The following is a 288,358-nucleotide window of genomic DNA, read 5'->3' on the forward strand; positions in this document are numbered from 1 at the left end:
AGCTTAAGTTTTGTCCCAAACAGACAAAAAGCTCTGTACAGGTAGTTTATTTAAGAGGTGATCCCAGAGAGCAGGAATGAAGTATAAGAGGAGTGTTAATGAAGGAAGAGAAGGCCAATACAGGAAGGTATAAGTAAGTTGGACGTTGCTAAGGTAAGAGGTATGTGATCTTGGTAAACTTCTTAGTTGCCTCTTGAAATACATCTTTATAATTGTCTGCTTAAGAGACATATCAGGAAAAGAGTTACCCAATAACTCCCATGTCTCATTAGTCAAGATAATCCCTTATGCTTTAATTGTCCCACACTTGCAGTTTGTACTTGCTTGAGTGTCTGTTGGTATATGAGTTGTCCCAAGATTTAGAATCAGAGAAGCTTCTGGCAGGAAATGAGATATGCACGGCCAAGGGCCAAGGCAAGTGCCTGTCAGATAATAAGAGCATATATATGCAATGGCTAAAATAAGAAAAGGAGCCTCCTTGAAGTATACAAACAACGTGCCCAAAACATCTTATACATACTTGTTTTATAGTTTGTTAATATGTCTCTTAAGTCTCTTTTAATCTCTAGGTTCCTGCTCCCTCTCTGATCTTTTTCTTTGTAAATTATTTGTTAAAGGAACGTGTTCAGTTGTCCTATAGATTTTTCAGAGTCAAGGGTTTGTTAGTTGGATTCCTATGATGTCGTTTAATATGCTGCCCTGCCCTATGTTTCATATAAATCAATAATTTTAAAGGCTTTGGCTAACCTGAGATTTAAATTTGTATAGGAAGTCAGGATAAATGCTTCTATTTTTCACTATTTATTATTTATTTATTTATTTATTTATTTTCACTAAGTTCCTATTTTCCTATTTGATTCTCTATCATCTTCCAAAGATTTTTTTCAAATATCAATGTGAAATCTTGGATTTAGACCTATTTGGTATTGGCATTTATAGTTCATTGCAATATGATCCTGGAATCCTCTTCAAATTGGCTTCCAAGTTTCTTTGATATGACCCAGTTGTCAATGATACTTTTTTGCATTCTGTATGACAAAAAATTCTAACCCCAAATCTGAAATCAGCCATTTCTCCAAGGAGCCCTAGTTCCTTCTGGGGGGAAATGGTATTTAGAGACCCCAGTTGAGGTCCTATGGGTGTTCATTCCTACTGCATTGTGATTATTCCAAGGAATTTTCAGGGGATATATCTATATGTAATGATAACATACCTAATGAAATCATGCTGATTCTTCAATTAAAGTCTTTAATTCAGAACTATATGACTTTTTCTTAATTTCATTGATCTGTATCTCCTTTCTCCCAAGTTGAAAATCCAAGTTTCTACTGAATCAATAAAATCACTCACAATACACACATGCAACAGTCTTAGAATGAAACAGTTTAATGTTTTAAAATTTATTTGATTTTTTGTAGCTCTTTTTGACTTAAGATTTATCTTTTTTTAAAACATTGCAATTTTATTTTATTTTAATTTTTTTAAAGGTTTTATTTATTTATTTGACAGAGAGAGACAACAAGAGAGGGAGCACAAGCAGGGGGAGTGGGAGAGGGAGAAGCAGGCTTCCTGCTGAGCAGGGACCCCCCCAGGCAGGGCTTGATCCCAGGATGACCAGATCATAACCCTCGCTGAAGGCAGATACTTAATGACTGAGCCACCCAGGCACCTCTTAAGATATATCTTTAAAAGGTTATAGTCAATTTTTGTGTTTTAAAGACATTCAAAAAATTTCCTTCTGTGTCATTAAGCCACCAGCTGTCACACAGTTAGATTTATTTATTTAATTTTGGTTTTGTTTTTAAAGATTGCTCTTATAAAAAATGAGTTTTGTTTTAAAATTATATAAAATATTCTGTATTCCCAGGTCAAATCCATAAAAAAAGGCATTTTTAGACAGAAAAATCAAGATATAACCCACCATATCTGCTTCCCTCACAGTTTGCTCCCTTTCCTTAGGTAAACTGTGGTTGCGAATGGCAAGATTTTATTCTTTTCTACAACTGAGTAATATTCCATAATATATATATTTTTTCTTTATCCATTCACCTATCAATGGACACTTGGGCTGTTTCCATGTCTTGGCTGTTGTAATAATGTTGCAATAAATACAGGGGTGCAGATATCTTTTATAATTTGTGTTTTCATTTTCTTTGAGTAAATACCCAATAGTGGAACTGTTGGATCATATGGTATTTCCATTTTTAGTTTTTTGAGGGGCCTCCATACTGTTTTCCACAGTGGCCATACCAATTTATATTCCCACCAATAGTGCATGATTGTTCCCTTTTCTCCACATCCTTGTCTTTTTCATTCTGGTGGGTGTAAGGTGGTATCTCATTGTGGTTTTGACTTGCATTTCCTTGATGATTAGAGATGTTGAGCATCTTTTTATATGACTGTTGGCCATCTGTATGTCCTCTTTGGGAAAATGTCCATTGAGGCCCTCTACCCACTTTTTAATTGGATTACTTATTTTTTTGATGTTCAGTTGTATAAGTTCTTTATATATTTGGGGCATTAACCCCTTATTGTGTATACTATTTGCAAATACCTTCTCCCATTAAATAAGTTGCCTTTTTGTTTCGTTGATGATTTCCTTCATTGTGCCAAAGCTTTTTATTTTGGTGTGGTTCCAATACCTTGATTTTGCTTTTGTTTCCTTTGCCAGAGGAGACATATGTAGAAAAATGTTTCTATGGCTGATACCAAAGAAATTACTGCTTATGTTTTCTTCTAGGCATTTTATGGTAAGTTTATATACTTCTGATTCTTACTGTATATGCTAGGGAGGATATATCTTTGTGTATTTCAGTAAACGTTTGTTTCTGCTGCATTGAGAAATTGGATAAGGGACATATGCCAATATAGAAACCTTGGTTGTTCATATTCTGAACTGTGCTAGTACACTGGAATTACAGATAGTATAAATTACCCAACCCTTATTTTTCTGCGAAATAGACTTGACTATGCCTAAATATGATAATTATATGTAAATGAGACTCTATTTGCAGTCTGAAGATAATGAGACATGTTTGTTTGTTTTTTATTAGGACTTTATTTTTAGAGCAGTTTTAGGTACACAGCAAAACTGAGGGGGAAGGTACAGAGAATTTCCACATGCCCCCTGCTGAGCTGGCTGTTATCACTAAGCTGGCACAATATTGGTATAGACCAGAGAATGACAGGAGTTTAACTAATAGCCCAGACACTCAGCCATTTATGAAACAGCCTACTTTATTTCTCACTATGTGAAAACCAACAAATTTTACAGAAACAGAGGGAGAAAATTCTCCCTTAAGCACAGTAAGAACAATGCTATGACCTCACACATAGACAGCTCTTGACATTTTACAAATTACTTTCATACACACCATCTCATTAGATCCTTTTAAAGCCCTGGAGAATAGCAGGAAAAATGGTATTATTCCCTTTTCACGTTTGGGGAATTAGAGATTCAGATATGGATCTTTCCCAAAGACCCATGGCAAGTTTATTATAGAAGGGGATAAGAATTCAGGTCACCTGACTCCTAGTTCAGGGTTTCCCCCCCAGCATACCTCCCTCATTGGATTCCAGGGCAGGATTGGGAGAGGGGTCTCTGGGGAGATGGAGATGGAGGCAGCAGGATATGATGCACTCAGAACAGGATCAGAGGAACTGGGTTAGCCCTCCCAGTTCAACACATATGGCCGTGTGATCTTTGACATACATTGGCTCCCTCTGAGCAGCACTGTCCTCATGTGTGAAATGGGGACACTAAGAGTTCCTCCATCTTTGGATTTTCGCAAAGATTAAGTTAATGTGTGCCTGGAAGCTGTGGCAGAGTGCAGTGCCCGGCACCGAGTGTGTCCTTAATGAGTAGCTGCCTGTCTCTCCCTCCCTGTAGAGCAGAGGCTTAGGGGTGTTTCCCAAGCGCCCCTGGGCCTGGCTCTCCCAAGATGGCGGGGTGCCTGGGCCTCTGGCTGTGGAAGCACAGCCTGCTGCAGCCTGTAGAGAGACAGGCGAGTGCCACGGAGAGGAAGCAGCCAGAGGCACACACCCGGGAACCCGTTGTGGTCCTGTTTCCTCTCTGTTCCTCACTGCCTGGACCTTCATATGAAACAACTGTCTTATTTTTTCCTTCCTGAGGCAGTGAATACAGTGAGAGTTCAACCACAAACCGTTTCTTCCATTCCAAGAGGAGTTAAAATTCTCCATTAAAAAAAAATCTGATGAAAATACAAAAATAAAATAGAAACAGTCATGAAATTTATGAAGAGCTATAACTAGATTTAGTGTGCACCTGGCACAACAAAGACATTGCGGTCTTCCTCCATAGATCACCTTCTCTCTAGAGCAGCATTTATACAGGTGCTTCAAAATTCCTTCTGAAGATACAAGACAAGATAAATTGAAAATCAGTATGATTTTTAAAGAAATGAAGAATATCTTATAAACAAATGTCTGACTTCAATTAGCATAATGAGCAAAACCCAAAACCAGATTTGTTGTTTCAAACACCTTGCCACCTATAATTTCCATGACAAGAAATTACACATAAATCTTGGTACCCATTCTGGGTCTTTCCTAATAGAGTCACTCAGAACCCATGAATCTTTTTCAAGATTTGGAGCTATTTACATTTCCAGCTGTGACATTTTATGGGGGGAAAGAAATGAAGGTTTTCTTTTCTCCTTATAACGATAAAAATTCTTTAATAAAGAATTTTACTATTTAAGTATTATTTTAGGGATGCCTAGGTGGCTCAGTCTGTTAAGCTTCTGCCTTCAGCTCAGGTCATGATCTCAGGGTCCTGGGACTGAGCCCCAAATTGGGCTCCCTGCTCAGCAGAGAGCCTGCTTTTCCCTTTTCTTCATGTGCTTTCTCTCTCCCAATCTCTCTCTCTAAAAGAAATAAGTAAAATCTTCTAAAAAATAATCTTATCTAGGCACCTGGGTGGCTCAGTGGGTTAAAGCCTCTGCTTTCAGCTCAGGTCATGATCCCATGATCAGCAGGGAGCCTGCTTCCTCCTCTCTCTCTCTGCCTGCCTCTCTGCCTACTTGTGATCTCTGTCTGTCAAATAAATAAATGAAAAATCTTTAAAAAATTATCTTATATGTCTAACTATGAAGTTTCTTATCCCTAATCTCCATCATCATTAATGGTATATGCTATTTTAGGCTGTTGTAGGCTTTCAGTAGACAAACATTTTAAAGATGAATGCTTTAAAAAAGAAGATTTACTTATTTTAGAGAGAGTGCATGAGTAGAGTGAGGGGCAAAGAGGGAAGGAGAGAATCCTTAACCAGACTTCCTACTGAGTGTGGTACCCAGTGCAGGGCTGGATTCCAGAACCCTGGGATCACGGCCTGAGCTGAAATCAAGAGTTGGATGCTTTAACTGAATGAGCCACTCAGATACCCTGAATGCTTTGTTTTCTAATGGTTCTGTTTGAGATTCCCTTCCACCAGACCCTATTCCTCAACTCCCTCTCCACCCCCAAAGTTTAGCACATAGATGTTCACTGAATGTCATAATTACACATTGCCCCTAGTAGAAAGCTCAGACTAGTGAGGAAACTGTGTTAGGTTATTTCTAAACATAGACTGTAATCCTAATAGTCATGAGACCTAGTAGTTCAAATCTTTAATATTTGTATGGAGGAAAAAAACTGAAAACATAAAAAGGTCACCTGATGCAATTACTAGCTATGAGACCTGAACAAGTTACTCCTTTGAGTCTTGGTTTCCTCACTTGTAAAACTGGATAATAATAGGGGTACCTGAGTGGCTTAATCAGTTAAGCATCCAACTTTTGGTTTCAGCTCAGGTCATGGTCTTGCGATTGTGAGATCGAGCTCCTCATTGGGCTCTGTGCTCAGTGCAGAGTCTGCTTCATATTCTCTCTCGCTCTCCCTCTCTCTCTCTCAAATAAATAAAATCTAAAAAGAGAAAAAACTGGATAATATCATCCTATCTTATGGACTGTCTGGACATCATAGGAGATAACATATATAACACATCTAACGAAATCCCTGGCATGTAGTCAGTAGGTAGTAGTGATTATCACTAGTTTTTGCATATAACAACTAAGTCTCTCCCTCGTATTGGCTGATGAATCTATCCCATACCATGGTGCAAAGATCACCCCCAACCCCAATGCTACTGTCTTTATTTTCAGTTTTTGAATTTAGCCAATCAGTGCTTTTCACAAATTAAATTTATTTGCAGACACTACAGGTAGTGATGTTATTTAAATATCTAGCATCAAGGGAGGAAGCTCTTGGAATCCAAACTGGAAAAAGTAGAGTTTGGATAAGGGAGTTAGGTCATCCAAATAGGCATATAGAGGGAGTTGACTGGATCTGGGTTTGCAATCTCTGATGTCCCACAGGGCACGAGATTGACATAAATCTATGAATCTGGTTAAACTAATGCCTTGGGGGAGTTAAGATGGTAGAGGACTGGGGGACCCTGATCTTGTCTTGTCCCTCCAACACAGCTAAATAGTTACCAAATCATTCTGAACACCCAAGAAATCAACCAGAGGTCTGAGAGAACAAAAACTGCAAGTCTACAAGTAGAAAAAACCCACCTTTTGGAAGAGTTGATGTGGGGGGAGATACAGTTGTGGATACAGTGGCAAGGAGGGAGACTGCTTATGGCGGTTACTGCAATTATTAGAAATAGCAGAGCACAAAATCTGAACTTTTAGAAATCTGTTTACCATGGGGATGTGCCTGGCTTAAAGGTGCTCTGGTGGCAAACTGGGAAAGAATCCCAAGTGGTCTGTGGATCCCCTGGGTCACAAGAAGAATGGGTGGCACCTAAGTGCTGCCCTGTTCCCAGGCATGGGGGCATGGAAGCCAGCTGTGAGCAGCAGATCCTGGTGCCGGCTTTCTGCTCTATTTTGCCATAAACTGTGAACCGCTGCATGGTCATGCCTCTGCTTTCCTGGGATGCACCTGGCAGCAAAAGTGAAGTGAGACCTTCCCTCAGAAAAACAGTGAGATCTACACTTCAGGAGTCCCTAAAATTTGGAGTTTTTTTTTTTTAAAGATTTTATTTATTTATTTGACAGAGAGAAATTACAAGTAGATGGAGAGGCAGGCAGAGAGAGAGAGAGAGAGGGAAGCAGACTCCCTGCTGAGCAGAGAGCCCGATGCGGGACTCGATCCCAGTACCCTGAGATCATGACCTGAGCCGAAGGCAGTGGCTTAACCCACTGAGCCACCCAGGCGCCCCTAAAATTTGGAGTTTTGAAACTCAGTTGTGCACCTGAGATAAAGAACCTGGACACAGGCAAAGCAAATGCAAGGTACTGATGGAAACCAAGGATACAAGAGTGATTGCTCTTCTGTGAGGGCTCACTGAAGAGTGGGGGATGCAAACTTTCAGCTGTGGGGCTAAAGGGGGTGGGGCACCATATTCATCCTGCGCATCAGCACTGAAAGCCTTTGGGGAACAAAAGCCTAGTGGAGGCCTAAGCCATTCACAGCAAGGCCCACCCTCCTGAGCCTGGGAGGCACATTTCCATTGAAACAAGTCAGCCTGAGAACCAGTGTAGCAGGCTTCTCTCCCAGAAGCCCAGTACCAACAACTCCTTTGCCCCAAGTTTACTGATCATAGAGTGCTACAAAGCTTCAGCCCTAGGGGAAAAATAAGATCTATCTTCCTGCTTACTTTTACTTTTTTTTTTTCATTAACTTTCTTTTTTTGCCAATTCCTTTAAAAATTTTTGCTATCGGGCGCCTGGGTGGCTCAGTGGATTAAGCCGCTGCCTTCGGCTCAGGTCATGATCTCAGGGTCCTGGGATCGAGTCCCACATCGGGCTCTCTGCTCAGCAGGGAGCCTGCTTCCTCCTCTCTCTCTCTCTGCCTGCCTCTCTGCCTACTTGTGATCTCTCTCTGTCAAATAAATAAATAAAATCTTTAAAAAAAATTTTTTTGCTATCAATTTTTAAAATATATATAAATATATATATTTATTTTTGTTTACTTTTATTTTGGGATCTAGATTCTTTTATTTTTTTAAAGATTTTATTTATTTATTTGATAGAGAGATCACAAGTAGGCAGAGAGGCAGGCAGAGAGAGAGGGGAGGGGAAACAGGCTCCCTGCTGAGCAGAGTCTGGTGCAGGGCTCGATACCAGGACCCTGGGATCATGACCTGAGCTGAAGGCTTTAACCCACTGAGCCACCCAGGTGCCCCTAGATTCTTTTAACAAGCGGAACAAAATATACCCAGAGTCTAGTGTTTTTGTTTTGGATTTTTGGGTTTTCTTGTTTTGTTTTCTTTTTCTTTTTCTTTCTGGATAAAATGAAGAGATGAAAAAATTCACCCCAAAAGATAGAATAAGAAGTAGTACTCATGGCCAGGGATTGAATCAACAGAGATATAAATAAGATGTCCGAACTAGAATTTAAAACACCAATTTTAAAGAGACTAGCTGGACTTGAAAAAAGCACAGAAGACACTAGAGAATCCCTTACTGCAGAATCCCTTACTGCAAGACCTAAAATCTAGTTAGATCAAAATTAAAAATCCTATAACTGAGATGCAATCCCAAAGGGATTCCCTGAAAATGAGAATCGACAAAGTAGAGGCATCAGATATAGAAGCTAAAATTATGGAAAATAATGAAGCTGAAAAGAAGAGGGAAAGAAAGGTAATGCAACTTGAAGGTAGACTTTGGGAACTCAGTGACTTATTAAAATATAATAACATTTGTATCATAGGAGTCCCAGAAGACAGAAAAGGGGGCACAAGGTTTATTTGAACAAATAATAAATGAAAACTTCCCTAATCTGGGAAAGGACACAGTCATCAAAATCTAAGAAGCACAAAGAACTCCCAGTAAAGTCAACACAAGCTGAACATCACCTAAGCACATCATAGTCAAATATATAAAATACACAGATAAGGGAAGAATCCTGAAAGTGGCAAGGGGAAAAAAAGTCCTTTACCTACAAGGGAAGACAGATCAGGTTTGCAGCAGATTTGTCCACCAAAACTTGGCTGTCCAGAAAGGAAAGACAGGAAATATTCAATGTGCTAAATGGGAAAAATATGTAGCCAAGACTATTCTATCCAACAAGCCTGTCATTCAGAATAGAAGGAGAGATAAAGAGTTTCCCAGACAAACAAAAACTAAAGGAGTTTGTGACCACGAAATCAGCCCTACAAGAAATGTTAAAAGGGGATTCTTTGAGGGGAGGGGAAAAAAGTCCAAAAGCAAGAAAGACTAGAAAGGACCAGAGAACATCAACAGAAACACCAACTCTACAGGTAACACAATGGCACTAAATTCATTTCTTTCAATAATTGTTCTGAATATAAATGGACCAAATGCTTCAATCAAAAGACATAAGATATCAGAATGGATTTAAAAAAAAAAAAAAAAAAACAAACAAGATCCGGGGCACCTGGGTGGCTTAGATGGTTGGGCATCTTCCTTTGGCTTGGGTCGTAATCCCAGGTTCCTGGGATCGAGCCCCACATCGGGCTCCCTGCTCAGTGGAGAGTCTACTTCCTCCTCTGCCTCTCTCCCCTTCTCATGCTCTCTCTCTCAAATGAATAAATAAAAAATCTTAAAAAAAAAACAACAAGATCCATCTATATGTGGCCTACAAGAGACTCATTTTTTTTAAAGATTTTATTTATTTATTTGACAGACAGAGATCACAAGTAGGCAGAGAGGCAGGCAGAGAGAGAGAGGAGGCAGCAGGCTCCCTGCTGAGCAGAGAGCCCAATGTGGGGCTCGATCCCAGGACCCTGGGATCATGACCTGAGCTGAAGGCAGAGGCTTTAACCCACTGAGCCACCCAGGTGCCCCAAGAGGCCCATTTTAGACCTAATGACATCCGACATCCGCAGACTGAAAGAGAGAGGTTGGCCAACCGTTTATCATGCTAATGGATGTCAAAAGAAAGCCAGAGAAACCATGCATATTCAGACAAACTAGATTTTAAAACAAAGACTGCAACAAGACAGGAAGAAGCACACTATATCATACTTAAGGGGTCTACCCATCAAGAAGATTTAACAATTGTGAATATTTATGCCCCCAACTTGTAAGCACACAAATATTAATAATAAATAAATTAATAATAAACATAATAAAGAAACTCATTGGTAATAACATAATAATAGTAGGGGACTTTAACCCCACACTTAGAGCAATGGACAGATCATCTAAGCAGAAAATCAACAAAGGAGCAATAGCTTTGAATGACATACTGACTGGATGGACTTAACAAATATATTCAGAGCATTTCATCCTAAAGCAGCAGAATTTACATTTTATTTTTGAGTGTACATGGAATATTCTCCACAATAGAACACATACTGGGTCATAAATCATCCCTGAGTACAAAAAGATTGAGATCATACCATGCATATTTCAGACCACACACTATGAAACTTGAAGTCGACCACAAGAAAATATTTGGAAAGACCACAAATACATGGAAGTTAAAGAAAATTCTACTAAAGAATAAATGGGTTGGGGCGCCTGGGTGGCTCAGTGGGTTAAGCCGCTGCCTTCGGCTCAGGTCATGATCTCAGGGTCCTGGGATCGAGTGCCTCATCAGGCTCTCTGCTCAGCAGGGAGCCTGCTTCCCTCTCTCTCTCTCGCTCTGCCTGCCTCTCTGTCTACTTGTGATCTCTGTCTGTCAAATAAGCAAATAAAATCTTTTAAAAAAAAAGAATAAATGGGTTAACTGGAAAATGAAAGAATAAATTTTTAAAAATACATGGAATGAAATGAAAATGAAAACACAACAGTATAAAACCTTTGGATACAGCAAAGGCAGTCCTAAGAGGGAAGTATGTTGCAATACAGACCTACCTCAAGAAGCAAGAAACATCTCAAATACACAACCTAACCTTACATCTAAATGGAGAATGAACAGCAGATAAAGCCTAAAACTAGCAAGAGAAGTGAAATAATAAAGATTAGAGCAGAAATCAATGATTAGAAATAAAAAAAAAGTAGAACAGATCAGTGAAAGTAGGAGTTGGTTCTTTGAATTAACAAGGTTGATAAACCCCTAACCAGACTTATCAAAAAGAAAGAGAAAGGACCCAAATTAATAAAATCAAGAATGAAAGAGGAGAGACCACAACCAACACTGAAGATATGCAATTATAAGAAATTATTATGAACTATTATATGCCAACAAATTGAGAAATCTGGAAGAAATAGATGCATTCCTAGAAATATATAAACTACAAAAACTGAAACACGAAGAAATAAAAAATTTGAACAGACCCATAACCATCAAAGGATTAGAATCAGTAATAAAAAATCTCCCAACAAACAAGAGTTCAGGACCAGATGGCTTCCAAGAGGAATTCTACCAAACATTTAAAGAAGAATTAATACATATTCTTCTGAAACTGTTCAAAAAAGTTGAAATGGAAGGAAAACTTCCAAAGTCATTCTATGAGGCCAGCATTACCTTGATCCCAAAACCAGACAAATACCCTACTAAAAAGGGGAATTGCAGACTGGCATCCCTGATGAATGTGGATGTAAAAATTCTCACTAAGATACTGGCTAATATGATCCAACAGAACATTCAAAGGATTATTCACCACAACCAAGTGAGATTTATTCCTGGGATGCAAGGGTGATTCAACATCCGCAAATCGATCAACATGATACACCACATCAATAAAAGAAAGAATAAGAACCATATGATCCTCTCAATAAATGTAGAAAAAGCATTTGATAAACTATGGCATCCCTTCTTGATAAAAACCCTTGAGCAAGTAGGGGTAGAAGGAATATGCCATGCCCCAGATCATGATCCCAAGGTCCTGAGATCAAGCCCCACATTAGGTTCACACTCAACATGGTGTCTGCTTAAGATTCTCTTCTCCCTCTGCCCCTCCTGCCCTGCTTGCTCTTTCTCTGTCAAACAAACAAACAAATAAATAACAAAAGCATTTACAATTGCGCAAAAAACAATAAAATACCTATGAATAAACTTAACCAAGGAGTGAAAGACCTGTAGTCTGAAAATTAAAACACTGATGTAAAAAACTGAAGATGATACAAATGACAGGATATTCCATGCTTATGGGTTGGAAGAACAAATATTATTAAAGTGTCTGTACTACCCAAAGCGATCTATAGATTTGATGCAATCCCTATCAAAATATCTATAGCTTTTTTTCCCAGAACTGGAACAAATAATCCTAAAATTTGTGTGAAACCATGAAAGACCCTGAAGGGCCAAACCAATCTTGAAAAAGAAGAACAAAACTGGAGTCATCACAATCCCAGATTTCAAGATATCCCACAAAACTGTAGTAATTAAAACAGTATGGTACTGGCACAAAAATAGACACATAGATCAATAGAATAGAATAGGGATCCCAGAAAGAAACCCATGATTATGTGGCTAATAGTCTATGACAAAGGAGGCAAGACTATGCAATGGGAAAAATACAGTTTCTCCAACAAATGGTGTGGGGAAAACTGGACAGCTACAGGCAAAAGAATGAAATGGGGCCACTTTCTTACACCATACACAAAAATCAACTCAAAATAAATTAGAGCCTTGAACATAAGACCTGAAGCCCTAAACCTCCTAGAAAACATAGGGAGTAAGCTCCTCCTTGACTTTAGACTTGGTGATGAATTTTTGGATTTGATACCAAAAGCAAAGGCAGCAAAAGAAAAAATAGGCAAGTAGGACTATATCAAGCTACAAAGCTTCTGTACAGCAAAGGAGACCATCAACAAAATGAAAAGACAACCTACTAAATGGAAGAAAATATTTACAAATCATATTTCACAAGGGACTAATATCCAAGATATATAAAGAATTCATATAACTGAAAACCAAAAATACAGTCCTGTTTAAAAATGGACAGAGGATCTGGGGTGCCTGGCTGGCTCAGTCAGTGGAGAATGTGACTCTTGATCTTGGGGCTTTGAGTTCAAGCCCCATGTTGGGTGTGGAGGCTACTTAAAATTTTAGAAATGAAATAAAATGTTAAATAAATAAAAATAAAATCAGCTGCTTTAAAAAAAATAGCCAGAGGATCTGAACAGACATTTTTCCAAAGAAGAAATCCAGATGGCCAACAGACATGTGAGAAGACGGTTGGCATCACCCATCATCAGGGAAGTGCAAATCAAAACCACAGTGAGATGTCACCTCACACCTGTCAGAATGACTGTGATAAAAACAAACAGACAAACAAAAAAGAAAAGAAAACAAAACAAAACAAAAACAAGTGTTGGAGACGATGTGGAGAAAGGGGAACCTTTGTGCACTTTTGGTGAGAATATAAACTAATGCAAATTTCTTTAAAAAAAAAAGAAAAAGACTTATCCATGTTGTCGCAAACGGCAAAATTTCATTTCTTTTGATGGCTGCATAGTATTCCATTGTGTATATATACCACATCTTCTTTATCCATTCATCTGTTGATGGACATCTAGGTTCTTTCCATAGTTTGGCTATTGTGGACATTGCTGCTATAAACATTCGGGTGCACGTGCCCCTTTGGATCACTACGTTTATGATCTCCCTGATATGAGGAAGTGGTGATGCAACATGGGGGCTTAAGTGGGTAGGAGAAGAATCCATGAAACAAGATGGGATAGGGAGGGAGAAAAACCATAAGTGTCTCTTAATCTCATGAAACAAACTGTGGGTTGCTGGGGGGAGGGGGTTTGGGAGAAGGGGGGTAGGGTTATGGACATTGGGGAGGGTATGTGCTTTTGGGTAAATTGGAAGGGGAGGTGAACCATGAGAGACTATGGACTCTGAAAAACAATCTGAGGGGTACCAGGTGGTGGGTATTAGAGAGGGCACGGCTTGCATGGAGCACTGGGTGTGGTGAAAAAAATAATGAATACCATTTTTCTGAAAATAAATAAATTGGAGAAAAAAAAAAGAGAGAACTACCATATGATCCTGCAATACCACTTCTGGGTATTTTTCCAAAGAAAGGGAAGACAATAAGTGGTAAAGATATTTACATTCAGGGGCACCTAGGGATATGGAAGAAACCTAAGTGTCCATTGATGGATGAATAGATAAAGAAAATGTGATTTTACATACACACACAAGAGAATATTAGTCATAGAAAGAAGGAAACTTTGCCATTTGTGACAATATGAATGGACCTTGAGGGCATTAGGTTAGTGAAATAAGTCAGAAAAAGACAAATACCGTATGGTGTCACTTACACGTGGAATCTAAAAACAAGCAAAAAATACTTCAAGCTCATAGATACAAAGAACAGAGTGGTGATTGCCAGATCAGAGGTCGGGATCAGGGGATGGGCAAAATGGGTGAAAGGGTTCAAAATATGCAAACTTTCAGTTATGAAAGACATCAGTCGTGGATATAATGAACAGCATGGTGAATGTAGTTAATAAGACGGTATTGTAAGGTGTTTATGTTTCAAGGAGAATAGATCAACAGAACAACAGCAGTGTTGACACCATATGTGTTAATGATCCTGATGACGAAGAGATAGAAAGTCTATTCTAAGGAGTGCTCTAAGTAGAGTTTTAAAAGGGCAAGTACACAAAAATATCTCTAACTGTAGCCACAAGAAATGTAATGGCAGCAAGGTAGGGAGGAGGCTTGATGTGTTCCCACATAGTCATTAAACACATACCAATATTTTTGCCACATTATGTATATAATAATTGTCTAAGACATTTAAAACAAGTTCTTAAAAATAGCATATTTATGTATTTTTATATTATGAACATATAATGTGTTATTTGCTTCAGAGGTACAGGTCTGTGAACCATCAGGCTTACACAGGTCACAGCACTCACCATAGCACGCACCCTCCCCATGTCCATTACCCAGCCACCCCATCCCTCCCACCCCAAAATCTCCTGACTGGCCTCCCAGCTTCAATTCTCCCCCACCCCTACACTCCTCAAAGGAGCCAGACTCACTGGCTTAACATTTAGGGGGATTTATTCTACTTCATATTCAGTATCACTAATTTGAACTTCACCCATGATTTCATATTTTTCAGCCCTTCGATTGAGGTAAACGTTTTTAGAGTACCATGGTAGTTGCTTTAATGCCAGACGATACAGTTGAAATAAAACTGTAATGTGGATGTTTTGCAGGTCCAGTCTGGTGACCACAGGAAGTCACCCCTCACCCCTGTCTATGGGAAAGCCAGTCGTCTGCTGATTACATCACTGTTGCCTATGGTGAGCTTGTCCAACTCATACTTTTCCTTTCTGGCTTCCAAGTCTTCCATCTTACTACCAGAATTAAACGTTAATATTTCAAATAAAGCAAAGAGACACTTTCTTTCAATCTTGCCCAATCTCATCCCCTTCACTTCTGATCTGCCTCAATCATGATAGTCAAGCTGTGTTTTTCTACTTTTACCATGCACCGGCTGATACACTCACTAGAGCCCCACCACATCCCCATCTACCCACATTGTTTGTAAGGGGAAGATTACTTTTCTGTTTTCCAGGGTCCGGTGGAATACCTTCTCCCTCCATCCGTGGAGATCCTGAGCTACGTGTGGCCTAGATACCTGCTTTAAAACTCAAAAGGTGAGACTTGCACACACGAATCAGAGACCATTATTTCTTTAAGAACCAAATAACTTTATTTAAACCAAATTAACTTTATTCGTGGAAAAACTGGAAGAACTGGAACTTTTTGTAAAGGCAATACTGCAATACGCATGCTCGGCATGGTGATCAGGCAAAGGCACCATGCGCCCTGGGGCTACGGGGAAACAGTCCCAACTCAGTTCTTTTTGTCGCTGTCGCCCAAGGTGAGCTTGTCAAACAGGTACTCTGCCAGGCCGTCTTCCGGAGCCCACATCTTGCGCAGGCTGGTGACATAGCCCCCCAGCTCTTTGATGGCCTCGACTTGCTCGTGCAGGTAGTGGCTCTCCAGGAAGTCGCACAGCTGGGCGTCGTTCTTGTCGGCGGCCAGCTGGTGCAGGTCGAGCAGGCTCTGGTTCACGCTCTTCTCCAGGTGCAGGGCGCACTCCATGGCCTTCAGGCCGCCCTCCCAGTCGTCGCGGTCCGGCCTCTTGATGTCGCGGAGGCGGAGGCGGCCCCCGCGCTGGTTCTGCAGCTCCATCAGCTTCTCGGCGTGCTGGGTCTCCTTGCGGGACTGGCGCAGGAAGAAGCGGGCGAAGTGCTTCAAGGCCACGTCGTCGCGGTCGAAGTAGAAGGCCATGGACAGGTACACGTAGGAGGCGTAGAGCTCCAGGTTGATCTGGCTGTTGATGGCGGCCTCGCAGTCGGGGTGGTAGTTCTGGCGCACTTGGGAGAGCTGCGGGGTGGCCATGGCTGGCGGCCCGGGCACCAGGGCGAAGGCGAAGGCGAAGGCGGAGGCGGCGCGGAAGCGAGAGCTGCAGGGCCAAAGGCGGTGGAGGCAGCAGGTCCTCAACGCCTTTTCAGGGAGGGCGACGAGGGAGGCCGGTGATGATAGCGGGAACCTCCGGGAACTGTCGGAGTGGAAGAGGAGGGCACCCTCAGATGACGGTAGGGTCCGGCTGCCGCTGTGCATTGAGATAGGGAATGGGGTCCGTTAAGGGGGGGTAGAGGAGGGAGGATCACTTACCTTCCTCGGGGGAGGAAGTACAGGGTTGGGGGGAAGGGGAGAAGATGGAAAGGGGGCCCGGCATGAACACTGCGTTCAGATTCCGTCGTCAGAGCCTTGGTGAGGCAGGGTGACTCTGTTATGAGCATATGACATCTATTAAATTTTTAATTTTGCCACAATATTTCTAATTTTCAAGGATTTGCTCCTGCTTTCAAATTACTCCCTTTTATAGCACCCTGTTCTCATTTTAAACCTCCTTGTCTTCCTTAAAAATTCTGAAAACATTTGGACTTTTTGATAAATTTTTGTTTCTCCTCTAATGTATATACAAATTAACACATATATAATTGTATGGTTTATCATGATTTTCACTTTCCTGGAGTACTTAAAACTTTGCATATTCATATTTAGTAATAAAAGGCTTGCTTGATTAGCTTAGGTAATTAACATAGTTCTAAGGTACAGGTGTGATGTCTGTTTGACTAACAGGCTTCTCATCTGAATGGGGGGCAGAGTGTGTCAATAAAGGTGCATTTTATCTTTGGGATACATGGTTTGGGGCTTGCAAGTAGGATAGGGACCATTGCAAATACCAAAAGCTTGCCATTTTTCTTTTTTTTTAAGTTCTTTTTAAAAAAATTTTTTTAAAAAGATTTTATTCATTCATTTGGCAGAGCGAGACACAGTGAGAGAGAGAACACAAGCAGGGGTAGTGGGAAAGGAGAAGCAGGCTTCCCACTGAGCAGGGAGCCCAATGTGGAGCTCCATCCCAGGACCCCGGGGGTCATGACCTGAGCCAAAGGCAGATGCCTAATGATTGAGCCACCCAGGTGCCCCTCAAGTTCTTATTGAAATTCCAGTTAGTTAACAGGTGGTTTAATATTAGTTTCAGGTGTAGAATTAGCGATTCATTACTTACATATAACATCAGGTGCTCATCACAAGTGCTGTCCTTAATGCCCATCACCCATTTAATCCATACACCTGCCCATCTCACCTCCAGTAACCCTCAGTTTGTTCTCTATATTTAAGAGTCTGTTTTATGGTTTTCCCTGTTATGTTTTTCCGCCTATGTTCATCTGTTTTGTTTCTTAAACTCCACATATGAATGAAATCGTACAGTGTTTGCCTTTCTCTGGCTTCATTTAGCATTATACTCTCTAGCTCCATCCATGTTGTTGCAAATGGCAAGATCTCGTTCTTTTTATGGTAAAGTAATATTCCATTGTACATATATACCACATATTTATCCATTTACTAGTCGATGGACTTTTAGACTCTTTCCATAATTTGGCTGTTGTTGATAATGCTGCTGTAACATTGCGGTGCATGTATCCCTTCAAATCAGTATTTTTGTATCCTTTGGGTAAATACCCAGTTGTATAATTGCTGGACTGTAGGGTAGTTCTATTTCTAACTTTTTGCAGAAATTCCATACTCTTTTCCACAGTGGCTGCACCAGTTTGCATTTCCAGCAACAGCTGAAAAGGGTTCCTTTATCTCCGCATCCTCACAATACTTGTTTCTTGTGTTGTTGATTTTAGCCGGTCTGACACGTGAAATGATATCACATTGTTGTTTTCATTTGCATTTTGCTGATAATAAGTGATATTGAGCCTCTTTCCATGTGTCTCTTGGCCATCTGATGTCTTCTTGGGAGAAATGGCTATTCTTCTGCCCATTTTTAAATTGGCTTCTTTTTTGGGTGCTGAGTTATATCAGTTCTTTATAGATTTTGGATACTCACCATTCATTGGATATGTCATTTGCAAATACCTTCTCCCTCTGAGCAGTGTTGCCTTTCAGTTTTGTTGTTTGTTCCTTTCACTGTGCAGGAGCTTTTTATTTTGGTCAAGTTGAATAGTTTATTTTTCCTTTGTTTCCCTTGTCTCAAGGAGACTATCTAGAAAAATGTTGCTACAGCTTATGTCCTAGAGATTACTGCCTGTCTTGTCTTCAAGGATTTTTAAGGTTTCAGATTTCACATTCTTGTCTTTCACCCATTTTGAATTTATTTTCGTGTATAATGTGAGAAAGCCGTCCAGTTTCATTCTTTTGCATGTTGCTATCCAGTTTTCTCAACACCATCTGTTGAAGAGATAGTATTTTCCCCATTACATACTCTTGTGCCTTTTGTTGAAGATTAATTGATTATATAATTGTGGGTTTATCTCTGGGTTTTCTATCCTGTTTCATTTTGTGTCTGTTTTTGTGTCAGTACCATTCTGTTTTGATACTACAGCTTTGAAATATAACTTTCAGTCTGGAATTGTGATACCTCCAGTTTCATTGTTCATTTTCAAGATTGTTTTGGCTCTTCAGGGTCTTTTGTGGTCCATACAAATTGTAGAATTTTTTTGTTCTAGCTCTGTGAAAAATGTTTAGTATTTTGATAGGGATGGCATTAAATCCGTTGAAAGACATTTTAACAATATTTGTTCTTCCAGACCATGAGTATGGAATGTCTTTCCATTTCTTTGTGTCTTCTTCAGTTTCTTTTATCAATGTTTTATAGTTTTCAGAGTACAGATCTTTGACCTCCTTGGTTAAGTTTATTTCTAGGTATTTTATTTTTGGTGCATTGCAAATGGGATTGTTTTCTTAATTTCTCTTTCTGCTGCTTCATTATTAGTATGCAACAGATTTCTGTATGTTGATTTTGTATCCTGTGACTTTACAGAATTCGTGTATCAGTTCTAATAGTTTTTTGGTGGAGTTTTTAGTTATCTGGAAATAGTGATAGTTTTGCTTCTTCCTTACTAGTTTGGATGCCTCTTAAGTCTTTTTGTTGTCTGATTGTCGTGGCTATGTGGCTGTGACTTCTAGTACTACGTTGAATAAAAGTGGTGAGAGTGGACATCCTTGTCTTGTGCCTGAACTTGGAGGAGGTGCTCAGTTTTCCCCCATTGAGTATGATGTTTGCTGTGGGTTTCTCACTACAAGAATTTTATTATGTTGGGATATGTTCCCTCTAAATCAACTTTGTTGAAGGTTTTTATCATGAATGGATGTTGTTCTTTGTCAAATGCTTTTTCTGCATCTATTGAAATGATCTTTTTTTCCTTTTATTGATGTAATGTATCACGTTGATTGATTTGTGATTATTGAACCATGCTTGTATCCCAAGAATGAATCCCACTTGATTGTGGTGAATGATTTTTTTTCATATATTGCTGGATTCAGTTTGCTAATATTTTGTTGAGGATTTTTGCATCTATGTTCATCAGTGATCTTGGCCTGTTTTTACCCTTTTTTGTGTGTGGTATCTTTATCTGGTTTTGATATCAGGGTAATGCTAACCTCACAGAATGAATTGGGAAATTTGCCTTTCTCTTTTATTTTTAGAGATAGTTTGAGAAGACTACATATTAATTCTTCTTTAAATGTTTAGTAGAATTAACCCGAGAAGCTATCTGGTCCTGGACTTTTGTTTTTTGAGTTTTTTGATTACTTATTCAATTTCCTTGCTAGGTTATGTGTTTCTGGGGGTTTACAGATTTCTTCTAGGTTGTCCAATTTGTTGGCATACCATTTTTTATAATGTTCTCTTGATTGTATATTGGGGATGTTTGTTTTTATTTCTCATTTGTGATTTTGTTTAAGTCCTCTCTCTCTCTCTCTCTCTTTCTCAGGAGTCTAGCTAGAACTTTGTCAGTGAATGAGCTCCTGATTTAAGCAATCTGGTTTATTATTTTTTTTTAGTTTCTATATAATTTTTTTTCTGTTGTAACCTTTATTATTTCTTTCCTTCTACTGGTTTGGGGTTTTGTTTGGTTTTCTTTTTCTAGCTCCTTAGGTGTAAGTTTAAGTTCATTTGAGATTTTTTTTTATTTCTTGAGTAGGCCTGTCTTGCTATAAACTTCCTTCTTAGAGCCACTGTTGCTGTGTCCCAAAGATTTTGGATCATTGTATTTTTATTTTCATTTGTTTCCGTGTACATTTTGATTTTTTTTGATTTCTTGCTTGACCCCTTCATCATCTAGCAGCATATTATTTAATTTCCATGTATCTGTACTCTTTCCAGAGTTTTTCTTGTGGTTTATTTCTAGTTTTACAGCATCATGGTCAGAAAGAATGCATGGTACAACTTCGTTCTCTTTGAATTTGTTGAGACTTATTTTGTGGCCTCCTGTGTGCTCTGTTCTAGAGAATGTTCCATCTGCACTTGAAAGAATGTGTATTCTGCTGTTTTAGGATGTAATGTTCTAAATATATCTGTTAACTCTATCTGGTCCAGGGTATTATTCCAAGCCACTCTTTTCTTGTTGATTTTCTGTTTGGGTGATTTGTCCATTGATATAAGTGGGGTGTTAAAATCCCCTACTATTATTATATCATTATTGGTTAATTCTTTTATGTTTGTTACTAAGTGTTTTGTGTATTTGGGTGCTCCCATGTTGGGTGTATAAGTATTTACAATTATGTTATATCTTATTGTTGGATTGTCCCCTTTATTATTTATATAGTGTTCTTTATCCCTTGTTATGGTTTTTGTTTTAAAGTCTATTTTGTGTGATATAAGTATTGCTACCCCAGCTTTCTTTTCTTTTTTTTTTTAAAGATTTTATTTATTTATTTGACAGAGAGAGATCACAAGTAGACAGAGAGGCAGGCAGAGAGAGAGAGGAGGAAGCAGGCTCCCTGCTGAGCAGAGAGCCCGATGTGGGACTCGATCCCAGGACCCTGAGATCATGACCTGAGCCGAAGGCAGCAGCTTAACCCACTGAGCCACCCAGGCGCTCCCCAGCTTTCTTTTGGCTTCCATTTGCATGATAAATGTTTTGCCATCCCCTCACTTTTCATCTGCAAGTGTGTTTGTCTGAAATGAGTCTCTTGTAGGCAGCATTGAGATGGGTCTTGTTTTTTTATCCATTCTATCATACTATGTCTTTTGATTGAGTGTTTAGCCCATTTACATTCAAAGTAATTATTGATATGTATTTATTGCCCTTTTGTTACTTGTTTTGTCATCGTTTCTGTAGATTTTCTCTGATCTTTCTCTTGCTCTCTTTCATGGTTTGCAGGTTATCTTTAGTGATATACTTGAATTCCATTCTCTTTATTCTTATCTATTACCGGTTTTGGATTTGTGGTTACCATTAGAGTTGTATATAACATCTTCTGCCTATAGTAGTCTACAGTAAGTTGATGGTCATTTAAATTTGAACCCATTCTTTAGTTTTATTCCTCCCATGTTTTAGGTATATAGTGCCATACTTTACATCCTTTTATTTTGGGCATCCCTTGCCTGATTCTTACAGAGACACGTAATTTTCCTACTCTCATTAATGGGGTTTCCTTTCCTCTCAAAAAATTACCGTTAATATTTCTTGTAGGGGTGGTTTAGTGGTCATGAATTCCTTTAGTTTTTGTTCGTCTAGGAAATTCTTTATCTCTTCTTCTATTCTGAATGATACCCTTGATGGATAGCGTATTCTTGGCTGCGGATTTTTCCCTTTCAGCATTTTGAAGGTATCATGCCATTCCTTTCTTGCCTATAAAGTTTTTGATGAAAAATCCACTGAACCATATGGGGTTTCCCTTGTACATAACTGTCTTCTTTTTTCTTGCTACTTTAAAATATATTTCCATATTACTACTTTTTGCCATTTTAATCACTACAGGTTGTGCCATGGACCTCCTTTGGTTGATTTTGTTGGGGGAAATCTCTGTGCTGCCTGGATCTGGATTTCTTTTTTTTTTTTTTCCAATTTATTTATTTTCAGAAAAACAGTATTCATTATTTTTTCACCACACCCAGTGCTCCATGCAAGCCGTGCCCTCTATAATACCCACCACCTGGTACCCCAACCTCCCACCCCCCCCCCCCGCCACTTCAAACCCCTCAGATTGTTTTTCAGAGTCCATAGTCTCTCATGGTTCACCTCCCCTTCCAATTTACCCAAAAGCACATACCCTCCCCAATGTCCATAACCCTACCCCCCTTCTCCCAACCCCCCTCCCCCCAGCAACCCACAGTTTGTTTTGTGAGATTAAGAGTCACTTATGGTTTGTCTCCCTCCCTATCCCATCTTGTTTCATGGATTCTTCTCCTACCCACTTAAGCCCCCATGTTGCATCACCACTTCCTCATATCAGGGAGATCATATGATATTTGTCTTTCTCCGCTTGACTTATTTTGCTAAGCATGATACTCTCTAGTTCCATCCATGTTGTCGCAAATGGCAAGATTTCATTTCTTTTGATGGCTGCATAGTATTCCATTGTGTATATATACCACATCTTCTTGATCCATTCATCTGTTGATGGACATCTAGGTTCCTTCCATACTTTGGCTATTGTGGACATTGCTGCTATAAACATTCAGGTGCACGTGCCCCTTTGGATCACTACGTTTGTATCTTTAGGGTAAATACCCAGTAGTGCAATTGCTGGGTCATAGGGCAGTTGTATTTTCAACATTTTGAGGAACCTCCATGCTGTTTTCCAGAGTGGTTGCACCAGCTTGCATTCCCACCAACAGTGTAGAAGGGTTCCCCTTTCTCCGCATCCTCGCCAACATCTGTCATTTCCTGACTTGTTGATTTTAGCCATTCTGACTGGTGTGAGGTGATATCTCACTGTGGTTTTGATTTGTATTTCCCTGATGCCGAGTGATATGGAGCACTTTTTCATGTGTCTGTTGGCCATCTGGATGTCTTCTTTGCAGAAACGTCTGTTCATGTCCTCTGCCCATTTCTTGATTGGATTATTTGTTCTTTGGGTGTTGAGTTTGTTAAGTTCTTTATAGATTTTGGACACTAGTCCTTTATCTGATATGTCGTTTGCAAATATCTTCTCCCATTCTGTCAGTTGTCTTTTGATTTTGTTAACTGTTTCCTTTGCTGTGCAAAAGCTTTTGATCTTGATGAAATCCCAATAGTTCATTTTTGCCTTTGCTTCCCTTGCCTTTGGCGATGTTCCTAGGAAGATGTTGCTGCAGCTGAGGTCGAAGAGGTTGCTGCCTGTGTTCTCCTCAAGGATTTTGATGGATTCCTTTCTCACATTGAGGTCCTTCATCCATTTTGAGTCTATTTTTGTGTGTGGTGTAAGGAAATGGTCCAATTTCATTTTTCTGCATGTGGCTGTCCAATTTTCCCAACACCATTTATTAAAGAGGCTGTCTTTTTTCCATTGGACATTCTTTCCTGCTTTGTCAAAGATTAGTTGACCATAGAGTTGAGGGTCTATTTCTGGGCTCTCTATTCTGTTCCGTTGATCTATGTGTCTGTTTTTGTGCCAGTACCATGCTGTCTTGATGATGACAGCTTTGTAATAGAGCTTAAAGTCCGGAATTGTGATGCCACCAACTTTGGCTTTCTTTTTCAATATCCCTTTGGCTATTCGAGGCCTTTTCTGGTTCCATATAAATTTTAGAATTATTTGTTCCATTTCTTTGAAAAAGATGGATGGTACTTTGATAGGAATTGCATTAAATGTGTAGATTGCTTTAGGTAGCATAGACATTTTCTCAATATTTATTCTTCCAATCCAGGAGCATGGAACATTTTTCCATTTCTTTGTGTCTTCCTCAATTTCTTTCATGAGTACTTTATAGTTTTCTGAGTATAGATTCTTAGCCTCTTTGGTTAGGTTTATTCCTAGGTATCTTATGTTTTGGGGTGCAATTGTAAATGGGATGGACTTCTTAATTTCTCTTTCTTCTGTCTTGTTGTTGGTGTAGAGAAATGCAACTGATTTCTGTGCATTGAAGTTTGAGCTATTTTTCCTTCAGGTAAATTTTCTGCCCTCTTTTCTCTCTTCTTTTTCTTCCTGTAATGCTAATGTTATTATGCTCAATGGTGTCACTGGGTTCCCTAAGACTATTAACAATCTGCGTAAGTTTTTCCTTTAATTTTTTCTGCTTGAGTACTTTCCATTACTCTCTCTTTCGGGTCACTAATTCATTCCTCTTCTTCCTCTGACCTACTATTCTATTAGGTTTATTTTTAATTTCATTTATTGTGTTCTTAATCTCTGATTGGTTCTTTTTTTAATCTCTTTGTTAAGGGTCTCACTGATGTCCTCCACTCTTATCTCAAGTCCAGTGTACATCCGTATGATCATTATGTTCTCTATCAGGCATATTTCTTATATCCATCTCATTTAAGTCTCTGCTGCTCTCGCTGGCTCTTGGTCTTTTTCTTTCATTTTGGACATACACTTCTCTTTCTCCTCGCTTTGTCTAATTCTTTGTGCCTGTTTCTGTGTGTTAGGCAAGTTGACTACTTCTCCTGCTCTTGTCGTAATGGCTTTATGAAGTAGAGGTCATGTAGTGCCCTGCAGTGCAGTGCCACCTGTTTCCCAGGACCCGGCACTTCAGGAAGTGTCTCCAGATGTGTGCTGCGTCGGCTCTGTTGTTGTGCCCTTTCAGGCCAGTTGTCTGCCAAGGCTCTCTTTGCCTGTTGTAGGCAGTGTTTGTTCCCTGACTGGGTGGGGAATGTCTGAATAAGGTGCGCGTTGATCTCCTTGTGAAATGAGACCTGCCACTGCCACCACCACCACTGGAACTGAGGTCAAGCAAGATGTGTGGTTGGAAGATGAGGTGTTGATGGGGGTTACATCCATCTCCCGGGGAAGGAGACCAGATGTGCTGTGACTGAGGCAAATGTGACTGGGAAAGGTGGATGCACTGAAGTGTTGGGGGCAGGGCTTGGTGTAAGTTGGTACAGCTCTGGTTCTGTTCGCACAGGTGGCCATGTGTTTATTCTAAGGAGGGGACAGGGGAGGGAAATGACACTTGCCATCTCTCCTGTGTTCCTGGCAAGGTCTTCTCATGATCCCTGCCTTTCTCGGGCATGTTCCAAGATAAGTAAATCACTCTCCCTCCCATCTGCCCCTGACGTTTTTCAAACTGCTGGTTCTAAATTATATTTCCGTGGGCTGTTTTGCCTGCTGTCTCTTTAAGGGTGGTAACTTCACTTCCTAAGGCCCTCCCAGCTGTACCAGAGCTGAGACCACACATTTTTTAAATTCCAGACTTGATGTCCTGCTGATTGCAGGAACTCACAGAATTCAGCGCCTATTGCTTTCAAAAAGCCAAACATTATGGGGATTTGTCTTCCCTGTGAGGGCTTCCTGGTATGGTAGTCTGCTTGTTTGTTTGTTTCCTCATCTCAGTGCCACCAGCTCCTTCCCCACCATGGATGCCCATGGTCCGTATTTCACCCCCAAGTATATCCTAGCCCTTCCTTCCTTCTTTGATGAGGCTTCTCTACCTTTAATTATGGACTTTGTTCTGCCAGTCTTTAGGTCATTTTCTGGGTTATTTATGCTGATGGGAGTGTTATTTTATCTGTGAGATGAGGTAAGCTTAGGATTCTCTTACTCTGTCATCTTCCCAGCCTTCTGTCTGGATTGTTCTTGATTTACATTCCACTGGTCTGATTTGTAGGTGACATTTCCTTATAAGGTTGTGATCTCTCATCCTTTTTCATTGAGTATAATGAATATTTCATCCTAGGAGTAGAAAAGATACTCAGATTGCTTTTCCTCATGGGATTAAAATGTTTTCTAGGGGGTTATTTAGTATCTGTCTCCCAAGCTATTGTCCTCGGTCAGTACTCCAGACAACCATGATATTTGTGTATGCTTATTTTGAACTAAACTGTGTTTATTTTTTTTAAGATTTTATTTGTTCATTTATTTGACAGAGAGATCACAAGTAGGCAGAGAGGCAGGCAGAGAGAGAGAGGGGGAAGCAGGCTCCCCCACTGAGCAAAGAGCCTGATGCCGGGCTCGATCCCAGGACCCTGGGATCATGACCTGAGCTTAAGCCACTGAGTCACCCAGGTGCTCCTAGACTGTGTTTTATGAGGTCTTAGGAACATCTGCCCATTCCTCCTCTCAATGGTTCTGTGCACACAAGTCCCAAATAATTCTTTACTGGTTATGTGTACCTATTTGGCTTAAGTAAGCCAACACTCCTCAAATGAGCCTTAATTCTTCACACCTAGTTTTTGAATCTGGAGGTGAGGGGTGAAGTCGTATGTCAGATAATTTTTAGGGTCTGCGTTCTGCATTTAGTGGCTAGCAACAGACTCATACCCATTTTGTTTAGAAACTAGCACAGAGCAATAGGGATGATCATTGGTCTTCAATACTCTCCTGACAGTTATTTTCTGGTTGAGCACTTGCGGTTCAAGTTTCCAGTACCCCAGTTGTACTTTTTTTTTTTTTTAAGTTGTTTTTCTCTGTTTTATTTTATTTTATTTTAAATTTTTTATTTTTTATACACATATATTTTTATCCCCAGGGGTACAGGTCTATGAATTGCCAGGTTTACACACTTCACAGCACTCACCAAAGCACATTCAGTTGTATTTTTTATTCTGGAAGGACCTCAGATGATTCCTCTGTCACATATGGCCAGAGACTGTGACTTTCTTGGGGAAGGTTCTAGGCTGACAGTGGCCTCAGTGACCACTTACTGCTTATCAAATGACCAGTTTCACCCAAGGAGCGGTGTGGAAGAACCACTACCTGAGGAAAGTGAACAGCAGAAGTCTTGGGGATGGGGGCTGCCCTCCTGTTTTGGGTCTGTCTCAGCCAATCTGTAGTGATGCTATTGGCTAGAAATGCCTGGGGCACTCACCTGCACCCATATATTTGTGATGAGCCCTCACAGATACTTCCCCATTCAAAGCCAATATTGTGGCTGGACTGGCCCCTTGTGATTCTTATGATTGAGAATACGCGTCAGCAACAACCATCAGGGAAATTTGGAGAAAACATGTTTCTTATTCACAAGTCCTAGGGCCACACAGTGAGGTTGTAGAAAGAAAGCATGCAGGCCTGGAGCTCTATTCTCTTGTGGTCTAGGCTGAGTGCCTAGGGTTTCATAAATGCACTCTTTATTGGTGAATTTAAAACATAAGAGTGGGAATTAAAATGGGGGAAGAGAAAAACAAGTAGTCAAGTGGTGAGTTATCTAAACCAACCAGAGCTCTCCAAAACAAAGGAAACTTTAGGGGTGGGGCAGCCTGGTTTTCTATCCAGTCATGTAGCTGGCCATGTGTTGATTTAGGATGTGTTTGTGGCTACTTAAGCAATCAAAAGCTCAATGTCAGGCACTTGGGTTACAATTAAAACAAACCCTGCCAGGTGCTTACACTGTGATCTACCATGTGATGCTGAGGCATCAGAATTAAGGGTGAGGATATTAACAACTTGCAGTATTTGTAGGCAGGAGAGCTGTCTGATTCTGAGGGCACACTTTGGCTTGCTATAATGGGAAAATATGATACAGCGCTGCCCTGCGGTCAGCAAGGAAAATCCTAATGGTCTGAGAGGCGTCTTGGTATAGGGTAGGGTCAGTCAGCAATCACATGGCAAATTCTGCAAAATACTGTTCCAGTGGGTCATCCTCCTCTTCCGTCGGGGCGGTACGGTTAGCCTGTTGTTCCCAGAAAACATTGCATGCTCTGCTACGTTCACTCTACACTGGAAGCCCACTTTTCTTGTGGTTCAGTTGTGGGCTGGACCGGTACTATCCCAGCATTGTATCTGTCTGTGGTGGTTAGGCCTGAGGGATCTACCAAGCAACCCTATCACCCCGCCATATGAAGCAGTGAGAACAGCCATAGCCATATAGAGCATGAGGTTGGGTTGGGTTCCTTCTGCATGAGCTATTTGCGTATTGGTTAATGGGTGAGCATGGTGGTTCTTGGTGAGAAAGTACTGGATTACCTGGTTGTCGGGGACTGCCTCTGGCCGGGAAAGTCCCCACCATTACAAGATGGTGCTTGGCTCACTGCCAGCAAAATACGCTGCAAGTAAACAATGAATGTTCTGGTGAAGCTTGCCTAAAGGAGGACATAGTCATTGGCTGTTTCAAATTTAATCAGCATAGTAACAGGACTCTCATTGGCTCTCCCCATTGCTTGGCCCCTTATTGGTCACCCTGCTCGCTGATTGGTCATGTAAACGTATATAAGTGTGTAGACTTGCGGAAATAAAGAGAGAGAAGATACATGATACATCTGAACCGGGGCTTCTTGTCGTCCTTGCGGGTCGAGGGCGACAAATGGTGCCGAGACCCGGGAATCGTTAACGAGTAAGTAAACCTTGCAAGGAGAAAAACCGCAGGTAAGCAGGGAAGGGATTTTCTTATCGAAACCACAGGTAAGCGGGGAAGGGACCACGATCAAAGTGGTGGGAATCTTGTACAACTATACCCACTGCGGAATCTGTGAACACCCTTGCAGAAGGAACGGCGGCTGTCCTTCAAACACAGACTCAGATCAATGCGCATCTGCCAGCAGAAATCCTGATAGTCAACCAGAGAGTGGATTTGGTTCAAGAACAAGTGGACATATTGGGGGCCCTATTGGGACTGGGATGTATAGCACCCTTCCCGGCAATTTGTGTAACTCCCATAGCCTATGCTAATATGAGTGACTTACAGAATGTCTCCTGACAACTCTCCCAGTATTTGCAGGGTGCTTGGTCTGACGATTTTCAAAATTTCACACGAATCCTTCTGGCTGAGATAACTCAAGTAAATAGTACGTGTGTGCAACCAGCTTCCCTCCCAGAGCTATTTCAAACATTCAGCAATATGTTCCAGTTTACCAAACAATGGGCTGGCACAATTGGTGGTCTTGTCCTCCTCATTGGCATTCTGCTTCTATTCAGAAAAGTTCGCCAATGGAGAACACAGCAGCGAGAGCAGAGCTGAGCTGTAGTACAAGCCCTTATGTCAATAGAGGCTGGGACATCTCCCCAGATATGGCTAAGCATGCTAGATCGGTAGTCAAAGACGGGTAAGATCAGTAGAGAAACATACCAACCTAAGACAGGACAGAGATCATCGATATCTTGTGTCTGATGACGGGTAAGGATGTTTTCTGCTACTGACAACCTAAGACAGGCACGATCTCTGCCATAAACAAAAAAGGGGGAGATGTCGGGGACCGCCTCTGGCCGGGAAAGTCCCCGCCATTACAAGATGGTGCTTGGCTCACTGCCAGCAAAATACGCTGCAAGTAAACAACGAACGTTCTGGTGAAGCTTGCCTAAAGGAGGACATAGTCATTGGCTGTTTCAAATTTAATCAGCATAGTAACAGGATTCTCATTGGCTCTCCCCATTGCTTGGCCCCTTATTGGTCACCCTGCTCTCTGATTGGTCATGTAAACGTATATAAGTGTGTAGACTTGCGGAAATAGAGAGAAGATACATCTGAACCAGGGCTTCTTGTCGTCCTTGTGGGTCGAGGGCGATACCTGGTCTAGTGTGGGATAAGGCCATGACCTGCAGCTTTCCCGCCATACTCCTCTAGATATGGCTCATGTCTACCAACTGGAGAGTGTCTTTCCCTCTTTCAGACACCTAAACTCTGTCTCTGGTTACTTGCAGGGTGTTTATACTACCTATAGATTAGTAAGGGGATTAAGTTTTATTAGCCAGCCCTGATAACCACTGCATTCAGTGAAGGTGGCCAGCATGGAGGCGGCTCCTCCAGGAAAGTCCTCACTCTTATCAGGGTTTCCAAACAAATGAACTTGCACTCACCTGGTGGGCTTTCGTCCTGGGGGACACTCAGTGATGAGGGAATCTTATTGGACTATACGCCCTCAGACAGGTTGCCAGCACGAAGCAGATGGTGAGATGAGTGGAAGGGGCGGCGGAGTCAGAGGGTGAAATAAAGCACACGTTGTCTTGGAGTGCAAAAGCTTGAGGGTTGCCAGAGATGACCAGATGTGGGATTTTTCGAGGTGTATAATAATTGGTATGTGAGAAATGGAGGCCCCAGGGGTCAGAATTAAGCAAGATGAGGGGCTGGGGCAAGAGTTCGATCCATTTAGGGAACTACTTGTTTGAAAGTATTTCAAGTAGTGTCTCTTTAAGAAGGCTGTTAGGATGCTCTCTGAGCCTAGCCACCTGACGGTGGTAACCTAGATGGAAGTTGAGAAGAATCTTATTTGGAGAGCCCGTCGCTGAGCCTCCTAGGAGGCAAAGTGGGTACCTGGTCAGAGTCAGTGTGTCTGGCAGTTAGAGGGAACAAGAATACATTTTAGCAAGAAGGAAGGAATTCCAGGTGTAAGTACTGATGATTGCGATGACATATCTGGAAGACTCAGCGGAAGGGGGCAGAAGGTAGATGAAATCAGCAGAGAACGCACGTGTCTATCATAGCCTCGGCTGCTGCTGAGGAGAGGACAAGTCTCCTCACTTGTGAGCTGTTGGCAAGGGTCAGTACCCTGAGCTATCTGTACTGGGCAAACTGTGGAGGATTTAATGAGGAAGTCTCATATTGGGGTGTGTGTGTGTTTAATTTTTTTAGAAGATCATTTTAGGGACACCTGGGTGGCTCAGTCAGTTAAGTGTCTGCCTTTGGCTCAGGTCATGATCCCAGGGTCTTAGAATTGAGTCTTGCATCAGGCTCCTTGCTCAGCAGAGAAACTGCTTCTCCTGCCTGCTGTTCCCCTTGCTTGTGTCCATGCTGTTCCGCTTGCTTGTGTCCATTCTCTCTCTCTCTCTCTCTCTGACAAATAAATAAAATCTAAAATAAATGAAAGATTATTTTAGAGCGAGCACAAGCAAGCTGGGGGAGGGGCAGAGTGAGAGAATCCTGAAGCATACTTTGCACTGAGCATGGTGCCTGACATAGGGCTCGATCCCAGGACCCTGAGGTCATGACGTGAGCCAAAACCAAGAGCTGGCCACTTAACTGACTGAAAGGAGTCTGTGATATTGTTGAAAATGACTTTTGGGGTAGAGTGGTAGAGTGGTTAGTTGTGCAGAAGTGTGAATAACAATGATAGGAATTGGAGACGCTGCTAATTCCTGTTACATCTGGGCACCCCCAGTTGGGCTTGTGTGAGAAAATGGTCTCTTAGCCGTTGGCCAGACCAAACCATAAGACCATTAGGAACAGCCCACAGAATGTGGCTCTGCAAAAGGCCCCATTTTCTGGTGTCCCCAGGGACTACGTGTACAGTTACAAGTTCTGCCAGTTGGCCTGAGCTGGGAGTGCCCTCCTTGACTGGAGAGGTACCTGAGGCCTGGTGGGATGCTGTGGCTCTCTGGTGAGCTGCGTTGTGTAGGTGATGCTGCCATCCACAAAGAATACCGAGTCCTTGTCCATCTCAGACATTGAGTCCCAAGGAGCTTCCCAGATAGAGGAGGAGGAAGCAGGGGTGCCACTGTTCCTTCCTCAAGGATCTCAAGTAAGTGGTTCGGCTTGGGGGAAGCCACATCATCCTATAATTTGGAAAGGCCTTTGATGTTTGGTTTAGCCCTTTCCTGAAGCTACCATTTACCAAGGAGGCATCAGTGGCTGTGCTGACCTTCTGCTGGGATACATCTCTAACTCAGGGCATCATAGGAACTTGTGTGCAGAGTAGTACTGGGTGGGAGCTAGTTAGGGCCTCAGCTTCTAAAAGAGACCAGTAGGATGCCCAAAGCTGGTACTCAATGGGAGTATATTGTGCTGTCACTAAGGGTAAGCACTTAGTCCAAAACCCCATAGGAAGCCAGGCAGACCCATGTTTGATTCAGAGACCCCAGGAGACCAAGGTCTTGACCTCATATTTGGAAGCAGAGGGGACTAAGGTAAGTCTTGTTGGGATGCCTGCTGGGCAACTTCCAAAGCATAGTGTCGGGTCCTACCCCAGTGGTAGGTGCCGGGTGTGACTGCATATATAGAGTGAAGAGTTAGTGAGGGGTGAGGGATGTGTTGCATCCACAGCACAAGAAGACCTATTATGTGTTGTGGCTGAGTGTAGTAGGTGGCTTAATGGTGACTAATTGACGTTTAGGAATTTCTTGGGCTTTAGAGGGCTACGTGATGCCCAGAAACTTGACAGATGAGGCTGGGCATTAGACCTTGGTGGGGTGGGGGGCAATTGCCCAGTTGCATTTTTTTAAGTAGTGTGTGAGGGTGTGCTAAACTGCCCACACTTCTTCCTCGGAGGGATCCCTCATAATCATATCAACAATATAATGCCCAAATTGGCACCTTTCCAATCATAAGGTATTTAAATCCTAGTGGCAGAGATTATGTGCAGTTGCAGGACTGTTTAAATATGCCATTAGGAATCTCAAAAATGTATACTGAGTCCCTTCCAAAGTGAAAGTAAATCGAGTTTGGGATTCCTCCATGGTAAGAACAGAATAGAGCATATTAGCTAGGTCAGTGACCGTGAAGGATGCTCCTTGGGCCCCTTGTATGTCCTCAATCAGTTCTATAGTATTGGGAATTAGAGCCTTAGTTAGAGCTGAGCAGTGAAGGTCTTCTAGCCAGTGGTGAGGTGCCGTTCATTAGTACTGTCCAGATGGGGTTATTGAAAGGCGGGGATAGTGGGTTTAATGACTCTTGCCTCAAGAATATCTTTAATGACCAAGCACAGGCTTTCAGTGCCTCATTTAAGTTGCTATTCAAGAGTGTTTACCATCTTGACTGGGAGGGAAAGTCACTAGTGTCCATTTGGCAAGTCCTACCAGGAAGGCCAAAAACCTGGCCTTGTTCCTTGTGGCATGACATTGTATCAGTACATCCACACCTATAATAGGGAAAAAAAGAGCCAGGGGGCCACAACCAGAGGAAGGTTTTTGAGGTGAATGGGGTCCCAATAGTTACATCTGAATGGATTTGTGAGCCTTTGATTATTTTACTGGTGATGACCTGTAGGTAGAAGGGCTCCCCTTTTGGAAATTTAAAGAAATTGACTGGCAGCGACTTGGGTCATGTGTAATGACAGTGACTTGGGCCCTGGTGTCTAATAGGGCCACAAAGAACTGTGTGTTTTTATTGTCCCAATGGCACCTTGGAGTGGTGTGGGGCACTTGACCTCAGGAGATAGGACAAGCCCTGGGGAGTCACCAATTTTCAAGGGTAGGGCTTAAATGGCTGCCAGTCCTTGAGATTAGGGAAGGGGAAACGTGGAAACTGGGTTGGGGCCAGAGGGGTTAAAGGGAAGTTACGTGTCAAGAAGATGGATGACTGAAGAGGGTTGTGGTTGGGAAAATGCTAGTTTTGGGTCCTGCCGTTTAGAAACCTGCTGTCTGGAGATTAGGTGTCAGGATGCAGGAGATTTTATAACTCCCAGTGGGAATACACCTATGTATTCCCGTAAAGGACAAAATTAGATCAGAGTTCATTAAGGAAGGAGTAGGGAACCCTTTCTATTGAAAGAAATTTGTTAGAGTGAGACCTTTCTGGAGCAGTGGCAACAGAGGGAAGGAGTCTGAATATCTGGGTGAGAATCCCCTTTAGGTCTATCAACCATGGCAGTGCCCTCGGGGCCGTTGGGATGGTTTCAGCAGTTGTAATAAATAGAGTAGTGCCATCCTGTAATCAGGAGGAGTACCCTTTAAAAAGAATTCTCTGGACTCCCGGTCAAAATGGGGCCTCTTCACGGTGGGAAATGAAGGAAGGGGTCATGATGATCATGGAAATGATCAACCCATTGGACTGTGCCCGTTTCGTACAATAGGAGATGAGCCTCGTCTAATGGTTTCCATTCACTGCGAGCCTTCGCAGCGCTTGCTGTGATAGAAGGATGGCCGTGGCACCAGGCAGTAAATAGTCCAAATGAGGAAAGGGAGGGTCCTGTACAAATACTGGTGGCCCTAGAGGCTTTTGCCTTCCCTTTCCCTCTTTCTCCTCACAAGAGACCTCCATAACCCTGTCAGCTCTTCCCTTGGTGGCCAGGACGCATTGTGAAGCATGGTTCTGCCCCGTCAGGGGAAAGCTGAGGGGGCTCAGGATCTCTGTCATCTCAGAGGACATGTGCATAGAACCCAGAGGACCTCTTATAAGATTATGGATTTTTAGATCTTTAGGGATCCTGGCCAGGTTAATGCATGTTGGCAGCCTTGGGTAACAATTCAGGGCCTGTTCTGAAAACACAAAATGGCCTGTTAAGTTCCCTTTTCTCCTTCCGGCTGCACAAAACATTTAAGAAAGGTTTGAATTTTTCAGACACACTTTTTAAAAAGATTTTATTTATTTATTTGACAGAGAGAGATCACAAGTAGGCAGAGAGAATGGGGAAGCAGGCTCCCCTCTGAGCAGAGAGCCTGATGCAGGGCTTGATCCCAGGACCCTGGGATCATGACCTGAGCCAAAGGCAGAGGCTCAACCACTGAGCCACCCAGGCGCCCCTCAGCCACACTTTTTTTTTTCAATTTATTTATTTTCAGAAAAACAGTATTCATTATTTTTTCACCACACCCAGTGCTCCATGCAATCCGTGCCCTCTATAATACCCACCACCTGGTACCCCAACCTCCCGCCCCCCGCCACTTCAAACCCCTTAGATTGTTTTTCAGAGTCCATAGTCTCTCGTGGTTCACCTCCCCTTCCAATTTACCCCAACTCCCTTCTCCTCTCTAACACCCCTTATCCTCCATGCTATTTGTTATGCTCCACAAATAAGTGAAACCATATGATAATTGACTCTCTCTGCTTGACTTATTTCACTCAGCATAATCTCTTCCAGTCCTGTCCATGTTGCTACAAAAGTTGGGTATTCATCCTTTCTGATGGAGGCATAATACTCCATAGTGTTTATGGACCACATCTTCCTTATCCATTCATCCGTTGAAGGGCATCTTGGTTCTTTCCACAGTTTGGCGACCGTGGCTATTGCTGCTATAAACATTGGGGTACAGATGGCCCTTCTTTTCACGACATCTGTATCCTTGGGGTAAATACCCAGGAGTGCAATTGCAGGGTCATAGGGAAGTTCTATTTTTAATTTCTTGAGGAATCCCCACACTGTTCTCCAAAGAGGCTGCACCAACTTGCATTCCCACCAACAGTGTAAGAGGGTTCCCCTTTCTCCACATCCTCTCCGACACATGTTGTTTCCTGTTTTGTTAATTTTGGTTTCTACTTTACAGTTTCTCCTGCTACCTTAATCTTACATGTTGTTACCAGAAAACAATTGTGGATGATATCCTGTGAGCCCTCCTCGTAGGTGACCCCATTCTTTTCCCAGATTATCCTAATGGACATCTGCAGGACTGGAGTCTGCCTACACTAGAGCAGTATTTACAGGGTCTGAGAGAAAAGCCCCCCAGGGCCTCTGGAGTGTAGTCGGCTCTCAGCAACACCTAGGAGTTTTCCAGGGGGTCTTAACATTGATCAAGGACCTAGGCCACCTCCTCGAGGTCCTTTGCAGGCACTGCCACCGGCAGTTCAGGACACTTCTATTCGCCCACTGATTTGTTTTGTTAGTAACATTCCACCAGGAATTGGACCCATGATATCCTATCAGATCAGGGGATCGGAAGTGAGAGCAAGAGCTCTCTTGTGTTTGCATTCCGCCTTTCACCGTGCCTCTGGTTTCCTGTCACGCAAGTTTGTAACTTCTGGGTTGAGTCGTACAGTCCAGGCACAACCCACTGACACAGTGGTCTCTGGTGGGGGTCTCCCACCCTCCTTGCCTATGGGAACATCCTTACATTGTGCCTTTAGCTAAGGGCCTTTCCTGGGACAGTGACAATAGCCTTGAGATTCAGTTCAACCTCCTTAGCTCCGCTTGGCCTCGTGGCGTGAAGGACCGTCAGGCACATGAATAATGCATTAAGGCCTTCATAATTCGTGGTCTGACTGTCTCATAAGACCACGTGGCCTTGACCATGCTGCTCTGGGGAGATTGTTGACCTATTCCAGCAGCAGCGACATTTTAGGATGAATGCACAGGCAACACATGGCGCGGGCAATATGCAAAAGCACACGGCGGCGGGGCAGACCTCCACCCGGCGATGCTACCTTCGCAGAGGGCGCTAACCACCGCCCCCCCGGCCCCGGGTCAGTCAGTCAGCCAGTTGTAAATAACGTGCATTCCCTTCAGTTAACTGCAACAACAATCATGCAGTCCTACCAACTAGCCAACTGTTTGGGGCCAGCCTGGGCCCAGTATTGCTGTTCTGAAATGCCTAGGGGCACCCCACTGGGCCCGAGGTGAACCCTCACAGGCGTTTCCCCTTTCAGAGCCAATGTCGTAAGCCAGACCAGCCCTTGTGGTTCTTCTTAGGATTATAAGGCCTACCTAGGCAACAAGCATCAGGGAACTTCAAAAAAACAATACAACTTATTACTCTCAAATCCTGGAGAACACATTATATGCGTGGGCCCATACAGTGGGGTTGTGGTAGACAGCATGAGAGAGTAAGAGCACACACATACAAAGATCTGGGGTTCTGCTTTTACTAGAGCTTAGGGTGGGGTGCCTACCTAGAGTTATGCAGTTTACTAGTGGTGAATTTATTTATTTATTTAAACTTCAGTTAGCCAACATAGAGTATATCATTAGTTTCAGATGCAGTGCTCAATAATTCACCAGTTGTGGTTAACACCCAGTGCTCATCCCATCACGTGCCCTCCTTAATGCCCATCAGCCAGTTACCCCATTCCCCAACCCACCTCCCCTCCACCAGCCCTCAGTTTTTTTTTCTCCCAGGGTTAAGAGACTCTCATGGTTTGTCTCCCTCTCTGATTTCTTCCCATTCAGTGCTCCCTCCCTTCCCCTGTGGTCCTCTGCACTATTCCTTATATTCTACATATGAGTAAAACCATATAATAATTGTCTTTCTCTGATTCACTTACTTCACTTAACGTATTTTACTTAGTACCTCCAGTTCCATCCACATTGAGTAAACGGTACGTATGGATTCTTTCTGATGGCTGAGTAATATGCCATTGTAGGTATAAACCACATCTTCATCCATTCAGCTGTCAAAGGGCATCTCACCTCCTTCCACAGTGTGGCTGTTGTGGCCATTGCTGCTATGAACACTGGGGTGCAGGTGCCCCTTCTTTTCACTACATCTGTATCTTTAGGGTAAATACCCAGTAGTGCAATTGCTGAGTCATAGGGTAGCTCTATTTTTAACTCCTTGAGGAACCTCCACACTGTTTTCCAGAGTGGCTGCACCAGCTTGCATTCCCACCAACAGTGTAAGAGGGTTCCCCTTTCTCCTCAAGCTTTGCCAACATTTGTTGTTCCCTGTGTTGTTAATTTTAGCCATTCTAACTGGTGTGAGGTGGTATCTCATTGTGGCTTTGATTTGTATTTCCCTGATGCCAAGTGATGTGGAGCACTTTTTGGTGTGTCTGTTGACCATTTGGGATGTCTTTGGAGAAGTGTCTGTTCGTGTTGTCTGCCCATTTTTTGACTGGAGTTTTTGTTCTTTGGGTGTTGAGTTTGATAAGTTCTTTATAGATCGTGGCTACTAGTCCTTTATCTGATATGTCATTTGCAAATATCTTCTCCCATTCTGCATGTTGCCTTTTATTTCGTTCACCGCAGAGCTTTTTATCTTGATGAAGTTCTGATACTTCATTTTTGCTTTTGTCCCTTGGCGTTGGAGAGGTGTCTAACAAGTTGCTGTGGCCTAGGTCAAAGAGGTTGCTGCCTGTGTTCTCCTCTAGGATACTGATGAATTTTTGTCTCACATTTGGTCTTTCATCCATTTTGGTTTTATCTTTGTGTATGGTGTAAGAGAAAGGCCCAGTTTCATTCTTCTGCATGCAGCTATCCAATATTCCCAGCACCATTTATTGAAGAGACTAGCCTTTATCCATTGGACATTCTTTCCTGCTTTGTCGAAGATGAGTTGAGCATAGAATTGAGGGTCCATTTCTGGGCTCTCTCTTCTGTTTTGTTGATCTATGTGTCTGTTTTTGTGCCAGTACCATACTGTCTTGATGATGACAGCTTTGTAATAGAGCTTGAAGTTTGGAATTGTGATGCTGCCAACTTTGGTTTTCTTTTTCAACAATCTCTTGGTGATTCAGGTTTTTTTCTGGTTCCATACAAATTTTAGGATTGTTTGTTCCAGTTCTGGGAAAGATGTTGATGGTATTTTGATAGGGATTGCCCTGAATGTGTAGGGTGCTCTGGGTAGCACAGACATTTTAATGAATTTATTCTTCCATTCCAGGAGCATGGAATGTTTTTCCATCTCTTAAGAGTCTTCTCAATTTCTTTCTATGAGTATTCTATAGTTTTCTGAATATAGATTCTTTGCCATTTGGTTAGGTTTATTCCTAAGTATCTTACGGTTTTTGGTGTAATTCCTTAATTTCCCTTTCTTCAGTCACATATTTAGTGTATAGAAATGCCACTGATTTCTGTGCATTGATTTTTTGTATCCTACTGTGTTGCTGAATTCCTGTATGAGTTCTAGCAATTTTGGAGTGGAGTCTTTTGGGTTTTCCACTTAAAGTGTCATGTCACCTGTGAAGAGTTTTACTTCTTCTTTGCCAATTTGAATGCCTTTTATATCTTTTTGGTGATTGCTGAGGCTAGGACTCCCAGCATTATGTTGAACAGTAGTGGTAGAGTGGGCGTCCCTGTCCCTGTCAGGTGTTCCTGACCTTAAGGGAAAAGCTCTCATTTTTTCCCCATTGAGAATGATATTCAATGTGGGCTTTACATGGATGACTTTTACAATATTGAGCTATGTGCCCTCTATCCCTACATGATGAAGAATTTTAATCAAGAAAGAATGCTGTCGGGGCACCTGGGTGGCTCAGTGGGTTAAAGTCTCTGCCTTTGGCTCAGGTCATGATCCCGGAGTCCTGGGATTGAGCCCCGCGTCGGGCTCTCTGCTCAGCGGGGAGCCTGCTTCCCCCCCACCCGCCTGCCTGTCTGCCTACTTGTGATCTCTGTCTGTCAAATAAATAAATAAAATCTTTTAAAAAAAGAATGCTGTATTTTGTCAAATGTTTTTTTCTGCATCAATTGAGAGGAGCATATGGTTCTTTTCTTTTATTGATGTGATGTATGACACTGATTGATTTGTGAATGTTGAACCACCCTTGCATCCTTGATTTCTTTTGAGGTCCATTACTGTGGTAAATGGTCCTTCACCCCCCTTATTTTCAGTCTGGATGTGTTTTGGGGTCTAAAATGAGTCTCTTGGGGTGCTTGCTTGGCTCAGTCATTAAGTGTCTGCCTTCGGCTCAGGTCATGATCCCAGAGTCCTGGGAGCGAGCCCTGCATTGGGCTCCCTTCTCAGTGGGAAACCTGCTTCTATCTCTCCCACTTCCCCTGCTTGAGTTCCCTCTCTTGCTGTTTCTCTCTCTCTGTCAAAACTTAAAAAATATATAATAATAGTCTCTTGTAGACATCATATGGATTTGTCTTGCTTTTTTATCCAATCTGATACCCTGTGTCTTTTGATGGGAGCATTCAGCCCATTTACATTCAGAGTAACCATCGTAAAATATAAATTTAGTGCCATTGTATTGTTTGTAAAGTTCTTGTTTCTGTAGAGTGTCGCTTGTCGCTCTCGCCATCAAGAACGACCTGGGGGCACACAGGGTGGCAAGCTTCTTTATTGCGCTCTCTTCATAGCCTCTCCTCCTGTGCCGTGATCTGGGGGCAGCTCTGTCCCTGGGATGCCCTGCTCGAAGCAGCCCCGTCCGGGGGCCCCAGGGGTCTCCGCCGCGCGCACCGCGCCGCAGCGCTGGGAACCCGTGCTGGTCCACCGCTCCCGCAGCCCCGCGCTCCTCCCCTACACGGAAGTTCACACATATATATACAGTTTGCAACAGCCAATGAGCAGCCCTTACATGCAGCGCGCGCATGATCATTCCCTTCCACCACCTAAGGGTCACGCAGTGTTCATGCACCTCTTACATAAGCTGTCAGCCAATCACATCTAGTTCCTCAAAAGCACATGCGCCATCTTGTTCTTGTTCTGCCAGTGTGGCTCCCGACAGCTCCCCCTTTTTTATTTTATTTATATGTGATGACTGAGACCGTGCCTGTCTTAGGTTGCCGATCCTCACTACCCATGCTTACCCATCATTGGGTACTCCTCCTGGTCGAGGGGCCCCTGTCTTAGGTTGCTATGGTGTGGGATCAGTCTTATCCATCTTTGACTACCGGTCTAGCATGCCTAGCCATACTTGGGGGGAGGTACCAGCCTCGAGAGCCATCATGGCCTGGGCCATGAGTTGTTGCTGTCGACGCTGTCGACAACCGAGGCTACAAAACCAGCGTATCATAAATACATTGGCTATCACTAGCAGGATGGCCAAGGCTCCCAGGCCGGCCCATTGTTTGAGGAATGAGACTGATTGCTGCAGCATGTTAAGCCAATCTTGGACTGAGGCAATGGGCACCTTAGTGGCATTTAGGGTGACGATTTGGGCTCTTAACTGTCAGGTTAAATTCTGGAACTTGAGATTCCAGGTACCATTGAGCATACGTCCCAGCTGTTTGGAGAGATTTGCCGCAATAGTTAAATTACTATAAGTTACTGGGGTAACACAGAGTCCTGGCATGTTGCTTATGCATCCAATAGCCAATAATGACCCCAGGATATCAACCTGTTCTTGTACTAGATCTACTCTCTGATTTACAATGAGAATCCCTGCATGTAAATGTCCATTGATTTGGTCTTGTGTTGCGAGAGCCTCGGCCACCAGTCCTGTGACGTTGTTGAGAGTTGCAGCAGTTTGTACTGATGTTGTTAGCGCTATTGCTGCGGCGGCCGTAGATGCTGCAATGGCTGCAATTACGGCTGCGGTGATCCCAAAGTCTCGTTTGTGGCGAAGCAACACCGGCAAATTGTTCGAGTCCACTTGTACTGGTATTGGGATATACGTAGGGATTCTGGTGAGTATTGCAGAGTCGCCCCTCGAGGTGTTCCAGCATTCAGACAGGAGGCAAGTCTGCGATGTACAGAGGACTGGCTCCGCTGTTGTCTTGGTGTTGGGATGTAGATTTATCATCATCATCATCCACAGGGTCCACAGGCTCCATGACCACCATCCTCGTGAGCCTCTCCGGCACCCAGATTGGAGTTGGCGCATCCTGAGGAAAAACACAGAGAGATCCTCGGTGCCATCGGAGCACTGGGTCTGGGCCTCTCCAGAGGCCTGTAAGTATATCTTTCCATTTGACCATCATTTGCATCTTTTTTTGCTGGCCCCAATGTCGCTCTGCAGCGGAAAGGCCATCTTTGTCCAGGGTTAGAAAATTTACAATGACGGTTACTAAGTTAGTGAGATCATTAGGTGTGTTGTAGTCCTCCCCTATTCCCCCTTTTTTAATTTTTTGTAGGGTTGTTTTAAATGTCAGGTGGGCTCTCTCCACCACTCCTTGACCTTGTGGATTATATGGTATTCCAGTGCTATGTTGAATATTGTAGCATGCTAAAAAACTCTTAAGAGTTTTGGAGGTGTAAGCAGGTGCATTATCTGTTTTTAGGTTTTTAGGTACTCCCCAGCATGCAAAGCTGCGCAAGCTATGGGTCATCACATTCTTTGCATTTTCACCCCTTAGGGGGGTTGCACTGATTATTCCAGAGCGGGTGTCAACATTTAAGTGTAAATATTGTTGCTGACCAAAGGATGGTATGTGAGTTACATCCATCTGCCAAAGGTGATTAGGCAACAAGCCTTTTGGGTTTACTCCTAAGGAGGGTGTAGGAAGGTGCACAGTGCAATTACCGCATCCTTTCACTATATCACGTGCGTCTGCTCTTGAAATATTAAATCGCGTTTTTAGGGTTAGGGAGTTCACATGCCATTTTTTATGATATTCTCTAGCCTCTTCTATTGTCCCACAGAAATCAAATTTTGCATTAGCATCAGCTATTTTATTTCCTTCTGCCATAGACCCTGGCATTTCTGAATGAGCTCTAATATGTCCAATGTAGAAGGGTGCGTGCCTAGCCAACACTGCCTCCTGTAAACTTGTCAGCAAAGAAGAGATAGGTGATTGATTGGTGGAGATAATGGCTGTTTCTATCAGCCGAGTGGCGGCAACTGCATATTTACTGTCTGAGATTATATTGATGGGTTGGTCACCAAATCTTTGTAAGACTATGATGACCATTAGCAATTCAGTTCGTTGGGCTGAGTTTGCAGGCACCACCACAGGTGTAACTTGTCCATTAATGATGTAAGCACCCGTTCCTTGCTTACTGCCGTCAGCGAATATTGTGGTGGCACCAGACAGGATAGGAGGTTGTTACAATGGTCCAATCATCGACAGTGTTTGTAAGGATGTCTAGCTGGTTCTTGTCATAAGGGACTACACATATGTCAGGCAGCCTTCCGAGAATTCGTATGCTTGCCTTAAGGACTTTGTTAGCTACAGTAGCCACCACAGTGGTGTAAGGGGTAATGACCCGGGTAAGGTTATGTGGTAAATAAATCCACTGTAGGGGTCCTCCTTGCCATAACACTCCCGTAGGTGATCCCGGGGATGGGATGACTATGGCATATACAGGTTTTTCTAGATCACATCTGTCTGCTGTCGTTAGGGCTAACCTATTTTCAACTAACTGTAAAGCTTTGATGGCATTCGGGGTGAGTGCTCTTGGAGAATCCAATTTAGGGTCCCCAGGCAGGATTTCAAATAATGGCTTCAACTCTGATGTAGTTATTTTTAAGTATGGTCGTATCCAGTTAATATCTCCTAGAAGTTTTTGAAAATCATTTAATGTTTTGAGCTGGTCTTTACGGATATGCATTCTCTGTGGTGTTACTATAGAATTGGAGACTTGTAAGCCTAGGTATTCCTTTAAATTTCCCATTTGAATTTTTTCTGGGGAGATTGTTAACCCCCATATAGCCAATTGTTGCTGTAAATAGGTCAGCGCAGCTGGGAGAGTCTGCGCATCATTACCACAAATTAGAATATCATCCATATAGTGATAACAGTAAACATTTGGGAATGCATTTCGGAATGGCTTTAGAGCCCTGCTGACCTATATCTGACACATGGTCGGACTATTGGCCATACCTTGAGGGAGCACTGTCCACTCATATCTGTGATCAGGCTCAGTATGATTGATGGCCGGCAAGGTAAAAGCAAATCTTTTTGTGTCATCTTGATGTAGGGGTATGGAAAAGAAACAATCCTTGATATCAATTACTATAGAAGGCCAATCTTTAGGCAAGGCAGTGACAACTGGGAGACCCAGTTGGATGGGTCCCATTATTGGCATCTGGCTATTTATTCGTCTTAAATCATGTAATAATCTCCATTTTCCTGATTTTTTCTTTATAACAAATATGGGGGTATTCCAGGGAGATACTGATTCACGTAAGTGCCCAGCTTTAAGCTGTTCCTCAACCAAATGTTTTGCAGCTGTTAATTTTTCTTTTGTCAATGGCCACTGAGGCACCCATCGTGGTGTGTCATCCTTCCATTCAATCTTTATTGCCTCAGTGGCCACTGGGAAAAACCCTGGCCTCCCATGGGTGTTGGTTCAGGAGTCCCCTGCCCTTTTGGGCCCAGGCCGTGACCAGATTTATAGCCCATGGCTTTCATCATATTTCTAGCGTTGTCACTATAAATTCTTTCTGTGGTTAATACAACATCCATTTGTTCAAGTACATCTCGTCCCCAGAGGGTTATTGGGAGAGAACATACATAGGGCTGAAAAACTCCCTTATGGCCTTCCTCATCCTCCCAATCTAGTGAGGAGGCACTGATATCTGGGCTGGTAGCTACTCCTAACCCTCTCAGAGTTTGGTTGGCCTTAACGAGTGCCCATTGTTTTGGCCAATCTGCTAGATTTATTATACTCTTATCTGCTCCTGTATGCGATAGTCCCCAGAATTGTTTTCCTCTTATTTTTAGAAATGTCATAGGCCTATCTTTCATGTCCATTGTTAAACAGGCTAGAGAAGTCCCTGTTGATCCAAACCCTCCACTCCTTTGCCTGCCTGTAGATTCATAATTGTCATGTTTACTAGGCAGTATCAAAAGTTGGGCAATTCTATCCCCTGGATTGATAACTGAGATGCCCTTTGGGGATGACACTAGGATTTTTACCTCCCCTGTAAAATCTGGATCGATCACCCCAGGGTGGACAATAAGGCCTCTCAGGGTGGAAGAGCTTCTGCCTAGAAGTAGTCCTACTGTGCCCTCCGGTGGGCCCCCATGAAAGTCGGAGGGCAGTGTCTGCACTCCCATTTCTGGGGTTAAGACCAATCTGGTGGCAGCACAGATGTCAAGTCCTGCTGAGCCTGAGGTGGCTCTTCTGGGCCTGTAGGTGGGTACAATTGTCTCGGCACTTGTGGCAGCGTCATAACCGCCCCGTACATTTGATTCGGGCCCCGGGGGGACGGGCCCTGCTTCCCGTTTTTTGAATTTCCCCAATTATTTGTGGGAAGGATGTTTCCTTCAATATCAGCCACAGAGCGACATTTGCTAGCCCAGTGATTTCCTTTTCTGCACCTCGGGCAAAGTTGCGGTTTAGGGCCTCCCTGCAGTTTAGCCAAGGGTGCTCCTTCTGGCCTTACAAACTTAACTGGCTGCGGCTGTTTCTGTCCCCCCGCTTGGGTCCCTCGTTTTGGGCAATCCCTTTTCAGATGGCCTTCCTGGCCACACAGGAAGCACCCTTTGGGACGAGTCCCCCCCAGCGCCTTGTAAGGCCTGTGCGAAGGCGGCGGCCATAACTTGACCTTGGACCATTGGTCCCGAGATGTCTCTGCAGACTTTAATATATGCTGACAAATTCTTCGCCCTCCAAGGCCTAATGGCTTCTCTGCACCATTTATTAGCATTCTCAAAGGCTAGCTGCTTGACCAATGGCATAGCTGCATCCGCGTCCCCAAACATTCTGCCTGCTGTTTGCATTAATCTGTCCACAAAGTCTGCATAAGGTTCATTTGGTCCTTGTATCACCTTGGACAGTTGCCCCTGTAAGTCTCCTGCCCCCCTGCAGAGTCTTCCAAGCCCTTAAGGCTGCAGTTGCTACCTGCTGATACACTCCAGGTGGATAATTGCTCTGTGCATGGGATCCGAGGTATTGTCCTGTGCCTGTTAACATGTCTATGTTCCATTGAGGATTACCTGCGGCTGTATTTCTCCGCGCTGTGTCCTGACAGTTATCCTGATTTTGGATCTTCCACTCCAAATATTGACCTCCGGTCAAAACCGCTTTAGCTAGGTTGCCCCAGTCCTCAGGAGTGAGGAAAAGGCTCCCTATAGTTTCTACCAGGGACACAGTAAAGGCAGCCTGGGGCCCATAAGACATGACTGCCTCCTTTAATTGCTTTACTAGTTTAAAGTCCAGAGGTTGGTGATATCTCTGTTGATTCTGATCCTCCATAATGGGGAAAAAACCCCCTTTCCGGACCAATAAGGTGGAGGCCACTCATAAGGTGGAGCGGTTGGGCCGGGATGTGGAAGAGTAGGGTCCACCATCGCTGTAGCTTCCACTTTTAATTTTAACTGCGCCACAGCGTCTTCTTCCGCTTTTAATTTTGACTGCGCCACAGCTTCCTCTTGCAATTTTAACTCCGCCATGGCCTTTCTTAGTGCTTCCTCTTTTTTCTCAAGCTGTTTTTTAAGCTCCTCTAAGGCCTGTAGACCTTGTGATTCCTCCCTTCTATTTTTCTCCTTTTCTTCTATGTCATTTAGCTCACTGTCCGAGAGCCCTTCTGAGCTTTCACTTTCAGAATCGGAGTCTCGTGAGGACCCTTTACGGGACTCCTCCTTCACTTGCTCAAAAACTTCCTCTCCATGTTGCACTGCTTGCTTTAAGGGCTCTCGTGTAGATTGTAAGCAGACCCTCACCAAAGACCACACGGCAAGAGTTCCAGGTGCGATATTTGGACTGCGCCTGAGATCTTCCCCTAAAAGCTCCCATTGCGGAATATTCAGCAGCCCCTCCTCTAGGAACCATGGAGCGACCTCCCCCACCTCTCTTAAAAATGAGCGGGCCGTTTTCGCTTTCAAGGGTGTGCCATTTGCCTTAAGAAGGTCCCTTGACGGCCCCTCCATTCTATACCTAGCCATCTCGTTTCCCATTCTGGAAACCTTTACTTTTCTCGTCCCTAAGGAACTTCCCTGTCACAAGACAGAAATGGGTGCACTCTTACCTTATCGTTGCCTAGCTCCCGTGTGTCCTCCCACCACGTAAGCGTTCCCGGGTTTCGGCACCACTTGTCGCTCTCGCCATCAAGAACGACCCGGGGGCACACAGGGTGGCAAGCTTCTTTATTGCGCTCTCTTCATAGCCTCTCCTCCTGCGCCGCGATCTGGGGGCAGCTCTGTCCCTGGGACGCCCTGCTCGAAGCAGCCCCGTCCGGGGGCCCCAGGGGTCTCCGCCGCGCGCACCGCGCCGCAGCGCTGGGAACCCGTGCTGGTCCACCGCTCCCGCGGCCCCGCGCTCCTCCCCTACATGGAAGTTCACACATATATATACAGTTTGCAACAGCCAATGAGCAGCCCTTACATGCAGCGCGCGCATGATCATTCCCTTCCACCACCTAAGGGTCACGCAGTGTTCATGCACCTCTTACATAAGCTGTCAGCCAATCACATCTAGTTCCTCAAAAGCACATGCGCCATCTTGTTCTTGTTCTGCCAGCGTGGCTCCCGACAGTCGCTGTTTCTTTTTGGTCTATGTTACTCTTGGGCTCTTTCTGCTTACAGGATCCCTCTTAATATTTCCTGCAGGGCTGGCTTGGTGGTCACATATTCTTTCAGTTTCTGTCTGTCCTGGAAGCTCTTTATCTCTCCTTCCATTCAAAATGACAGCCTTGCTGGATAAATTACCCTAGGCTTCATGTTCTTTTCATTTAATACCCTGAATATATCATGCCAACCCATTCTGGCCTGCCGGGTCCCTGTGGATAGGTCTAATGTTAGTCTGATGTTCCTGTGTTTGTAGGTTAAAAACTCTTGTCTTGAGCTGCTTTCAGAATTTTCTCTTTGTCTCTGAAATCTGCGAGCTTCACTATTATATGTCGGGTGTTGATCTATTTTTATTGATTTGGGGAGGGGTCCTCTCTACTTCTTGAATTTGAATGCCCGTTTCCTTTGCCAGATTAGGGAAGCGCTCAGCTATGATTTGCTCAAATATACTTTCTGGCCCTCTCTTCACCCTCAGGCATCCCAGTAATTCTGATGTTGGATCATTTTATGGCACCACTGATTTCTCGAAGCCTCTTCATTGGTTGTTAGTAGTTTTTCTCTCTTTTCCTCAGCTTCTTTCCTTTCCATCAACCTGTCTTCTAGAGAACTTATTCTCTCTCCTGCCTAACTTGCCCTAGCTGTTAGAGCATCCAATTTAGATCGCATCTCTGAGCATTTTTAATTTTGGCCTGATTAGATCTCATTTCTGCACTAAGAGATTCTCTAGGGTCTTTTGTGCCTTTTTCAAGCCAAGCTATGAACTTTGTTATCCTGAATTCCATCTCTGACATCTTACTTCTATTCATATCAATTAGATCTGTGGCAGAGAGCATTACCGCTGGTTCTTTCTTTTGTTATGACTTCCTCCTTCTAGTAATTTTGCTCAGGGAAGAATGGGTGATTGGGTGAGCAGAATCAAAAATATCAACATGACCCAAGCAAAATCCACACTAGAGAAATCTGAAGAGGTCAGAAACCAAAACAGAAAGGCAAACAAGAACAAAAGACAAAATAAAGAGTGGGGAGGGGAGGATAGAATCTCACAGGGGAGACAAAACAGGGTGATCCAGTTGCTCCTTAGTGTATTTTGGTCTCTGTGTTAGAAGACACTAAATCTCCAAATTGCAAAGAAAGCAAAATTTATATATACAAAAATAAAATTGAATAGAGTGAAAGGAGGCCAAAAATAAAGAATATACCTACCAAATGTAGATGTAAGAAATCAAAGTTAAAAAGTGACTTAAAAACAAAGAGGTGATAAAATAAGAAACTTGTAGAAATGGGAAAAAAAGAAAAAAGAGAAATGGAAAATTTTAGATTGAAAGATAAATCATGAGGGGAAAAAACCTCCAAGTTCTATGTACTGTTTTTCTCTAGCACCAGAGTTTTAGTCTTGGAAACTAGTTGAGTACCTGTTCTTCTAGTTGGTCTTGGTGGGGAGGGGCCTGCTGTGCTGCTTCTTAGGTGTCTTTGCCTGCGTGGAGTTGCATCTTCCCTTTGCAAGGGGGCTGGGCTCAGTGTAAGCTGATCCTCTCTGTAGTTTTTGTTACCTGAAGGCTTTCTGCATCTCTTTAGAGGATCAAAAGAAAAATGGCCATGCCCAATCTCAAGCTCCAGAGCCAAAGGTTCATGGTCCCCTCTTTTAGTAAACCCTCTGGGAAAAACTGTCTTCACTTTTATGTGTGCCAAACTGCAGTCTCTCGTGGTGTGTGGCCATAGCGAACCTCCCAGTGGAAGGCAGAGGGTCACCCTATCCAGTCCTTTACTTGGCCACTGCCCTGAGAGCTGTTACCCAGTCATGGGCAAACCCCTCCCACCCCTCCTAGGGGATGGCAGAGGGCCCCCACATTCCAGTCCGCTGCAGGGTGCCCAGGGAGAAAGCGGTCACCTGATCAGGCCTGGCTCTTGGTTATGGCTAACTGAGCCGAGAGCCCCTTTCTGGGCTTACTGACTGTAACCAGTTTCCCTGCTCCATTGCTTGGGAACTCTACTAGCTCAGGCCCTCCTGTTAGTTCTGTGACTCCTGGGATCCTGAGCCCACATTGACCCACCTAGAACTCTGCCCATTTTAGCTCCTGAACCCCTTTCAGGCAGGGATGTCTCTCACTGGAACAGATTACTAAGGATTCGGATTTTGCCCTCTGGTGCTCTGTCACTTTCCGGTAGCTGGCTTACAGAGTCTTCCTCCCCTCTCCATTTATCTTCTGATATCTCCCCTCGGATTCACTTCTCTGCACATCCTACTTTGCAAAAAGTGGTTGCTTTTCTACTTAGAGAGTTCCAGATTTTTTTTTCTTACATCTCAGGCTGAAATCATGGGTGTTTGGAATGGTTTGACAGTTATCTAGCTAAATTCAAGGGACCAGATGAAATGGGGTCCCTTACTCCTCTGCCATCTTGCCTCCTCCCTAATTGTGAACTTAAAACATAAGAGCGGCAATTAAAATGTGGGAAGGAACAAACAAGTGTCAAATAGACAGTTTTCTAAGTCAACCAGAGATCTCTAAAACAAAGGAAACTTCAGCGGTAGGTGGCATGGCTCTCTATCCGAGTGGCTGGTCCTGTGTTTCTTCAAGATAGGTGTCTTTGAAGTGAATGCCTCAGCAATCAAAAGCTTGCTGTGAGGCACATGCATTACAGTATACAAGACTGGCCTTTATGTTATCTATAGAAAAGTGCCACCTCTTATTTTACATCCTCTAAGGCAAGGATTGGTCGCAAAAATGGTTGAGGGAACAAGGGTGTGCTTGAAATGTGTAAATGCTGTATGATTTTTTCCCCCCAGTTTTACTTAGATATGATTCACATATGGCATTATATAAGTTTAAGTTACACAGCTTGATTTTATATATATATAACATTTTATATATAGTATCTTATATATTATATATTTTTATATATAATATCTTACATAGCATATCTTATATATTTAAGTAGAATATCTTATATAAAAATATATTATATATCTTATATTAAATGATACCACTACAAGTTTAGTTAATATCCATCATCGCATGTAAGTACAAAAAAAAGGAAAAACATTTTTTCCTTGCAATGAGAGCACTTAGGATTTACTCTTCTTAACAGCTTTCTTATAAATCCTACAGCAGCATTAGCTATAATCATCACGTTGTAAATTACATCCCTGGTAATTCTTTATCTTACAACTGGAAGTTTATACTTTTTGACCTCCTTTATACAGTTCCCACTTCCCTGGCCCCCCCACCCCTGGCAACCATAAATCTAATGTCTTTTTTTTAGGAGTTTGTTTTTGGATTCCTCATATACATGAGATCATACAGTATTTGTTTTTCTCTGTCTGACTTAGGTCATTTGGCATAATGCTATCAAAGTTCATCCCCATTGTCTCAAATGGTAAGATTTCCCTTTTTTATGGTTAATATTTCATTGTGTATATATATCAAGTCTTCTTTATTCATTCAACCATCAATGGCCATTTGGGATTTTTTTCCATACCTTGGTTATAAATAATGATGCCATGAACATGGGGGGCAGATAACTCTTCAACATAGTGTTCATTTCCCTCAGATATATTCTCAGAAGTAGAAATGCTAATCATACTGTAGGGTATTTTTTAAATTTTTAAGGAACTTCCATATATATCTATACATAGATATATATAATATCTATATAGATATCTATATATTGCACAATGGTACCAATTTACATCCCACCAATAGTGAACAAGGATTCCCTTCTGCAAACATTATGGCCAGCATTTGTTATCTTTGTTAACTTTTCTTTTTGATGCTAACCATTCTAACAGGCATGAGGTGATATTTTGCTGTGGATTTGATTTGCATTTTCCTGATGATTAGTGTTCATGTACCTCCTGGTCATTCATATATCTTCTTTGGAGAAGTGTCAAAAATGCCTATGTAGGTCCTTTCCTAATTTGAAACTAGATTGTATTGTTTTGTTTGCTGTTAGCCTATATGAGTTATTTATATATTTTGGATATTAACCCCTTATCATATATATGGTTTGCAAGTAATTTTTCCCATTCTACACATTTTCTGCTCATTTTGTTGATTTTTTAATATTGCTGTGCAGAAGCTTTTTAGTTTGACGTAGTCTCAGTTTATTTTTTGCTTTGATTATGTTCTAGGTATTTTATACAAAAATTTTTATACAAAAAATTATTACTGAGACCCATGTTAACAAAGTTTTTCCTATGTTTCCTTCTAGTAGTCTTACGGCTTGGGGGCTTATTTTTAAGCATTTAATCCATTTCTAGTTCATTTTTGTGAGTGGTATAAAATAGGAGTCTAATTTCATCCTTTTTTTTTTTTTTTAGTATAGTTGCCCAAAAACGTTACACTAGTTTCGGGGTAAAACCCAGTGATGCAAGTCTATACATTATGCAATGCCCACCACAGGTGTAGCTACCATCTGTCACCATACAACACTATTACAATATCATTTACTATATTCCCTATGCTGTACCTTTTATTCTGTGACTTATTCATTTCATAATTGGAAGCCTGTATTGCCTTCTCCCCTTTATCCATGTTGCCTGTCTCCCAACCCTCCTCCCTTCTGGCAACCATCACTTTGCTCTCAGTGTTTATAGGTCTAATTCTGCTTTCTATTTATCTATTGACTTGTTTTTTAGATTTCACCTATAAATGAAATCATACTGTTATTTGTCTTTCTCAGTCTGATTTATTTCACTTAGCATATTACCTTCTAGGTCCATCTGTGTTGTTACAAATGGCAATATCACATCCCTTTTCATGGCTGAGTAATATTCCATTGTGTATATACTCCACTTCTTTTTTTAATCCATTCATCTATCAGTGAACACTTGCTCTTGTATCTTGGCTACTGTAAATAATGCAGCAGTAATCATAGGGACACAGATATCTTTTCAAATTAGTGCTTTCATTTCCTTTGGGCAAATACCCAATAGTGGAATGATTGGATCCTATGATATTTCTATTTTTAATTGTTTGAGGAATCTCCATAGAGTTTTCCACAGTGGCTGTAGCAGTATACATTACTACCAACAGTGCATGAGGGTTCCCCTTTCTCTTCATCCTTATCTTTTTGATTCTAGCCAATCTGACAGGTGTGAAGTGATATCACATTTTGGTTTTGATTTACATTTCCCTGATCATTAGTAATGTTGAGTATTTTTTTTCATTTGTTTGTTGGCCATCCAGATGTCTTCTCTGATATAATGTCTCTTCAGGTCCTCTGCTCATTTTTTAATTGTTTAATTTGGTGTTGAATTGTATAAATTATTTATATGTTTTGGGTAATAACTCCTTATTGGATACATCGTTTGAGAATATCTTCTCCCATTCAGTAGGTTGCTTTTTGTTTTGTTGATGGGTTCCTTTGCTGTGCAGAAGGAAATGCTTTGCTTTTCTTGCCTTAAGAAACATATCTAGAAAAATGTTTCTATGGCTGATTTCAAAGAAATTACTGTCTGTGGTCTTTTCTATGAGTTTTATGGCTTCAAGTCTCACATTTTGGTCGCTAATCCGTTTTGAATTCATTTTTGTGCATGGTATTAGGAGGTGGTCCAGTTTCATTATTTCGCATGTAGCTGTCCAGTTTTCCCAGCACCGTTTATTTAAGAGACTGTCTGTTTCCCACTGTATGTTCTTGCCTCCTTTGTCATGATTAATTGGCCATATATGTGTGTGATACCTCTAGATTTATTCTTGCTCAAGATTGCTTTGGTTATTTGGGGTCTTTAGTGGTTTCATACAAATTCTAGTATTTGTTCTAGTTTTTTGAAAAATGCTGTTGGTATTTTGATAGGGATTGTATTGGATCTATAGATTGCTTTTAGGTAGTATGAACATTTTAACAATGTTAATTCCAGTGCACCAGCATGGCATATCTTTCTGTTTATTTGTGTCATTTTCAATTTCTTTCATCAGTGTTTTATAGTCATTAGAGTATAGGTTCTTGCACCTCTTTGGTTAAGTATATTCCTAGGACTTTTATTCTTTTCGGTACAATTATAAATGGAAGAATTTTCTCAATTTCTCTTTCTACAACTCTGTCATTAGTATATAGAAAGGCAATTGATTTCTCAGTTTTAGTTTTGTGTTCTGTACTTTACTGACCTAATTTATTCTTAGTTTTTGGGTGGAGTCTGTAGGGTTTTCTGTGGTGACAGTTTAACTTATTCCTTTCCAATATAGATGGCTTTTATTTCATTTACTTCTTTGATTGCTGTGGCTAGGATTTCCAGGACTATGTGGAATAAAAGTGGCAAGAGTGGATATCCTTGTCTTGTTCCTGATCTTACAGGAAAAATCTCAGTTTTTCACCATTATGTATGCTGTTTGCTGTGGGTTTTTCATATATGGCTTTTACTATGTTGAGATATGGTCCCTCTAAACTCAGTTTGTTGAGAGTTTTTATCATGAACAGATGTTGAATTCTATTAAGTGTTTTCTCTGCATCTTTTGAGATGATTATATGATTGTTATTCTTTGTTTTGTTAATGAGTATAGTGTTAATTGATTTGTGAATATTAAACAATCCCTACATCCCTGGAAAAAATCCCACTTGACTGTGGTGAATGATCCTTATAATGTATTGTTGAATGCAATTTATTAATACCTTGCTGAGAATTTTTGCATCTATGTTCATCATGAATAATTGACCTATAGTTTCCTTTTTTGTGGTGTCTTTGTCTTTTGTTTTCAGGGTAATGATGCCCCTATAGAATTTGGTTGCATGCTTTCCTTCCTCTTATATTTTTGGAATATTTTGAGGAGTATAGATAATGACTATTCTTTAGATGTCTGGTGGAATTCACCTGTGAAGTCATCTGATTCTGGATTTTTCTTTTTGGTAGATTTTTGACTACCAATTCAGTTTCATTACTAGAAATTTGTCTCTTCAGATTTTTTATGTCATCCTGATTCAGTTTTTTTAAGGTTGTATGATCCTAAAATTTTATCTGTTTCTTCTAGGTTGTCCACTTTGTTGGCATATAATTTTTCATTGCATTCTCTTGTTTGTATTATTGTGGTATCGGTTGTTATATCTTGTTTTTTATTTCTGATGTTTTTGTTGAGGATTTTTTGCATCTGTGTGCATCAGAGGTATTGGCCTGTGGTTCTCTCTCTCTCTCTTTTTTTTTTTTGCATGTTATTTTATCTGCCTTTGGTATCAGGGTAATACTAGCCTCATGGAATGAATTTGGAAGTTTTCTTTCCCCTTCTATTTTTTGAATATTTTGAGAGGAATACACATTAATTCTTCTTTAAATGTTTGGTAGAATTCATCTGTGAAGCCATCTGGCCCTGGACTTTTGTTCGTTGGGATTTTTGATTACTGACTGAATTTTATTGCTGGTAATTGGTTTAAAAATTTTTTTTAAATTATAAATTTATTTATTTATTTATTTGACACAGAGAGATCACAAGGAGGCAGAGAGAGTGGGAAAGCAGGCTCCCTTTTTAGTAGAGGGCCTGTCGTGGGGCTTGATCCCAGAACCCCGAGATCATGACCTGAGCCAAAGGTAGAGGCTTAACCCACTGAGCCACCTAGGCACCCGGTTTGTTTAAAATTTCTATTTCTTGATTCAGTTCTGGGAAGTTATATTTTTCTAGGAATTTATCCATTTCTTCTAGGTTGTTCAATTTGTTGGCATAAAATTTTTCATGATATTCTCTTGCAATCTTTTCTAGTTCTTTGGTTTTGGTTAATTTTCCTCTTTCATTTCTGATTTTGTATATTTGAATCTTCTTTCTCTGTCTCTCCCCCTGCCTGTCTCTCGATGAGTCTGGGTAGAGGTCTATCAGTTTCGTTTATCTTTTCAAAGAACCAGCTCCTGGTTTTGTTGATCTGTTCTATTGTTTTTTAGCTTCTGTATCATTTATCTTTGCTCTAATACTTACTATTGCCTTCCTTCTGATGGTTTGGGTCTTTGTTCTTTTTCTAGCTCCTTTATGTGTAAGTTTAGGTCATTTATTAGAGATTTTTCTTATTCCTTGAGGTAGGTCTATATTGCTATACATATGTCTTAGAACCACTTTTGGTGTACCCCACAGATTTTGGACCATTATATTTTCATTTGTTTCCATGTACTTTTTGATTGTTTTTCTTTTCTTGGTTGACCCATTGTGTAGTAGCATATTATTTAATTTCCATGTAATTTTGCTCTTTCCAGACTTTTTCTTGTGGTTGATTTCTAGTTTCATAGCATTGTGGTCAGAAAAGATGCATGGTATGACTTTCATCTTTTTGAATTTGTAGAAACTTGTTGTGGGTTTCTGGACATGTCTGCTGGTAACATCCTTGGGTAGGTGAGGCTTGCTGTCAGCGTCTATTTTTGGGTAAGGCCACTGCCAAGCTCTGGGGTTAGCATGGGGGCAGGGGATGCCACTAACTGAGAACATGTGGACTGCTGGATAAGCAAGGCTATGGGCTTGGCTTTGTGGTTTCCTAGGTTCTCTGGTCAGGCTTATAGATGTTCAGGGCTGGGTACTATTCTCAGTAGTGCATAGGGCTATGAATTAATATTACAGAATGGCAACTCTGGAAATGCAATTTTCCTTTTTCTTCAGGGTTTGTTTTGCTACCTGTTTGAGGTGTTAGTTGGATTAATGACATTTTGTAAAGTCTGTGTTCTTTGTCACATGTGACCCCTGTAGTCTTGTTACTATAGTGGTCAGCTAGTGAGTTGACAGAGCTCATTAGATGCCTTGTGCCCCTCTCCTTGAAAGTATCCTATTTTTAGCAGATGGGCTCTCTGTGTGTTTTGGAGAAAACTTTCAATTTTCAGCCAGGCAACATACAACTCTACCAGAACCTTCACTTTCTGCTTATAGAGAATCTGAAGGTCAAAGTTGAGAGTTTAGAGTCCATCAGATTTTTTTTAGAGCATTCACTGAGCTCTTTATGTGTGTTTAGCCATCTAGATTCCTATGTGCAAGTTTTCCAAAGTCCTTATTCTTTTTATTCCCAAGCTTTTCAGTTTGTCCGTTTACTTCAGATTTCCTCCCTTATCCAGGTGGTAGCAGCTAATGCATTTAAGTGTTTTTGAAAAACATCCCCAGCTAGTTGCCTCCAATTTGAGAGAGTACCCAGTAAGAAAAAATAAAGGCAAGCCTTAGAGCTCAGGAAGCCAAAACATAGGACTAAACAGTCAACCTCAGTTCTTTGATAATAAAGTCCATCTTTCTCCCTCTCCTATGAGGAACCTATACCTAGAATGTGGGCTGTTGTCTTCCAAGATGTCGCTGAGAAGGGAAGCCAGGAATAAGGCCAGGCTTTTAAAGGCTCTTTTCCTTTCCTGGTGGCTGTACATTGTAATTAGTTTCTAGTGTTCTGATGAAGTTGCTTCTGGAAGTTTTTGCCAGTTTATTTGCTGCTTTTGTGGAAAAACATGCTTTTGGAATTCCCTACTCCATACTGTTTCCATTGACATCACTGTGTACTTATTTTTAAATATGATTTATAAATTTATTAAAACCATCATTAACCACAAATGCAAAGGGACTGAGTATTGAAAGTAGCAAGAAGTATGGTGATGTTGAAGTGATATATACAAAGAATCAGAACTATTAATATTCCATGGCTCTCTTCAAATATCATTTTTACAGATAGTGTAGATTAGTGGCTTTAAGTGCAGTATACTTATGAATTAGGAACAACTGGACTAAAAAGAGCACTTTGAACCCTAAATAGTCTCTTAGTGGAGGAGATTCTAAGTTTGAGTGTGTGTGTGTGTGTGTGTGTGTGTGTGTGTTTGTGTGTAAAGATGAGGAGCTATGAAACTGTGTTATCAATAGATGTTATATTCTAGTGGTTGTCTAATTATGTTCATAAAGTTCTAGTGTTTTCTGCAACTTGGACTGACTTGAAGGGGGATTGACAAGGAGGGTCACAGATGGTGAGGTTCCAAGCTTTCCACTTCTTAGTCAACCACCACTAGAATTCTGTAGATTATATTAGGGTTCTATGAATTTTTCTGGAAGTTAGCTTTCATTGCTAAAAACTTGTAAAAATAACAAATAGACTGATATACAGGACTGCCTGATAAATATGCCTGGCTGTAAATACCAGAGGACTTTGGGCAAAAAGAATCTCTGAGCTGGAATGGAAATAGGGTTACACTGAATTAAAATTTTTTCCCAGTCTTTTTTTATTTTTTTAAAAAGATTTTATTTATTTATTTGACAGAGAAAGATCACAAGTAGATGGAGAGGCAGGCAGAGAGAGAGGGAAGCAGGCTCCCTGCTGAGCAGAGAGCCCGATGCTGGACTCGATCCCACGACCCTGAGATCATGACCCGAGCCAAAGGCAGCGGCTTAACCCACTGAACCACCCAGGTGCCCCAGTTTTTCCCAGTCTTAACCTGATTGCAAAATCCCTAGAGATGATGTCTATAGGCACCGTTATTTTCTTACTACCTTAGCTTCACACAAAGTAGGCACTTTGTAAATATCTATTATCTTAGCTGTGTAAGGAAATAAGGTTAGATAAGCCTGTGGGACCAGATAATAGTGGATTTTGAAGTCTGAAAAAAATACAAATAAATAAAATTACTGAGAACAAAATGTCCTCATACAAAGTTTAAGGAAAGGTAGGTGCTAAGAATTACAGCAGAAATAAGCATTAAGACAGAAAACTACTTATATTTTGGCCAATACATAGGCTTAAAAAAGCCCTCACTTTTAGGTATTTCATGTATTGGGGGGAAAGGGAGTTAAAAGGAGTAAACATAATTTTTCAAAGAGCTTCAGGTATGTAGAAAAGGCTTCGAGAGAAGGGGTAGATTCAAGGAGAGCCAAGAGATGGATGAGCAGCTTTCAAACTTCTACTTTGAAGTTTTCTGAAATAAGAACTTTAAAAAGGACAAGTCAAGTCTTTTGGCTTATGGCTACAGCCAAGTATGAAATTTAAAATCTTGATCTCTTATGATAAATGTGAGAACAGTGTTATCTTTAGGGAGAGGTATATGAAGGAGCCTTTTGGGGTACTAGAAATATTTTGATCTAGGTGTTGGGTTTCATGGATGTATTAATCTATAAGTCACATAATTTTTAGAAATTGTATATTTTTAAAATTATCTTTTTATGATGTTTGGGACTACTCTCTGGGATTTATGCTTACAAAATGAATACTCACAGTTATAGTCAAGGAGAAATGTTAAGACAGATTATAAGTAAATCATTTTAATATTTATACCATAAAGATCAAATCATATTTACATTTGCTTAATCAATGACTCATCACATCACCTTTTAGTCTTTTTGGTGACTACACTTAGGAAGGTGTCCTGTGGTCATAAATGATTCCATCTTACGCTTTCCTTTCTTATCTTCTCAAATGTCAAATGCAAGCTGCTACAGAGGGAAAAAAGCAGTTCCTTGGTATCTGCAGACAACACTATGCCCAAGACTTAACAAACTATACTACAGCAGAGAGGTCTCCCTGGAGTGAGTGGCCCTATTTTGTATCATGCCCACATCATTCAAAAGTTAGTACAAAAAACTCTTTCTTATGCTGAGAACACCCTGAAGTTTTCACCAGATAATTTCTGATTTCTTTGCTGAGCAATATTTTTTAACTTCATAAGAAAGAAAAGAAACCGTTTTCTCTTGTTAAAAAGACCATAATTGATAAAAGCTTATGAAGCATGATTCTTACCTAACCATAATTAATACATGGCAGAAAAAAATCTCTTGGGTTTAAAAATAGCTTTATTTAGCATACCAAAAACACAGAAACATAAGAAAAAACTTACCTAGTATAAACATAAAAATAGTTAAATACCATAATTTAATGTAAACCAAGTGTTTAAAAATGTGAATTATAATAAAATACATGCTATTTACACAGAACCAAGTTATTGTATCAGATCATCAATCTTGAAGTCATCATTAACAATGAATCAGACACAGCATTTGTATTTGTACTGGTCAATAAAAAAAAGAACTCCTTTAATTCACTTTAAACAGATATAATTCCAAGCAGAAAGCTAGAAAGTGCCAGTTCTAGGATTCCAGACACAGCCATGCATGTGGAGGCCTGGAAATCATTCCACTGGAAGACCATTAAGCCTATTCTCTCATTTACATGCAAACTGGTTGATTTAATTTAGTTACTGCTTAATAAAGGTACTAAATATATCTGCAAAAATAAACCTTTGTTAAAAATGACCAAAGGTGAATGTAATATCAATCATGTAAGAAAGGCAAAAGCATAAAAAATATATATTATTCCAGACAAGCCTCTTTAATTATAACAAATGTTAAGAAACTCAGTTTATAAAACCAGATGGGATAGCAAAAGGGTTTTGAAAAGTGTAAAACCTAGGTCAAAATCAAACAAAATGAATCTAAGAGAATATTTCTGGAAGAAAGTGGTATTTTTGTTTATCCTGTCATTATCCCATGAATGCTGCCATGAGATCTGTGGCTGGTGTCAGTCACCACTACAGAGCGGTGTGTTTTCTTTGACCAACAGGTGCAACAACTGTAGCTGTTGATTAGATTAAGCATTTGGCTTTTGCTTCAAGAACCAACATCCATTCTTCTATTGCAATGCAGGTATTTCTAAGAGGCAGCATTACATCCAATATCAGGACTTTAAAATGTAAAATAAAGTTGCAAGAATATATACATAGTAATAGAATAGCCTGCTCCTTTTTCTAATCCTGTAATTCTAACTTTTGATCTCCAGACCTCTTTATACTCTTTAAAATTTATTAGATACCTGGATGTCAAAGAGCGTTTGTTTATATAGTTTATATCCATCAATATTTGCCATATTAGAAAATAAAACTGAAAAATTTTAAGTATTCAAAAATTAAAGTTTATTACATGCTAACATAAATAACATTTTTAAGAAAATAGCTGTATTTCCTAAAACAGAAAAAAAATGTGTTGGAAATGGCACTGTTTTACATTTTCAACTGCTTTTTGAGACATGGAGTGAAAAGACAACTAATGCCTTTGTATTATGAAAATAGTTGTGATCTCACAGATGCCCTGAAAGGCTCTCAAGGATTCCCAGGGGTTCAAGGGTCAGCCACACTTTAAAACTGCTGGTTTCAATCTAAGGTCTAATGTTAATGACCCCCCCCCAAAAAAAAGCCCACACAAAAGGAAATTTAATTTTCCTTTAAAAATAAACCAAAATAGCCATACATGCACACAGAAGTCACTGGATCAAACACTTCCACTTTTAGCTGTAACTAGAAGCCCAAAGTCACCATGTGCTCACAGTAAAATTCAAAATAATATGGCCATTTCTACTGAGACTAGGGTCAAGATTTATTAATTTTTAGTTCATGAAAGCTACAAACCCCATTAACTAAACACCCATGTCTTAGTTCCCTTTCCAGCATCTGCTTAATCTTGTTTGCGCTAAGCTGGCTCTCGTCTCTTGAACTGGCACAGCATTGGTATAGACCAGAGAGTGACAGACGTTTAATAGCCCAGATACTCAGTTCAGAAGCATGTTAGCCATTAACGGAGCAGCCGCCTCTATGTCACACTATGTGAAAGCTCTGATAAATTTTAGGGAAGTGGAGAAAAGTCTCCTTTAAGCACAGTAAGAACAATGCTATGCCCTCACACATAGCTCTTCGCATCTTACAAATTACTTTCATACACACCATCTCATTAGATCCTCTTAAAGCCCCTGGAGATGGGCAGGACAAATGGCATCATCTGGTTCAGAGTTAAGGAATCAGGTGCAGATAGGAGTCTTTCCCAGGGTACCGTGGCCAGTACCTTTTTTACAGAACAGGATGAGAAGTCAGGGCATCTGACTCCTAGTTCAGGGTTTTCCCCCAGCATTCCTCCTTTTTGGGTTCCAGGGCAGGATTCGAGGGAGGGGCCTGTGGGGATGGAGATGGAGGCAACAGGATATGGCTGATGCTTCCAGACCTGCATTCCTTCTGCCTCAATTAACCGTGTTCTCCAACACTAAGGAGGCTTGGGAGTGGCACACACATTCCCCTGACCAATATAATGAATTTTCCATCAGTGCATACATAATGGCACTCTGTATGAAACAGCCCTTCTTTCTGAGCCAGTTTATGTTGGCAGTTCATTCACAGCCTGTTCCCTCTACTCCAAGGGAAAAGAAAAATCCTGCACTTAAAAAAAATGATGAAAATACAAAATGAAATAGCAACAGTAATGAGATCTGTGTGAAACTATAACAGATTTATTGTGCACCTGGCACAACAGAGACTTTGCAGTTTTCCTCCACCAACTGGAGAGATATATAAAATCACAGTTCTTAATTTAATGGAAAAATACCTCCTAATCATCTCATGGCAAAGACTTCAGTCTATAAAAAAACTAAGAAAATAATTTCAAGAATTTTAACTAAATTCTTAGGTTCTTACAGATTCTGTGGTGGTAGGAGAGAGAGTAGACAGAGTAAAAAGCAATAAAACAGCAAAAAGAAAATAATTATTGTCACAAATGAGCTAAGGAGAAATCTGTGTCTATTCTCTGTCAGTAATACATGTAACTGCTTCAGACACTATTCTGTTACCAGGAAATCCTCTCTACCAAGATGTTAATACAAATAGCACGAGACATTCAAAGACAGTAAGCAAAGACTGTTTAATTTGGGGGTGGAGGGTGGAGAGAGGCAGTCCACAACAAAATCCTTCCTCTAAAACTAGCCAAATGTCACTAATGGCCAATGATATTCTTGCTGTCCACTGTAAGTAAATTATTGTTTATTTTGCCTTCCTTCTCTCTCTCTGAGATGTTCCTAGAATCAAGATGGAATACATGCATTTTTTAAGGTATTTGAAGAAAAGGGGATGTTAACAAAAGCCAGTAAGAACTAAAGAACATGCCAAGTTCATCTTATTTTCAAAATTCAACAGCATGTGGCTGGCTATACACAAATTGTTGGTGTCTCCCCACCACCCCCAATTTGGGAGGAATATTCTCTTTATAGGTGATTTAGACAGAAGGTAATGACTTTTTAAGACACTTGTACATGTACTGGGCTGATGTGCCCACACACACATGTGTATAGACACGCATGTATGTCTCATCACATCACGTGAAGACCTCCACTAAGGTTTTTCCCTCTTCACACATTTCCATGAGAGAAAATGGACATGGATAATGATTTTATAGGAGGAAACACAACTAATGAAAATCAAATTAGAAAATGAGAAGTGGTATGCTGTCAGAGTCTGATAAAATAAGTCAATGCACATTTATGTAGTGGTAAAGTGCTAGAAAGTTCTTTCATTAGTATTTTAAAAATGATTATAGTAAAAAGAAGGTTGCAGTTTCATTTGATGGTGGTGACCACAGGCACCATAGCAATGGCACTGGCTGAGTTGGAATTAATGATGTCCTCATACTCTGGGGGTGGGTCTAAGTGAGGTTCTGTTTCACTCCTCCGGAGGTTCGCCTGGCCAGTGGCTTCCTCGTAGGTGGGTGGGGGATCACAGTTGGATAGACGAGTGGAGACGGAATCTGAGCGCCCAACTACATATTCCAGAAAGCCTGGTGACAATCCACTGCTATCAAACACTTCGTCTGGTGGGGGAGGCGGAGTGATGATATTAAGGTGCTGTGGGAAAGGAATGTGGCCTTCAGTTACTGTCTGTCTGCGAGTTTTGTTTCTGAGGAAGCATCTCCAAATTAGAAAAATGACCAGAAGGATAATAAAGAGGCCAAAGATTAATGGAAAGGTAAGGTAAAACTGAAACCAGTCACTTCCTCTGTTACTCTCTCCTTGTTGTGCTTTTGTGTAGGTGTTCCAGAATTCCTTCTGAAAATAAAAGACAAAATAAAAATCAGTATGATCAAAAGCTGGGAAATACCAAATGAACAGATGTCTGGGTTCTGTTAACATAACGAACCAAAACCCAAAACCAGATTTGTTGGTTTAAATGACTTACTGCTTATATTTTCCATGACAAGAAATTACAAATAAAGCATAATGTTCTCTCGGTATCCTTCCTAAAATGGTCAGTGAGAACCCAGAGTCTTTTTCAAGACTTGGAAGTTATTTATATTTTCAGCTATGACATTTTAGAAGGAAAAACAAAGCGTAAGAGATTTCCTGTTTCCCAATTAAACCAAATAGTATTCCCTTAAAATGTCAAATATCATTTTCCATGTCCAACTATGAAGTTTCTGATCCCTAATCCCCATCATCATTAATGGTATGTGCTATTTTAGGCTGTTGTAGGCTTTCAGTGGTCAAAAATTTACAGATGAATGCTTTGTTTTCTAATGGTTCTGTTTGAGGTCCCCTTCCCCCAGCCCTTACTCCTCAACTCCCTCTCCAGCCCTCAAAGTTTAGTACACAGATGTCCACTGACTGTTGTAATTACACATTGCCCCTAGTAGAAAGCTCAGGCAAGTGAAGAAATTGTTAGGTTATTTCCAAACACAGACTGTAATCCCCAAAGACATGTGACCTAATAGTTCAAATCTTTCATATCTGTATAGGGGGAAGTACTGAAAACATCAAAAGGTCACGTGATGCAGTTACTAGCTATGAGACCTGGACAAGTTACGCTTTTGAGTCTTAAGTTTCCTCACCTGAAAAATAGGATAATACTAATCTGTCCTTATATATGTTATTTCATATGATGCTTAGACAGCCTATAACACATCTAATTAAGTCCTTTCCATAGAAACACTCAAAGAGTAGTTATTATAATTTTTGTATATCGTAATCAAATTGCTGCCTCAAATTCACCAATTAACCTAGCCCATACCTTGGTGTAGAGACCACCCCCAATCCCAATGCTACTGACTCCTTTCAATGCTTAAACCTAATGAGTAAGTGCTTTTCTCACAATCCTATTTATGTGCAGGCACTACACATCACTGATAGTATATATCTGGCATCAAGGAGGGAACCAGGTCATTATCCAAATGGGCAAATAGAGGGAGTCGGACTAGACTGGGGATTGTCATGCCAGATGTCCCATGATAGCATGGAGTTAACATAAATCTGTGAATCTTGGTTATTAAAAGTGAGACTCTGAGCACTAAAGCTGGTTGTTTTATAGTCATATATTTTATTAGTCACACAGGTTTTTTTTTTTTCAAAGAAAGAATATTTAGCATTTACAACATACCAATTCCTAGTCACTATACTATTATCTATTCAGACTTAATTATTCATACATTGCATGAGTCATTGCTTATTACTTTTTGTTCTCTTCATCTTCCCTGATTTTGAAGTTGCTCTTCAGGCTTATTTTGCAGTTGAATAGTCCTTTTAGAAGAATTTTCTATAGATGAGGCACATGGGAAATAGTCCATAAAATTTTGCAGCTCTATGAATACCATTCCTTCACCCTGATTAGTAAATGTTATCATAATGATATTTCAGACTCTCAGGTCATAGCTATCTTTTTTTTCCCTAAGAAGTCTAGGTAATGTTCCATGGTACTACAGTTTCCAGTGTGCAGCTGAGAAATCCTATACTTGTTCATTGGACTTTATTATTTCTTATTTGAAAGATTTTATTTTTATCCTTGACTTCTTTTCACCAGGCTGAAGATTTTGGTTTTTGTTTTCTATCACTTTTATTTTTTATTCGATTATAATTGATAAGCAATATTATTATTAGGTGTGCAATAATTTGATATTTGTATACATTACAAAATGATCAGGTAGGTCTAGTTACCATCTTTTACCATACAAAGTTATTATAGTATTATTGACTATATTCCCTCTGCTGTACGCTACATCCCCATGACTTATTTTGTAATTTGAAGTTGTATGTTTTAATCCCCTTCACCTATTATATCCGCTCTCCCTCCCCTCTGGCAACCACCGGTTTGTTCTGTTTCCATGAGTCTGTTTCTGTTTAGTTTTTTCTTTCTTTGATTCCATATATAAGTGAAATTTTATGGTATTTGTCATTCTCTAACTTAGCATAATATCAAGGTCCACCCATGTTGTCACAAATGGCAAGATTTCATTCTTTTCTATGGTTAATAGTCCATTGTGTGTATGTGTGTGTGTTTGTGTATGTGTGTGTATCTTTATCCATTCATCTGTGGATGGACACTTAGGTTGCTTCCATATCTGGGCTATTACAAATAATGCTGTAATGAACACAGAGGTCCAAATATGTTTTTGAATTAGTATTCTCGTTTGCTTCAGATAAATCCCCAGAATTGGAACTATTGGATCATATGGTAGTTCTATTTGTAATTTTTTGAGAAAACTCTATATTGTTTTCCATAGTAGCTGCATCAATTTACATTCCCAACGACAGTGCACATGCTCACCAATACTTACCTTTTTGATACTAGCCATTCTGGCAGGTGTGAAGTGGTAAATCATTTGTAATGATTTGCATTTCCCTGATGCAGAATGTTGTTGAACATCTTTTCGTGTGTTTGTTGGCCATATATCTTCTTTAGAAAAACGTCTATCCCAGTGATTTGCCCATTTTTAAATTGGGTTGGTTTTTCTTTGCCATTACTTAGTTGTATGAGTTCTTCATATATGTTAGATATCAACCCCATATCAGATATATCATTTCCAAGTATCTTCTCCTATTTAGTAGGTTGCCTTTTTCTTTTGTTGGTGGTTTTCTTTGCTGTGGGAAAGCTTTCTAGCTTGATGTAATCCCCTTTGTTTATTTTGCTTTTGTTGCCCTTGCCAGAAGAGACAGATTCCTCCCCAACCAGGAAAAATTGCTTAGACTGACATAGAGCTTACTATCTATGTTTTCTTGTAGTTTTATAGTTTCAGGTCTTCCATTCCATTCTTTCTCTTTTTTTTTTCCTTTTCTCTTCCTTCCTTCCCTCCCATTCCTTCCTTCCTTCCTTTCCTTCCATGGTCTCCCATCCCACCCTTTACATCCCTTACTTCCTTTACTTCTTCATTAAGTAGGCTCCACACTTAGTGTGGATTCCAATACAGGGTCCAATCCCGTGACCCCGAGATCACGATCTGAGCCACCCAGGTGCCCCACACTGCATTCTTTAATCCATTTTGAGTTGATTTTTGCCTGTGATGTAAGAATGTGGTCCAGTTTCTTTCTTTTGCCTGTAGCTTGTCCAGTATTTATGACACTATTTATTGAAGAGACTTTTTGCCATTGTATGATCTTGCCTTCTTTGTCATAGTTTAGTTGACCATGTAAGCGTGGGTTTAATTTCTAGGCTGTTCTGTTCTATTGATCTCTGTGCCTGTCTTCATGCAAATACCATACTGTTCTGAGTACTATAGCTTTATAGTACAGTTATAAGAGATCGTGACTCGGGGCACCTGGGTGGCTCAGTTGGTTAAGCAACTGCCTTCGGCTCAGGTCATGGTCCCAGTGTCCTGGGATCAAGTCCCACATTGGGCTTCCAACTCCATGGGGAGTCTGCTTCACCCTCTGACCTCCCCTCTCATGCTCTCTCTCACTTTGTCTCTCTCTCTCTCTCTCTCTCTCAAAATAAATATTAAAAAAAAAAAGAGATCGTGACTCTCCAGCTTTGTTCTTCTTTCTTTTTTTTTTTTTTTGTTTTTTGTTTTGTTTTGTTTTGTTTTTTTTTGTTTTGTTTTGTTCTTCTTTCTTAAGATTAGCTTTGACTACTTGGGATATTTTGTGGTTCCATACAAATTTTGGGATTGGGGCGCCTGGGTGGCTCAATGGGTTAAGCCTCTGCCTTCGGCTCAGATCATGTCATGATCCTGGGGTCCTGGGATCGAGCCCCACATGGTGATCTCTGCTCCACAGGGAGCCTGCTTCCCCCTCTCTCTCTGCCTGCCTCTCTCCATACTTGTGATCTCTGTCGAGTGAACAGATAAAATCTTTTTAAAAAATTTGGGGGATTATTTGTCCTAGTTTTTTGAAAAATGCCACTGGCATTCTGCTGTGGGTAGTATGGACATTTTAACAGTATTCTTTCACTCCATGAGGATAGTATATCTTTTTATTTATTTGTGTTGTCTTCAATTTCTCCAGTGTTCTTAAGTTTTCAGAGTATATGTCTTTTATTTCCTTTTTAAATTTATTCTTAGGTATTTTTTTGATGCAATTGTAAATGGGATTGTTTTCTTTTTTTTTTTTAAGATTTTATTTATTTGACAGAGAGATGACAAGTAGGGAGAGAGGAGGAAACAGGCTCTCTTTCTGCTACTTTGTTAGAAGTATAGTGTGTAGAAATCCAACAGAGTTCTGTATATTAATTTTGTATCCTGCAACTTTACTGAATTCATTAATTCTAATAGTTTTTTGGTGGAGTCTTCAGGATTTTCTATATATTGTATCATGTCCACTGCAAATAGTGAAAGCTTTACTTCCTCCATCCTAATTTAGATACCTTTTATGTCTTGTCTAATTGGCATGGCTAGGAATTCCAATACCATATTGAATAAAAGTGTTGACAGTGGGCATCCTTGTCTTGTTCCTGATCAAGAGGAAAAGGTATCAGCTTTTCACCATTCAGTATAATGTTTCCTGTGGATTTGTCATATATGGCCTTTATTATGTTGAGGTATATTTCCTCTATACAAACTTTGTTGAGAGTTTTTAATCCTAAATGGATGTTGAATTTTCTCAAGTGTTTTTTTGTCTATTTTAATAATCATATTAACTTTTATCCTTCATTTTGCTAATATAATGCATCACACTGATTTGTGAATGATAAAGCATCCTTGAATGGAATGAATCCCACTTCTTGGGATTCATTCCATCCGTGCCTGGAATGAAACCCACTTGGTCACACTGTGTGATTTTAAGTGTATTGTTGAACTTAGTTTGCTCATTTTATTGAGGATTCTTGCATCTATGTTCATCAGAGATATTGGTGTGTAATTTTGTGGTTTTTTTTGTAGCGTCATTGTCTGATTTCGGTATTAGAGTATTGCTGGCCTTGTAAAATTAGTTTGGAAGTGTTCCTTCAAATTTTGGGGGAATACGTAAGAAGGGAAGGTATTAACTTTTTTTTTTTTTTAAATGTTTGCCGGAGTGGTACCTGGGTGGCTAAGTTGTTAAGTAGCTGCCTTCAGCTCAGGTCATGATCCCAGGCTCCTGCCCTGCATTGGGTTCCCTACTCAGCAGGAAGCCTGGTTCTCCCTCTCCCACTGCTTGTGTTCCCCCCCTCAAATAAATAAATAAAAATCTTTTTAAAAAAAGTTCGCTGGAATTCAGCTATGAAACCATCTGGATATGGAGTTTATTGGGAGTTTTTTCATTATTAATTCAATTTTGTTACTAAAGTCTCTTCAGATTTTATATTGTTTCTTGATTCAGTCTAGGAATATTATATGTTTCTAGGAATATATCCATTTCTTCTAGTTGTCTAATTTGTTGGCATATAATTGTTCATAGTATTCTCTTATCCCTTTTATATCTGAAGTATGGTTTATGGCTTCTCCTTTTTTTTTTTTTTAAATAAGTCTGGCTAAAGTTTATCAATTTTGTCTATCTTTTCAAAGAACCAGCTTTTAGTTTCATGGATCTAAGTCTTTTATTTCTGCTATGATCTTCATTATTTCCTTCTACAAACTTTGGGCTTAGATTAAGATTTTTCTTTGTTTTGGGGTTAGCCTGTATTGCTCTGAACTTCCCTCTTAGATCTGCTTTTGCTTTATCCCAAAGATTTTGAAACATTTTATATCCATTTATCTCATGGTATTATTTTTTCCTCTTTTATTTCTTCACTGATGCATTAGTTGTTCAATAGCATGTTAAGTCTCCATGTGTTGTTTGCGTGTTTTCCACTTTTCTTCTCATAACTGATTTCTGATGTATTGAGAAATGTTTTATGGCCCAACAGGTGACTAATCCTAAAGAATGTTCCATGTTTACTTGAATTATATATAGAACATTCCATCCCTAAACAGCATAATACATATCTATTAAGTCCATCTTGTCTAATATCTTATTTAAGGCCAGTGATTCCTTATTACTATCCATTGATGAAAGTGGTCTATTTATGTCCTTTATTATCATACTGCTATTTGCCCTTTTATTCCTGTTAAAATTTATGCACCCAACATTGAGGCACCTAAATGTATAAAGCAAATAATAATATGTTCTATCCTGTTGGATTGACCCTTAATAATTCTGTTATGCCCATGATCAGCAAGTTAGGATGCGATTGCAGAAATAGTGTCTGCCGGCACTTCCAGCCTCACATGAAACCCCTGCCGGTTCCTGCTGCTTCTGCAGTCACTTTACACTTAGTAAGCGGGGCTCCCTCACTATAGTCTGGATACTTTTCAATCTGTTACTTTGATGCTGATTATCAGGGTAAGTGGATTTAAGAGCAGAATCTCCATTTCCCATCGTTCTATGATTCTTCCGGTCTTAATCTCAATTGATTTTTAAAACCAGAGGTTTTGGAGGTTCGTCTCTCCAATGCCGGCCCTCAGGGTGGCACAACAGCTTCACTTCTCAAGGGAGTTCTGGCTGTGGGAGTCCTGCATCTGGGGTGGGTTCCCAGGCGAGGCCATGTCTCTGCCTCAGCTACCCTTCTTGATCCATCTCTTTTATTGTGACGGTGAAGTTCATCTAGTTCTCAGGTACTTTACAGCTCCATAGGGAATAATTTTCTTATAAACTTGTGGTATCTGTGTGAGGAAATAAGTTCTAGGTCTTTCTATGCTACCATCATGAATCCCCTCCCACACAGGCTTTGAGGCATAAAAAAGACCCAAAGTTAGTTATGTTCTACCATTGATCTAGATTTTCTAAAAGGTGCATTATTACTTTAATATTCTGTGACTCTAGATTTGCACATGTTATAATATTGCATGATCTCTTAATGGCTATATACAGATGAAAATATACAAGGTTCAATATCAAAATAAGCCAAATGTAGAAATAGCACACTCCTAAGAACTCAGCATTTATTTTAGGACAATACAAAAACCTTAAACTATCAAGTGATTCCTTTTTTCACAAATAAAAATTTAATCACAGGTCAAAACTAATCATATTTAGAAGAAAGTAGATGTGCTTCTAAAGGTGTACACTATTAAATTTTTGTGTAAAATTGTCACTTTAAGATAGCCAACTTTAAACTTCTAAAAAAATACAAATCTGCAAAAACATAAAGATATCGTCACTATGAACAAATGTTTAAATATGCTTTTCTCAACTCACATTGAATCCCTACACAAACTAGATTCTATTCTAATTTAATTATCATGTATTTATGGATATCTATCAAATATCTTTTCTTTAACTGCAAATGACAATTTCCCATTTCCTCCTAATCTCTCAAATCACATGTACTTGCTTTTTGTGGGTAATATTAAATGGGGCAGATGGTGATTTCAAATAATTATGTAATGCTAGCCTTAGACAAATACTATAAAAAGTGCCTTTTTAATACTGTCCTATCACTTTGCGATAAACAATAATGCACATAAAAATGACCCTTTTTTCATGGTTGGTTTGTATAATTAAATTTTTCTGGCTTAGTTGGCATCCTAGCAAATAATCTACAGACTAAAACAATCAGCTTTTATTTTGAAGTGTTGACAAAGCTTAGACAAAAATGAAAGTAAATCAGATTTTTGTTTTTGAGAGAAATTGAGCAAGCAGGGGGTGGGGCAGAGGGAGAGAGAGACTGTTAAGTAGGCTTCACATCCCACACAGAGCCTGACACAGGGCTCGATCTCACGACCCCGAGATGATGATCTGATCTGAAATAAAGAGTTGACACTTGGGTGCCTGGGTGGCTCAGTTGGTTGGGCAACTGCCTTCGGCTCATGTCATGATCCTGGAGTCCTGGGATCGAGTCCCACTTCGGGCTCCCAGCTCCATAGGGAGTCTGCTTCTCCCTCTGACCTTCTCCCCTCTCATGTTTGCTCTCTCTCTCTCTCTCTCTCTCAAATAAAGAGTTGACACTTAACCCACTGAACAGCCCAGATGCCCCTATAAAATCAGATTTCTACTTTATCTATAGTGACTCAATCCACACCCAATAGCAAAGGCAATTGTTATCCATACTTGAAGATGCGAAAATGAAGGCACAGAGAGGTTACCTAATAACAAACCAAAGGTGGGGTGCCTAGGTGGCTCAGTTAACTGCCCAACTCTTCATGAGATTCTCTCTCCCCCTGCTCATGTGTTCAAGCAATCAAATCTTTTAAAAAAATAATAAACTTTGGACTAGAACTTGAACAGGCCAGGCATTAGAACAAGCCAAAAAGCAGTTTGCCTTGATCTATAAGATATTTTGAACCTGTCTGGCCCTTTTCCTAGAAAATTTTAATTTTTTCATCATGTTAAATGTGTAGTCAAAAGCAAGTGGGCTCATTTTACGGATTAAAGTAACATCTGAATAAAAGGTAATTATTCCATTTATTTCTTTGGGAACTAGAGAATCACATGAAAATCTACATGAAATAAAGATGAATATTATAGGGACGCCTGGGTGGCGCAGTTGGTTAAACGACTGCCTCTGGCTCAGGGCGTGATCCTGGAGTCCCGGGATCGAGTCCCACATCAGGCTCCCAGCTCCATGGGGAGTCTGCTTCTCCCTCTGACCTTCTCCTCGCTCATGCTCTCTCTCACTGTCTCTCTCTCTCAAATAAATAAAATAAAATCTTAAAAAAAAAAATTAAAAAAAAAACAAAAAGATGAATATTATAAATGTTATTCAAATCAAAAAATCCAAGTTTGTATATCTCTAAGCTATTTAAATACTCCTTTATCTAACGGAAGGCAGCCAAAAGATACTCAGAAAGAGCTTATGATTTCAATACTTGGTAAAGTAGTGCTTTTAGAGGAAATGGAAATTTGTTTAATGAATAAAATATTCTTAAAGGGTCTCAGTAGTTTTAGATAAGGTTAAAATTATATAAATAATGAATGTAATCTGAAGCTGCCAGAGAGATCTGAACCATTTCAGAGGGAGGAGCCCCAAAGTAAATGTTTCACCACAGGTGGGTTTCAGAATAAAATTCAGTATGTACAAGATTCTATCAGGCCATGTGTGCTTTTCGGTTGAGAATTTTCTCACTTCCGTTTTTCAACAAACTGTATTCCAGTCACTCAGACTGTGACTCAAGACCTGAAGGACTCTATTCATAATTGGAAGGAACAGAGATAAACATGTCTTAATAATCTGATTAATCATCTGAAAGTGGGTGATGTTTTCAGTGGGTGTGTATTGCTGAAAAGGGCTGAGCAGTCGTTATACACAGCACTCATGTGGCTTCTTCCTTTTCTGAATAAGTCTAGGCAATACTTCGTTGTAATGCACATCGCTTTATTAAGTACTTCATAGATACTGTGTTTTTTTAAATTGATGGTTTGTGGCAACCATGCATGGAGCAAGTTTTCCAACATGATTGTGTCTCTTTTGCATTTCGGTAATTCTAGGAATATTTCAAACTTATATTTATTATGGTAATCACTGATCTTTGATATCACTATTGTAATTGTTTTGGGGTGCTACAGAATGTGTACAAAGAGACTGATTATACCATGGATATTTTCGGAACGCAATCTTTTAAGAGTTGAACTCAATCACAAGAGAAAATTTGGAAGGAACACAAGTACATGGAAGTTAAAGAACATCCTACTAAAGAATGAATGGGTTGACCAAGAAATTAAAGAACAACTAAAACAATACATGGAAGCAAATGAAAATGAAAACATGACAGTTCAGAACCTCTGGGAGGCATCAAAGGTGGCCCCAAGAGGGAAGTATATAGCAATACTGGCCTTTCTCAAGAAGTAAGAAAAGTCTCAAATATACAACTTAACCTTACACCTAAAGGGAGCTAGAAAAGGAACAACAAATAAAACCTAAATCCAGCAGGAGAAGAGAAATAATAAAAATTAGAGCCAAAATCAGTGATACAGAAATTAAAAAACAAACAAACAGCAGAACAGATTAATGAAACTAGAAGCTGATTCTCTGAAACAATTAACAAGATTGCTACACCTCTAGCCAGACTTACCAAAAAGAAAAGAGAAAGGACCCAAATAAACAAAATGATGAATGAAACAGAAGAGATCGCAACTGACACCAAAGAAGTACAATCATGGGAGAATATTATGAGCAATTATGTACCACTAAATTAGGCAATCTGGAAGAAATAGGTAAAATCCTAGAAACATATAAACTGCCAAAACTGAAACAGGCCGAAATTGAAAATCTGAACAGACCAATAACCAGCAAGGAAAACTGAAAATTTCCCAACAAACAAGAGTCCAGGGCCAGATGGCCTCTCAGCAGAGAAGACTTAATACCTATTCTTCTGAAGTTGTTTCAAAAAATAGAAATGGCAGGAAAACTTCCATACTCATTCTATAAGGCCAACATTACCTTGATCCTAAAACCAGACAAAGACCCCACCAAAAAGAATTATATACCAATATCCCTGATGAACATGGATGCAAAAATTCTCACCAAACTATTGGCTAAAAGGATCCAACAATACATTAAAAGCATTATTCACCATGACCAAGTGGGATTTAGTCCTGGGCTGCAAGGGCGGCTCAACATCTGCCAAACAATCAATGTAATACACCACATTAATGAAAGAAAGGAAAGAACCATGTGATCCTCTCAACAGATGCAGAAGAAGCAGTTGACAAAATACAGCATCCTTTCCTGATAAAAACCCTCAACAAAGTCGGGATAGAAGGAACATATCTCAATTTCATAACTCACCACTGTTGTTCAACATAGTACTAGAAGTCCTAGTCTCAGCATTCAGAAAACAAAAAGAAATAAAAGGCATCCAAATCAGCAAGAAAAAAGTCAAACTTTCACTCTTCACAAATGACATGATACTTCAGGAAGAAAACCCAAAAGACTCCACCCTAAAATTGCTAGAACTCATACAAGAATTTAGCAAAGTGGCAGGATATATAATCAATGCAAAGAATTCTCTTGCGTTTCTATAGACTAACAATGATGCAGAAGAAAGAGACATCAAGGAATTGATCCCACTTAAAATTGTACCCAAAACCTTAGGATGCCTAGGAATAAGCCTAACCAAAGAGGTAAAGGATCTGTGCTGTGAAAACTATAGAACACGTATGAAAGAAATTGACAAAGACATAAAGAGATGGAAAAACATCCCATGCTCCTGGATTGAAAGAAAAAAGTTTTGTTAAAATGTCTGTGCTACCCAAAGCCATCTATTCATTCAAAGCAATTCCTAGCAAAATACTATCAGTATTTTTCACAGAGCTGGAACAAACAATCCTAAAATTTGTATGGAACCAGAAAAGACCCCCAATAGCCAAAATAATGTTGAAAAAGAAAACCAAAACTGGAGGCATCACAATTCTGGACTTCAAGCTCTGTTACAAAGCTGTAATCATCAAAACAGTATGGTACTGGAAAAAAAGCAGATACCTAGATCAATGGAACAGACTAGAGAACCCAGGGGTGCCTGGGTGGCTCAGTGGGTTAAAGCCTCTGCCTTCGGCTCAGGTCATGATCCCAGGGTCCTGGGATCGAGCCCCACATCGGGTTCTATTTGAATCTTAAAAAAAAAAAAAAAAGGAATAGAGAACCTAGAAATGGACCCTGAACTCCATGGTCCACTAATCTTTGACAAAGCAGGAAAATATCCAAGGGGGAAAAAAAAGACAGTCTCTTCAATAAATGGTGCTGGGGGGACACCTGGGTGGCTCAGTTGGTTGAGCCCCTGCATTCGGCTCAGGTCATGATCCTGGGGTCCTGGGATCGAGTTCCCCATCGGGCTCCTTGCTCGGCGGGGAGCCTGCTTCTCTCGCTGCCTCTGCCTGCCTCTTTGCCTGCTTGTGTGTACACTCTCTCTCTGGCAAATAAATAAAATCTTTAAAAAAAAATAAGAAAAATAAATGGTGCTGGGAATATTGGACAGCCACATGCAAAAGAATGAATCTGGGGGCACCTGGGTGGCTCAGTGGGTTAAAGTCCCTGCATTCGGCTCAGGTCATGATCCCAGATCCTGGGATCGAGCCCCACATCGGGCTCTCTGCTCACCCGGGAGCCTGCTTCCTCCTCTTTCTCTGCCTGCCTATCTGCTTACTTGTGTTCTGTGTCTGTCAAATAAATAATCTTAAAAAAGAAAAAAGAATGAATCTGGACCACTTTCTTAAATCATACACAAAAATAAGCTCAAAAATTGATGAAAGACCTACGTGTGAGGCAGAAATCCATCAAAATCCTAGAGGAGAGCATGGAGGACATGGGGAGTTAGAGAGGAGAAGGGAGTTGGGGGAAATTGGAAGGGGAGGTGAACCATGAGAGACTATGGACTCTGAAAAACAATCTGAGGGTTTTGAAGGGGTGGGTGTGGGAGGTTGGGGTACCAGGTGATAGGTATTAGAGAGGGCACGGATTGCATGGAGCACTGGGTGTGGTGAAAAAAATAATGAATACTGTTATGCTGAAAATAAATAAAATTAAATTTAAAAAAATCCTAGAGGAGAACACAGGCAGCAACCTCTTTGACCTTGGCTGCAGCAACTTCTTGTTAGACAGGTCTCCAAAGGCAAGGGAAAGAAAAGCAAAAATTGGGACATCATCAAGAGAAAAAGCTTTTGCACAGCAAAGGAAACAGTGAACAAACTAAAAGGCAACCTACAGAATGGGAGAAGATATTTGCAAACATCTTATCAGATACAGGACTAGTATCCAAAATCTATAAAGAACTTATCAAATTCAGCACCCAGAAAACAAAACAAAAAAGTCCAGTCAAGAAATGGGCAGAAGACTCTGAAGACATACAAATGGTCCACAGTCACATGAAAAAAATTGCTCAAAATCATCCAGCATCAGGGAAATACAAGCGAAAACCACAATGAGCTACCACCTCACATCAGTTCAGAATGGCTAAAATTAACAACTCAGGAAATGACAGATGTTGGAGGGGAACCTTCTTACACTGTTAGTGGGAATGCAAACAGGTACAACTACTTTGGAAAGCAGTATGGACGTTCCTCAAAAAATTAGAGTTACCTATGACTCAGCAACTGCACTACTAGGTATTTATCCAGAGAATATAAACTTAATGAGTCAAAGGGGCACAGGCATCCCAATGTTTATAGCAGCAATGTTCACAGTAGCCAAACTACAGGAAAAGCCCAGAGGCCCATCAACAGATGAATGGATAAAAAGAGGTGATAAATGGATAAAATGGATAAAAAGAGGTGACACACACACACATACATGCAGTGGAGTATTAGCCATCAAAAAGAATGAAATCTTGCCATTTGCAATGACATGGATGAACTAGAGGGTATTACGCTAAGTGAAATAAGTCAGAGAAAGAAAAGAGTATTATGCCTCCATCAGAAAGGACGAATACCCAACTTTTGTAGCAACATGGACGGGACTGGAAGAGATTATGCTGAGTGAAATCAGTCAAGCAGAGAGAGTCAATTATCATATGGTTTCACTCATTTGTGGAGCATAACCAATAGCATGGAGGACAAGGGGCGTTAGAGAGGAGAAGGGAATTTGGGTAAATTGGAAGGGGAGATGAACCATGAGAGACTATGGACTCTGAAAAACAGTCTGAGGGGTTTGAAGTGGCGGGGGGGAAGGGAGGTTGGGGTACCAGGTGGTGGGTATTATGGAGGGCACGGCTTGCATGGAGCACTGGGTGTGGTGAAAAAATAATGAATACTGTTATGCTGAAAATAAATTAATTGGGAAAAAAAAAGTATCATATGATTCCTCCGTATGTGGAATTCAAGAAACGAAACAAATGAACATAAGGGAAAGGCTGGAAAAATAAAATGAGACAAAGTCAGACAAGCCAGAGAGACAAACCAGAAGAGACTCTTAACTATAGGAAACAAACTGAGGGCTGCTGGAGGGGAGGTGGGTTGGAGCATGGAGTAACTGGGTGCTGGGCATGAAGGTGGGCATGTGCTATAATAAGCACTGGGTGTTATATGCAACTGATGAATCACTAAACTCTACCACCGAAACTTCAAAAAGAAAAAGAAAACATTCTGGAAGGAATCCCCATTCTAGATGCCAGTAATAACGTCGGTGATTAATGGGAAGAGGTCAGAATATCCACATTGTTGGGAGTTTGGAAAAAGTCCAGCCTCGTGAATAACTCTGAGGAGTTCAAGACTTCAGTGGACGAAGTAACTGCAAATACGGTGGAAACAGCCAGAGAACCGAAATTAGGACTGGAACTTGAAGATGGGACTGGACTGCTGCAATCTCATGATGATGCTATGGATGAGCCAAAAAGTGGTTGCTCGAGATAGAATTACTGCTCAAGGGGCTAGGAAGATTGTTGAAATGACAAGGGATTTAGAATAGGACATAAACTTAGTTGCTAGAGCAGCACTAGGGTTTGAGAGGACGGACTCCAATTTTGAAAGTGGTTCTGTGGCTCACACACTATGAAACAGCACTACATACCACGGAGAGACTGTTTGTGAAAGGAAGAGTCCGTCGGTGGGCCACAACCACCCTCCTGATCAGTGACAGGCAATAACATCAGAACAAGACCCGCCACTAGCAAAAAGATTATGATTCATTAAAAGCTCAGATGATGGTTAGCATTTTTTAGCAATAATATATTTTTAAGTTAAGGTGCGTACATGATCTCTTTATACATAATGCTGTTTCACACTTAATAAGCTACAGTGTACTGTAAACATGGCTTTTATATGCACTGGGAAACTAAAAACTTCCTCTGACTAGCTCTACTGAAGTATTCAGTTTATTATGGTGGTCTGGAATTGAACCCACAATGTCTCTGCGGTATGAAAGGGAAAGACTATCAGAGAGGTGGGACAAAAATCACAATCCTGGGGTGCCTGGGTGGCTCAGAGGTTTAAAGCCTCTGCCTTCAGCTCAGGTCATGATCTCAGGGTCCTGGGATCAAGCCCCACATCGGGCTCTCTGCTCGGCGGCGAGCCTGCTTCCTCCTCTCTCCCTCTCTGCCTGCTTGTGATCTCTGTCTGTCAAATAAATAAATAAAATCTTTAAAAAAAACCCACAATCCTAACTCCAAAAGCTGCCTCAAGTGAGAACAAGTTGGGGCACTCCAGCAAGAGATGCTGTACCAAGGATGATTGATGTTCTACAGAAAACAGCTGGCATTACACAAATGTCACTTAACATCTTTCTGTTAATTCCTTCATCAATAGCATAGGAATATATGGATATAACTTCTCAGAAAAGATAGAACATTTATAAACTGTAAATTACATTAGGAAAAGTAAGGCATTATCTTGAAACGGCTACTAGTGTGCAAATTGTTGAGAAACAGTATTTCTGCTGAGTATGGTGTCAACTCAGTCTTTAAAGTAAATTTATTGGGGCCCCTGGGTGGCTCAGTGGGTTAAGCCTCTGCCTTCGGCTCAGGTCATAATCTCAGGGTCTTGGGATCGAGCCCTGCATCAGGATCCCTGCTCAGCAGGGAGTCTGCCTCCCCCATCTCCCTCTGCCTGCCTCTCTGCCTACTTGTAATCTCTGTCTGCCAAATAAATAAATAAAACCTTTAAAAAATAAATTTATTTGGGGCACCTGGGTGGCTCAGTGGGTTAAAGCCTCTGCTTTCGGCTCAGGGCATGGTCCCAGGGTCCTGGGATCGAGCCCCGCATCAGGCTCTCTGCTCAGCAGGGAGCCTGCTTCCCTAACTCTCTCTCTGCCTGCCTCTCTGCCTACTTGTGATCTATCTGTCAAATAAATAAATAAAATCTTAAAAAATTATTTATTTGAGAGACAGAGAGATTGAGAGAGAAAGCAGGAGCAGGGAGAGGGAGAAGCACACTCCTTTCACAGTAGGGACCCTCTGAAGGCAGAGACTTTAACCAACTGAGACACCCAGGTGCCCCAATTCAGTTTATTTTACTATGAGTTGAAAATGGTAGAGCTGAGGGAGAAAGAAGATGGTATAGTTTTGTTGTCTTTTTAAAATTAATTATGGGGACTATTATTTTGCAAGGTGGCAAACATAAAATAGACCCTCTTCAGTTTACTTGTAATTTTTTGTAAACTGTTATAACCACGAGACAGGATACTTGAGGAGTAAATGGATAGTCATCCTGGCATATGAGGCAACAGGAGCAATCTCAAGATCCAAAATACCCCTAATGCCCAGTATTAAAATTTGTTAAAAATTTATTCTTTCAGGGTTCTGGTTCAAGAGAGCAACTTAGCAAGATTTAGAACTCACCTCCTTCCACAGACACACTAAATCTATAGCTACATATGAAAAAAATTCCTATGAAAAACACCCAAAAACTAACAGCAACTTGTACGCATTGAGCAAATGAGGGAAAAAACCCACATGAAAGCACCATAAAACCCGACCTGTGGTGCTGTGATCCGTAACCAAGAGAAAGGGAACTCAAAACCATGAGCTGCTTTTCCCTGAGGAGTGAAAAGTTGGAACCCTATATCAGATACCCAATTTTTAACACATGCAACCTGAGATCTTCGAAAGCTAAAGGGACTTACATCCACAAGACCTATAAGGCTATGGAAAATTGAGAAAAGCTTCTGAAAGGGCTCATATGAATGGACTCCCCATTGAGTATAGATGCAGCCAACCGAAAAGCACTCAGACTTTCTTTGAAAATGACCTACTGAGGCACCTGGGTGGCTCAGTGGGTTAAAGTCTCTGCCTTTAGCTCGGGTCGTGATCTCAGGGTCCTGGGATCCAACCCTGTGTCGGGCGCTCTGCTCAGTGGGGAGCCTGCTCCTCCCCGACCCTGCGCCCCACCTGCCTCTCTGCCTACTTGCGATCTCTGTCAAATAAATAAATAAAATCTTTAAAAAAAATTTTAAAAAAATGAAATTGCCCTACTTGCTTAATCTTAATGCACTGGCAAGAAGGGCAGGAGATAGGCATCTAATTTAAGATGCATCTAGGGGCTTACTGAAATAACTCTCAGGATGGAGGATAGGAGACACCATCTTTGCATGCTCTCTCTGCCTTATTTCAACTCATCAGTATTACCTGGAAAGGACACTGTTTCTTTTTTAGGTGCTCTGACTTTGGTAGCTTCTGCCCAGGAGACACTTCTATATTGCCTGGCACTGGTGGCCAGCAGAACTTATACCTGTGGTCCCAAAGAGCTATGCCTGCATACTTTAAAAGCTGCTGTCTGTGGTTCTGCTTCCAGTGAGCTTTGGTCTTGATGCTGGCTGACATCCTGCCCTTAGGGATACTGGCATGTCTTGGCATATCCTCAACTACTAGGAGGCACTAAAAATAGGCTGCTTGGACAGTCACAAAGGTCTGAGAGGCATCAAAAGCTGGTGCAGGGGCCACTTCTTTAAGATCGGAAGAGGTGGCTGTTTCATCTCATGCATAGAAATCAGCATAGAGAGTGAAGCAAAAGAGAGAAACAGGAGTATGCTCCAAATGAAGTAACAAGGATAAAACCTCAGAACAAGACCTTCATAAAGCAGAGTTGAGTGCTGTACCTGATAAAGAAGAGCTCAAAGTAACAGTCATAGATGCTCACAGAGCTCAGGAGAGGACTGGATGAACAGTGAGGACTTTGACAAGAGGCAGAACATAGAAGACAGTGCCAAATAGAAGTCACAGAGTTAAAGAATGCAATAATTGAACTGAAAAATACATGAGAGAGGTTCAAGAGCAGACTAGAAAAAGCAGAAGAAGGGATCAGTGAGCTGAAATATAATGGAATTCACTCCATCAGAAAAACACAAATACAAAAATACGGTCTACTATCTACAGAGAATGTGATATATGAACATCATGGTTACCACAAATGAAAAAACCTGTAACAGATTTGCTTGGATTCCTTTTATATTTTTTTCTGTAACAGTAAAGAAAGCCATCAAAGCACAAGGGAAGAGAGGAAGAGAAAAAGAAAGAAGCAAAGAAGAACTCCAAAAATGACCAGAAAACAATTAGTAAGAATGCATTAAGTGTATATGTATCAGTAATTACTTTAAATATATTAAATGCTCCAATCAAAAGACATGAGATAGCTCAATGGATTAAGGAAAAAAAAAGACCTATCTATATGTTGCCTTTCAGAGACTCACTCCAGATATAAGCACACACACACAGTAGAAAGTATAGGAATGGGGAAAGGTATTCTATGACACATTAGACAAGATGGACTTAACAGGTATATACAGAACATTCCACTCAAAAGCAATAAAATACACATTCTTCTCAAGCACACGTGGAACATTCTCCAGGATCACATATTATGGCACAAAGCAAGTTTTTTTTTTTTTTTAAAGATTTTATTTATTTAGTTGAGAGAGAGAGAGACAGTGAGAGAGAGCACTAGCGAGGAGAAGGTCAGAGAGCGAAGCAGACTCCCCATGGAGCTGGGAGCCCGATGCGGGACTCGATCCCGGGACTCCAGGATCACGCCCTGAGCCGAAGGCAGTCGTCCAACCAACTGAGCCACCCAGGCGTCCCACAAAGCAAGTTTTTAATAAACTTAAGAAGACAAATCATATCACCCATCTTTTCCAACCACAATGGTAAGAAACTAGAAATCAATTAAAACTGACTAATTCACAAGCAGGTAGAGATTAAACATGTTCCTGAAAAACCAATGGGTCAAAGAAGAAAAGAAATTTTAAAATATCTCTAGACAGGGGCACCTGGATGGCTCAGTGGGTTAAGCCGCTGCCTTCGGCTCAGGTCATGATCTCAGGGTCCTGGGATCGAGCCCCACATCAGGCTCTCTGCTCAGCCGAGAACCTGCCTCTCTCTCTCTCTCTCTGCCTGCCTCTCTGCCTGCCAAATAAATAAATAAAATCTTAAAAAAAAATCTCTAGACAAATGAAAATGGAAACACAACATACCAAAAGTTATGGAATGCAGCAAAAGCAGTTCTAAGAGGAAAGTTCATAGTGATAAATGTGTACATTAAGAAGAAACAAGAAAAAAACCCTAAACAACCTAACCTTATACCTCAAAGAACTGGGAAAGGAAAACAAAGCCCAAAGTTAGTAGAAGGAAGGAAGTCTCAAAGACAAGACTGGAAATAAAAAAGACACTAAAGACAACAGAAAAGATAAATGAAACTTAGAGGTGGTTTTCTGAAAGGATTAAAAGAGAAGTTAAAATCAAATAAAACATAAATACAAAAGATCATAAAAGAGTACTATGAACAATTAAACATCAACAGATTGGACAGCCTAGAAGAAATGGATTATTTCCTAGAAATATACAAACTACCAAGACTGAATCATAAAGAAACAGAAAGTCTGAACAGACAAGTTATTAGGTAGGAGACCACATCAGTAACCAAAACCTCCCAACCAACAAAAATCCAGAACCAGATGGTTTCACTGGTGAACTGTACCAAACATTTAAAGAATGAATACAGATCCTTCTCAAACCACTCCAAGAAACAGAAGAGAACACTTCCAAACTCATTTTACAAGACTAGCATTATCCTCATACTAAAACCAAACAAGGACATCACATGAAAAGAAAATTCCAGGCCAATATCCCTGATAAGCATAGATGTAGCACATTGGGGAGGGTATGTGCTTTTGGGTAAATTGGAAGGGGAGGTGAACCATGAGAGACTATGGACTCTGAAAAACAATCTGAGGGGTTTGAAGTGGCGGGGGGGGTGGGAGGTTGGGGTACCAGGTGGTGGGTATTATAGAGGGCACCGCTTGCATGGAGCACTGGGTGTGGTGAAAAAATAATGAATACTGTTTTTCTGAAAATAAATTGGAAAAAAAAAAAGCATAGATGTAGCTCCCAAACACAGAAACAGCAAACAAGATTAAACTGTACATTAAATGGACCATATACCATAGATAAGTAGGTATTATTCCAGGGATGCAAGGATGGTTCAGCATCTGTAAATTAATCAGTATGATATACCACTTTAACAAACTGAAGCATAAAAATCTTATATCCCTGCATCTGCATCGCAAGAGATGCAGAGAGCATGGGGAAAAATTCAATGGCCATTTGTGATTAAAAACTCTCAACAAAGTAGGTTTAGAGGGAACTTACCTCAACTTAAATAAAGACCACATATAAAAAGCTCACAGCTAGCATCATACTCAATGTCAAAAAGCTGAGAGCTTTTCCTTTAAGATCAGGACAAAGATGACCATTCTCACCATTTTTACTCAAGGTAATTCTGGAAGTCCTAGGCAGAGCAATTAGGCAAGAAAAAGAAACGAAAAGCACCCAAAATGGAAAGGAAAAAGCAAAACTGTATTTGTAGATGACATATTATATATAGAAAATGCTAAAGACTGCCCAAAACCATTAGAACTAATGAACAAATTCAGTGTAGTTGCAGGATGCAAAATCAATGTACAAAAGTCTGTTGCATTTCTATACACTAATAACTATCAGAAAATAAGGAAACAATCCCATATTCAATTTCATCGAACCAAATACCTAGGAACAAATTTAACCAAGGAGATAACCTGTACTCTGAAACCTCTAAGATATTATAGTGTAAGCCCTGATAGTTTTTCCTTTCTATGATGCAAGCATCTGATTTAAGGTTTGATTGCAGGGGCATCCAATTTAAAAGATGGCTATCTTGAATAAATATATTGCCTGCTATACATTTAGATAAAGAGCTACCCCCACAACTCCTTTCCTCCTCCTTTGTTTTAGAGAACTTCGCTGATTTAGGTAACTGACCATTTGGATGGCTTGTTTTTCTCTACCTGTGTTTTAAATTCACAAATAAAGAGGGAACACACAAAATCCTAGCCCTGTATTCTCTCTCCTTCCACGACCTTGCTGTGTGCTTTCCGGAACCTGTAAGCAATAAATCTTGTTTGTTTCCAACTTTCTTGATGGTCTTGCTGAGGGCATCTTGGAATTGTAATAAAAACCACAAGGGCTGGTCCGGCCTCAATACCGGTTACTCATAGCCTGAGACCCGCACACAATTGAGGTAGTCAGCAGGACTGCGTGTTTGCCCTTGCAGTTAACTGAATGTCATTTAGCTGCAACTTGCTTAAAAAGCACCTAACTCAAGTGGGGAACCTCATCTGAGAAAAGAACACCGCTTCCTGGAGGTCTGCTGCTCCGCTCTGTGCTTTCACATGGTGTCTCTGTCATGTGCTGCCTGTGGTGTGGAACCCAAAATATCCCAGCTGCTCTGAGAATTCAATATTCTTCCCAGAACAGCCTGATGAAGATCAAATGGTCTAACCAGATGATCAGACCATTGATTATAAGGGCCTTAACTGACTACTGATATGCACAAGGGTCCTCTATGCCTCAAGTCCGAGAAGAACTAAGTCGGGTGGAGTGGTCTGCAAAGCCATTGCCACTGCCCAAGGAGAGGCTGTGGAATAAAGCAGGAAGAAAGGATTCCTGTAGTTGAAGAGGATAGGCAGCCTCTGTCTGTAACAGCTGAGTCAGTGGGTTGTGCCTAGATGGTACGTCCTAACCCAGAGAGGAAAGAGCCTTCCAACAGCAAACCAGTGGCCCAATGAAAAGGCAAATGTAATAGAGGCCTATGGTCTCTATGTTGCCATTTAACACAGTGTGTTGTTGCTCTTTGTCCTCTGACCTGATGAACTATCATGGGTCAATCCCTGGTTCAAAGTTGCTAAAAAAAAATAAATAAATAAATTTCCTGAACATCTATTGCCAGCACCCCCTAAGAACCTTGAGGAGGTGCACTAACTCCTTGGTAAGTGTAGAACCCCATGGAAGATTCCTGGAAATTGCTCAGTGCTGCAGCATACCAACATGCCCAAGGCTCTGGCACTACATTCCAGACGCCTATGGGCTTTTCCCAAAGACCTTGCATATATCAGGCTAGTAGAAGTGGACCCAATTCCTGGACAGGTTGATTGGGACACCCTGGAAAGCAATTGCCTATGAAGGGGGTGCACAGTAGCATCATCCAAAACTTACTGATTAACAACACATAAGATTGAGGTAATGGGAGAAAATGAAGTGGAAACAGATCAGAAGCTAACTGGAAGTCAAAACCTTTAAAAGATTTTATGCAGCAGGACTGCTAAGATAGAGGGAAGCTAACTGGCTCTCGCAGGTTGTTTTGTGTTTTGGAAGGGGCTATGGACTGTTATTCATGGTGGCCAAAATGGTCCAAATGGTCAGCATCTCTAAAGGGTTTAAAATCCACAATGTTCTTAAAGATCCATATGAGCTATATGCTTGTTTCCTCGGAGATATACCACAGATCGTAAGCCCTCTCAGCTTTCTCATGAACTGGGCAGAAGCAAGAAAAGTGATTCATAAGGGGTCCATGAAACCAAGGAAAAAGTAGACAGGGTTACCAAAGCCTCCAGTGAAGAGGAAAAGAGAAAAGAGAAGGCAAAGAAAGGCCCCAGAAGCCAGTTATTTGCATAAGGGGACTTCCTCTCCTCACATAGATAGTTTACTGCCTGGTGCTGTGCCCATCCTTCCCACAGTGATCACTGGGAAGGATCACAGTGAAGGCAAAATTAAGACAAAGTGTGTCTCCGGCTGTGCAAAATGGGCAAGATCCAATGGGCTTACCATTTCCCTGTGTTTAGTGACCCAAATGACTTCCTTCAATTGCAACCCTAAAGGTGACCTATTTGACCCCCAGTCCAGAGAATTTCTTTGACCAGACACTCCCCCTAATTATGGGTCTTCACTGCAACATTTTATTACAACTGCTAGAAGTTATCCAAATGGCACCAAAACTAATAGGAGGAAACTTACATTCTTTCTCTGTCCCTTGAAGATGTAAATTTTACATCTTTGAAATGTAAATACCCAAGAAGGTAAATAAGACACTGCCCTCAATCACCCAAGAATGGAGAAACAGTGGAGGAAAGAGGCCTTTTAAAATACAACCTGCTGGGGCGCCTGGGTGGCAAAGTGGGTTAAAGCCTCTGCCTTCGGCTCAGGTCATGATCCCAGGGTCCTGGGATGGAGCCCCACATTGGGCTCTCTGCTTGGCCGGAGGCCTGCTTCCTCCTCTCTCGCTGCCTGCCTCTCTGCCTACCTGTGATCTCTGTCTGTCAAATAAATAAATAAAATCTTAAAAAAAATAAATAATACAACCTGCTAGAGACACCTGGGTGGCTCAGTTGGTTAAGCGGCTGCCTTCGGCTCAGGTCATGATCCCAGGGTCCTGGGATCGAGTCCCACATCGGGCTCCTTGCTCAGCAGGGAGCCTGCTTCTCCCTCTGCCTCTGCTGCCACTCTGCCTGCCTGTGCTCACACACACACACACACACTCTCTCTCTCTGGCAAATAAATAAAATCTTTAAAAAAAAATACGACCTGCTATAAACACTCCTTTGCCCAAATCTAGTCCATACCTTCCAAAAGATTGCTTGTGAAGGAAAAATAAACATCTTCATAATTTTTTCCACAAATATGAGTAAAAAGCCTTAGCCACGGAAGCAGGTAGCTTTAACTTGGTCTGCCTGGAACATAATTTGAATTCAAATGTTATTATCAACTAGTGGAGTTTGCATTGTACCTGACTCATAGCTAACATTTTGAATGGAAGCTACAGGGTGGTCTGTGTTTCTGCCTATGTCTGTGGGTGAATGACACATATGTGACCTATTTTTCTTCTCTTGGATGGTACTGCCAAAATTACTTGGTAAAAAAGTTTGATTTAATCGACTCAGAAGAATAAGCACTTATCAAATTTAGTATTTATAAACTCTCCAGAATGTATAAACAAACCAAAATGCTTTATAAATTTATGTAATCTGGGATAATATTTGGTAAATTAAAGCTAGTTTATTTTGGCTTAACTAAAATAGAGATATTGTCAGAGTTGTCAGCATTGAATGTATCTTGTATTCTACCTGAGCTGGTAAGTCAAATAAGCTCACTCCATAGGTTTTGCAAACTTTGTCACGATGGCTGTTTTACTCTCTCATGAAATTTGCATAAGTAATCTGAATATGACTGTTAAAAATATGTTAAACATATAATTAGGATAAAAGCTTACAACAGTACTTTCCAATAACAATGTTTTATGGTATGCCTACTGAAAAATAATTACCCAATTATTTTTGGTAACCTGGAACTTTAGAGCTTTTCTCGGTTGTGATGGAAATTCATTGAATATATAGATCATTTCCAAATAAGATAAAATACTGAAACGTTAATTGCTAAACATAGATGTATCTGCTTTTGGCTCTCATTACCTAAAGATATTTGGACGTGCCCGCAGACATTTCTTGTGCCACATTTTGTACTGTTAGAAAGCACATGCTACCAAAAATAATGAAATCTACTCATAAATTTGCCAATCTACTCTAAATGTGGTATAGCAATTCACAATTTCTTACTTCTTAGTTTTTATTAGAAGTAAAGGGTTCTAAGAGTTAAGAATTATGGTACCTGTAATTAGATCTACTAAAAATAATATGAGAACATCTCAATGCAAGAAAAGTGTGATGTGTATTGGTTAAGAAAAGGTATAAAGTATGGGATTATGGGGGAAGTTGGTAGAATAGGAAGACCCTAGTAAGCTCACCTTGTCCCATAGATACAACTAGATAATACACATACCAGTGTAAATAACCCAGAAAATGACCCAAAGACTGGCAGAACAAACTCCACAAGTAAACGTAAAGAAAGGGCCACATCAAAGAGGGCAGGAAGGGTGGAGGTGTGGTAAGGAGCTAAGCAGCCAGCAAGTGGACCATAGGAGGGAGGGACCCCTAGGCACAGGGAAGGGTGAGGAACAAGGCTACTACACCAGGGAGGCCGTGCAGCAAAAATGAGTCTCTATTACATCTGACTCTAAAAACCAGAGGGACCAAATTTTGTAAGTTCATAACAATCAATGGGACCTAAAACCTAGAATTTTAAAAATCAATAATAGGCTTGGCTCTGAGAGAGCCTGGAAAGTGAGAGGAAGCTGAGTCCCCACATTTATGGAGACAGAACAAACAGCCCCTGAATTATAGCACAGAAGCACTAGTTTGAAAAACCCCTGAGTCATACCGGAGGGAGAGCTGTTTACTCATCTCAGAGCCTGTCTTGGAGGGGCAGGGATCCCTGAGGGACGTCTCCAAGAACAAAGCAGCTTGGCAGGCACCATTTCCCTCCCCTGCCCCCTGCAGGAAATAGCAAGGAGCTGACATCCACTACCTAACTTATACCAGCCCCCAACCCACAAATCCTCCCCTTTCAGATAGGTCCACTTCAGTCTAGAGTCTGCAAGGCCTTTCTCACAGAATACCTGGGGAATGTGAAGCTTGCTAAAATGACTGCCCAACTAACCCCTACCTCCCCACACATTGCAGATCTGCCTCTTCCAGAATGCTCCTGGCCAGAGACCATTTAAACCAGGGCTAGAAGCCTGGCAGCATGCAGGAAGCCCTGACAGGAGCCAATACCATGCCAAAGTTAACTCCTGCCCTAGGGAGAGGGAAAGATAACTACACAAACCAGTCAGACTGTGGACCCAGCAGTGGGCTAGGAGCAGACAGCTGGTCTGATTAAAGCTTACAATGAAAGCTTCTCAAGAGGACAATGCAGGGTAAGCACCCTGCAGTTTCGTGCTACTGCATCTCTGACAAATGCTTGGTCTGGCTCAACTCGAGCTCCAGGTGGCCCCGGACTGTTCCACTAAACCACAGGGACGGAACGCTGTCCACAACAGGCAAAGAAGGCCACTGCAGACAACCGGACTGAAGGAAAATGTGTCTTACAACAGCGGGGCACATGCTACACACACAGGGGGCACCCCTGAAGTGCCAGGTTCCAGTAAACAGGGGACAGGACACTGCAGGGCACTACAAGAGCTCTTCTTCATAAGGCCACTACTTTCAAGAGCAGGAGACATAGCTGACTTTCCTAACAAAAAGAGACCCAGAGTTAGACAAAATGAGGAAACATAGGTATATATCCCAAATAAAAGAACCAGACAAAGCCATAGAGATAAGTAACATGTCTGATCATTTAAAGTAATGATCATAAAGATACTACTTGATTCGAGAAAATAGTGGAGAAAACCAGTGAGATCCTTAACAAAGAGATACAAAAGAATCAGAAATGAAGAACATAATAAATAAAATTTAAAACACACTAGATGGAATAAACAGATTAGAAGAAGTGAAAGAACAAATCAGGAACCTGGAGGACAGAGTAATGGAAAGCAATCAAGCTCAGAAGTTCAGAAAAAAAACAAAAAAACTAGGCAAAACAAGAACAGACTTAGGGAACTCAGTGATTCCATCAAGGGTAATAACATTCACATTACAGAGATCCCAGAAAGAAAAGAGCGAAAAGGAGGCAGAAAATTTATTTGAAGAAAGAATAGCTGAAAACTTCAAAAATCAGAAAGGAAGCAGAAATTCAGAGGCAGGAAAAAACAGAGAGCCCCCAACAAAATCAACCCAAGGAGTCCACACCAAGACAAAGGAATCCAAGTATATCACTAAAGAAAGCCTACTAGTCATGAGAGAAGTGAGCACGGCAAGAATCGGACAGAGAAGAACTACAAAAACAACCATAAAACATGTAACAAAATGGCAATAAATACATACCTATCAGTAATTACTTTGAAGGTATATGAGCTAAATGCTCAAAGTAAAAGATGGGGTGATGAAATGGATAAAAAAAACCCCAAGATCCATCTATATACTGCCTATGGGACACTCATTTCAGATCTAGACACATGCAAACTGAAAGTGAAACGAAGAAGAAATATTTATCATGCAAATGGCTGTGAAGAGAAAGCTGGGTAGCAATTCTTATATTGGACAAAACAGACTTTAAAAAAGACCCTAACAAGAGACAAAGAAGAACACTATACACTCATTAAGGGAACAATCCAATAAGAAGATATAACAGTTTTAAATATTTATGCACCCAACATGGAAGCACCCAAATACATAAAACAGTTAAATATAAAGGAATAAACTGATAGTAATACAATAATAGTAGGGGACTATAACACCACTTATACCAATGGACAGATCATCCAAACAGAAAATCAACAAGGAAAAGAGTACCTCTGAATGACCCAGTGGACCAGATGTTTTTAACAGATATATTGAGAACATTTCATTCTAGAACAGCAGAATACATATTCTTTGCAAGTGCACATGGAACATTCTGCAGAATAGATCACATAATAGACCACAAAACAAGCCTCAACAAATCAGAAGGATCGGAGTCATACCACGCATCTCTTATGACCACAATGTTATGAGACTAGAAATCAACAAGAAAAAAATCTGGAAAGAGCACAAATACATAGAGGGTAAGTAACATGCTACTAAACAATGAAGGGCCAACTGTAAAGTCAAAGAGAAAATTAAAAAATACATGGAAACAAATGAAAATGAAAACCTAACAGTCCGAAATCTTTCAGATGCAGCAAAATCAGTTGTAAGAGGGAAGTTTATAGCAAGGGAGGCAAGAAGCATGAAAAATTTCAAAAATCCTAAGTTTACACCTAAAGGGGCAGGAAAAAAAAACAAGAAAAAGTAAAACCCAAAACCAGTATAAGGAAGGAAATGATAATGATTAGTACAGAAATGAATTATATAACTAAAACAAACAAATCAAAAACCCCCAACAGAACAGATCACTGAAACCAGGAGCTGGTTCTTAAAAAAAAATAAATAAAAATAAACAAAACTGACAAACCCTTAGTCAGACTCAACAAGAAAAAAGAGAAAGGACTCAAACAAAATCAGAAATGAAAGAGGTGAAATAACAGACACCACAGAAATACAAAGGGCTGTAACGAGAATGTTATGAAAAATAATATCCCATCAAATCAGACAAACTATAAGAAATAGATAAATTCCTACAAACATATAACCTACCAAGAATGAAGTAGGAAGAAATAGAAAATTTGAACAGACCAATTACCAGCAAGGACATTGGATCAGTAATCAAAAAACTCTCAACAAACAAAAGTCAAAATAGATGGCTTCATAAGCGAATTCTTAAAAAAAAAAAAAAAGATTTACTTATTTACTGGAGAGAGAAAAAGAAAGAGATTGTGGGTAGGAGGAAGAGCAGAGGGAGAGGGAGAGACTCTCCAGCAGACTCAGCAATGAGCACAGAGCCCCATGTGGGATCCCACAACCCTGAGATCATGACCTGAGCCAAAACCAAGAGTTGGATACTTAACAGACTGAGCCACCAAGGTGCCCTGCTTCACAAGTGAATTCTACCAAACATTTAAGGAAGAGTTAATACCTATTCTTCTTAAACCATTCCAAAAATTCAAAGAGGAAGGAAACTTACAAATTCTATGAGTCCAGTATTACTTTGATACCAAAACCAGATGAAGAGACCACAAAAAAGAACTATAGGCTAGTACCTCTGATGAACATAGATGCAAAAATCCTCAACAAAGTATTGGCAAACCGAAAACAACAATTGTATTTAAAAGATCATTCACCATGATCAAGTGGGATTTATTCCTGGGTTGCAAGGATGGTTCAGTATTTGCAAATCAATCAAAGTGATATATTACATCAATAAGAGAAAAGGATAAAAACTATATGATCATTTCAATAACTGAAGAAAAAGCTTTTGCCCAGGTACATTCATTCATGATAGAGACCTTCAACAAGGTAGGTTTAGAGGAAACATACCTCAACATAATAAAAGCCATTTTTGAAAAACCCACAACTAACATCACACTCAATGGTGAAAAACTGAGAGCTTTCCCCCTAAGATCAAGAACAAGACAGGGATGTCCTCTCTCACCACTTCTATTCTACAGTGTACTGGAAGTCCAAGCCACAGAAAGGAGACCAGAAAAATGGAATAAGACGCATCTAAATTGGTAAGGAAGAAGCAAAGTTTTCACCATCTGCAGATGACAAGATATGATATACAGAAAACACTGAAAACTCCACCAAAATACTACTGGACAGACAAATGAATTCAGTAAGATTGTAGGATACAAAATCAATGTACAGAAATCCACTGCATTTCTATACATTAATAATGAAACATCAGAAAGAAAAATTAAGAAAACAATCCCATTTATAATTGCACCAAAAATAATAAACAAGAGATAAACAAGGAAGTGAAAGACTTGTATTCTGAAAAATATAAAATATTTATGAAAGAAATTGAAGACCCAAATGGAAGAACATTCTGTGCTTATGGGTTAGAAGAAAAAAATATTGTTTAAATTTCCATTCTACCCAAAGCAATGTACAGATTTAATGTAATCCCTATCAAATTACCAACAGTATTTTTCATAAAACTAAAACAATCCTAAAATTTGTATGGAACTACAAAAGACCCCAAATAACCAAAACAATCTTGAAAAGGAAGAACAAAGTTGGAGGTATCGCAATTACAGAGTTGAAGTTATATTACTCAGCTGTAGTAATCTTAACTGGATGGTACCAGCATGACAACATACATATATCAGTGAATAGAGAGCCCAGTAATAAACCCATGATATTATGGTCAACTAATCTTTGACAAAGGACGCAAGAATATGCAATGGGAAGAAGTTCAACAAATGGTGCTGGGAAAACTGACCAATTTCTTTCACAATACACAAAAATGAACTCAAAATGGGTTAAGGACCTAAATGTGAGACCTGAAATCATAAAAATCCTATAAGAGGGCATAGGCTGTTATTTCCCTGACATGGGCCATAACATCTTTCTAGATATGTCTCCTGAGGCAAAAGCAATAAAAGCAAAAATAAACTATTGGGACTACGTCAAAATAAAAAGCTTTTGCACAGCAATGGAAGCAACCCGCAAAACTAAAAGACAACCCAGTGAATGGGAGAAGATACTCACAAATGACTTACTTGATAAAGGGGGAGTATCCAAAATGTAAAAAGAACTTACACAACATAACACCAAGAAACCAAATAATCCAGTTAAGACATGAACAGACATTTCTCCAAAGAAGACATCCTGATGGCCAGCAGACACATGAAAAGATGTACACCATCACTAGTTACCATGGAAATGCAAATCAAAACTACAACGAGATATTACCTCACACCTGTCAAAATGACTAAAATTACAAATACAAGAAACAAGTGCTGGAGAGGATGTACAGAAACAGGAATGCTTCTGCACTACTGGAAATGCAAACTATTGGAGCCACTGTAGAAAACAGTATGAAGGGTCTTCAAAAATTAAAAACAGAATTACATATGATCCAATAATTCCACTATTGGGTATTTAACCAAAGAAAACAAAAACACTAATTCAAAGAGACATGCATCCCTGTGTATTGGAGCATTATTTACAAGAGCCAGTATATGGAAAAAACCCAAGTGTTCACTGACAGATGAATGGATAAAGATGTAGCACATAAATAATAAGGTATTACTCAGGCATAAAAGAGAATGAAATTTTTGGGGCAGTGGCTTAGTCAGCTGAGCATCTGACTCATGATTTAGGCTCAGGTCCTGTTCTCAGGGTCCTGAAAGAAAGCCCCATGTCACGCTCCATACTCAGCAGGGAGTCTGCTTCTCTCCTTCTCCCTTTCCTTCTGCCCCTCCCCCCAGCTCATGTGTATGAGCACTTTCTCTTTCTCTCTCAAAAATAAATAAATAAACAAATCTTAAAATTAAAAAAACGAATGAAATCTTGCGATTTGCAACATGGATGGATCTAGAAGGTATAATGCTAAGTGAAATAAGTTAGGCAGAGAAAGACAAATACCATATGACTTCACTCATATTTGGAATTTAAGAAACAAAACAAATGAACAAAGGAAAAAAGAGACAAAAAACCAGACTCTCAGCTATAAAGAATAGATGGTTACCAGTGGAGAGGGGAAGGGGAGGATCGGCGGAATAAGTAAAGGGGGATTAAGAATATACTTATCAGGATGAACAGTGAGTAATGTATGGAATTGTTGAATCACTATATTGTATACCTAAAAATAACACTGTATGTTAAGTATACTGGAATTTAAAAAAAATTAAAAAGTGAGGGTGTGTGCACATATCCAACATCAATGGAAATTAGATAAGGTTTTCAAGTCTTTTTAAATATGTGCTCATTCAATGATAGCTGCTGAAGTTATAGTAAGTTTTTAGTGTGTTTCTTCCAGTATATTCGAAGGCTATAACTGGGTAAGTTGCTTAAGTCTGAGCACGGGTACTATTTTCCAGCCTCCCAGGTTATCCCAATGTGTTGCCACAGCTGAAAACCAGGGAGATAAAGCAGTGCTTCAAAACCATCAAGGTGCATATTCATCAGCTGGGGCCTTATGAAAATGGAGATTCTGATACTGTAGGTCTGGGGTGGGGCCTGGGATTTTGCATTTGTAACAGGCTCTCAGGTGACTGCTTGCCATAAAGCACACTTTGAGGAGCAAGGTGCTTACACTGGTTTGAAAGCCTGGAATACCTAAGTCCTACCCTAGAGAATGATGTAATTGGTCTGGGATGTAGCCTGATGGTAATTCTAATTTGTAACGAAGAGACTCTCCATGGCAACACGCATTATGATTTATCAGTTTTTATTATAATCTTATCAGTAGCTTTAATGTGATCCCCTTTGCCCACTGCCCAACCTTCCTCTTATGTCAAAGTCTTTAATCCATTTGGGTTGATTTTTGTCTCTGGTGTAATACAGAGTTTCTTTTTCATTCTAACACATATGGGTATCTAATTTTCCCAACACTATTTTTTGAGCAGACTATACATTCCCCATTGTGTATTTTGGCACCCTTGTTGAACATCATTTGAGCGTGTATCTGTGGGTTATATTTCTGGGCTCTTCATTTAGTTCTATTTGTCTGTCTTTATGCTGTACTAGCATAAATTGTTTTTGTTATACTGTTTTTGTTACTGTAAGTTTGTAGTATATTTTTAATTCAGAAAGTATGAGGCCTCCAGCTTTGTTCCTCTTTCTCAAGATTGTTTGGCTATTGTGGCCTTTCTTGGTTCTAAATGAATTTAAGAGGAATTACTACCATCCTTCTCACAGTCTTCCAAGAAACTGAAAAAGAGGGGACCCTTTCACACTCTTTTTATGAGGCCAGTATTATTCTGTTTGCAAAGCCAGAAAAAGACACTACAACAAAAGAAATCTACATGCCAATATTTGTGATGAATACAGATGCAACAAACCTCAACAAGTGGGATTTATCTTTAGGGCATGAGGAGAGTTGAGCACATGATAATCAATGTGACACAAAACATTGATGAAAATTAAAGAAACAAATACATATAAAGACAGATCATGTTCATGGAATTAGAAGACTTAATACTGTTAAAATACCTGTGTTACCCACAACAACCTACAGATTCAATGTTATCCCTATCAAAATCCCAAAGCCATTTTTTTATAGAAATAAAAGCATCTATCTTTGAGAGGAGTCTCAGATAATTTTAATGTGAATTCTACTAAATCTTCTTAGAACAAGACAACCTGTAATATGAAAACTATTCCAGAGCACATAAAAATGAAAAAAAAAAAATCTCAGTTTTACAGTGCCAGAATAAGCCTAAAACCAAAATAGGACAAAGATGGTACTCACACACCTGAAAAGAAAACTACATCTTTTTTTTTTTTTAAGATTTTATTTATTTATTTGACAGAGATCACAAGCAGGCAGAGAAGCAGGCAGAGAGAGAGGAGGAAGCAGGCTCCCTGCTGAGCAGAGAGCCCGATGCGGGCCTCGATCCCAGGACCCTGAGATCATGACCTGAGCCGAAGGCAGCGGCTTAACCCACTGAGCCACCCAGGCGCCCAGAAAACTACATCTTGAGGTAGGGAGATACAAAGTCCTGAATAGAAATATTGGCAAGAGTGATGTCAGCATCATGGTGTACTAAGACAGCTCTTTGTTTTTGCACTGCCCCACCCCAAACACCATTTGGCATCCATCCACAGACAGAAGTGTCTTTGTGAGAGCTATAGAATGATCCAGCTCCATATACCAGATGACTCAGAAGGAATCTCAACCACTTACGCATTGGGTAAAGGCATATAGACTTTGTTCCCAGCTATGGACCGTGCAGTGGCCTGTGAACTCATTCTAGTCCATCCTGGCTACAGTTCAGGAGCCCCTGGAAAACAATGATTTACTTACACAAGCATCCACAGATTGGAGAACCTTTATAGAAGGTTGGTCTGGGTAAGTTTCCAGAGAACTTCTGTACACCAATGGTACAAAATACAAATGTGGGACACACTGGAGGGAAGTACCCAATCTTCAGGTACATGACTGGGAATCGGGAAGAAGCTAGGAGAGCCAGCACATTAAGACTCTCAGAGGGTATTAAGAGGACACAGATTGACCAACTGTGTCTTACATTTCATCAAGAAGCCTGCCCATGAGTCGCTGGTAAAACCCACAGATGACCTCAACTGGCCCATGCGTCCGCCTAGCACTCAGAATGAATGCCTCCACCACACACTTCTGCCACACTGTGGTCAGCTCCCTGTGTGCGTGCTTCCCCCTTTGGTCTTCCAAAAGGTGGCACTATAGCTCAAATTTGTGGTCTCTGACTTGCAGATTCTGGTGGTTTTCTGTGCCTCCTCATTAGCACATCCATGTCAGCAGTGGCAAAAGTGAGCTTGGGCAAAGGGCTAGTTACCACAAACTTAAGCTGTAGTACCACTCTTCGGAAAACAAAAGTGAGAATGTCAACACCTGGCCTGGTGCATTGCAGGATGGAGAGAAGGCCTAAGAGAGAGCTCAAGAATTCTGCCACAAGAGGGAGTAAGAAGTGCAGAGCAGCTGTATGCATAGAAAGTCTGAGAAAGTCGGAGAACCACTATCAGGGCTAATAGCAAGTATTTCTCTCCTGAAGGCAGTTAGTAAAGATTGTAAAAGCTGCTACTTCAAAGGAGAACAGTGCAATGCAAAACTTCAAGGAACATGAAAAAAATCGAGGAAACATGACACAACCAAAGGATACAATAATCTTCTAGTAACCAATCCCAAAGACAAAGGAAAAAACTGTTTTAGATAAAAAAAAAAAAAGATTATGATAAAAGAGTCAAAAAATACCACTACAAATAGTCATCAAATCACAAAGGTACCCAGCAAGAGAGAAAACAAGGAACAAAGGATCTGCAAAACAAAATGGCAATAGTAACCTCTTACCTGTCAATAATTATTTTAAATTTGAAAGGATTAAAATCTCTAATCGAAAGACACAGAATGGCTGAAGAGACAAAACAAAACAATCAGAAAACAAAAACAAAACAACAAGGTCCAAAGATACGCTGCCCATAAGAGACTTATTTTAGGGGCTTCTAGCTGGCATAGTCAGAGGAATGTGCAAATTTTGACCTGAGGGTCATAAGTTCAAGCCCCACAATGGGTGTACAGATTACTTAAAAATAAAATTTTTTATTCTTTCATTTTTATTAATTTTTTAGAGTAGAGAGAGCATTTGCACAAGAGTGGGGAGGAAGAGGAGCAGAAAGAAAGGGAGAGAGAATCTTAAGAAGGCTCCATGCACAGAGCGGAGCTTGATGTGGGCTCAAGACTATGACCTGAGCCAAAATCAAGAGTTGGAAGCTTAACTGAATGAGCCACCCAGATGCCCCCAAAATAAAATCTTTTTTTTAAAGGTTTATTTTAGCTTTAAGGACACATGTAGAGAGTGAGTAAGTGGGGAAAAGACATTTCAAACAAAAGGTACCCAAAGGAAAGCAGAAGCAGCTATACTTCTATCACACGGAACAGACTTGAAGCTAAAAATGACCAACACACACACAAGGTCTTTATAAAAAGAGAAAGGGATCATAAATCCATAAAGAAGGTATATGTAAATATTTAGGCACCCAACAACAGAACACCTAAAGATATAAACCAAATACTACTAAAAGGAGAAATAAACAGTAATACAATAAGCTGGGAATTTTAAGTTTCCACTATCAAAAATGCATATAATATCCAGAAAAAAAAAAGGAATGTTGGACTTGAACTATACTTTAGACCACAGGGACCTAACAGAAACCTACAGAACATTCCATCCAACAACAAGAAAATACACATTCTTCTCAAGTGCACACAAAACACATCTCATGGGGACAGACCACGTGATAGGTCATATAACAATTTTTAGCAAATTTAAGACCCAAATCACACCAAGTTATCTTTTCCTTTCTCTCTCTCTTTTTTAAAATATTTATTTATTTCAGAGAAAGCGAGAGAGAGCATGAGCAGGAGGGGGAGAGGAAGAGAGAATCTCAAGCAGACTCTCTGTTGAGCAGAGAGCCCAACGTGGGGCTTGATCCCAGTGCTCTGAGATCATGGCCTGAGCAGAGACCAAGAGTCAGATGCTTAACCGACTGTGCCATCTAGGCACCTCATCAATGATCTTTTTTGAACACAACTGTATGAAGCTAGAAGTCAATAACAAAAGGGAAGCTGGGAAATTCACAAATATGTAGACATTAAAAAACAAACACACACATGCTCCTTGGTGTGCCTGGCTAACTCAGTATGTGGAGTGTGCAACACTTGATCTCAGGGTTTTAAGTTCGATTCCGATGTTGGGTGTAGAGATTAGTTAAAAATAAAAACTTAGGGGCACCTGGGTGGCTGAGTGGATTAAGCCTCTGCCTTCAGCTCAGGTCAGGATCTCAGGGTCCTGGGATCGAGTCCCACATCAGGATCTCTGCTCAGCAGGGAGCCTGCTTCCTCCTCTCTCTCTCTCTCTGCCTGCCTCTCTGCCTACTTGTTATCTCTGTCAAATAAATAAATAAAATCTTAAAAAAAAATAAAAACTTAAAAATAACAACAACAAAAGAACACATTCCTGAGCAACCAGTGGGTCAAAGGAGAATCAAAAGGGAATCAGAGTAATATCTAAAGGAAACACAACCTACCAAAAAGATGGGATGCAGGAAAAGCAGTTTTTAAAATTAAAAAAAAAATTTTTAATTAACATATAATGTATTATTTGCTTCAGGGGTAGGTCTGTGAATCATCAGTCTTACACAGTTCACAGCACTGACCACACCACATATCCTCCCCATTACCCATAGACCAGTCACCCTACCCCCCACCCCCCAGCAACCCTCATTTTGTTTCCTGAGATTAAGAGTCTCTTATGCTTTGTCTCCCTCCTGATCCCATCTTGTTCCATTTTTTCCCTCCCTACCCCTCATGATCATGCACCCTGCCTCTCAAATTCCTCATATCGGGGAGGTCATATGATAATTGTCTTTCTCTGACTGACTTATTTCACTTAGCAAAATACCCTCTAACTCCACCCACATTGTTGCAAGTGGCAAGATTTTGGTTGTTTTGTTTTTGTTTTTGTTTTTTTGATGGCTGCATAGTAAGGAAAAGCAGTTCTAAGAGACAAGTATATACTGATAAATGTCTACGTCTAAGAAAAAAAGATCAAAATAAAAAGCTCTTAAATAAACAACCTAACTTTACGTATCAAAGAACTAGAGAAAAGAACAAACTAAGCCCAGAGTTAGTACAAAGAAGTAAATAAAAAAAATTATAGGAGAAAAATGTGAAATAGAGATCAGAAAAAATTTTAAAAAGATCAAGAAAATTAACAGCTTGTTTTTGAAAGGATAAATAAAATCAAATGGTCAGAAGACCCCCTCTGGCATTCTTCAACCACCCCTATTTCTTAAAATTCCCCTGCCCATTCATTCATTCATTCATTCATCTATACTTTCAGTTCTCAAACCTCTGGGGAAAAATGCTCATCCCTTCTGTTAGGAGATCTTCGAGCAAGAACAACTCTGCCCACTGCATGGAGTCAGCGGCAACAGCTGCTATCCATGATGATGCTTACTCTGAGTCCCTGCTAATACTCCTAAGGTTGGCTTCAGTTGGGCACCTTCTGACAGAAGCACTTCCTATGGATTTAGGAAAGACTGGTCTCAAGTGTAGGAAATAGGTTTTGTTGCTGGAACATTACAGATGGATCTGAGATCACAAGACATTTTCCCACACTCAAATCAGTGCTTATAGATCACTATGAACTTTGCCCTCCGATAGTTACTTGGCAGGACACGTCCAAGATACTGCTATTATTCTGAAAGTTTAAAAAAAAATGGCAGGGGGCACCTGGGTGGCTCAGTGGGTTAAGCCTCTGCCTTTGGCTCAGGTCATGATCTCAGGGTTCTGGGATCGAGCTCTACATTGGGCTCTCTGCTCAGCAGGGAGCCTGCTCCCTCCTTTCTCTCTGCCTGCTTGTCTGCCTACTTGTGATCTCTGTTAAATAAAAAAAAATGGCAGAATATATGGAATGTTATTTATTTTGGAATGTTTTTAGAAGATTTTTTTTAAATTTATAAATGTGGATATTACATTACAGAATGTTCAGAAAATGAAATGAAAATTTAAAAAAAAATCAATAAACTTTGGCTAGGCTAAGGAAAAAAAGATTCAAACAAAATCAGAAACAGGAGACAATTACAACAGAAATACAAATGAACTTAAGAGACCGCTACAATTGCAGTTGACACTTAAACATGAATTTGAACTGCAAAAGCCCACTTATATGAGGACTTTCTACAGTACTTTAAGTGTATTTCCTCTTCCTTTTGATTTTCTTAGTAACATTTTATATTCTCTACTTTATTGTAAGAATATAGTATTATATGCATTTAACATAAAAAATATGTGTTAATTGGCTATTTATGTTATTGGTAAAGCTTCTGGTTAATAGTAGGCTATAGCAGTAAGGTTTCTGGGGAGTCAAAAGTTATACTCATGGGGGTGGTGGTGGGATTGGCGCACTTAACTCCCATTCAACTATATGCACCAACAAATTGGACAAACTAGGAAAAAAATGGATAATTTCGGAGAGACCTACAACCTACTGAAACAGAATCATGAAGAACTAGAAAATCTGAATAGACCAATTACTAGTAATGAGATTGAATCAGTAATCAGAAACCAAAAGTCCAGTACCAGTTTTACTGGTGGATTCTGCCAAACATTTAAAAAAGAATACTAATTCTTTTCAAATAATTCCAAAAGAATACGACAGAACACTTCAAATTCATTTTACAAGGCCAACAGTTTGATACTAAAGCCAGACAAGGACACCACAAGAAAATTACAAGCCAATCTCTCTGAAAAACAGAGATGCAAAACTCAACAAAATATTAGCAAACCAAATTAAACAAAACTTTAATAGGATTATATACCATTATCAAGGGGCATTTATTCCAGGGATGAAAAGATGGTTCAACACCCATAAATCAATCAACGTTATACACCATTTTAAGAAACTGAAGGAAAAAAATCATACAATCATTTCAATAGATGCAGAAAAAAGGATATGGCAAAATTCAACATCTATTTATGATTAAAAACTCTCAACAAATTTAGTATAAAAAGATACCTCAACAGGGATGCCTGGGTGGTTCAGTGGGTTAAGCTTCTGCCTTGGGCTCAGGTCATGATCTCAGGGTCCTGGGATGGAGCCCAGCATCCAACTCTCTACTCAGTGGGGAACCTGCTTCCCGCCCCCCCACCCCACCTCTCTGCCTGTCTCTATGCCTACTTGTGATCTCTGTCAAACGAATGGATAAAATCTTAAAAAAAAAAAAAAAGATTCCTCAACATAATAAAGGTCACAAAGGACAAGATGTAACATCCACAATGGTGAAAGTTTTTCCTCTAAGTGCAGGAATGGGACAAAGGTGCCCACTCTCACCGCTTACATTCATCATAGTACTGGAAGTCCTAGTCAGAGCATTCAGGCAAGAAAAAAATAAAAGGCATCCATATTAGAAAGGAAGAAGTTAAATTGTCTTTTCAGATTATATGCTTTTCTATCTATAAAGTCTTAAAGACTCTACTAAAAACCTGTCAGAAATAATGAATTCAGAAAAGTTATAGGTTACAAAATCAACACAGTTGCATTTCTACACACTAACAACAAGAAAAATAAAACAATCGCCTGGGTGGCTCAGTGGGTTGAGCCGCTGCCTTCGGCTCAGGTCATGATCTCGGGGTCCTGGGATCGAGTCCCGCGTCGGGCTCTCCGCTCAGCGGGAAGCCTGCTTCTTCCTCTCTCTGTCTGCCTCTCTGCCTACTTGTGATCTCTCTTTGTCAAATAAATAAATAAATAAATAAATAAAACCAATCCCATTTACATTAACATCAAAAACAATAAAATATTAGGGATAAATTTAACCAAGGAAGTGAAATATCTGTACACTGAAAACTTGAAGAATTTCATGAAAGAAATTAAAGATGACACAGATAAATAGAAAGATGTCCTGTGTTCATTGATCAGAACTGATGTGGTTAAATTGTCCATACTCCCCAAAGTCATCTATAGATTTACTGTAAACCCTATCAAAATTCCAATGGCATTTTTTACAGAAATAGAAAAACAATCCTAAAATTCCTATGGAGCAACAAAAGACCCTGAATATCCAAAGCAATCTTAAGAAAGAACATAGCTGGAGGGATTGTACTTCCTGAATTTGAACAATACTACTAATCCTTATAAATCAAAACAGTATGGTACTGGCATGAAAAAACACACATAGTCCAACAGAACATAATAAAAAGTCAGAAATAAACTTACACATAAATGATCAACTAATATTTGATAAGGAAGCAAGGAATGGGGAAAGGACAATGTCTTTGATAAACTGTGGTGGGAAAACTGAATAACCACATGCAGAAGAATGAAACTGGGCCCCTATCTTATACCAAAAACAAAAATTGACGCGAAAAGGATTAAAGACTTAAACCTAAGATCTGAAGCCGTAAAACCCCCAGAAGATAATACAGTAAAAAGGTTCTTTGATATTGGTCCTAGAAATGATTTTCTGGATATGACACCAAAGGCACAAGCAACAAAAGCAAAAAATAAATCAGTGGGACTATATTAATCTATAAAACTTCTGCACAGCAAAAGAAACGATCCGTAAAGCAAAAAGGCAAACTATGGAATAGAAGACAGTATCCAGGTGCCTAGGTGGTTCAGTGGGTTATGCCTCTGCCTTTGGCTCAGGTCATGATCCCAGGGTCATGGGATCGAGCCCCGAATCGGGCTCTCTGCTCAGCAGGGAGCCTGCTTACCCCTCTCTCTCTGCCTGCCTCTCTGCCTGCCTCTCTGCCTACTTGTGACCTCTCTCAAATAAATATGAACTTTGGGGGGGAGAAAGTATCTAGAAAGCATATATCTGATAAGGGATCAATATCCAAAATACAGAAAGAATTTATACAATGCAATTAAAAAATGGGCCGAGACCCTGAACAGACATTTTCCCAAAGAAGACATACAGATGGCTAACACGTATATGAAAAGGTACTCAATAGCACTAGTCATCAGGGAAATGCAAATCAAAGTCACAATGAGATATCACCTCATATGTGTTAGAATGGTCATCATTAAAAAGAAATACCAATTGTGGGCAAGGATGTGGAGAAAAGGACACCCCTGTGCACTGTTGGTGGGAGTATAAACTGATACTTGAAAAATTAAAAACAGAACTGCTACATGATCTAGCGATTTATTTTCTGGGTATTTATCCCAAAGAAGTGAAAACAGGATCTCAAAGAGATAACTATTTCCTAATGTTCACTGCAACATTATTCACAATAGGCCATGTACGGAAACAATGGAAGTGTTGGTCAGTGGATAGACAGATAAAGAAGATGTGATATATAAAACGGAATATTACTCTGCTATAAGAAAGAAAGAAATGCTGCCATTTGCAACAACTTAGATGAAACTTTAGGACGTTATGTGAAATAAGTCAGGAAAAGACAAATACTGTAATCTATCAATTATATAAGGAACTTTAAAAAGCCGAACTCTGAAACAGAGTAGAATGGTGGTTACCACAACCTGGAGGTTAAAGGAAATGGGGAAATATTGATCAAATGGTACAAACTCTGGAGAGCTAATGTATAGTATGGCCATTATAGTTAACAATATTATATCACTGAATATTGCTAAGAGAATAAACCTTAAATAATCTCACCACCAAAAAGAAATGGTAATATTATATGAAGTGATGGAGATTTTTGCTAAGGTTTTGATGGCATTCATTTCCCAACATATAAGTGTATCAAATCAACACAGTGTATACCTTCAAATTACACAATGTTACATCTCTAAATTATATCTCAAAGAACTACAGTAAAACAGCTCAACAGTAACCAAATAAGTTTCACTCTATGAATTAAAAAAATAATTCCACACAGGAAAATCTATTTTTTAAAAAGATTTTATTTAATTATTTGACAGAGATCACAAGTAGGCAGAGAGACAGGCAGAGAGGGAGGAGGAACAAGGTTCCCTGCTGAGCACAGAGCCCGATGTGAGGCTTGATCCCAGGACCCTGAGATCATATCCTGAGCCAAAGGCAGAGGCTTTAACCCACTGAACCACCCAGGCGCTCCAGACAGGAAAATCTATTAATGTAATTCAGAACATTAGTGGATTAAACAAGAAAGCATATAAGATAGTAGCATTTGGATTATACTTAAAAAAAATATTTCTTGATTATTGTCTACTCCCTCTGAACCACCCTTGTTTTCTCCTTCTGGAATTTCTACTGACTGGTTGCTATTGTATAGGGTCCTTTTATGACTATGAATTACTATTGTTATGAATTATTTCTTTCTTGGAGATTTGATCTACTTCATAGTATCAAGTATTTTGATGTTCAGCATCTTTATTAAATTTTTAACTCTTATACTGGTAGGGTCTTCTTTTTTTTACCAAACTTTTAGAAAGTGTACATAAAAACCGATAACTGGAGGTTTTGCATTGGCAGCATGCATGCCCGGCAGTGATGGCCACTTGAAATCACACCTGTTATCTCTACAGAGAGTCTGAAACACAGTTCCGGTAGTCACTGACTGACAAAGGTGAACCTGCCAAGCCCGTAATCCACTATGCCAGTTTCCAGGGCCCCCAAACTATTACTGAGAAACAACAAACATTAACATCTGTCTGACTTAATGAGCTAAAAAAGATTCAGATAAAGTTGACTCCTATTTATTTTAATCCCTACCCAACCCCATTTTTCACTTCTTTCCCAGAAGCAACTATTATAAACTCTAGACCATGTTTTTTCTATACTTTTGTCAAACACCCCCATCTACAGCGACTAGGGCTCCAAACCACCCATCTGACCCCATCCCACATACCTACACTGTTTATAAGGGGAAACAGAAGTTTCCTAATGACAATATGCATGTTCTGCACAGGGGTCCAAAGGTAATCACTCTCATATCATGGGGGAAGCCAGCCTAATATTCAGTTTCTCTTATCACTGTTGTCCATGGTGAGCTTGTCAAAGAGGTATCCTACCATGGCTTCTGGAATCCCTTTTTTGCTATCTAGAATCAACAAACATTAGTATTTACCTATTTTAACAAACTAAAAGTTTTCAGGTAAAGCTAAAGACCTCCTTAACTTTAATCCCTGCCCAACCCCATTTCCGTCACTCTTTCCCCAGATCAACCCCAATTATAATTTAAGCCATATTTTTATACTTTTACTATGCACAGGATCCCACATTCATCAGGGCCTTAGATCACCTATCCACCACAACACTGTTTATAAGGGTAAGATTAATTCTGTGTTTTCCGTGGGCCCATGAAATATCTTCTCCCTCTTATTTTCAGAGATCCTGAGCTGCATGTGGATGGGGTTGGGTGGGTGGAGAGATTCCTAAATACGTTTTAAAACTTAAAAGGTGAGAGTTATGCATACAATTCAACCAGAGACCTTTATTTAAGAACCAAATAACTTTATTTAAACCAGATTAACTTTATTCGTGGAAAAACTGGAAGAAAAGAACTGGAACCTTTTCCAGAAGCAATACTGCTGGGCATGGTGATCAGGGAAAGTCACCATGCGCCCTGGGGCTACGGGGAAACAGTCCCAACTCAGTTCTTTTTGTCGCTGTGGCCCAGGGTGAGCTTGTCAAACAGGTACTCTGCCAGGCCGTCTTCCGGAGCCCACATCTTGCGCAGGCTGGTGACATAGCCCCCCAGCTCTTTGATGGCCTCGACTTGCTCGTGCAGGTAGTGGCTCTCCAGGAAGTCGCACAGCTGGGCGTCGTTCTTGTCGGCGGCCAGCTGGTGCAGGTCGAGCAGGCTCTGGTTCACGCTCTTCTCCAGGTGCAGGGCGCACTCCATGGCCTTCAGGCCGCCCTCCCAGTCGTCGCGGTCCGGCCTCTTGATGTCGCGGAGGCGGAGGCGGCCCCCGCGCTGGTTCTGCAGCTCCATCAGCTTCTCGGCGTGCTGGGTCTCCTTGCGGGACTGGCGCAGGAAGAAGCGGGCGAAGTGCTTCAAGGCCACGTCGTCGCGGTCGAAGTAGAAGGCCATGGACAGGTACACGTAGGAGGCGTAGAGCTCCAGGCTGATCTGGCTGTTGATGGCGGCCTCGCAGTCGGGGTGGTAGTTCTGGCGCACTTGGGAGAGCTGCGGGGTGGCCATGGCTGGCGGCCCGGGCACCAGGGCGAAGGCGAAGGCGGCGCGGAAGCGAGGGCTGCGCGGCGGGCAGCGGCGGGGCCGAAGGCGGTGGTGGCCTCGGAGATTTCCCAGCTTGAGCGGCAAGGGAGGCCAGAGGCAGAAGCAGTGGCGGTTTGAGACTTCAGGGAAGTGTCCGTTGGGATGTTGGGCGAGCCCTGGGATCGGACCGGAAATGCGGTCCAGCGAAGGCACGGAGGTGGGGGGCGCGAGAGCTTCCAGTTTGGGTGGGGTTGTGTGTGGGTGGGGCCTAAGTGATGTGTTCCAGGTTCTGCTGGAGCTTAAGAGATGCAGGGCAACCCTGCACTGGGCACTTAGCATTTATTAAGTTTTTAATTATGCGATAATGTGCCTCTTTTCCAAGTACTTTTTTTGGTTCTCTAACTGATCCCCTCTATTACAGCCTCTTATTTAAATTCAAATATATACTTAGTCCAATTCAGTCTTATTCAATTCAAATTCATATTCTTTTTTAAAATTTCTAATTTTTATTAACATATATTCAAATTCATATTCTCAAAATTCTGGGTATGAATTTGAATTTTTGGTAAAATTCTCTTCTGTTTCCTGTTTTTTTTTTTAACCTCAGAAATTGTTCAGTTTGTTCATCATGACCTTCCCTTGCACTTTTCTCAAGTATTTTGCAAAACTTTGTCCATGCATACTTAGGAATAAAGGGCACATTTGATTAACCTGTGTAATTAGCATGTATCTGATCCACAGTTGTGATGTCCATTTCACTCACAGGCTTTTCCTTGGAACAGGAAAGCAAAGTATTATCAATAAGGGAGTGGTTTCCTCCTTGTCAGGTGTATTATTGGTCTTTTTGGCATTGACAATATTAGTCCAGGGATGGAAAGAATGGTACCGGATTTGCCTGTCCCAAATGGTGCTTTTCTCAAGCATTTTAAAATAGTAAAATTAAAATTCCAGCTAAGAGTAGGTACCAGCCACCAATTTTTCCATTTCAATCATATCTGAACTTGAATAAGTATATTGTGATGTGTCTTTATGGCCTAAAAATGGCCTAATAAGAATCTAGAGATAAGTTGTTTCATTGTAAAACCCCTGGCATAACCATCACTACTTAGATTAGGAGGGAACTGTGTTCAATGCAAAGCAAGGAAAGGGGAAGGAGGGGTGGAGAAGACACTGAATTAGGAGACCTGGGCCCTATTTTGGGCTGCACCAATCAGTATCTTGCTATGGGAAAAAGTAAATTGACTTCCTTGGGGCTATTATTTGACAAATGAAGAGCTTGACCTATTTGGTTTTCATGGACCCTATCAATTATAAATATTACTGGAGCCTATTCTATGAATCCTTCTTCAGCTGTGGAATGGAAGGAAAAACCAGCCTTTAGTCTATTCATGACAAGCAGTGATTGGTATCAAATATTAGCTTTGGGAATGGGACAATACCTTAATGTTCAAATAATAATGCTGTTTTAATTTATGGCATTAGTGCAAGTCTTTAAAGCATACACCTGAAGAAAAGGCATAGCCCTCTCTGCTCAGTTGGTTGTTTATGTACAGTGATAGAATAAATGGTCTGTTCCAGCTTGATAGTACCCAAGACCTAGGGCTAACAATATGGGGCTATTGCAAAATTCTAATCCCTTTGCCACTGATTTTATTGTATCTTGGAAGTAGCTAAACAAAATCTTATTTCTACAGTTACTGATATTCCACCTATGAGAGCCACTGTCAGCCTTGTCCTAGGGAGACTATGGCCTAACAGTGGGTGGAACAGTGAAAACCCCAAATATTAAAGGAATCAGCAACTATCTACTATAACAGAAAGTGATTTGGAGTGGTTGCTGCACCCAGATGGGAATCTCTGAGGGGGCATGAGTGGGGATTCGTTGCTGTATTTTATCAAGTATACCATGAACTGAAAGGCACGCTATTTTTTTATGTATTAAAAAAGAAAAAAAAAAACAAAGAAGAAAACGCTTTCAACTAATCTATGACATGTCTTTGATTGTAAGCTGCACTTCAATTTTTCAGAGATGTTAAAATGTGAATAAGTGATCAATCAATGAAATGTGGTTAATATTTTTTCATATGCTTGTCTGAATACGTTGATCAAAGTAGCTACTTTCAAAAATATATATAATTTTTAATACTTTTTGGTAACTTATTTGTGGCCCTATAGTCTACAGTATTATATACAGACAGAAAATATTAATAAGGAAGAAATTTGCATTTTGTCTTGGATATTCTGTCATTTTACATTTCAATCTCATCCTACAATGGGTGGTTTCTGACTTTTTTTCTTTTCCTATTGTGGAGGGAGAGGTTTAGTGATTAGGCCAAGGAATATAATTCCTTGGGAAACAGGTAAACCCCTGTTCTTTGAATTCCTGGCTAACCTCCTCCTGGCTGCTATGGGAGGCATGTGATATCATCTTTCAAGTGAAATAACAGATACATAACCATTTAACAAGCAAAATTGCTGATCTAGATTTCTACTCAAATCCCAATTTGAATGTGAAAGTTTTATTCTCATGATTGCAGCTCTCACTGTTACAAAATGTGAGCCATTTCTAACAAGCACAGTACCACTTATCAAGCAATTACCCATCCCAAAGCAGCAGCATAGCATGGTAGCAGACAAGGCCATTAGGATCACTGCTGCACATGCTAGGTTAGCATGTCACATTTCAGAGTCACAGTTACTGTTTAGACCCCAAGACTCTGAACTACTGAGGGGAGCTCTAAGAAAGCCAGCTGTTAGGATATATGTATGTAGAAACCACTGACATTGCAGTCCCCGAGTGGACATCTGCTTAAGCAGTAGAATGGCTGATGTTCCCCACTCCTGCCCCCTGTGCACATAGGAAGGGCAGGGTGGATATGAGGAAAGCAAGGTGGAGAACAGGGTCAGTGCTGGTAGAGAACTTTCCTAAAGATTAAAAAAAAAAAAGGTGTAAGGATTTTTCACCAGTTAGGAGGATACTGTGGAAAACTGAGCCATGGTGCAGCTACTCTGTCCCAGAGGGCTGTCTGCCAGCCAAAAGGCCCCAGCAACAAGGATATGAGGCATGCATACTAGGATAGAAGCCAGCTGGGGAAGCGGGTGGAAGAGGCCAACAAGAAGTCATAACTCCTATTCCTGGAACTATGTTGTACAGAGTTTTCTTTTAGGGACCCCTTGAAGAACACTGTGCACTTCCTACCCAATTTATAATTAGGTTCACCAAAGAATTAGTGACAGCCAAAAGGGGACAGAGCAATACCAGTTATGTTAGGAGACATCCGTCCTCTTTTTCCTTCCTTCCTCCCCAAAATACTTAAGGAGAGAGATGGGAAGGGGTAAGGGTTAAAGAGCAGATCATGCTCATCTCCTCACTCCAGATCTTAAGGTTAAGGTCTATCAGGAGCTGAAGAAGCAAAGGAGAAAAAAAGCATAAAGGAAATCCAACACTGAAGTTTTAAATGGAAGAGAATGGGTAGGAGTTTTCATGCCCAGAAGTGCCCAGAAAGGTAGGTGATCTACCTATCACTAAGGAATAGGAGTTGAGACTGTCAAACTAGAGTAGCTACACAAAGCAGGGTCTTTTTAGACACCTGACTCATCATTTATGTGACCTCAAACTCTGATGCAATATTGTCATGGGATCCTTGGATTGCCACCATATCCATTGAAAGAATATCTACTGGTAGATTCTAATAAGAATAATAATTCTAATAAGAAACAGTGATGAATTCTGAAATTTTCTATGTGTCTTTAGTATAATCCTAGGTAAACAGCATATTTAGAGGTTAAATAGTGCATCACTAACATTGTTGCCTACAATAACATGCAGTTACATTAAATCTATGATCCAAATGATTGTACAAGTGACAAAAAACTGGGGCCATTACTCCCACCAGTACCCAGTCTATGAGGGCAGATCTGAAAAAGAGTAACTCTGTAGTGGGAAGGGAAACCTGCTGAGGTAACTTCAGGTCAAGGTTAAAAGACTGCTGGCATGAGCAGGAGAGACCCACACTGGAACAAATCCACTGTTTTGGTAATACACAGTCTGAAACCCTCCAGATTAAGTTCTTACTGTAACCCGAAAAGAATAACTAGGACTTCAAAGGATTTCTAATCTAGAAAAGGGCCCAAATGCCAGAGAATAAAACACGACTAATTTAAAAATATCAACAATTTAATGAATAAAAACTTACTTTAATTGGTCATATAAGGTTTTTCAAAGGGTCCAAGATGGTGACATAGGAAGACTCTTAACTCACTCCTCCATGGACACACCAAATCTATACCTATGTATAAAGCAATTCTTCCTGAAGAACTGAGGATGGACTGAACAGCTTCTGCACAACAAAGGATAGAGGGACAACATATCAAAGAGCAGGACAGAAAAAGACCAGAACTCCCACCTCCTACACTGTGAACTACAGTGGGGAGGGATAGTACTGAGGGATCAGAAACAGATTTGTCTGCCCTGGGGCACAGAAAAGAAGGCACAGTTTAAACAAGCAACTACAATATAAAGGAACCAGTCTTAGAACTCTGCCAAACAGGAGGAAGCTTCCTGGCTGTTTGGGTTGAAAGGGTTGGTAAGCACCACTGTTTACATTCTCTCTCCACCTTGGCTGCACAGATGGGAGTAGTGTCTGGCTGCTCTTGCCAATGAGCTACCTTAGTAAGCCCTGAGCCCCTAGCCTGCATCAGCCCCAGCCTTCCCACTGAAGTGGCCCCAGCATCACATGTACCCGGACATTGCTAGACAATGTCCACTATAGCTCTAGTCATCTCACCAAGGCAACACAGGTATCAAGCATCCCAAGACAGACCAGCCTTGTACCCACTTTAGCTCCAGGGGACTCAGCAGGGTACCCCTTATGCAGAGTGCCCCAGGGACTTCCCAGACCACACCTGTTACAGCTCCAGCTGTATTGTCAGGTTGCCCCCTACCCAGAGAGCCCCAGGGCGCCCCCCGCCTGTGCCCACTTGAGTTCCAGCTGTCCAAGCAGGGTGGCCCCAGCCTGGAGTGCCCTGGGACTTCTAGCCCATGCCTGTTAAAACTCCAGCCAACCAGCCAAAGCTGCCAGGTGCACAAATTCTGAACAGGGGATGTCCCTACACAAGGCCATTCTTCAAGTTTATAGGTAGATAGTCTACCTAATTCATAGACACAAACACAGAAAGTCAAACAAATTGAGGAAACAGAGAAATATGCTTCAAATAAAAAAATGAGACAAAACCTTGTCTCATTGCTTATCAGGTAGATGAGCAATCTACCTGATAAAAATTTCAAAGTAATGTTCATAAAAATGTCTAGTTCACTAGACTAGAGAAGAGTGGATGAACTGAATGACTCAATGAGAACGTCAACAAAGAGACAGAAAATGCAAAATAGTATCAATCCATTGAAGGATATAGTAAAAGATATGCAAAACACATTAAAAGGAATCAACACAGATTAGAAGATGAAGAATAACAGAGAAGCAATATGGAAGATAGTGTAATGTTAAGCACCCTGCTGAACAGCAAAACAAACAAAAAAAGAATTCTAAAAAATGAGAACAGGCTAAGGGCTCTTTAGGACAATATCAAACATAGTAACATTTGCATGACAGAGATCCCAGAAGAAGAGAGAAAGGGGCAGAAAATTATGTGAAGAAGTAACAGTTGAAAACTTCCCTAACTTGGGGAAGGAAATGGACATCCAAGTCCTGGAAAAAAGAGAGCACCAAACAAGATGAACTCAAAGAGGTCTACACCAAGATATATAATAATTAAAACATCAAAGATTAAAGATAAATTGGGAGTCTTAAAAGCACCAAGACAGAAGCAACCAGTTATGTAATAGGGAAACCCTATAGGCTGTTAGCTGATTTTTCAGCAGAAACTTGACAGGCCAGAAGAGAATGGCATGATATATTCAAAGTGCTAAAAGGGGAAAAAAAACCCACAACCAAGAGCACTCTACCCAGCAAGGTTATCATTCAGAATTATGGGGAGAAAGAGTTTCCCAGACAAACAAGTTAAAGGAGTTCATCACCAATAAAATGGCCTTACAAGAAAGATTAAAGGGACTTTAAGCAGACAAAACCATAATTAGAAAAAAATTATGAAAGGAAAAAAATTTCACAAGTAAAAGCATACATGTGATAAAGGTAATAGATCAGTCACTTATAAAGCTAGTATGAAGGTTAATGACAAAAATAGCAAAAATCAATGATATCTAAAAAATAGTTAAGGGGAATCACAAAGTAAAGATATAAAATATGACAACATATATATAAAATGTGGAGGAAGAAGTAAAAATAAAGTTCTCTTATAATGTGCTCCAATTTAAGCAACAGTCAACATAATGTGGACTGCTATATACTTGGAATATATGAACCTTATGGTAACCACAAACCAAAAACCTATAATAGATACACAAAAATAAAAGGAAATGAATCTGACCTTAACACTAAATAAAGTCATCGATTACAAGACAGCAAGAGAATAAGAAATGAATAGAGAAGTAATACTAAAATAACTAGAAAAAATTGACAAACGGCAATAAGTATATATCTATGAATAATTACTTTAAATGTAAATGGTCTAAATGCCTCAATCAAAAGACACAGGGTAAATGAATGGATTTTTTAAAAAAGATTCATCCATATACTTCCTATAAGAGACTCACTTCAGGGGCAGCTGGGTGGCTCAGTTGGTTAAACACCCAATTCTTGAATTTGGTTCAGGTCATGATCTCAGGGTTATGAGATGGAGCCCTGTGTCAGGCTTCATGATGGGCATGGAGCCTGCTTAAGATTCTCTCTCTCCCTCTGCCCCTCTCTACCTGGGAACTCTCTGTAAAAAAGAGATTTACTTCAGATCTAAAGACACATAAAGAGTGATAATTCTCCATGCAAATGGAAGCAAAAAAGAAGCCAGAACACCAATACTTGTATTAGACAAAAGAGACTATAGCCAGAGACAAAGAAGGGCATTACACAAGGATAAGGGGATCAATCCAACAGGAGGATATAACAATTGTAAATATGTGTTCATCCAACATGGGAGCACCTAAGTACATTAAGCAAATATTAGCAGACATAAAGGGAAAAACTGAAAGTAATACAAAATTAATAGTAGAGGATTTTAACCCACTTACATCAATGCACAGATGATCCAGACAGAAAAGTAAGAAGGAAGTAGTGACTCTGAATGACACACTAAAGATATATACAGAACATTCCATCCAAAAACATCAGAATATACAGTCTTTTCAAGTTCACAGGGAAAATTCTCCAAGACAGATCATAGGTTAGGCCACAGAACAAGTCTCAATAAATTTAATAAGATGAAATCATCTCAAGCATCTTTTTTGACCATAACAGTATGAAACTAGAAAGCATATACAAGAAGAAAACTGGAAAAAACACAAACATGTGGAGACTAAACAAAATGCTGCTAAACAACCCCGGGGTCAATGATTTAATCAAAAAGGAAATAAAAGGGGCGCCTGGGTGGTTCAGTGGGTTAAGCCTCTGCCTTCAGCTCGGGTGGTGGTCTTGGGGTTCTGTGATTGAGCCCTGCATTGGGCTCTCTGCTCAACAGGGGGCCTGCTTACCCCTCTGTCTGCTTGTGATCTCACTCTGTCAAATGAATAAATAAAATCTTTTAAAAAAGGAATAAAAAATTACATGGAGATTAATGAAAATAAAAACACAATAGTCCCCTCGGGGCACCTGGGTAGCTCAGTTGGTTAGGTGTCCAACTCTTGATTTCAGCTCAGGTCATGATCTTGGGGTCATGAGACTGAGTCCCTCATTGAGGTCTGCGCTCAGTGTGGAATCCACTTGATATTCTTTCTCCCTCTGCCCCTCCTCTCTCTTTCAAATACATAAGTAAATAAAATCTTCAAAAAAAAAACCCACACAGAGGTCCAAAATATTTGGGACACAATGAAAGCATTTCTAAGAGTAAAGTTTATAGCGATAGAGGCCTACCTCAAGAAATAAGGAAAATCTCTAACAATCTAAACTTACATTTAAAGGAAACAGAAAAAGAACAAAGCCCAAAGTTAGTGGAATAAAGGAAATAATAAAAATCAGAGTGGAAGTACATGACAGAGACTAAAAAAAAGAAAAAGAAAGGATCAATGAAACTAAGAGCTGGTTCTTTGAAAAAAAGAAACAAAAATGATAAATGTTCAGCCAGATTTACCAAGGGGGGGGGGGAAGGGCACAAATAAAATCAGAAACGGAGAAGTAACAACTGACAGCACAGAAATACAATGATTATAACAGATTGCTATGAAAAATGTATGCCAGTGAAGTGAACATAAAATGGATAAATATCTAGAAATATACAATCTTCCAAAACTGACTCAGAACGAAAAAATCTGAACAGACTGATTACTAGTGTGGAAATTGACTTTTGTAGTCAAAACACTTCCAACAACAAAAGTCCAGATGGCTTCACAGGTGAATTTTAGCAAACATTTAAAATGGAGTCAATCCTTATTCTCCTCAAGCTATTCCAAAAATTGAAGAGGAATTAACACTTCCAATTCATTCTAGGAGGCCAGCATTACTCTGATATGAAATCAAGACAAAGACAGTAAAAAACAAAACAAAAAAAAACTACAGGCCAATATCCCTGATGAACATAGATACAATGATCCTCAACAAAACATTAGCAAACTGAATTCAACAGGGCATTAAAAGGATCATTCACCATCATCAAGTAGGATTTATTCTGGGGTTGTAAGGATGGTTCAGTGTTTGCAAATCAACTGGTATGATATACCATATGGCTCAGTCGGTTAAGTATCTGCCTTTGGCTCAGGTCACTGATCCCAGAGTCCTGGGATTGAGTTCAGTGGGGAATCTGCTCTTCCCTCTCCCTCCGCACCTCCCCCTACTCACATGTGCACACACACACACGTGTTTTCTCTCTTTCAAATAAATAAAATTTTTACATCACAATAGATGCAGAAAAAGCATTTGACAAAACCCAACACCATTCCTGATAAAAACTCTCAACAAAGTGGGTTTAGAGGGAACACACCTCAACATAATAAAGGCCATATGTGACAGACCACGGCTAAAAGCATATTCGGTGGTGAAAAATTGAGACTTTTCCTCTAAGACCAGGAACAAGATGAGGATTTTCAAAATATGCACAAACATACTTTGGTCCTGCATAACTTACTATCTTATTCTCAAGAGATCCCAAAAGAAGTGAGGATACCTGCAGGAGCCCCAGGAAACGACTCTCATGTGGTTGAAGGGAAATTTCACATCTGGCTCCCCCAGAGGGTCTTGGGATAGGTCTAGAGAACGTGTGGGAAGATGTGGATGAAAATGCAAAGTACAGCTGGGAGATGGTGGCAGCAATGCTCCACGTCTGCCCCTACACGTCTATGCCCAAACTCAACTCCTACCTCCTTTCCTTCCCGGAGTCCCTCATCCCTCAAAGGGCAAAGCTGTGAGTAAGTGGCTCTAATGCCATCAGAGGCTTAGTGAAATAGGAGCTTCCTTAACAATGCCAAAGAATCTGAAACACCTCAGACATGGAACACTTCTTATAATTGTTGTCTCCACACAAAGGTGTCTACATGCTACCTCTTGCCACGGGCTCTAAATTCAGAAATGTCCAGTGTAGCTTTTGTTAACAACATCTAGGAGTAAGGGGCTCTGCAGAGTTCTTCAGTTATTCTTTCAGCAATTTTCATATAAGACCAATTTAAATTGCAACACATTGGAATGATAGGTATTATCTAAAATGCAATCACTGGCCTAGATCTAAAACCCTTGGATATTACTGACTCAGTTTCTAAGATGCAACCACAGCATGGGGGTAGAGTGGAGCATGGAGGACACAGGGAATGGGATAAAGACTTGGCATGATGCACCTAGTCAGAGGACACCCCAGTCATCCACAACCCTGAAAATACCACACACTGCAAAGCTATCTGAGTACTCCAGCTATGTGGTTTTAGTTGAACAATGTGCTTTACCATCTTATAAAATGTGATCTGCTGACCATGTGCATTAGAATACCTAAGACTGCTCTTTAAAGCAGGTTTCCTCGCCCCATGGAGACCTGTGGACCCTGAACTATGAATTTTAAAACTAAGCTTTTTTATTTTGCAGTAATTTTATATTACAGCAAAGCTGCAAAGATAGTACAGAGCATTTTCCTATACTCCTCAGCCAGGATCCCCAAACATAAGCATCCTACACTGGGATAGTACATTTCTTAGAAATAATGAACCAGGTCACCTGGGTGGCTCAGCTGGGTGAGTGACTGCCTTTGGCTCAGGTCATGATCCCGGACTTCCAGGATCGAGTCCCGCACCAGGCTCCCAGCTCCCTGGGGAGTCTGCTTCTCCCTCTGAACTTCTCTCTCATGCTCTCTCTCTCACTCATTATCTCTCAAATAAATAAATAAAATAAAATAAAAAAGAAATAGTGAACCAGTACCCATCCGTTAGTATTAACAATAGATTTGGATTTCACTAGTTTTTCCATTAAAGACCTTTTGACCCATATTTCATTTAATCATTTAGTTAGTTTCCTCTGGTCTGCGACAGTTTCTCAGTCTTCTTTTTTATGATCTTGTTTTGAGGAGCCAGGTATTTTGTAGAATGTCTCTCAATTTGGAAGTCTTTGGTAATTCTCTCATGATCCCACTGGGATTATGTGGGGGAAAATACCACAGAAGTGAATTCCTTCTCATCACATGCTATAGATGACTTATCACTGATGGTGTGAACCTTGATCACATGGTCAAGGTAGTGTTTGCCAGGTTTCTCCACGGTCAAGTTATTTCCCAGCACTTCCCATACTCTGTTATTTGGGAGCAGATCATTAAGTCCAAACCACACACAAGAAAAGCAGAGAATTGAGCTCTGCCTCCTTGAAAGGGGAGTATCTCATATATAATTTGGAATCCTTGTGTACTGTATATTTTTTGCAGCTATTTATTTTTTCATTCATTCATATCATTGTGGACACATATGTATTTACTGTATGCTTTGGGTTATAATTATATATAATTTTGGGGTTATAATTATAATTTATAATTTATAAATAGCATTGTTCTATATGCTAATGTGATAATATGCTAATTATAATTTATAATTTATAATTACACTGTATTACTTGCTCTTTGACTCAAATTGTTCCAGCTTTGACTACCGAGACTTCCTTCATACTGGCTCCTATGTCCCTGGGACATGCTCCCATTCGTTGTTTTTAGCACTTCCTTACTTTCTAATACTACAGTATACTCTAGTTCATCCTGTATTCTCCCTGCCCCAGCCCTAGAATTGGCCATTTCCCTAAACAGTCATGGTTCCTTTTACTTGGAATAGTATTGGAAACCCAGATCTGGATGCTAAGTGGAACTATGCAGTACTGACAAGTAGCCAATCTGAGTCTTATGCAATCTAATAAAGTTTGAGGACAACCGTTTTTGAAAAAGTCAAGCACAAATAAACCAGAATTAATACGTGAAGAAAAGTCCTCAAATAGTTGTTTTAAAGAATTATATTTTATGTTAGATCAAAATTTAAAATTCTAGCATGTAAAGTACTTTGATGGGCCAATAGAGAGGAAAACAGGAGATAATGGAAGAGATCAAATAATGATTCTGAAATAAAGTGACTGTAATGCAGGACCTTAAAAACTAGAACAGAATTTATTTATTGAGAGCATCCTCTGTGCCAAGCACTAAGCTAAGTGCACAGCCTCAAACCTAATGGTGTAGGTATAATTTCCACTTTTTAAAAGACACAGAAATCAATGCCTTTCTAGAAAGGTAAAATGTTTGCATAAAGCACTAGAGTCAGTAGGTGGCAGAGTTGAGACACCAAATCAGGTCCACGTACTCTCAAGGCAGAGGACTGTGGCATAGAATTCTGGTAAGTACCGCGAATGTGAGATTCTGTGTGTATGTTCGCTGTCTCTGTCATATCTCAAATGCCACGATGGAGGGTCAGCTTATTCACTGTTTTATGTCCCATGTCTTTTCTAGAGCAGGTACTCAGCAGACAAATCTGATTAAATCTGACCAAATTTCTACATGGTGAGAATGAGAATGAGAACCATGAACTACATTTTCTTCCACTATATGTTATAATTAGACTTGTGTTCCAATTACATAAAAAATTACCAAAAAAAAATCCCACCATATCCTACTGAAAGCATACTTCTAAATTAACACAGTTCAGATTTGGGGGTGATGAAAATTTGTATGAATACATATTCGTACATATGTACAAATGACATTTTTTTTTTAAAGATTTTATTTATTTATTTGACAGAGAGAGATCACAAGTAGGCAGAGAGGCAGGCAGAGAGAGAGAGGAGGAAGCAGGCTCCCTGCCGAGCAGAGAGCCCGATGCGGGACTCGATCCCAGGACCCTGAGATCATGACCTGAGCCGAAGGCAGCGGCTTAACCCACTGAGCCACCCAGGCGCCCAAATGAGAAATAAATTTTAGTAAACAAAAAGATAGTTAATAAGTAGTCTAAGTGCAAAATGCAAATCCCAAAAGTCAATCATTTTCTGCACTGCCAGAATTCATCAGTCATGAACTTCAAAGATGAAACTGTGTTCATTACTTCTTAACACAGAGCAGATCCTTCTTAACATGTAACAAACACTATTCTGAAGCAGATCAAGGACCAGAATGCTACTTCTACTGTATTTATTAAACCAAAAAACTTTAGGCACATCTTATTGTGAATGGTATGGCTTTCATGGCATAAACTAACTCAGAGGGCAAGCTATAAACCATAAAGGAAAGGAACCTAATACCAGTATAATAATAAAAAAGCTTTTAAAATTAAGCCCACATCTATCAGTTAATTTGTAAGTGTTAAGTCACTACTTCCTATGAAATAAACATACCTCATAATATGCCAATCCAGTCGTTCATTCTTCATTCATACATCAAATATTTAATTAATTCCTATTATATTGCCAGCACTGTTCTATATACTAAGGACCACAGCTATGACTAAAACAGACAAGAAATGCTGCTGTCGTAGAGCTAATAGTTCTCATGAGAGAGCAACAATAAATAAAATCAACTGTCAGATGGTGAGAAGTGCCGGAAGAAAAACAATTCGGAGAAGGGGCAAGAGGTTACAATTTAAGGTAGGATGCGTTCTTGCTGAGAAAGTGAACTTGATCTGAGAGTGGTGGGGGAGCTCAGACACACCTATCTGGGAGAGAAAAGCACAAGTGCCAAAGTCATGCACTTTGAGTACACCGGCAGGACGAGCGCTGTGCATTTCCAAGGAGCCACAAGAAAGCCACAGCGAAGTGAGGGAGGGGCGGAGTGTCAGAGGAGATGTAATGCGCAGCCACAGCGAAGGTGTGGAGGAGAGGGCCGGGGACTGCCAGTACAGTGCCTTGGGGCTGCGCACTCGGACGTTAACTGAGGAAGACGGACCATTTCAGAGAAGACACTTTAAAGGATCACTCTGGCCTGCTGTTTTTAGGGCGCCAAGAAATCACACAGATAAGGGACGGTGGCTTGGAATGTAAAGTGGTAACAGGTAGAGAGAAGTGAAAGGTGGCTAGATTCTGAATACATTTTCGTGTTAGAATCAACACTATCAGCAGAAGGGCTGTGCCTGTGAAACAAAGAATCAGGGATGACAACAAGGTTTGGGGGCTTAGCAAAGAGATGGACAGACAGAGTTACCATTCACTGAAACCAGGAGGGCTGTGGCAGAAGCAGATTTAGGGGGAAGGAACATGAATTTTTTTATGCTGACTTTAAGAAATGTATTCAAATCCTGGAGGAGATGCTGAGTAAGCAGTGAGTCACACAGTTCTGCAGTCCAGGGTGGCCCTCCACGATATAAATTTGGATCGTTAGCCTTCCAAACCATGGCACTGGGAAACCTCACCAGGGGAGCTGAGTACAGGCAGAGCAGTTTCAAGATACGAGGTAGTTGTTGGAGCGGGATGAGGGGTGAAGGGAGTTCTTTTTAAGGGTGTGTAGACTAATGAGAATGAAGCTACAGAGAAGAAAGGTGATGCTGGAGAGGACGGAGAACTGCTTGAGCAACTGCTGAAGGAGTTTCTTCTCTTTGCTTCAAAGACTGCTGAAATGCAGCATCCTGTCTCTGTGGGCAGGAAGATACAGAGAAGCACTAAGATGCATAAGGGCAACGAAAAATCACTGAAACAAAGAGGGATTTTTTTTTAGAAGTTTTGTTTTGTTTTTTTAAAGATTTCATTTATTTGACAGAGATCACAAGTAGGCAGAGAGGCAGGCGGAGAGAGAGAAGGAAGCAGGCTCCCCGCCAGGCAGAGAGCCCGATGTGGGGCTCGATCCCAGGACCCTGAGCCGAAGGCAGAGGCTTTAACCCACTGAGCCACCCGGGTGCCCCGGGATTTTTTTTTTTTTTTTTTTTTTTTAAGAAATGGTCTTTGGACAACTCTATAGCCACGTGAAAAAAATCATATCCATAATTCACACTACACTCAAGAATAAACTAGTCAGTGAATCAGAGATCTAAATGTAAAAACTCAAGTATATAAGAAGAAACTGAGTGAATTCCTCTCTAACTATGGTGTAGAAGGCTTTTCCACTATGAACAAAAATCCACATTCGATAAAATGTGTTTAATTTATGGCTACAATAAAAAAGGAAAGAACACTTGCAGGGAAACCTGGGTGGCTCATTCAGTAGAGTATCTAACTCTTGATCCCAGGGTTGAAATTTCAAACCCCATATTGTGTGTGGAGCCCACCTAAAAAAAAAAATTGCATTTAAAAAAAGCCATAAGCAGGGATGCCTGAGTGGCTCAGTGGGTTAAGCATCTGACTCGATTTCAGCTCAGGTCAAGACCTCAGGGTTGTGAGATCAAGCTGCAAGTCAGACTTTGCGCTGGGCATGTAGCCTGCATAAGGTTCTCTCTCTCCCTCTCCCCCCACTGTGTGCACATGCATGTGCTCGCTCTCAAATAAAAAAAAGTAAATAAAATGATAATGTCAAAAAGACAGGGAAGCCAGTTTGAAATTAAAGAAACTTCCATTAGCCAAATTTGAGACAATCTGATCAAAACAGTGACAGTAAGAGATTACAGTTCATTGATATAAAGTAATCTTGGAGTCTGTACTAAAAGATAGACAGATAGACAGACAGCTAGATAATGGGAAAGTTCCTGCCCATAGTGGAATGCCAACCAATAAACGTACATATGGTGGAGTTAGAAATCACCATTTAGCAACTATGATTTTATTGATTTGGTCAAGAATCATCAATAGAAGATGTTAAAACTACTGAGTAATAAGCTGATAAAGAATAGAAGATTTACATAATTTCAAAATATCTTCCCACTAAAGTTCTTACCTTTCCATTATAGAAGAATGATAAAACAGGAAGAAAAGTCATTAGCTTTATGAAAATTATGGTAGAATATCTAAAATTTGTATTTTTTGAAAAAAGGTAATATCAAAAACTAAGCTTTGCTTGTTTGAAAAACATGAGCCAGATTTTATTAAAGGCTGCATGCTATAAAGCACTATTGATACTACAATCTTACTGTTATTTAAAAATTATCTATATATTAAAAATAGGCTAGAATAATATATGCCAAAATTTGAAAACTGACAGTGCTAAAAATTGAAATGATTTTATTCATGTTTTACTACAGTTTAAATTTCTCTATAATGACCATATATTAATTTCATAAGAAGAAAAATAAAAACGTGTAAAATAAAACAAATGAGAACTAAGTAGGTGCATGGCAAAATAGCTGGAAAGAAACTAAAAGGCCAACAATGCTTTGTGATTGCATGACAGGACTGTAGATGATTGTTTTTTTCATTTGTAACTGTGGGATTTAAAATTTTAAAAATACTTTAGGGGTACCTGGGGGGCTCAGTTGGTTAAACATCCAACTTTGATTTTGGCTAAGATCATGATCTCAGGGTCGTGAGACTGAGCCCTGAGTCAGGTTTCTTGCTCAGTCCAGTCTTCTCTCCTCCCTCTGCCCCTCCCCTAACTCATGCTCTCTGTCACTAAAGAAATAAGTACATTTGATTTAAAATAAATAAAAAAATAAAAACCACTTTAAACAAACACATAATCAAATTTCAAAAATGGGCTGAGAACCTGAAAAAGCATTTTGCCAAAAAAAGACACCTAGATGGCCAATAGAGACATGAAAAGATGCCCAACATCACTCATCATAAGGGAAATGCAAATCGTAACCACAACGAGACATCACCACATAGCTGTCAGATCGGCTAGTATCCACGAGACAAGAAATAATGTTTTCAAAGGATGTGGAGAGAAGAAAGCCTCATGCACTGTTGGTGGAAATGTAAACTGGTGCAACCACTGTGGAAACCAGTATAGAGGCTCCTCAAAAAATTAAAAACAGAGGGTGCAAAAAAAAAAAAAAAACCCAAAAAAAAAAAAAACAACAGAGGGTGCCTAGGTGGTTCAGTCAATTAAGCATCTACCTTTGGCTCAGGTCATGAACTTAGGGTCCTAGGTTGGAGCCCCATGTCAGGCTTCCTGCTCTGTGGGAAGTCTGCTTCTCCCTCGTCCTCGGTCTCCACCTCCTTCCCCGACTCGTACTGTCTCTCTCACATAAAATCTTTAAAAAAAAATTAAGCAAGAAATATTATATGACCCAGTAATTCCACTACTGGGTGTTTACCCAAAGAACACAAAAACCCTAATACAAAAAGATATATGCATGCCAATGTTTACTATAACATTATTTACAGTAGCCAAGATACAGAAGCAACCTAAGTATTCAAGGATAAACAAACAGATAAGTAATGATGTAGTTTATGGTGACTAACATAATACAATAAAAATAAAAAAAAAACAAAGAAGTGGTATACACACACACCGTGGAACACTACTCAGCCATAAGCCAGAATGTGATCTTGTCATTTGCAACAACATGAACAGGCCTAGATGGTATTGAACTAAGTGAAATAAATGAGGCAGAGAAAGATAAACACTATATGATTTCACTTATATGTGGAACCTGAAAAACAGGCAAACAGATCCTAAATACGGACAACAAACTGGTGGTTGCCAGAGGGGAGGCAGATGGGGGATGAGCAAAATAGATAAAAAGGATTAAGAGGCACAAACTTCCAGATATAAACTAAGTCACAGTGATAAAAAGTACAGCAGAGGGAATACAGCCAGTAATACTGTGACAACACTGCATGGTGACAGAAGATGCCTACTGTGGTGGTGACCATTAAGTAATGTATGCAACTGTCCAGTTGCTATGGTGTATACGTGAAACTAATAGAGTATGTCAATTATACGTCAATAAAAAATGAGTACAAATATAGAAAGTGATGCTCACAGCTTATCAATTTATACACTGACTTTGCTTCTGCTTTGCACACTGTAATCCAATGATGGTGCTTCCCTGATCCTCTCTCCTCGAACTCCTTCCTCGTAACTTCTGGGTCCTTTCCTGCCTAACAAAAAAATCAGAACCTCTTTCTCTGGGGCACCTGGGCGGCTCAGTGGGTTAAGCATCCAACTTGTCATCTCATGAGTTGTGGGATCAAACCCTGGGCTGGGCTCCATGGTGAGCAGATAGTCTGCTTGAGATTCTCTCTCCCTCTGCCCCTCCCCCTACTCATAGTCTCTCTCTCTCTCTCTAATAAATAAATAAATCTTTAAAAGCAAACAAACCCTTTTCTTCAAAACTGCTATATTTGCTGCTTCTGAGACATAATTGATATCCTGCTAAGCACATCTGACATCACGTGTTTAGCACCTAGTGTTACTTTCTTGGTCAGTGCACAAAAATGGATCTTTATAGAATGGCTACCCCCGGTAATGCCATTTTCAACTGCAAACCAGTGCCACAGAATTTATACCACTGCCTTTTGCTTTCCCATTTCTGCTCTCCTTGAATAACATGCCGTCTAGAGTAAAAAGAAGTAAGGAGTATTCTTCAGAGTGGGGTAGGGAGTTTGAATATGGATATGTTCTCTTTTGTACATGAAGTAAAAGATATTTTTTAAAGATTTATTTATTTTAGAGAGACAGAGCGTGGAGGAGGGGCAGTGGGGGAGATAGAATCCTTAAGCAGACTCCCTGCTGAGTGTGGAGCCTGATGTGGGCTCAATCCCAAGACCCTGAGATCATGACCTGAGCTGAAATCCAAGAGCTGGACACTTAACCACCTGAACCACCCCGACACCCCAAGAAGTGAGAGATTTTAAGACAGTGTCATTATGTGTTAGGTTCCTCCACATCTTCTCACTGATGTGGCAGAGTAAGGTGATGATACGGTGACTTTCCCCATCACAGCCTCATGTGACACAAGCCCTCCCCCCTTGCTAGGATGATCAGTCTCGGCTCAGCAGAGTCCTGGGGAAACAGGGACCCTCAAAGACAGATCAGCACACGGGGAAGTGAACCCGCCTCCCATCCACAGAGTATCCTTACTTCGATGCCCTTCCAGAGTTCTTCACACATGTGATTTGGGATGGATCTGTAACTGACAGCAGTGCCCACGACTCAGGAACGCGGATGGCAAACCTACATCCAAAAGGTAGGCAAAGCTGTGAACGTTTCTTAAAAACTGCCAAGATACTTACGGTTTTCTCCGTATTTTCAAAAGCTTCTCTTGCTTCTTCAAATGTGCAGATTTCTTCCTTGCATTCACGATCAATGTTGCCCTGTCTTATTTCTTCAAAAAGTCCATTCGCTCTTGGGTAGCGTTTCAATACTGCATTGGCTTTTTCTCCTGTGAGGAAAACTAAGAAGAGATAAAATCATAAGCATAAAATTATAATTTGAGAAACATGCAGAAACTTAATGCACAAGGTGACAACTGCTAGGTGCTCTTTAGAAACCACGGCCAACATCCTCAACCTCTTCCCCTGAGTCAGCAACGACGTGATATTAACTCCAAACCACCACCTGTGCTGCCCTCCTCCTCCTGTGAGCATGTCCTTTCACAGTAGCAGTTGCCCTGGGCGGGGACAGGTGCAGGGACACAATTCGTGGTTAGATTCAGACTTTAGCACATTCCTACCAACCACTGGTGTTTATTTATTTTTTAATATTTTATTTATTTATTTTATAGACAGAGATCACAAGTAGGCAGAGAGGCAGGCAGAGAGGGCAGGGGAAGCAGGCTCCCTGCTAAGCAGAGAGCCCGATGTGGGGCTCTATCCCAGGACCCTGAGATCATGACCTGAGTCGAAGGCAGAGGCTTTAACCCACTGAGCCACCCAGGCGCCCCTAACCATCGGTGTCTAAATATAGTAATAGTGCACCACTTATACCCGGTGTTGTAAGTGGATGCATCCAGGCATTGTGCTGTTGGACACCAGCAACCAAATCAAAATCCAATCTCCAGACTACCAGTCTCTGTCCACCTAAATAAAAATAAAGTTCCAACTGCCCTAGTAATACAAAGCCAGGGAACCCTTATTTGTATGAAAAGAAAAGCTGACGAAACAATATCAAGAAATTTAGATGAATTTGACCATAATTCATTCCAAGGAACACTAATACTTTTGTCCTATATACATTTAAGTTAAATATATTGTGATATTTTAATAAATCAACCCAATTTCACTGTCCTATAGAAAAAGAAAATTCTTCCATATGACTTATAGAAGCATTTCACATAAACACTCAAAATACACATTTATGATACCCCCTGAAATAAATAAGGCACTAGTTATAGGTACAGTTATGGGGAATTATTTTTAATTTTACATAATCATTTTAAACTGTAATTTCATTGTTCTCAAAGTGCCATTCATACTTCTTTGTATAGATAAATACCATGCTACAAGAATTTGATCTCTGCTAATGCAAGGAAATCAGAAAAGTCTCTAATCTTATTGATTTTTAACATAAGAAATGGCACATTACAGATTATTTTAAGATGTTAAAGTCTACATTTCACAAAAAACATTTTAAGGTAAATGAAAAAGAGTAAGTACCCCTTTAAAAATGTCAACAGTACCAATGAACTTAATTAAGGTTTACCTCAGAGAAATGAGTATTTCTCTTCATAGATGATATGGATTCATTACTTAAGATTCTTCACAGTATCCAAACCACCTGGATGGCACCTACATTAGGCTGAAAGCTATGGTAAGCCTTTCGTAAGAGTTTCCTTCCTTCTATACCACAGAACGATAGCTATCTATAAAAATGAACTATTGAGTCAAAGAATATCATTAGAAGAAATTGTAAAAAACAAAAACTGTGGCAAGTAGTACAAAAGAAATGAAAAGGGTGCTGCTGAATTGGGAAAAAACCCAGAAATTTTCTAGCAATACTTCTCACATTTGCAGCATCAGAATCCCCTTGAGGACTTATTATCACTGAGGTTACTGGGCCCAGCTCCCAGAGCTTCTCATTCTATAGGTCTGGGGTAGAGCTAAGAAAGAGACATTTCTTTTTTTATTTTTTTAAGATTTTATCTATTTATTTGACAGACAGAAATCACAAGTAGGCAGGGGGTGGGAGAGGCAGGCTCCCCGCTGAGCAGAGAGCCCGATGTGGGGCTTGATCCCAGGACCCTGAGATCATGACCTAAGCTGAAGGCAGAGGCTTTAACTCACTGAGCCGCCCAGGCGCCCCGAAAGATACAATTCTAATACATTTCCAGGTAATGCTGGTGCTGCTGGTCTAACTACAATGGAATGTTGGCATTAAATTTAGCAAGATGTTTCACTGCATGACTTTTTAGAGACCCTAACATGTATTTAACCTGTATCTGCAAAATTCTAGAACAGAAATATGATACATACATTTGTCATATTTGTTTGATTACAGAGCCCTTTATCAAAGGACATTTCACTGAATTAACAACTTTCTAGCCGTTGGTCTTATTTATGCCTTCTGAAATGACATATAATTCCCTTCGATAAACAGACCACCTAATACATGAAGACAGTAACTGATTTCCACTGAAGCTTCTCTTTTGATACTTAGCAGACCTGCTTGGATTCTTCATCTGTTGGCCATATAAAATAGACAGAGTTTGCACCATCTTTATTTCATAAAATAGTGTTCTACACTGAGTGCAGTATTCTATGAGTGGTCTGACAAGTGTAAAACTGGTCCCGACTATCTGCTTCCTTGTTTTTAAATGCAATAGATTCCTTAATACAGTCTAAGATATCCCTGGATTTGGGGCAGTTTTCTTGAAAACAAACCAACCAATCAACAACGATGTAGTTTAAGACTTTAAGAGAAAAAACAATTCTCCTCAGAAACAATTTTCTTATGTACCATCTACATGGAAAAGGGGGTCAAGGAAAGCAGCCACTCTTTAACCAGAAAGCAGGCTAATTCAGAAAATTAAGCAGCTCTAAGGTAATGTATAGCAGAACACAGCTCTCTAATCCCAGCCTAGTCAAATTACCAAGAGCATTCCACAAACATAGTATTTGTACTTCTTGTACTGGGCGACAAGGTAAGATAATACTGAGAAGTCTATGTAGAATATGCTCACAAGTAGATTTTATCTCATTTGCCAAAAAATTTGGTCAATTAGAAGATACCACCCATTCTACGGCCATACCACCCTGAACGCGCCCGATCTCGTCTGATCTCGGAAACTAAGCAGGGTCGGGCCTGGTTAGTACTTGGATGGGAGAAGATACCACCCAAAGAGTTATGGTGGCAGAGTAGTAGGCGGACTCTACGCTCGCCTCATCCCCCGAACAGAGCTGGATCAACATCATGGCCTTTCGAACAACTAGGAAATCGATCTAAGGATTAAGCAAACAATCTGCACAACTGGAGGAAGAGAATGTGGCAGATAAGAGGTTCGCAGACATGAACTGAGAAAGAGGAAAGCCGCAGTGCCTCCAAGAGGAGGAAGCCCTTTCCGTGGAGCGAGGTTAAGGAGAGAACGGTAGGGCTCCTGCAAAACACTGTGGTGTGGGGATCCCCTGAGTCACACTGAGAGCGCGCTCCCCTTCCTGTAGTACATTTGCAAGAGTGTATATTGCCTCTCCAAAGACAAAAGGCCTGCCAGGAGCCATAGAGCAGCCATTAAACAGCAGGGGACAACTTTTTGCTGTGCTTCACCACAGACTCCGGGCACCAGCACAGCAGTGGGACTGCTTTCATGGGGCAGAATGGTGCCGCACGCAGCGCTGAAAGGCTCTCCTCTAGGGAAGGGCAGCGGGCCTGCACCTTGCCAGGTCACGTAAGATTTGGAATTTTGAATCCCAGCCACTGGCCAGAGATAAAACACAGAATGGCTTTCAGTTCAGGGATCTGAAAAAAGCCTGGAACAAAGGAGGGGAGATTGTTCGCTTTTCTGTGAGGGCCTCCGGAACAGCAGCAGCTGTAAATTCCCCTCCCCTCAGGTTGAGAAGGTGGGTGACACCATTTCCACCCCAGCTCCTACCAGCAAGGTCCGACTTCAGAGAGAAAAACACAGCCCCTCCAGTGGAGAATGAAGTTGCTTACACCAAACCCCATGCCCCTGCCCAGGCCAGGGCACCCATAGTAAGGCAGGTCTGTCTGTGAGCCAGTGCAGCCAGCCCCTCCCTCAGAAGACCAACACAGGTCCTCTGCATGTACCAAGTCTACTGATCAGAGAGCGCGCCAAAGCCTCAGCTTTAGTTCTGGTGGAAATAGGACCAGACTTTCTTTTTTTTAATTATTATTATTTTTTTAAAGATTTTATTTATTTATTTGACAGACAGAGATCACAAGCAGGCAGAGAGGCAGGCAGAGAGAGAGAGAGGAGGAAGCAGGCTCCCTGCCAAGCAGAGAGCCCGATGCGGGGCTCGATCCCAGGACCCTGGGATCATGACCTGAGCCGAAGGCAGAGGCTTTAACCCACTGAGCCACCCAGGCGCCCCTTTTTAATTATTTTTAAATTTTTAAAATTTTATTTTACTTTCTTTTTTTTTTTTGGTCTTTCAAAACAGGCTTATAGTTTTTTGTTCAATTGTTGTTTTACTTGTTGACTTTTTTTCATTTTTTGAATCAGGCTTCTTTTCTTTATTCCTTCTTTCTTTCTTTTTCTTTGGAATTAGGCTTACAATTTTTTGTTTCTTTGTTGTTTTGTTCTTTTTCCTTTACTCTTTTCTTTGATCAGGGTTCTTCTTCTTTATTTTTTTTTTAAGATTTTATTTATTTATTTGTCGGAGAGAGAGCGAGCACAGGCAGACAGAGAGGCAGGCAGAGGCAGAGGGAGAAGCAGGCTCACCGCCGAGCAAGGAGCCCGATGCGGGACTCGATCCCAGGACACCGGGATCATGACCTGAGCCGAACTGGAAACAAGGAGGAGCTCAGCAGAGGACTGACCTGTGGGAAATAGCAGCCAAAATATAATGGCTGAGTGCACACAGCACACACTGGAAACACTTCCTGAAGCACCAGGCCCTAGACAGTGTATGAACCCTTAATATAGTCCCACACTAAGGAGCAGGAAATATAACAAGCTTTCAAAATGCAAAAGACAGAAACCTAGACATAATGACAAGATGGAAGAAATCTCTCCAAAACAAAGATCAAGAAGAAATCACAGCCAGCGATTTGTTCCCAACCGATATAAGCATTGTATCTAAACAAGAATTTAGAACAACAGCCACAAGAATACTAGCTAGGCTTAAAGGAGCCCAAGTTGCTGCTGCTGCCACCATCACCGCTGCTAAAGATGACCAAGTCTTCAACTCACACCAAGAAAGTGAAGTTGGTCAAGTCATGCACCGAGTGTGACCAACAGGTGACTGCTGCATGTAAATCTTGTGCCACAGGGTGGGACAAGTAAAACACTCAGAGAAATCATCACCTTTTACATAAGTGAATAGTACTAGATCTTTGAAATATTTGTGAATACTGTTTTTATATGAATTTAAACTAGGATATTGTGCAGCCATATCAAGTAAAAAACATCAATACTGTCTTTGGAGAAGGCTCTGTTAGTGAAAAGACTATACGGTGGTGGTTTGAAAAATTTTATTCTGGAGATGTGAGTCTGAAAAATGAACCTCAAGGGAGCCCAAATCTGTTTTAAATAAAGATCAATTAAGAGCCATGGTGGAAGCTAACCTCAAAACAGCAATTTAGGGGCACCTGGGTGGTTCAGTGGGTTAAAGTCTCTGCCTTCGGCTTGGGTTATGATCTCAGGGTCCGGGGATCAAACCCCGCGTCAGGTATTCTGCTCGGCAGGGAGCCTACTTTCCTCTCTCTCTCTTTGCCTGCCTCTCCGCCTACTTGTGATCTCTCTCTGACAAATAAATAAATAAAATCTTAAAAAACAAAAAAAACAGCAGTTTGAGCCCTTGAACCAGACTTAGAAGTTTCTGCTAGAATTTCTCTACCTGGCTGCAACAGGAAAGGTAAGACTGTTGGTAGGTAACAAACCAACTGACGAGGATCATAAACTGAGATGATTAGAGGTGGTCTAATACTTTAATATTTGAAAGAGCAGAGACCTATTTTGAAAAGGAGCATAAGCTTTGACAAAAAAATGAAAGTAAGTGGTCTGGAAAATGGTTGGATGTTGATAAAGTTCACAAATGCGTTAAAACCATGACTACAACCAAAAAGAAGTTTCTGGTAACTGTACGGTGGTCTGCAAAGAGAGTATTCCATTACTTTTAACTCAGGCAAAACTATTAACTCAGGCATCTTATTGTCAAGAAGATAAAATTATGTATCAAAAATGGATCTAAACACACTTGACATTGGTTAGCAGACATGGGTGGACCTATACTTTTCCATGACAACATCTGACCACCATAGGGAATAAATGAATAGGATCATAAGCTTTTGCAATATCCATCACACACACTTGACTTTTTATCAACAGATTACTACCTCTTTCATCATTTAGAACTCTTTGAAACAAAATATTCTCCAAAAGAGAATAACTGAAGAATCTGAATAAATTTTAACAATGATGAATATTATAAATATATACTATTTGGAGAAATTTATCATTTGGGGAGAGCAGTTAATGCTAACAGTGCATATTTTTGTTGCGTAGAACTCCTTCTGAAAAATAAAAGCTAATTAACTAATTAATTAAAGGAATACTAGCTGGGCTTGGAAGAAATATAGAAAACACCAGAGAAACCCTGGCTGCAGACATTAAAGACCTAAAAACTAGTTAGGCTGAAATAAAAAATGCTATAACTGAGATGCAAAACTAACTGGAAGAAATCACGAGAATGGACGAGGAGGAATGAATAGGTGATACAGAAGATAAAATTATGTACCTGGAAAGAAAACTATTAGATTACAAATACAAACATGGAACTCAGTGATTCCACAAAGCACAATAATATCTATATCACAGAAGTCCCAGAAAAAGAGGAGTGGGAAAAAGGGCCAGAAGATTTATCTGAACAGATTTTTAGCTGAGAATTTCCCTAATCTGGGGAAGGAAACAGGCATTTCAGTGCAAAAGGCAGAGAGAACTCCCCTCAAAATCAACAAAAACAGGTTAATACCAAGACACAGCACAGTGAAACTTGCAAATACAAAGATAAAAAGAGAATTCTGAAATCTGCTAGGGATAAAAGATCCTTAACCTACAAGGGTAGACACATAAGGTTAGCAGCAGACCAGTCCACAGAAACATGGCCAGCCAAAAGAAAGTGGCATGATGTATTCAACATGCTGAATGGGAAAAGTATCTGGATAAGAATACTATATCCAGCAAGGCTGTCATTCAGAATAGAAGGAGAGATAAAGAGTAGTTTTTAAGATAACCAAAAACTAAAGGAATTGGTGAACATTAAGCCAGCTCTGCAAGAGATATTAAAGGGGACCCTTGAAGTGGGAAAGAGAGACCAAAAGAAACGATTAGAAAGGAACAGACATAATCTACAGAAAGTATCTTTACAAGCAATACAAAGGCATTAAATTCAAAACTATTAATAATTATTCTGAATGTAAATGGACTTCAATGTTCCAATCAAAAGACACAGGGTATTAGAATAGATTAAATATGCTACTTACAATAGACTCATTCTAGAACCAAACACACCTCTGGACTGCAAGTGAGGAGGGTAGAGAAATATTTATCATGATAATGGACATCAAAAGAAAGCTGGAGTAGCAATCCTTATATCAGACAAACTGGATTTTAAACTAAAGACTGTAATAAAGACAAAGAATATTATATCGTAATAAAGGGGTCTATCCAAAAAGAAGATCTAACAATTATAAATATTTATGCCCCCACCTTGGGAGCAGCCAATTATATCATCCAATTATTAGCAAACTTAAACTCATTAATATTAATAATAATAGTAGTAGATTTCTACACTCTACTCATAGCAATGGACAAATAATCTAAACAGACCAACAAGGAAATAATAGCTTTGAATGACACTCTGGACCAGATGAACTTCATAGATACATTCAGAGCATTTCATCCTAAAAGAGCAGGGTACACATTCTTTTTGAGTGCACATGGAACATTCTCCAGAATAGACCACATACTGGGTCACAAATAGGGCTTCAAGCAGCAAAAAAAAATATTGAGATCATACCAGGCATATTTTCAGACCACAGTGCTATGAAACTTGAAGTCAAACACAAGAAGAAAGCTTGGAAAGACCACAAATACATGGAGGTTAAAGAACATCCTACTAAAGAATTAGTGGGTTAACCAGGAAATTAAAGAATAAATAAATAAGTATATGGAAGCAAACAAAAATGAAAACATGATAATCCAAAACCTTTAGGATGCAGCAAAGGTGGACATAAGTGGAAGTATATAGCAATAGAGGTCTTTCTCAGGAAGCAAGAAGAGTCTCCAACACACAACCTAAACTTAAACCTAAAGGAACTGGAAAAAAACAGCAAATAAAGCCTAAAACCAGCAGGAGAAGGAAAATACTAAAGATTAAAGCAGAAATTGGGGTGCCTGGGTGGCTCAGTGGGTTAAGCCGCTGCCTTCGGCTCAGGTCATGATCCCAGGGTCCTGGGATCAAGTCCCACATCGGGCTCTCTGCTGAGCGGAGAGCCTGCTTTCCTCTCTCTCTCTCTCTCTCTCTCTCTGCCTGCCTCTTTGCCTACTTGTGATCTCTGTCTGTCAAATAAATAAAAATAAAATCTTAAAAAAAAAAGATTAAAGCAGAAATCAATGATACAGAGATTTTTTAAAAAACACAGTAGAACAGATCAATAAAACTAGGAGGTGGTTCTTTGAAACAATTAACAAGATTAATAAACCTTTACCCAGATTTATCAAAAAGAAAAGAGAAAGAACCAAAATAAAATCATGAAAGAGAAAGGAGAGATCGGAATCAACACCGAAGAAATACAAACAAGTATAAGATAATATTATGGGCAATTACATGTCAATAAATTAGGCAATTTGGGAGAAATGGATAAATTCCTAGAAACATAAAAACTACCAAAACTGAGACAGGAAGAAATACAAAATCTGAACAGACCCATAACCAGCAAAGAAATTGAGTCAGTAATCAAAAATCTCCCAAAAAAATAGAGTCCAGGGCCAGGTGGCTTCCCAGGGAAATTCTACCAAACATTTAAAGAAGAATGAATACCTGTTCTTCTGAAGCAATTCCAAAACAACAGAAACGGCAGGAAAACTTCCAAACTCATTCCACGAGGCAAGCATTACCCTGATTCCAAAACCAAAGACCCCACAAAAAAAGGAGAATTCCAGACCAATATCCCTGATGAACATGCATGTCAAAATTCTCAAAAAGATATCAGCCAATAGGACCTAACAGTACATTAAAAGAATTATTCAACATGATCCAGTGGGCTCTATCCCCACTAGGATGCAAAGGTGGTTGAGTATCTGCAAATCAATCAACGTGATACATCACATTAATAAAAGAAAGGATAAGAACCATATGATGGTTCTGCATCTCTCAATGGATGGAGAAAAAGCAAGACAAAATACAGCATCTTTTCTTGATAAAAAAAAAACCCTCAAGAAACTAGGATAGAAGAACATACCTCAGGATCATAAAGGTCATATATGAAAGACCCACAGCTAATACCCTCAGTGAGGAAAACCTGAGAGCTTATCCACTAAGGTCAGTAACACAACAGGGATGCCCACTTTAACCACTGTTGTTCAACACAGTAACAGAAGTCCTAGCCACAGCAATCAGACAACAAAAAGAAATAAAAAGCATCCAAACTGGCAAGAAGTCAAACTTTCACTCTTCACAGAAGACAGGATACTCTGTAGAAAACGCAATAAACTGCCAAAAATTGCTAGAAGTGATGAATTCAGCAAAGTTCCAGGATATAAAATCAGTGTACAGAAATCTGTTGTATTTCTATACACCAATAATGAAATAGCAGAAAGAGAAATCAAGGCATTGATCCCATTTACAGTTCCACCAAAAACCTAAGATACCTAGGAATAAACCTAACCAAAGATCTGTATGCTGAAATCTATGGAACACTTATGAAAGAGACTGAGGAAGACACAAAGAAATGGGAAAACATACCATGCTCCTGGACTGGAAGAATAAATATAATTAAGTGTCTATATTACCCAAAGCAATCTACATATTCAATATAATTCCTATCAAAATAACACCAACATTTTTCAGAGCTAGAACAAATAATCCTTAAATGTGTATGCAAACAGAAAAGGCCCTGAATAGCCAAAGGAATGTTGAGAAGAAAAGCAAAGCAGGAGGCATCATAATCCTGGACTTCAAGATCTATTACAAAGCTGTAATCATCAAGACAGTATGGTACTCGGGGGGCCTGGGTGGCTCAGTGGGTTAAAGCCTCTGCCTTCAGCTCAGGTCATGATCCCAGGGTCCTGGGATCGAGCCCTGCATTGGACTCTCTGCTTGGCGGGGAGCCTGCTTCCCCTCTCTGTCTGCCTCGCTGCCTACTTGTGATCTCTGTCAAATAAATAAAATCTTCCAAGAAAATGATAGTATGGTACTGGCACAAAAACAGACACCTAGACCAATGGAACAGAATACAGAACCCAAAAATGGACCCTTGGCTCCACGGTCAACTAATCTTTGACAGAGCAGGAAAGAATATCCAATAGCAAAAAGGCAGTCTCTTCAATAAATGATATTGGGAATAGTGGAAAACCACATGTAGAAGACTGAATCTGGACCACTTTCTTATACTATATACAAAAATGAACTCAAAATGGATGAAAGACCTAAATGTGAGACAGGAATCCATCAGAATCCTGGAGTGAGAAAACCTCAGTCACAGCAACTTCTTACTAGACATGTCTTCAAAGGCAAGGGAAACAAAGCAAAAATGAACTATTGGGATCTCAGCAAGATAAAAAAAAAACAACTTTTGCACAGCAAAGTAAACAGTCAACAACACTAAAAGACAACCTACAGAATTGGAGAAGATATTTGCAAATTTCTTATCAGATAAAGGGCTAGTATCCAAAATCTATAAAGAACAAACTCAACGCCCAAAAAAGAACAAATCCAGTCAAGAAATGGGCAGATTACATGAACAGAGAGTTCTCCAAAGAAGACATACAAATGGCTCAGAGTCACATGAAAAAATGCTTCAACATTACTCAGCTTCAGGGAAATACAAATGAAAGCCACAATGACATACCATGTCACACCAGTCAGAATGGCTAAAATGAACAAGACGGGAAACAACAAATGTTGGCAAGGAGGATACAGAGAAAGGGGAAAACTTTTACACAATTGGTGGGAATGAAAACTGGTACAACTATTCTGGAAAACAGTATAGAGGACACTCAAAAAGTTAAATACAGAGCACCCTACAATCAAGAATTTACACTACTCGTATTTGCCCAAAGGATAGGAACATAGGTTCCAAACACGGACTGGAAAAGGCACAGGTTTATTTATTTATTTGATAGACAGAGACCACAAGGAGGCAGAGAGGCAGGCAGAGAGAGAAGGGGAAGCAGGCTCCCCACTGAGCAGAGAGCCTGATGCTGGGCTCGATCCCAGGGCCCTGGGATCATGACCTGAGCTGAAGGCAGAGGCTTTAACCCACTGAGCCACCCAGGCGACCCCTGTAAGGCACAGATTTATATCAGCAATGTCCACAAGAGCCAAACTATAGAAAGAGCCCAGATGTCCATCAACAGATCAATGGATAAATTAGAGGTGGTATATTTACAATGGAATATTACTCAGCCATCAGAAAGAATGAAATCATGCTATTTACATCAAGATGGGTAGAACTAGAAGGTATTTATGCTAAGCAAAATAAGTTAGAGAAACACAAATACCATGATTTCACTCATACGTGGGTTTTAAGAAACAAAACAGATTAACATAGGGGAAGGGAAGGAAACATAATGTAAGATAAAAAGAAAGAGGCAAACCGTAAGCGATGCTTCAATACAGAGAACAAATTGAGGGTTGCTGGAGGGGAGGAGGGGAGGGGGGTTTTGTTGGGATGAGCCCTGGGTATTATATGTAAGTGATGAATCACTAAATTCTACTCATCAAACCAATATTATACTATATGTTAACCAACATTAATTTAAATGAAAAAATAAAGATTTCTTAAAAAATTAAAAAGTAGGGCGCTTGGGTGGCTCAGTGGGTAAAGCCTCTGCCTTCGGCTCAGGTCATGATTTCAGGGTCCTGGGATCGAGCCCCGCATCGGGCTCTCTGCTCAGCAGGGAGCCTGCTTCCCCCTCTCTCTCTCTGCCTGCCTCTCTGCCTACTTGTGATCTCTCTGTCAAATAAATAAATAAAAATCTTTAAAAAAAATTAAAAAGTAAAAGATACCACCCACAGTAAGAATCTGACCAGTAGGAATGATACTGTTACAGGTTAGTTATGTCTGCCATATGTTAGGAACAGGAAGTTGTGTCAGGTCCTCATCAAAGCAACTTGGAAATCTAATGGATGATACCAGAATTAGGAGTGTTTCAAAGTGGAAAGAAAATAAGGGAAGGTAGCAGCGTGGACCTGAAGGATAAGATCAGACTACATTTTTGTAAAACACTGTTTTCGTAAACTTATAGTTGGACTTCCAAAACTAAGGCAGTGATGTTTAAAACTAACGTTGATCACTTTCCTCTGCTTCCTTCTCATCAAAGGGTGTGAGCCAGCCCACCGCTATCTGGAATCATTTGTATACCTGCATCAGAGAGTAAACGATATGACAAGTATACAGGATGTAAATTTATTTTGAGAATAGAACACTGAGGTGTTACTGAAACATGTACCTCTCTCATTAAGGAAATAAAGAAAAACCTAAACCGTTTTCCTTAGATTCAATTAGAAAATACCCTTACTACTAAAAATATTTAAAAGCTAACACTGATACATACACACCTACTAAATAAGTGTATTTATTTTAAAAATGTAACTACTTTTTCATAATTTCAAAATAAATAGCTCTCACCTATGCCTTCTCTTCAAGAAGAGAAGGATAAAAATAAATGAGAATGGCTCAAGTAACTACCTAAATTACTGCCTTAAACAAAATACGTTCATTGTAGAATGTAGTTCTTAATGCATTGTAGGACACTAAAACTGGTATTTTAATGCCAAAAAATCTTTAGTGCGAGTGTAATCACATACAAACATTTGCTGAAAAACAGCAGACAATAGGCCTGCAAATTAAGAACCACCTCCAAAAAATGTCTACTCCAATTATCTAATCAGTTCTCTCACGTTGGGTTTGATTTCACTGAAGTAGCCACTATTTAAAGTTGCAAATATTTACATTTTTTCAATTGAACACAATTCTTTTTCTTAAGACATTCTTACTGAATATAGACTATGTAGGGTATCATGACAAATTACAAAGATGACTAGCAGATGGCCTCTGCCCTCAAGGTTCTTCAATGCAAAAGATAATAAGGATAAAGGAAACACAAAGAAATCTAATGAAAGACGGACTATGGTGGATGCTCTTCGAGGTCAGAAGGCATTTCTGGTATTCACAAATACTGAGAGTCGATAGCACCTCCGTCTAATACATATGTTTGGGGGTAGGAAAGTAACCTGGGGGGGGTCCCGGAAAGTTTTTTTGGGGCTGGCCTTTTAAGGACTGGTAGGATCAGGATGTGCAAATATGACGAGGAAAGACATCCTAGGAAAACAAAATATTGAATGAGAGTTTCCAACTGAATAAAGCAAGGGACATAGATGAGGTACAGTGAGCTTGGTCAGTAGGGTCTGAGTATAAGATTCAAAAGAGGAGGGGTGGAAAGTGAAACTGAAAATGGGGGTCAATAGCCATGTCATAGAGGCACTCAGTATTAAACTACAATATTTAAACTATTCAATAGCACTCAAGATTTTAGAATACTACTTCATTACTTTAAAAAAAATGTATAGATACAACAGATTTGGGGGAAGGCTGAAGAGAAAACGGAGGGATAAAGGACAGGTAAAAGGCTACTTAAAATAGACCAGATTAAGAAATAATGAGCTCATGCATTAGAGTGGCAGCAATAGGAACGGAAAGAAGGGGAAAGATGGCAAAGATACGGCTACTGGGTGGTTTTTCTGGCCACTACACCCACCATGCACCTTATCCCTGTCAAACCGTATCTTATCTTTCATCATTTCTTTATGCCTCCCTAATTTTGTACCTGATATTTCCTCTGCCTAATGAACTATTCCATTTAGATGTAACAGCCTCTAAAAACTTTCCCCAGATTCTACTACACTTCATTAGACGGAGGTGCTATCGACTCTCAGTATTTGTGAATACCTCAATTACAGCAATTAATTAAACTATTGTAGTTTTTGGTATGTCTATCTGGTTCCCCCTGAAGACTGTAAGCTTCCTGAGGGCAGGGATCCATATATTATTAATATTTTGACCTACCTAACCTGTCTCTCGTAACACCTGGTAAAGAACTTGGTTAAGAATAGGATTCAATAAGTGCGGAATAAATGAAAAGGCAGAATGGGAAGAACTTGAAGATTAAGTAACTAGAACCTGGGAAACCATGGACTGTGCCTCTGATTATGAAGTGGCACTGCAAACTTAAGAAACAACTGTGAAATAAGTACATGTACAGCAAAGTTTCTAGTGAGACAGCACTTAAATATCCATTTTTTGGCAAGAGAAACTATCTTTTGAAATGTGTAGAATACTATTTGTGCTCCCTTTGGAGGAAGACTTTTTGTTCTAAAAGAACCATCTCATGTCCTAAAAGAACACTTTTTTGTTCTAATGAACACTTTTTGTTCTAGAAGAACCATCTAATTTCCCCTAAGAGTAGAGGTGGAGTAGCTAGACGCATACTATTTTGGGGAAGAGGACATAGCCAGATGCTTTTTGGCTCGGCAAGGAACTAGCACATTGGTACCCAACCTGTGTACCAAGGGCCCCTAGGGTGCTGCAGCAAATTCATGGAGAATGTGAAGATATTTTATATTTTTAAAGGAAATGCATTGATACTCAACAACTGTTGGCCACACAAACTACCAGCTTAAGGTAATTAACAGTTTCATCATTAGAAAGTTCTATGCCACTTCCTTTGTGAAGCTGGATTTTCAGCTGTGATTTTAAAAATATGCTGTGTGAAAAATCAATATGGAACAGGAAATGGAGGTGGCAGCATCCAATTAGATTCCAAGGTGTGAGAAGCTGGGTAGTGCACAACAGGAACACACATCCTATGCATGGCTATTTAAGATTGAAATAAAAATAGTACTTTCTTTCAATTTAGGTGTATTACTTTCTTAAATGGCTACTAAGCTGTCAGGATAGAAATATTTATTAAGTTGTCTGAACCTAATTATGTAATAAATGGAATTATTAGGTACTTCTTTCGGCCTATGGCTGCTATTAAAAAAATCACTCTGACAATTAAGGGCACCATGAACTCAGGAAGAGGGAGACTCTGACCTCCAGGTTCTGGAGACATGGAATCTTGCCACTGCTCTTCCAAATCTATTTGGCACTCTAAGCTTAAATGGGCAGGAAGTTCCTTCTCTGAGAAAGGAGACCATGATCATTTTGAAGGTCCAAAGTTATAGAAACCTGTCACATGGGTTACTGCAGCCCTCATAAGAGCTACAGGTAGCAAGAAAAGAATACAGTGTAGTTCCCCTAGTCACATCACTCAGTTGTAGATTATACTAAGTTAGCCCTTTCTCAATGATCCCCTCTGGTTCTATGAGCTTGTCTGTAGAAGAGACCAGGAATACAAAAACTGAAACAACAAGGTCACTAAATAGCTGAAACACTGGGAAATCAGGCCTACTATATTATGGAGTGGGTGGGCAAAGGTAAGTGAAATGCTAAATAGAAAGGTACTCTTTTCTTTTCCCAGAACTGCTGAAAATTAATACCAGCCCAGCCAGGGAAACTTATTCAATTACTTCAACTGATTCCCTTAGTGTACTTGGAACTGTTCTGGATACCAGAACACCTGGTTTAGTTGTCCTGGATCTGATATAAGACTACATCCTGGTGACAGTAGCAAGACTATCGGGAGTAATAGAGAATGGGAACGTTGCACAATTAATCTAACATTCCATTACCTTTTCTTCAATGCAATAGTCAAGACCTACTCTTCTAGACCTAATGTGTAATCCTAGAGTTCTCGAATTTCCCCTGGGAATAAGGTTGGTCAGGGAAGGAAGACATTCTTGTATTACCAGGGGCTGCAGTTGTTTGAGTAACAAATGTGATCTCATTGGTATCCCAAGGTTGTTCACTGTTACACATCAGTTACACATTTAGAAAGTAAGAAAAAGTTGTTACAGCAAACAGCTATGGGAGAAAAGCAAAAAACCCTAAGCTTGCTTTCTTCATCTGTAAGATTGGGATAATAGCACCAATCTCATGGTTATAAATGAGGTAATGTATATAACATACTTAACTCACGGCTTGGCAAAAAAATGAATGCTCATTAAATAGCGGCATGACTTGTCACCATCACGGTGGCAGTTATTGCATAAAGGGAAAAACAAGAGATCTGCCAAACGGATAATAAAGACACTCAGAAAATACAGAATGAGTAAGGACTGGGTTAACTTGCAGTGAATCTGTATACTTAAATCTAGGGATGCCTGGGAGTTTGGTTCCCCTGGTCAAGTTTAGGATGAAATGTGCTAGCTTCATAAAGTGCTATTTTAAGTCTGAAACTCCCTTGGAGGCACTCGGTACTAGACTGTCTAGACTGCTTATTGAAAATGAATAGATTGATGGTGTGCATCTGACTTAACTGATTATGCAGCCTACCTTCAGCTATATGACTGGCAGAGTGTCAAAGATTCTCGGTGAACTTGTGCCTTGCCTGGTTCCCCTGAAACCAAGGTTATCTTAGACATATCTCAGTGGTTCACAATTAGAAGACAAAGTTATCCCATGCAACTAAAAAATCACCTTAGCCATTTTTCTCCTGCTGTACTGTATCTTTAGCCACATTAAAGCCTTATGAGAATCTCATAGGTTCTTTCAATTATCTAATGTCATGTAGTGGCCACAATATACTTTGATGATTAATAAGTATTTGGGAGATAAAGAGATTTTAAAATATCAGAAATTCTTCAGAATGTAAATCCGGGTCTATTTCTGGTCCTTATTATACAGATCTGACATCTATAACACAATCATAAGGAAGCATCTTTTACAATAACTTATATGCTTACTTTTATTAACTTCAAGTTTGGTCAAATGTATGCTGACAGCCTATTATCATTAGAATTTTAATAACATCACAAAGAAGATCTTAAGAAGGCTAGAATAAGAAATGAAAATTATACACATGACTCACATGAAGAGAATCAGGAGAAGCTGCAACAAAATACATTGAATAATTAAATTATTTTCTATTCATTTTTAGGTTATCTGATAGTTTAGGTAGCTATTCAGTATTTTACATGATCATTGTGGATCCTGACTGTAACATATCATTTATGCAGAAAACACTCAAATAAACCCAATCTCATGAACTTAGAAGCAAGAGATGACCAAGGTCGCACATTACAATTTATCTTGTGCTTTATGTGCAGGAAGCCTCAGCTCCCTTAGATTCATCAAGGATCAACTCATGCAACTCTCATCCATGAGCCTGGCTATGAAACTTCAAAGCCTCACTGCACATTAAAGCTGAAAAGCAGAAGGGGTAGGATGGGCTGAACTACTTCAACACGCTGAGAGAAACAAGAAGTGAAAGCTGATTAATCTGAAGGCAAGAGAAAAGAGAGACAGAAGGCCCTTTGAGGATTATTTGGAATAGGCTTTAACCTCACCCTTCCCCCATACTAACAACTCCCAAAGCTGTAGGCATCGGTGATTATGTTTATAATGATGAATCTGAGTCATCAAGAAAGGACCATGATGTTCAGGATATTGTTTAGGAAGGATGTAGATTACATGATCTGTTTTAGAACTATTTCCATAAAAATACTTCTTTATAAGTGTTTTTAAACACTTATTAAAAAGGTAAGCATCAGCAATTTGCAAAATGTATTTATTCAAATGGAAAGTTTGTTCCTAGAGAATGTTGTGTAAATGTTGGCATAGCAACAACTGAATCTATAATGGGTCCACACACTAACCAGGAAGCTGTTTTTCTTTTTTGAATAAATCTCTAATATCTTGTTTAGTTGTGAATTTCTCATAAGACTACAGAATATGCTAAGCTATCCACTTATATAAGCCTCCTGTTTATTGGCTTTGAAAAGATTGTTTCCAAAGTTAGTGTTCATGTGACAGTGTTCTGTTCACCACTTTCACCAACCCTGACTTAAGACTAGTGAAACTGCAAGAAAAGAGAGGAGTGTAATATGGTGAAAAGGTCCGGAATTTGCAGTCACAATATGCAGATTCCTGTTCCAGCTCCGGCACTAAACGGGCTGCACTATCTGGGCCTGTCTCCTAATTTGTGAAGCTAAGGTGTTGTATATCATTTCTTAGGCCTTTTCAGTTATAACTGGGAAGTTTTATAACTGGGAAGATTTTTGTTGTGTAGGCATAGCTTATCTTATCCAAACCCTTTTGAGATATGAATACACTATTTTCCAGCCAACCAACCACCATCCCCTAAACCAACAGCAAATAAATAAATAGAAGAGAATACCAACAAGGCACGCCCGCCCCACCCAACCCTGTGCTAAGATTTATATAAAAATCTATGATGCGGGGCGCCTGGATGGCTCAGTGGGTTAAGTCTCTGCTTTTGGCTCAGGTCACGATCTCAGGGTCCTGGGATTGAGCCCAGCATCGTGCTCTGTCTCAGCAGGGAGCCTGGTTCCCCTCTCTCTCTGCCTGCCTCTCTCTGCCTACTTGTGACCTCTCTGCCAAATAAATACGTAAATCTTTAAAAAAAATCTATGATGCATCATATTCAGAATTCCTTGTTTTCTTGCTTCTGAGCCATTTTGACACTATTATTTACTCAGTGGGTCATGCATACAATGCCTTCAAGGTTTTTTCTGGCTGAAAAAGGTATGAAGTAAGTAGTTCTTATCACAGACTGATGGAAATAACTTTTCCTAGAAAAACAAAATTCCCACATTCCAAAGTGACATTTCATTTACTAAAAAACAAAGTCATGTAAACTAAAAAGATGCCATTTGGACCATCTTCCTATTTCTTGATAAGGTGGGAAAAAGGCATTTCCCAATTGTATCTCACCTCTGTAACCTATTTGAGGAACTTAAAATTAATTTTTTCATAGGGAGTAGGTTTTCTAATTCAGAATTTGTTATATAGTCTAGGTATTCATATACCCAATCAATATGTCACAAATGTACAGCTTAGGGTGGCATGTAGTATATATATATGTACATATATGTATATATGTATACATATATACATATATTCCCATGTTTTCATGGGAATTAGGGAGTTAAAGGCTATACAGGAAGTCAGATACTTAAAAAATTAATTTGAAGTTACAGAACTGAGCTAGTGAGTGGGAAGCCTCAGTGTTAGAGAGAAGAAAAAATCCTGAAGCTGCTTCTTAAGGACAGTGTGGTGGTTATGATCACTACCTAACACTTAAAAAAATATATCTTTGTGCCTCCAGAGGTATGTGACAAAATGCCAGCTGATAACAGGCAGGTTTCCAGAAATACATCTGGCGCAAATGCCAGAAATGGATTTCTACAAGAGAAAACAATAGAGGTAATGTATGTCTATAAAGTCAGTATTCTATAAAGACAAAACAAACATGGTTTCCCCAAGAGTGAGTCTTACTAACTCAACATGGCTTTCTTGTAAAACCAAAATTTACAACGTATATTCAGGTGTCTCTTGTCCAATGATCTTAAGCTTAATAAGGAATAATGAGATACAGAGAAATGGCCTAACAGATTGTCTCATAATAAAAGGTAGAAGGCCAAATTTTCTTTTGAAGGAATTTCACAATTCATAACTCCTTATTAAAGAATTTTCCTGAGATGGTAGATGGCAGCAATCAAGTTACCAGCAATCATTAAGAACTGATTTAAAGGTAGAATATTCTAATACATGATATTTATGGATAAGGGGGTATACCTTACCCCCAGAAAACAAATACAGAATTAGCAAATGCTCTAATTTATACAAAATTAAGCTCACAATCAGGTGGAATCATCAAAACAGAAGATAGGGATTTCTCCTTTCACTAGTGCCTCAACTATATTAGCAAGGGTATCATTTGTCTTAGTGTTTACAGTTCTTAGACATATAAGTTTCTTTTTAATTTATGGATCCTATCTATACTGATTATAGTTCTGTCCCATATGGAAGAATATGGGAAGAACTGTAACCGATAATAGCCATTTAATGGGGAAAAGGCAGGTAGACGAAGTCACCAAATATGAAATACGGTTTTAAATACCAAACTCTATGTTACAGTCAATGCTTTACAACCTGTCAGCATAGACAGTATGATATTACCTCTGTGATAATTAGCTGCAATCTAGATCCAGGAGTGAATGGTTGGCCTAACAAAACATGTTCTACAGTTCATCAAAAAGCCACATTCCAGGGGCACCTGGGTGGCTCAGTGGGTTAAAGCCTCTGCCTTCAGTTCAGGTCATGGTCACAGGGTCCTGGGATCGAGTCCCACAACGGGCTCTCTGCTCAGTGGGGAACCTGCTTTCCCCTCTCTCTCTGCCTGCCTCTCTGCCTACTTGTGATCTCTCTCTGTCAAATAAATAAATAAAATCTTAAAAAAAAAGAGAGAGAGAGAGAGAAATGCACATTGCAGAGGTGGCTATTCAGATAGCACTTAAGAGAGAACACTCAGCTACCTCTTCCTCCTGCCAACAACTGCAGAGCATAATGGATTTAGGAAATGGAGTCTCTCTGACAAATTAGTGCCTTTGGTAATTAGGACACGGACTCCAGAAATGACTTTTTACTGGTGGAATTAATATTGTTTATATGTGAATTTTCTCCAGGAATGACAACAGAATGCAAACTTTTGCTTGCTCTGCCTAAAGGGGAAGGTGCTAATTATCAGGATTACTTTGTTTTCTTCCTTTTCCTCATGGTGGCTCCTCAGGGATCCCTTTAGAAAACCTGGGGCTTCGCTGAGCAGTACACTGGAAACCACTGATCCGTCTCAATCCCTTCATTTTACTGACAAGAAAACTGAAATCCATAAGTGAAGTGACTCACCCAAGGACACAACTGCTTGATTATAGAATTAGGGCTATACCTTGGTTTCCAGAACTATGTAATGCTCTTCTTTAGACTCAAATTACTTCTATGAAAAATATCATAATATGTGTATTATGGCTTGTCTCTAAAGATTTACTTTCCTTTATGCCAAATCAGTGGTTCTCAGCCCAGAGCAATTTTGCACCCCTAGGGAATGTTTAGCAATGTCTGGATACATTTTTCATTGTCACAACTTGGAAAGGAAGGAACCACTGGCATCTAGTGTGGAGAGGCCAACAATGTTGCTAAACATCTAATAACACACAGGACAGCACCCCCCACATACAAAGAATTATCCAGCCAAAAATGTCAACAGTCACTTCTAGATACATGTCTCAAAGAACTGAAAACAGATACTCCAACAAAAACTTGTATAACAATGTTCACAGCAGCATTACTTACAATAGCCAAAGAGTGGAAACAATCCAAATGCCCACCAACTGATGAAGAGATAATCAAAATGTGTAATATTTATATAATGGGGTATTATTCAGCCACAAAAGGGATAAGGTACTAACACAAATACAACATGGATAAACCTAAAAAAAAGCAGGGCGAGGCTAGACACAAAAGGTCTTACATTGTATTATTCTCTTCATATGAAATATCCAGAATAGGTAAATCTATAGAGAAAGAAAGCAGATTACAGGTCTCCAGGACCGAGGAAGAGGGAAGAATGAAGACTGACTACTTCATCGGTCTGGAATCTCCTGTGGAGATAATGAACATTTTTGGAAATAAATAGTCACATAACATTGTGAATTACTGTCACCGAATTGTACACTTGAACATGGTGAATTCTATGCTATGAGAAAAAAATGTCAACATTGCAAACCTAACTTACTGTACCAAAGGTTATTTTGTTAAATAGGTAAAAGGCAGAGAGGATTGTATCAAAGACAAAAAGCATCCAACACTATAATGACTTTGTTTTGTTTGTTTGTTTTTTAAGTGGCTTGACCCTTCTTAAAGAGTTACCTCATTTTCCTAGTGGAAAAGACCTGCCAGGAAAAAATAATGGCTGCTGTCAACCCCAAGCACATTTGTATTACTCTTATAAAATTATGAAGATAAGGGTTTACAATAAATTGGTGACCTCATCTAAACGGCAGAGGCATGAACATGCTGCCGTAATAAAGAGACTCTGAAATTTAATGCAGGCCAGAAAGGAAATAATTAATTGGCTTTAACTGTGTGCCTTTACTTGAACTATAAACCAATAGCTGTCAAATAAAAGCAGACACTACACTAAGAGAAAGACACTTTACAAGGCTTGTCACTTTGCATGTTCATTCCTTGGTTGAAAATATAGAACTGTATGCTCAGAGTTAAAGTTTAGGACTGGCCTCAACTGAGCGGTAGTTCAGCAGCAGATCTAAGAGCTTCAAGGTTTACTGTGATGGCTCTAAACCATCTTTCCTTCTGCTAAGTCTCGGTAAGTGAGGTAACGTGTTTGCGTTTCTTGGGCTAAAGGAGCCAAGCACATCCTGTGACCCAAAGAAATTATGCTGCTATGTTTTAATAAAAAACAGACTGTAACTGGCACATTGCCATTTTAATATGTTCGTGGATATGAGAACATCAAGGGCATTAAGTTACCATTAGGTATAGAAAATGAAGACAGAAACGAACTTTTCAGATTCAGACCTTAGAGACCCAGGATTTTCTTCTAGGCTAGGTAAATCTCTAAAGGCTACTGGAAGAGGAGAAACAAAAAATGCAAAGCTACGTCATTTTAATTATTCTCCACAAATAACCCTGTCTGCTTGTCATCATTCAGTTATTCCCAATACTGTTTTCTAAGGCACACATGAAGCAAAATTCATCCTTTTGAAGATTCATGGCTAAATACTATTCCCATTTTGTATAACAGGTATAGGGCATCTTGTAGCCAGCTATTATTGCGACAACATAATGAATTTCTTCCAGAAGCTCTGTTCTTAAGGTAAAGACAGTGACATTCACCATCAATAACTGTGTATTAGGCTAATACATACCATGAATTGCTGCTCTAGCATTTAGAACATTCAGTAAGAGAAGTGTGTTCTGTTATAAAGAAAATTCACATGGAAAACAAGTATGACTTAAAAATCAAATTCTATACAAACATCGTAACAAAACAGGGGTGCCTGAGTGGCTCAGTTGCTTGGATGACCAACTCTTGATTTCGGCTCAGGTCATGATCTCAGGGTTGTGGGATTGAGCCCTGCACCGGGTTCTGCACTCAGAAGGGAGTCTGCTTGGATTCTCTCTCCCTTCTCCCTCTGCCCCTCCCCACCCTATGCTCTCATTCTCTTTCTAAAATAAATCTTTAAAAAAAAACAAGAGCATTATAATGAAACAATAGCTGCAAAAATTTTTAGCAAGAAAAATCCCAAGGAATTGCTTTGTGGAGTACTAAGACTTGTGTCGTTTTGTCATGAATACACCAGTTGCTCAGGGGATGGGGGGGTGTGTGAAAGCATAGAATAGTTTTAATTTCCATCCAAAGACGATAAAGATAAATATTCCAGCATTGTGTACATAACATTTTGTGAGCCAATACATACACATTTATATAATCCCCACATTCTCTTCCTTGTGAAAACGTTCATTCTCCAATGAAATGTTATACATGATTTTATATACATATGCTGTTCCTTTTTGTAACAGCATCTCCCCTTGTTGTCTCCTACTATTCTGGTGTTCCATAATGTATTCTATTCTTCCTGTTAAGAAAAACCTCAAGGGTGGGGGGTGGCGCTTGGGTGGCTCAGTGGGTTAAAGCCTCTGTCTTTGGCTCAGGTCATGATCTCAGCGTCCTGGGATGGAGCCCCGCATCGCATCATCAGGCTCTCTGCTCAGCAGGGAGCCTGCTTCCCCCTCTCTCTCTGCCTGCCTCTCTGCCTAGTTGTGATCTCTGTCTGTCAAGTAAATAAAAGAAAAGAAAAGAAAAAAAGAAAAACCGCAAGGACAAAAACTACTGATCAGGAAGGGTGGCTTTCACCAGCTTAAGTGGTATTTTAAACCCTTTACTTTAGGCACCTTGCAGTATGGGATGTGTCCCTCGCTGCTCAGAAGACTTTTTGGTATTTGAGGCACTCCACTACCTGATACATGTCTTTTAGCTGTTACCATAAATGGTGATAAACAATGAGTCATTTCTCTTTGCCCATCTGTCCAGTCAGTCCCCCATGGAATATATGAACATCGTCATAGATCCGAGAAAATATTTTCTTCCGTACCAATCAAATCAACAGATACCTCCTAAGTTTTTAATTGACTTTATACACTACTAATGACTAGGGTATTCAAAACATGGCCTACTAGAAGACAAGAAAAACTGCACAGGCCATCAGGAAACCTAGGTTTGCCTTATGGCTCTCCATTTTATAGGCTGTGGAGTTTAGATTACCTTCAGTTTTATAATCCATAAAATAAAGATAATATCCCTATTTACATCATAGTGTTCTCTGACAACTCAAATTAAGATAATGTATGAGAAATATCTATGTTATGAAGTGTTCCATAGACACTTGTTGATCTCAAAATAATTATATATTCTTAAGTCCTATATATGAAGCTCTAGCTCAGAACTCATATATCTGTAGTAAATGCGATTTCAATGACACGTAAATGGACACAGATGGTGGTCTAATAAAAAAATTAAATAGACAAGTGTGTTCTCATCCTCCTACCACCACGTTTAAGACTTGGCTCACACTTTTTTTCATGTCACATAAAAGAATGATTCATCTAACACATATTCATAAATAATTTCTTCATCTAGTATCAAAGAATATTTAAAGAAATTCATGCCAATATTAATTTTAACTTTTCACCTACACTGTATGGTTTTCCAGCTGTGTTCTTTGTTTTCATGCCTCCTTGTTAATGAGGCTAGTGCCATGTCTTTGTGATATTTTCCTTTCCTGCTGTCCCTTTGTATGACACATTGAGCTATGTTTGTGAGAATCTTTGCCAAATCCAGTAAAAAAACTTCATTGTATGTTGCCAGAAGAGAAAAAAAATTTACCACATAGTAGCATCTTTTTTCCCCCACTAACAGTGACAGCAATTAGCAAGTGAAATCAGGCAAGCTAAGTAAAGACTAGAGAGTAAAGGATAGAGTCTTGAGATTCAGGATGTGAAGGATGTTTTTAAAGTGGCCAACGCAAACAGTCAAAATGCTATTATAAGCTTCCATGTGTTTGTAAAGTAGCATTTTTTGGAGCACTTCCCTTATCTCCAGACTGGAAATATGCCCATCCTTGCCGATAACATTACCATGTCCTATCCTTTAGCAAGAACTCCTTTTAGTTGCCTGACCATTTAAACAAAGACTTGCTGAAGAACCTTTTAAAGTAAGCTCCCAATGATCTCCTTGCTAATGACCTCATGGTCATTCTGAAAAGGAAGAGAGGACACAATAAGGAATGCATTGCTCTCAGTGCGACTTCTCCCTGTGGTCATGATGAAATCCAACAATCCAAACATTCTTCACATCCACCTGAAGCTTGAAATTAGGTGAGGACCAAGCCACAGTAGTTACTCTGGAAACTTCTGTTGACAGCTGACTTGGAGTTAGGATGCGGCATGGATTCAGTCCCAGAACTTTCACCAGTTCTTTTCAAATTTACTCATGTTTTTTACATTTCTAAACTATCAGGAGATTGCTGTATTTTGTGGAGGCTGGGAAAGAACTAGAATCCCTGGGGCTAATCAATTCCCCAGGAAATCACTGGAGAAAACATGTAAAATCTGACTCAACAAGGTTCAGGAAGAAATTTTTCATGATTGATCCATAATCCCTGGGGCTGCTTACCAGGGGGCCCATAACAAGGAGTGGCAAGCAAAGTGCTTAGAGCACAAAACCTAAGGAGGCACTCCTTCTCCGTTGCATAACCCTGGTCCCAAGCACTGCTGCCTACGCAAGCATCTGACCAAACCACTTCATTTTAACTGTTAAAAGACAGAACCAATGGGGGTGTCTGGGTGGCTCAATCAGTTAAGCGGCTGACTCTTTGATTTCGGCTCAGGTCATGATCTCAGGGTCACAGATCAAGCCCTGCATCAAGGTCTGCACTCAGCGCAGAGTCCGCTGAGGATTCTTTCTCCTTTTCCCTCTGCCCTTCCTCCTGCTTGTGCACACACTCTCTCCCTCTAAAATAAATAAATCTTTAAAAAAAAAAAGAAGAACCAATGGAAGTATACTTATTCAATAAGGACAGCCGAGAACAGATTGCACTGCTCTCTTCTAGAGAGTTCTTAACACACTTTTATATGCGTCATTTCATTATGACAGCCACAACTTTCCAAGAATATATAAATCCCACTTGGGATATGGACAAGCAAATGCAGGGGAACTCTAGGACATGATCAGGGTAGTAGAAGTAGAATTTGAATTCAGGCCTCGAACTCTATGACCAATATTCTTCTCATTATACTACACAACACGAAGTCTCCCTCTGAGGTCCTTTATGCATACAGTTTTATGGTCTATGTTGATTAGGATTTTTTATGGAGTCACTGGTGGCTGGTAATATTAACAACAAAATGACCTTGAATTTGTCTGTTTTCTACTGCCTGTAAATAGCCTCATGAAAAAGGAAATGTCAAAGGAATTCATGTAATGGTTCTTAAATGCCAGGCTTTAACATTTTAGGGGAAATCAAAACCATTTATAAACCAACCTCACAGATGAATTTTTTAATACTGTCACTGGCTGCACAGCAGAATCATCTTTTTGTTTCTGTCAATTATCAACAAGGCTTAGAAACCATTGGAAGCACATGGGTAACTTTGCTAAGAGTTCTAAAGAAGCTGGGATTAGGACAGGTCTATATATATATATCAAGTTTGAGCCTTCTCTCCCTCTACTGGGAGATGTTCAGAAAAGAGCAGAAGGAAGGAAAACAAAAGACCCTAGCCAATGAGCAGCATGTGGTCTGTTGGTTTTTCTCTGCACTGCCCTGCTTCAGACAGTAACTTTCTAACACTAACCAGAAATACAATTTAGATGTCCACAAAATACTCTTTTGAGCTGCAAATTTAATTTCCTGGATACATAGATTAACATGGGGAAAGTATGAATTATTAAAAAGCAAACAGAAACTTACTCTTCCCCATGTTTTCTTGTGGTCTCTGGCAGGTCCCTGGATGATGACTCCCTGTATAAAACACAGCACATACACAGAGTCAGATTCACAGAGGTTGAGTCACTACATCGAGTAAGTTCCATTAAAGCCGATGTGGTCAACATGAGCATTTCATTTTAGTGCATTCCAACCTTGCCCCCTACACAAATGTATTCTTCATCACAGATAGGTATCTAACTTCAGAGAACAGAAACACAGCATTCTGAAACCATGGACTCTATCTGTATCGACTTACTATGTCCTTGTTTGTCTAGCATTAGTTTCTGCCCTTGCCAAATAAAAGTCATCAAATTGGTCACACGCTCATTTCTTAGGAAGGCAGTGACATAAACAAAAAATGTTAAACAAAATGATGAAAGGCCCAATTTTAATAACCAAGCAGCACGTTATTAGTTTGCCTATCCCTGGCTTCTCTTCAGTGTCACTCTGTGACAAATCCAATACCCTTTACAGTGTAACATTTTCCTGAATGGTGTCAAACAGCAGTACCCCTAATTAATTATCCCTGAAGCAAAGCAGCCCACAGAGCTATTACCAATAAACAGTATGAATCAATAACCATGAATTACTGACAACGGAAATTTTGTAGGAAAAAACCCACATAATCCAAATGCAGGTATGCATGGAAGAAAAGCAATTCTTTTTTTAAAAGATGAAAATACATTACACAGAAGCTAATTCATACCATAATGCTTCATTTTCTTACAGGGTTCAATCACAGAATTACCACACATTTATTATCTACCTGCCACATTCCCACCATAGAGCAAAGCACCAGAGGCAAAATTATAAGACATCATCTATCTGTCCATTAATGAATGTATAACCTACTTGAAGTTAAGCATGTACGAGAGAATGATATCATCAGGACGGCCATATAGGTCATTTCCAACTATAGTACCCCTCACAAGAAGACCAACTGGCAACTATCCATAGAAACATCAGTGTGAAAATCCGACATTAGAAGAGGACTGGACACATTCTGACCCCACTGCCTTTCCCCTACAGTGCCACATTAAGAGGGCTTCCCCCTCCACCACTGCCGCCCAGAAGTGATGGTTACTACAGTGGGAAAAGAGAGCCCAAGGCAGACATCTAGCTCCCCCAGCACATGGGCCCCTTTGCAGGAAGTCCACTCATGTCTTGCCTCATAGGGGTCAGTGGAAGAATCTGCAGGGCTTGACCACTGGGGATCAGCTAAAGAGGGAGAAGGGCATGGGGCTTACAGCAGGTCTTGGCTGATGGCATTCTTGCTTGCAGCAACACTGCTGAGCAGAGATCCTAGCCAGCAGCTCTGGCCATCTGCAGAGTTGAGCCAGTGGCCCTCTCTGCCTATGGAACTTGATTGGCAGTTTTGCCTGATTTGGATCCCCAGTCACTGAGCCATACTGGTAGGGGAGCCTGTTCTACCACGCTGCCCAAGAAGGGACGCCAATTCCCAGCCCCACCTTAGTGCTGAACATAGCCTCCAGCTCTGCCCACCCAGGAGGCCCAGATAACTAGAGTAGCCACAGAGCTCATCCTATAGCCCTGGCTCAGTCAGGAAGTCAAGCCAGCAGCCATGCGCAACAGCTCAGCAAAGCCTCTGGGCCCATATAACCAAGGAGCCTGAGTAATGATCTGAGAAATGTGGGGGCACAGCCTATTGTACTGTGAGATACAGCCCAGCTTACAATCTCATCCAGTCATGGAGCTCACTTTACAACCCTAGCAAGCAGAGGACCCCGGAATACTGGCCCTGCCCAATTGCTGAAAACAGCCTGTAGCCTTGCCCAGGTAGGAAACCAAGCTGGTAACCCCATCCAGTCAAGGAGCACTGCCTGTGATCCCACCAGACAAGGAAATCTAGCTAATGACCTTGCCTTCTAGCTGAGCACAGCCCATGGATTACATGATCAGGAAGATGAACAAGCCCCACTCAACTTCAGGGCATAAACTGTGGGCCCTGTGTAAACACAGACTTCAGCCAGTGGCACCATCTGGTTGTGGAGCACAACCTGAGGCCCCATAAAACCAGGGGTGACTGCAGAGCCCATCCTGCAGCCCTGTACAATCAAGGAGTTCATCCAGTGGCGCCACCCTGCCAGGGAACACAGCCTGGGACGCTGACCAACCAGAGGTGATTGCAGAGCCTAGCTAGTGGCCCACCAGCCAGCCCCACCACCATCATTCCCCCCAACCTCAGGGCATGGACAATGGCCTTGCCCAACTAGAAACCCCAAGAGCAAGCCCTGCCTTCCCACAGAGGCTACCAGATGACCTGTCCAGTACTCCCAAAACTTTAATGACTGGTGAAGGTCTTTCTGTCCTAAAATGAACTTTTAAAGTGTGAAAGAGGAGATTGCTTAAGCAAATGCAGAGACACCAATGCAAAGAATCATGAATAAAAAGGTAAACATAACATCACCAAAGGAAACTAATAAAGCTACAATAAGTGACCCTAACAAAATAGATTTATAGACTGCCTGAAAAGGAATTCAGAATAATCCTCTTAAAGAACTTTAATAAACTACAAGAATACACAGGTAAATGAAAATAGGAAAACAATGCCATGAACAAAAGGAGAAGTACAACAAAGAAAGAGAAACCGTCAAAATCAGAAATCTTACAGCTAAAAATAGAACTGCAGAATTCAACAGAACAGCTTACCTATCAATAATTACTTTTCATATAAATGGATTAAATTCACCAACCAAAAAACACAGAAAGGCTGAATGGATTAAAAAAAAAACCAATATCCAAATGACATATTGTCTACGAGAGACTTTAGTTTTAAGGACACATATAAAATGAAGAGACAGAAACAGATATTGCAAGCAAATGATAACCAAAAAGAGTAGAGATATCTATATTTGTTACCAGACAAGATAGACTTTAAGCTAAAAATGGTCACAAGAGACAAAGAAGGTCATTATATAATGAAAAAGGGTCAATTCATTAAAAAGATATAACAATCGTAAATATTTATTCACCCAATACTGAAACATGTGAATACATAAAGCAAATGCCAACACAAAGGAGAAATAAACAGCAATACAGTAATAGTTGGGGACTTTAATATCCACTTTCAGTGATCGGTAGATTGTACAGACAGAGAATCAATCAGGAAACAGCAGATTTAAACAACAGTATAGGCCAAAGGGACCAAACAGACATAAACAGAGCATTCCATCTAATAGTAGAATGCACATTCTTCTCAAGTACACATGAAAGGTTTTCTATGAGAGATCATATGTCAGGCCACAAGTCTCAACAAATTCAAGTCAACAAATCATATCACCTACCCTTTATAGGCCCAATGGTATGAAACTAAAAATCAAGAATGGGAGGAAAGCTGTAAAATTCTCATACATGGGAGTTAAACAACATACTCCTGACCAACCAATGGACCAAAGAAGAAAGCAAAGGGAAAATTAAAAAAAAATCTTGAGATACAAAAAAAATAGAAACACAGCAAAAGGAAAACAATGGAATGCAGGAAAAGCAGTTCTAAGAGGGGAGTTTATAGCAGTGAACTTTCAAGGAAAAAAAAAAACAAGCCCTAAGTTAGTAGAAGAAATAAATACTAAATATAAGGCAGAAATAAAAGATAGGAAAAAAAATGAACAAAACTGAGAGTTGATTCATTAAAAAGATGAACAAAATGGACAAATCTTTGGCTAGACCAAGAAAAAAAAATAAGATCAGAAATGAAAGAGGACACATTACAAGTCATACCACAAATGCAAAGGAAAATGAGACTACTACAAACAGCTATACACCAACAAATTGGACAACCTAGAAAAAACTGATGCATTCTTAGAAACATATAACCCACCAAGGCTAAATCATGAATAGAAAATGTGAACAGACTAATGAGTAAGGAGATAGAATCAGTAATCAAAAACCTCTCAAAAAAGAAAAGTCATGGATTAGATGGTCTCTCTGGTGAATTCTAATCTTTTTTAAGATTTTATTTATTTATTTGATAGAGAGAGATCACAAGCAGGCAGAGAGGCAGGGGGAAGCAGGCTCCCTGTTAAGCAGAGAGCCCGATACAGGGCTCCATCCCAGGACCCTGAGATCATAACCTGAGCTGAAGGCAGAGGCTTAACCCACTGAGCCACCCAGGCACCCCGCGAATTCTAATATTTAGAGAATTAGTCAATCCTATTCAAACTCTTCAAAAAAAAAGATAAAAATCATATAATCATCTCAACAGATGCAGAAAAAGCATTTGATAAAATTCAACATTCATTCACGATTAAGAAAAAAAAACTCTCAACGAACTGGGTAGAGAAGGAATATACCTCAATATAATAAAGGCCATGTAAGAGAAGCCCACAGTTAACATCATACTTAATGATGAAAGTCGAATGCTTTTCCTCTAAGACTTATCAGGAATGGTCTTACATTCCCAAGGATGCCCACATTCCCCACTCCTACCCAACATAGTACGGAGGTCCTAGCCAGAGTGATCAGGCAAGGGGAAAAAAAAAAGCATCTAACTCTGAAAGGAATAAGTAAAATTCTCCCTGGTTGAAGATGATATGATCTATATACAGAAAATCCTAAAGATTCTCCAAACAAACAAACAAACCTGTCAGAATAAAAGAATTCAGTAAAACTGCAGGATTAAAAATCAACATACAAAAAAAAGTTGTTTACAGAGCCTAGCAATGGACTGTCTGAAAAATAAAGAATAACCCCACTTATAATGGCATCAAAAAGAAAAAGAAATACAGGAATAAATTTAACCAAGGACGTGAACAATCTATGCACTGAAAACATGACCTGAAGGCAAAGGCCTGGCGCCCCTCAAATCAACATCTTATATACCTTAAACTTACACAATGCTTTATGTCAACTGTATCTCAAAAAAAGCCATAAAAAAAAGTGCTTGGGTGGCTCAGTGGGTTAAGGCCTCTGCCTTCCGCTCAGGTCATGATCCCAGGGTCCTGGGATCAAGCTCCGCATAGGGCTCTCTGCTCAGTGGGGAGCCTGCTTTCCCCTCTCTCTCTGCCTGCCTCTCTGGCTACTTGTGATCTCTGTCTGTCAAATAAATTTAAAAAAAAAAGAAATATATGAAACAGAGACAACTGGGGAATATATATGAGACTGAGACCTGATAACTAGTTATGTGACACTGGAAAATAACTTTCTATCTCAAATTCCTTACAAATGAAGGGCACTGAACTACATGTGTTTCCCAAATTGTCCTCCACAGGATGTTAAAAGTGCATTATTCAAAATCAGGGCTCTGATCAAATAAATGTAAGAAATGCTGTGTTAAAGTTAAATGGGTTTATTATAATACTTTCCAGAGTCTTAAAAATGCTAATTAGCAATGTGATCAAAGTATAGTCTCTCAGAGTATTTGGCTACTTAATCCGTTTGTAAGTAATCAATATTTCTCAGGAGTCCTTTTCTTTGGAGCTCAGTTTGGGAAACTGGACAAGGCAATTACGAAAGCCTCTTGCAGCTCTGAAATTTCATTATTTTCTAACAAGGTAGTAATTGTACAGAACAAAATTAACATAAAGTGAATGAAGAAAGAAGTCAGGGGGGTTAGATTCTCAGAGAATTTTGGAACCAAAAGGAACTTTAGAGATCATCTAATGGTTTCTCTCACTACTGCCCCCACCCCTTTTATTTAAAGCTGCAAAGCACTCTCAGAAAAATCTTATACAGAATACCAGTACATAAAATGGGTCAGGGCCAAACTCTGCAGGTTCACTTGAGGTGGACAGCTGCAGTCTCACCCACTGGGATTTCTCCTTGGGGCAGCACAGATATACCTCATGAGAAAGCCAGCACCACAGGAAGCAGAGTCTGAAATTTAGTGACCCCCTGACCCTTCAGATGAAGCTATTCAGGGAAGGCTCTAGGCAAGAGCTGGGACTCTCATACATATTCATAGAATGTCTTTTACCCTTCTCAAGTATCACCTTAACTTCCATTGTAATCCTCCAAGTCAGATAAATAAAATCACTACTATGTAAAAAGAACCACAAAACCGACCTCACTCCAGGAAAAACTGTATGAAAGCTATTGTACTAAAACTCAATCCCTGTGTGAGAAATCATGAAGGAGTTAAGCACAGGAGTCATATGGTTAAATTTCGATTTAGAGACTGTATCTCTGATGGCAGAAGGGAAAGGAGCTCTGATTGGTGAGAGTACAGTGTTATCAGACACTAGGTAAATCTGGCAGAACTTCTTGTATTTTATTTCTTTTTCTTCCTTAATATTTTATAAAGCTTTTTTTTTAAAATTATTATTTTTTTATTTGACAGACAGAGATCACAAGCAGACAGAGAGGCAGGCAGAGAGAGAGAGGGAAGCAGGCTCCCGGCTGAGCAGAGAGCCCGATGTGGGGCTCGATCCCAGGACCCTGCGATCATGACCTGAGCCGAAGGCAGAGGCTTTAACCCACTGAGCCACCCAGGTGCCCCTTTATAAAGCCTTTTTGAAAACAATCAAGCCCCTTGCATTTGTGTCAGAGGAACCACAAAGGAAAGGTTTGTCATGCATGGGCCAGGACTTTCAAAGAGGACTTGCCTCTCTAGAGGTCAACATGGTGGAGTGGAAAGGCGTCGAAAGCAGCCGTCTTCCAGGGCAAGATGAAACTCAGGAGACAAAAATCACTATTTCCTGGCAGCTGCCTCACCTAGTGTTCCAGGAGCAAACCTCCAACAACCAGAACCTTACTTTACGAAAAACAACTTCCTTACAGAGGTGAGAGGTTCAAGGCCTAATGTCCACATTACTCCCAAACCCCAAACTCCCCCAGTCACAGGTTACCATGCTTCTGATGCCACAGTGTAGCCTGCTCTTTCCACTCTATTTTCTTTTTTTCAGCCGTGTGTGTGTGTGTATGTGAGAGTGTGTGTGTATGTTCTAGTTTTTATACCTCTCTAAGTAGGAGTATTTGTCAAACTTGATTTTCAGGTCCCCATCCCAAACATCACTTCCAGAGTAATAGCAACACACTTGAAAAAACAGACAAACAAACAAAAACCAATGTCAGCAGAGCAGGTGTTAGCCAGACATTAGGAAATAAAAATCACTGTTCCATGGTTTTACCCAGCCTGGCATTAAACACTCTCTATAACCAGGTTCCACCTTTCTTAACAGTTACACGACACTCTGGTCAAATTGGCCTCCACCCATCCCTTAAATATGCTTCAAACTGTTCCAATTCTATGTCTCTGCTCTTTTCCTCTGCATTCTCGACACCTACTCAAATTCCACTCATCCCTCAACATCAGTGAAGACTTTCCTCCTTACCTGAACAGGAAGTAATCTCTTTTTCCTTTGTTCTCTTGTATAATATGGAATTTAGGTGCTATCTCCTACAGATGTGCACATATTACAGTATATCTCAGACTGTCTAATTCTCAGAGGGTAAACAATTTGTCTTCTACTTGTCTAGTTTGCACTAGATCATTTCCTGGGAGGGTTCTAGTGCCCTACCCAAATCAGACTTAGGGGAAGCTCCCATACCAAGGGTATTTGGGACACATTATGTTTGCCTAAGTTTCCCTTAGTATTGATCACTGCATCAAATTATAGTCATTTACATACCATCTTAATCAATTTCATGATTTTTGCTAGATGCATTTATCATCTATACTTCCTTTTTTCCACTGTGTATTTTTTCCTGTTTTGCCAAAGATTATTTGACCGTAGAGTTGAGGGTTCATATCTGGGCTCTCTACTCTGTTCCACTGGTCTATGTGTCTGTTTTTATGCCAGTACTATGCTGTCTTGGTGATCACAGCTTTGTAGTAAAGCTTGAAATCAGGTAACGTGATGCCCCCCATTTTATTTTTGTTTTTCAACATTTCCTTAGCGATTTGGGGTCTCTTCTGATTCCATACAAATTTTTGGATTATTTGCTCCAGCTCTTTGAAAAATACCAGTGGAATTTTGATCAGAATGGCATTAAAAGTATAGATTGCTTTAGGCAGTATAGACATTTTAACAATGTTTATTCTTCCGATCCAAGAGCATGGAATGGTCTTCCATCTTTTTGTGTCTTCTTCAATTTCCTTCCTATTTTTTTACTTCAGTATCCACTTTAGTCCTGTCCTATAAAATAGAACAGGAAAGCATGGGTTCGATTATATTTTATTTTTCTAATGCATATAAAATGCGTAATTATTAAAATTCTCAGACTTTTTCAGGATTTCCTACAGTTATTTTGCATATCACAAGCAGTACACTTTGTAGAACAATGTTTATTCCTGTCATTAATCAAAAAATATTTATTGATAGTTGTCTTTCTTCAATTGACTTATTTCGCTAAGCATAATACCCTCTAGTTCCATCCACATCGTCGCAAATGGCAAGATTTCATTTCTTTTGACGGCTGCATAGTATTCCAGTGTGTGTGTGTGTGTGTGTGTGTGTGTGTACATACCACATCTTCTTTATCCATTCACCTGTTGATGGACATCTAGGTTCTTTCCATAGTTTGGCTATTGTGGACATTGCTGCTATGAACATTCGGGTGCATGTGCCCCTTTGGAGCACCACGTTTGTATCTTTAGGGTATATACCCAGTAGTGCAATCGCTGGATCATAGGGTACCTCTATTTTCAGCTTTTTGAGGAACTGCCATGCTGTTTTCCAGAGTGGTTGCACCAGCTTGCATTCCCACCAACAGTGTAGGAGGGTTCCCCTTTCTCTGCATCCTTGCCAGCATCTGTCATTTCCTGACTTGTTAATTTTAGCCATTCTGACTGGTGTGAGGTGGTATCTCATTGTGGTTTTGATTTGTATCTCCCTGATGCTGAGTGATGTGGAGCATTTTTTCATGTGTCTGTTGGCCATCTGGATGTCTTCTTTGCAGAAATGTCTGTTCATGTCCTCTGCCCATTTCTTGATTGGACTATTTGTTCTTTGGGAGTTGAGTTTGCTAAGCTCTTTATAGATTTTGGATACTAGCCCTTTATCTGATATGTCGTTTGCAAATATCTCCTCCCATTCTGTCAGTCATTTTTCAGAGAAAGACAACTATCATATGATCTCCCTGATATGAGGAAGTAGAGATGCAACATGGGGGCTTGGGGGGTAGGTAAAAAGAAAAAATGAAAGAAGATGGGATCAGGAGGGAGACAAACCATAAAAGACTCAATCTCACAAAACAGGCTGAGGGTTGCTGGGGAGAGAGGGGTCGGGAGAGGGTGGTGGGGTTATGGACATTGGGGAGGGTATGTGCTATGGTGAGTGCTGTGAAGTGTGTAAATCTGGTGATTCACAGACCTGTACCCCTGGGGATAAAAATACATTATATGTTTATTTAAAAAATTAAAAATTAATCAAATAAATAAATAAATATTAATTGACTGTCTTTTACTTGCCAGGCACTGCTCTATTCTTTAGGACAGTTGTTCTCAACTATGGGCAATTTTCTCCCCACAGGACACTTTGCAATGTCTACAGATATTTTCATTTGTCACAACTGGGGAGGAGTGCTTCAAGCATCTATGGGCTGATGACAGGGATACTGCTAAACATCTACAATATGCAGAACAGCCCTCCACAACAAAGAATTATCCAGTCCAAAATGTCAATAGGGTCAAGGATGAGAAACTTTGCTTTAGAGAAACAGTGGGAAAGAAAAGAGACAAATTCTCTGCTTTTCTGGAACTTAAAATCCATTAAGACAATATCATAGATGATAGATAGTCCCTTCCAGTATGTTCAAGTAAGATTCCTTAGTGTACAACTGACAGGACATCTTCTTTGTGTGTTCTTTTTTTTTTTTCCTAAGATTTTATTTATTTGACAGAGAGAGATCACAAGTAGGCAGAGAGGCAGTCAGAAGGAGAGAGGAGGAGGAAGCAGGCTCCCTGCCTAGCTGAGAGCCGATGCAGGACTCAGTCCCAGGACCCTGAGATCATGACCTGAGCCGAAAGCAGAGGCTTAAGCCACTGAGCCACCCAGGCGCCCTTGTGTGTTATTTCTTATATATGGAAGGCATGCCAGCACTAAGCTGATTTCTAGTATCAGGGCCTCTTAAATAACAGTAGGTTATACACATCCTGATGTGAGTTCCAGCAACAGGTCCAAGTATGGGTTTTGTCACCACACAAGCCAGGGTGTGGGGTCTGCCCTGCCAATTACTATCCAACCCTGGGCAACTTATTTAACTTCTTTAAGCCTCAGGTTCTTCATCCATAATGGGATTATTAATGGTAGCCCTAATTTCACAGGCTTTGAAAGAACATAAAATGATACCAGAACAGTTATTGATAACAACAAACATGCGTTCGGAGGACTTATGAGAATGATAATAATTTTCTTCTGCTAAAATGTCTTGGTTCAGTCTAGTTCTGGTAGTTTATTTTCTAGTTGATCAATCTGGTTCAATACATTAAGTATAACGAGAACTACTTAAGATAGAGAGTAGAATATATTTTATGAGCTGAATTTTTAACAATAAAATCTGATTTTAAAGCTGCAGCTTTAGCTGCATGTACTATTAAAATTTGGAATGTGTACCACCAGTTTTCTAAGAGCTTCCCTTCCCATCTTTTAGGTCCCTTTACATGCACTTACTCCTCTTTTCCCAGCCTTCCAGTGACAATCATAGTCTGGAAACTCCTAACCCTGGGAGTGATTCTTTTTCTAGTGATCCTTTGAGATTCAATTATATCTAGCTCTTCATTATTTTTGAAACCCTGCAAGCTACATTTTAATCTGTAGAGAAGCACTTCAATGCTGGCTTTAATTTTCAGCTGCATGGGTCTCTCATGACTGTTAGGTAGGTCAATCACTTCACTATCCTCCCTGGTACTCAAATACACCATTACATTAATTTCTGGCCACCCTACTAAAGGCTTTCTTTGCCTTTCCTAGTCTCCTGCTCTTCCTTAAGTCCCAAAGCCCCTTCTCATTTTTTTAAAAGATTTTATTTATTTATTTGACAGAAAGAGATACAGTGAGAGAGGGAACACAAGCAGGGGGAGTGGGAGAGGGAGAAGCAGGCTTCCCTCTGAGCAGGGAGCCCAATGCAGGGCTCCATCACAGGACCCTGGGATCATGACCTGAGCCAAAAGCAGAAGCTTAACAACTAAGCCACTGGTGCCCCAACCCGTTCTCATTTTTAAGACTAAGGACTAAGGGTCCTGTTGCATACTCTAGAGATGAGATGAAGTCCATTCTTCTCTCAGTAACTTTTTTTTAAGATTTATTTATTTATTTGACAGAGATCGCAAGTAGGCAGAGAGGCAGGTAGAGAGAGAGTGGGGGAGGCAGCTCCCTGCTGAGCAGAGAGCCCAATGCGGGACTCGATCACAGGATCCTGGGTTCATGACCTGAACTGAAGGTAGAGGCTTAACCCACTGAGCCACCCAGGCGACTCTTCCCTCAGTAACTTTTAAAGCCCCAGCTCTGGTCAGCTGCCTAAAGGTTTTTCTATAAGAGATGGGTTCTACTAGGTTTTTGAGTGCTTGCCCTCTGCATCTTCTCCACTTGAAATAATAATGATTCCACTGGTATATACTATATCTCCACAAGCATAAGGCAGTTTCACATATATCATCTTATCGGTGCTTGGAACAACCTTATGAGGTAAGTACACTAATACCTATTGATAAATGATGAAACTATATTTCAGAGGAAGTGACTCACTCATGTTCACACAGTTAGTAAGTAGGGGCACCCCATGATTATTGGCTTTAACTTATCAACATATTCACATCAAAAGTGCTCACATTATAAGTGTATACCTCAATGACTTCACACACATATCTGTGTAAGTGGCATCCAGATTAAGACTCAGAACACAATCCAGGATTTTAATCTAGAGTTCCTGACACCAAGTCCAGTGCTCTTTCAATCATGTATATAGTCACTCCACACATATTTACTTCCTGCTTACCACATTTGAGTCATTTTGTTAGCAGTAGGGATTTGATGGTAAATAAAACAGATGTGCCCTAATAAAGCTTAGGGGCTCTGGGGAAGCATAATAACTTTTTCAATATACATAAAGGAACAAAAGGTATTAAAGAAACTGAAAGAAGTTTTGTATGGCTTCGGCATGACCAGCAAGAGAGAAGCTGGGAGTCAGAGACAATAGGTCAAATTATATAAAGCTTTACTGGGTGAAAAGCTCGGATTTTATTCTAAATATAGTGGGAAGCCACTAAATACCTCTGCATTCATAAAGAAACTATTCCCCAAAAGCCTGCTTAATTAATTCTTCAATTACCCTAACCTTCAGGTACTTACTATATGCCATTCACTTTCCCAAATCCATTAACTCAATGTGTAACAAATGACATAAAGGCTTGAGAAACATAAGTAGCATGTACTAATATATGACAAAATTAATAAATTAGAAAACTCTAATATATAAATAGTTTTTTGAAACAATATATGCATGTATTAATATTTGTAGATGCTGTTCCTTCCAGTGATATACACAAGGCAGCAGTATCAAAAGTGCTGTCAGATATTATGGAATTCCTTGGATACTTACCTTTTTTAGAATCTAGAAAACAAAATCAGGAAAATTATGCAAATGAAGAAAATAACGTTTTGTTTCCATCTGCTTGCCAGTTATCCTGAGATTTGGGTAGAGTAGTATATAGCAGACTCAGCACAGTCATCTTTTCAATTCAACAAATACATACTGTGTAACTCTCAAACACACATTGTGTTTCTCCTACTTGCCTAGGTTCTAGGGATACAACAGCAAACAAAAGACAAAAAAAAATCTCTGCTCTCATGAAAGTTATAATCTAGATGGGAAGAACTAATTCACCTGTGCTTGTCTAGACAAACAAACAAATGTCCCACATGTTAAATTGTGACAAATAGTGGTACATTCCAATAAAAAAATAAGACTGGAAAGGAAGACAAAAATTATTTAAAGATGATGGTCTATATAAGTACTTTTTTAAAGATTTTACTTATCTGTTTGAAAGAGAGAGAGAGAAAGAAGCACAAGTAGGGGAGAGGGGCAGAGGGAGAAGCAGGCCCTCCACTGAGCAGGGAACCTGATGTACGGCTCAATCCCAGGACCCTGGGACCATGACCTGAGCTGAAAGCAGATGCTTAACCAAGTGACCCAGGTACCACTCCATTTTTAACTCCTTGAGGAACTTCCATACTGTTTTCCAGAGTAGCTGTACCAGCTTGCATTCCCACAAACAGTGTAAGAGGGTTCCCCTTTCTCCACGTCCTTATCAACATTTGTTGTTTCCTGTTTTGTTCATTTTAGGCATTCTGACTGGTGTGAGGTTGTATGTCATTGTGGTTTTGATTTGTACTTCCCAGACGCCAAGAGATGTGGAGTATTTTTTCATGTGTCTGTTGGCCATTTGTATGTCTTCTTTGGAGAAATGTCTGTTCATATCGCCTGCCCATTTCTTTTTTTTTTTTTTTAAAGATTTTATTTATTTATTTGACAGAGACAGATCACAAGTAGGCAGAGAGGCAGGCAGAGAGAGAGCGGAGGAAGCAGGCTCCCTGCTGAGCAGAGAGCCCGATGCGGGACTCGATCCCAGGACCCTGAGATCATGACCTGAGCCGAAGGCAGCGGCTTAACCCACTGAGCCACCCAGGCGCCCCATCGCCTGCCCATTTCTTGACATTTCTTTGTATTTTGGGTGTTAAGTTTTTTAGTTCTTTACAGATCGTAGCTACTAGCCCTTTATCAGATATGTCACTTGCAAATACTTTCTCCCATTCTGTAGGATGCCTTTTAGTTTTGTTGACTGCTTCCATTGCTGTGCAGAAGCTTTTTATCTTGATGAAGTCCCGATAGTTCATTTTTGCTTTTGTTTCCCTTGCCTTTGGAGAAGGCAATAAGTTATGGAGGTCGAGGTCACAGAGGTTGCTGGCTATGTTCTTCTCTAGGATTTTGATAGACTACTGTCTCAGTCTAGGTCTTTCACCCATTTTCATTTTATCTTTGTGTATGTTGTAAGAAAATGGTCCCATTTCATTCTTCTATATATGGGTGTCCAATTTTCCTAGCACTATTTATTGAAGAGACTGTCCTTTTTCCATTGGATATTCTTTCCTACTTTGTGGAAGATTAGTTGGCCATACAGTTAAGGGTGCATTTTGGGGGTCTCTATTCTGTTCCATCGACCTATGTGTCTGTTTTTGTGCCAGTACCATACTGTCTTGATGATTACAGCTTTGTAAGAGAGCTTTCATTCTTGCATCACAGTTTCCATTCTGGCACTGTGATGCTACCCGCTTTGGTTTACTTATTCAACATTTCTCTGGCTATTCCATACAAATTTTCCTGATTCCATACAAATTTTAGGACTGTTTGTTCCAGCTCTGTGAAAAACTGTCAGTGTTATTTTGATAGGGATTGCACTGAATGTGTAGATTGCTCTGGGTAGCACAGACATTTTAACAATATTTATTCTTCCAACCCAGGACCATGGAATGTTTTTCCATTTCTTTGTGTCCTCCTCAATTCCTTTCATAAGTGTTCAGTGGTTTTTAGAACACAGATCCTTTACCTCTTTGGTTAGGTTTACTCCTGAGTATCTTACGGATTTTGATGCAATTATAAATGGGATCAATTCCTTAATTTCTTCTTCTGTCTCACTGTTAGTATAGAGAAATGCAAAAGATTTCCATGCACTAATTTTATATTCTGCCACGTTGCTGAACTGCTGTATGAGTTCTAGCAATTTTGAGGTGGAGCCTTTTGGGGTTTCCACATAAAGTATATGTCATCTGCAAAGAGTGAGAGTTTGACTTCTTCTCTGCCAATCTGAATGCTTTTTTGGGGAAGGGGGTTAAATTTTGTTAAAAATCTAATTTATTTATTTGAGAGAGAGAAAGAGTAAAGGCCAGGGAGAGAGGCAGGGGGAGAGAGAGAGAAGCAGACTCCCCACTAGCGGGGACCCTGAAGTTGGGCTTGATCCCAGGACCCTGGGATCATGACCTGAACCAAAGGAAGACACTTAACCAACTGAGCCACCCAGGAATCCCTCTTTTTTGTTTTCTGATTGCTAAGGATAGGATTTCTAGTATTATGTTGAACAACAGTAGTAAGAGTGAGCACCCTGTCACCTTCTTGACCTTAGGGGAAAAGTTCTGTTTTTCCCCCATTGAGAATGATATTCGTTGTGGGCTTTCCATAGATGGCTTTTATGATATTGAGGTATGTTCTCTCTATCCCTACACTGTGTACAGTTTTAACCAAGAAAGGATGCTGTGTTTTGTCAAGTGTTTTTTCTGCATGTATTGAGAGAATCATATGGTTCTCATCCTTTCTTTTATTAATGTGATGTATCACACTGATTGATTTGTGAATGCTGACCCACCCTTACAACCAAGGAATAAATCCCAATTGGTCACGGTGAATAATCCTTTTAATGTACTGTTGGATCCTATTGGTTACTATCTTGGTATTTTGGCATCCACGTTCATCAGGGATATTGGTCTGTGATTCTTCTTTTTGGTGGGGTCTTTGTCTGGTTATAGGATCAAGGTAATGCTGGCCTCATAGAATGAGTTTGGAAGTTTTCCTTCCCTTTCTGTTGAAACAGCTTCAGAAGAATAGGTATCAGTTCTTCTTTAACTATTTGGTAGAATTCCTCTGGGAAGCCAGCTAGCTATGGACTCTTATTTGTTGGGAGATTTTTGTTTACTGTTTCAGTTTCCTTGCTGGTTAATAGTGTTTTCAGATTTTCCATGTCTTCCTGGCACAGTTTTGGTAGTTTATAAGTAAAATGCATCCATTTCTTCCAGACTGCCTAATTTATTGGCATATAGTTACTCATATGTTCCTAAAATTGTTTATATTCCCTTGGTGTTGACTGTGATCTCTCCTCCTTCATTCATGATTTTATTAATTTCAGTCCTTTCACTTTCCTTTACAATAAGTCTGGCCAGGGGTTTATCAATCTTATTAATCCTTGAAAGAACAAGGTCCTAGTATTGTTCATATGTTCTACTGTTCCTTTGGTTTCTACTTCACTGACTTCTGCTCTAATCTTTATTAGTTCTCTTCTCCTGCTTGGTTTAGGCTTTGTTTTTCTTTCTCCAGCTCCTTTAGGTATAAAGTTAGTATGTGTATTTGAAACTTTTCCAATTTTTTAAGAAAGTCTTGTATTGCTAAGTACTTCCCTCTCAGGACTGCCTTTGCTGCATCCCATAAGTTTTCATTGTGCTTTCATTTTCATTTGTTTCCACGAATTTTTTAATTCTTTAATTTCCTGGTTGAACCATTCATTCTTTAGTAGGATGCTCGTTAACCTCCATGTGTTTTGAGTTCCTTCCAGAGTTTCTCTCATGATTGTGTTCAAGTTTCAAAGCACTGTGGTCTGGAAATATGCATGGAATAATCCCAATTTTTGGTATGGTTTGAGACCTGATTTGTGACCCAGTATGGAATCTATTTGGAGGAATGTTCCATGTGCACTCAAGAAGAATGTGTATTCTGTTGCTTTAGGATGGAATGCAATGTACACTCACAGCAATGGACAAGCCATCTAAGCAGAAGATGGTCCAGTCCATCTGGTCCAGTGTGTCATTCAAAGCCCTTGTTTCCCTGTTGGTCTTCTGCTTAGATGGCTTGTCCATTGCTGTGAGTGGGATGTTGAAGTCTCCTATTATTACTGTATCATTATCAATATGTTTATTTAATTTGGTTAGTAATTGGTTGATAAAATTGGCTGCTACCAAGTTAGGAGCATAAATATTTATAATTGTTAGATCCATCTTGTTGGATGGATCCTTTTAAGTATGATATAGTGTCCCTCATCATCACTTACTACAGTCTTTGGTTTAAAATCTAATTTATTTGGGGCACCTGGGTGGCTCAGTGGGTTAAAGCCTCTGCCTTTGGCTCAGGTCATGGTCCCAGGGTCCTGGGATTGAGCCCTGCATCAGGCTCTCTGCTCAGCAGGGAGCCTGCTTACCTTCCTCTTTCTCTGCCTACCTGTGATCTCTGTCAAATAAATAAATAAAATCTTTTTAAAAAATAAAATAAAATCTAATTTATTTGATGTGAGGATTGCTACTTCAGCTTTCTTTTGAGGTCCATTAGCTTGGAAAATGGTTCTCCATAGCCTCACTTTCAATCTGAAGGTAACTTTAGGTCTAAAATGAGTCTCTTGCAGCCAGCATATGGATAGGTCTTGCTTTTTTATACAATCTGATAACCGGTGTCTTTTGATAGGAACATTTAGCCCATTTACCTTCAGAGTAACTATTGAAAGATATGAATTTAGTGCCACTGTATTACCTACAAAGTCCCTGTTTCTGTAGACCATCTCTTTCTTTCTGGTCTATGTTACTTTTGGGCTCTCTTTTCGCTTACAGGATCCCCTTTAATATTTCTCACAGGGCTGGTTTAGTGATCACAAATTCTTTTTGTTTCTCTTTGTCCTGGAAGCTCTTTATCTCTCCTTCCACTCTAAATAATAACCTTGCTGGATAAAATATTCTTGGCTGCATATTTTTCTCATTTGGTACCCTGAATATATCATGCCAGCTCTTTGTGGTTTGCCAGGTCTCTGTGGCTAGGCCTACTGCCTGTCTAATGTTCCTACCCCTATAGGTTAGGAATCTGTTGTCTCAGGCTGCTTAAGAGGGTTTTCTCTGTATCTGTGAAATCTGCAAGCTTTCCTATTATATGTTGGAGTGTTGATTTACTTTAATTGATTTTTGAGGGGGGTTCCCACTACCTCTTAGACTTGAATACCTGCTTCCTTCCCCCAGATTAGGATAGTTCTCAGCTATGATTTGCTCAAATATACCTTCTGCAGCCCCCCCTTTCTTATTCTTCTGGGACCCCAGTAATTCTAATACTGTTATTATTATATCATAAAGCTATGGTATAACTGATTTCTTGAGGACTCCCCTCATGGTCCATTAGGTTTTTTTCTCTTTTTCTCAGCTTCCTTCCTTTCCATCATCTTGTCTTCTATATCACTGACTTTCTTCTGCCTCATTTACCCTAGCTGTCAAAGCACCCATTTTAGAATTCATCTCAGTTACAGCATCTTAAATTTCAGCCTGATTAGATCTCATCTCTGTGGTAAGAGACTCTACAGTGTCATTTATGCTTTTTTCAAGCCCAGCTAGTAACTTTATAATCATTATCCTGAATTCCAGCTCTGACATTTCACTTCTATCCATATCGATTAGATCTGTGCCAAGAGTAATAGCTCTCTTTCTTTTTTCATGACTTTCTCCTTTTAGTCATTTTTCCCAGAGAAGAATGGATGAACAAGACAACAAAATCAGAAATACTAACCATGACCCAAACGAAATACACACTAGACAAATCCAAAGAGGTCAGAAACCAGAAAAGAAAAAAAAAAGTTAAAAGGGAGACTATAATCTCCGAAGGAGACAAAACCAGGTGATCTGGGTGTATTTTGGCCTGTGGGTTAGATTACACTAAATCCCAAAATTATAACGACAGCAAAACTTATATTTATGCAAAAATAAAACTGAATATAGTGAAAGGAAGCAAAAAATGAATATATCTATAAAATATAAATGTAAAAATAAACGTTTAAAAAACACTTAAAAACAAAGAGTTGATAAAATAAGAAACTAGTTGGAAAGGAAAATTTTAAATTGAAAGGTCAGAGTATGAGAAAAAAACTCAAATTCTATATTCTTTTCTCCCCTAGCACTGGAGTTTTGCAGTTATGTGTGTTCCATAAACTTGGTATTTGTCTGAAGTTCCAGCTGGTCTTCTGGGGGAGGGGCCTGCTGTGCTGATTCACAAGTGTCTTTGCCTGGATAGGAGTTCCACTGTCCTTTGCCTGGGGCTGGGTTCAGTGTAAACTTGTGAGGGTTATACTGTGTGACTTTTGTTCCCTGAAGGCTTTCTGTTAAAAATTGCCCTGCCCCCATCTCCATCCTCAGAGCCGAAAGACTGCAGCCCCTCTCATCAGTAAACCCTCAGGGAAAAGCAGTCTTCACTTTTATGTGTGCCAAACTCTGCAGACTCCTGCACTGCTCACCGGCACATATCCTGGGGTGGGGATTGGGGGGAACTGCCATGATTCTGCTGTTTGCAGGCTGCCCCCCACCAGAAAGAGGTCATCCGATCCTGCCACAGTTGTGGTTTCTTGCAAACTAAGCTGAGAGCCCACTCCTGGTCTCACTGACCATAGCCGGTTTCCCCACTCCAATCCTTAGGAACTCTGCCAGCTCAGGCACCCCCATTCCTTCCGTGACTCTGAAGATCCTGAGACCACACTGTTCCACCTAGGATTCTTCCCTGCAGAATCCCAGTGCAGGGAAGTCTCTCACTGGAGAGTTCCAAAAGCTCCAATTTTGCACTCTAGAGCTCTATCACTTTGCAGAAACCAGCCTACTGAGGCTCCCTCCCTCGATGTTTATCTCTGATATATCCCCCAGATTAACTTCTCCACACCTCTTACCTGGCAAAAAGTGGGTGCTTTTCTATTTGTAGAATTCCTGCAATTCTTTTCTTGTATCTCAGGTTGAATTCATAGGTGTTCAGAATGATCTGACAGTTATCTAGCTAAATTCAAGGGACCAGATGAAATGAGGTCCCCTACTCCTCTGCCATCTTGCCCTCTTCCTCCTTAGCTCAATCTAACATAACCAATCAGTAAGACCTACTCAGTCTTCCTTTATTGTATCTCTAATAACTGATCCTAGTCTTTCCATACTCAACACTGCAAAATCTAATCATATTTCTTCAAGTTAACAGTAAGCTTCAAAAGGACAGAAAATATCTTAATGCTCTGAATCTTTTATAGAATATATACTTAGTTCGTATAAAAGGAATAGCTATTATACATGTACCATCACTACTATCTAAGTGATCACTAATGATTTTCAATGTAGACATGTAAGTGGCATTTTAACATCTTAGAGTATTGGGATTTTTTTTAACATACTATTTTAGGTACTTCTCAGCATACAAAATGTTCCAAAGATACTACCTAAATACTAAAAGATCCTAACATTAAGTACATACCTCTCCTCTTCTTTAGTTAGGAGCTCATAGGGATGTGATATGGGAGCAAAAGGAAGAGGTAAGTGTTGGTAGGATATTAGAACACAGGACCCTATCACAACAACTCAGTTGTGATACTGTCAGAAGAAGCTTGACAATCTAAGCTTTTAGCAGTAACAACCATGAGAATAATAACAGCAGAAAATAACATAGTGCCTGGTTGGTTATCACATCATTATGTACATAATTCTTTAATCTTTGCAATCTTATGAGTTAGGTATAGTACTATCATTAGTACTAGAGGTACAGATAAAAAAAACTGAGGCAAAGTAGTTAAGCAATTTGCTCATAAGGTTTGTAAAGTGGCAGAGCTAAGATTCCCTTCTAACCCAGGTAACTGGGGAGGGGGAGATTTCTTTCTTCAAATGGCATGAAAGTTTTACAATCTAAACAAAAAAATTAGACCCATCAGGGGAAATTTTAAGTATGCATTTTAAAGACACTTGACACACGTAAAGTTTTTCAGCCATTAAAAAGGGTGAGATGAGGAAACTTTTTAGAGTGATAGATTACTCATTACCTTGACTGTGATGACAATTTTATGGATGTATACATATATAAAAACCTACCCAACTACAAACTTTAAATATGTGCATGTATGTCGATACTATATGTCAATTATACCTCAATGAAGCTATATGCAAAAAGAATGAAATAGAACTATAGATGAGCCAATCATTAAAAAAAAAGGATGCCCACAATATATTGAATGGAGAAAACAATTATGAGAATTTTTGAGATATAATTTGCTAAAAACATGTAAATACATGTAAAAATATACTTTATATATACATATACACACTGTTACCTGTGGGTTCTATATTTTAGTCTGTGGTAATAGAAGGAGTTATCACTGAGGTTTTCTGTCAACAGAAAAGCGACAGAGCCACGTTGAAAGAAATCCTCCAGCACCATTTAAGCCTTCACATGACTGCTGGCCTGCACCATCTTAATAGCAACTTCATGAGAGACCTTGACCCAAAACTACCCAGCTTATCAGGTCCTCCGTTGCTGACTCTCAGAAACTATGGGAGATAATAAATGTTCATAATTTTAAGCTGCCAGGTTGGGGTGAAATTTGTTATGTGGCAGTAGATAAGTAATATAGTATTTTTAATAAATTTTTATATACGATATGTAATATGGTATATAGTTTTATACATTTTTATATACTATATATAATATAGTATCTTTTGTATAAAATATATCATCCATACAGAAAAGTGTACAAATTATAAGTATACTCCAAATTGAATGGAGTGTACTTTACATAAAGTGAGCACACTCATTTAACTAGTACCCACATCATGACACAAAACAGAACATTACCAGCACCCCATAAACAACTCCTTGTGCCTCCTGTCTGGTCACTATCTCCCAACAACGAAGGATAGCCACTATCCTGATGTCTTATATCATAAGCGAGATTTGGGGTGCTTCAGTGGCATAAGTTAAGCCTCCGACTCTTGTTTTCAGCTTAGGTCATGATCTCAGGGTCCTGGGATCAAGTCCCTTGTCGGGTTCTACACTCAGTGCAGAGTCTATGTGAGATTCTCTTCCTCTCCTTCTACACCTCCCACTCATGCTCTTTCTCTCTCTAAAACAAATAAATAAATCTTTTTAAAAAAATAAATGAGGTTCAAATGTTTGTGAACTTCATATTAATGGAATCTCTCCTTCTACACCTCCCACTCATGCTCTTTCTCTCTCTAAAACAAATAAATAAATCTTTTTAAAAAAATAAATGAGGTTCAAATGTTTGTGAACTTCATATTAATGGAATCATAGTGTATACTCTTAGATCTAGCTTCTTTTGTTCAACATGATGTTTATAAGTTTCATGCACACTGCTGCATGTAATTATAGCTCATTCATTCTCACTACTGATTCTGTATTAGGTATATATCCCCATTAATGTGTTCACTTGATGGACATTAATGTGTCTATCACTTGATGGACATCTGGGTTGTCTCGGGCTTAGGTTTATTAGAAACAATGCTCAATGCTGTGAACATTCCTGTACATGTCTTTTTATGAACCTATATCCCTATTTCTGTTGTGTATATTCCTAGAAGTGGAATTACTGGGTCACAGGGATGCCTACATTCAGCTCTACTCATTACTTGATAAACACCTTTCCAAGGTGGCTGTACCAGTATACATTCCCAACAGTAGTATAGTGGAGTTCTAATTGTTCCACATTCTTACAGACTCTTGGTATTATCTTTTTTGTCTTTGCTATTCTTACAGATGTTAATGGTATTTTGTCATTTTCCTAATGAGTGAAGTTGAACATCTCTTTGTATATTAACTGGCCACTGGGCATCTTTTTTTTTAAATGCCTGCTCCAAGTCTTTAGTTCATTTAAAGAAATATTACTTTTAAGATCAGCAAAATGCCATGATAATTTTCTAAAATAATGAGTTATTTGTATAATTGTGAAAACAAGTACTTTTGTGCAGAACAGAGTCATCAAAAAGAAAGACAAACCTAATAGAGCAGGAATGTGGTTAGGTACCCCTTCTAAATTTAGAAATGTTTTGAGAAGAGAAACGACAAAAACAGTAAAGCAAAAGGAAACCTTAATGTAGGCAGGAGACAAAAAGAGGCCATTATGAAGATGAAGCACGTGAGTAGGGTTTGCTTCATTTTGGGGGATGGGAAGGAAGTACAGCACACACAGGACATAGCTCAAGAATCCCGTTAGCCATAGTCACTATCTACAAAAGCTTTTCTGAGGAAAACAAGGGGCACAGATGGGCTTTAACCCTATTATGCAGTGCTATATAATTCAGGGCAGTTCAGTGCTGGTACAGGGAAAACACTAAATATTCTGCAAATGAAAATGTGTATCACCTGTGAGGTCCCACTACATCATATTTCCGAAAAGAGGAAAAATGGTAACATACATATACCCTTGAACAGCCAATAAAATATATACACTCACCTTCCTTTAACCTCACAAGCTACATTAGGCTTTACTTTGTTTTTTCCTTTATGAGTTACCAGAATGCACTATGGCATTAGCTGCTTATTTTTAGTTTACTGATTAAATTTTAATAAGACTCTTCGGATAGCAGAACAATCAGTTAAAGAAAGTTAATACTGTTGGACAAGATCAATGCATAATGGACACCATGTGTGAGTGAAAAAGTAGAAGAATAAATAATGTGGCTTTGGTTGTATATCTTAGGCACACCACAGTACAGAATCTTAGCTCCTGATGTATCGAACTGGTGCTTTAAATGTGATCACATAGTAAGTTCCACTATTCCATTTTTTTTAAATAAATGAGATCGGATATACTTAAATAACTTCAAGAGCCCAATATTTACAATTCAAGCAGGAAAAAAATACATTCTCACATAGTTAGTAATCCCACTGTCCTACTGTGTATGCACATCACCAAAAAAATGGCACTGAAAAATAACCATAAACAGTATATGGAACAAATGTGATATAACTCTGAGGCTTTAGAAGAAGAGTTATTTCTATAACATGTAATACTGTTGCATCACTAACAAAACTTATCACTGTAGTGAGTATGTTAAAGGACATTATATGAAAGCTGCTGAGAGAATCACAATTTAATGTAATGGTTTAACACAGACAAAACATTAAACTCAACTCTGAAGAAGGTATATTTTGTAGGATGAAGTTCTTAAATAAATAAGATTTACAGCTTTCTTCAAAAAAACTATTCCTAAGTAAAGGTCCATTTCCTATAAGTACCATTCAAATTTTTTAAAGGAAATTTGTCTCAAGAACGAAATTAAGTTCATAATGCTACATTCTATGAAAGCATGAGTATGGGTTTGTTTGTAAGGTAAAATTAAAAAGCCTATGCAGAAATGCTTTTTTCCTTTATTACTTAGTACCTTCTCCTGACAAAATCTGGGAATGGATTCCTATGAGAAGCTATTACACTGATGTTGTTGGGCAACAGTGATCACATACATAGGGAAAAAAAAATCTAAAGATGACAGGGAATGCTAGGCTTGAACTGTCTGTTGCTACTGTTTTTAAACTCCACTGTTCAATCTAATTGAACTGGAGAGCTCTGAATTCTCAGACAAAAAGCAGAAGATAAATGAAACCAAGGTCCTGGAGCATCCACAAACTAGAAAATGAGCTTAATCACATTAGACTAGAACTCACCAATCCCCAAAGGGAGACTTAATTTCATAATGATATCCTATTTTGCTTAATGCTGGGCAGGGATCATGTATATCTTGTTTGATGCTATATTCCCATACTCATCACCACATCTGGCACATACTAGACATGCAAAATTTATTGAATAAATAAAATATTGTATTTTAACAAGTTGAGCTCATATGATATTCCATTTTGTGTCAAACTGGTTTTTATTCATATATTGCAATAATCTTTCTATAAAATTAAATACTTCATGAACATAATTCTTTTTTTTTAAAGATTTTATTTATTTATTTGAGAGACAGAGATCACAAGTAGGCAGAGAAGCAGGCAGAGAGAGAGGAGGAAGCAGACTCCCTGTGGAGCCCGATGCGAGGCTTGATCCCAGGACCCTGGGACCATGACCTGAGCCGAAGGCAGAGGCTTTAACCCACTGAGCCACCCAGGTGCACCTTTATGAACATAATTCTTAACAACTGCATTATATTCATGTACTATAACTTAGCCATTTATTAAATATTCTATCATTCAGAAATAAACTTTGTTCCATCTCATACAATAAAAAATTATGCATTCATGACGAATTTATTCTATCTCTTGCTGTCATAAGGTAATAGTGCATTTTTAAAATATAAACAGTTATTTTCATTTTTTATATTTTCTTGGGACAGATAAGTGGGAGAAGATGGATTTACTCATCTAAAGACAGAACTATCTTATCCTTTGGGGCAAACAAATATATATCACTGAGAAAATCAGAGGAGGTTATCAGCTCTTCACACATATGTAAATTAATGTAATCAGCTAACTTAATACCTAGCTGTAATAGACTACAAAAATTGGAGTTTTCCTATGGTGGAGACGGTCTGGCAGTGAAAGAGTTGGATTATATAGGGTGGGTATGGGAGAACTGATCCTGACCAGAGATTATGCATTGTACTTAAGTTTTTGTTCTGTTATTTAACCAGCTACAAGACATTTCTGGGACCTTGTTCACTCTCTTATAAGAGGCGTCCTGGCGAAATGAACTGAGAATTGGAGAAGCTTGAGAGGAAAAGGCCAAGATATAACTTGGGCACACCTTGAGGTATTCACAAGGGTTACTGTAGGCATACAATCACTTCTTGCTTTACCTCTCATGCTAGCTTATCTAAAGGTTCAATAGTTAGATACTTCTGGATATCACCCAATCTGGCACCAAGGTCATCACCAAATCATGATTTAAAAAAAAAAGCAAAACAGATACCAATTCAACACATTAAACTTAACATCTCAGTATCAAATTCATTATCAAATTCGTACCCTACCCAGTTCTGGAAAGAATTAAAGATGATTTATATAAAATACCATATAAGATAAAATAAAATGTAAATATAAAAAGAATTTGAGGGAAAATGTGACAAAGGAAAAAATTCAAGAAGGGATTCAGAGGAATAGAGAGGACCCACGTTTGTATACAAAAAACTTGCTGAAAGGCTGAATTTTTTTTTTAGGTTGAATCTTCATTAAATAAAGAGATAAACCTCCAAGCAGCCAATGCCAAAAGAAAAACACAATTAGTTATATGAGCCACAGTATCCCTAAGATAAAAATAAAGCAGTAAAGCAATTCCCCAGAAGCCTCATTACTTATGATTTTCACATTAAATAGAAAAATTATTCCTAATGTCTTCAAAAGAAGAAATATAATGAGCATCTTCAACATCCAAGTTGTAAATACAACAAAGTATTTTATAACACAATTTCTTGTAGCTTTTTCAAGTAAGCCAATGACAAGATAGCACAGAAGCCACGTACCCTACATTTGTGTAATGTATTTAGAAATTGACCCAATTCAAATGGCTTCCTAAAACTGCCTAGATACAACTGAAAACACCCCAGGCCCAGTGGAATACCTATGCCAAAGGAAACTCATTGCACCTAGCTGATCCATACAAATAAATACCCTGATGGGCACTTTCTACCCAAAACCTACATGATCTGACTCACTGTACTGGCCCTTCTCCAAAACACAATGGCAGCCCTGAAAGATATGCTTATAAGCAACCCCAGGGGCCAAGAGAATTCAGAATATCATTCTATTCTAAATAATTAAGAGAGAGGGACTATAGTTTACCCATGGGTAGCTTTGGGTCCCTAAGAATTACTACTCCTTGCAAGTATGTTGTGGAAAGCCTGCTAAATTGGTTTACAAATAAGTAATCAATTCGCCCAAAAAGGATGCTTGTTATAACACAGTAATGGCTGAAAAGTAAACCCCAAACCTTACAATACTGGAGTCCAGTTGTCTGGGGACAATGCACTGAGGATTGTGGTACTGGGTGAGGGGCACATTTTTCTGGACTATCATCCCTTTAGTACTCAATTTTCGGATGGGTTCAAATTTCTTTATCATTGGTTTATTTCTCCTAGTTATACATCTTTTCACCAAAGTTGAGATGAGGAAAAGCAGAGGGTCCAGAGGGGGCTCTATCTGAAGGGTTTTTTGCTCTGCCAGCACTACAACAAGAAGACCTCACAGGGTTCCTAATATACAGATCAAGTAAAATGATATATCATTTACTTGATCTGTATATTAGGAACCCTGTGAGTCCAGTAAGGTGAATAATATCATACCTGTCTTACAGATGAGGAAATCAAGCCCTGGTTTGGTTACACTGTCACTACTTGGTAGAACCTGTAGCACATTCCAGGTCTGATTCTCACTCTAATACTTTCCCCACTGAGGTAACGAACCAAGAATATAAGTTTTGCTTACTATCAGCTTAATTTCATGAGTCCTTTCTAATACTAAAATGGTTGTTTTTGCAACTTACAATTAAAAGCAACAAATAAAATAAATACACCTGCATGCAGACCTGAAGAAAGAGGTCCTTAAGACAAACAAGGTTGACATTTAGGTTGAGTCGTAGTTTCTTTTATTTGCTTTTCCACTCCAACAGGAATCCTACAAATCAAGTCAAGCTAGCTCTCTAAACATTACTATATATTTTCTCACTTTCAAGGCTTTGTTAATACCATTCCCCTTAATTTAAATATGATGTCCCCATGGGGCACCTGGCTGGCTCAGTTGGAGGAACATGTGACTAATATCGGGGCTGTGTGAGCCCCATGTGGGGTAGAGAGATTGAATATAAACAATCAAATAAATACGGTATCCCTTCCTTTTGGCTTCTTTTTACCCTAAAGCCATTATTAATGACAGTATACCCCCATCTCCTTAGAAATAAATATAGCTCTATTAGCTTAAAAGGATATAATCTCTCTGTCCTCTAAATTTCTATAGTATTCAAATCTGTAGTACCCACTGGTTAAATATTACTTTCACTTGTTTACTCACTGGTTTTCTGTGTGCATATTATCTCTTCCCGGACTTTAAGCTGCCTGACAGATGAGGCCATCACTTGACCTTTCTGCAGTGATAGTATCTAGCACCCAGCTGACACAGAGAAAATACTTAACTGATGGCTAAGACTTCAAGTCCCCTGAACAGCTGAAACAACCAATTGTTGTTCTTTCAATTTCCCAGTCTTCCAATTTCCCAATTTCACTTTCACCTTTTTCTAATTTTAACTGTCCATAACACAAAACCAGATTACATGCTTTTTTTAACACTGGATTGACTACAGATTCTTACATGACATCTATGGGGAATAATTTCTATTCACAAAACTGAAGTACACTAAAAGCAAACAACTTTGAACATACATAAATTGTCATTGCTGCTTTACAATTCATCATATTTTTTTCCTTGATTTGATTAGTCCTCTATTGATCTTCATTTAGGATGGTTCTATTTCTTTATCATAAATAATGCTGATAAATACACCTACCTACATTTATATGCGTATCTCTTATTATTTTCTGAGATTAAATTCCTAAGGTGATATGTATTGCTAACTTTCCAGAAAGTTTGAACCAATTTCATTTTCCCTGCCAGGGTACAACGGTGCTTGTTTACAGAGTTGCCTGATGTTGACTTAAGAGGGGAGTAACAATGATGTAAAGAGAAAGAATCAGATTAGGGTGGGTCAGGCCTTTTTTTAAAAGATCTGAAAAAAAAAAGGTAGACATGTAAGTTTTTATTATATTGGCCTATTCTTTGTACGTTTATTTTTCTTAATTACAAAAAACTTTTAAAGACTGTCGATTCCCTATGACCCTGCAATTGCACTCCTGGGTATTTACCCCAAGGATACAGATGTCGTGAAAAGAAGGGGCATCTGTACCCCAATGTTTATAGCAGCAATGGCCACAGTCGCCAAACTATGGAAAGAACCAAGATGCCCTTCAACGGACGAATGGATGAGGAAGATGTGGTCCATATACACTATGGAGTATTATGCCTCCATCAGAAAGGATGAATACCCAACATTTGTAGCAACATGGACGGGAATGGAAGAGATTATGCTGAGTGAAATAAGTCAAGCAGAGAGAGTCAATTATCATATGGTTTCACTTATTTGTGGAGCATAACAAATATCATGGAGGACAAGGGGTGTTAGGAGAAAGGAGTTGGGGTAAATTGGAAGGGGAGGTGAATCACGAGAGACTATGGACTCTGAAAAACAATCTGAGGGGTTTGAAGTGGCGGGGGGGGTGGGAGGTTGGGGTACCAGGTGGTGGGTATTATAGAGGGCACGGATTGCATGGAGCACTGGCTGTGGTGAAAAAATAATGAATACTGTTTTTCTGAAAATAAAAAAATTGGAAAGAAAAAAGACTGTCGATTCCCTACTTAACAATAAGCATGAACATTTTGTTTTTCAAATCTGTGAATTCAATGAATTAAAAATGCTATCTCAATGCTTTACTTTACAACTCCTTGATCACCAGCCAGGTTGAATATGTATGTATGTATCTACCTGCCTACCTATATGTTCTTCTAACCTATAGCTTTTAGATAAGATTTTGTGCTCTCTGGGGCCCCTAGCTGGCTCAGTCAGTACTACATACAACTCTTGATCTTGGGGTTTTAAGTTCAAGCCCCATATTGGGCATGGAGTTTTAAGAAAATTTTGCGCTTTCTGTTCTTTATGGGTGTGTGCACTCTCTGTTTTTAATTTTAAAAGCACACATAAGGAACATTTTCTCTCAAACTTTAAGCTCCTACCCAAAAGAATGAACCTCTACATAAGATCTTAACATGTGTGGCCCTTATTTGATCTCTTCCTTTTTATATCTGTGGCCCTCAAAGGAAAAAAAAATTCTCCACTACCAAATTGGACATAAATTTCCTAGCTGTAACTCAAAAATAAAGAAAACTGCAGAAAAGCTCCTGCCTTTCCTAGAACAGTTAAATGGAAAGACTGTGGAGGAAAGCTTGGTCTCTGAGGAAAGGGATCTAACATATATGACTGCAGAGTTTTCAGTTGCTGTGGTAAGAAGAGAATTTATGGCTGAAAACAAATATTCTGTATTTAGATCAAGAGACATTAACATTCACAACTATCTAGAGAACACAGTAAGGGACACATGTAAACTCATGAATCACAGGGAAGGAGGACCCTAAGAAAGCAACATAGAGTAACAGTGGGGGGGGAGCAGCAAGGATTAGAGCCCTAACAGTTCCCAGCTACCCCCAACTTCATTCGTAAAGCTTAAGAGGACACCCAGAGACTCTTTGTTGATAAGGAAATTACATAAACTCACACTATAAATAAGGGGGCACAACAAGAATTGCAGCCTCTCACTCTATCAAATGCAATTCACAGAGGAAGAAATTGAGAGCTGGAGGACATCTAAAAAAAAAATCACAGAATCCTAGGAAGCAGATATATTATTTATGGAGTCCACCACTTACAGAATTAAATGGTTTCCATGCTGCTGGGGCCAAGTTCCTGGAACTAAATTCTCTTGTACTTCTGCTTATTTCCATCCCTGACCATATCCTTCACTTTGGAAATGGCTAAAGTATGTTTAGCTTGAAACCACAAGTCAGGCCATACTTTTTTTAAAACAGGTAACAAAAGAGGTGCCTGGCTGGCTTAGTCGGTTAAGCATCTGCCTTCATAGTGTATATGGACCACATCTTCCTTATCCATTTGTCCATTGAAGGGCATCTTCATTCTTTCCACAGTTTGGCGACCGTGGCCATTGCTGCTATAAACATTGGGGTACAGATGGCTCTCCTTTTCACTACAACTGTATCTTTGGGGTAAATACCCAGTAGTGCAATTGCAGGGTCATAGGGAAGCTCTATTTTTAATTTCTTGAGGAATCTCCACACTGTTCTCCAAAGTGGCCGCACCAACTTGCATTCCCACCAACAGTGTAAGAGGGTTCCCCTTTCTCCACATCCTCTCCAACACACATTGTTTCCTGCCTTGTTAATTTTGGCCATTCTAACTGGTGTAAGGTGGTATCTCAATGTGGTTTTAATTTGAATTTCCCTGATGGTAGTGATGATGAACATGTTTTCATGTGTCTGATAGCCATTTGTATGTCTTCATTGGAGAAGTGTCTGTTCATGTCTTCTGCCCATTTTTTGACATGATTATCTGTTTTGTGCGTGTTGAGTTTAAGAAATTCTTTGTAGATCCTGGATATACTATGGAGTGTTATGCCTCCATCAGAAAGGATGAATACCCAACTTTTGTATCAACATGGACGGGACTGGAAGAGATTATGCTGAGTGAAATAAGTCAAGCAGAGAGAGTCAATTATCATACGGTTTCACTTATTTGTGGAGCATAACAAATAACATGGAGGACATAGGGAGATGGAGAGGAGAAGGGAGTTGAGGGAAATTGGAAGGGGAGTTGAACCATGAGAGACTATGGACTAAGAAAAACAATCTGAGGGTTTTCAAGGTGGGGATGGGAGGTTGGGGGAGCCAGGTGGTGGGTATTAAGGAGGGCACTATTGCATGGAGCACTGGGTGTGGTGCATAAACAATGAATTGTGTTACACTGAAAAGAAAGAAAAAAAAAAGCATCTGCCTTCAGCTCAGGTCATGATCCCCGGTTCCTGGGATGGAGCCCCACATCGGGCTCCTTGCTCAGTGGGGAGCCTGCTTTTCCCTCTCCTTCTCCTGCTCCCCCTGCTTGTGTTCTCTCTGTCAAATAAAGAAATTAAATCTTTTTTTAAAAAAAACAGATAACAAAGAGTCTGAAGAAATAGCAAAGAAACAGATTTCATCCTTGACATTTAAGGTGGTAAGCTTACTGCTAAATTACGTTCAATATGTGACATAATTGATTGGACATGTACCAAAACATTTTTTTTAAGATTTTATTTATTGGGGCTGGGTGGCTCAGCGGGTTAAGCTTCTGCCTTTAGCTCGGGTCATGATCTCAGGGTCCTGGGATTGAGCACCGCATCAGGCTCTCTGCTCAGGAGGGACCCTGCTTCCCCCTCTCTCTCTGCCTGCCTCTCTGCCTACTTGTAATCTCTCTCTGTCAAATAAATAAATAAAATCTTTAAAAAAATAAAATAAAGATTTGATTTATCTATTTGAGAGAGAGAGAGAGCAAGCAAACAAGCAAGCATGAGCAGGTGTAGGGGCAGAGGGAGGGGCAGACTCCCTGCTGAGCAGGGAGCCTGAAGAGGGGCTCAATCCCAAGACTCTGAGATCACGACCTGAGCCAAAGGCAGATGCTTAACTGACTGTGCCACCCAGGTGCCCCTGTACCAAAACATTTTTGAGGGTGATCCCAGTCCTGAATATGAGATTGCAGACTACCTACACAAAAGCCATCCATACTGCCTTGGCCCACTGACCTTCTCCAATATAAGTACTAGAAAAGTGTGGCCATGTAACCCAGTTCTAGCCAATGTGATATAAGGGGAAAGTCTTTCTTTCAAGAGGACATACTTCTGGCAAGCCCTTCTGCCATTTGCTCTTTCTTCTGCTTAGTATACAAATATGAGATGTGGAGCATAGCCACTGTATGAACATGAGAATGAGAACCATATGCTAAGCTTGGTGGGCTAGAAAAACGGAAAGATATGTGCCTTTGAAGACACCTACATCTGAACTGTCTATCTCCAAAACTTTTAAGATAAATACACCCTTAACTAAACTTCTATTAACCACATTTCCTGCTAAATTGCAGCCAAACTCATTCCTACTAATATATTAGGAATAGACAAATAGTAACTGAGTTCTCCACTATTATAGAAAGAGAAAGATACACACCAAAAATGCAATAAAAATGTCATCGATGCTGTAAAAGAAGCAAAGGATACATTAAGGGAAAAGTGGTCAGGTCAGTTGTACCCAGAAAAGACATGAAGACTTCACAGACAAGGCAACATTTGAGTCTTGAAATATGATAAGTTGTTTGTTAGGAGCAGAAGAAAAAGAATATCCATCCTACCTTGTCTTCTGTCCAACATGGCTACCTGTTTCTAAGCTAAAACAAGTAAAGAAATGCAGGACATTGCAATACAGTATATTCTCATTCTTCCCTACCACAGCAGAGCATTGTGCCAGGACTCAGTGATTACCAAAATGACATTAAACCTACCCTCCTTCACCATGAGAGACTATGGACTCTGAAAAACAATCTGAGGGGTTTGAAGTGGCGGGGGGGGGGGGGCGGTGGGAGGTTGGGGTACCAGGTGGTGGGTATTATAGAGGGCACAGCTTGCATGGAGCACTGGGTGTGGTGAAAAAATAATGAATACTGTTTTTCTGAAAATAAATAAATTGGAAAAAAAAAACCTACCCTCATGTTGCTCACAGTCAAATGGACATTTTCAAGGCTATCTCAAACAAACAAGTAGTGACAACTCAGTGGCTACATAACTATAGCTTAGATACACTGTTGTGTTTGGCCTATAAGAAGTCTGATCTTCCAAGTCCTCCAACCTAAAACTTACTCTTGTTTCCTTATCATCTAGGAATCCCCTCTTTCTTAAAGTAAAAGGACGAATACCATGTTGTCATTTGTGAGTATTAAAAATCTCAGTGCAGTTACTAATCTAGCAAAAATCCCAGGCGATGAAATCAGTCTATTTTGTAACTCATGGCTTCAAAGCCTCTGGAGACAACCAGGATCCAAGTACTTAAGAAAATTACCTTACCATCTATTCACCTCCTTGGAAGCTGCTTCTGAAATTTCTAGCTGCAGTTCTAGCTACCACGGAAAGTCAGTCTTAGGGAAGGCTCCTTCCATAAACCAATTAAGTTATTAATCTAAAGAGAAAATTCTTCTTGGAAAAACATTTCACCAAATTTCATAATAGCACTATAGGATTTTAATACTTCGTGCAGCTTATTCTAAAACAGACTTCCTCCCTGTCCTTATCACACAGACACCATTGAACATGAGGCATAGTTTCTTAAAAACACACCTCCTTATGTCCCATTCAACTGAAGTCCCATTCAACTACCTCAGAGATATGAGAGTAAGAAGGGTAGTAATGAAGGTGGTCTGGTACAGAAGCAACAGAAATGCAACGGGGTGCTCAAAAGAACCAAACACAAATTCATTAAATTATAAATGATCTCTGAGAATCACTTGGAAAAAAACTGAATCCTGCTGGCAACATGAATGAGTATCCATAAAAATATTTTTTGGCCTTACTTACCTGTTATTCTGGTCTATGATTATTTTCAAATTTACTACTCACTCATGCAATTAGGGCCTCAAAGCAGCTTGGGGGCACTGGATTTCACCCCAGATTATGTGAAGAAGAAACAGGCTGCAAACAGGGGCATCTGTAGTTATGGGTCACTAGAGCCAAAAGCAAAGCAGCCACCACAGCCCCGTAGCAGTCCTAAGCCTTCTCAGGACTCACCAGTTTGCCTATTTTTCTATGGACCTACTTGCTATATGCATTTTTAAGGTATTCAAGTTAATAATCTCATTTACTGTGGTTGTCATATCAGGTAGAAACTATAAAGTGAACTTTTTATTACTTAGCTCACTATTGCCTATAGTCCTTCAATAAATGAGTTCAAACAGAAGTAAGAAATAACCATCACAGGGATTTTCCCCCAAATGATTCATTTAGATAGCACTATATAACAAAGTATATCATAGACAAATTCATCTTTTAAATGACTTGAAATACTATTCGCCATTTATCCATGCGAGTAAAAGAAACATATACAGGGCCAAATGGGTAGCTCAGCCAGTTGGGCGTGGAGCCTGCTTGGGATTCTCTTTCCCTCTCCCTATGCTCCTCCCCTACCACCCTCTCTCTCACACACGCCCTCTCTCTCTAAAAAAAAAATACATATATATACACACACAAATATTTTTCTTTAATCATCTTATTTGACATAATCAAAATACTCTTGCCTAATTTATTAATGGTGAGTGATTTGTTATGATAAATCCATAATTAATGGATTCAAATAGCATTTACTGAATATTTACAGAAGGCACTGCAGCAAAGTAGAATCTAGCATTTAGCTCAAAAGACCCATAATATGTTTTTACAAATTCCCAGGCTTTATAAAAAGTTACTCTATTTTCAAAACAACTTAGTGAGGTGGGATCACATAGGTAATGCACGGTCCCCAAGGAATTCTGCTTAATTCTAAAATGTCTCCTCCTACTCTCTCTTTTTGTCATTAGATACAAGTTTTCAATTTCTTAAGTTTTTATTTAAATTCTAGTTAAAATACGGTGTAATATTAGTTTTGGTGTATAATACAGTGATTTGACACTTTTCATGCAACACCCAGTGCTCATTACAACAAGTGAACTCCTTAATTCCCATCATCTATTTTACCTACCCACCCACCCCCACCACCACCCATCTCTCTTCTGGTAACCATCAGTTTGTTCTCTATAGTTAACAGTCTGTTTCTTGGGGCACCTGGGTGGCTCAGTGGGTTAAAGCCTCTGGCTTCAGCTTGGGTCATGGTCCCGCGATCCTGGGATCGAGCCCCGCATCGGGCTCTCTGCTCAGTGGGGAGCCTGCTCCCTCCTCTCTCTCTCTATGCCTTTCCTCTCTGCCTGCTTGTGATCTCTGTCTGTCAAATAAATAAATAAATAATCTTTTTTTTTTTTTTTTTAAAGAGTCTGTTTCGTGGTTTGCCTCTGGCTCTCTTTCCCCCCCACATTTGCGTCTTCATTTTCTTTATTAAATTCCACATTTGATTCAAATTATATGATTATTTTTCTCTGACTGACTTATTTCACTTAACATAATACTGTCTAGCTTCATCCATGTCATTCCAACTGGCAAGATTTCATTCCTTTTCATGGTTGAGTAGTATTTCATTGTGTATATATACATACCACTTCTTCTTTATCCATTCATCAATTGATGGACACTTGGGCTGTTTCCACAATTTGGCTACTGCAGATAATGCTGCTATAAACACTGGGGTGCATGTATCCCCTTGAATTAGTATTTTTGTATTCTTTAGGTGAATACCTTGTAGTATAATTGCTGGATCAGAAGGCAGTTCTATTTTTAACTTTTTGAGGAAGCTGACACTTTTTTTCTACAATGGCTGTACCACTCTGCATTCCCACCAACAGTGCAAGAGGGTTCCCTTTTATCCAAATCTTCACCAACACTTCTTGTTTCTTGTGTTGACTTATGCTATTCTGACAGGTGTGTGGTGATAGCTCACTGTTGTTTTGATTTGCATTTCCTTGATGATTAGTAATGCTGAGTGCCTTTTCATGTCTGTTGGCCATCTGTACGACTTCTTTGGAAACATGTCTGCATGTCCTCTGCCCATTTTTTAATTGGACTGTTTTTTGGGTGTTGAGTTTTATAAGTTCTTTATATATTTTGTATACTAACCCTTTTTTGGATATGTCACTTGCAAATATTTTCCTTTGCTCTGTAGCTGCCTTTTAGTTTGGTTCACTGTTTTCCTCACTGTGCAGACGCTTTTTGGTTTTGATATAGTCCTAACAGTTTATTTTTGCTTTTGTTTCCCTTGCCTCAGGAGATATGTCTAGAAAGAAGTTGCTATGGCTGATATCAAATAAGTTACTGCCTGTGTTCTCTTCTAGGATTTTTAGGCCTCAGGTCTCACATTTAAGTCTTTCATCCATTTGAATGCATTTTTCTGTCTTTTTCCCACTGTATATTCTTTCCTGCTTTGTCAAAGATTAATTGACCATATAATTGTGGGTTCATTTCTGGGTTTTAGACTCTGTTCAATGTAGCTATGTGCCTATTTCTGAGCTGGTACCATACTGTTTTGAATACTAAAGCCTTGTAATATAACTTGAAGTCTGGAATTAAAGTACTTTTCATTTTCAAGGTTGCTTTACCCTTTGGGGTCTTTTGTGGTTCCATACAAATTTTAGGGCTGTTTGTTCTAGCTCTGTGAACAATGCTGTTAGTATTTTGACAGGAATTGTATCAAATAGGTAGATTGCTTTGGGTAGTATAGACATTTTAACATTATTTGTTCTTCCAATCCATGAGCATGGAATGTTTTATCATTTGTGTTATCATCCATTTCTGTCATCACCATTTTACAGTTTTCAGAGTAGAGGACTTTCACCTCTTTGGTTAGGTTTATTCTTAGGTACCTTATTGTTTTTGTTGCAATTATAAATGGGAATGATTTCTTAATTTCTCTTTCTCCTGCTTCATTATTAGTGTATAGAAATGCAACAGACTTCTGTACATTCATTTTGTATCCTCTGACTTTACTAAATTCATTTTTTCAGTTCTAGCAGTTTTTTGGTGGAATCGTTCAGGTTTTCTACATACATCCTACTCCGTTTTGTATGGAATACAAGAAGATAGGACATCATGAGATTCAATCTTACAGACACTCATCAAAGGAACACCTGGTCTTGGTTTCTAAGAGGTTATTCAGAAAAAAATTTTTTGCCCTCAAGGAAATATGACAGGTATGATAAACACAGAATCTATAGGACTCTCTCCATCCCCTGCACATATAAACACAGAAAGCAATTATAAAACCTGGCTTTAGTAGAAAGAAAAACAATCTTAAGGTATTGGACAGTGAACAAAAGCATACAGGCTCTCACAGGGGACTCATACTGGCTATGAGGAACACAGACACGGAGCTAAACAAATTTTCATCACCGTGGCTTTTATCCTGTGGGGAAGTATAGCACTTGTAGTGAAGAGCAGTTAGAGGGGCACACATGGGGGAAAAAGTCATTATTCAGGTCTATGGAATCAGAAAAGTTGAGTTGGGAAAATGCTAGAGAACTAGAGAGAGAATGCCCAAATTCTGTCTACCCACATCTTTAACTGGACCCTGGACCGTACTGGTGTTAAACAAATGCAAAGCATGAGAACAAATTATGAACTGAGACAACAGCTGCCACCCGGAAGGTACTAGCGAGTGAAAAGAAGCAGACACTGGCTGATTGTGCACTCAGTTTGAAAAGGGGAGATGGTGTGCCTTTTAGTCTGGGACCAGGTACAGTCCATAGCAGAAGTGAGCACATATTAAAAAACCTGGTCAATCGGGCTCCCTGCTCCATGGGGAGTCTGCTCCTCCCTCTGACCTTCTCCTCTCTCATGCTCTCTCTCACTGTCTCTCTGTCAAATAAATAAATAAAATCTTAAAAACAAAAAACAAAAAACAAAACCCAGTCAGGGGCACCTGGGTGGCTCAGTGGGTGAAAGCCTCTGCCTTCGACTCGGGTCATGATCTCAGGGTCCTGGGCTCGAGCCCTGCATTGGGCTCTCTGCTCAGCAGGTAGCGTGCTTCTCCACCCGCCCCCCGTCTCTCTGCCTACTTGTGATCTGTCAGATAAATAAATAAAATCTTAAAAAAAAAAACAGTCATTCAGGCCTAGATAACCACATAAAAAATCCAGAAAATCATGAGCATTGAAGAGAAAGGGCCAAAGAGTAGATCCCTAAGCCCTGATTACCCATATCTTTGACTAAACCCTGAACAATACTTGCACAGACTAGACTCTTAGAAGCCCATCCCAGAACAACAGATCTGAACAAAGACAAGAGCTACCGCACTAGAAAAAGTTAGTTGTTGAAGCCCAGCCAAAACAACTACCTTCTAAAACAAAGAAAGTAAGACTTATTGGGGAAAAAATACAGTCCAGAATCTCACTTTAACATTCATAATATCCAAGATACAATCCAAAAGTACTCAGTACACTAAGATTCAGGAATATATAACACATTATCAGGAGAAAACGAAGTCATTCTTGTCTAACTCAAAGATAAACCAGATGTAATTAAAAGAGGAGAATGTTAATTGGTTAGCCTCAATGAGATACAAGGAGGGATGTTTTTAATTCATAAAAACTTGATTTACAGTTTCTGGTCTGTATATAAGGACCTTGGAAATCATCATCCCATTCTTACAGCAAGAGAAAGGGTGAACAAACTGAAAACCAACAGCTCTTCCTAGATCCATCAGACAAATGAGGTCACAAGGCAAACCACTGCCCCTATAATGGTAGAAACAGACAGGAAAATACAGAAAATACAACTCACCAAAGCAGAAACCCAGAAACAGAAAAGTTTAGAACCAGTACTACTAGCATCACTGATAGCTGGAGGCTCAGTGTGAACAGTGTGAGAGTTAAAAACTTCAGGGGGTCCTCTTCTTGGGGACCTTGAAATTTTTGTGAGTTTTACTTCCAGGACCCCTTCCAGGTTCTCCAGTGAAGATCAGAGAAAACTTCCCTCAGGTTTCCAAGTGGGGGAGAAGTAGGCATTTTTTTTTAACATGCCCAGAACATTCTCTTCTTAACAAACCTGCCCTTAAGAGAAATTATTTACCAAGCCTTAACCAACCCTGAAGAAGTAAAGTACTCAAACTGGCTCGAAATACCCAAATACCCAGCTGGTTTTAACCTTCTCTAGCCTTCCACACGAGGAATGGGAAATACCCAATTTTAACCCCCATCTAACTTTCCTATCTCACTCAAGGGGGAGAAGCACTTGGGAAAGTCATAACCCAGGGGCACAGGCTCATTAAAAGACTGAGACCCAACTGTAAGATTAAAGAACACTTCCTCTCTTTCCACACCTTGCCATGACATCAATATGACTCCTATATAATAACAGGGGAACACAACCGAAGAACTGCACATCTCAGACTTCATTTAAGAACAAGTCCCAGGGTGCCTGGGTGGCTCAGTGGGTTAAACAAAGTCTGCCTTCAGCTAAGGTTATGGTCCTAGGGTCCTGGGATCAAGCCCTACATCGGGCACCCTGCTGAGCAGAGAGCCTACTTCTCCCTCTCCCTCTGCTGCTCCCCCTGCTTGTGTTCGCTGTCAAATAAATAAAATCTTAAAGACAAAAAAAAAAGAACAAGTCTCCAGGGGAACCCAAAAACAGAGGAGTCAAAAACAAAGACGAAATTAATTAATTAATTAATTAATAAAAAGACGACCTGGGAAATTTTATCCTCTGATACCTATAGCTACAGCAAACACAAAGCACCATCTAACCTTTAACCAGATAAACATCAAACCTCATACTAAAAGCTTATTTACCCAGTAGTACATCATGTCCAGCTTTTAACAAAAACTTCCAAGGCATAATAAAACCAACCAAATGAAAATAAAACAAAACCAGTTTGATGAGACAGAGAAAACATCAGAACCATACTTAATTATGACAAGAGATATTTGGAATGATCGATTCATGAAAACTCAGCAGAGAGAAACAATTAAGAAAGAAATTTTAAAACAAAAAAATAAATTTTTTTCAAGATTTTATTTTTCAAAAAGAGGAAGAGAGGCCGCACACATGCACAAGCAGGGGTAGTAGCAGGCAGACAGAGAAGCAGGCTCCCCACTAAGCAAGGAGCCCAATGTAGGACCCGATCCCAGAACCCTGGGATCATGACAAATTTTTTTTTTTTAAAGATTTTATTTATTTATTTGACAGAGAGAAATCACAAGTAGGCAGAGAGGCAGGCAGAGTGAGAGGGGAGAAGCAGGCTCACCGCTGAGCAGAGAGCCCGATGCGGGGCTCGATCCCAGGACCCTGGGATCATGACCTGAGCTGAAGGCAGAGGCTTTAATCCACTGAGCCACCCAGGCGCCCCATCATGACAAATGTTTAACCAACTGAGCCACCCAGGTGTCCCCCAAAAAATAATTTCTGGAAAGAAAAATTTAAAAACCTGTAGATTGAATTTATAGCCAAATGGACATGACAGAGGCGTAAGTGAACTAAAGACAGATTGGGTTAAGCATCCAATTCTTGATTTCAGCTCAGGTCATGATCTCAGGGTTCTGAAATCAAGCCCCATGTCAGGCTCCATGGCGGCATGGAGCCTGCTTAAGAGTCTCTCTCTCTCTCTCTGCCCCTCTTCACCCGCTCCTTTTTTTTTTTTTTAATCACAAAAGGGAATAGGGAGGAAAACTGAAACAAAATGAAAAGAAGCCTAGAGATCTGTTAGATGATACTAAACAGTCACAAATAAGTGTAATTAGAATATCAGATGAAGAGGAGAGAGAAAAAATATTTAAAGAAATAATGGGTAAAAATTTTCCCAAATTGATGAAAGGCAGAAATTCACAGATACACAATACTAAATGAACACAAAACAGAAAAACACAGAGAAGCCCAAAGTACACAGTAAATCACTGTAAGTCAAAGATCAAGAGCAAACCTTAAAGGCAGCAAGGGAAAAATTACATATCACAGGGCGCCTGGGTGGCTCAGTGGGTTAAGCCGCTGCCTTCGGCTCAGGTCATGATCTCAGGGTCCTGGGATCGAGTCCCGCATTGGGCTCTCTGCTCAGCAGAGAGCCTGCTTCCCTCTCTCTGCCTGCCTCTCCATCTACTTGTGATTTCTCTCTGTCAAATAAATAAATAAAATCTTTAAAAAAAAAAAAAGAAAAATTACATATCACAGTCAAGAAAACAATGTTCTAATTAATGGTTAACCTACTAGAAACCATGGAGGAAAGACTGGAACAGCATTATTTAATGTCTTGGGGGTGGGAGGCAGGGGGGACTGATATGGACAAATGTTGTCCCAGAATTCTATGTCCAGCAAAGATATAATTGAAGAGTGAAAATGAAGTAAAGATATTTACATATTAAAGGAAACCAAAAGCATTTGTCACTGGCAGACTGGCTCTATAAGTACATTTGTTGGCAGCAGATCTGCACCGTAAGGAATGCTAGAAGTTATTTATATGGAAAGGAAATAATACCTAATGGAATTGAGATACTCAGAAATGAATAAAGAGCATCCAAAATGGTAAATGGCTGAGTAAATGGGTAAATGCAAAAGACTATTTTTTGCTTTTTTCATCTACTTTTTTTTATAAACCAAGTAACTCTTTAAAACTAAAACAGTGGGGTGTCTGGGTGGCTCAGTGGGTTAATAAGCCTCTGCCTTCAGCTCAGGTCATGATCTCAGGGTCCTGGGATCGAGCCCTGCATGGGGTTCTCTGCTCAGCAGGGAGCCTGCTTCCCTCTCTCTGCCTGTCTCTCTGCCTACCTGTGATCTCGGTCAAATAAATAAATAAAATCTTAAAAAAAAAACACACACATAACAACAACTAAAACAGTGCAGGGGCACCTGGGTGGCTCACTCATTAAGCGTCTGCCTTCAGCTCAGGTCATGGTCCCAGGTTCCTGGGATGGAGCCCGGAGTTGGGCTCCCAACTCAGCAGGAAACCTGTTTCTCCTTTTCCCACTCCCCAAGCTTGTGTTTCCTCTCTTGCTGTGTCTCTGTCAGATAAATAAAACCTTAAAAAACTAAAACAGGGCCGTGTGTGTGTGTGTGTGTGTGTGTGTGTAACAAATGTAACAAAAGGACAGGGATGTATGCCTGTAACTTTAAGACTTCCATGTTCCACTTGTAGTACATTATTAACTAATGTACTGAGAAGTACATTAATTAAGTGGACTGTGAAAAGTTATGTCTGTACCTTATAATCCCTAGGGCAGCTTCCATTTTTAAAAAAGTACAAACAGTACAAAAAAATAGCTGAAATATCAACAGAAAAAATGAGACAGAATTCTAAAAACATATTCAAATATTCTAAAAACAAGCAGGAAGGAGGAAGGGAGGAAGGAAAAATAGATATGTGTAGAAAATACAAAATAATATACTAGCCGTAAGCCCAATCATATCAGTAAATACATTAAAGATTACCAAATTAAATGTCCCAGTGATTGTCAAAGAGACAAAGTAAAACAAACCACACAAATATCTACTTCTTACAAGACATTCATTTTAAATATAAATAGACAGTGTGAAAAATGAAAATATATACCTTGCAAACAATAAGCAAAAGGCTGGAATGACCTTTAATATCGCAAGACAATTTTTAAAATTAAATGTATTACTAAAGATAAAGGAGGATCCTTCAATGATAAAAGGTTCAATTCAACAGCAAGGCATCATCTCAAATGGGTATGAATCCTACAACAGAATTTCAAATATATAAATCAAGACCAATAGAATTAAAGAGAGAAATAGACAGGTGTACTTGGGTGGTGTTTGGTTAAGCATCTGACTCTGGTCTGATCTCAGGGTCCTGAGATTGAGCCCCATGTTGGGTTCTGCACTCAGCAAGGAGCCTACTTAAGACTTTTTCTCTCTGTCCCTCTGCCTCTCCCCGCACTTGTATGCAATCCTTCTCTCTCTGTAAAATAAATAAATCTTTTTTTTATGAGAGGAATAGACAATTCCCCAATCATAGCTGGGGACTTTAACCCCTGCCTCAGCAATAGACTGAACTGGGGGGGGGTATCTAAAAAGGCATAGAATTAAAGAACATCACCAGCCACCTTGACCTATATTTATAGAACATACCCAATAATTCCAGAATACATATTTTTTTCAAGTTTACATGGTATACTTACCAGGACAGGCCATATTCTAGGTTAGAAAACAAATCTCAATTTTTAGAAAATGAAATCATATGGAGTATGTTTTCTGACCATAATAAAATTAAATTAGAATACACTTTTAAGGGGTCGCCTGGATGGTTCAGTGAGTAAAGCCTCTGCCTTCGGCTCAGGTCATGATCTCTGGGTCCTGGGATCGAGCTCCAGCTTGGGCTTTCTGCTCAGTAGGGAGCCTGCTTCCCCCTCTCTCTCTGCCTGCCTCTCTGCCTACTTGTGATCTCTGTCAAATAAATAAATAAAATCTTAAAACCAGGTGGTGGGTATTAGAGAGGGCACGGATTGCATGGAGCACTGGGGGTGGTGCAAAAACAATGAATACTGTTATGCTGAAAATAAATAAATATATAAATAAATAAATTTAAAAAAAGAATATACTTTTAGGGCACAAGACCACCCTCAAGTTTATGACTCATCAGGACTCAACAGTAGGTTCTACTCATGGCTAAGATATATCACACCAAAGGGTACAAAATAAAAGCATCAGGAAAAAGATATACATTGTGTAGAACCCAGAAAGGCTAGACATAAGCTTCTTAGATATGCTTTCTTTCTAGAAGCAAGATAGAGGGACATGTGCAAAATATCTTTGCCCATGAAAGGGCAGAAAGAGCATCTGAGTTTCGGCATTAATCGCTTCTACAGAAATCTGGTCAGGTAGGCATATCCTGCTATGCAACCAGCTATGGTAACTGAAACTCAGGACCCCAGTAATGAAACCAAGTACACATGATCGATCAATCTGCATGTTTGTACAAAGCAATTCAGACAAACGGGTAGAGCACGGTCTGTTGCTCCTAATGTATAAAACAAAACGAAGCATTAAAATAAAAACATTCAAAGGGCCACATTCCCACGGGTTGACCAAGAGTCAACCATGATTCCACGTTCCCTCACAGTCACGGAGTTAGCAACCAGCACCACTGTGTTAGCATTTTCCTCACAAACAGAAATATGAAAACCAGGAAAATCCTACATATTTGGAAAGTAAACAATAAAACAAAATAATAATTGGACCAAGAAATAAGTTATAAGAGAAACGGGACAATATTTGAACTAAGTGGTAATGAAACATCAAAATTTGTGAAATGCAGTTAAAGTAGCACTTAGAGGGAAATTTATACCCTTATATGCCTACATTAAAAATAACAATGCAAAACCAAAAGGTATTATGAAAAACTTGCCAAAGATATGTAAGCAGAAATTACCCGCCATGGTATCTTCTATTTTTTCCAGATCTGAGGACAGAATAAGAATGTTTTCTAGATGCTTGTATGGTAAAACATTTGGTTTCTTTGGAAACCAAAATACTACACACGGAAGAAACCACAGGATCTAAGAGCAGGAGGCAACCACCTCCTGAGTAGGAATGCACCATTCTAAGTAGACCGTTCTGAGGAGGCCCAAATACTGTGATTATGTTTTGTTTCCTACCACACTGAGGGTTGAGTGGTGGGGATAGACAGGGAGGCAGCCTCAGAACCTTTGTGGTTCTTTCAGTTGTATAAATAAGACTTCCTAACAAGCAGGTCTTGGTATTTTCCTTGGCCTGCATATGTGAGAAAAGGGTAATTCCATTAGAAAGCTCTGGCTTCTATCCTCCTGCACACTAGGGACCCCATTCTGCCCAGAGACCAGTATAAGGCTCATGGTACATAAAGTAGCTGAGTATTTGTCCAGTGAGAGTTCCAGTATGTCACACAGTCACACATACCCAAACGAGCAACACCGTGGCCAGTGGGGCCACCAAGTTTATTACCATCATAGTTATTGGACAGAATGAGCTCAAATGGATTCACACAATCTATTACTTACATAGATAGCAAAATCAAAAACGAGCATCGTGTCAATTTCCCTAGTTCCTACATAATGACATCAAACAGGAGGAGCCAGATGACAGACAATCTAGAAGCGAATGTATCATGCTGTTGTCAAGGAGCTAACTCTAAAATGAACCCAAGCAGTTTTATAAACTTACAAAAACACCTGAAGTTGTATCCCACAGGGTACAAGGTGGAAAGTCCTGAACTCAGCTGAAACCAGGAGGTGGGTGAGAAATGTCCTGATAGTAGTTTCCCACAAGATGCAGTATGAGAAGCTACCTCACAGCAGTTCCTCACCAACTGCCTATCTCCCCTTGTTCTGGGAGGTATCACAGAGCGTTTTGCCACGACTTAAGTCAGATTACCGTCAAATGTTGCCCCCGTGGCCTGAATGAAGACATACAGGACTGCCAAGATGCCACACAGAGAAGCTTTTCTACAAAATGCTGAACCTATCCGCTTCTCTGGAAACCAGAAGTACAAGAATGATGTTCAATGCCAAGATTTCTGAAGCACTTACTAAGAGGTGACAGAGTATTTCAGTTGGGGCCTAAATTAAACAACAACAAAAAAGTCATGGTGAAGTAGGATGAGTGTGAAGTTTTTAACAGAATATCCTCTGTCATCTGTCTGTACAGGATAATGGAGTTAACCACCCCATATACAAGCACCCTTGAAGCAGGGGGCCTGTCTGTGGGAGGTATGTGTAGTGTACAAAGAAGGAAGCAGGACACCAGGTGGATGACTTCCGTAACCACTCACTCTTGGTCCTACAGGATATTCTCGGGATCTGGTAATACTCTCTGGAATTAATGCTGCTTAAATGCTCGTTACATAGACTAGGGTCAGTCAAAGGTTGTGGTTCAGAAACAACCAGTGCATTATAATCAGAAACATTTACACCAGAGAGTGCTGGAACCTTAGGCTGTAAACAAACTTGTATCAGAGCTTTCTGAAACAGCCCTCGTCCTGGCTAACTGGGGAACCTACCACAACAAAATGAGTGTGAATTACATTTCTTTACAGATGTGAGCAGACAGAAAATGGAAGTTCATACAGCAACTAAGATTTACCTAGACCAAAATGAAAGTTAGAAATGCAGAAAATCTGATCTTAAAAAAATCCATTTTTGATATTAAAAGAATCTTAAAAGAAACTTTGGATCTTAAAAGAATTGATCTTCCATCAATACTACATAAGGGCTTGAACAAAAAGAATGAAATACTCCTTATAAATTTCTCTTTAATATGACTAAATGTAGGAAGGGAATGTTTAAGATTTTGTTGGCAACATTATGCAGAAACAACATTTAACTTAAAGTTGTTTGGAGACAATTCATATACTGTTTAGAAAACAGGTCCCAGCCAGTGTGTGACGGAGAAAAAAGAAGCGAAACCGCATGCCATTGTAGTAATGTAATCGGAAAAAAAAATAACACTATCAGCTTAAGTCCAGTAACTGTAGCGCAAGAAGAGGAAACCATGGATAGGCCTGGAGAAGCAGGTAAAAGTTAATAGTACAATGTCACTGGGCAGGCCCTCTGTGAGGACTGGAAGGAAAAATAACCCCCAAAACAATCTACGGTCTGTCATCCAGTTAAGAAAGAAACAGACAATGAAAGAAAAATCGACACAAACCTAGTGAGAGTTCTGTAATGTGAAACCACAAAGAAAATTCAAAATAATGTAACTGTCCTAATTAAGGGCTACCTACAGACAGTGGGATAAGTTAAACCTGTAATCCAGTATAAGCACTCAAAGTAATTTACCAAGTCATATGATTACTTTAGTCAATTAAGTATTAGATGAAAAATAAGAATTTAATGCCAAGACTTGTATTTTAGATAAAATCTGGAATGGGTCTTGTTATAAATGGTAATCGAAGTACATTTTCTCACACATTATGCTTGAGGAAAGAAGGTATAATGAGAACAAGGCCCTCCTCCTACCATCCCTGATTGCATCAGCAAGAAGGGGGAGAAAGTCAAAAGGGTACAGAAAAGCACCACAAGATAAAAACTTCTGTGAAGAGGGTGATGCAGAGTCCTGTTAGCCCCTTAATGTAGAGCCCAGAAGGCTAGGACCAAGACTGCAATTTCTCCAAAGAAATGACCAAGGAAACCTCAAGTGTCACATTCATGTTTATACTCAGGCTGCTTCTTACCCAGAAGTCTGTCTTCTGAATACATGGCCTCCATCCCTTTTAACAACATGGGACACAAAGAAATAGCAGATACAAAAGGGTAGTAAGTAATGGGTGATGTGGAGAACAAAGGCCAAAGAAATGCAGACAAAATTAAATCTCCTTACATCTTGCAGTCCACTGACAAATACTTGAGACATTCCTCCAGGAACTCACAACTGCTTGAACGTTAATGCTTTGCTAGAGGCAAAAAGCAAGCTTACCTTGACAATAGCCAGACCTCCAGGATCCTAAAAGTCTTCTTTAACATATAAAAATCCTTTTGGAAACTTCTTTTATTCTCTGCCCTCCCAACTTAAAAGTATATAATCAATGGCTTATCACAATCCCAGGGAGCTCTTTCTGCTCACAGGTCCTGTTGATCCCTGCCTCCATCCTCCCCTCAATAAAACCAACTTTTTGCACTGAAAAGGTATCAGGAATTCTTTCTTGACCATTCGCTCCCAGATTCCCACCATCACATCTGTGGGCAGGGGCAAAAGTTTTAAGGCATGTCAGTTTAAGGTACACTGTCATTTATACAAACCTGGATCTTAAAGGAAAAATTCTGACTGGATATATCACTGTGGGAACTGTCAGTGCGCAGAACGAAGCTGAAGTCGTGGGCATGGTGGCATCATCCAAGGAAAGGGCATTAACCAAGGAAAGGGCAAAACCAAGGAAGGAGTTTTAGGGACTCAATAAGTAAGAGACCCAGGGAGATGCCGTAGGTAAATGAAGTCTTCTGGAAGTACAGTTCATCACATGATATGAATTAATATTTTGAGGGATCCAAAGGAAAAAACATCCATTAAAACATATTTTTACTTTACCAGAAGACTTGATCTAGGACTTAAATACTTACATTCATTATCATCTGTTTTAACAGAAGAGTATGGTGAATAATCTAAGTCAACAATATTTGAATGGATAATCTCATCAAATCAACAAATATTTCTCCAGTACCTACTGCAGGCCAGCCATGGTGTTAAGAACAGGGCGATTACCCTTTCTAACTAATTTACCTAGTACCCTCTCATTCATTCATTCATCATTCAACATTCATTAAGCACTTAATGCTTATGAGACCATTGACGGTTAATGTTTAAAATGCATACACAGGGGCACCTGGGTGGCTCAGTGGGTTAGGCCGCTGCCTTCGGCTCAGGTCATGATCTCAGGGTCCTGGGATCGAGTCCCGCATCGGGCTCTCTGCTCAGCAGGGAGCCTGCTTCCCTCTCTCTCTCTCTGCCTGCCTCTCCATCTACTTGTGATTTCTCTCTGTCAAATAAATAAATAAAATTTTTTAAAAAAATAAAATGCATACACAATTCACGTTTGATATACACTTTCTCTTCCTAAACACAGTTTCACAGTGTGTTCACTCTATAAAATGAGAATGGGAAGAGGCAGCTCAAAAGCATGCTTCATGCAATGAGACCTCCTGAGAAAAGTTCCAAGTCTTAGTGTCAGGGAGACCTAGATTAGAGTTCCAGCTCTACCACATATCTCGAAGTGACCTGAGGCATTTAACCTCTCTGAAATGCAGTGTCCTTCTATAAAACTGAGATAAACATCACATACCATACAGGGTAATAAAAATAATGGAAGTAACACATCTGGTACAACACAGAAGGGTTACTGTCATTGCTGCTACTGCTCCTGTTGTAATTATTACTATCAAGAAAGATAACCCATGTGGCCAGGAGTTACTTATTTTTGCTATTATTATTATTATTATTAAAGAACATAAGCCCCATGGCCAAGAGATGAGAAAAAAAATAGTTCAGACAATCTTCTGAATATTAAACCCAATATACTCTTGTGAAGAACAGACTGGCCAAGAATGGGTTTGGGTTCTAGAGAAAAAACAAAATCTCACTCTACACAGGATTTGCCCCAGTCCCCTTCATGGTCTTCTGAGGGCCCTGACACTAGCCCTGTTGAAGCAGACTAGAGAATACCCAGTATAAATGCAAAGCGTCCAAGAATATTCATCATCCTGACTCTTGGTGTTGGGGACCAGGCAGAGATCAAGTAGATAAAAACAATACAGAAGCTCTGACTCCTGGTTCTAAGGCTGAGATTGTGGCACAGAAACAGCCCCAATTAAATGGTTAAGAACCAAAATGCACCTGAGAAACCTAAACAGAAAAGGCAGAAACCAACTCAGAAAGGTTAGGCATATAGAACCCTTGAGAAAGCAAAATAGTTCGGTCCATAACAATGGATGGGACTTTCAAAGAGCAGTGTGAAGGGGCGCCTGGGTTGCTCAGTGGGTTGAGCCTCTGCCTTCACCTCAGGTCATGATCTCAGGGTCCTGGGATCGAGCCCCGCATCAGGCTCTCTGCTCGACGGGGAACCTACTCCCCTCCCCTGCCTTCCTCTCTGCCTACTTGTGATCTCTGTCAAATAAATAAATAAAATCTTAAAAAAAAGATAAAAGCACTCTGAAGTGTGGTACCCTTCAGTTGGAGGCTTTGAGTATCTGTAGATGGGCAGATTTGAGTTAAAGACTGGTAATAAATGACTGGGTAGACCACAAAAAGAGATATGATTACAGTGTTAGGAAAGAAGTAATAATCTCTGAACTAGGATAACAGCAGTGGGAATGGACTAGTGAACTTTGCAAAGGTCAGTTCTATAAATTGAGTGAACATTCACAGTTTAGAGAATAAAATATAAATATAACAATAATAATAAATACTACCACCTACCATTTACATTTTAAAGAAATTTTTAGGGGAGCCTGTGTGGCTCAGCGTATTAAAGCCTCTGCCTTTGGTCCAGGTCATGATTCCAGAGTCCTGGGATGGAGCCCCACATCAGGCTCTCTGCTCAGCAGGGAGCCTGCTTCCCTTCCTCTCTCTCTGCCTGTCTCTCTGCCTACTTGTGATCTCTGTCCGTCAAATAAACAAAATTTAAAAAATAAATAGGGACGCCTGGGTGGCTCAGTTGGTTAAGCAGCTGCCTTCGGCTCAGGTCATGATTCCAGCGTCCTGGGATGGAGTCCCACATCGGGCTCCTTGCTCGGCAGGGAGCCTGCTTCTCCCTCTGCCTCTGCCTGCCTCTCTGTCTGCCTGTGCTCGCTCTCTCTCCCTCTCTCTCTGACAAATAAATAAATAAAATTTAAAAAAAAAAAGCTAAATAAATAAATAAAAATAAAGAAAGTTTTAAATTCAAAGAACACATTGATTTTGCAATATAATTAATACTAATGCAACAAAAACATCTGAACACTGACATTTAAAGACTGCTAATGGGGGCACCTGGGAGGCTCAGTTGGTTAAGCACCCAACTCTTGATTGTGGCTCAGGTCATGATCTCAGAGGTTGTGGGATCAAACCCTGCATCATTAGGCTCCGAGTTCAGTGGGGAGTCTGCTTGAGGTTCTCTCTCTCCCTCTCCTTCTGCCCCTCTTCTCTCACTCCACGTGTGCACAATCTCTCTCTCTCAAATAAATCTTTTTTAAAAAAATAAAGATTGCTTATGAGCCTAAAGAAGTATTTTTTCCTTCTCTATATGTAATATAGAGAATTGTAATTATAGAAATGTAAAATATGTAATATTTTCTTGGTTAATCCTAAAGAAAAAAAATGAGTGAGATACTCAGGCATGATAAAATTACATGGGAAAATAAATATATCCTTGCCAACATCATTATTCTGGTCCCATGAGTAAGACTAACACAGAGAAAAATACTAGAATTATTCCATTAACTTCCCTTTTTTCCCCAATGACAGCAAATTTTAAAACTAGGCATATGTTTCTAACTTTGCCAGCTTTCTCTCTGAAGCAAACGTGTCAAAGAGGATTATTGTGGCAAGTTAGTCATATGGATTTTTTTTAACAAAACTGGAATGCATAACATTAGAAACCAAACCACAAAGAACAGGCATACTGGAGACAGATTGGAGCAAATACACAGAACATACAGTGCCTTGAACAACAAGACTTTGCCACTCAAAAAGGAAGGGATTGATTACCGAGGACTTCAGAATAACACATAGCTTCTAAGACTCAGTGTTGAAAGAAGGGGAAAAAAATAAAACACAAGGAATTTACTCCAAGTCAGGAATATAAAATATAACACATTTTCCTAAAAAAATCCTGGGTTCTAAATCCTGAGGCACTAAACCCAAGAACTTCAAACTGTTATTTAAATTATAACCCATTTAACTGGCAAGGCTTTCAAGAAGATAATGAGTGCTATGAAAAACTCATCATTAGTATCTGAATAAGCTTGAAAGTAAGTATACCAGTTATTACCACCCAATAATGGAGAAAGCAAAGCAACCATTGAGCATTTTTAAGAGCTCTGATTATCCCACAAGACAGTGGCACTTTATTTCTCACTTCATTTTGCTCAATAATACTCTTTTTTTCTTTCTCAATAACATTCCTGAGAGGGGTACCTGGGGGACTCCGTTAAGAGGCTGACTTGATTTTACCTCAGGTCATGATCTCAGGGTCCTGAGACAGAGCTCTGTGTTGGGCTCTGCACTCAACAGGGAGTCTGCTTGAGATTCTCTCCCTCTGCCTCTGTCTCTACCCCAACCCGCTTACATGCACTTGCACTCTTGCTCTCTAAAATAAATAAATCTTTATTTAGGTTTCTATTTTACAAACAGTAAAGCTAGAACACACTCTTTATGCAACAAAGGTGCTCAGTAAATGCTGAATTAAAGTATGACACATATTGTATAAAGCCATTTCCTTTGGAGACTCTAAAAGTCCACACTGACAATATTATTTGTATGGCTCCCAGGGTTTTCAGGATAACTAAATTACTTTGTCATTGTGGGAAAGGTGTTACAATACCAAGAGGCTGTCTTCTAAGGCCTGTGAATGCGGGGGTGGGGGGGGAACAGCTGAGTAATTAATTCCTGTCAAAAGCTCAAAATTTTTTTTACCTTGTCTATTACTCCAATACATACCCAAGTGAGCACACGTATATGCACACATGCGCACCAATTTGTCCTTTGGAATTTTGCCTGACCTAAAAATTAGCTACACAAAATAATGTCAACAAAACCTTATCTACAACTAGAAATGCAATGTGAGAAATTTTACAGGACTATATTGCTAATATTTTATTCAAATATTATGTTCAATTTACAATCATGTTGGTGAAAATATCTTTTAAATATGAAATAACTTGTTTCCTCTAAGCCCCCAATTCTGGAAAATGATACTTAGCAAAGGACAGTTTTCCATTTTTCCTACTCCAGCAAAAAAATCTATACAGTAAATTACCTGAGGTATTCCAAGCATATGAAGCAGTTGAAAATGGGATACACTAGAGCCTTATTATTATTCCAAGTAATGTCTACAGAAGAGAAACATCGGCATCACATGAAATCTTGTTAAAAAGGCAAACTTCCAGGGTACATTCCAGACCTTCTAAATCAGAATCTACATTTTAACAAAATTCCCAAAGGAGGCACATTCACAGCAATGTTTGAGAAGTGTCGAACTAATGAATTTATCCCACAAATGTAATGAGCAAAAAAAAAAAAGTATATATATATATGATCCAATTTATATAAAGGTCAAAACAAGCAAAAAATAACTAATATATGGAGACAATTAGATGGTAAAAGTCTAATGAAAAGCAACAGGGGACTTTAGCTTCTAGACTGGCACACAAGCTCAGAAATCACAACTCTCTGTTAACAAGTATAAAGTTGATCAAACTGAAAATACAACTTTTCTTAAATCCATCAGAGAAGTGAGATGACAGGACAAACCAGTGCCCCCAAACTGGAAAGACAAGCAGATACAGAGAATCTCAACTTAACCAAGCAGAAGCCCAAGAGCAGAAACCTCAAAGGGAACCAGTGCCAAGGTAGAACAACCTGAACTGAAAGTGATGGAGTGCTGGGTTGGGGATGCATCTAGACAAGTCCAAGAGTTAAACCCTTCAGGCAGAATGGGTCCTGGGGGGCCCCATATATCTGTGAGATTTACCTTCAGGAGCTAGAACTGGTTCTCACATTAAATGGTGGGGGAAAACTCCCTTATGCTTCCAGTGCAGGGAGGGGAGGAGTCTTTGAAATATGCCAGAGCACTCTGTTCTTTGTAACAAGGACTTCTCTCAGGAGAACCTATTTGACCAGAGCCTAAAAGAGCCACACCTACCCGGGAGTAGAGAAATACACAATACCAGCCCCCTCTAATCATACCACCACCTAAGGGGGAGTAAGAACACCAGCACTGGCAAAGTTCACAGTCCAGGCATTACAGGCTCTCCAAACACTGAAACCAAACTATGAGACAAAAGACACACACATTTCCCCTACCCCCACACTTACTACAACATTACTAAAGGCCTATTTACAGCAGTTCCTTTTACCCAGTACATCATACTATTCAACAGAAATTGCAAGGCATATGAAAAGGAAAAAAAATCACAGTATGAAGAGACTGAGCAAACATCAGAACCAGAGTTAGATATGGCAGGAATATTGGAATTATCAGACCAGGAATTTTAAAATATTAGGATTAATATGCTATGGGCATTAATGGAAAAAATAAGCAACACGTGAGAATAAATGTAACAGAAGCAGAGAGATGGAAGTTCTAAGAAAGAATTTTTTTTAAAGATTTTATTTATTTATTTTACAGACAGAGATCACAAGTTGGCAGAGAGGCAGAGAGAGAGAGAGGGGGAAGCAGGCTCCCCGCTGAGCAGAGAGCCCAATGCGGGGCCCGATCCCAGGACCCTGATATCATGACCTGAGCCGAAGGCAGGGGCTTAACCCACTGAGCCACCCAGGTGCCCCTAAGAAAGAATTTTTTAAAATACTACCAATCAAAAACGCTGTAACAGAAATAAAGAATGCCTTTGATGGATCATTAGTAGATCAGACATGGCTGAGGAAACAGTCTCTAAGCTTGAAAATGGAAGAGGAGTAATTTCCAAAAATGAAAAGGGAAAATGAGGCTTTAAAATAAAAAAAGGGTGCTCCTGGGTGGCTCAGTGGGTTAACCCTCTGCCTTTGGCTCAGGTCATGATCTCGGGGTCCTGGGATCAAGTCCCATATTGGGCTCACTGCTCTATGGGGAGCCTCCTTCCCCCTCTCTCTGCCTGCCTCTCTGCCTACTTGTGATCTCTCTCTGTCAAATAAATAAATAAATAAAATCTTTTTAAAAAATAAATAAAATAAAATAAAAAAAGAACAAACTAGCCAAGAAAAAATGTGGGACAAGTATACAAGGTAACATATGCATATTCAGAATACCAGAAAGCAGAAATAGAGAAAGGAACAGAAGTAATATCTGAAGCAATAATGACTGAGAATTTCTCCAACAAATGTCAGATACCAAATCATAGACTCAGGAAGCCCAGAGAACACCAAGCAGGACAAATGCTAAAACAAACAAACTCAACTACAAGTAGGCAATCATAGTAAAACTGCAGATAATCAAAGATAAAAAAATATTTAAAGAAACCAGAGGGGAAAAAAAACACCTTGGTTATAAAGGAGCAAAGGTAAAAATTACAACCGACTTCCCCTCAGGAGCCACACAAGCAAGAAGGAAGTGAAGTGAAGTATTTATAGTGTTGGGAGAAAAAAATCCACAAACACAGAATTTTGTACCCTGAAAAATTATCTTTTGAAAAGGAAGGAGAAAGAGACTTTCCCAACAAACAAAAATTTAGGGAATTTTTTGCCAAGTACATCTGCCTGGTAATATATGTTAGAAGTTTAGAGAGAAGGAAAATAATATAGGTCAGCTCTACATAAAAAAAGAAAAAGCATCAAAAAAATGAATAAAGGTAACACTTTAAAACTTTTCTTATTTGGGGGGCACCTGGGTGGCTCAGTGGGTTAAGCCTCTGCTTTTGGCTCAGGTCATGATCTCAGGGTCCTGAGATCAAGCCCTGCATTGGGCTCTCTGCTTGGGAGGGAGTCTGCTTCCCCCTCACTCTCTGCCTGCCTCTCTGCCTACTTGTGATCTCTCTGTCAAATAAATAAATAAAATCTTTAAAAAAAAAACCTTTCTTATTCTTAATTGACCTAAAGAATTACAGTTTGAAAAAAAAAATAAAAGAGAACAGTTTGTTCTAAACAGCAACAATGTATTCACAATTATGACTGGTTATGTTTATAATATACTTATGTAGAACTGATATGAATGACAACAATGATACAAGGACAGAAAAGAGGAATTTGAAATATTTTGTTATTATAAGATACTTGCATTACCCATGAATGGTACAGTATTATTCAAAAGTGGAATTGGATTAGTTGGAAAAAATCCACTTTGCAAATGCTAGGGCAACCACTAAAAAGGTTTAAAAAAGATGCATAATTAATATGGTAGGAAATGAGAGAAAATGAAATCATATAAAATGCTCAGTTAAAACCGCAAAAGGCAGAAACAACATGGAAGACAAAAACAAAGAACAAGGGCAATGAATAGAAAACAGTAACAAATATGGTAGATATTAACCCAACAATGATCTAAATACACCAATTAAAAGAGAATGTCAGAGCTGGCTGAAAAAACAAAACCCAATTATATGTTGTATACAAGAAAAACATTTTAAGTATAAAGAGCTATATAGATTAAAAAGTACAGGGATGGAGAAAGATATACCATGTTATCAATTAATCAAAAGAAGGCAGAAGTAGCTTATATGAATTTCAGACGCAGCAACTTCTGGGCAAGGAAAGTTATCAGAGATACAAAAAGATCATTACATAATGATACAGGGGCCAATTCTTTAAGAAGACATAATTATCCTTAATGTGTATGCATATAATAATGAAATGTCAACATATAGGCAAAAACGAATACAACTGTTAAGGAGAAATGGAATAATCCCCTATTACAGCTGCAGACTTTAACACCCCTCTAACAGAGATGGACAGATTCAACAGGTAGAAATTCAGTAAATACACTGTTAAAAAGCACTATCAACCAACTGGATATAACTGGTATCTACAGACTACTTCATCCTACAAAGTGCACATAGATGATTCTCTCTCTCTCTCCCTCTGACCCTCCCCCTGCTCACTCACATGCACTCTTACTCTAATAAATATTTATTTTTTTAAAGATATTATTTATTTGACAAAGAGACAGAGACAACAAGAGAGGGAACACAAGCAGGGGGAGTGGGAGAGGGAGAAGCAGGTTCCCCGCTGAGCAGGAAGCCTGATGCAGGGCTTGATCCCAGGGCTGGGATCATAACCTGAACAAGGCAGATGCTTAACAACTGAGCCACCCAGGAGCCCCTCAAATAAATCTTTAAAAAATATTTTGAACTAAATGAAATCAGAATACAACTTATTAAATACTATGGGATGCAATGAAAGCAGTGCTTGGGGGAAATTTATAGCACTGAATGCATATATTTGAAAAGAAGAAGATCTAAAATCAACAATCTAAGCTTCCACCTCAGAAAACTAGAAAAAGGGCAAATTAAAAGGAAATAAAAAGGGGCACCTGGGTGGCTCAGTGGGTTAAAGCCTCTGCCTTCAGCTCATGATCCCAGGGTCCTGGGATCGAGCCCCGAATCGGGCTCTCTGCTCTGTGGGGAGCCTGCTTCCTCCTCTCTCTCTCTCTCTGCCTGCCTCTCTGCCTACTTGTGATCTCTGTCAAATAAATAAATAAAATCTCTTAAAAAAAGGAAATAAAAATTAGAGTATCAATGAAATTAAAAACAAGAAATCAATAAAGAAAATAAATAAAACCAAAACATGAGGGGTGCCTGGGTGGCTCAGTGGTTTAAGCCTCTGCCTTCAGCTCAGGTCATGATCTCGGGATCCTGGGATCGAGCCCTACATCGGGCTCTCTGCTCAGAGGGGAGCCTGCTTCCTTCTCTCTCTCTCTGCCTGCCTCTCTGCCTACTTGTGATCTCTCTCTCTGTCAAATAAATACATTAAAAAAAAAAAACCAAAACATGATTCTTTGAAAAGATCCATAAAATTGATAAAACACTAGCCATGCTAAGAGAAGAAATAAATTACAGTATTAGAAATGAAAGCAGAGACATCACTATAGATGACATGGCTATTAAAGGGTTAATAAAGGATTATTATAAATAAATCTATGCCTACAAATTTGATAACCTCAATGAAATGAAGCAATTCCTTGAAAAAGACAATCTGCCAAAACTAACAGAAGAAAAATTTTAAAAGACAATATGAATGGGTCTATATCAAAGAAATTGAATCAATAATTAACAACCTTCCAAAACAGAACATGATGGGCCCCAGTTGGGCTTACCCGTGAACTCTATCAAATACTGAAGGGAAGATTATACCAATTTTCTACAGTCTTCCAGAAGACAGAAACCAAGGGAATACTTCCTAATTCATGAAGCCAGAATTACCCTAATACGAAACCAGACAAAGACATTACAAGAAAACTACAGACCAATACCTCTCATGAACATAACACGCAAAAATCCTCAACAAAGTATTAGTAAATCAAATCCAATAATAAGTAAAAAGAATTATATGCCATAACCAAGTGAGATTTCTCAGGTATGCAAGGTTGTTCAACAGTCAAAGACCAATTAATGTAATCCACCACATCAACAGGCTAAAAAAGAAAAATCATCAAATGATGCCAGAAAAGGGGTGCCTGGGTAGCTTAGTCATTAAGCATCTACCTTTGGCTCAGTCATTAAGCGTCTGCCTTGGCTCAGGTCCTAATCCCAGGGTCCTGGGATCAGGCCCCTCACTGGGCTCCCTGCTCTGCAGGAAGCCTACTTTCCCTCTCCTAGTCCCCCTGCTTGTGTTCCCTCTCTCACTGTGTCTGTCAAATAAACAAAATCTTTAAAAAAAAAAAAAGATGCCAGCGAAGGACTTGACAAAATTCAAAACTCATTCATGATTTAAAAAAAAAAAAAACCCTCAGCAAATTAGGAATAGAGAAGTTGTCGATTTGTTAAGAACATCTACGAAAATCCTACAGCTAACATCATACTTAATAGTGAGAAACAAAATTTTCTCCCTGTCAGGAGGAACAAGGCAACAATGTCCCCTCACCACTCCTTTTCCACATTATATTGGAAGTCCTAGCTAATGCAATAGGACAAGAAAAGTAAATAAAAGTTATAGAAGACTGGGAAATAAACCAAACGGTTTCCAGATGACATCATCAATATAGAAAATCTGAAAGAATCAACAAAAAAATTCCTAGAATAAGCAATTACTGCAATGTTGTATAAGATTAACATATAAAAATTAATTGATTTCCTATATTCCACCAATAAATCAGTGGAATTCAAAATTAAAAATACATTACTGGGCACCTGGGTGGCTCAGTGGGTTAAGCCTCTGCCTTCGGCTCAGGACATGATCTTGGGGTTCTAGGATGAAGTCCCACATCAGGCTCTCTGCTTGGCAGGGAGCCTGCTTCCTCCTCTCTCTCTGCCTGTCTGTCTACTTATGATCTCGGTCAAATAAATAAATAAAATATTTTAAAAAATACATTACTATTTACATTAGCACCCTAAAATGAATTATGTATAAATCTAATAGTATATAAAGTATTTGAGAAAAACTACAAAATTGTGATGAAAGATATCAAAGAACTAAATAAATGGGGAAATATTCCCTGTTCATGAATAGAAGGACTCAATATTGTCAAGATGTCAGCTCTTCTCAAGTTGACCCATAGATTCAACAAAATTCCAATAAAAATTCAGCCAGTTATTTTGTGGATATTGAAAAACCTATTCAAAATTTATATAGAGAGGCAAAAGACCTAGAACTGCCAACTCCATACTGAAGAACAAAGTCAGAAGACTGACACTATCCTATTTACATATTTATGATAAAGGTACAGTAATCAATACAGTGTGGTATTGGTAAAGATTACTAAGACATTAATGGAACAGAAAAAAAGAGCCCAGAAAGAGACCCACATAAATACAGTCAACTGATTGTTGACAAAGGAGCAAAGGCAATACAATGGAGCAAAGACTGTCCTTTCACCAAATGTGCTGGAACAACTTGCAAAAAAGAATCTAAACATAGACCTTACACTCTTCAAAAATTTTAACTCAAAATGGGTCATAGGCAACATATAATGCAAAACTATAAAACTTCTGGAATATAACATAGGTGAAAACCTAACTGCCCTTGGGCATGGTGATGACTTTTAGACACAACACTAAAGATATGATCTGTGGAAGAAATAACTGATAAGCTAGATTTTATTAAAAATTCAGTGGCTGTGGGGGTTGGGGGGTGGAGAGATAGATAACTGGACACAGGATTTTTTTTAAGAGTCTGTTAATTTATTTGAGAGAGAGTGCACAAGCACACAAGCTGGGTGGGGGGGAAGAGGGAGAAGCAGACTCTCCTCTGCTGAGCAGGAAGCCAGATGTGGGGCTTAATTCCAGAATCTGAAGATTATGACCTGAGCCGAAGGCAGACACTTAAGAGACTGAGCCATGTAGGCAACCCAGAACACAGGACTTTTTAGGGCAATAAATCTATTTATAAGACACCACAATAGCAGATACAGGTAATTAAGTGTCGAAACCCACAAAGTGTACAACACCAAGAGTGAACCTTAATTCAAACTATGGACTTGAGGTAATAAAAATGTGTCATTGTAAGTTCAAACATACCACTGTGTTACAAGATGTTGACAATGGGGGAGGTTGTGTTGGTGGATAGCAGGCATATGGAACTCTCTGTATTTCTCAATTTTGCTGTGAACCTAAAATCCTCTAAAAATAGTTCATTAATACTTTTTAAAGCAAAGGAATGACCTCTTCTCTTCCCTTGTAATGATCTGATCCATTCCCAGAGCTTCCTGCCCACCCATACCTCTCTCCTGAATTCTACCCAGATTTCAAAGTCATCTTGAACTCAGCAAGCTTAGGTACTGAATACTTGATCCTCCTCTCAAATTTTCTCCTCCTGCAATCTTTCATATCTCACTAAATGGCTACTCTATCCTTCCAGTTGCTCAGACCAAAATGCTTGGCATCATCCTTGACTCATCCTTTGTCAAACTCCCCAGCCAATTCTACTTCAATTAGGTGAACATTCTTGTGATTATTGTGCAAGCTGATGTTTGAGAACCATTGTGCAAAGCCACCTATTTTAGATATATAGGAGGAATCTACAAATACAGGACTAAGAATTTGAACAGAGTAAGAAATGTCAATACATTCCCATTTTGAAATTAACTGCTCCTAAAATTACATTCCTTATAAGAAATGGCAATTACCAATAAGAGCTACCATTTTTAGGGCAATTAGAATGTGCTAAATATTATGATAAGCAGTAAATATACCTGATCTGACTTATGAGGTAAATATTATACTCATTACTTTTATAAATGAGGAAACTGATACCTAAAGAAGTTTAACAAATGCCTTCAAATTCTATGCCCTTGACCGCCAGATTATTGTCTCCTACATAGACTGGGAAAGAGTCTTGGACAGAACCCTAAGAAGATGACTCAGAGGAAGTAGTTGTCAAAGAATGAGAGTAAAAAATCAGAAATGTGAAGAGGAAGTCTAGATGAGGGAAGTTTAAGAAGGAAGCCTTAACCACAATGGTCTGGAATATCTTTTTCAGTAAGTGAATCTAAAGACCACAGAGGATGTATGTAGAATTTCTTTAAAAAGAAGTTTTATGGACTATTCATCCTCTCTGAGACCCAAGTTTTTCTCATAAAAACCAGGCATTAACTTGAAGTGTTTTGGCGTGAACAATGGTTAACATTCTTTTTTTGTGTGATGTGGAGGGAGTGATTGGGTGGCCCAGTCAGTTAAGCATCTGCCTCCGGCTCAGGTCATGGTCCCAGGTCTACAGATCGAGTCCCACATCGGGCTCCTGCTCAGTGGAGAGCCTGCTTTTCCCTCTCCCTCTGCCTGCTGCTTCTCCTGCTTGAGCTGTCAAATAACTGAATAATTTTTTTAAAAAAAAGAGAAAGAAAAAGAAGAGAGAGAGAGAGACGTGGGGGAAAAGTGCTTTTACATTTAGGTAGAGAGGGGATAAATTGAGAGGAGAAAAACATAAGTTACTAATAGCCCAAAGTAGTTCTCTGCTTTGCTGGCACAGGTAGACTAACCAAGAAGCCAATCCTGACGCATTTTTAGACTAAAATGAGTTCTACTCACTTATAAATTGAGTGATCCTGATATTTTCTCCAGTTGGTAAAACCACCCTAGGTGTGGGAGTGATGAGTTTGAGTGGTAAGGAGCAAAGGGAAAATAATTCCCTTCATGAACGAAAGGTGACTCTAAAGCCAATGATGCTGGTAGAGTTAGGACAGATGTCAGAGATAAGGCTGCAGAAATTGGCCAAGCCTATGGGGCACACTAGAACATAAAGAGGCCCATTAGCCAAGTGCTCAAACGACCTTAAGATTTAGGAGTATAATGCAACTAATTAGGCTCCTTAATTGGTCTAATATGTTACAGTTTCTTTAGTTGTATTAGCCTTCCAAGGATACCATCTGGCCAACTTGATTCACTTGTAAATTCCTAAATTCCCCGCAGTGCCCTGTTAGTGTTGGTCTACAAATGATTAAACTTCTGTTTCACGTTAACTTTTCACTAGTTTCAGTATCAGAAGTTGACCTGTTTTAAAATTTGGACTTTTCGGGGCACCTGGGTGCCTCAGTGGGTTAAAGCCTCTGTCTTCGGCTCAGGTCATGATCCCAGGGATCTGGGATCGAGCCCCGCATCGGGCTCTCTGCTCGGCGGGGAGCCTGCTTCCTCCTCTCTCTCTGCCTGCCTCTCTGCCTACTTGTAATCTCTGTCAAATAAATAAATAAAATCTTTTAAAAAAAAATTTGGACTTTTCATGACACCCTGTCTATATATGCAAAGATTTTTGCATCTCTCTCGCTTTTTTTTTTTTTGCACCTCTTTTAGAAGGATAAACCAGACTAATACATGGAAACTTATTTCCATACTTTTTCTAATCTACATTCCAAATAATGCTGTTCAAATATGATATATAATTTCAGCATTCTGAATTTCTTCTATTACCCCATGAACTATTATTTACAGTTCATTTATTTTAAGTGCATTTATTAGGCATTTAGTACATACCCAGCAGCCCTAGGTATTGGGGTAACACAGAAAACTGAGATTCTAGTTGCAAGAGAAAAATAAGACCAGTGGTACCAGTTTAACAGAAAAGAGGGTGATTAATTCATTCTGGGGGAGATGGCAAATTTTTCCAAGACAAACGGGCTGAATCTGAAAGGATGAATAGGGGTTCATTAGGCAATGGAAAAGGGAAAAGGTTATTACTAACACCTCTCTCCCCCAAACTGGTAATGTTCTTGGCATTTAACTTAAAATGACAGGAAAAGAAAGAGTAAAATGACAACACAAGAAGAAATCCTATTCACTTCACAGGACGGGACGCAGGGAGGATTGTGCCTTTAAACACACTTCAGTTTTGAAAGTTAAATGTTTATAAAACAGGATTCACAATCAAGGGAAAGGGGTGGAGGAGGAAGAAGTTGTTGTATTCAGTTAAAACAGATGAGGAAAAAAAATCAACATTTATGCTTCAAAAACAATATACCGCCTTTCCTAAAGTTCCTAATTTTGCAAATGAAAGCCTTGGAACTTTATCCAATATTACAGTTCTTTGACCCAGTGTTTTATACTCCCGGTATCATTTTTAAAGGTTCTAAAGCGAGTCAACCCAAGAACTTGGCAGCACTTCCACACACGCATCCAATAATCCCCTCTTAACTGACCCAGTCAACAGCACCCTAATCAACCTTGCACTTACCCCACTTGCGCACCTTCACACCCTTCAGAATCTGGCTTTATTTATACTACGACTATCAGAAGGTAGTAATTTAACTCTAAGTTTTGACACCCCGCCTCTTCACCCTTTCGCTCAATTATTTCCTCTTCAATTTCATTAGTTTCGCTTTTCTACTGAAGGGGCACTTAAAAATACATCAACAGCACAATTATAAAAAACAATGGCTGCAGCCAGAGTCCGAACACACACACTGATTTCCAATCATATCCCTCTCGAGGCTGTTCCTACCACTGATCAAAATCAGCGGACCAGGAAGAAAGAAAAAGCTGAGGCAGGAAGGTTATTCCCTTCCTTCCACTCACCCATGCCTGCCCCTGCCCCTGCCCCCGCCCCCCAGGGCCACACTGCGACCTCGTACGCTACCCCCTCCACCGACCCGCCCCCGCTGTCACCCGCCACTGCCTAGAAAACAGTCATAGCCTTTGTTAAAATGTCCATGAGCACAATGTACCAGAAGACGGGCACATTCCCGGGGGCGGGGTGAAGGAAAGTCACACGAACGCCACACCCTCTTTGGCACTAGCCTGGGGTGAAAGCCCACCTTTCCCAAATCCTCTCCCCCCCACGACAAGGAATGTTCTGGCAACTCCGCACTCTTAAGACCGCAGCGCCGGGGAAGGGATGGGCCCGGGACGACGCTCAGGGGCACCCAGCGGGGGATACTGAACTTGAAGCTGGGACACCCTCCAGCGCCCTTGGCGAGCCTCCCGGTCCTGCCAAGCCTGAGTAAGGACTTCCAGTCTCCGGAGCTCTTCCCTTCTATTTTCCTCCTTACACAAACGCTCACCCACACCCGCCACCACGTACTCCGCTCCGCACGCGGCCGGGGCTGGACACTCTTAAGCAGTGCGGCCAACTCCCCTGCCTCACGTCCGACCAGTGCCTACTCACGGGACCGAAGACTCCCCGTGCACTCACCCGCGCACTCCCCGAACCCTCCCGGGATGTTCGGCGGGAACCAGGTTCTCCAGCCACCAGCCCCACGATCCCACCTAACTCACCGCGCGTTCCGCGCCGCTACTCCGCTCCCTGCAAGCTGCCAGCCGCGCCTGCGCGCTCCCACCGCCGACGAACCTAGTAGGAGCCTGGAGCCCGGAGCCAGGAGCAGATGGGAAGGGTGGTGGGAAGCGGAGGGGGCGGGGCCGGGGCGGTGTTAGGAGGGGAGGGGCGTGGCCAGGCGGGGTGGGAAACCGAGGGGCGGAGCCTCTGCCGCCTTAGTCCGGAAAACCTAGTGCTCTGGACACACGGCTGGAGTTTTCCACTCTCGAGGTGTGTTGATAACGTTGTCAGAGAAGTTTTCTGGTCTCCTCGGTGCACGCTCACACTCATCCTCGAGAAAGCCCGCTTGGCGTGGAACCAAGCTAGCCAGTCTCCGGGAGTCACAACGCCTCTCCTTGGAGCCACCCTAGATCCTCCCTAGCTAGTCTTTCACTCTTTTGCACGCCTATCTCCCCACGTATTATTGCCCCACTTCAACCCTCCGCACATTTTTCCTTCTCACACGCGCAATCCTCAGCCCTCCAGAGGTGAGGAGTTGGACATTTCTCACCCAGACACCGTCTATGCAGCGTATCCTGGTTAACGTGTCTTTTTGATGTGTACTAACCCAGAACGCATTGGTTTTCCTGAGAACAAACTCTGCTTTTGTTTCTGCACTTTTGGTGACAATAATATACTTTTTTCTTAAAAAGATTCTTGAGTAAGCCTACCTGAATTTCTTGGGAAGAAAAACAGGTTGCCAAGAAGAGGCATCTTTGACCCTGCTTTTTAGGTAGCCACCTTAGAATTTGAGCCTTCTAAAAGCCCCTCGGAGAAACAGAATATTCAGCCTATGTTGTATGGACTTTGTCCTAATGGTTTCGGGTTTTCTGGTGTTTAGCATTTTGAGAAGTCCAACTTGATTATTATTCCATGCTGCATGCGTGCTTAGTTTTAAGTTCTATGCTTTTATGTTTAAAATCTGGTCAGCTGTGGTATCTCACGTGCCTTTGGATCAGCTATTAAAATAAACACACCTGAGTGCATCCAACGTGAATTGGCCTGTGGGCCTAAAGTGATTTATTCCAAATTACTTTTCCTTTCTTCTTTTTGCTTTAGTTATGATGGAACTGAGAAACATTTGGCTAAGAATAAAAGAACTGCCACAGGGCCACACCCCTAGTCCTGCCCAGCAACTGTGTTGACTGTGATGGCAGCATTTTTGGGGAGAGTCTGGTAATTGCCCCTAGAGATCTGAATATCCTGAAATTCTTCCCATTAACCTTTGTGGTTCTTCCATTTGTGTATTTTACAAACCAGACTTTCTTGAACTCATTTCTATTTTGCATTTGTCAAATAAGTATGGGAGATTGTAGTGAGGCCATATTGGAAGAGGGTATGCATATTGGTAAATATAAACACAGACCGTAGGATGAATAAATCTGTAAATGCCTGGAAGTATGATTTTGTCTTGTTCATTTCACTGAAAATGTTTCACATACAGAAGATGCCTAAAAAAACCCCACTAGGTTAGTAAAGGTAATGTCTGCTTTCTTAATAGATGTGTATATATGTGCATGAACTTTTATTTGATTACTAGGTTTATTTTCTTCTTCTGTGTCTGAATTTGTCAGGATATTTTATGAGGCGAAAGTGATAACCACTACACTACGGAAACTGTCAGGATATTTTGATTGAAGTGACTAAAAGTCCAACAAAGTAGCTTAGGCAAAAAGAGAAGGTTATTGTGTAACCCAAGCTGTGAAAAGGGTAAGTATATGAATGACTTTCACAATAAATGGAACAAATAAAGGGAATGCTTCAAATTCCAGGTTAGGCTCTCAAACCTGCCTCTTTTAGACAGGGTCATTCTTTCAGAATGTCTGAAAGGCAAGTTCTGTAGGCTTAGAACCATGGCCTCTGACAAACTGTGGGTTCATACCTATCAAGCTGTTACCACAGAGAATGAGCCTTTCTTCCCTCAGTTCCAATTTTTAGAACACCAGATAAAGAGCATGATTGGGTAAGATCAAGTAACATAATCATTCTTGGATTAAAAGTACATGTGTGACGTAAGAATGGTACACCCAGTAGAACCACTTAGTTGGAGGGGGGAAAAAAGAATAGGGGAAGTTGCTATTTTCAGAACAAGAGAAAAGTGCTGGACAGATTTTTTTAAAAGTTCACAATGGAACAAATGTATTTAAGGAATATAGCCTTGGAATTATCTTTTACCTCTCTTATTCACATATTAACCATTCTTCTTAATAATAGTTTACTGTGGCTGCTGTAAAAATAAAAACAAAAAAAAACACAAAAAACCCACAAACTTAATGGCTTAATACAACACAAATTTATTACAGCTCTAGAAGTCATAAGTCTGAAAAGTGTCACACTGGGCTAAAATCACAGTGTCAGCAGAATTGAATTCCTTTATGGAGGTGCCAGGCAGAATCCTTTTTCTTGACTTTCCACATTCTAGAGGCTACCTCCTTGGTTCAAGGCCTTGTTCCATCTTCAAAGCCAGCAAAGACATTACTCTGACTCACTGACAATTCTGCCTACCTCTTCCACATTTAAGGACCTTTGGGATTATATTTGGCCCAACCAGATAATCTCATATACTCTTATTCTAAGCTCAGTTGATTAGCAACCTTAATTCCATTGATAACTTTAATTCTCCTTTACTATGTAACATAATATTTCCACATGTCCTGGATATTAGCACTGTGGTGTTGGGGAGCAGTCTGCATTATAATTCCTACCGCAGTCTTTATTTTCATAAAAACAACAGAGCCTAAATCATTGCTTCCCAGTCAGGGGTGCTTATAAAAAATACTGATGTCTTATCTGGATACCACCCCCATATATTATTATTTCATTGGACTGGAGTCCATGAGCCCTCTAAATACACACACACACACACACACACACACAGCTGACTGGATCAGGATGGATGGGGAGGGAGTATCTCAGGTATGTTAGGGCAATCAGAGAACTTCCCTGGGGATTTATAATGGGGAGAGGGAATTGGTAAGACTGGGTGTCTGGGCTATAACAACAATGTAGGGGCTATGCCAGCAGGAGAAATAGAAAACACAAGTCTGGAGAGGATAGAAGAGAGAAAAGAGACAGAGAAAAGAAGTAAATAGAGTGGAGCTGAGCCTAGATCCTCAATGGCTGTCTGCCTCTTGATTACAGAAGCATTCTTTCCCGTGGCTTCTATGAGGTATCACTACATTCTCATAAGAAAGTCTTATTTCTTCAACAAAGGAGAAAAGAATATCCAATGGAAAAAAGACAGTCTCTTCAATAAATTGTGTTGGGAAAATTGGACAGTCACATGCAGAAGAATGAAAATGGACCGTTTCCTTGTATCATACACAAAAATAGACTCAAAATAAATAAAACACCTAAATGCAAGACAGGAATCCATCAAAATCCTAAAGAAGAACATAGGCAACAACCTCTTCAACCTCAGCTGCAGCAAGGACACATCTTGCTAGATGTGTCTCCAAAGGCAAGGGAAATAAAGGCAGAAATGAACTATTGTGACTTCATTGAGGTAAAAAGCTTTCGCACAGCAAAAGAAACAGCTGACAAAACCAAAAGACAACCTACTAAATGGGAGAAGATATTTGCAAATGTGTTATGAGATAAAGGGTTAACATCCAAAATCTATAAAAAACTTATCAACTTGAACACCCAAAAAATAAATAATCCAGTTAGGAAATGGGACGAAGGTATGAACAGACATTTCTCCAGTGAAGACATACAAATGGCCAACAGACACATGAAGTGCTCCACATCACTCGGCATCAGGGAAATGAATGGCTAAAATTAACAAGGAAATAACATGTTGGTGAGGATGTAGAGAAAGGGGAACGCCCCTACACTCTTGGTGGGAATGCAAGCTGGTGCAGCCACTCTGGAAAACAGCATGGAGGTTCCTCAGAAAATTGAAAACAGAGCTACCCTATGACCCAACAATCGCACTACTGGGTATATACCCCAAAGATACAAATGTGATCTGAAGGGGCACCTGCACCCCAATGCTTATAGCAGCAATGTCCACAATAGCCAAACTATGGAAAGAACTCAAATGTCCATTGACAGATGAATGGATAAAGAAGGTGTGGTATGTATATATGAAGTGGAATATTATGCAGCCATCAAAAATGAACTCTTGCCATTTGCAAAGACGTGGATAGAACTAGAGGGTATTATGCTAAGCAAAATAAGTCAATCAGAGAAAGACGTGATCTCACTGATATGTGGGATTTAAGAAACAAGGTAGAGGATCATAGGGGAAGGGAGGGAAAAATGAAACAAAATGAAACCAGAGAGGGAGACAAACTATAATAGACTCTTAATCTCAGGAAACAAACTGAAGGCTGCTGGAGGGGAGAGGGGTTGAAGGGATGGGGTGGCTGGGTGAGTGACACTGGGGAGGGTATGTGCTATGGTGAATGCTGTGAATTGTGTAAGACTGATGAATCACAGACCTGTACCCCTGAAACAAATAATAAATTATATGTTAATTAAGAAATTACAACAAAATTAGGAGATGAGAGAGTTGCCAAAGTGGTTCTAAAGTTTATCTGTAAATATATTATTTTATTAGAAAAAAAAAGAAAGTCTGAAGCTAGTTTGAATTGTTTCCTCTTGCATAAAATTCAAAATGTTCTAATACATGATGTGAGCTTAATTGTTCTCTATTTTTTTTATAATATACCTCCTGTTTAAGAAATAAGGCAAGTTTAAGAACCAAACTGTCAGAGTTGGTATTCCAGAACTGTCTACGTCACTAGCACGTCTCCTGGTTATCCCATATTCTTCAAATCCTCCTTTCTCTTAATATTTACTCAAAGGCCCAGAGAGGCCTCACAAGTTATCTCAGCCTAATCCTCATTCACTAGTCTCCCCAGGGCACACCAGTTGGGTTCAGATCCAGTTCTCAGCTTAACTAATGTCAAGTAAATCTTAACCATTTGCAAATCAAATCTTTTGCCCTCAGCCTTCTGCTCGTTTTCAGTTCTGTAGTTACAGCTGATGAATGGATCCTGCCACCTTAAATTATAAGACACAAAACTCAATTTTTTTCCACACTCTACCTTTTCCTCTGCATTTTTTTCCTTCTACATGAAACCACCATGTATCCCATCATACACATTAGAAACAGTGAAGCCACCCATGATCCCTTCTTTTCTATCCTCGGTTGTTGATTCAGTCTACCTTGTACATGTCTCATATTAATCTCTGTCCTGACTCACTTCAGATTCGTTATCAATTGCCTGACATGGTCTCCCAACTAGTTTCCCTGTCTTTAGCTTCTGAATCCAACCCACCCTTCTGAATTATACCAGAGAGCTCTATAAACACAAGTAGGATTAAGCCACTTCACTTCTTAAAAACATTTCAAGACTCCCACCTACTTTATCATAAAATACAAACTCCTTAACCACAATCAAATTTTCTAATTACTTGGCTCTAGCACATCTTTGCAAACTCACCCCCCCCACTAATCATATACATGATAAGCTACTCTCTATATTTATCTTACATCTGCATGCTGCTATGACTTTTCTGTTTTCTCTATGGTAGACATATTCTTAAAGACCCAGTCAGGGGTACCTGGGTGTCTCAAATGGCTAAGCATCTGCCTTCGGTTTAGGTTATGATCTCCAGGTCCTGGGATCAAGCCCCGCGTTGATGCACCTCCAGCTCAGTGGGGAGTCTGCTTCTCCCACTCCCTCTGCTTGCTGCTCCCCCTGCTTGTGCTCTCTCTGTTTCTCAAATGAATAAATTAAAATCTTAAAAAAAAAGACCCAGCTCAAAAGACACCCACTGTGTAAAGTCTTCCTAGTGGCACACCATGCAAAGTAAATCAGTTATCCCACTAGCCTTGCTACCATAGTATTTGCATCCCCCTTTTTCTTAAGGCTTATGTGTTAATGCACTTATGCCTAAATCTCCCTCTTCTCTGAGAAGGAAGGACAGTGTAGCTCTGATATTAATCACAAAGCCTGACACATAGTAGATGAGGAAAAAAATTCTTGTGGAAAAAGAAGAAGAAACATATAGAAGGAAGAGGGAGATTCCATGCTATTTTCTGTTGATGACTTGCCCAATCTTTTTTTAACCCTTGTGTTAACAGCCATTTCATTTATTAGTTCTACAACTTTCAAACCAACACTCATGTCTACAAAAGGTGGAGGAGTATATACCCTGTTGAGTCCCTACTCTAACAAATCCTTTTCTTTAGAACTTTTCAACACTTATGGCTTATTCCATATTAATGATATAATTTTAACTTTTCCTGTCTTTCTCCTATTGTTCCATGTGTTTATACTGTTAACTCCCAAGTGGTTGGTAAACTGCAAGAAAGGGTTTAATTTTGTATTTCTTCTGTTTTGTCTTGAAAAATCTTCATAAACACAGGTAACATGATATGTCATATGATACACCATAAAACTAGCATAAATAAACTTAAAGGAACTGAAATCACACAGAGTATGTCCTCTGACTACAGAGGAATTAAATTAGGAATAAATACAATATGATAGCCAGACAAAATTCACATACAGTTGACCCTTGAACAACACAGGGGGTTGGGGCACTGACCAGCCCCACACTGTGTAGTTGAAAAACCAGTATAATTTCTGACTCCCCCAAAACTTAAACTATTAATAGCCTACTGTTGACCAGCTGCCTTACCAATAACATAAAATGGTCAATGAACACATTTTGCACGTTATATGTGTATACTGTGTTCTTACAATAAAAAAAGCAGAAGGAAATAAAGTTATTAAGAAGATCATAAGGAAGGGAAAGCTCAATTACAGTACTGTCCTTTATTTATCAAAAAATAAATAAAAATCGTGGAGTACCTGGCTAGCTCAGTTGGTAGAGCATGCAACTCTTGATCTCAGAGTTGTGAGTTTGAGCCCCACACTGGGTGTAGAGAGTACCTTAAGAAAAGAAAATCTAAGGAAAAAAAGTATGTGCATTTAAAAAAAATTCATACAAGTGGACCTGTGCAGTTCAAGCTCATGTTGTTCAAGGATCAACTATATTTGAAATTAAATAATAGAAAAATCAATTATGTTTTATATGGTACCATACAATTAGAAAATAAAATTTAAATGCTGTTTGATTAACAATAACATCAGAAACTATTAAATGCTTAGGAAAAGGGGCAAGACCTGTTTATTATGAAGTACAAGACACTGCTAACAGAAATTCAGCAAGTTCTAACTAAATGGAATGATGTACCATGTTCACAGATTATAAGACCCAGTAATGTTAAGATATATTTCTCCCAATTTTGATTTTAGCATCAACACACTCCCAGTCATAATCCCAGTAGACTTAAAAAAATAGGCAAGCTGATTATAAAATGTATATGGGAGCATCTACATTATCCAAAGCAATTTTGAAAAGGAAGAACAAACTTACAGGACTTACAATAATTGACTTTTAAGACCTACTATAATGTCATAGTAATCAAGATAATGTGGCATGAAGATCAATAAAACTATCAAGAGAATTGAATAGAGAGCCCAGAAATGTTCTCTCCCCTGTCTGATCTTTGATTTTTTTTTAAGAATTCATTTATTTATTTGCCAGAGGGAGAGTGAGAGTATAAGCAAGGGAAGCAGTAGGCAGAGGCAGAGGCAGAGGGAGAAGCAGGCTCCCCACTGAGCAAGGAGCCTGATGCAGGACTTGATCCCAGAGCCCCAAGATTATGACATAAACTGAAGGCAGCTGCTTAACCAACTGAGCCACCTAGGCACCCCTGGTCATTGATTTTTGACAAAGTAGCTAAAGTTATTAACTACTTTGGGAACAGGAAAAGCCTTTTCTATGAGTAATGTTGGAACAACTGGGTATTCATATGCAAAGAAATAAAATGTAGTTCCTACCTCACACCATAAACAAAATTAAGTTGAGATGGAACATAAACTTAAATGTAAAAAATAAAACTATAAATCTTTTATGTGAAAACATAGACTATCATTGTGACTCGGGGGTAGACAAAGGTTCTAACATGGGAGAAAGCAATAACCTAAATGAAAATAATGATAAATTGGTCTTCATAAAAATTTAAAACTTTTGCTCATTGAAAGACATTATTTAGAAAATTAATGAACAATCTTCAGGCTGGGAGAAATACCTGCAAGACATATATCTGACAAAATACTGGTATCAATATGCATGCAGAATTCTGGAAACAATAAAAAGAAATAAATGCTTTGAAAATGAACAAAAGGGGTACCTGGGTGATTTAGTCTGTTGAGCATCGGACTCTTGGTTTTAGCTCATGATCTCAGGGTTTGGGATCAAGCCTCCTGTTGGGCTCCATGCTCATTGCAGAGTCTGCTTGTCCCTCTCCCTCCCTCTCTGCTCTTCACCCCCTGTTCCTGCTCTCCCAAGTAAATAAATAAAATCTTCAAAAAAGAATTTAAAAAAATTTAAGTAAAAAGAAAATGAACAAAAAAGCACATGACAATGAGTTCAACATAATTAGTCATCATGAAAATGCACAATAAAAGCATAATCAACTAACAAAACACACCCACAAGTTTGGTCAAAATTGTAAAAACTAACATCGTTGAATGTTAGTGAAGATATGGAGCCACTGGAACATTCATACATGGTTGGTGGAGTGTAATACCATACAATTACTTTGGAGAAAGATCCGGCAATTTCTTCTAAAACAAGACATATGCCTACTCTATAACCCAACAAGTCCCCTCATCAAGAGAAATGAGAACAAATATATACCAAAAAAGGCTAGTACAAGAAGATTCATAGCAGGCTGAAATTGGAAAAATAGGCACCCATCAGTAAGACAATGGATAAACAAGCTCAGGTACCTTCACACAATGGGATGTTACTCAGCAATAAAAAAGAAAGAACTACTGAAAAAAAGTAACAATGTGGATGAATCTGCAAACAAAATATCCTGAAAAAAGAAAGTCTTCCATGAAAGAGTATGTATTTACATGAAAGAGTATGTATTTACGTGAAGTTCTAGAGAAGTTAAAACTCATCTGTGGCAGGAAAAAAGAGAACAATATTTTCCTGTGGAGTGCTGGAAGACTGGGAAGTGGTAAGGGGACAGGAGATAACTTTATGAGGTGAAATTAGCATTCTGTATTCTAATTGCACAGATTTATGCTGTTGTGGAAACTCCTTGAATGGTAACACTCAAGACATGTGCGTTACACTGTATAGATATTTTACCTAAAAAAAATACAACCAAATATTAAACTTGAATTAAATCTAGTGTATTTTGGGGAAATATAATGATGTATACAATTTACTTTCAAATACATTAAAAATAATTTGGACTGATACAAGGATAGAGAAATGGATAGACTGAGAAATGTGATAAAGCAAGTAAATGTAAATGTTATCTGTAGAATCTAGGTGGGGAGTGTTCATAGTACAATTCTTCCCACTTTTTTGTATGTTTGAAAAATGTATAGTAAAATGTGGGAAAAAGATTGAATAAAGTGTAGCATACTAAGGAGATGTTAAATAAATGAACTCCCTTTTTTGCTACACATATTCATTAGATCTCATGAGAAATCAGGAAATGTCTTTTGGCTACAGAGTACCAAAGTTAGTTACATAATAACTATGACTGCCATTTATATGGAAATAACTTACTTAAATTTTTAGATTATCCAGGGAACCAATATTCATGTTTCTTAAAATGTCTTAAAATGAATTTGAGGGGTGCCTGCGTAGCTCAGTGGGTTAAAGCCTCTGCCTTCAGCTCAGGTCGTAACCCCAGGGTCTTGGGATTGAGCCCCACATTGGACTCTCTGCTGAGCAGAGAGCCTTCTTCCCCCTCTCTCCCTGCCTGCCTCTCCACCTACTTGTGATCTCTGTCAAATAAATAAATATTAACAATAAATCATAACACAGAGACAGAACAGCAAAGCCAGTGTGATACAGGATGCCATGGACCACAGGCAGATTTTCTTATTGTTTTAGTCTTAATCTTAAAAAAAAAAAAAAAAGGTATATGAAGAAAGGATTGAGTCAAGTGATACTTGTACATCATGGGAGCTTTTACTTTTCATAGGATTTGGGTCTTATATGTGTGTTTATAAGCTACTAATTTACAGAAAAAGAAACCAACCTATGGGAGAATCCCTCACTAAAGGTGATTAGGATTAGAATTGGTTTGTTAACTGGCAAAGTTGGCTAAAGTAGAGAATTGAAAATTTTGTTTTTATTTATGTATTTATTTATTTGGGAAAGAGAGAGAGAGAGAGAGAGAACACAAGCGGGGAGAGAGGCACAGGGAGAGAGAAACGGAGAAACAGACTCTGCTGAGCAGGGAGCCCAACACGGGACTGGATCCCAGGACCCTGGGATCATGACCTGAGCCAAAGGCAGATGCTTAACTGACTGAGCCACACAGGTGCCTCTTGAAAAATTTATTTTAACATAAAACTGTATGAACATTTAGTTATCAGTCTCTTGACATAGGGCCTAGGACTCTTCTTTGACTACAGTTCCACCAATAGATGGGCCAGATAGTCATTCTTGAATAAGCCACATATATCGTAGCAATAATAGTATTAATAATAGTTGGGCACTTGCTATGTGTCAGGCACTATCAGTCCTCCCAGTATCTCTTGGAGGCACCAATTATTATCATTCTCATTTTATATACGAGGTTAAGAAACTTGCCTAAGTATACACAATCAGTAAATGGTAGAGATAAGATTAAAACATGGGTTGTCTGGCTCCCAAGTTTATACTCTTAACCAGCACCCTCATTTTAGTCTCCACTTCTGAGTGTCCTTAGGGAAGGGCTTTAAGAAACTGAAGACAGGGGCACCTGGGTGGCTCAGTGGGTTAAGCCGCTGCCTTCGGCTCAGGTCATGATCTCAGGGTCCTGGGATCGAGTCCTGCATCGGGCTCTCTGCTCGGCAGGGAGTCTGCTTCCTCCTCTCTCTCTCTCTCTCTGCCTGCCTCTCTGCCTACTTGTGATCTCTCTGGCAAATAAATAAATAAAATCTTAAAAAAAAAAAGAAACTGAAGACAATTATGAAGCAATCTAAGAATCCTTCCATTTTTCATGATTTTTTCCAAAACTTTTAAGTTGTATCCCCCATTCATACTTAAACAGCAATTCTTTTTAGTTATTCATTTGTATGAAAATTTTCCAAAGCATCTTCATGAAAACAAGGGTTTTTTTTTCCCCCAATATATATTGCATTAACTTATGAAACATTTGGTCAAAGTGTGAAATTACAACTATACATAGAGGGGTGCCTGACTCGTTCAGTCAGTCACATTTGACTTGAGATCTTGGGGTTGTGAGTTTAAGCCCCACACTGGGCGTAGAGCTTACTAAAACAAAACAAAACAGGGCGCCTGGGTGGCTCAGTGGGTTAAGCCGCTGCCTTCGGCTCAGGTCATGATCTCAGGGTCCTGGGATCGAGTCCCGCATCTGGCTCTCTGCTCAGCAGGGAGCCTGCTTCCTCCTCTCTCTCTCTCTGCCTGCCTCTCTGCCTACTTGTGATCTCTCTGTCAAATAAATAAATAAATAATCTTTAAAAAAAACAAAACAAAACAAAACAAAAACTGTATGGACACAATCACAATCTTTGTAGGGTGCCTGGCTGTCTCAGTTGGTAGAGCATGCAACGCTTGATCTCAGGATTGTGAGTTTGAGCCCCACAATGGGTATAGAGATTACTTGAAAATAAAATCTTAAAACAAAACAAAACAAGACTTGCAGGGCACGTGGGTGGCTCAGTTGGTTAAGTGTCTGCCTTCCGCTCAGGTCATGATCCTAGGGTCCTAGGATGGGGTTCCTGGTTGGGCTCCCAGCTCAGTGGGCAGTCTAATTCTCCCTCTGCCCCTCCCATCCACTTGTGTGTGTGCTCACCCCCTCTCTCTCTCGCTCTCACAAAAATAAATAAAATCTTTAAAAAAAACCCCAAGAATTACAATCTTTGTTATCAAATTCTGGATGTATATTATTTATTGAAATAATTTATTGAAATAAATCTGTTTGGGAAAAAGCACAGCTATTTTTAGAGCAGACAACTTAAACTGGTGGAACCAGAGGTAGGCATGGGTATTATTACCAAGGAATATTCAATATAGTATGAACATCCGCTAGTTATCTTTTACAGCTGAAATGGAGCTTATCAGTTAATCTATAACTACTTCAGGAGGAGGTCAGTTAAGAGAGTTTCTGCCATATTTCAATTTCATTTGTGTTTTAGCACAATCACAAGTGATAAAGTAACGGCTTTTCAGCTGAGTCCAAGTGTAGTACAAGTAGGATAATGATGTTACGTATTTTTTTTAAAGATTTATTTATTTAAGAGAGAGAGAGCGAAAGAGAGAGAGCTGGGGAGGGGCAGCTCTCTCTTTTAAAAAAAGATTTTATTTATTTATTTATTTATTTGAGAGAGAGAGCTCACAAGCAGGCGGGAGGGGCAGAGAGAGAGGAAAAAGCAGGCCCCACATTGAGCAGGGAGCCCAATGTGGGGCTCAATCCCGGGACCCCTAGGTCATGACCTGAGCTAAAGGCAGATGCTTACCCCTACTGAGACACCCAGGCACACAGCGGGAGAGAGAGAGAATCTTAAGCAGGCTCCTAAACCAGCATGGAGCCTTACTCAGGGCTCAGTCCTAGGTCCCTAAGATCATGACCCGAGCTGAAACCAAAAGTAAGACACTTAACTTACTGAGCTATCCAGATGTCCCTGATGTCATATGTCTGAAGAGTACCTTCATATGCTTCCAGTGGAATGTTTTGTATTTTCTGGTTTTTTCTAAAGATTTTATTTATTTATTTGAGACAGAGAGAGAGAGTACAAGCAGGGGAGTGGCAGGCAGAGGGATAGGAAGAAGCAGGTGCCCTGCTGACGACCACAACCAAACCTGAAGGCAGATGCCCAACTAACTGAGCTATCCAGGCACCTGTATTTTCTGTTTTTATTAAATGCCTAATATATCAGATATTTGATTTCATATATATGTGTGTATGTATGTACATATGTACATACATACACATATATGCAGTCTTTTTATATTCATATATCAATAGCTTTTTATATATATAGCCTTTATCTATGTATATATATGAATATATGGAAAGAGCCTTTTCTTTAGCTTTCAGATCTATTTAAACTGGCTCACTATAACAGGTTTCTTATTGTTGTTGTAACAAATTACCACAAATTTATGGACTTGACTTGAAACAATATATATTTATTTTCCTACAGTTCTTGATCTCAGAACTGTCTAAAATGTTTGAAAAGTCTAAAATCAAGGTGTTGTCAGGATTGTGTTTTCTGGAGACTTGAGGGAAGGATTTGTTTTCTTGTGCTTCCGTCTTTGGAGGTCACTTGTATTGTTTGGCCAGTGGCTCCTTCCATCTTCCTTTACATTTGCAGCTCCAATCTCTCCCTTCTCTCCGACATCTGCTTCCATTGTCACACTTCCTCTTCTGTTGCCAAAACTCCCTCTGCCTCCCTCTTACAGGAACACTTGTGATTACATTTAAGGCCCACTTATCTAATGCAGGCTAAGCTCTCCATCCACCATCCTTAATTTAATCACTTCTGCAAAGACCCTTTTGCCCTATTAGAGAATATAGTCACAGGTTCAGAGATTAGGAGATGGATATCTTTGGGGGTCATTATTCAGCTTACCATACTTGGCTTAATTAGAGACTAATGAACTAATTTCCAAAAGTAAACTGAAAAACTAATCAGGTCAATGTTTCAAACAGGAATGCCTAGAATGCCTAAACTATGAGAAATTAAATAGCAACTTAACTTTTAAAAGCAATTTAAGAACTTTGAGAATGGAGACTTTTAGATTGAACTTGGGAATTTGCAGCATACATGGCTCATTTCTTTCAAAACCAAAATCTATTTAAAACTTAAGGACAAATCCTCCCTCCCACCTGCCTTCCCTCTTTCTCTTTTTTGCTCTTAGCCTCTCCCTAGTCTTCTCGCCTTCCTTCTCTCAGTTATGCTCCTCCATAAATTATTTAATGGTTCTATATAAGTTCTTGAGCTTTTATAATCATTTCTTATTCAATTTGGAACTCAATAATAAATAAACCTCCAGCCTGAATATGCATTTTCTGGTATAAATCCTAAATGGAAGGGCAGTGCTTATTAACAAAATATATAGCCATATATATATATATATATCTCCAAAATAAATACAAACGGAATTATTTATTTATTTCTTCATTTCTTCTTCTAGTGGGAAAATTGCCAGATTGCTCTTTCCCAACTTGGGCTGTAAAATCAGATTAATTAGTTTTACCTCATGCTGTTTATTTCCATCAGGAAGAACACTTGGAAGCACTCTGGCTACTCTGAAGTTCCACAGGGCTCTTAGGGCTACTGTTATTAGCCTTTGGGGGTGACATCAGTTTTTCTACATTAGGGGCTTATGAGCAATCTCTAGTATCTCTAGCTCTTTCCTATCAAGAAACTAGCATTAGGGATTTTTCTTGATCTAAGAGATTTTGCTTGTGGCTTATCACTTCCTTTCTTTCCCCTTAAAAATGTTAAAACTATACCTTTATAATATTTTTACTCCATTTACTTGTTTTATGTTCTTCTAATGTCAAGGTCTCAAATCTTCCATTCTTTCTATTTCTACAGATGGCCTCCTCAGCTGTTCGTGATTTTGTAGTGGATTGCTCTCTATCTACTTAAAAACATCATTAAGTTTTCAGTGAGAAGTCTTCAAAATTGTGAACGGAGATTGAATGACAGGACTCAGTGATTTTTGTTTTCTTTTGACTCTGGGGTATTTTTTCATGTACTTTATGGTGTCTATATTCTAGAAAATGCTATATATAATATAACATATTAATTAATTTAGTATATATAGTAATATACTATATTAATTAATATAGTAATGTACATTAGTATAAATGAATTATTTAATAAGTCAATTTATAATATATTATAATTTTATATATAATGTATATCTGTTTAGAAAATACTATATCTTTTATTAAAATAATAGTTATTTTGCTAAAACTACCTATGGCCACAGAGATATTGATTCTTTTAGAAAATAGCTTTTGATGATTTCTGCACTAAAATACTGTACTGTGTATCGAAGTCTAGTCTATTCCTGTATCTCGTAGTCTCTCTCCTCTCCCTCTCTGTATATATGTATGAAAGGAGCTAAAAAATACATAAAAACTAAGTATGCTAAACATTTAGTAAAACTGAAGAAAGAGTTTGAAATTAGGTAGTTTAAAAAATATAAAGAAAAAAAGAAAAACACTGGATAAACTATGAAAGATTAGGTAAGATATTGTAAATTAAAAAAAACTAAAACCCGGGGCACCTGGGTGGCTCAGAGGGTTAAACCTCTGTCTTCCGCTCAGGTCATGGTCTCAGTGTCCAGGGATCAAGCCCCGTGTCAGGGTTTCTGCTCAGCTGGGAGACTGTTTCTTCCTCTCTCTCTGCCTGTCCCTCTGCCTACTTGTGATATCTCTCTCTGTGTCAAATAAATAAACAAAATCTTTAAAAAAAAGAATTAAAAAAAAAAAACCCAACTATAACAGTGAAACAATCTGTGCCTAGTAAGTCCAAAATCCAAGGTAGGAAATACTTTTAAAGAAAGAATCAGTAATGAGTGGAGAACCTTTCAGGCTTTGGGATTCCTGAATGGATGTCACTATGGTGTTTCCCACATGTTAGGGCAGATAGCCCCCACAGAGGAAGGTCAAAGCTCAGTCTACTAGCCTTCCTAGGGATAAAGGACAATCAGCATGAAGGCAGCCCCGGGTGCAGCAACCCTCAGTGACAGGTCCCCTGTGCTCCTACCCTCCATCTAGGCTGTGGAATACCCCCCTCCTGTACATAAAAACTACATACACTGTATCTCTTCTTGTACACCAACCCCCTAGTCTACATTACCCTTGTAATATAGAGCAGGTTGCTAAGACAACTAAGAAACGGAAGTAGAAATAACATCCAAAATACCAGAAAACCCCCAAATATCATTCTCTCTGTAAATAAAGATATTATTCTTCACGGTAAGTCAGCCCTTTTGCTCGTTTAGATCAACTGCATAAATGAGATGATACTGGTCCTATTGGTATTCTTGAAATATGCAAGAAGTAGCAATGTGGAAAGTATTATCTCTCTCTTATTAAGAAGAGAAATGCGGAGAAAAAAATCACATCTCTCTTAAAAAAAACATCTCCCTCTTTTTTTAATAGCTTTGATTAAAAGGAGAATGTGGTACACATAGTGCCATGTATTCATCACACATCTTTCTTTTCCTGGATACACACAGAAAGAACATTTCTAACCTCCCTTGCAGATGGATTGGGACCACTTCACTGAGTTCTAGCCAAAGGGTTATAGACAGAAATACATACCATTTCCTGGTCTGGGTATGGAAAACCTGTAGGTATGCAGCTCTCTGGTTCTTTCTTTCCCTGTAGCAGATATGCAAGCCCCACATTCACCTGGCAACATCACAATATGGTGGGCAACTAGATCCCTGAGTCATTAAGTGGAAGAGAGCCCCTGCCAACACACATCAGACTTTGAGGGGAAAAACATATACCAAGGCCCAATGTCTTTATATATAATAACTTAGAATCAAAGCCACAGCATTTGTATTTGCCTCTTACCTTATGCCTTCTGTAATGCCATTTATTCTTTCTTCAAATGTCCTTAATGTATAATCTGAATTTCTAAGTAATTATCTTTCTAATTACTTGTTATTTTTATTTTACAGCCTTCTGAGAAATTCTATTTTCTTCTGTATTTAAATAGCTTATAGAATGGTCATCTTTGATAGGCTCATCTTCACCAGCTAGATTATTTTTATTATAATATCCCATTAGCAAAAACAGCATAGAAACTTTTACAGTCACGAAGTTTGTCTGAGATTTGTAATATCTGAAATCACATAGAGCTATAAAGTTTTGCTATTAGCTTAGTTTAGTAGTTCTACAAAATCCAACACTACAACAGGAAGCAATGAAAAACTCAGGGAAAATATTAAAAAATAATATAAAACAGTGGATGAGAGGCATAGCAGAATAAACAAAAACAGGTAGATCCTGGATGAGATCTGAAACTTGGAAGAAGAAACAGGGCACAGTGCCAGTTTCCCATTCTTTCGCCTTGAGGATGGAACAAAGTTATCACTACATGAAGTGGCTAAAACTCTGATAGAAAATCTGCAGTATTTCAGGCCTGAAGAACCAGAGGCCAGAGTCCAGGGCAATCACAGCTCCCGGATAGTAAGGAGGTGACACTGGAAAGAGACAGAGGGGGAATGCACCAGTTTCTCCCTATAAACTTAGCTCAATTCTGTGGCTGACCCCGGAACCATACATGTGCCAGGGGAAGCTCCAATTACACAGCTAAATCTAAAAAACCCTGAAAATTTGTGATGTTGTCACCTCAGATTCAAACCATGCAGCCTGAAACCAACCAAATGATGCACCTGATTTAAAAACAAACAAACACAATGTCAAAATCAACTCTTCAGGGACTATAATAGAATGTAGAGTCTCCATGACAGAACATTTACAATATCCTGGGTAAAATTCAAGATTAGAACAAAGCAGAGAACAAAGCAGAAAAGACATGGTCCAATTTTTAAGAAAAAGACAATCAACAAAGATCAATACTAAGATGACCCAGTTGTCCAAATTATTAGTCAAGAGTATGAAATGAGTTATTTTAGTTATGTTCAGGGAAGAGAATAAAAATATTCCCGGGCACCTGGGTGGCTCAGTGGATTAAGCCCCTGCCTTCGGCTCAGGTCATGATCCCAGAGTCCTGGGATCGAGCCCCGCATCAGGCTCTCTGCTCAGCAGGGAGCCTGCTTCCCCCTCTCTCTCTCTGCCTACTTGTGATCTCTCTCTCTGTCAAATAAATAAAATCTTTAAAAAAAATATCCCCACACTGAATATAAGAAGACAGGGAATCTCAGTAAAGAAATAGGAACTATAAAAAAAAGAATCCAGTGGAAATTCTAGAATTGAAATAATATAAAGTTCCATTCTAACTCTTACGTATGAATTACAAAGTAAAATTAATTTTTCATAACAGAGCAACAAAAAGAGCAAGGCACTCTCCGTCACCCCATACCCTTTTCTCCAAATTCCTATTCTGGAGTAAACAGTAAGAAGAGTCTGAGGGTTTGGGGGAAAAAATGTAAGTAGAGAATTATGAGGGCACCTGGGTGGCAGTAGGTTAAGCCTCTGCCTTCAGCTCAGGTCATGATCTCAGGGTCCTGGGATGGAGCTCCGAATTGAGGGCTCTGCTCAGCGGGGAGCTGCTTCTCCCCCACCCCAAGCCTGTCTCTCTGCCTACTTGTGATCTCTCTCTCTGTCAAATAAATAAATCTTAAAAAAAAAAAGAATTATGGATTCGTTTCCCTCCCTTAATGGGGTTTAAAGTCTTAGGTAAAAAAAAAATTTGTGAACGGGGCGTCTGGGTGGCTCAGTGGGTTAAGTATCTGCCTTCTGCTCAGGTCATGAACTCAGGGTCCTGGGATGGAGCCCCGCATCGGGCTTTCTGCTCAGCGGGGAGCCTGCTTCCTCCTCTCTCTCCCTCTCTCTCTCTCTGCCTGCCTCTCTGCCTACTTGTGATCTCTGTCTGTCAAATAAATAAATAAAATCTTTAAAAAAATTTGTGAAGCTAAGTCCACTCACCTTCATTATGAGAAATGAAACAAAAATGTCTTCATTACAAATGATTTACATATTTTAACTGGACTGAGAGTATGGGAAAAGAATGCTTTCTGTGACAATATTGGAATTTTCTGAACATAGTTATTTGTCATATCACTTCTCTTTTTTTAAGATTTTATTTATGTATCTGACAGAGAGAGAGAGACAGCGAGAGCAGGAACACAAGCAGGGAGAGTAGAAGAGGGAGAAGCAGGCTTCCTGCCAAGCAGGGAGCCTGATGTGGGGCTCATCCCAAGACCTGATCATAGACCTGAGCCGAAGATAGACGCTTAACGACTGAGCCACCCAGGTGCCCCTCACTTCTGTGTGTGTGTGGTTTTTTTTTTTTTTTTAGGATTTTTATTTATTTATTTGACAGATAGAGACCACAAGTAGGCAGACAGGCAGGCAGAGAGCGATGAGGAAGCAGGCTCCCCGCCGAGCAGAGAGCCCGACGCGGGGCTCGATCCCAGAACCCTGAGACCATGACCTGAGCCGAAGGCAGAGGCTTAACCCACTGAGCCACCCAGGCGCTCCCCCTCACTTCTGTTTTAATCACAGGTCATTCAGTAGGCCTACACATTAGAGTAACTCTCTGCTAGTGATAAAAACCTATACACAGTCCTCAAACTATTCATCATTCTCACCACTTTTCTTCTTTTAATCATATCGTCTTCCAACTGTAGAGACCAAGTGCAGGCCTCCCCAACATGGGCCACATGGGCATGAAGATTATTTCAAGTTAAGAAGCAACTGAAACCCCACAGATTCAGGAAAAGCTCTTTTCCCCCATCCCCAACTGCCTCAAAAGAATTTAGACAGAGGACCTGCTCCAGAGGAGAGCTATCACCACAAATAACTACATTATGATATGAACTAGGTATAGTGGACAGGGAGGAACCTAGTGAGGCCTGTTTAACCAAAGTCCTCTGTGTCCCATTGTTTCAGAGTGGCCCACCAAACATTTGCTTACCAAACATGTGCTCCTTTTCACCTTCTTGAGAATTGCATTCCTTCTCTTTTAAGTTGTGGACCCCTACCCACTTCTCCTTAGTTGATGATGACATATATACCTCGTTTTGCCTGTTCTTGGAATTTCCACGTCTGGGTGGATTCCTGTAGATACACTGCTAAATTTGATTTTCTCCTGGTAATTTGTTTCATTCCTTATCTAGAAGGACGTTGAAGGGAAACGGTAAATTCTTGGTTCCCAGCACAACTTTCTCTCAAACCCCATTTCTCCTTAAGGCCAGTCTTTTAATTTCTCTTCTCTTAAGAAACCATTTAAACAGCATGGAGTTTCCTCAAAAAGTTGAAAATAGAGCTACTCCATGACTCAGCAATTGCACAACTGGGTATTTACCTAAAGATACAAATGTAGTGATCTGAAGGGGCACGTGCACCCGAATGTTTATAGCAGCAATGTCCACAATAGCCAAACTATGGAAAAAACCTAGATGTCCATCAATATATGAATAGATAAAGAAAATGTGGTATATATGTACAATGGAATACTATGCAGCCATCAAAAGAAATGAAATCTTGCCATTTGCAATGATGTGGATGGAACTAGAGGGTATCATGCTGAGTGAAATAAGTCCATCAGAGAAAGACAATTATCATATGATCTCCCTGATTTGAAGAAGTTGAGAGGCAATGTGGGGGGGGGGGTTGAGGGGTAGGAAAGGAATAAATGAAACAAGATGGGATTGGGAGGGAGACAAACTTTAAGAGACTCTCAATCTCACAAAACATATTGATGGTTGCTGGGGGGAGGGAGGTAGGGAGAGGGTGGTTGGGTTATGGACACTGGGGAAGGTATGTGCTATGGTGAGTGCTGTGAAGTGTGTAAACCTGGCGATTCACAGACCTGTACCCCTGGGGCTAATAATCTATTATATGTTAATAAAAAATTAAAAAAAGAAAAGAAACCATTGAATTTATAGGAAAAAATAAATTATCAAGTAGTAAGTGGGTGGCAAAAAAAGATGAGGGGAGGTCAGATGCTAAAGATGCATAAATGTCACAGGACTCTTAGAGGAAGGGAAAAGAATCTCGAGGCATACTATGAACAGATGAAAACTCTTCCTTAAATTATTACTCATTTTCTGAGTACACCCTGTGAAGCTATATAAAATGGGTTACACACTGTCATAACATTGCATTTTATACATTCTGAAAAATCACGTTGCTTCAAAGAATGAGAAAAGTTCACAGTGATGCTTAGAAGATATACATTGCATTATTGTTTTCCAACAATTTATATTGGGTTACAGTAGCTCTTCATGACATATTTATTATGGAATTGGCATTTTAATTCTATCTGATGTCAGGCATTGGCATTTTAATTCTATCTGATGTCAGGGATCTTTTCTTTTAATGTGATGACCTCAATGAACACTGCTTTGTTCTTTTGTTTTCAATTCAATTTCAGAACATACTGAGTGAATATTTTTCCTTCCTTTGTTCACAAATATTTAACAGTCCTCCAGCACCTAAAAAGAAGCCTAGACAAAACACAGACTGATGTTGTAGTAAAGGTAATGTTACTATAATTTAAAAAGATGACATTCATTAATAACATGATCCCTCGCTCTCTGCTTACTTCCTCCCATGGCTGCTGTTTTTGGAAGTCGGCAGGAGACCTTCCTGTGGCTTCTTGGATTTTTTTTTCCTCACAATTCCCAGAACAAAGAATAATTGTGCCTCAAGGCTAAAGGAACAATGACACTTCTGCTTATTTTTCTTTAGAAGTGCACTATTGTTTCTGCTGTGTACATTCCCCTGCCTTCCTGATTCCCTTCCAGAATTTCTTACTGTGTAAAATGTTTGTTACAATATGATGTACTGAAATCACAGATTGCAAATATATTTGGCATTTTGTTTATCTTGTCAGAATAGTAGTGAAATGCCAAGTCTTTCCACAACTTTCTGAATGATGAAACACATTAACGCTGTACTGCTTTTTAAATTAAAGCCTGTAGAAGAAAACTGCCTTCAGAAAGTGGCTATGCCCACTGTCTCCAAGACCACCCCGGTAGCCAGAGATTCACTAAGAGGACTCTGGGACACGGCGTATAGTTGTACACATGGCTAAGATTTATTTCAGCGTAGTGTATTTCAGTGTAGCAGGATATACAGCCAGATCATGAGGGAAAAACACAGGCAGAATCTGGAAGAACCCATGTGCCCACTTCCTTTTGCTTTCTTTGGCCCACGAGGAATCCCTCGGAGCATTGCCCCATCCCCCACAACAAAAATGGAGCAATGTGTACATGATGTCTCTGCCCTGGAAAGCCCATTAGAGACTCATCATCTGGGGTTTTTACTGGGGGCTGGTCACATAGGTACTCTCTACCAATCACATATCAAGTTTCCAGATTCCCAGAAGGGAAGCAGGAGTTCAGCATAAACCACATCATTTGCATGAATAATTTAGTCCCAGCAAGCCACTCTTATCAGTTCTGGGAATGGTGGGAGCCCTCCTGAAATCCAAGTTCCCAGATGCCAGCCAAGATCCAACCTCATAAACAGACTGTTCTTCGGATAGCAGTCTCAAGCATGGTACCTTTTTTTTTTTTTTAATTTTATTTATTTATTTGACAGAGAAAGAGAGAGAGATCACAAGTAGGCAGAGAGGCAGGCAGAGAGAGAGGAGGAAGCAGGCTGCCCGCTGAGCAGAGAGCTCGATGCGGGGCTCCATCCCAGGACCCTGAAATCATGACCTGAGCCGAAGGCAGAGGCTTAACCCACTGAGCCACCCAGGCGCCCCTCAAGCATGGTATCTTAACCGTTCTGTACAGTGGCTAATGAAGCTAGCCTTGCAAATAGAAAATTCTTGAACACCAGCAATTCACCTACAAACAAATGCCCTTTATACCATAGGCTATCCACCTCAGCAAAGTTATTGAAATAGCAATTTATTTCCTGGTTGCAAATTGATTTTGCAATGCAATTTATCAGCTTTTCTTTATGAAGGGAATGTAAACTGAAAAGCCACATTAAAAAACAATTGATCTGCAGTGAAGTGTGTAAACCTGGAGATTCACAGACCTGTACCCCTGGGGCTAAAAATACATTATATGTTTATTAAAAAAAATTTAAAATTTTTAATTAAAAAAACAAAAAACAATTGATTTAACAGTCTTCTGTCAATGGTTTCATTAACCATGTTGTCAAGGCATTCAGTTAACAGGATGCCGGCATCAATAGGAGTTACAATGTAATTCATCTCTGATCCTATTGAAAAATAAAAGCCTAATAGATACTCTGGCTGCTGTAAGTCTCCTGGCATGCCTGGAGGTTCACCTTTTAATAGGTGAGTTGAAGCTACTGCATGTTCTTTGTCACTCATCTCTATATTTAATAAAGAAGTTTTTGACATACCTTTCAGTTTAACTCAATTATTTATTTTTGTAAAGATTTTATTTATTTATTTGCGAGAGAGAGCACACAAATGGGAGAGCACGAGCAGGGGGAGGGACAGAGGGAGAAGCAGACTCCCTGCTGAGCAGGGAGCCCCTGGCCCTCCAGGGGCTTGATCCCAGGACCCTGAGATCATGACCTGAGCTGAAGGCAGGCACTTAACCCACTGAGCCACCCAGGCGCCCCATAACTCAATTATTTTCTATAGTTATTTTTCCTTTAATGTTAGAATTCAGCTGTTTTTCTTTAAGCACAACTGTTTTCTTTCATTCTTTTAATCCAAAAAGTTGACTACTCACTACTTACGTACTTTAAATGTAGACATCATGGTATTGGACTCATTCTACTAGTGGGTAGGTGACAAATGACACTTTCGGCAAGTTATTCCTACTCTTATCTCATTGGGATATTTTGTCTGGCCTTAAGTCATCTTTTTTTTTTTTTTCTTAAGTCATCTTTAAAAAGTTATTTATCAGTGATTCCATGGGGGTAAGTTCAGTTCAATAATGAAAACTGTCTTATTTCACTTTCTGGGGTTTGGTCAGACTGAGCACAAGTAGTATTTAGAAGCACCTGTTATAAGTGCTTTCTCTGCCATCTATTATGTGATCCTGGTTAAGTCTCTTAATCTCTCCTCATTCTGCAAATGTGTAAAATGGAGGGGAAATAATAGTTTCTCTTTCTGAGCATTGAAAGGATTAAATAAGCACATAAAACTTAGTAAATTAAAAAAAACAGTAAATTAAGATACTGATTTTTTGTTCTTTTTTTTTATTTTTTTGCCTTTTTAAGATTTTTAATTTTTTAAATTTTTATTTCAATTCCATCTAATTAACATATAGTGTATTACTGTTTCAGAGGTAGAATTTAGTGATTAGTGATTCATCAGTTGCATTTATTAACACTCAGTGCTCATTCCAGCAAGTTAAGACATTGTTTTGATGATGGTGATGGTGATAATGATTCCATGACTATTGCTAATTCAGAGTTGGCTTTGAAAGCAAACACTGAATTGTACAGTTGGTATTACTAATGTTAACTTAAAAAATACATATATAGTCCACGCTTACAATCTAGTAAACTTGACAGGTTATATATAGGTATATAGATATAGGTTATATATAGATTAAATATAGAATATACTTCTTAGTCAAAGTACATTTTTAAGGTATTACTCTGGATTAAAGCCAGCAATGTGAATACTAATATGCACAGTGAATACCAGGAACAAAAGACTACAGAAAAATGTACTTTAGGAATTAAATATCTATGAATTTAAGATAATACAAACCACTCAGGGGTATATTGCACTTATTTCAGCATTATCTTAAAATAGGAATGAGACTGATCTTTTTACACTGTTTTATCTTAGACAACTGAAATGTTTGAAAATTATATAGAGTGGTGATTATGCCTGTGATCATGGTTTTACAAAAGTACACTGATTATGAAATTTTAAAGACTGAAAAAATTGAATTTGTATAACTTGAGTTAAAGGGTTGAGATTATTTATTTCAGGTTGATTTGTATTTTTACAAGGTGAAATGCTAAATATTTTAAATTATGACTTTTGAAGCAACAGTTTATAATGTTTATGGTTTTTAAAATAGGACTTCAAAGATTTCATATACCCTGTTGAAGTTAGCATGAAGATCCAACTTGTTTTAGCCAGAAGAATGTGAGTGGAAGTGACTCCTTTTGGGGCTACAACTTCAATAGCCTCATCCCCCTTTTATGCGCCATGGTGATAGTATAGAAATGCTCCAGGTGCTGACTGCTCTCTCAGCCTAAGTCAGCCAGAGAAGAGAGCTGTGGAGTAGAGACCCAGCCTTCCCATGACAGACGGGTTATATGAGCAAGAAATAAGCCCTTGCTTTTATACATTGTCACAAGGCTGAGCTTCTTTGTTACTACACAAGACTTGGCCTATCCTGACTGATACAGTCGATATATTATGTCGGTGCGATCTAGAATTTATTTTTACTGGTTTCTCCTCTTTGCATATCGAAATGCTAAAAGGCTATATATCCAGGTCATTAAAGTAACTCTTTGGTATTCTTTCACTTTCCCGCCACTTCATTAATGAACCCATGGTCAGTGAGAAAAGACTGGAAATACTGTGTGCACAGATGGGGTGTGGCATTTTGTGGAATCGCAATGTTCATTTTACCTCCAGTCAATAGCCTCTGTATTCTCCCCTAGTTATACTCACCATGCATGTGGTACATATCCGGTGAGGAATGGAAAGTGTAGGAGGTCAAAGATCCAGGACAAGGAAAACAGTCGCCGCAATATCAATAATAATTTCCATTTGCTGTGTCCTTATTCTATGGAGGGCACAGTTGTTAAGCGTGTGACATTTATGAGCTCATTTAGTCCTGAAAATTACCCAGTGAGGTAAGAACTATTATAGTTACATTTTACAGATGAGGCACTGAGATGCTAAGTGTCTTACTTGCCCAAGGTTATAGAGTTTTTGGAAATGGCAGAGGGGGGTCTAAGCAGTTTTCAAGGAACAGGTTTCAGGAGCTGCTAATTGGCAATATCAAAATTTGCATGTCAAGACATCAAGAAAAGCCATTACTTCCCATTTTAGAGCTTCCAGATCAACCAAAAAACAAAAGGAAGGGAAATAAAAACAAAGTATATAGTCTCAGTGAAAAGCATAGCAAGCAAAGATAAAGAGGACAAAGTCTCAATTTCTTTAAAGAACAGTCCACTCCTTGCTTTTAGAAGCTAGGCAGATGGATGAGCTCAACCATGCCCTCTTCGATGTTGTCCGCTCCCTTTGCCTCCCACATTCACTTACGATACATTTGTTCATTCTCTGAAGGGCTGGGCAGCTTGGTGGCCTGGCATCCAAGTTCAACCCAAGGAAGAGCTCCCTGTGTAGAGAGATAGGACTCGATGTTGCAATTTAGACCCTTATTTTTATCCAGCTTTAGCCATTTAGCAGCCACGTTAGTAACACTGCCCTCCACACCCTGGGTCACTAGTGAAGGGCTCTAGTTGAAGGATTTAGGAATATATTCAACTCAGGTTGGAAATTTGGGTGGAATGCTAACGTTAACACTCTTGCCTTAGGGGCTTTCACCAGGAAGAAAGGATGAAATCCATCAGAATTTCTTGGGGAATACTTTTCAAAATTTAAATATTCCTGCCCCAGAGCACTAAGTATAGATAACACTAGATTGTCATAGTTTGGAAAATATCCCCAGAAATTCCAGGCAGTGAAAACTCCTGTTCTAGAGGAAATGTTCCAATCTGGTGTTAGGAAACTCTTTCTTATTTATAAACTTCTAGAGTTAATAATTCTGTATGCACATCTCCTTGGAAAATCACTAACACCGTGTTATGCATAGAAGGTCATTGAGAATCTCTATAATACTTTTACACTATATCCTTACCTGCTTTAGATAATGTGTCTCAGTTTATTCTGTAATGTGGTAGACTAATAGAAGGGCACCCCACCAGAGCGCAAACTTGTGTTTCCTCTCCTGCTATTATCTTGAAAGCAACCTTCTTTAGAAAGGGGAACCACATTGGTATTCCTTTGAAATCACTTTTGAAATCCCTTTAGCCTGCTTCAGAATCACCTGGACCGTATCCCCAGGGTTTCTGATTCAATAGGTCTAAGGCCCCTTCAGCTCCCAAAACAGAAATCTAGCTTTATAGACGGGGCTGAGGAGGGTGGCTGCCTAGACATTGCAAGTTCAGTTACAAACTCAGCAAAAACAACAACAACAAAAATCCTTAATGCTTTACTCTTGAACAAGCACTCTGAACACTTTTTTAAAAAACTTTTTTTGTTTTTATTATGAACTACATTAATATACTGCATAACCTTCTAGAAGAGGCAGAGGAGCATAACTGAGTTATCTTTCATTAATCAGGAAAAGGCTTCCTTAATCAATATTCTCCAAACCGTTTGACACATAGTAATGAATAACTTCAGAGATGGGTCTATCTCCTTCCATTAAACTCCACTGATAGGGATAATAGGCAACCCTTTTCTTCTTGCCCCATTACTGTTCTTGTGGATGTGCACAGTGGCTGTCTATGCTGGTGATGACCAAGCACACGGCCATGATCCCAGTTCTGGGCAGAATCTCAAACCACATCACACTGCAGTTGCTAGGGCCAAACCCTTCCTTCCTGGCCCCCTAAAGGTGACTGAGCCTATCTGAATCCTTTTCATATATTCAAAATCATTCTTTTCTTTTTCTTTTTTTTTTTTTTAGATTTTATTTATTTGACAGAGAGAGATCACAAGTAGATGGAGAGGCAGGCAGAGAGAGAGAGAGGGAAGCAGGCTCCCTGCTGAGCAGAGAGCCCGATGCGGGACTCCATCCCAGGACCCTGAGATCATGACCTGAGCCGAAGGCAGCGGCCTAACCCACTGAGCCACCCAGGCGCCCCCAAAATCATTCTTTTCTTAATGAAGACAGTGGCTCCTCTTCTGTTGACCTTGTTATCTGTGACTTTCTCTTTTCTGAAAATATATACTTGAATATCTTTTTAAACGTATATTTCACTTTGCCTTTTGTTATTCCTGGTATTAGTTTTCTATTGCTGAACTAGGAGATTGCCACAAATTTAGCAGCTTAAAACAACCTAAATTTATTATCTCACAGTTCTGTAGGTCAAAAGTATGGATTGGATCAGCAGATTTCTCTACTCTGGGCTGACAAGGTTGAAATCAAGTTATTGGCTAACCTTATCTGGAGGATCTTAGAGATATTCCCCTTCTAGGCATATTTAGGTTTTTAGCAGATTTCAGCTCCATGCTGTTTCAGTACTGAGGTCTTGTTGCCTTGCTGGCTGTTTTCTGGGAGTTGTTCTCAGCTTCTGGAGGCTGCCCACATTCCCTGTATAGGGATCAAGGGCAGGCTACCACAAGATGGGCCACTTTGGCATGAAAATTATTTTGAGTTAAAAAGCAATTAGGGACGCCTGGGTGGCTCAGTTGGTTGGACGACTGCCTTCGGCTCAGGTCATGATCCCGGAGTCCTGGGATCGAGTCCCGCATCAGGCTCCCCACTCCACGGGGAGTCTGCTTCTCCCTCTGACCTTCTCCTCGCTCATGCTCTCTCTCACTGTCTCTCTCTCAAATAAATAAATAAAATCTTTAAAAAAATAAAATAAAAATAAAATTTAAAAAAATTAAAAAGCAATTAAAAGGGGCACCTGGGTGGCTCAGGTGGTTAAGCATCTGCCTTTGGCTTGGGTCATGATCTCCAGGTACTGGGATTGAGCCTCATGTCGGGCTCCCTGCTCATCGGGGAGTCTGCTTCTTCCTCTCCCTCTGTCCCTTCCCCTGCTTGTGCTGTCTCTGTCTCTGTATCTGTCTCAAATGAATTAAAGAAAAAAAATCTAAAAAAAAAAGCAATTGAAACCCTGCAGATTCAGGAAAAGGTCTTTGCCACCCTGCCAACTGCCTCAAAAGAATTCGGACAGAGGACCTGTTCCAGGAAGAGAGCTATCACCACAAATAACTACACTACGATACAAACTAGGTATGATGGACAGGAAGGAACCTTACAAGGCCTGTTTGATCAAAGTCCTCTGTGTCTCATTGTTTCAGAGTGGCCCAGCAAATATTTGCTTATGAAACATGTGCTCCTTTTCACCTTCTTGTGAATTGCATTTCTTCTCTTTTAAGTTGTAGACCCCTACCCGCTTCTCCTTAGTTGACGATGACATATATGCCTCATTTTGGCTGACTATCTTTGGGATTTCCATGTCTGTGTGGATTGCCCACATGCATGAAATGAAATTTGATTTTTTCCCATTAATCTGTGTCATGTCCATTTGATTCCTAGTCAGAGGAAATGCCTCTGCCCTCCCAATGCTGCTCTGTATTTCAGCTCCAGCCAACCTTCTGGTCCCCAAGTCTTATTGTAGGAACCGCCACTCTCCTGTGCTTTGTTGGAGACTGGAACTCTGCTTGTGAATATCAGAGACTGATGGACTGTAGTCCAAAGACTAAACTTCCAGATGCTAACTGCTCTTCTCTCCCACCCTTTCTGAGCCTCAGGTGCCTCATATTGGTGGGTGTTCTGCTTTTTTCCCTATACTGACTCTTTGCCTAAAACTCTGCCCCCAAGAGACCAGCTTCTCAATTAAAATATATTTATGGGGCGCCTGGGTGGCTCAGTGGGTTAAGCCGCTGCCTTCGGCTCAGGTCATGATCTCAGGGTCCTGGGATAGAGTCCCACATCGGGCTCTCGGCTCTGCAGGGAGCCTGCTTCCTCCTCTCCCTCTCTCTGCCTGCCTCTCTGTCTGCTTGTGATCTCTGTCTGTCAAATAAATAAATAAAATCTTTAAAAAATATATATATATATATATTTATGGAGCATCTCTCCCATGTGCAGTAACCAGAAATCTAATCATCCAACACTGCGCAGTGAAGGGGGTGCAGCCAATACACATGCCAGGATAAGAGGCATAACTGGGATTGTCCTGGCAAACCAGTATGGATGTTCAGCCTGATGGTATTCTAAGTGGTATTCCAGGGGCTTGAATTATAGCAATGAGCAGTGCAGACAAGGCAAAAATCAGTGCCTTCTTGGAGCATATATTCTAGAAGGGAAGACAGACGATATAGTAATTAAGGAAAATGATCTAGAATCTTAAATACTGATAAAGGGCTATGGAAAAAATAGAGCAAGGAAAAGAGAATCTGTGTGTGTGAGTGTGCATGTGGGCGTGCGCGCTTGCGTGTGCGCGCACACACACACACACACACACACACAAGGCAGTGATGGTTGGAAGGGCCTGGCTGGCTCAGTCAGTAGAGCATTTGACTCTTGATCTCAGGGTTAGGAGTTCAAGCCCCATGTTGCGTGTAGAGACTATTTAAAAAAAAAAAAAAGAAAAATACAGACTCTTAGACTGAATCATATAATGTGGTGGTCTGGGTAAGCTTCACTGAGAGGGTGACTTCTGAGTAGATACTTACAGAGGACAAGGGAGGGCACCATAAGGAAATCTGAGGGAAGAGAATTCTAGGCAAAGGGAAAAGCAGATGGAAAGCACTGGCAGAGGACGAGTGCTTGATGTGTTCTAGGACCAGCAAGAAGGCAAGTGTAATCCAAGTGCAGTGAGGGAAGTGGAGGGTAAGAAGAGAAGAGGTTAATTAAAAACAAAAAAAGAAAGGAAGAAAAAAACAAAAAAAGTAGGTAAGAGGTTGGATAGGTAAAAAGAAGGTATGAGTCTGATCAAGCAGGGCTTTTCAGGCCATTGTAAAAACTTTGTCTTTACTCTGAACGAAATGAGAACCCAAGGGAAGCAGTGAAGCAGTGGAGTGATGTGATCTGATTCTAATTTCAACCCTGGATTGCGGGTGGATTATGGGGCCAGACTGGAGACAGTGAAACTAGAGTCATGTTCACTTGGATCATCGAAGGAACCAATCTCACAGGACTAGCCTCACAGGCTCTGGCACATGTAGCCTTTCCCTCTGCCCCACAAGCCATGAAGCCTCAAAACGTGCCTATTGGAGGCTCCATCCTGCCAGTTTACCCCATTGCGAATAGACAGCTACAGCTTACATTTGCCAAAGGTCAAGATGAGACGTCAATCAAAGCTGTAATATAAAGAAAGAGCAACAACAATTTACCACCCCGACAACATTTTGTACCACAACTGATTCTAATAGGGGATACTGCTCTTGAACTTAGGATATCCACAGAACAGCTATGCAAAATATGTGTTTCCGGTACACTGGCTAGGCCAAACAGAAAACACGATGCCCGAATCTCTCTTTTGTTTCAGCAAAAAGGAGAAATAGGACTTCTAGCCAGTCTTTTGCCCTCTGACAGAAGTTGCTTAAAGCAGCCCACAGCCAGGCAAAAACATAGGAGATATAGATATTAACTATAATTTACTTTACTCAAGAAAAGGAGGAAGATCTTTCCTGAAGTGTGAAGCTCTGAGACATAAGCCAAATTAACATCTCTAAGGATGCTGCCACAACCCTCTCCTGCACTATTGATGAAGTTCTAGAACCTAGGTGAGGTTCGGTGGGCTGAGGTCTGGAACCGATGACCAAGAAAGAATTCTTGAGACATCTTTGGTGCAAAATGGTGGTTTATTAAAGCACGGGGACAGGACCCGTGGGCAGGCTTGCTTCCCCGGGTTGTGAGGGATGGCAGGTTATATACCTTGTGGTTGGGGAAGGTGAAGGGAAGGGAGGTTTCAACAGAGTTTTCATATGTTAAAGAGGGCCTACAAGGTGCCTGGAGGAGGCCTTGCCCTTGTGGCTTGATCAATGTCGTCTTTAGGTCATCCATTAACCTCAAGATAGTTGGGAGATTCTTGGTGGGGTGTTATGATCCTGCTATCATTTACATTCCCTTCTACCTCAGCCTCCTCCAGTTTCGTTTATGATGGGGAGGGGGACATTAGGGCTTGAGCAACTGAGAGTTATTTGCCTCTGGAAATTTGTGCTATTGATAAGGTAACCTCCCTGTTTGTAGATCTCCAGGACATTTGCAGAGCAAGGGAGATTCCTGTCTTGCAGGATTGTGATCTCTGCAAGTTAACTATTTGTTTATCGTCTATGGCAGTCAGGGGAGCCTGAAGAATGCTATACATTATTACAGAGGGGAGCTGGTGGAGAGGGGGGTGCAAGGCGCCAGCTTTTGCTCTGTCCTCAGCCAGCCTCCTGCTCCCTCATCACTATGATAGAAATGGAGCCTTGATGCTACTGTTTCATGGAGATGAAGGAAAATGATCTCACATCTTGGTCAAGCACAAAGCAAAGCAAAACTGATGAGGGAGCAGGAGGCTGGCTGAGAACGGAGCAGGGGCTGGCGCCTTGCACCCCCTCTCCACCCACTCCCCTTGGTAATATGTGTGACATTTCACAGGCACCCCTGACTGTCCTAAGGAAGAGCAAATGGTTATCTTGCAGAGATCACAGTCCTGCAAGGCAGGAGTCTCTCTTGGTTTACAAATGTCCTTGAGATTTACAACAAAGAAGTTACCTTATCAATAGCCCAATTTCCAAAGACACATAACTCAGTTCCTCAAGCCCTAACGTCACCCTCCCCTCCATAAAAAAACCGAAGGAGAAGGAGGTAGAAGGAAAAGTAAATAAAGTTAAATTTCTTTTAAAACCTAAATCTCACTCACAAGGACGCTTGATAGCAGGAATGTAACATTCCACCAGGAGACTCCCAATTGTCTTTATGTTAGTGCCTCATTAGAGGGAAAGTGGCCTTGGCTTGATAGTAACCAGGCCTTCAATATCCTGACAGTCTTCTTTGCCCCAATAGCTCTTCTGAACACCCCTTTGTCCTCACCTACCCAACTCCTGTGTATATAACCAGACACTCCTCACAGGCTCGGGGCAGCCGCATCTCTGCCTGCCCACGGGTCCTGTCCCCGTGCTCTAATAAACCACCTTTTTGCACCAGAGACGTCTTAAGAATTCTTTCTTTAGCCGTCGGCTCCGAACCTCACCCCACTGAACCTCACCTAGGTTCGAGAACTTCATCAAAACAAAACAAAACTCAAAAAACAAACCTAAACAAATTCAGGCAAGAAAAAAGTTAATAAGTAATCACTTCAAACGTCTGGCCTGGGTCAAATGCTCACAGCATTCAACATTTTCTGCTGTACTCATTTTCCTCATTGTTCTAAATAATGACCAGGATAGAACACTCTGGTTTCCTGAACTGAAAACTATGCCTACGAGAAGCTTTATTTCAAAGGCAGCTTCTGTCTTTTGTCATGTAGTCATTCAACTATAAAAACTGTCCTGTCATTTTTCTGTGGTAAGAATCTGCAACCACTGGACAGGGGGTATATGGGAAACTTCTGTACCTTCCCCTCGATTTTTCTATGAACCTAAAACTGCTTAAAAAAAAAAAGTCTTGGGGCGCCTGGGTGGCTCAGTGGGTTAAGCCACTGCCTTCGGCTCAGGTCATGATCTCAGGGTCCTGGGATCGAGTCCCCAGTCAGGCTCTCTGCTCAGCAGGGAGCCTGCTTCCCCCCCCACCCCCGCCTGCCTCTCTGCCTACTTGTGATCTGTCTGTCAAATAAATAAATAAAATCTTTTAAAAAAAAGTCTTAGAGGGACGCCTGGGTGGCTCAGTTGGTTGGACGACTGCCTTCGGCTCAGGGCGTGATCCTGGAGTCCCGGGATCGAGTCCCACATCAGGCTCCCAGCTCCATGGGGAGTCTGCTTCGCTCTCTGACCTTCTCCTCGCTCATGCTCTCTCTCACTGTCTCTCTCTCTCAAATAAATAAATAAAATCTTTAAAAAAAAAAAAAAGTCTTAGAGCAGAAATCTCCAGTGCCATTGATCAGTATGTTACTGGAACCATTGGCGAGGATGAGGATTTGATAAAGTGGAAGGCATTGTTTGAAGAAGTGCCTGAATTATTAACTGAAGCAGAGAAGAAGGAATGGGTTGACAAACTTAGTGAAGTTTCTCTCAGCTCTGATGCCTTCTTTCCTTTCAGGGATAATGTAGACAGAGCTAAAAGGAGCGGTGTGGCCTACATTGCGGCTCCTTCTGGTTCTGCTGCTGACAAAGTTGTGATTGAGGCTTGCGATGAATTGGGAATAATCCTTGCTCATACGAATCTTCGGCTCTTTCATCACTGATTTCATTGCCCCATATTTTATGGTTTGCTTATGTGTAGGTGAAAAACCACATGTAACATTGTGACAGTATCTTTTTTAAAAAATAAAACATTAAGTCTTTAAAAAAAAAAAAAAAGTCTTAAAAAGGGGCGCCTGGGTGGCTCAATGGGTTAAGCCGCTGCCTTCCGCTCGGGTCATGATCTCGGGGTCCTGGGATCGAGCCCCGCATCGGGCTCTCTGCTCAGCAGGGAGCCTGCTTCCTCCTCTCTCTCTGCCTGCCTCTCTGCCTATTTGTGATCTCTCTCTGTCAAATAAATAAATAAATAAATAAATAATTTAAAAAAAAAGTCTTAAAAAAAATAAAAAGAATCTAGAACCCCTGACTACAACTAAAACCTACGATATTTCCTTTTTCTTTTTCTTTTCCTTTTTTTTTTTTTTTAAACAGGGAGAAAGGGGTAGAAGGGGCAGAGAAAGGAGATAAATTCTTTTTTTTTTTTTTAAAGATTTTATTTATTTTATTTGACAGAGAGAGAGATCACAAGTAGGCAGAGAGGCAGGCAGAGACAGAGGGGGAAGCAGGCTCCCTGCTGAGCAGAGAGCCCGATGCGGGTCTCGATCCCAGGACACTGAGATCATGACCTGAGCCAAAGGCAGCGGCCTAATCCACTGAGCCACCCAGGTGCCCCATGGAGAGAAATTCTTAAGTAGGCTCCACGTCCAGTATGAGCTAGACTCCAGGCTAGATCTCACAAGCCTGAGACCATGACTTGAGCCAAAAATCAACAGTCAGATACCTAAGTATCTCTCCCTGGGGTTTTTCAGTTGAAGATTCACGTTTTCTCCCCATTTTCTTGTTTCTGGGTCCAGAGTACAATGTTGTCAGGAAGGATGACCTTCCTTTGGATTATGGTCCTTCTAGCTGGACTTAGAATCAAATTGACAAGAAACAGATTAACAGGAGAAAATCAGATTTAATAAGTATCTGAGTGGAAGTCCAAAGACAAGGAAGCAAAGTGAGCTAAGGAGAAGGGTAGGGTCTGAGATCACAAAGGGGGAAAAAGAGCATTAGCAAGAAGGTGAAAGGGGATGTTTGGAAAAACAAAGGTTGCCCTATGATGCAGATAAGGCATTTAGGTGAAGGGGAGTCTCTGTTAATAGTTCTCCTCCTGCTACAGGCTCTCCTTTCCAATGTAAATATAGGCAGTTGAGGGGGAAGGCAGAGAGCTTTTCCAGCATCTGCTGGGTTTTTATTACTTCTAACTCAAAATAAGCCTTATGCCAAATTGGCCCATCTTGGGGCAGCCCGCCCTGGGCCCCTACAAATGTTAATATTAAATTTCTAGCCAGCATAGCGAAAAGTTTATTCAAGATCCTAGACATTGTTCATTTTGGTTTGGAAGAGTATCTTGTGTATGTGTATGTTACCTAAGGAAATGATTCACAGGGTTTGATAAAGAAGAGTTTCATTCATTTAACAAATATGTATTAAGTACATTCTCATGAAGGGGCAAGAAATAACCTCTAACCATAATAATTTGATTATTTATTGATAGCCTGTCATCTGCCTATTGACTGATCAATCATTCCCAATCCATCTCCCTCAGAATGGGAAAAATATTACAGAAAGGAGAAAATTAATGTGGAATAAAAAATTACAAGAGTGTATACAGATAGGGGCTGCAAATTTAAAAGGAAAGAACAGGGGGTACCTGAGTGGCTTGGTTGGTTACGTGTCTGACTCTTGATTTTGGCTCAGGTCAGGATCTCGGGGTTGTGAGATTGGGTGCCACGATCAGTGGGGAGTCTGCTTGAGTCTCCCTCTCCTTCTACCTCTGCCCTTCCCCCTCCTCCACTCTCACACAGGAGTGCATGTGTGTGTGCTCTCTCTCTTACTCTCAACTGAATAAATATTTTTTAAAAAGGAAAGAGGGGGCGCCTGGGTGGCTCAATCAGTTAAGCATCTGCCTTTGGCTCAGGTCATGATCTCAGGGTCCTGGGAATGAGTCCCGGGTTGGACTCCCTGCTCTATGGGGAGTCTGCATCTCCGGCTCCCTCTGCCCCTCCCCCCACTCATATGCACACACCCCCCCTCAAATAAATAAATGAAATCTTTAAAAAAATTTTAAAAATAGAAAAAAAAAGGAAAGGACAGGGAAGACCTTACAGAAAAGGTAAATATTGAGAAAAGACTTTTCAAAACAGGAAGAAGCAAGCAATGTGGCTATCTGAAGGAAAAGGGCTCCAGACACACACATCACCAGTGCAGAGAGCATGGAGTATGTGAATTGTCTGGGAAATAGAAAGGAGGCCAGCATGTCAAGACCTCTGTGTAAGAATGTACAGAGTGGGGCGGAACAAGGACAGTGGTACAGATGTCAGCAGAGGGGGTCCAGGTTTTGTAGGACCTGAATCTTATACAATTTCCGGCTCCTCTTTAAGGGAAAGAATTCCAATGTACAAGTAGAAAATTAGATACAGAACTGGAGATTTATATAGAATGACCAAGTAAATTGCAATAAATTTCAAACCTTAAAAAGTCAACCACGAACAAAAATCATGAGGTATGATACATTACTTAATTGGATGTGTTGCATTTTCATGTATGTTCCTGAAAGGAGAGAACTCTGTTTAGACAAGCATTGATGTGAGCAAACCACTGTGCTTACAGTTTTATGGCTAGGGATAGAGGAGTTTCTCACAGTCTGGTTTCTGGTGCCATTCATTTCAATCATTGTTTCTCTCCCACTACCTACATGCTCCTAGGTCCCAGGAGCCATAGCATGTGTTTATATCACTAAATACCATTTGGCTTTGCAGCCTCATGTCTTCACTCCAGATGAGTCAACACAGTGGGCAGGAAATTTCTGGAAGCCGTTCCTTACATGGGGAAACTAGAAGTCGCTCATCTCTAGATAGAATTGTAAAGTACATAAATATACTTCAGAAATCCAAGCTAAATATATCCTCACCTCAATATTCCCATAGTCACATTGCAAATACCCACCTGGTCACTCAAATGACAAGATTCCTCTGTGGGTGAGGCAGGAGCTCTCACAGCACCCTGTAGGATATGAGAAGGATTCTGACGAATGCAATGGAGAGAGTTTGAAAGTGTAGTTTGATAGAAACTACATGATCTGACTTACTAAATTTTATTTATTTTATTTACTCTAAGACACAATTTTTCTACGTTTTATCATGTCTTAGATGGGCTTTATTGGGATAACCTTGGTAGAAACTGTCTTACAGTAGGTGTCTTCCAGGTAACAGTTCAGACAAAGCTGTCACTGTCTCCACAAGGGGGAACTTATTCAGGGAGGTTCTTATTTTCTTCTCATCAGTCAAATTCTGTGCATTATCAGTACTACACATATGGGATTTAACTGCTTCTTAAAATGCCTTCCAAATGATCATATGATTTGGTATCAAAACAAAAAGTTGAGGTGCAAGATAAAGTCAGGGAAACACAGCAGCAGGGTAAAACTTTGATACTAGTGAAATGAACATTCGGTGTTGGAGGAATGATTGGAAGTCCAGAATTTCTTTCAAAGTGATGTTCAGCTAAGTGCTTGAAAAGACCAATGAAAATATATCAACAAGTAGATGGACTTGGGTTTTCTTTTGTTCATGACATGCTTCCAAAAGGATTGCCTATCATTACATTAAGCAACAAAACTGGACACAGTAAAAAGTGTCACATAGGGACTCCTGGGTGGCTCAGTTGGTTAAGCAGCTGCCTTCAGCTCAGGTCATGATCCCAGCATCCTGGGATCAAGTCCCACATCGGGCTCCTTGCTCGGTGAGGAGCCTGCTTCCCACTCTGCCTGCCTGTGCTCTCTCTCTCTCTCTCTCTCTGGCAAATACATAAATAAAATCTTTGAGGAAAAAAAAAAAGTGTCACATATCCTGGAATTGTGAAAGTATCTTCCAAGCAGAAAGATTCTGGTGAGACTATGTGATTTTTTTGTTTTGTTTTGTTTTAAAGACTTATTTATTTGGGGGGGGGGGCGTTGAGCAGAGGGAGAGAGAGATATACTCTTAAGCAACTCCCTCCTGAGCGTGGAGCCTAATGCAGAGCTCAAACCAATGACCCTGAGATCATGACCCAAGCTGAAATCAAGAGTTAGATGCTTAACCAACTGAGCCACCCAGGTGCCCCAAGACTATGTGATGTTATGCACAAGATTATTATGAAGGCGATGTCTCATAGTTCTTTGTTCATGGCAATGTCACTCATAAATAAATTAAAACTGCTTAGTAAAATTAATGGCATTTTAGATTCAATAACATGGTAAATTTAACAAGATCACTCTAACTACTTGGTTTTAAAAAGACCCTAAGAGGGTAAGGATTGAAGCAGGGAGGACATTTACCAGATGATTATGGTGATCCTGGAGAGGGTGGTGAGAAGTGTCCAGAGAATGAGTATATTTTGAAGGTAAAGCAAATAGGATTGGCTATACGCTGTGATGGAAAGAAACATGGGAAGGAGTAATTCAAGGCTTTTGATTTGAGCAACCAGAGAAATAACAATGCCATCAGAAAAGGGTGCACGGAACTTGGTAGAAAAGACTGTGGGGACAACATCAGGGTTTACTTATAGGCAAGTTATGTTTAAGATGTCTGTTAACAGATGGGAAGGCAGAATATATGGGTCCAGACATTGGCAGGTGGGTAGATGAGGTGGTGGGGTCTGTGAAGTCCTCTTCTGATTGATACGACCTTCTCAGTGCAGTAGGAAGCAGGCGCTGGTGCTGGGAGTAGGGGTGGGAGAGGAGTTAGAGGCTTGAAGAAAGATATTAAGGTGTAGAATAGTCATCTAGGACCTTGCTACTCAAGGGCCAGAAGTGTCAGCATCACTTGGAAGCTAGTTAGAAATATAGGTTCTCATTTTCATGGCAATGTCAGAAACTGTTTATCAAGATCCCCAGGTGACATACAGAACACTAAAGTGTGAACTGTCTAATGGCCCAGCTGCATTAAGGGCCCACATGAGGCATGCTGTATAAATTTAGAAAAAGAGAGACCCATCTGCTTGGTTATGGGTTTCTCTTCAGCCAAATGCACTTGGAGGACACAGCTGCAGAACAGGCAGAGATCTGGATATGAATAGAGTTAGCATTCTTTAAAGGATATACGTTTAAATGAGCCAAAGCAGTCAAGGATATAAGTAAATAAATGCATATATCCAGGGTGGGTATACAACTCATTTTTTATTTTTATTTTTATTATTTGTTTTACTGATTGGGTACATGATACAAAAAGTTTAGAGGTCCCTGGTTTATGTGATAAAGCATTACTTCCCCCAGGGATATTTGGTTCTTAAGTTCTTGCGTTCTTACGTTTGTTTTCTTTTTTTAAAGATTTTATTTGAGAGAGAGACAGAGAGAGCACAAGGTGAGGGGGCAGAGGGAGAAGGACAGGCAGACTCCCTGCTATGTGGGGAGCTGGACACAGGGCTTGATTCTAGGACCTGGAGATGATAACCTGAGCCAAAGGCAGATGCTTAACCAACTGAGCCATCCAGCTGGCCCAGATATTTGTTTTTAATAGGGGTTTTGTGAAAGTCTATATTTCCACGGTGCAGTCAAAAATGACTTCTTAATAGTATATAAGGAATTCTGGTCAGTGGAGACTAAGAACCCTGCTAGTGCTCACTGAAATCAATCTAAAATTGAACAGTCTCCCACTGAGGTAGTGTCTTAATGTTTGTCACATAATCTTTAAAGATTAATTTTAGAGGTAGAGATTTCAACCATGAATATTATCAATGAAAAATGTTTTGTCTCCAAATTTAACACCTGCCTGTATGAGGAAATGTTATGAAATGAACCTTCAGTGCTTGCAAGCATACCCATGGCTCCTGCTGCAACAGAGTCAAACTCAGAAACACTGGCCAAAGATCACTCTTGCTTTTGCATGGGCTTTCAATCCAGTAGCATCTAGGCTGTTGGCACAATGGAAAATGTCTAAATTAAAACCATAGAATTTTAGAGTAGAAGGAAACCCTATCAGTCTTTCCGTTTAATGTCTTATCCAGTCTAGAGCTCAATTTTCACCCAGCTGTGCAAATACTTCCATTACTGGGAAACACTCCTGTCCAAGTCAGCTAATTCCAGAGTCGGGCCATTCTAATTCCTTTTTATATTGTCTCTGCCTCTGCCTCCGCCTCCCTAAAGCTGCCACCATTGGTCTCAGTTACACCAAATAGAACAAAAAAGAATAACAATGAATCATTAGAAAATTTTCAAAACCTCATTTCAAAAATGTTAAGACTGGGGCAACCCGGGTGGCTCAGTTAGTTCAGCATCTGGCTCTTGGTTTCAGTTCAGGTCATGATCTCATGGGTGGTAAGACTGGGCTTCATACTCAGTGGGGAGCTGGTTTGAGATTCTCTCCCTCTGCACCTCCCTCCACTTTCATGTATGTGCACACTCTCCCTCTCTCTCTCTCCCTCAAATACAAAAATAAATATTTAAAAAACGTATTTATTCAAAATCTTATTTAAAAATTTATTTATTTATTTGACAGAGAAAGAGATCACAAGTAGGCATAGAGGCAGGCAGAGAGAGAGAGGGAAGCAGGCTCCTTGCTGAGCACAGAACCCAATGTGGGGCTTGATCCCAGGACCCTGAGATCATGACCTGAGCTGAAGGCAGAAGCTTTAACCCACTGAGCCACTCAGGCACCCCCCCCTTTTAAAGATTTTTAATTTATTTATTTGATAGAGATCACAAGTAGGCAGAGAGGCAGGCAGGGAAAGAGGAGGAAGCAGGCTCCCTGCTGAGCAAACAGCCCCATTCGGGCCCGATCCCAGGACCCTGGGATCATGACCTGAGCTGAAGGCAGAGGCCTTAACCCACTGAGCCACCCAGGCACCCCTAATAAATAAATATTTTTTTAAAAAATGTTCAGACTGCTCACATATCAGTGTCACCAGAGCGACCCACACTACCTACTGTGCTTCTTTTATTTATTCATATCTGTATTAGAATAAGAACCTTAGAAAGGCACACATTTTCCAAGTGATGTCTGATCATTTCAGAATACCATGGGAGTTCTCTGTCCATTAATCTGGACATGACACTCCCATTAATTTAGAATAAGATTGCATTAAGTTTTTCCAATGGCTCAGTTAACACTGTTAATTGATATTGAGCAACAAACTCCCCGGGGTGTTTTTCACATTAATTGCTGTCAAACTGGGTCTCCCCTATTCAGTACCAGTAATCGATCTTTTGGACTTTAATGCAAGGCTCTCGTGTTCCGTTAATAGGCTTTGCCTTGTTGGTTTCACCTCATCATCCTATCCCATAGGGTTCTGTAATACTTCTGATTGCATGATCTGAGGTCTCTGCCAACTGTCCTCTGCAGAAAAGAGTTAACAGGTCTAAGAGTGGTATCCTTAGAAAGGCCTGCTTGTAAACTTGGCCCTTGACTGGTGTCTGGGAACCCAGAGGGTTCTTAACACTCCCTCATTGACAAGAGTGTCCATTATACTTAGATTGTTTGTACAATATGTTTTATTCTAGGCTCCTGCCCTCTTTCTGACAGTCTGGACTTCTACTACTTGATAGGCAGAGGATGCCTTCGTTACCAGACTCCTGTGAAAACCTTAAAATGAATCTCAAAGGGCTTCCCTGGACAGAAACATTGCACACATGTTGCTGCATTTTTGTTGCTGGGGGAAGAGGATGTTCTGTGTGAGCCCTCACTGGAGGCAGAGAGCATAAGAAGGCCTGCACAGCGATTCCTCCAAACTCTACCTGTGTCTTCTCCCTTTAAGTTCTGGTCCTAAATCCTTATTGCACTGCTGTGATAAATCTCAGTCTGGAGTACAACCATATGCTGATACTTGAGAGTCCTTTTGCATGAGTCCTTGCAGTGAATTTCTGAGAGTGGGTGTGGTATTGAGGATCCCCGAGAGACCACCTGACTTTGAACTACCTGCAGATCTGAACTGCCTATCTAACAAGCATGGGAGGGAACTAAAGGATGACTATGACAGCCCAACTTTTATAAGCTTAAGACTGTGTCTTCACTTGTCTGGGGTGACAAATACTGACAATGAATGTTTGATGATAGCGTCCACGATCCAGTAAAGCAGTGCTTCCCAAATGTGTTGTGAGAGCTCTCATCCGCAAGACTCTTCTTGATCCCAGTGTCAAGTACTTGGGGGCATTCTCAATATAGTAGACTCTGCCTACACTTTCTCAGCTTTCCACAGCAGGGTGCATCACTGACCCACTCCCTGAGCAAAGAAGATGTAGTTTGTCTTTCCTTTCTATGACTCTTTCAAATACACAAAAGATACACAGAGGTGCCTGGTTGTCTGAATCAGCAGAGCATGTGACTCTTGATCTAGAGGTTGTGAGGTAAGCCCCACGTTGGGTGTAAAGCTTACTTTCAAAAAAAGAAAAAAAAAAGAAATGTAGATAATAATAGAAAAATGATCCCTCTAACTCCCACCTGGAGGTATTAGATGTAACATTTTGCCATACTTGTTCCAGTTCCTTTTTTTTTTAAAGGAAATTAAATATTTTGTGAGACAAGCTTTTTCTATGTGTTTATTGAGATACTCCAAGCCCCTTCTTCCCAAGAGGTAACTATTACTTTGGGATTATAGTTTGTTTCTTATCTATGTTTTCACACTTTTTCCATCTGTGAAAATAGAATAGTTTTACATGTGTTCAATCTTTACAGAAGTGTTCTTATTGTGTTATAATGTGATTTTTCCTAGAAGTTGCTTTTTTTAGGGGTATAATATTTCTCCATGTAGATTCATGTAGTTTTGGTTCATATATTTTCACGGATAGGCTGCTGAGCCTGTTAAATGTGGAAATCTTTCTAAGATCGAAACTCCTTTTACATCTTGGGCCATCATCTAACTTTTCAAACAGTGTTAAATATGTTTTAGAGCTTAGAAATGGTGATCTTATTTAACAATAAAACTATGGTAATTTGGGGCGCCTGGGTGGCTCAGTGGGTTAAGCCTCTGCCTTCGGCTCAGGTCATGATCCCAGGGTCTTGGGATCGAGCCCCGTATCGGGCTCTCTGCTCTGCAGGGAGCATGCTTCCTCCTCTCTCTCTGCCTGCCTCTCTGCCTACTTGTGATCTCTGTCAGATAAATAAAGAAAAAAATGGAAAAAAATCTTTAAAAAAAACTATGGTAATTAACTACTGTCCAATATGGTGATATTTGTGAATGTTGTTTTGGGGTGTATATGTGTGTGTTTTAAAGATTTATTTGTTTATTTATTTTAGAGAGAGAGAAAGAGGGAAAGCACACACACATGCACACATAGGGGAAGGGCAGAGGAAGAGAATCTCCAAGCAGACTCCTGGCTGAGCGCAGAGCCCATCAAGGGGGCTCCATCTCATGATCCTGAGATCGTGACCTGAGCTGAAACTAAGAGTTGACACCCAACCGACTGAGCCACCTAGGCAGCTCTGGTGTGTTTTAAAATATTGTATCAAAGTGCTATGAAGAAGGCTTGAATAATTATGATTCTTCATAGGGGTATGTGGTGTTAAGCTTTCTTTCAGAGTAATTATATATGACAATCATTTATTCCTTTGGTCTCACGGTTCACAGTCTTTGTATTTTAGCCTCCAAACTGAGTAAGTGTTCTGGCTCAGTAGATACAAAACCCTGGGTACTGTGAGAGTAGCAGAATGGAAGCAATCTGCATATTTTCAGCAAGAAATCAACAGCTCAAGATAAGGAGATCGGACACACTGGGAAACAAGTGACCATGGGAAAACTTGTGAAATGCTCTCTCCTTACAAGCCTCGCCTTTCCTATTTTTCTCATGCAACCTTCTCTCTTCACTCCATTGTAAGCATCCTTTACCCTGAAGTTTTCCAAACAGTCTTCTCTACCCTCCTTGTCCCATGCACCCAATCCCGGATACCCCACACACTTGTTCTGTGCTTTTGGACAAATTATTCAACTTCCCTGAAACTCCATTTCCTCATTTCTAAAATATAAGTAAAGCATTTAACACACAATTTCTAGCACACAATAGGCAGTCAATAGACAGTAATTCTTAACCATTTTTATCATTGTCATTATTTCTACTATTAATGGTAGAACTTCAGGTGTTTTACGATGTACTTGTTTGAGGCTTTCCTATAGCCCTCAAGTTATACCAAGGGAACAAACATCATGTTGGCTGGTCCCAAGTGGCTTGCCATGGATGAGGCAGTGGAAACTCCCTGCCCCTTGGTGTAGGCAGAGTACCGGCAATAATATAATTTATTGACTATAGACAATTTAAAATAATAATAAAACTGACCAAACTCTGTCTGCATTTTATTATCATTAAGTACAGCTAAACAGTGGAAGTAATAAGCCTTTCCATAAGGACAGATGCTTCCACTGCCTGGCCTTTGTACACCATGGGGCTGGTCTTGAGGCATAATATTGCCTTTTTTCCAAAACAATTTCAAAATATTGTGTGGGATTCTGTTAGTAAATTGAGCTCCCTTTGAAGTTCATTCAGATCCATACTGATTTTTTAATTTTGGCTAAGCACCAAAGACTTTGCTAACTGTTAGTGATTTTATCTATTAAAAAAAAAAAAAACTAGTGAAAATTTTTCTTAGAAAATATCACAAAGTCCAAATTCGTCAGGGATGAAGTAGGACATCATATAATGATAAAAGGATCAGTCTACCACAAATGTACCAATCCTACATATATGGATATACCAAACAGCTGGGCCATAAAATACATAAAATAAAAACTAATATAACTGCAAGAGAAATAGGCAAATCCGCAATTATACTTGAGGATTTCAACACCTCTCTTTCAGTAAATTGATAAAACTGCTAGATAAAGAATCAATAAGTTAATAAAAGAACCAACACAACCAACAACCAATGGGATCCACCTGGCATCTACAGAACATTCTACCAAACAAAAACAGAATACACATTCTATTCAGGTGCAAAAGGAATGTTCACTTAAGTAGACCATATTCTGGGTCATAAAGAAGACATTAACACACTTAAAAGAACTGAAATCTCTGTAATGTAATTAAAACAGAAATTTTTTAGAGAAAGTTAATAGGAAAATCTCCAAACATTTGGAAATTTAAATACAACACTTCCAAATAATCCAGTGAAAGAAAAGTCTCAAGTGAAATTTTAAAAATATATTTGTAAAAGGAAAGAAGGAACTAAAAATGCATTTCATCTCTTCTAGACTTGCTTCCCTCCTTACTAACCCTTTCCAGTGATTATTTGGGCACAGGTTTGTTTTCAGTGTCTTGTCTTGTTTTGTTTTTGTTTTTTTGAGCGAGTGAGTGAGAGAGAGAGAGAGAGAGAGAGAAAGAGAAAGCAGGGGGAGGGGCAGAGGTAGAGAGAGAATTTCAAGCAGGCTCCATGCTCAGTGCAGAGCCTGACAGGGCTTAATGTCAGGACCCTGACTGAGATCATGACTTGAACCAAGATCAGATGTCAGACACTTAACTGACTGAGCCACCCAAGCATCCCTAGACACAGTTTTGAATGTGTGTGAAACCACTTGAGCTAATTTACACATAACACTAAAGCAACAAATCCCTTACCATTTGCAAAATGGACTCAGGTAATACTATACAAAGTTAGTTAATACTGGTCCTAGTATACAGGAAGGGATGGGGATTCAAAGAAATAGCATGAGAAATGGCAAGAGGAAGGTATACTGTCTGAATCTCTAAGGGGGTACTGCTAGTCATGCGATTACAGCCAGTAACATATGGAGACAAAATGCACAGAAACTAAATCATCCCTATTAAAATCTCTTTGCAGATTATGGGTGGTGTGTGTGTGTGTGTGTGTGCACGTGCGTGCGCATGTATGGTTATGTTATTCCCCAAAACTGAGTGAGAATTGAGAAGAAGTAAGGGGAAAAAAAAGGGATGTGGACATATCACATATCAACAGGATTTTTAAAAAGATTTTATTCATTTATTTGACAGAGAGCAAGAGCAAGAGCTAGCATGAGCAGGTGGAGGGGCAGAGGGAGAGGGAGAAACAGATTCCCTGCTTAGGGCAGAGTCCCAACATGGACTAGATCCCAGAATCCAAGATCATGACCTGAGCTGAAGTCAGACGCTTCATGGACAGAGCCACCCAAGTGCCCTGACACATCGCTAGGATTAAGAAGTAAATCTGACTACTTGACAGTCATTTATTAAGTCCCTACCCGATCCATATCATGGTATTAAGGGCTACAGAGGCAAAAAAAAAAAAAAGAAAGAAAGAAAAAAATTTCTTTCAACAGCTTTATGACCTAACTAAATTAAATGTGAAGAGGAAATAAAGATGGTAGAACTCTATTACACAAACGACCCAAATTAGTCACAATCCCTTCCAGGAAGATTACAGTTATCAATTATTAATCTGGTATGTCCCAACCATGGAGCTGACAACAAGGATTTAAAATGGAGTGAAGATTTAAAAGGGTCTGAGGAAGTAGGGAAAAAGATAAAAAGAGGTTGTGAGGAGAGTGAAGTGGCGATTTTATTAAATAAAAGTTAAAAATACTTGTTATGGTTGAATTCACAGATGAATGTGAAAATTATACCAAAGTTATTACTGATGACCTAGAAATTATAGTTCAACTAGTCAAATTCTATGGGAAGTAGCAGAAAAGTTTACAAAAAGGACAAAAGTAAAAACAAACTAACAAAAAGGCTTTGATAACATAGAAGAGGCTGTTTAGAATAAACAAGGCAATGTTAAAAACAAAAAGTTTATTTGTTAAGCGTGTGATAATTAAGTGGAGTGAGATCAGGGTGTTTTTCTTACTGTTCTTGCATCCCACATATATTTCAGGCCATTTGTAATGTTTGCTAGAAAAGTCAACGGTCAATGACATTATGATGAGCCCCTGGGACCAATCCCAACCAGCGTCTGGTAACAAGCTTATTATTTCACGGATGCAAATTTGAAGTTCAATGACACAAGTACAGTAGCTGGTAGGAATCCAAAATCATGTGCACCAAAGAGTTCCACTCATCTGTGACTGCTGTTGGGTCCACGTGTTAGAAAATGTCTGTGCAAAATCACCATGTAGCTGAAATGACTGTCCACCTGCATTCTGAAGTTCATCAAGTTGATGGGATCAGGAGGGAGTGTCCACCACTTTTCCGTCCAAGATCTCTCTAAGAATTTGTTAATAGTGCCAGGGGCCGTGAGTCCTCCAGGCCATGTGCCTATGCTGAAACTACACCTTGCGTGGGCAAATGATTAGGAAGCCTCTGTGGGTTTTGGGAAACTTGTTTGCTCCCCTTCCTACTGCTGACCTGCATCATGGTATCAGTCCTCGTTGTCGCATCCACTCCAGTTAAGCCAGTCAACTTGGAAGTAAATTCCTCACCTCCCGGTATATTCTGCATCCCCTTATGTTTTCTTCCCTCAGGTTGTTTTTTCTCCATACTCCTCAGGGCTTCTGCATTGACTAAATACTTGCCAATCTAGTGTCACATTAAGAGATTTTAGAATAGACCTGGGAGTCCCGAGTCTCACAGTCTTTACAGCTGAGTCTGAAACTTTGCTCTAAAATATCTTTGTTCCTTCCTTCCTCCCTCTCTCCCTCCTGATCTTAGAAGCACAAGAGCAAAGAGCACTTGAGTTCCCCAACTGCCATGGGAAACAGATCTTTTTTCCTGACTACATAGGACCTCTATGATATGGTTGTTCAAAACTAGTGTTCCAGACTTCTCTCTTTTTGAGCAACTGAACAAAGGCTGTGACTCTTATTGGGGAAATAGTCCAGAAGGAGTACTTTATGCTAAAGAAACATAAAACCTGTCTTACAATGGTTTAAACAAAGTTTATTTTTGTCTCATAACATAAAGTCTGAATGTATGTGCCTGCTGACCTTGATTCAGAAGCTTGACAATTTCAGAACCAGCATGTGCTTATTTGACTTTTTTCTCCTGTCTGAATACTTATAAGATGGCTGACCCAGATCTATATATTTAGCAGACCCTCCATGGTATAAAGAGAGGATCCAAGGGGCACCTGGGTGGCTCAGTCCATTCAGTATCCAACTCTTGATTTCAGCTCAGGTCTTGATATCAGGATCATGATATCAAGCCCCAAGTCAAGCTGTTTGCTTAGGGCTAAGTCTGCTTGCCTCTTCTCTCCTTCTCCCTTTCTGTTCCTTCCCTTTGCCCCTCCTTATTAAATAAATAAATAAATAAAATCTTTTAAAAATGATTTATTTATTCCAGAAAGAGAGAGAGTGTGTGCAAACATGAGTGGTGGAGGGGGGGGTGGTGCAGAGGGAGAAGCAGACTCCCCACTGAGTAGGGAGCCTGAAGCAGACCTCAATCCTAGGACCCTGGGATCATGACCTGAGCTGAAGGCATACCCAGGAGCCCCAAATAAACAAAATCTTTTTTTAAATTTAAATTTATTTTTTTAAAGATTTAATTTATTTATTTGACAGAGAGAGAGAGAGAGAGAGAGAGAGAGCAAGCACAAGCAGGGGGAGCAACAGGAGGAGAGGGAGAAGCAGCCTTCCCACCAAGCAGGGAATCTGATATGAGGCTTGATCCCAGGACCCCGGGACCATGACCTGACTCAAAGGCGGACACTTAACCAACTGAGCCACCCAGGTGCCCCTAAATAAAATCTTAAAAAAAAAAAAGAGAGAGAATCCAAAAGTTAATGGTTCCCAAAGAAGAATTTCCTGCTGTGCAGCGTTGGTGGTATAGTGGTGAGCATAGCTGCCTTCCAAAGAAGAATTTCCCAAAGCTGAGTGATGCAGGCAAGGAAAACAATTTTCCCTGTACCCTCCTAGGTTCTTGGTTGAGACCCCCCCTGTAACAAAAGATTAACTGGAGCAAAACAGAAGTTTAGGAACATGTATACCTCCTGTATACCTGGAAGAGAAACTGAGTAACTCCCTGTAATGGCCAGAGCCACCACCTTAAATAATACCTCTAGCTTAAGACAAAAGAAGATGTCGGGGGTGGGGGGGTGGGAGGGGGGAGCCGTTAAGGGAGGCTACCAGGAAAACCACAGTAAACAAGGGTAAACTTGTTATGCTGTTTTAGGTCTTTGCCTTCTCCACTGATTTAGTCATCCTCCTCTTTCTAGGTACAAAGAAGGAAACACCCTTAACAAATGGAGATTTTCTTCATAAAAGTTTCCCTGAAAAACAGTCTGAGGGGTTTGAAGTGGCGGGAGGGGGGAGGTTGGTGTACCAGGTGGTGGGTATTATAGAGGGCACAGCTTGCATGGAGCACTGGGTGTGGTGAAAAAATAATGAATACTGTTTTTCTGAAAATAAATAAATTGGGAAAAAAAAAGTTTCCCTCACAAAGGGTAACCTTCTACTCTGCTTTCAGAGCTTTTCTGGTGTCCAAAGTTTTTCATGACTAATTTATGCCAAAGAAGCATATTTTGAGGTGGCAAATCCTACTCCCCTTCAGTGACCAAAGGCAAGTTACTAAATTCTCTGAGACTCATTCCTTTCTTCAGCAAATATTTCTTGTTATGTGGGGAACACACACATTAGCAAATCCATAATAGTCGGTGTTCTCAGCAATCATATATTGCAAACTTTTTTCTTACAATATATTTTATTCAGATGAAGTTTCAAAAGTAGACGCCAAACACTTTTGGTGCAGTTAACTTAGAAAAATAGACAAATCCTCTAAAGGTTTACAAATAAAGCAAAATTTTAATGTAAAGAATATTTTAAAATATTTTAGGGGTGCCTGGGTGGCTCAGTGGGTTGAATCCTCTGCCATCGGCTCTGGTCATTGATGAGGGAGCAGGAGGCTGGCTGAGGAGGGAGCAGGGGCTGGAGCCTTGCACCCCCTCTCCACCCACTCCCCTTAGTAATATGTATGACATTCCTCAGGCACCCCTGACTGCCCTAAAAGAAGAACAAATGGTTATATTGCAGAGATCACAGTCCTGTAAGGCAGGAGTCTCCCTTTATTTGCAAATGTCCTTGAGATTTACAAAGAGGTTACCTTATCAATAGCACAAATTTCCAGAGGCAAATAACTCTCATTTCCTGAAGCCCTAATGTCCCCCTCCTCACTATAAACTGGAGGAGACTGAGGTAGAAGGGAATGTAAATGATAGCAGGGTCATAATACCCCACTAAGAATCTCCCAACTATCTTGATGTTAATGCCTGACCTAAAACGACACTGATCAAGCCATAAGGGCAAGGACTCCCCCCGGCACCTTGTAGGCCCACCTTAGCACGTGAGAGCTCTGTCGAAATCTCCCATCCCTTCACCACCTCCCCCACAACCGCAAGGTATATAACACGCCTACCCTAACAACTCGGGGCAGCCGCATCTCTGCCTGCCCACGGGTCCTGTCCCCGTGCTCTAATAAACCACCTTTTTGCACCAGAGACGTCTTAAGAATTCTTTCTTTAGCCGTCGGCTCTGAACCTCACCCTCTGAACCTCACCCTACCGAACCTCACCTAGGTTCTAGAACTTCATCATTTTGGCGAGCCAGCCAGGAGGTGTGTGAGTCTTCACATTTGGACTCTGAGCTTCGGTGCAAAAGTGGTGAGTATTCCCTCTCTTCTTCCTTTACTCTCATTTCAGGGACTTTTCAAGGAGTATGGTCTTATTGGAACACTTACATGTCAATTGCTCAGGCTGTAATCCTCTAGCCCGTGGCTACTCTACGGGGAGGAGAGCGTCTGCCTTTTGGCTGTAAGTTAGTACCCTGGCCGGAATGGCAATAAGACCCAGAAACTTGATGGCCTCTCTTTATTCCTGTTCTTATAGAAAGTTGTCTCTCTTGGGCACGGGACAGCCATCTAAGTCACCAGGACGGCTGCCAATCTTAAGACTCCCGTGTGAGGTTTCCTCCTGATTGATCTAATGTGATCCCCTCCACATCCCTGGTCTAGCCACTTCTGGCCACGAGACCTCCACTGGGAGCCGGCCGAAACCAGTACCCGATTGAATTAAAACGCAACCAGGGACCGTTTCCTAGGGAAGTTGGCTGCAAGGACGACATGTGTTGGAATGTCGCATAGACCATGATGGATTTCAGTCTTTACTGTTTCTTGTCAGTGTCTTCTACAGACTGCCTAAAGCTACAAAATTAGGTAATTTCCCCTTGCCAAACTTTTCTAGTATTTCCATGGGTTAAAATGGCAAAACAGTATGCAGTCTTCAGGACAGACGATGGCATGGCATGGCACAGCATTTTGGTCCATTTACCAGGCACCCATCAGCAGCCTAGGATGTGATGGGGAAGTGGAGGGACGCCGGCACCCCTCCAGGGCCTTTTATGGCAGGAATGCCTTCCCGGGGAAGGCAGGATGGTGATCAATAGCGATATCTTGAGGGACGCCTCTGGTCGCTTTTGACACACAGGAACCTCTGACATATCCTGCGTGGGACGCCACCCAGGAGTCGGGGGGGATTTGGTAATGGACCTTCATTACTTTTCTGGAAGCATGGCCTCAGTAGGCTTCTTCAGTTCCCAAGGACTCTACCTTGGGGTGCTTTTTAACCCACTGGAAATAATTTGGATTGCAAAACTTAGGAAAGGACTGAACTCCTGTAACAGTGCGTGGCCTCAGTGGGATCTATCAGTTAGATCTCCCTTGCAGGAAACAGGGCAAATGGACCTAGGATACCTTCACCGCTCGTACCTAGGCCTTCATTGCTCTGCACAAGGACCCTGAACTAAGGGGCTTTTGTGGAATGTGTTTGCCCAAATGAATCAGCTAGTAAACTTCCTCCTGACATATTCAATGATAATTACGTAAATAAGCCTTCTTCTAGTAAACCCAGGTTGCTGGGCCATCCTTAGCAAAGGGGACTCTGGCTTTATTTCTCTGTTTCTCCCAGTATTTGTGGGGGTTTCTCCCTCACTCACTTCCCGTGTTAATGGCTATAACTGGAGCCAACTGGGGTTAGTCTAACTTGAGACAGAGACTGCAAGGAATATTCCCAAGCAGCTGCCGAAACTCCCTTTGTTTCGGGGAAGTTTCCTTGTGTTCTCTGGCCCGACTTGGACTGCTTAACCCCTCCCCCCTTGCTGGTGGGAAAGCATGGCATCTGCTCCTCTGTTGGGGCTTATGAACTCCAAAACCAGGAATCCTTTCTCTGCCTCCTGGCAGCACTTTGTTTCCTCTGTTTCCCCCTTATCGTGTTTCTGCACCAACGTGCGTGCAGCCTGCATGACTAGCCTCTAGATCATGCACCATGGCTCCTCTCTCCACTGTCAAGGAGCAAGAAGAGCACCCCCTGGACCTTACACCCCCACTCCAGATCTTCCCACGCATGTCTCAGGTAAACATTCAAAGTGGAGTGGGTCCAGGTGAAATGTAAATCAGTACTGAAACTAAGTTAAGTTTGTTGTTAAGATAAGATGTGTCTTTTAAGTTATCAGCAGTAAATGTGAAACTTAGAAGTTTACTGAAGGTCAAATAAGCTTGTGTTATTTATTAAAATTTGTTAGCAAAGAGATGACTAAACTGATGGTTAATTGTCTGTCTCAAAGTTTTAATGGGTAATTGCTGAAGTAGCTTTCAAAGTCTTTGGTAACCTGAAAGTTTAAAGTTTTGCTTGGGTGACAAATGGAATTAAATTGTGGACATCTAGGTCTTAAAGGATAAAATGCTAAGTTGTTAATTACTGGATGCAGGTTTGTGCTTTTGACTTCTTACTGCAAAGAAACTAAGTATTTAAATCTGTTGGTAAACATGTTTTGCACTTAACTGTTTCATAAATTTGACATCTGAAGAATTCTGTTGTAACAGTTCACAGTTGGTTAATACTTAGTCTTCACTAGAGACTAAGGGGTTTCTAAGAGTATCAAATTCTGCTTAGTGTAACTAAGACTGATGGAAATAAGGGAAACTCTGTAGGAAAGTAGGAGATATGTAAGAAAGATTTAAGGAATGGGAATACATTTTGTTGAAGGTAAGGGAAGGTAATTTTGTCCTAAATGAGATGGTTGTTTGGAAGGAAATGGCTTGGGAAAAAAAAAAAAAAAACCTGAATGCAGAGGAAAGTTGTAGAAGGTTTGTGAAGGGAAATCTTCAGAAAAGGAATTTTAGCTATGGTCAAGATGGACTAAGATTGAAATAAATGGGTTTTAAAGGTACATTGGTACAAGACTGAAATTCTCTCTGTTCAAAAGAACAAAGTTTTCTTAGATTAATTGATCTGCTGTTAAGAAAATGTAAATGGTTTTCTCTTTGCCTGCCCAGAAAATTCAGTTTCTATGTTTTGTTTTATCAGGTGTTTAACATCCCTAATTATATTTAGGCATGTGCTTTAAAACTTGATAAGATTTTAACAAATGTTGACAAGATTTAAGTTGTAAATCTCTTTAACTCCGGCTTTTCCTTGATATGCGAAGTTGCTCCTGAAGTACTACTGAACCAGTGACAAACCTTGGGTTACATTTGGGAAAATACTGTAACTCTTCTAGAGATTCTACGCACTTCCTAAAGTCTTAACGTTTTGAGAGATCACCGCTTGATAATGTAATTATGGAAATGTTATGTGTCACAGAAGTAACCTGATTTCCTTGCAGCTAAATTGTAAACTCCCGTCTCTCCAGCTCTAACCATATCCATTCTGAGTTTTTGTCATTTATAATTGTTTTAATTCTCTTGTAAAATGAGTTTTATCTTCAAGGAGATTCATATAAAGGACTTTCAGGATAAATACAGATATTCGATATACTTGAAAATCCTAGAACTGAAATGGGTAAGAATTTCCAAAACTAACTAAAGGTGCATTCACCAGAATTAGTAACATGGAACTAAATGAACTAAAAGATTATAGTGTTGTGTCTCTTAATGTTTTGTCTTACTTTAAACATTGCTGGTTCTTTAATGTTTCCTCTTCCAGACTAGGGATACTCCCTCCTAGTTATCTGTAACTTATAGAGATGTAAAAGTGCTCCTTTGTAAAGGAATCAAAGCATTCAACTTTTCTCTCCATCTGAACCCTCTGAAACCAAAAGGTCTCAGTTAAGTATTCTTTCTTCCATGGCAATCAGTCATTTGCATAAGTTCAATAAGAATCTGTTCTCCTTGTAACAGGAAAGAATTGGAAACTGGTTATTTTACCAAGGCTTTGACTGGGATGTCATATTTGAAAAGACTCAGATATGACCAGACAGTTTAAAGGAACTAAGGTTGACTTTATGAAACCTGGAGCCATAAAGCCCCTTGGGACTGTTGGCCTGATACCTTGCTTACAGAGTTCCTAGCAGCCTCACCAGGTGAGTAAAGAATGTCACTCCTTGGTAGGTGCAGTCTCAGAAGAGGAATTCGCCCAAATCGACAGGTATTGCAGGCACACCTGATGGCAAGTACAGGGCTTGGCTTCTGGCCCGGAGAGGCTACTAAAAGTTCAACCTAGAGATTCCTTATACAAAGTTCCAGCAAAGCAGATTCTAAAAGATCTATTGATCACACTCACTGTTCTTGCTGAGCTTATGTAAATAATGGGACAAGTTTGTTAAAACTGGACTTGTTTCACAAGTGAATTAGTCCTGATTTGGCTATCTCTGGAAATGAGGGTTATTTTAGAGAGAAAAATTATGTTTTAGTAACACACCTTTATGGATGTTAAATTCTAGATTTGATTGTCTTTAAATGTTTACCTAAGCTAAACAAATTTGAGGTAAACTTCAGAGAAGTTACACAATAGCTTCTTTAGTCGATCTTATTATTTTGTGGGTATATTAGCAAGACCCCACGGCACATGATTAAACAACTGGAAAATGGGATTGATTCCCCTATAATTGTATAACTTACTAACACCTTGTGTGTGGCTAGAATATTGAAATTGCCTAAAAGCCAGCATACCACACTCCATAGGATTAACTATGGACTTATGGAGATAATGGATGACCCCGCTTTCATTATGAGTGGATTGGATGATGCATGGGGGCCTCCCCTTATCTCTTGACAAGTTTTCTCACTTGCCAGTGATCCTCTGTAGTCAGGATATTGTTAAGCCTGGACCACTCAAAAGACTTCTTACTGGTTTCATCCCTTAGTCATACTTCTCCTAGAGGCCACCTCTGTTGAGGTGAATTGCAAACAGATGCTTTAGCGAAACCTAGAACAGCCCTCCTCATAAAAGAGCCTTAAAGCTCACTATGGGACAGTCCCTGACTGTAATGACTTCACATCAGGTCCAGATTTGTCTTAGAAGCCAAAGGCCACCAATGTATGGCAGAGGCTGACTTATTAAATACTGGGCTACACTAACAGATATGCCAAAAATAATACTTAAAATTTGTCAGACTTTAAACCTAGTTACCTGTATGCCTGAATCTGACTACTGTACTTCTTTCTCTGAAGAGCAAAAATGTTCAGAGGTTATTGATCTTGCTTACTCTATTTGGCCAGATTTAAGATGCCCCTGTTAAAAATAGGAATGACCCTTGGTTTTCTGATAACAGTAGTTTCTTCATAGAAAGAATAAGAAAAGCTAGGTATACTGCAGTGCTCACTAGCACTTTGCAATTGCCAAAGCCTAAGAATTAACACTTAATACTGACTCTAAATATGCCTTCCTGGTACTACATGCCCATGGAGCTATTTGGAAGGAAAGGGGATTGCTGTCAAGCCATAACTCCCCAATCAAATATGGGCCTAAGTTACAAACCCTCCTTATCGCTATACTAAGGATGGCATATATCAGATCTGGGATACATATCTGTGGCTTACACCCACGACTGGACGGCTCAGTCAAAAGGCAGTTTTATGCTGGCAACAAAAGAATCATACGAGTGGTACTTGGGCAAATAACACACGATATCTGGGATGGCTATCACTAGAAATGTGTTCCCAAGTAATAGTACTCCAGGCTACTGACTGGTTTGCTACTGACTGGGCAAGGCGACCTGGCATTAGATGGCCAGCTCCAAATGGAACCCAGTGGATATGTGGAACCAACCTGTGGCCCTGGCTTCCTCCAGGGTGGATAGGTTGCTGTACTTTAGGATTTGCCTGGATTCATGGGCGCATTACTAAAACTATTACCACTCCAGCTAATCTCCCCAACTTGAAACAAAGATGGACACGATCTGTTTTTAAATGGTATGATCACTTAGCATCCATTTTTGTTCCATCTGCGGGACTAGAGGATGTCATGTGGCATGTAGAAACCCTTAGTAAATACACTGCAAAGGCACTCAATGATTCACTAAACAGCATCTCCCTACTTAATACCGAAGTTTCACAGATACACAAGGCAGTCCTACAAAATAGGATGGCCTTAGATGTCCTGACAGCAGCACAGGGTGGCACATGTGCAATTATCAAGACAGAATGTTGTGTGTACATCCCAGACTATCACAAAAATGTCACAGGACTAATAAAAGATATGAATACCCAAATTAAGGCCCTACAAGATCCTTCTCTCTCTCTCAGTGAATGGTTAAGTTCCTGGTTTGAAGGAGGACTATGGCCAACAATTAGAAATCTCCTTTTCGGGCTTCTCATTCTTATCGCCTTATTAACCTTAATATGTTGCTTTGTTCAATGTTTCTCTACTTGGTGCCGAGACTCCATTGCTGCAATGACTTCACCACGGCAGATGATCCTTACCACCCGCAAGGATACTTCTTCACTGTCAGCGCTGGATTCAGCTGCCTCCGCCTTTCATAACTCCCCTATACATTCCTCCACTGATCAATGTTGACCTGAGTAGGTAGGGTCAGCTCTACGCCCCTATTCAGCAGGAAGAAGTTACAGAAGATGAGACCTTCCACCTTCAACCACCTTAAAGATTTAAGGGTCAAAATTGTTCAGGGGGGAATGATGAGGGAGCAGGAGGCTGGCTGAGGAGGGAGCAGGGGCTGGAGCCTTGCACCCCCTCTCCACCCACTCCCCTTAGTAATATGTATGACATTCCTCAGGCACCCCTGACTGCCCTAAAAGAAGAACAAATGGTTATATTGCAGAGATCACAGTCCTGTAAGGCAGGAGTCTCCCTTTATTTGCAAATGTCCTTGAGATTTACAAAGAGGTTACCTTATCAATAGCACAAATTTCCAGAGGCAAATAACTCTCATTTCCTGAAGCCCTAATGTCCCCCTCCTCACTATAAACTGGAGGAGACTGAGGTAGAAGGGAATGTAAATGATAGCAGGGTCATAATACCCCACTAAGAATCTCCCAACTATCTTGATGTTAATGCCTGACCTAAAACGACACTGATCAAGCCATAAGGGCAAGGACTCCCCCCGGCACCTTGTAGGCCCACCTTAGCACGTGAGAGCTCTGTCGAAATCTCCCATCCCTTCACCACCTCCCCCACAACCGCAAGGTATATAACACGCCTACCCTAACAACTCGGGGCAGCCGCATCTCTGCCTGCCCACGGGTCCTGTCCCCGTGCTCTAATAAACCACCTTTTTGCACCAGAGAAGTCTTAAGAATTCTTTCTTTAGTCGTCGGCTCTGAACCTCACCCTCTGAACCTCACCCTACCGAACCTCACCTAGGTTCTAGAACTTCATCAGTCATGATCTCGGGGTCCTGGGATCGAGGCCTGCATGGGGCTCTCTGCTCGGCAGGGAGCCTGCTTCTCCCTCTCTCTCTCTCTGCCTGCTGCTCTGCCTGCTTGTGATCTCTCTCTCTGTTAGATAGATAAATAAAATCTTTAAAAAAATATTTTAGATGGCAAAGAAGTCTTACTATTTTTGATGTAGACGAAATATGTAAAGTTGTTCTATAACAAGTGTGTAGCATGCTGGTAATCCACTTGGATTTGCAGAATACTTACTTGGAATAGAATCTGGTGAGAAAAAAACCCAAGTAAATTTTAATGCAGGTGTTTCAATACTACCGCATGCAATATCTCTCTTCCTGTTGAAAGCCTTTCATGGCCTGCTAAATCAAAATATAATGCAAAATGTAGTAAAATTCAAAATGTAAGATAGTTATTTTCCCTTTTGTCAGAATTCTATAGTAGCAAAAATCACATCTACTCATGGAACTGAATGTTCAGGGGGAAATAATGTCCCTGTCTGATGGTGTTCAGTGTCTGGTGTTGTTAAGAGAGAAGATGAGGCACATTAAAAATTTTAAGAGTTTACTTGAGCAAAAATCAATTTGAATCTGGCAGTGCCCAACGAAAAGTGGCTAGGAGCACTCCGCAATAGGAGCTAAGAGAAAGACTTCACGGAGAAAGTGAGGAAACAAAGAAAGGATTTGACTGGCTTAAAGCCTTGTTGGCTCTGTGTGCTTGGTTGTCCTTTGGTTTTGATTACATAATCTTGAGGCATTTACAGGCTTACATTTAGTTTGTTTGTGTAGGCCGCCACAACATGAAAGCCACCTCAGTCTAATGGCCTTGTTGAATCAATTTAGCAGTGTCAAGGCCAGTACTTCTCAGGTGGCTAGAGTTCTACACGGACAGGCAGAGGCAGCACCAGTACCATGACTGAATCTACTCAGAAACAAATTTCTAGGACTTATACTTTTCAGGCCTGATTTTTTCTGCTCATGAGATAGTGATGTTATGTTTAAAGAAGCTCCCCTTCTGCTTTAACCTCGCCACTCAGACCAATAGAATCAAAAGGAAAACTTGACAAAGTTTGGAAAACTAAAATCACAACTAGAATCATTTTTGTAGCCTTTGCAATACTAGAAATACTTTCCTTTTGTTGTCACCAAAGTCATGGTGAGGGCGAATTAGCATCTGTAGAGTAACAAGCAAGGACCTGAGCTAGGACTCTACAAGTCTAAGAGGAAATGCTTTGGTAACTAGCAGCCCTATAAAATCAACAGATTTATTCACACTCTGAAGAAGATACACCTGGCTGCCAATACAAACACTGTAGCACACAGAATTTTAATTTTTAAATAAAAATTTATGATAGGGGGGCCTGGGTGGCCCAGTGGGTTAAGCCCCTGCCTTCGGCTCAGGTCGGGATCTCAGGGTCATGGGATCAAGCCCCCTTTGGGGCTCTCTGCCAGGCAGGGGGCCTGCTCCCCGCCTCAACCCCCACCTCTGCCTGCCTCTCTGTCTACTTGTGATCTCTTTCTCTTTGTCAAAAACAAAAACAAAAACTAAAAAACAAAAAAAACCTACAAACTTTGATAATGTCATTGTCCAATTTTTTTTTTTAATTGTGATTGACTGCACAAGGGAGCAAGAACCCTCCACCCCTTGACTGTGATCAGGTACAAGGAGCAAAGATCATAGACACTGAGAACTGAGGACTTCTGATTTGGAGAGGAAAGTGGAGGGTGAGTTGTGGAACAAGTTGCCCATGACAGACAGATTCCTTCTCACTCATCAAATTTGGCTCTTGAGCCAAGTCCCCTTCCAGTTTTCTTCCTCCCCTTGACTCCCTGGCCTTCTATGTAAATAAGTAATGTTAACATTAATGTTTAGGTGTACCTGGTGATGAAGTATTTATTACAAATAATAAAGGCCATTATGTGTCTCAAGTTACCAACAAACTTGTGATTTGTGTCTAATTAGTCATCTGTCTTTGGGGTATGATGATATTTGGTCTAAAGCCTAGTTACGAGGAAAGGGAGAATTTCTGTTGCTGAAAATGAATAGAGAAAAGTGAGGACCCATTTGAGAAAATAAAAATACTAGAAACGAATATGAAAATGAAACCTAGTTGAATAATGTAAGCTAATTCCTTCTGGAATTAAAAAAAAAAAGGTTTAATTTAAAGTTGAGAGGCACTGGAGTGCCTGGGTGGCTCAGTCGGTTAAGTGTCTGCCTTCGGCTCAGTTCATGATCACAGGGTCCTGGGAGAGAGTCTCACATCCAGCTCCCTGCTGAGCAGGGTGTCTACTTCTCCCTCTGTCCCTTTCCCTGCTTGTACTTGCTCTCTTTCTCTCTAAAATAAATAAACAAAAATCTTTTAAAAAAATAAAGTTGGCAGGTACTAATGTAACACTGTATGTTAACTGGAATTTTAAAAAAAGATTTATTTGTTTGTTTGTTTTATTTTATTTTTTAAAAAGATTTTATTTATTTATTTGAAAGACAGAGATCACAAGTAGGCAGAGAGAGAGGAAGGGAAGCAAGCTCCCTGCTGAGCAGAGAGCCTGATGTGGGGTTTGATCCCAGGACCCTGGAATCATGACCTGAGCTGAAGGCAGAGGCTTTAACCCACTGAGTCACCCAGACGACCCTGTTTGTTTTATTTTAGAGAGAGAGAGACAGAGAAAGAGGCAGAGCACAGGCAGGAGGGGCAGAGGGAGAGGGAGCGAGAAACCCAAGCAGACTCCACACGGAGTGCAGAGCCTGATGCAGGGATTGACATGGGCTTATCACAGGGCTCAATGTCAGGACCCTGAGATCATGACCCTGAGATCACAACCTGAGCCCAAACCAAGAGTTAGTTAACTAACTAACCCTGCCACCCTGGCGCCCCAGTAACCTTCTAGGCAGTAACTAGAAACCAGCATTTTTTATAAATGCTCAATGTAACCCTATAGAATGTCTGACACATAACTTCAGATTAGCTTAAAGATTAATTGTGAAATGTTTCATGCTGGTCTTTTCTTTTTTCACAAGTGAATATTCCACTCTTTAAATCGACAAATAATGATATATGCTTTCAGTCTTAATTAGATGAGTTTTTTTCTTTAAAATCCCTTATGTAAAATCCCTGCTTCCCTCTCTCACTCTCTGCCTGCCTTTCCATCTACTTGTGATTTCTCTCTGTCAAATAAATAAATAAAATATCTTTAAAAAAATCTATTAAAACTGAGTTATTAAAAAGAGATTTTTTCGAACAATGATTTTCTTTTTAGTGCAGTGGAATAAGAAAAATAAGTAACAAAAATACTGTCAAATCTAAACTTCTTCAAAGCCATCAAGAAAGTCAGCAAGTGACAATAAGAAATCACAGCTCTGAAATACAGAATTTAGGTGGATTTAAAGCTTCTTCTGCCTGGAAAATCTTTCAGTATATGTGTTGTGCCTTAATATATTCTAAACAGTCAGATGGAGTTTACTAAGTCTTAGGAACCAAATGAAAAAAAAAGTTTTTTATTAAAGGGGATGATCCTTTTTATGCCAAGAGAAATGAAATAAATTTGAGTATTGATACAAAAAGAGTCAAACTGAAGAAAACCTCTATGAGGGCTCAATCTGGTCTTTTAATATCAGCAACATGAAGGAAGATATTGTACTCATTCCTATTTTATAAATATATACATTAAATAATAGGTAGCATACTATATGTCTAGTCATTCTGTAAATTCTGTATACTTTTCATGGCTTTCACTGTGGTTTCCTTTAACTTATTTTTATTGGGATAAAGTTGGCAGACTCCCATGCTACAACATGAATAAAAATAGTGGCTTTGAGAACTATGTTTGTGATAATATTTTGTAATACATATTTTTTAACCAAAATCTTCATATGTTAAAATTACCTTGAATGATGCATTTCAAAATAAAAATCTTTATGGATACCTGTCTGGCTCAGTCAGAAGAGCGTGCAACTCCTGATCTTGGGGTCTGAGTTGGAGCCCCATGTTGGGTACAGAGATGATTAAAAAAAATACATAAAGTTAAAAAAACTTCAGATTATCTGTAGAAGCCTTTAAAGATATTATTTCTGCTATATACACATACAGTCTCCTAACAATTTAGATAGATTTATATGCTGATAAATGTCAAATGAAGATTAAAAGATAAAAAGGAATTTCAGGGAAAGAAAACTTGGTTGTTCCTATACCACATATGCCATTTGTAGTTAAAATAGCAGCCGTGGGGTTTTTTTTTTAGATAGATAGATCAATTGATCCACAGACAGACAGACACAGAAAAATTTTAATCAATAAAAGCACTGCCATACCAACTTGAAAATAGAATACAAAAATGATACAAATGTTCTAAATATTAAGAACAACTAAAAATGTCTTTAAAGTTTCTAAATTGGGGCGCCTGGGTGGCTCAGTGGGTTAAGCCACTGCCTTCGGCTCAGGTCATGATCTCAGGGTCCTGGGATCAAGTCCCACATCGGGCTCTCTGCTCAGCAGGGAGCCTGCTTCCCTCTATCTCCCTCTCTGCCTGCCTCTCTGCCTACTTGTGATCTCTCTCTGTCAAATAAATAAATAAAATCTTTAAAAATATATATATTTTTAAAAAAGTTTCTAAATTGAAGTAAAATGAAACTTATCTGATTATGTGATTGTGTTGCTAAGAAATTTGGTTTGGAAACTTGCTAATAAATTATTGGCAGAAATTCCCATTATCTATTATGTTGTCATCAGAAATAGACTCAGTTTCTTCAGCAAAGAAACAATGGCTAAACTAATAAAGTGCAGTTTGGTCACCACATATTACAATGAAGTGTGACTTTGTGAAAATAACAGGTCTTAGAGTACGTTAAAGTTACTTATGCTCTTAAGTTCTTGCTTTAAAGCCAATCTACCCTTGAAATAATTTTATCAGTAAACAAAGATAATGGGGTTTTTGTATCCTGGTGTTTGTATTACCAGCTATATTAGTTTGCTAGGGCTGCCAGGGTAACAGAGGACAACAAACTAAATGGCTCAGAAAAGCAGAAATATTTTATCTCACAATGATGGAGTCTAGAAGTTCAAAATCAAGGCGTTGGCAGGGTTGGTTCCTTCTAAGAACTGTGAGGAAAGGATCCATTCTAGGTCTCTTTATGACTTATAGACACACCAACCTGATCCTGGCCTTCATGTTCACATGGCACTCTTCCTGTGTGTACATTTTCTTTTTATGACACCAGACATACTGGATTAGGGTCCACCTTAATGACCTCTTCTTGATTACATTTGCAAGAGCAGTATTTCCAAATCACATTCTGAGGTATTAGTACTTAGGACTTCAACATATAATTTTTGGAGAGGACACATTTCGACCTATAACTCAAGTCTTTCACAGACTGGCAATAAGGTATCTCTTGCAGTAGATGAAGCAAGAGGGCAACAACATGTTACAGAAATCTTTTAGTGAATTTCACTAGTGGTGCCAACTTTCACCTATCAATGAAACTGAACTTTGAAACAAACAAAAATACTTAAAGGATGGGTTGTGGCAGGTCTTTCCTTGCAGCTGCATCACAGAATCAAAGTGTTCGCAAGAAATATGGATATAAACCTTGAACAAATGCTTTAGAATAGTCTTTACCACAGATACAAAGTTTTGGAAAAATGGAACACCAATCTTAAAAGGAAAAAGGATTTCATGGTCAAGTTAACCCTGAACTCAAACCATCAAATAGTCAATATATTTTGGAACAGAACCTTTGGCTGGGCCTTAATATTAATAGCATCTTCCCAATGATATTCAGATCTTGGACCTGCAGACATGACCAGACAGCTTGCTTCAGTGCAGAGTTCTAACCTGGTTGAAGAAATCTACATTGCTAACTGTCATCTGTTGACTGAATTCTTCTTCCTCTGGCAACATGACTGCTCTTGTAGTAGTCCCACTTCCCAGAGTGCTTCTGCATGTTTTAAGTGTTCGCGCTAATGAACTCCTTCAGGGATGTTCTTCTTTGACTTAAATGCATTAGAATAATGGCTGCTGAAGAGGAAGCTCAACTTTTCCCCTCCCCAGGGAAAGGCCATTAAACTCCAGTATAGTCTGTATCCAGAGCCAGCACTCAGGCAGCCAGGAGGGGTAGACAGTCCTCAGTCTCTGGAAGGTAGAGCCCAGGCTACAGTTGCTCTGAGCTTGAATCAAACTTGATGCAGATTCTTGTGCTGCCTCTCCTACCTCACCAACCAGCTACCTCTCACAAGAAAAGCTTCATTTACATTGCAATTATAATTTTTGGTATTAACCAAAAATTTGGTATCAAGCAAACAAATATATAGTTATGATTTGTGGCAAGTTATGTGAAGAGAAAGAAAAAAATTCTATAAAGAACCTCAGTGTCAACAACTACAAAACGTGACAATAGGGGTACCTGAGTGGCTCAGTGGGTTAAAGCCTCTGCCTTCGGCTCAGGTCATGATCTCAGGGTCCTGGGATCGAGCCCCACATCGGGCTCTCTGCTTGGCAGGGAGCCTGCTTCCCCCTCTCTCTCTGCTTGCCTCTCTGCCTACTTGTGATCTCTCTCTGTCAAATAAATACATAAAATCTTAAAACAAACAAACAAACAAACAAAAACGTGATAATATGCTCTATGTTTCAAGGATTAGATCCAACAATGCATGAAAAGCACTTTTGCACAGCACCTGGTGTTCAGGAGTTGGTCAACAGTGTGAGCCATTTTGATATTAACTTTTTGTTTTGTAATTCCAAACTATGTCTTCTGTACGCATTGTTTGCTAATTTATAGTGATAGATTTGTTCAAGGAATTTATAGTCTATTATTATTATTTACTGCAGTTAATTTACCAACTTGTTATTCAACCCGTTGATAAAGAAGAATTAAGTATATGTAGGTTCTATGTGCCAATAAATGTATATATGGCTTCTTCTTATCCACACCAGTCACAGAGTTCCATTTACTCTATTGCTGCTGGATAGAACTGACAAATTATGTGATATTACCTATATTATTTCCTGCCAAAATGCTAAGGATTGATATTATTTACATCATGCAAAAAATTGGACTGACATCTAAATCTTCCTTGCTAGTTTTCATGATCAGTTATTTACTTAGGTCTATTTCGTTTTCCACCCATCCTGCAAAGTCTTACTATTTTGATTAACTTCAGCTTGATGCCAATCTTTTGTCCACTTGGAAAGCATTCTTGACCCATGGAACTAGGAGGGAGACTGCTGTCACTGGAAGCCTCTGTGCCATTCTGATATCATCACTGTGTGGCTGGGAGAGGGCAGAATGCCTGTGTCTTAGGATGAAAGGATGGAGTTCTCCTTCAGAATATGGCACAAAGCAGACCCAGGGCCTGAGCTGTGACGTGTCTCTGGTCTCTTCTGTTGTTTTCCTGTGCTCATTAAATTGCAGGCAATAATGCAGGTCAAAAAGTCATGTAATGTGGAACTGTAGGCCTGAGAGGGCTATCTTGTCATACATCTGAGCATGGGATGGTATCTCCTAGAGAGTACTACTTCTTAAAAATAATAACAATAGCTAAGTTTATTAAATCTTTAATAATGGTCAGTTCTACACAGCAAAAGGTAAACCTCTACCTATTGGCTCATGTAATTTCAGCAATCCTCCATATATGTGGGATCCCATACATCCTTTGGGATGTACTGTTATTCTCAGATGAGCAAACTAAAGCTTGGAGAAGGTACATACGTCCAAGAATCTATTGTAGAGGTGACCTGATCACTGATTTTTCCCCTAAAATAATGTTGTATATGTATATAGTCTTTAGAGTTTATAAACATATGTTATTTCCACTTGATCTTCCTCCTCATAGGCTTGTGACAGTCTGCTCCAAATGTATCTTACTTGCCATCTGTTTTTGCACTTTTCATCAAAGTAACTGGAAAGCCTTATTCATAGAACATTTATCTACATACTTGAAACAAGGGACTTGAGAGTGGGCCTAAATGTGGCTTGTAATTGTCAAACCATATATGCAAATTTAGACTTGGGAAATACAGTCAACTGGGCAGAAAGAGACAGAGGGCATCTAATGACTCACTAGGTCCCTTCAGGAGACAGAAGAAAAGACAGCACATTAAAAACTCCTTAAGAAACAGTGAATTCAAGGGTCATGAAGACAGGGGCCTACCTGGCTCAGACAGAAGAGCCTGACTCTTGATCTCAGGGTCATGAGCTAAACCCCCAAGCAGAGATTACTTGAATAAATAAATAAACTTGAAAAGAAAAAAAAAAAGGATCATGAAGACAAAGACATAGATGGCCCTGTATACAGGAGAAGACAGAGCAAAAGGACCCAGGTGGCTTTTTCAAAGTTGGAACTCCTTAGAAATACTTCTTTGGTATTTAGAGAGAGGAGGAAATGTTTTATTTGTTTGTTTTTATTTTTGTTCTTTTTTAAAAGGGCAGGGAGAATAAAGAAAGTTCCTCCTGAACTTTTCTTGAAGGTCAAGTTAATTTACAAAAAGACCTGCATTGACTCCATATCCCTCATTTTGGACTTCCAACAAGCTCGTGTGTAATTTTTTTCTTTCATTCAGAGAACAAGCTACATGAATCTTAGAAAATACTCATAGATATTTTTCAGGGGGATATAGGTATTACTAAAACACAAATAAGGTGGTTTTTTACAGGGAAACCTAGTCATTGCAATTATATTTTCAAGCTTAGATATATTTCCGGAATATGCCAAGATTTTGACTGCATCTAGGGATGGACCACAAATGATATTACTATAGAATCACTCACCTACATTCTCTTGTCTAAGGTAGGATTAACAATTTTGAGCCAGAGAATCTGCGTTGAACCTCGTTCTACCACTGTTAAATCTGAGATAAGACACTTTAAGCTCTCTGACCTTGAGTTTCCTCATTTATAGAAATGAGACAAATTCTTACTTGCAGAGATTTTTGGAAGATTAAATGACTAAAATACATTAAAGTGCTCTGAATATGATAAAATGATAAATAAATTATAGTTATCAGTACTCTTTACTAACTCTCTCTGGCTTATTTGCCATGGTATGGAGGGACAGTATTCTAAAAACGAATAAGGCAGAACTCTTGACCAAGGAGCTAAAAACATACTACACAACGATAGAAGAACTGACTTTCAATAATCATGTACAACAAATTATTTTTACATCTGGGTAATGTCAAATTCTACATGCAATGCCAATGTTGACTTCCCCCATTTGACCCTCCCATTAAATATTTAGCATAAATAATGACTATATACAGTACAGTGGATATAAATGCTTTATCTACCATGGTCTTCAATGTCAAACAGTCTCACAAATAAAGCCAGAGATAAAGTCATTGCTAAAACTAACAATGTTCAGTATTATGACCTGGATGTTACTTGAACATTTTGTTAGTCTTAACAATGATTTTATCTTTGGCCAGAACACAGGGTATGAAGAAGATGAAGTTGAAAATGCAGGTCAAGAAATGATGTGGAAGGTTTTGAATGCCCAGCTGAGAAGTTAGATTTTTTTTTCTAGATGCAGAAATCCAATGAAGGAAGAATGCCATAATGGGTCCCTTGGTTCTGGAAAGATGTACTACTCAAGTCAGTATGGAGACTTTGTTGGAGGGGTAAGAAAGAGACTAAAGGGAAGCCAACCAGATAAGGAACATGGTCATAGGTCAGGGGTTTTTAAAAACTAGAAGGAGGGCAGTGGAAGTAGAAAGCAACATATTAATAGCAGTTTGCTTCTTTATCTTGACATATTCCTTGATGGCACTGGTTTCAGGCACTGTGTTGCTTAGGTTAAGGGCTGTGGGCTAGACTGAAGAGATAAAAGTACTTAAGTGTAACAAATTTGTGCCATTGCTCCCATAAAGACTTGATTAGTGGTAAATGTCTAAAGAAGGCACACTGAGTTAGAAGTGATCATGTGCAAAGGTTTTCTTAACCAAGCTACCTGCAATATAATAAATGTAATACAAAAGTGACAGTTTAATGATTTGCATTATCATTATGCTACACAATACCCTAGATTTCTACATCTGGGTACTTTCTGCAGTCACTGTGAATTTTCTTTAGCCTTTTAAGTTCTATAGTTTCTGCTATTTTTGCATGGACATTTTTTGCACATGATGGTTGACAACTGGAGTTGTCACTAATTTGGTTCCCAAATATGACTGAGCCAAGGTACCTACTTTTAAAAATCCCTTGAGATACTTAATATTGATGTCCAAACTCATGTAAAAATCATATAACCATGAAATGAAATGACTTGTCCTGTTACTTAAACTCTATTCTCAGAAATAAGAGTCTGAATTAATATTGTTAAAATATCCATACTAGGGAAAGCAATTTACAGGTTCAATGTGATCCTTATCAAAATAACAATAGTATTTTTCACAAAACTAGAATAAATGATTCTAAAATTTGTACGGAACCACAAAAGACTTCAAATAGCAAAGGAATCTTAAGAAAGAAGAACAAAGCAGGAGGTATCACAATTCCAGATTTCAAGATCTACTACTAAGCTATAGGAATCAAAATAGTATGGTACTGGCACAAAAACAGACACATTGATCAATGGAACAAAATAGCCCAGAAACAAACCTACACTTATATGATCAATTAATCTATGGCAAAGGAGGCAAGCATATACAATGGGGAAAAGAGTTTTTTTAATAAATGATGTTGAGAAAATTGGACAGCTAAATGCGAAAGAATGAAACTGACCACTTTCTTACGCAAAACACAAAAATAAATTCAAAATGGATTGAAGAAATGTGAGACCTGAAACTATGAAACTCCTTGCAGAGAACCAAGGCCGTAATTTCTTAGACATCAGCCATAGCAGTATTTTTTTAGATATGTCTCTTAGGCAAGGTAAACAAAAGCAAAAATAAACTACTGAGACTATACCAAAAGAAAAAGCTTCTGCACAGCAAAGGAAATCAGCAACAAAACAAAAAGGCAACCTACTGAATGGGAGATGATATTTGCAAATGAAGAATCTGATAAGGGGTTGATATCCAAAATATATAAAACACTTTTACAACTCAACACCAAAAATCAAATAACTCCAATTAAAAAATGGGCAGAGTGGGGCGCCTGGGTGGCTCAGTGGGTTAAAGCCTCTGCCTTCAGCTCCGGTCATGGTCCCAGGGTCCTGGGATCGAGCCCCGCATCGGGCTCTCTGTTCAGCGGGGAGCCTGCTTCCTCCTCTCTCTCTGCCTCTCTGCCTACTTGTGAGCTCTCTCTCTGTCAAATAAATAAATAAAATCTTCAAAAAAAAAAAAATGGGCAGAGACCTGAATAGACATTTTCCAAAGAAGATATACAGATGGCCAACAGACACATGAAAAGATGATCAACATCACTCATTATCAGGGAAATGCAAATCAAAACCACAATAAGATATCACCTTACACCAATCAGAATGGCTAATATGAAAAAGATAAGAAATAACAAGTGTTGGTGAGGATGTGGAGAAAGAGGAACCCTTATGCACTGTTGGCTGGAAATGTAAATTGGTGCAGCCACTGAGGAAAACAGCATGGAGGTGCCTCAAAAAATTAAAAATAGAAATGCTATATGATCCAGTAAATCTGCTACTGGGCATTTACCCAAAGAACACAAAAACACTAATTTGAAGAGATATATGCATCCCTACATTTATTGCAGAATTATTTACAAAAGTCAAGATACAGAAGCAACCCAAATGTCCATCAATAGATAAGTGGATAAAGATGTGGTGTTGTGTGTACATATATATATATATATATATATACACATATATACGTATACGCTTGTGTGTATGTATATGTATACACACACTCTCTCTATATATAGATATATCCTATATATTCTCTCTATATATTCTATATATTCTCTCTCTCTATATATATATGTATATATAGAATATTAACTAGTCATTAAAAAGAGTGAGATCTTGCCACTGATGACAGCATCGATGGACCTGAAGGCATTAAGCTAAGTAAAATAAGACAGACAGGGAAAGACAAACACCATATGATTTCACTATATGTGGAATCTAAAAATACAAAACAAACAAAAAAAGAGAAACAAATGCATAAAGACAAACAAACTGGCGGTTGCCAGAGTGGAAGGTGGTAGGGGGATGGGTGAAATAGGTAAAGGGAAGTGGACGTTACAGGCTTCCAGTCATGGAGTGAAGAAGTCGCAGTGATGAAAAGCACAGCATAAAGAGGTGGCTCAGTTGGTTAAGCAGCTGCCTTCAGCTCAGGTCATGATCCCAGCGTCCTGGGATCGAGTCCCACATCGGGCTCCTTGCTCGGCGGGGAGCCTGCTTCTCCCTCTGCCTCTGCCTGCCTCTCTGTCTGCCTGTGCTCGCTCTCTCTCCCTCTCTCTCTCACAAATAAATAAATAAAATCTTTAAAAAAAAAAAGAATATAATCAACGGCATTATAATAACATTGTACGGGGACACGTGGTAGCTACACCTGAAGCAAGTACAGCACAATACATGGACTGTACTCACCACGTTGTACGCTTGAAACTAATATCACATTGTGTGTCAAGTATACCTCAAGAAAAAGAAATATTTTAAGAAAAAGGTATAACCAAAGGTTCTGAAACATACGCAATAAATCAAATAGCACCATCACCATTGATTCTTTTCACACCAAAAGTATGAGCTCTTGTTTACACTACTGCATTTATTTTCTGCTTTGAGATTTAAAAAGGTGCATCTGTGAAAATTAGCTGAACAGGTTGTTTTAGAAAAGAATTAGAGAATGACTCCAAGTGAAGATTCCTGGCATTTTTCTCTGCTTGTTAATGCATGTACTCTGCATATCTATGACAAAACCAAAACCAAAAAGACTCACTTGTTTTCTTCTCCAGGACATATTAAGATTCTCTCTAGCTCCCTTCTTTCCTCACTCTCTAAGGAAGTCAGATCTGGGCAGGACTATGAGGCTGGACAAGGGGTGAGAAGAGGGGGATGGTGTGGAGTCCAGGCTCAAACTTTGGCAGTATTGCTGGATTAACAAATGTTCACCATCTCTGGTAAATGAAATCAAAGATTTTGTATCCCCTGCCCCTCCCCCTGTACCCCTCTCTAATTTTCCCTTGAAGATCAGGAACCCTGGAGTGTACTTAAAAACAGAAATGCAGATCAGCTTTTGACAATTAAACAGATCTCTTTTTTTTTCTTGCTTTTAAAGACAATTTCATGGGGCACCTGGGTGGCTCAGTCGGTTGGGCATCTGACTCTTGATTTCAGCTCAGGTCATGATCTCAGGGTCATGAGATCGAGTCCTGCACTGGGCTCTGAGTTCAGTGCACAGTCAGCTTGAAGATTCTCTCCCTTTCCCTCTGCCCCTCTACCCGCAGTGTGTGCTCTCTCTCTCTAAAATAAATAAACAAATCTTATTTAAAAAGATAATTTCATACTGTTAAAATGTAGTCTACTGTCATATTGGTGACAATGAAAGTGCTTCTTGCTCAAATTTTCCATTGAATTTGATTAGTTTGTTTACATGGATAAATGAAAGAATCAGAGAGACACTGAGATCAACGAACAATAGTTCGTAAGTATTAAAACACATATTAAGGGCTGTATAATGCTTTTACTGTCAAGCTTGTTAAGTTATTCACCAATCCATGCTATTCTTGGTATTTACTAGGAAACAAAACAAAACAAAACTGCAGGGGCGCCTGGGTGGCTCAGTGGGTTAAGCCGCTGCCTTCGGCTCAGGTCATGATTTCAGAGCCCTGGGATCGAGTCCCGCATCGGGCTCTCTGCTCAGTGGGGAGCCTGCTTCCCTCTCTCTCTCTCTGCCTGCCTCTGCCTGCTTGTGATTTCTCTCTGTCAAATAAATAAATAAAATCTTTAAAAAAAAAAAAAACTGCAGCCAGTGTTTAAGATAGTAGAGTAAATATGTTCTTAGTGGGAGGGGACAGGCACTGTAAGCTTCTCCCAAACAGAAAGTGCTGCTTCAGTAATCCATTTGAACTTTTAAAACTCATGGAGGCAGGATGGTAACAACGATTAAACTGCAGATAAATGACTACCTCATGCAATTACTCTTTGGCTAGAAAAAAAAAATCGAAAAGAAACTGATGTGAAATGTTGGGGTCTGTGAGGAAATGGTCGAGAAAAAAATTCTTGAGACATTTTCAGTGCAAAAAAAGGTGGTTTTATTAAAGCACAGGGACAGGACCCGTGGGCAGAAAGAGCTGCACTGAGATTATGAGGAGTAACCGATTACACAACTTTCATGTTGGGAGGGAGTTAGGGATAACGTAAGTCTGCAAGGAATTTGGAAGCAAGGTTACCAGGGCCTTGATGGGCTAGCTGTTGTTATTAGGATAAAAGGTCATTTACTACTGTCAAATAAAACCTTACTTGTGAGATCCTTCGTGTATCAGTGAGCCCTGTGCTTGGAAGATGATTGCTAACATATATCTTGGGGGGTTCGAGTAGAGGTAAAGAGAGTTTTCAAAAGGATTTCTATATATTAAAGACTTACAGGGATCCTGGCGGTCAGGCTAATATCAAGCTAAGGTTGCCTTTTGCCTCTAGCAAAGTATTGATGTTGAGGCAGATTCCCGGAGGAATCACACTGCCTCTGTCAATTACTTGTCAATGGGCTGTGAGTTGCAAGGAAGTTTAAGATTTTTTGTTTTTGTTTTTGTTTTTGCCTTTGTTCTCCACATCAGAAACATTAACGCAACATTAAAAGGAGACCAAACAAATCATTCCTCAGAGCACTATTCTTGGGAGATAATGGAGCAAAAGTTTTATATTCTGGAATGCAACTGCAACTTTTCCTGAAAACTAAGAATTCTTTATTACAGAGGAGTAAATTATTTTCTAAATGCATTGATCCAAGCTCCTAAAAAGTCTACTTATTTCCAAGGTATAAGAAGTTCATTCTGCTCTTAATGGAGGGATAAAGGTCTTTGTTTCTGCTTAAATACCATTAAAAGGATGCTTTAAAATTCTCCCTAAACAGAGATTTTTCAGCTATTTATTAAAAAATCTTCCTGATTTAAATTATTTTGGTCTACAAAGCCAGATAATCTGCTTCAACCACTTCAATTTATGCATGAGAAAAGGTACAGAAATGTAAAGGAAATAGCTCCAGATTGTCTATTATTTTAAAAATCGGTATGCTTAAAGAGGGAGGACAAAGTTATTTTCCATCAGTATACACAAGCTGATATTTGAAATCTTTTGGATCTCCAACTTGTTTGAGAGTGCTAGAAGCTCTTGATATGCAAGTAAGCAAGGACTACATAGGACAATGCCCAGATCCCAAATCTTGAACTGAATTCTGTGCTGACCTAATGACAGCCACAAGAAGATATAAGTGAATACCTCAAACTGCTGTGATAAATACACACTCATATTTATTTCCTTTGATGGTCTGTGTGTTACCCCCTTCTCCATTTTTTTTTTTTTTTTTTTGCATTGGAAGTTCTTCCTACCATTAGATTCTGTGACACACGTGAGCTGCATGGACTGATAAGCAAAGGTCAACATATTATTAAACTAACCAAAATGAAAAAAAAAGGGAAAAGCCTATCATCTTCTAAAACCTCATTAGCATGAAACTCATGTAATATATTTTGGTCATGTTGACTTACGGCTCTCGCAAGAGTTGGCTGATATG

The 288,358-nt window shown here is 39.9% G+C and overlaps 4 protein-coding genes and 1 pseudogene across 5 annotated transcripts; all 5 read right to left on the reverse strand.

Moving 5' to 3' along the window:
* Nucleotides 1–15,744: 15,744 nt before the first annotated feature.
* LOC122896398 (ferritin heavy chain-like) lies at nucleotides 15,745–16,296 on the reverse strand. The gene has a single exon (XM_044234580.1). The coding sequence runs from the start codon at nucleotides 16,294–16,296 to the stop codon at nucleotides 15,745–15,747; it is 552 nt and encodes a 183-aa protein (XP_044090515.1).
* Nucleotides 16,297–40,178: 23,882 nt separating this feature from the next.
* LOC122897413 lies at nucleotides 40,179–46,559 on the reverse strand. Its single transcript, XM_044235646.1, has 2 exons — nucleotides 46,370–46,559; nucleotides 40,179–41,339 (listed from the first exon to the last, which is right to left on the reverse strand). The coding sequence occupies exon 2, from the start codon at nucleotides 41,336–41,338 to the stop codon at nucleotides 40,685–40,687; it is 654 nt and encodes a 217-aa protein (XP_044091581.1). The 5' UTR covers nucleotide 41,339; nucleotides 46,370–46,559; the 3' UTR covers nucleotides 40,179–40,684.
* An 11,506-nt stretch (nucleotides 46,560–58,065) lies between these two features.
* PRRG1 (proline rich and Gla domain 1) lies at nucleotides 58,066–215,569 on the reverse strand. Of its 2 annotated transcripts, none has more exons than XM_044234404.1 (4): nucleotides 215,489–215,569; nucleotides 151,762–151,812; nucleotides 124,708–124,868; nucleotides 58,066–62,669 (listed from the first exon to the last, which is right to left on the reverse strand). In XM_044234404.1, exons 2-4 carry the CDS (start codon nucleotides 151,769–151,771, stop codon nucleotides 62,184–62,186), a joined length of 657 nt encoding a protein of 218 aa, XP_044090339.1. In that variant the 5' UTR covers nucleotides 151,772–151,812; nucleotides 215,489–215,569; the 3' UTR covers nucleotides 58,066–62,183. The 2 variants fall into 2 exon arrangements, with proteins under 2 accessions (XP_044090339.1, XP_044090340.1); XM_044234405.1 differs by lacking the exon at nucleotides 215,489–215,569 and adding an exon at nucleotides 215,406–215,462.
* On the reverse strand, nucleotides 105,442–106,138 carry LOC122896327 (ferritin heavy chain-like). The gene has a single exon (XM_044234406.1). The coding sequence runs from the start codon at nucleotides 106,094–106,096 to the stop codon at nucleotides 105,545–105,547; it is 552 nt and encodes a 183-aa protein (XP_044090341.1). The 5' UTR covers nucleotides 106,097–106,138; the 3' UTR covers nucleotides 105,442–105,544.
* A 62,569-nt stretch (nucleotides 215,570–278,138) lies between the features above and the next one.
* On the reverse strand, nucleotides 278,139–278,775 carry LOC122896668 (annotated as a pseudogene).
* Nucleotides 278,776–288,358: the final 9,583 nt, after the last annotated feature.

The sequence above is a fragment of the Neovison vison genome, chromosome X (assembly GCF_020171115.1).
Source record: "Neovison vison isolate M4711 chromosome X, ASM_NN_V1, whole genome shotgun sequence".
NCBI classification, from domain to species: Eukaryota; Metazoa; Chordata; class Mammalia; order Carnivora; family Mustelidae; genus Neogale; species Neogale vison.

Excerpts from the sequence above, each read along its gene's own strand:
- LOC122897413 (XM_044235646.1), bottom strand. The coding sequence starts at position 41,338 with ATGCGCCAACTCCAATCTGGGTGCCGGAGAGGCTCACGAGGATGGTGG.
- LOC122896398 (XM_044234580.1), bottom strand. The coding sequence starts at position 16,296 with ATGGCCACCCCGCAGCTCTCCCAAGTGCGCCAGAACTACCACCCCGAC.
- PRRG1 (XM_044234404.1), bottom strand. Across the intron at positions 62,670-124,707 it reads TTGAAAATACGGAGAAAACC|AAGGAATTCTGGAACACCTA; the intron begins GTAAGTATCTTG and ends TTTTATTTTCAG.
- LOC122896327 (XM_044234406.1), bottom strand. The coding sequence starts at position 106,096 with ATGGCCACCCCGCAGCTCTCCCAAGTGCGCCAGAACTACCACCCCGAC.